This window comes from Chionomys nivalis, chromosome 3, assembly GCF_950005125.1.
Source record: "Chionomys nivalis chromosome 3, mChiNiv1.1, whole genome shotgun sequence".
NCBI classification, from domain to species: domain Eukaryota; kingdom Metazoa; phylum Chordata; class Mammalia; order Rodentia; family Cricetidae; genus Chionomys; species Chionomys nivalis.
The window spans coordinates 80,125,362-80,349,757 of record NC_080088.1 but is presented as its reverse complement, the minus strand read 5'-3'; the positions used below and the strand labels follow the sequence as shown (position 1 = coordinate 80,349,757).

Genomic DNA, 224,396 nt, shown 5'->3' with positions numbered 1-224,396 from the left:
ACATTTCTGTCCCCATGTGTGCTCCGGTGTGTGTCTCTCTGGAGACCTGTGACTTGCATGTCGCATGTGTCTCTGTTTGTGTACCCATGTGTGAGGATGAGGCCCTCACACCCCGTTCCTCTTCAGCAGTTGGCTCCACAGGAAGCTATTGGGTGGGGGTTCAGTGGGCTGAACCTCCCCTCTTGCCTCTCTACTTCCCCATGACATCTACAGCAGGTACGAGCCAAGGGTGGACTCCGTAGATACTCACAACCCACCTCTGCCTATTTACTACTGTCCTTGCAAACCCTTGAGGCTGCTGCCCACTGCACAGAACTGCTGGGGACAAAACAGCGGTTGGTTGAGAAAGAGGAAATTGGGCAAAGTAGAACCACCCTGTGGTTAGCCTGGCCCATGTGCCACTGGCAACCCTGGCTGTCTGACATGGGGGCTGCAAGAGCTGTTAACAACGATAGTCGCCTACTTCAGCAAGAATCGAGACCCAATGGGTGAGTACGCATCTTGAGGAGTGGTGGACAGATGGGCACGTTGGGACAAAGCAGTAATGGGCCTGAGAGCCCCCAAGGCAGCAAAATTCACTAACTGCCAGGTCATGACCGTGAGAGAGAAAGGCAGCTGTTTGTCCCTTGTGTTTGCTTTGCAGAGATCAGCAGTCTTAAAATGACCCTGGAGGGTGCTGGGGGCATCGGTTCGTTGGTGGGGTGCTTGCTTAGCATGGGCAAAGCACTGAGTTTTAGCCCCAGCACTGTATAAATCAAGGAGGGGCATTGCTTGCCTGTCAAATGTCACTTGGAAGGTAGAGGCAGAAGGATCAGGAGTTTAAGGTCATCCTCAGTTTCAGAGGGAGTTCACAGGCTGCCTGATCTACAGGAGACCCATGCTGGAGTCTGGAGGAGCCCTTTGTAAACAAGAGCTGTGTGGGGACAGGGGCCGGGGATGAGGGAGGAAGTTTAGGCAACCCTTCACTAGGTGTTCATGTTTTATCTTGTTCTGTTTTGTTTTGCTTTTGAGTCTGGGTCTCACCATATAGTCCAGGCTTGCCTCCAACTCCCAGCGTCCCTATCTATGCCTCGCCAGTTCTGGAATAACAAGCATGCACACGTACCACCACACCCTACCTTGACCTCCCCACCTTTCAAAGCCTTGGTTCTGGGGGTCCATTCAGCCTCCTCTTACACAGGCTAGGAGAACCCAGCTTGCACAGCAAACTTAAGGCTGACATCTGCTGAGGAGCAGATCTTTCCAGGTCTTCTGCAGGGACTCTCAACCTTGGGGAGTTACTGGTGGCTTCCTTCAGGGTCCCACATGAGGAACCTCCCACAGCAACTGCCTGAGTGAGCTGAAGTAGGGAGGCATGTTGTACCTTATACCCCATCCAGGCCTGCAGCTTCCTCACCCCCTAGTATTCTCTGTTGACTTCAGGCACTCTAGGTGCAGGAGATGATCCCCAGAGCCATGCAGACGTGGGTTGAGAGCCGACCACTTCGATGGAGGCAGTGAGTTGGTGGGAGGCAGACGTTGACCTCACACCACAGGGCTGACCCTCCAAGTGAGTTGCCCTGGTTCTGCAAAGGAGGGAAAGTGAGAGTTCTGTCACCTTTGAACACCTTTCTTGTGACTGTAAATTTCCGTAAGAGACAGCTTCTTCATGACTCTTGAAGAGCCTGGGGAGATAGCATGGGGAGCTGGGTTCAGATCGCCGGCACTCATGGGAAATAAATTGAGCATGGTGCTGATGGCCTGATATCCCAGGGCTGTAGAGGCAAAGACAGGTCTCTGGGGGCTCTCTAACCAACCGCTCCTGCTGCATTGGTGAGTTTCAAGTTCAGTGAGAGCTTGTCTCAAAAGTAAGGTGGGAGCTGGAAAGATGGCTCAGCAGGTAAAGGTACCTAACGCTAAAACTGGCGACATGAGTTCTATCCCACAAATTGGGAGGAGAGAACTGCAAGTTGTCCTCTGACCTCCACACATACTCCATGGCATGTACACGTACATACAAATAATAATTGATTTAATTTAAAAAGGAGAAGGAAAGCAATTGTGGAAGACAATGTCAGTCTCCTGCTTCCACATGCATGCACCACCACATACACGTGCATAAAAATGCACACAGTTAACTGCAAACTCCTCAGTGTATCTGGGCTGGACTATCTCTGCCTCCCAGGTCTCCTCAACTCCTAACACAGAGCTAGGAATGTGCTTGCGCTCACTGGGTCCTGTTGTTAGTGCTGGCGTGTCATTTTGCATAGGCATGCCTTTGAATCCTAGCACCCCTGCTCCTGAGTTTCTGTGTGACTACGGGTCCTAGCACAAATGCTCGCGGCCTCTCTTTGAGCACCTGTGTGAGAGAAAGGTCTTGAGGTCATGCACGTGAAATCTTTGAACTTGGTGCCTGGCGCATTGTAGCTCAGAAAACATTATTGACTCCGCCTTTTCCTTTGTTCTGTGTTCTTGTGGTGAAGCCTTGCTTCCTGGGCCGTCCCCACCCATAAAACATGTGTATGGCACAGACACTTCCTGTGTTGTACCTCAAAAGAAAACTCAGGGGAGCTGGAGAGATGGCTCAGCGGTTGAGAGCACTTGGTACTCTTTACAGAGGACCAAGATTTAGTTGCCAGCACCCTCATGGGGTGGCTCACAACCACCTGTAACTCCAACTCCAGAGAGTCCAGAGCTCACTTTGACCTCTGAGGGCATTACATACCCAGCGCACACGTAGTGTACATGCATGTGGAAAAAGCACATACATAAGATATAAAGAAATAAATCCTTTTTTAAAAAGAAAGAGGAAGGAAGGAAGGAAGGAAGGAAGGAAGGAAGGAAGGAAGGAAGGAAGGAAGGAAGAAAAAGAAAGAAAGAAAAAAAGAAAGAAAGAAAGAAAGAAAGAAAGAAAGAAAGAAAGAAAGAAAGAAAGAAAGAAAGACTCACGGTGTACCCATTCCCCAGCTAGGCCTATTGTTCCTGTTTCTCTGAGGTTTTCACCCTTTTTCTATCCACTGTCAGCCTAGGTCTGAAGATCTTACATAGCACAAAGTATCTTTTAAATTACTGCCTATTGCGATCATTTGCTTTTGTCTTTGTTGTCTTTTATGTTTGAGTTTTTATTTTATTCATTCATTCGTTTCTTTTTAAATTTCTTTTATTACATGTATTTATGTCTATGTGTGTGAAGAGCAGGTGTGATGTGCACATGTGTGCATGTGTTTGGAGAGCAGGTGTGCATGTGTGGTGTGCACATGTGTGCATTGTGTAGAAAGCAAATGTGCATGTGTGGTGTGCACGTGTGTGTGAAGAGCAGGTGTGATGTGCACATGCATGCATGTGTGTGGAGAGCAGGTGTTCATTGTGATGTGCACATGCGTGCATGTGTGTGGAGAGCAGGTGTGCATTGTGATGTGCACATGTGTGCATGTGTGTGGAGAGTAGGTGTGCATTGTGATGTGCACATGCGTGCATGTGTATGGAGAGCAGGTGTGCATTGTGATGTGCACATGCGTGCATGTGTGTGGAGAGCAGGTGTGCATTGTGATGTGCACATGCGTGCATATGTGTGGGGAGCAGAGGACAACCCACAGACATCAGTTTTCTCCTTCCATCACATGGGTCCTGAGACTCAAAGTCAGATCGTCAGACTTGACAGCAAGCACCTCTTTCTGCTGAACCAACCCATTGGCTTAAATTTTTTAAGATTTATTTTATTTTTTATTCATTGTGGTGTGAGAGCACATGTGTACAAAGTGCCCTCGGAAGCCAGGAGAGGAAGTTGGAGTCTCTGGAGCTGCAGTCCTGGGTGGTGATAAGCTATCTGATGAGGATGCTAGAATCCTCCGGGAGAACAGTGTGCACATGAACATATACACAAAACACACACACCACACACAAAACTCATCCGTGGAGGTCAGGAACAATTTTAGGGATTTGGTTCTTTCCTTCCACTGTGTGGGTTCCAGGGGTCCTCAGGCTTGGGGGCATGAACCATCTTACCAGTCCTTGTTTTGTCTTTTGTCTTTTTTGTTTTGTTTTTGTTTTTGTTTTTCGAGACAGGGTTTCTCTGTGGTTTTGGAGCCTGTCCTGGAACTAGCTCTTGTAGACCAGGCTGGTCTCGAACTCACAGAGATCCGCCTGCCTCTGCCTCCCAAGTGCTGGGATTAAAGGCGTGCACCACCACCGCCCGGCTCTTGTTTTGTCTTTTTGAAAGAGTTTTCATGCTCCCAGGCTGCCCTCAAACTTCTGATCCTTCTGCCTCAGTCTCCCAATACTGAGAGGACAGCCATGTATCACCATGCTCAGCATGAATTGTCCTATTTTATTGCTGACTATAGTTGTTGATCTCTGACTCTAACTGATAAATGAAACATTATCATAGGTATAAGAAAAAGTTTGTTTGGGGTAGGTATTGCCCTGGTTTCGGGCAGCCACTTAGGACATTAGAACATGCCTGGTGGACTGGAGTGATACCCTGTTGGTGAAGGGAATCAGTTCTCAAGAGTCACCAATAAAACATCAGCATCGAATTAAGAAATTAAAATGATATGAATTAAGTAAGGAACTAATTTGAGCACTCCTCTTTGGAGTAATTTTATGGAGAGGTCAGATTTGAATTCTCTTCCTCTTCTCCCCTTATGTCTTCCAGCTCTCCTGACTCTTCCTTGTATGCCTCTGAACCCGTGCCTGACTGAACGCTGTCTTTTGACTCTGTCCCTATGTCTATGTGTATCCCTAACAAAGTGCTTCGCTCTGTACTTACTGAACTGCACAGAAAGCACCACATATGGAAGGAATGAGAGATATTTTACAGAAATATTTAACAGTTTTAGAAGGGATTAAATCCCCTGGGTAGTGGTGATGCACACCTTTAATCCCAGCACTGGGGAGGCAGAGGCAGGTGGCTCTCTTAGTTCAAGTGGCCAGCCTGGTCTACAGAGCGAGTTCTAGGACAGCCAGAGCTACACAGAGACAGCCCTGTCTGGAGAGGAGAGGGACAAAAAAGGGAAGTGCGGGGAGGTGTTAAGTCACCCACTCCAACCGACTCAGATAACAAACACAACTGTAAACAGACTTGCCAGCCTGTGTTGCATCCTCGTTTAAGGTGAATATGTGTCTTATAAAGTTTCTTCCAACCTGTTTGCTGTTGATAAACAAGCCATCACACATGCGATGCTTGGACCACGGTCCCGCCAGCTGCGGAGATACCTTGGGCTCTTTCCTCTTCCTGCGCTTCCCTCTCCTTCCTCTACTTCCCTTCCCAGGGAGAGACGATGATGGTCACTCACATAGGACACAGAGAAGACCAGGGAGAGACCTTGGGAACCGTTTAGGTGCTGGAGAGTGAGGGAGGAGTCTAGAAACGTCCCTGGTTTGGACTCGCTCGGGATGGGGAACGAGAAAATAGTACCGGATTTACAAATACGGTGGTGGGAAATCGTATACCCCACACCGTTATGGTATTTGCTTTCGGTACCGTGTTCCCTAAGTTTCGTAGACTGTTCATAGTTTTATTATGAGGGATGGGGGCTGTGTGAGAGGAGTTTGCCCTAATGTAGTCTCCTGAGAGCGTCCTGAACTAGGGCTTTGAGGAGCGGTCAGAACGAAGGCAAACGTAGGGCTTCTACCGCCAGGGGGCAGCACCTGCGTGGCCAAGAGCAAGCTTTCTGGACATGGGTTTGAAAGCAAAGTCTTTCAAAACCACTTATTCGATTTTATTTTTTTTGTTGTTGTTGTTCTCATACAAAGAAGTGTAGTGCACTGTAAACTTTTCCAACATACATGTTATATTTTACTCTATTCGTATCTCCATGCCCTCCCAATCCACTCTCTTCTCTTGTTTGATGCTACCTCCCTCCAAATAGTCCCCACTTCTGCTTCTATGATATTTATAGGCAGACACATGCTAATAACTATTGATTTCCTCCACTCTCTTGCTTTATACTTCATTCTCTCCCATACTATCTCTCTCTCTCTCTCTCTCTCTCTCTCTCTCTCTCTCTCTCTCTCTGTCATGTAACCCAGGCTGGCCTCAAACTCTGTGTAACCTCTCTTTGTATTTTCATGGCCTACATACATGTATACATAAGTATATATTTAGCTCTAGGCTGCACATGTGAAAGAAAATACGCAACATTTCTCTCCCAGAGTCTGCCGCATGTCAACATAGTTATCTTCAGTTTGCCACCCACCTTCCTATGGATGTTCTAATCTCATTCTTCTCAGCTGAATAAAATGTTTAGTCCAGATTAGCCTCAAACTTTTGATGATCCTGCCTCCCTGCCCTGAATGCTGAGAGTCCCGGTGTGTACAACCACTTGTGGCTCCTCTGTGATGGTCAGATGTGGGTCCACCTATATACACAAGCTGAAACGCAGGACTCACACTTGATCCAGGCATGGCAGTGCACACCTGTCATTCCAGTTGTGAGGAGGAGGTAGAAGCAGGAGTCAGGAGGATCAGTGTGTGGCTCCGTTTGGTGGTAGGGAACTTGCCTTGCGTGAAAGAGGCCCCAGGATCTGTCCATAGCATGGCATATGCTAGGCAGGTGGTGCAATCTTGTCATCTCAAGAAGGCCAGGAGTTCAAGGTCATCCTCGCTAACACAGTGAATTCCAGGTCAATCTGGGTCACTCAAAATCTTATGTAAAATAAAAACAAATGAACAGCAACAACAAAAACCTCCTGTTCTCCATCATACGCAGATCCTACCCTCTAAGTATATACGTGTAGACAACTGTAAATGTGGATATAGCAAAGCCCTCATAGAAAGAAGGGAGCTCTTAGATGATGAGGAAGGACACGAGTCACGAAAGCCAACTGGTTTTTTTCTAGTTTCAACTCTGCCAATTTTTTTTTTAATATTTTGTGTGTGGTAACTAAGTGCATGAAGACATCCCCAACAGTGAAAGCGTAAAACCCCAGCAAAACCCCACGGCCTCCAAGTCACTCTTCTGACACCCAGGAGTTCACCGAGGCACACCGAGTGTGGCACAGGGTAGGCGTTGGTATTAGTGCCTTCCTTAAACCACCTATGTGATCTTTTCATCTGTGAGCTAACTAGGAAAAAAGTACAGTTTGTTTCAAAGCTTAACACATTTAAAAAATATATATACATATATACATATACATACACATACGCATACACACACACACACACACACACACACACACATATATATCGGGGGCTAGAGAGCTGATTCGGTGGGGAAATGCTGCCTTTGCAAGCATGAGGACTTGAGTTTAAGCCCCAGAGCCCACACAAAGAGAGCCGAGCTTTGTGCTGTGCAGCACTTATAATGCCAGCTCTGGGGAGTCAGAGACAGGCAGATCCCTAGGACACACTAGTCAGCCGGTGTAAAACTGGAGTGCATCAGGTCAGAAACGCTGTCTCAAAAATAGCATGAACATTGCTCTTCAGGGATGATGGAAGTTGACCTCTGACCTTTGAGTGCACAAAGGTCAAGTACACAAATTTGAACACATGGACACCACATACAAGACTCACATTTAAACAGATAATCACAAAACCGAAGATATACATGTGCATGTGTGTGTGTGCACTTTCTCTATGTAATAGAGAATAGTCATATTATCTATGTAAATAAATAAACACAATAAATTGTACATGAGCACAGAAACACACAGAGACATACAGACATGGCCCAGCTCTCAGGATGCAGGGGGGGTTATTTTCCCTCGGCAATGTCTTGTGCAGTCAGGGTAAGTGGCCCTCTGGCTCCAGGCGGGCCTTAGCCCCAGGATCTGCCCCTCTTCACTGCTGCAGAACCCAGCTCTCCTCCTCCAGCCCAGGCTCCCATCAGCTGATGTCTCTGGCAGGCCTTGGCGGCAGTCTCCGCCCCTGTTGCTGGCAGCCCGGGTCTGGCAGGGATCCCCAGCCGAAGCTTCAGCTCCCTCAGGGCGAGCTGGACACTCAACTCGCATGCATGAGGTACCCATGGCTGACTCTGCGCTCAACCACTCCTGGCCGGCTCTCTCCAAGCTGTGGCTGAAGAGATGGGCCTTTAAGCGAGGTAAGGGGGCAAGTAGCAGACCGTCACCCAGGCAGAGACCCCTAAATCACTGGCTTACCTCGGCCCTCACGGGAGCTTTTTCTTAGTCGGTGTACAGGCTTTGCCCAAGATGGTCTCAGAGACCATGAGCCCCAAATTTGCTCAGCGCATGGAGGACCTTCATGAATACTGGGGCTCCCTCTTTTCTTAGAGAAAACGACTCCCCAAGGCTCTGGGAGAAATTAGCAGCAGGAAAAGCCACCATATCACCAACTGATGAGCTCTCTTGGGGCAGCTTGGTGACAATGTGGGTACCTAGCGCCATTGGTTCCTAGATCCGTGATAGGACAAGTGAATCAACGAGGCATCCGTTTTAAATGGGGTACTTAAGGGGACTAGGGGTGTAGCTCAGTTAGCAGGGTACTTGCCCAGCTTGTATGAAGCCCTGGGTTCAATCCCCAGCACGCTGGTGTATCCAGCAATTGGGAGGTAGAAGCAGGAGGATCAAGAGTTTAAGATCGTCCATGGCTACATACTTGAATTCAAGGCCAGCAGGGACTCCGTGAGATTATGTCTCAAGAAAGAAAAGAGGAAAGGAGGAAATTTTCAATTCTAGAGCATGTACCTCCGTCAAGCATGCACTCTTATTTGAGCACACATAGAAAGAGAAGGGGGGGGGGGTGTTCTAGTTCATTCTAGGATAACCAGGGCCTTGGTTTAACGATGTAGGGATTAGGTGCTTGTATTACATCATCTGTGACTTGCATGAGCACTCCTTATGAAGACATCCTTCCCTGCTTTCTCTCTCCCTCCCTCCCTCCCTTCTGACCCTTTGAGACAGCATCTCATGCAACCCAGGCTGGCCTCAGCTCGTCAAGGATGACCTTGAATTCCGATCCTTCTGCCTTTACCACCCCAGTGTTGAGATGACAGACATGTTGACTCCACCAGTGCTGTCTAAGGCTGGGGGTGGAGTTCAGAGCTTTGGCCATGCCAGGCAAGAGCCCTACCCACTGAGCTACGCTGAAAGATAATCAAATGGTTTCTGGGCCACAGAAGGTGGGGGCACCATTGGTAGGAAATGGTCATGCTCCCCTGGCACCCTTGGTTTTCTGGCCTTCCACGCCTCCACCTACCCATAGCTGCTCCCTGGTTAGACCTCCACCTCTCCTGGCCGCTCTGGCTAACTTCAGCAAATCCTTGTTCAGGATGTTCATGCCGCAGGGAATGGGTACACCAGCTCATCCAATTCACACGCTCTCTTTGAAGACTTGTCATGTGTCAGGCACTGTGCTGGGGCTGGAAAGCAGAAGGGGGAAACCGGGGCACCCTGAATCTGTGACTGGGACTGGAGAGAGGGGGTGGCCAGGGAACTGGGGTGCAATCAAAGAATAGTCATTGAGAGGGAAGTTATTGCCCATGATTGACCGCCACTGAAGTTGGGCTCTGAGAGGCTGAGCGACTTGCTCAGGCTCACACAGCAAGTATGTATGACAGGAGATGAAATTTGAAACCGGTTCAGTTCTGGGGCTGCCTTTGTGATGGGTTCTTATCACTAAGCAGAGCTGCCCATGTAGGCAGCCCCGGAACCTGGGGAGAGCACTAAATCCATTTACAGTGGCAACCTGGGAGAACTGGTGCACAGGGCACGGATCACGAAGATGCCCTCCGTGTAGCCTGGGTCCTCATTCCTAGCTGTCCAGCTCACCCCGTCTTTTGGGTTCATGCAGGTTGAGATTATGATTTGTAGGCTGGCAGGTGGGGGAGTGAACTGTAAGCGCTGACAGTGACTGTTACACCCTTTTATGGCTGAGGCCACAGGGGCTGGTGGGGGAGGATGCTGCTGCCCTGAGCCTGAACCTAGGCTGGGAAGCTGCACGTTAGAGAAAAGCCAGGGGCTTGAGTCCCTTCCCTGCTCGGGCCATGCCTCCTCTAGTTATGTCAGCCACAGTGACCCCTTTACCCTGTTTCTCTGGCCTTTAGTCCTAAAGTGCAAGGGGGCACTCAGTGTGTGTGTGTGTGTGTGTGTGTGTGTGTGTGAGAGAGAGAGAGAGAGAGAGAGAGAGAGAGAGAGAGAGAGAGAGAGAGAGAGAGAGAGAGAGAATAAATATGCACACAGGCTTCAGTCCACCTGCCCCCTCTGCCCTCAGATCAATAGGAATACAAGCACTCACGGCTAGCTTTTTACATAAATGCTGGAAATTTGAAGTCTGATCCTCAAACTCAGGCAGCAAGGGCTCTTATCCCAGCACCAAGAAGGGCTGAAGGGCCTTTCCGTGCCTCTTTAAAATCCTGTAAGTGATTATCTGGGTCCCTCATAGGATCTCCCAGAGGAACAATGAGGCAAAGCTTGAGACATAACTGAGACCTGCTGTGGCCGCCCCAGGACAGAAGGACTCTCTGCCCTCGCCCCGCAACTGCTCCAGAACCCTTCTGGTCATACTGTATTCACTCAGTCCACAGTCAGTGAAAACAGTCTTCTGTGTCTGACCTGTGTCCCTTTCTGCCTGGCCTCTCTGCCTCAGTTCTGCCCACTTCCATCCATAGCCCTCCCAGGCCCTCTCATCGCCATGTCCTGAATATGTATCCGCTCACCAGCCCATCATTTCTCTGTCTAGCTAATCCACCCACTCATCCATCCATCCATCCATCCATCCATCCATCCATCCATCCATCCAAACATTCTCCATGCAGCCACCCCCCAACCAGCCAGCCTGGCATCTAGCCAGTGTGCTAGCCAACCGTCCTCTATCCGTCTTTCCATCCTTCCTTCAATTCATCCCTCCAGTAATCCTCACATCTATCTATTCATTCTTTCTTTCTTCCGTACAACCAGCCGTCTAACTATATAACCATTCAGGCAGCCAGTCAACTCTCTGCTATCCCATCAATCACTCACTCATGTACCTATGCATCTTCTGACTAACCAGCCAGTCAAACCTACAGTCTAACCAGCTAAAAATCCACTCACATCCTCCCCAACCTCCCATCCACTCTTCTAATCATCTCTCCATCTATTCAACCAACAACTCATACACCACATTCACCCATCTACTTATACATCCAGGGCTCAGTCTATAACACTAAAACCAGTACCTAACCTGAGAACAGGATGAGGCATGTTGTATGACCGTGACCATGGCTCTGTCTATGAGACCAGAATAGATCTCGTTCTTGCGACACCAAGACAATGGCTCAGTATATGATCCCAGGATGGAGACTCAGTCTGTGACATTTTGAGTCAGTGCTAAACCTGACAACGGAATGAGACATGCCATCTGAGGCCAAGATTGTGGCTTAGTCTTTGACACCAGGATGGGACTTAACCTGTCTGATAGGAAGTTAATACTACCTGACAGAATCTGTAGTCACCTGGGAAGTGGGTATCTGGGCACACCTATGAGGAATTTTCTTGGTCAGATTAACTGCTGCAGGAAGAGCCACCCTAAGAGTAGGCAGCACCATCTCCTGGGCTTGGGGGACTATACAAATGTAGAGCATAAGCTAAACACAAGCGTCCACTGCTCTCTGCTTCTAGCTTTGCTGACTTGGTGAAGCTTGAACAGTGAGATAAAGTGAACCCTTTTCCCTTGAGCTGCTTTGTCTGGGTTTTTCCCACAGCATCAGGAAAGGAAACTGATACTGTCTGTGATACCAGGTACATCTATGACCCCAAGACCATGGTTCAGCATACGACAGCAAGATGAGGGATTAGCATGCGATACTAAGATGAGTCGGTCTATTGTAAACAGAGACTGATCGTTCATTTCCTGGCATTCCAGACCTGAATAATCACACAGAAATTATATTAATTACAACATTATTTGGCCTATTAATTCAGGCTTCTTACTGGCTAGCTCTTATATCTTAAAATTAAGCCATTTCTATTAATCTGTGTATCATCATGAGGCTGTGACCTACCGGTAAAGTTCCAGCATCTGTCTCCTTGACCCCTCCTACTATCTGTCTATATCTCTTCTGGCCTGGCTATATTCTGCCCTGCCATAGACCGAAGCAGCTTCTTTATTAACCAATGGTAATAAAACATAGTCACGGCATACGGAGGGGAATCCCACATCAGTCTATGATACCAGGACTAGGGGACAACCTATGACAAGAGGGTAAGCCTTGGACCATGACACCAAGATGAGGCTCAGTCTATGACACCAGGACAGTCTATGACACTGTCACAGGAGGGTGAGGCGCAGAGTAGAACACCAAGATTATGGCTCGGAACATGACAGCAGGATGAGGGCTCAGTCTGCGACACTGGAATTAGTGCTCAACCTGATGTCATCTATCCAAGGAGGACGTTTTGCCAGAGCCAATTTCATCATGCATCCACTCGGGTTCCTAGCAACAAATAATTCATCAGGAAAGAGCTGCATCTATGGTTGACTAGTAATGTCTGCCACAGGCAAAGGTTAGGAAAGACGCGGTACATTGACTTCATGATCATTTAAGATCTCCACTTCAACTCTTTCTTACCATCTCCACTTACTTCGTTACTTGTCTCTCTGCTGTGAGAAAATGCCAGGCAACAGCACCTTAAGAAAAGAAGGGTTCACTCTGGCTCAGAGTTTCAGGGTGCGGTCCATCATGATGGAGAAGGCACATTGACAGGCGCATGAGGCAGCTCCAGTCAGGAAGCAAAGAGCAGTGAATGCTGGTGCGTGGCTCACTTTCTCCTTCTTGTTAGTCCAGAGCCGCAGCCTGTTGAATGGTGCCACCCAGAGTGGGCAGGTCTTCCTGTCTCAGTTAACCTAATTAAGATCACCTCTCACAGGCATGCCTAGAAGCTTGTCTTCCAGGTTGTTCTAGGTCCTGTCAAGTTGACAGTCGATATTAACCACCACACTGTTGTCCAGGGCAAACAGTGACAGCTACAGAATTCGAGCTTCCTCAGTCCTTCTGATTTAGTCCTGACCCTGCCATCCTCCTTTCTCTACAGGTTCTGAGCCCAAGTCATGTGCCCAGCCCTTGGACTCTGGGGATGCAGCTTCTGCCACTAAGGGTAGCCGTGGACCCTGGAGACCTGAGAATCCAGATTTCTTCTCAGCAATGGAGGATGATCAGGCAGGTATCAGGAGGATGAGATGGGTAGGAGCTAATGACCACGTTGGCAGCAAGCACACTTCACTTAGTGCCATGTTTTACTAGGCGCTTGTGGGCCGTTATTTCACAGAGCCCTCCTGAGCTTGACTGGAGCTGGGGTCTTAAGACTGGTCCTCATGACAGCCCAGAATGCTACTTAAGAAAAATGTCACTAGGGTAGGGTGAGGTACATAGCAGGGTAATCCTAAGAGGTAAGAGACCAAGGAGTGACATCGTGAATACGATTCCACTCCAGCTCTGCAGGGACAAACAGCGACTGTTGAGTCCCCCAGGGACTTATTTGTCTGGTGGTGTTTATCCGATGTATTAATCCATTTTCCATTAATATAACAAAATATGTGAGTTAAGGCACACTATAAAGGGAAGTGCTCAGGTTTTTTAAAGCACATGCTTTTCTGTACATATGTGTATGTGTGTACATGTGCTTATGTGTGCACATAAGCAGAGGACAACCTCAGCTATCCGTACTTGGATGGCATCTATGCTGTTTTCTAAGACAGCATCTCTCACTTGCCCAGAATTCACCAGCTACTGTAGGAAGCAGAAAAGTTGGGATGGAACATTCTGGCATACCCCCCATCTCAGCATGTTTGTTATATACAGAAAGGTAATTATGGCATACAGCTGGTCAGGGGGCAGGGTTGTTATACATAGACACATAAGGAGACAGGGTTTATGGTATAGAGCTGATCAGGGAGACAGATTTAGCTAATCTCGATAGGAGCAGTCGCCGTAGGGGAGCAGTCTTCAGGCCATAAACATCAGGGGAGAAAGCTATGGTGGCCATTTTTGTACATGCTGTTAATAGCCCCACTTGGTTCCCCCAAGAAAGGCCTTGCCATCCCTCTGAAGTCGAAGCTGCCCATCCTTGACATGGCAGTACCTTTGTCAACAGCACACACTGACTCACACAGGGCTTCTTGCCATCCCTCTGAAGCTGAAGCTGCCCATCCTTGACATGGCGGTACCTTTGTCAACAGCATGCACTGACTCACACAGGGCTTTCTCTGCTCCCCACACTGCTTGGTGAAAGGACAATGTAGAAGGTTAGGAAAATGAGGGGGATCTGGAAGGAGTTGGGGAAGGGGAGATAAATATGATTATTTTACAAATTTCCGAAGAACTAAAAAAAATTGCAAAAAAATAAAACAAAATAAGTCTCAGCCAAAACCAAAACAAAATCTGAGGTCATGGGGTTCACTAGTAAGGTCTTTTATTAGCTTCCCATGACTATGATGAGATACCTGAGATAGAATTATAAACAGAAAATATTTATTTTGTCTCATGGTTCTAGAGGTTTCACTCTAAGATCCAGCAGCCCCCTTGCTAGAAGTACAAACAAACCACAGTCTCACGAATGAGTGGAAAGCAGAAAGAGCAACTCAGGGGAAGTCACACAATCCCTTCCTAGAGCAGCCCCACAGTGACCTAAAGACATCCCAGTAGTCCCTGCTGCTAAAAGGTTTATCACCAAATAGTGCACCTTGAGGATCAAGCTGTTAGCACACAGGCCTCTGTTGACGAGTACTCATATTTAGACTGAAGAAAGTTGTAATGTCAATCTTACCAGGACCTGTGTGGGAAGAAAATATTGCATATCAAAATTGGAAGTCAGCGGGGCTGAAGTATATCACGATCAGTAAAGTAGTTGCCTTACAAGCATAAGGACCTGAGTTTGAATCCCAGAACCCATATTAGAGGAATAAATAAATAAAGCAGGGTCTGAGCTAGGGAGATGGTTCAGTGGGTGAGGCACTTCCTGCCAAGTCTGATGACCTGAGTTTTATCCCCAGGACCCACCCGGCAGAAGGAGAGAACTAACTCCTGCAAGTGGTCCTCTGGTCTCTACACATGTACAATGGCAAACCACACACACACGCTTAATATGTGGCTCATCAGGTAAAGGCTCTTACCCTCAATCTGATGACTAGGGGTCAATCTCCAGACTCTACAAAGTGCAAGGAGAGAACCAACTCCCACCGGTTGCCCTCTCCCCTTCACACATGGGCCATGGTACCATAGCATTGGGGAGGAAGCTGCTGAGACTATCCCAGCACTGGAGCTTTACAGAGGTGGAGGCAGATGGACCCCAAGTCTCCCTGGCCAGCCTAGGCTACTTGTTGAGCTTTGGCCACCAAAAGATGCGGCCTCAAAAATAACCAAGTGAAGCTCCCAAGGCTCTACATCCCAGATTGTACTCTGACTTCAACACACACAAGTACACACATACACACACACACACACATATATGCACCTACACTCTCTCACACACACATACAGAGTTGGAGCCAGAGAGTCTGGGGTTCCATGGTCCCTTCCTCAGGAACATTCCCAACTGTCTCAATGACCTCCCACTAAGGCTAGATATAGATATAGATACAGAGATAGAGATAGTTACAGAGATAGAGATATATTGAGACGGGATCTCACTGTGTATTCTTAACTGGCTTGTCCCTCACTATGTAGACAAGACTGGTCTCTAACTCACAAAGATCTTCCTGGCTCTGCCTCCCTAGTGCTTGGCACAGACCCCACTTTTTTTTTTATTTTTTATTGAGCTCTACATTTTTCTCTGCTCCCCTCCCTGCCACTCTCCTCCCCGCTTCAACCCTTCCCCGAGGTCCCCATGCTCCCAATTTACTCAAGAGATCTTGTCTTTTTCTACTTCCCATTAGATTAGATCTATGTCAGTCTCTCTTAGTGTCCGCATTGTAGTCTAAGTTCTCTGGGATTGTGGTTTACAGGCTGGTTTTCTTTGATTTATGCTTAAAAACCACCTATCAGCGAGTACATGTAATAATTGTCTTTCTGTGTCTGGGTTACCTCACTCAAAATAATGTTTTCTAGCTCCATCCATTTTCCTGCAAAATTCAAGATGTTGTTACTTTTTTCTGCTGTGTAGTGCTCCATTGTGTAAATGTACCACATTTTCCTTATCCATTCTTCTGTCAAGGGGCATTTAGGTTGTTTCCAGGTTCTGGCTATGACAAACAAAGCTGCTATGAACATAGTTGAGCACATGTCCTTGTGGCACGATTGAGCATCCTTTGGATATATACCCAAAAGTGGTATTATTTGAGGAAGGTCTTGAGGAAGGTTGTTTCCTAATTTTCTGAGAAATCGCCACAATGACATCCAAAGGGGTTACCCCAGCTTGCATTCCCACCAGCAATGCAGAAGAGTTTCCTTTTCCCCACAACCTCTCCAGCATAAATTGTCATCAGTGTTTTTGATCTTGGCCATTTTTACAGGTGTAAGATGGAATCTCGGAGTTGTTTTAATTTGCATTTCTCTGGTGACTAAGGATGCTGAACATTTCCTTAAGTGTCTTTCAGCCATTTTAGATTCCTCTGTTGAGAGATCTCTGTTTAGGTCTGTACTCCATTTTTATTGGATTATGTGACCTTCTGGTGCCCAATTTCTTGAGTTCTTTGTATATTTTGGAGATCAGACCTCTGTCTGATGTGGGGTTAGTGAAGATCTTTTCCCATTCTGTAGGCTGTCATTTTGTCTTCTTGACCGTGTCCTTTGCTTTACAGAAGCTTTTCAGTTTCAGGGGGTCATTTATTAATTGTTTCTCTCAGGATCTGTGCTGCTGGGGTTATATTTAGGAAGTGGTCTCCAATGCCAATGCATTCAAATGTATTCCCCACTTTCTCTTCTATAAGGTCCAGTGTGGCTGGCTTTATGTTGAGGTCTTTGATCCATTTGGACTTGAATTTTGTGCATGGTGATAGATATGGCAGACCCCACTTTTTAAAGGCTCAACCACCACCCAACAGTGCCACCCTGGGGACCAAATTTTAATATATGATCCCTGTGGACATGAACCACATCCAAGTCACAGTATCACCACCTCAGCCATCAATGTATGTGGGTCATTCCAGAAGGATGAGGTTCAGGATAGGACCCACAGCTGGTAGTCCTCCTTCTCCCAGCATCAGACACCTAGGTGCCTGTTTCAGACTCGTTTCCTCTTGCTGTGATAAAAAATACTCTGGCAAACACTGCGTAAGGAAGAGAGGGCTTCATTTGGCTCACAGTTCAAGAGCACATTGCATCACGGCAGGGCTGTCAAGGCAGTAACCATACTCAGGAAAGGGGAGCAATAGAGATAGTGCTCAGGCTCTCTCCACCTATACAGTCCAGCATCTGGGAACAGTCCCACCCACAGTTAAGATGGTTCTTCCCCGCTCAAGTAACCCAACTAAAATAATCCATCTATATCACACTCCCTCCTCTGAGGCTCAAGGACACCTCAGAAGGGGGAGCAAAAACACTGATTATAAGGACAAGAATTAATGTCTATCTACAACAAAGTATTGCCTGACATGACAGGTCATTGCACACATGAACTCACCATAGCACAAGACCCACATAAGATGAAGCCAGCCAAAATCCCAGCATGGATTATGGAGGGCTCATGAAACCATCAGTTGCTAATAGTGTATCAGCTCAATGTGGGGTTTTCTTCAGTGGTGCACCCTAAAGGCTGCCCATGGTCTGGTAGATGGTCACATACCCATGAAGACACTGGCAGCAGCAGTAAGTTGACTGGGTGAGAGGACATTAAATTGGGGGAGAAGAGTAGTGGTGAGGTTAGGTGAGGAATTGGAGGGAAGGGATTGGGGAGTGGACTTGATCAAAATACATTGTATACATGTATGAAATCCTTAAACGATAAAAAATGAATTTTTAAAAAAGATAATCCCCTCCAGGAATGTTCAGAGGTCCACATCCCAGATGATTCTGACACTGACAGGTTGATAGCGGATACTACCTATCGCAGTGGCCTTTGACAATGTCTAGTAAACTAAGGAGGGCTAGCTGTAATTCTCAGCCTAGAGTCACCTGGGAAGACAGTCTCAGAGAGATTGTCTGTACTGGGTTGGCCTATGGGCATGTCTGTGGAGGAATTGTCTCAATTGAGTTAGTTGATGGGGCTGGAGAGATGACTGAATTCAGTTCACAGCACTTCCATCCTGCAACTCCCAGTTGCCTGTAACTACAGCTACAGGGAATCTGATCTAATGCCCTCTTCTGGCTTTCACAGGTACCCCCACACACACATAGCACGCATGTGCACGCACATACACACACACACGCACACACACACAGCACGCATGCACGTGCAAGCACACACACACACAGCACACATGCACATGGAAGCACACACACACATACACACAGTACTCAGGAGGCAGAGACAATTTGATCAGGCCAGCCTGGAACTAACTGCAGAGCTAGTTCTAGGACAGTCAGAGCTACTCATGAAACCTTGTCTGAAAACAATCAACATTAACTGGTGTGGGAAGACCCGGTCTACTATAGGTGGCACCATTCATGGGTCTGTTTAAAAGTGAAGAAATGGTGCCAGCAGCACGCAAGCAAGCAAACAAAACATGCACTCATTCCCCTCTGCTCTTGACTGTGGATGTGATGTCGCTGTGACTCTGCAGCTGCGATGGACTATGATCTGGAGCTGTGAGCTAAAACAAGCCCTTCCCCCTAAGTTATTTTCTGTTTCCTCACAGGGACAGAAATGAAAGTAGGACGGTCTGTTGGGACATTTGTCCAGGGGGACACAGAGACCAGAAGAAATTAGAACAGTGCCAAGACGAGAATATAGTTCTGGGCCCTGGGGGATCAGGGTCTCTACACACCCTCTCCTCTGGGACATGAGCAGAGGCATAGGTGACATGGTGGTACAAAAACTATAGGGCTGAGAAGCATTCAGCCTCATAAGGGTGGGATGAGGCTCTGCCCACCCAACCCATCTTCTTTCTTCCTGTGTCCATCCTTATCTGGTGTGTGTGTGTGTGTGTGTGTGTGTGTGTGTGTGTGTGTGTGTATCTATCTGTAGTATGTATATGACAGATATGTATGTATATATGGGTACATAAAGAAGCCAGATGTTTGTGGTATATGTGCATGTTTGTGTGTGTGTGTGCAAGGACATAAGGAGACCAGAGGAGGACACTGTTCTATACTCCCTGTCTTATTCCCTTGAGACAGGGTCTATTGCTGAACCTAGAGCTAAGCAAGCCCCAGAGATCCTCCTTTCTCCATCCCAACAGCACTAGGGTTGCAGGTGTAGGTGTTGCCAGGCGCAGTTTTTTACATGTGTGCTAGAGATTCAAACTTGGACCCTCATGCTTGAGCAGCAGGTGCTCTTACCCAGGAAGCCATCACTTAAGACAGCTGCCAGTGACGCATCTTCATCATGCACTCAGCTCTCAAAGTCATGACCTGGGTATTTTCCTGATCCCTCTTCTCTCACACCAGCCACTTAGTACCATAAATAGTGAACATCGAAAAGCACACATCTCTCCTGTATCTTCAGCTCTAATCCAAGGTTCCTGGGAAGCCATCACAATGATGATCTGTACATGTCTTCCTGGGCCCACCTGCCCTTATCTGAGCCCCTTCCAAACCATCTTTGCTCTGAGAGTTGAACAGCTTTTCTTTCTTTAATATTTGTTTCTCTCTCTCTCTCTCTCTCTCTCTCTCTCTCTCTCTCTCTCTTTCTCTCTCTCTCTCTCCTCCCCCTCCGTGTATGTGTGTGTGTGCAGGTGTACCTATATGTAGAGACCAGAAGACAGACAACCTTTGCTGTCATGAAAGCCATCCACCTTATCTTTTTGAGGGTCTCCTACTGACTGGCAAATAAAGGTTTTCCTTTCTGACAGACAAAATTTTAAAACTTGGAGTAGAACTGAGTATGATATCACAAGCCTCTTTTCTTTTATTTATTTTTTTTTCAAGTCAGGGTTTCTCTGTGTAGCCCTGGCTGTCCTGGAACTTGCTCTGTAGACCAGACAGGCCTTGAACTCACAGAGATCTCCCTGCCTCTGCCTCCGAGTGCTGGGATTGAAGGCATGCGCCACCACCACCACCCAGCTATCACAAGCCTCTTAATTCCCACTTGGAAAGCTGAAGTAGGAAGATCAAGGGTTCAAGGCCATGATGGGCTGCATAGTGAGATCTTGTCTCAAAAAATAAAAAAAAAAACCAGGAGTTGAAGAGATGGCTCAGTGATTAAGGCTGCTCTTCCCATATGCAAGTTCAATCAATTCCCAGCATCTTTGGGGTGACTAACAACCATCCGCAACTCCAGTTTCAGGGGATTTTATGCCTTCTTCTGGCCCCCACCTGTACAAGACAAAACACCCGTATATATAAAATATTTTTTTAAAAAATTAATTTAATTAAATTAAAACCTAAAATATAAAAATAGCCATATTTTCTTCCATTGATTGAAAGCTGGCAATGTCCTAGTCTTCAGATTTCCAAAACTCCCCCAATTGTTACCACCATAATAATCATGTGAGCTGGCCACAGTATAATCATTTTAGAGATAGGAGTGCTGAGGGTCTGAGAGGCTTAAGACTTTCTCCATGGTTGGGGCTGGAGAGATAGCATCAAGAACACTTTGATGCTCAACCGTGAGGACCTATGCACCTCTGTAACCCCCTCACTATTAAGGGCAGAGACAGGAGCACCACTGGAGCTGGCAGGGATCAACCTAACTCCAGGGTCAGTGAGAGACCCTGTTCCGGGGGAATAAGGTAGAGAGTGAGAGAGCAGGACACCAGACACCCTCCTCCGGCCTCACACGCAAACTCACCACACATACACAAAATGTAATGATAAAAATATTTAACAATAAACAAACAGAGATCACATCCAAGGTTAAACTAACAAAAGCCATTGTAGGAAGTGGGATGTATCACAGTGATGGAGTAGTTTCCTAGGGTGCTCAGGACCCTAGGTTCTATGGAGCACTGGTAGAAATGTATAACTCAGTAAATAGAGAGCCAGCACCCTGATGTGAACACTGGTTGTAGCCCTTCTATGTGTCAATCCTTCTCAAACCACGTGTTGCATAACAAACTGAATAATTCCTTACTGGGCCTAGTGGCCCAGACCTGCCCTCTCTGCTACTCAAGCGTCTGACTGAGGGTCATAGGTTCAAGGCCAACCTGCACAAATCTGTTCTAGATTCATTTCTGTTGCTGTGATAAAAACGCCCTTATCAAAAGCAACTTAGGAGAGAAAGAAGATTATTTTAATTTCTAATTCTAGGTTATAGTCCATCGTGGCAGAGAAGTTGAAGCAGCAGCTTCAGACAGCTCACCGTCGCATATCTACAGTCAAGGGCAGGGACTTGCCGTTCTAGTCCAGTTTCTGTTGCTGTGGCAACCACCATGACCAAAGCAACTTGGGGAGGGGAGGGCTTAATTCATCTTCCACTTCCAGGTCACTTCTCATCCCTGAAGGAAGTAATCACAGGAACTCTACCAGGAGTTGAAGCAGAGACTGTGAAGGAATGCTGCTCACCGGCTTGCTTTCTTATACAGATCCATATGCCTGCCTTTTCTTATACAGGTCCATGTGCCTGGGAATAGTGTGGGCCCTCTCATACCCATCAGTCGAAACAACCTCTCACAGGCATGACCACAGGCCATTCTTCTCTGTGCAATTTCTTGGTCAAAGCTCCCCCTCCCAGGGTGACTGTAGGTTGTGTCAAGTTGACAACTAACCAGGGCACTTACTTTCTTGTTTGCCCTCATTTGAATCTCACCACTCTGCCTAGAGAACAGTAAGCCAGGTCTTCCCACATCAAGTAACTTACATTAAGACAAAATCCCCCACAGTCACGCCCACAGGCCAACCAGGTTCCTCACTGAGAGGCTCTTCCCAGTAATTCTCGGTTGTCAAGGTGACAATTAGAACTAGCCATCACACACCTGTCTTAAAAGAAAAAGAATGTAAAAAGAGTGCTGGGGTGCAGGTCAGTGGACGAGCATGTCCTAGCAGGCCACACTCTAGATCCAACCCCAGCACCCAAACAAAACAAGCCAAGTGTGCCTATCAAAACTGGCTGGCATTAATTTTCTTTATTTGTTCTGGGATGTGTGTGTGTGTGTGTGTGTGTGTGTGTGTGTTGGTGTCTGCAGGCCCAAGTTTGATGATGGGAGTCTTCTTCAATCTTTTGTAACCTTATCCATTGAGACGGGATATCTCACTGAACCTGAGGCTGCTCGTATGGTCAGTCATCTTCTCTGGGGGTTCCCTGTCTCTGCTCTGCCCCCCCCCTACACTGGGATTATATTGGGGCTGCCCCATCTAGCCCGCTTCTAGGTAGGTTCTGAGAGTCTGAACTCTGGTCCTCATTCTTAACTACTGCCCAAGTGCCCTCTTTACCCGTTTTTCTAAGGCAGAGTCTCATGTAACCCAGGGTGGCCTCAAACTCACTAAGTAATCAGAGAGGACCTTGAACTCCCAATGTTCCTGCTTCCACCTCCCAGGTGCTGAGGTTTTAGACATGTAGCACCAGGCGTGGCTTTTGGGTACGTGTGGGGTTCTGTTGATACAGGATCTCACGTGAGGCACAACACCTAACTTGATTTTCAGACTTGTATGTATGTGCATGTGTCTGTGTGGCTGCACATCCATGCATGTGGATGCCAGATGTTTGTGGGTCGTTGACAACCCTTTGTCAACTTGACACACAAATCCATCACTATTAAACCACAGCCCTTCCTTTCTTACTCATCCCCACAATTTCACATTAAAAACCTAAATAACTTAAAAAGTCCCCACAGACTTTAAAATTTTCAGACATTAAAATTTCGGTCTCTTTAAAATAGCCAATCTCTTTTAAAATACAAAGTTTTTTTTTCAAAGTCTCTCAACTGTAGGCTTCAGTAAAATATTTTCTTGCTTCAAGATGGAAAGATCAGGGTATAGTCACAATCAAATAAAAGCAAAACCAAATTCCAATCCTCCAATGTCTGGGATCCATTCACAGTCTTGTCTCCTCCAAAGAGTTTGGGTCACTTCTCCAGGTCTGTCCTCTGCAGCACACACAGCTTGTATTCTAGGCTCTGGCTGACTCCACGCTGCTGCTGCTGCTGCTGCTGCTGCTGCTGTTCTCGGTGGTCATCACATGGTACTGGCATCTCCAAAGTCCTGGGTCCCTTGCTGCAATTGGGCTGCACTTTCACCAATAGCCTGTCCTGGCTCTCTTGACACCAAGCTTCAACTTCTCTGCATGACCCCTTCAGTCTTGGGCCTTCAGGTGTCGCTGGGGCTTCTCATTCACCAATGGCCTCACCTAGCTTCTCACAGTGGCCCAAGCCTTACCTGCTCTCCGTGAACCTTCAGCCTTCAAAACCCTGTACCACCTGGGTGACTCTTACATATTATCAAATCTGGCTGCTAGCACAAAATACAACCTTGGCTGCCTCTGGAACACAGCTTCTCTGTGCTCTCAGGAAATACTTCCCAGAAGATCTCACCTCAGTGATGCTGGTCTCTTCTTAATCACTATTAATTTTTTTAGATCCAGCTGACCAGCATCAAGTATCCCAAACAAAACAAAGTTTTGAATTTACTAGTTCTGCTATCTTGTTAATCACAGCTTATTCTTCAACCCCAGCTAACCAGAACCATAAAATCTTAACTCAAAATAACAAATGGCTCTGAAGTTTCACAAGCCAGGCCTTCATCCTCTGTATGGCTTTAAACATTCCTATCTTCCAAGTTCCCACAGAACATCTCACAAGAGCTTTTAACTCTTCTAGCCCAGAGTTCCAAAGTCCTTCCAGAGTCCTCCCAAAAACATGGTCAGGTCTGTCACAGCAAAGCCTATGACACTGGTACCAATTTGTCTTAAGGCTTCAACTGCTGCAGTGACCAAAACACACTGGGAAGGAAAGGGTTTATTTGGCTTACACCTCAGCATTGCTGTTCATCACTGAAGGAAGTCAGGACAGGAACTCTATAGGGCGGGATACTGGAGGAAAGAACTGACACAAAGACCATGGTAGAACACTGCTTGCTGGCTTGCTCCATATGGCTTGCTCAGCCTGTTTTCTTACAGAATCCAGGACCACCAGCCCAGGAATAGCACTACCCACAATTGGGGTGAGCCCTTCCCCGTTGGTCACTAATTGAGAAAATACCTTAGAGCTGGTCTCACTGTAGACATTTCCTCAGCTGGGGCTCCTTTCTCTCTGATGATTCTAGCTTGGGTCAAGTTGACACGCAAAATCAGTCAGTACAATTCCTGGTACTAACTTCTGTCTTAGCATTTCTTTTAAAGGAAACTCTTTTAAACTCTTTTAAAGGAAAACTTTTAATTGGGGTGGTTTACAGTTTCAGAGGTTCAGCCCATTATCATCATGGTATCATGCAGGCAGACATGGTGCTGGAGAAGGAACTGAGCATTCTACATCTTGATCCTTATGGCAGCAGAAGTGAACTGTCCCATACTGGGCATAGCTTAAGCATATATGAGACCTCAAACTCCACCCCCAAGTGACACACTTCCTGAAACAAGGCCACACCCGGTCCAATAAGGCCACACCTCCTAATAATGCCACTCTCTATAGGCCAAGCATTCAAACACATGAGTCTGTGGAGAGCCATTCTGATTCAAACCACTGTACCAGAGGTCAATATTGAGTATATTCCTCAATTGTTCTTCATCTTATTTTTTGAAACAGGATCTGTCACTGAACCTGAAGCTTGTGGATTTAGGAGTCTTGATAGCTATCTAGACCTTTGTCTCTGCTCCCAGTTGATGAAGTTACAGAATTTTTTATTTTTATATGGACGTTGAGAATCAAACTCATGTTCTCATGCTTGTTGAGAGAGCAATTTACCAAAGGGGCTGACTCTCCAGCCCTGATTATGGACTTTTCCAGGTTGGAAATATTTGTGTATACCTAATAAAATAATTTAGGGATGAAAGCCCATCTAAACCTTGGATTCACTGATATCTCATGTATAGTTAATATACATGGCCTGAATGTATTTCATGTGCTACTTTGTGTCTCTGCATTTGTCAGGGGGAGGGGTACTTTTAAATTAAGCCTGTATGTGTGGAGGTTTGTGCACATGAGTGCAGTAGCTACAGAGGCCAACAGAGGGCAGCAGATCACCTGGAGTTGGAGTCCCAGGCTATTGTGCATTGGGTGTAGTGGTGTTTCAGCAGCACAGAACTCAGGACCTCTGCCACAGGACCTCTGCCACACCTCTGCTTGCTTTTAACTGCACCTCTCCAGCCTATGTTTTATTTTGGTTTTCATTTTTTAATGGTATTTTTTTTCTTTATTTTGTTCCAGTGTCTCAGCATTGTGGTTCTCTGGGACCGAATTCAGGTTGTCTGGCTATGCAGCAAACGCTTTAACCTGTGGAACCATATTTCTGGTTCCCATCACTGCATTTCGATTGTGATCTGTCACATGTGGGATTTTCCACTTGCTTTAGCATGTCAGGGCTCAACTTTTTTTGGAGCTTTCTGACTTTGGGTTTGCAGATTAAGAATCTTCAGTATTATTTGTTGTTTGTTGAAATTCAGACACTTTGTTGCATGGCAAAACAGGAACATAGACACTGTATAGTTGAAGTTGTTTGAGTGAGTCATCTCTTTCTAAAAGCTAATGAAACAAGTAACTAGTTACCTTTTAAAAATAAAAACCTATATTTGGTTTGGGACTAGTTACCTTTTAAAAATAAAAACCTATCTATGGTTTGGGAAACAGAGACAAAAGAATCTCAAGTTTCAAGCTAGTCTGTGCTTGAAAAATCACCCAAGAATTGGAGGTGTGGCTCAGAGGTAGGAGGACTGCCTACCGGCTACCCAGTGAAGAGTAGACTATATTGTTTGAGTAGTTCAATGCTGCCTGTTCCCTACAAGGGACTGAAGGTGTGGCTCAGTCAGAGGACTTGCCTAGCCTGCTCAAGGTCTTAGGTCCCACCCACAACAGTGCAAAAATAAAGTGTTTCTTTGTACAATGGGTCTGTACATGGTAGCCCAAGGGAAGTTTGGGTTGCTTTTGCCTCTACTTTAGACTGAGCAGAAATTTAGTGTGTTGGGGCGGGGGTGGGGGGTGAGGGGACACAACCCAAGGCTCTCTGGGTCTGGGGAGCAGGAGCAGAGATTTCCTAGATCCTCCTGCAGGGTGTCAGGCCAGGAACACAGTGTTTAATTAGGTCTCTGGGAAGGCCCCCAGTGGACAGGCTCCCATCTTTTCTCACCCAGGGAAACGAGTCTGAAAAAGTGTTCCAGCTTCCAGGCAAAGGAGGGGTAGGGCTTTCCCTTCTTCCAGTGTGCCTGCTGGCTCAAAGCTGGGACAGACTGTGCTTTAGATTCCCAGAACCCTCCTCCCAAGCTCTGGCCTGTCTCCCACCGCTGCCTGGGATGAGAGAGGCCAGACACTGGAAAAGGAGGGAGCCCAGCACCAGCCCAGAGTCCACCCTGACGTGTTTATATTTATGGGAAGATGAAAAGCAGAGATACAAGGAAACCTTGTGGGGAAGCAATGGTGAAAGAGACAGGAGTCCACAGGAGGCTGTCCAGGCTTCAGGAACAGCAATAGAGCAACCTAGAGGATGGGCGAGATCCGAAAGGAGACTGCAGCCAAGGGCAAGGTCGCTCTGGTCCAGCCACAACTATACTGTGGTCATTTAGAAAGAGACTGACTGAAAATCGGAGGGGGTATTTAAGGACAGGGGGGAAGGATCAGCTGGGAAGATGCTCAGTTTTTAAAGTACTTGCTATACAAACATGAGGGCGTGAGTTCAGATCCACAGCATCTACACAAAAAGCTAAGCATGATGGAGTATGTCTAAAACTCCAGCACTTGGGGTGGAGGTAGAAACAGAGCGATCACAGGGCATAGTGACCAACCAGCCTAGCCCAAACCATGAGCTCTAGTTCAGTGACAGACACTGTGTCACCAAAAATAAGGTGGAGAGTGATAGACAAGACACCCAAACATGTGCATGTACACATGTACAGGTGAGCATGTGTGTGTGTGCACACACATACACACACACACACGGCTAGGCATGTAGCTATATAACTCAGTGATAGAGTGCTTGCCTAGTCCCTGGATTCAATCCCCAGTCCCTCACCTTTATAAAACTTAAACAAAGAACTACTTTAAGAGGTAGCAATACTGCTTCTGGGTATATGTATAAAAAGAACCAAAAGGAGGGCCAACAAGATGGCTCAAATAGGTAGGGAAGCTTGCCTCCAACCCCTGATGACCTGAGTTCCAATCCCAGGACTCACACGGCAGAAGGAGAAAGCAAACTCCTACAAGCTGCCCTCAGATGTAGAAGCACACACAATAAACAAACAAACAAACAAACAAATAAATAAATGTAAAAAAAATAGGCTGGGCGGTGGTGGCTCACACCTTTAATCTCAGCACTCAGGAGTCAGAGGCAGGCTGATCTCTGTGAGTTCGAGACCAGCCTGGTCTACAAGAGCTAGTTCCAGGACAGGCTCCAAAGCTACAGAGAAACCCTGTCTCGAGAAAAAAAATAAATAAAAATAAATAAAAATAAATAAAAAAAAGAAACCCTGTCTCAAAAAAAAGTAAAAAATAATGAGAAAATAATTGAAAGTAGAGCCAGCTGGGGAACTGCATGGCTGTGGTCCCAGGCAGGTGTCACCAAGGCAGGAGGTTCACAGTCTGAGGCTAGTGAGTTTCTCATTAACCAGAGGAATCCAACAAAGCCCTGTCTAAAAACATGGAAAGCAGATTGTAAGCAGGTATCTGTATGAGCCTGTTCTTGGCAACCACCCACAAGAGCCAAAAGACAAATAAACAAAATGTAGTCTGGGCTGGGGAGATGGCTCACTTCGTAAAGCGCTTGCTATGCAAGATGAGGACCTGAGTTCAAAACCAAGGCCCTGCGTAAAACAGTACAGCCTGGTTGGGTGGCGACAGTGCACACGCCTTTAGCCCCCACACTCACGAGGAGGAGGAGGCAGATGGAGCTCTGTGAGCTCGAGGCCAGACTAGTCTACTAAACAAGTTTCAGGACAGCCTGGTCTACAAAGCAAGTTCCAGGACTCTGCAGAGTGAGTTCGAGGACAGCCAGGGCTCTGTTACACAGAGAAACCCTATCTTAAAAAAACAAAAACCAATAACCAAACAAACAAAACTAGATCAGCCTGGAAGAGTAGCACAGGTGTAATCCCACTGTTGAGGGAAGACAGGCAAGTCTCACAGACTAACCAGTATGGGCAAGTGGGTGTGTTTTGAGACAAACCTTGTCTCAAAAATCAAGGTGGATGATTATTTTTGATTGTCTAATTGCCACAGTATAGAGCATGTAGGAACAGTCTTCATAAAGGGTGGTCTACACCGGGTTAGCCTGTGGGCATCTCTGAGGGGCTTATAGAGTTTGTATTTCCTGAATAAGGGAGGACTCAACTGACTGTGGGTAGCACCTTTCTCTGTAATCAGGAACTATGAGCCAAAAATATCCTTTCTCCCTGAAGTTGATTTAGACAGGGAATTATATTCCAGCAGCAGGAAATGAAACTAAGGCCCCGAGGAAGGCCGCCCAGGGTTGACCTCTGACCTTTACACGCACATACACATGTGCACTCTACCTCCACATACAGGAACACACACAGACACGCGCACAAGGGAAACGTGGCTCATGCATACAGTGAAGTGGTGTGTGGTTCTGGCTAAGAAGTCTTTTGGAGAAATGATGCAAAAGCCTTGAACACCAGGCTAGGCATATATCTTAGCCACTGTACTATTGCTGTGAAGAGACGCATGACCATGGCAACTCATAAAAGAAACATCTAATTGGGGGCTGGTTTACGGTTTCACAGGTTTAGTCCATTATCATCATGTCCAATCTCTGCTGAGACTCAAGGCAATCTGTTAAATGTAATCCACTGTAAAATCAAAACCAAAAAGCAGTTCACATACTTCCAACTTGCAATGATACAGAATATACATTACCATTCCCCAGGGAGGAAAGGGGGCATAGGGAGGAAATACTGTACCAAAGCAAAGTTGAAAACCATTCTTATTCAAACTGCCACAGCATACCACTGGAGGAATGAGCTCCCATAGGACAAGAGGAAGATAAGCCCATCTTTGTGCTGAGGAATAGGGTCTTGAGTCCAGGTGACCTCACCTCTGTTACTCCTTGACCAACAGCCTCTTTTCCCAACCTGTAGGAAAATGACTTTTCAAGAAGCCTCAGCGAGAGTGCAGAAGACCTCAGCCTGGATATGGGGGCCCTTCAGGGCAGCGAGTACCTCCGGGATCTAGGCTTAGGGGCTCCTTCCGACCACCATCAGTCAGAAGTGGCTATAGAGCCTGAGAGCCCCAGAAAAGAAGCCAGAAGGGAGTCCCTCGGCTCAAGCTATGCGGGAGATCCAGTCCTGCCTCAGAGACGCAGCTGGGAGAGACCACGGAGCTGCTCGGAGAGCTGTCGAAGGTCAGCCCCCCACCGCCTACCATCTGGGAGGCCACAGCCAGTTCTCAGGACATACTGCTGTCCTGCCTGTAACCCAGTTGTGTGATTTTTGCTGAGGAGATGTAAACCAAACATCTCTTTACCCCAGATAGGGCACCCAGTGACAAACCAAAGAAATGACCCCATCCAAGTCCAGGTCAGAGATTTGACTTCATTAGAGCTGCTTACAAGAGTTTGGGCGAGGGATTACTTACATGAGTGTAGTTAGTTACTTACGTGAGTGCCAACTCTGGGACACCCTGCACAGCCTCCAGGCGGCTCCACCAAAGAGTCTCTTCTCCCCCAGCAACTGTGTATAAACTTCTCACACATCAGATTGGTGAGCTTTCTTGTGAGCTTCTGAGGGTTCCCCTTCCATCCAAAGGGGAAGTTGCAATTGGGAAGAAGCACGTGTGACCCTGTATGTGCAGATTCTTGCACTCACAAACACATCTGAGTGTGCGTGTGTGGATCCTTGCACATACAAACACACATGTGTGTACATTTAGGCCCCACTTGCCTCACACTCACCATGTTAAACCCATGCCTGCCGGCCTGTAAGTGGTGGAATGTCTACACAAAATTTGTCCTCAACCTGCATGCTACAGACTCACACGTGATCTAAACACAGATGAGGGCTCCCTGCACCACAGTAGCCGCATCCAAAGTAGAGGGGCTGTGGTCACTGCCACCCGCCCCACACTGTGTGCCTCAACTCCTCCAAGGGGGCTCAGCTGGAGCTCAGCCTAGCACGCAGGAGGCCCTGGGCTCCACCCTCAATATTGAAAGGGGGAGGGGTGAAAGGAAGGAAACTGGGGAGAGGGAAGAGGTGAGAGAGGGAGGAAGAAAGGAAACTATCATAGAAAAAGGGGTGGGGAAATTTCCCTGAAAAGAAGACTCCTCTGGTATTGAAAGGTTTGGAGCCTGCTGTGTGCCCCACCTCTCTCTCTGATATGGAAACATCTCTGTGAGTCTGTGAGTTCCCTCCTGACTCTGCATGTCTAAGGCCATGGCCAGATGGATACCACCCACTAAAACTTCAATGTCTGCTCTTCCTTCAGGCTCAGCCTTGATGCCTCCATGGTGGATGAAGGAGCCTGTCTCCCCCGGACTCTGGCGAGCCTTACTCTGAATCTGTCTGGAGAGGGGCAGAATACTTGGACCCAAGTATGCTTACCTGACAGTGAGACTCCAGCAGAACCCTCAAACAAGGTAGGCAGAACCTACACCAAGCCCAATAGTAGGCACCCCTCTGGGTTGCCATGCCAGTGCCATGGGTGGGAGGAAGCATCTTCTCCATAGCTATCAGAGTCACTCTTAAGGAAAGAGGGAGTTCCCTACTTTAGCCCATGGCTAAGACATTTCTGGGCCCTGAGATATTATTTGCAATAGTGTGTGTGTGTGTGCATGTGTGTGTGTGTGTGTAAAACACAATACCGCAGGCTAGGTGTATTATAGAAAAAAGGTTTGTTTTAGTTTGTGAGTCTAGAAGTTAAAGTCAAGGGTTGTGTTTGGTGATAAATTTATCATCCGGTGGTCCTTAGAGGTTCAGTACATCACAAGGCAATGGATGGGAAGTGTCCATGTATATTCCTTCAGGGTCTATCATCTTGTGTGTGCATAGATGTGTGCCTACCTGTGTGTGTGCATGAGAGCACACGAGCACACACACATGTTCGTGTTCGAGAATGTAGGATGGGGAGAGGGTGTGGAAACCTGAAGATAACCTCAGATATCATTCCTCAGTGTTGTCCATCTTCTTCTAAGACAGGCTTTCTCATAGGCTTCTGCTAAGAAAGCTGGGCATGGGCATGTAGATAGATAGATAGATAGATAGATAGATAGATAGATAGATAGATAGATAGACAGACAGAGTGGAGGATTAGTGAGAAGGCTCAAGGAGTAGAGGCACTTGCCACCAAACCTGATGACTTAAACTCAGTCCGCAGGTCTACATACCTCTACACACATGTAAATATAAGTATACACCTCTACAGACACAAAAACACAAATAGATCAATTTAAAAATTAAATATCAAGTGGAGAGTGAGGAAAACGCTCAGTGTTGACCTCTGACCTCCATGCACATGTGCATGTAGTCACACAAACACATGCATGCACTGTACACGCATGTACACTTCTTGTTTTGTTTTGTTTTTTGTTTTGTTTTGTTTTTCAAGATGTGGTTTCTCTGTGTGGCCCTGGCCATCCTGGAACTCTCTCTGTAGACCAGGCTGGCCTCAGACTCAGAGGGCCACCTGCATCTGCCTCCCGAGTGCTAGGATCAAAGACGTGCACCACAACTGTCCAGTTTACACAGTTTTTAAAGGCAGTGTGGGCATGGTGGTGCACACCTTTAATCCCAGCACTTGGGAAGCAGAGGTAGGCAGATCTCTGAATTTGAGACCAGCCTGGTCTACACAGTGAGCTTCAAGTAGCCAAGGCTGCACAGGAAGACCCTGTCACCAAAAAAAGATGGCACTCAGGGTTGCTCCAGCCTAAACAACATTAATGCAACCCTAGTCTCCCCCTGCCACACCAAGGGCCCATATCTAAATTTTGAAGGTCAAATTCCCACCTTTTAATATCCCACAATGGGGATTCAACTCTAACCTGAGTTTCAAATTGAACAAACCATAGCCACATCTGGCACTACCCTAGGGTCAAAGAATCTTCTCTACGATGGACACGTTCCCATCGAAAGAGAAATCATGGGACTGGAAAGATAGCACCATCCGAGAAGTGTCTGCTTTACATGCACAAGGCTCTGAGTGGGATCCCCAGAGCCCAGTATAAAAAGCCAGGTGGGGGGGGGGGCATGCTTGTAATCCCAGCCCTGTGGAGGCGGAGACACAGAGGATCCCTGGGACTCACCAGCTGACCAGCGTAGCCTATTTTACCAGATCAGTGAGGAATATTTGCTAAAACAAAACTGGGAGATTGTGCTTTGAGGAATGATTCCCACAGTTGTCCTCTGGCTTCTACATGCAAGCATGCGCGCGCACACACACACAGAAAGAGTGACAGAGACGGAGGGATCTTAGCCATAAATGTTAGCAGCAGGCTAGGAGAAAGAGAGTCTGTCCCCTTATCCTGAAGCCCCAGCCAGGCAAAAAGAATCCATACCGAGGGTGCAGCTGCAATGAGAGGAAACCATGATTGGGGTCTGCACCCAGGGAGTCTCAGAACGAGATGGCAGCTGACACCTAGGAAATGCATCACCTACATCTGGGACATCTTTGTCCCTAAACATGACCCATGGTTAGGGGTATTTCCCATTCATATGGATTTGAATATGAAATCATATATAACTCAAATATAACTAGGGGTTCTGGAAAAGCCTTACTGCCTGATTGAGTAGAGGGAAGCCCTGGTGTGACTGGAAGCTGGAGTTGGGGGAGGAGGTGTGGTACTTGAGGATGCCCTTGACCTGGGGCAGGGCAATTAATCCTGTTCCCCTGATAGGAATGTATCAGCCCTGAGAAAAGACTAAGATCCAAGTCAGTGCCTGTGTCCCATGAGGAGATCAGCTGTTTGGAACTGACGTCTGGCTCAGAGGCGTCCACTGCACCTGTGCAAGGTAGCCAGGCCTGGGAATGTCTTTGGGGCACATCAAGTGGCTGAGGCAGGAAAGTGCTCCATGGGTGGAGCCCCAGGCGGGCCTCAGGGAGGGCAGGAAGATAGAGGGAGCATGGGGTTACTAGGGTAGGAACTTGGCAGTCCTATGGGTCCAGAAAGAGCATATTGCCTCCAATGTCTGTCATCTGCCTTTCTCTGCGGTGCCTCTAGCTTTTTCTCCTTCCTCCTCTCTTCTCTGTGTCTCCCTCTCCTTCTCCCTCCCTCCCTCCCTCCCTCCCCCCCCCCCTCTCTCTTTCTCTCTCTCCATTCCCTCTTTACCTCTCTCTCCCGCTCTGCTCGGCTCTCTCTTATTTCCCTCTTGAATCTCTAACCAAAGACTACACCTCTCTGTTGTCACTCAAACTGCCATACAGTTCCAACCCGCTATTCTGGGTGACTCTGAGCCTCCCTGACTTTCCTCTGAAAAAAAGGAACAGGGAATGTAGCTCCTGAGCATGCTTGGGAGAGTCTGTTAACTTTGCGTAGACACATTAAGATGATGGTGCAGTCTGTGGTCCATGGCTTCTTTCTGCCTCTCCTCCCTGAGACATTGCTAGTGTTTTATGTACAGCCTCGTATGCTTCCGGGCCTGGAGGTGGGTGGGTGTAGAGCAGGATCCTTGCTCATTCCTACGACTCCTGTACTGGGGACTGATTCTAGGCCTTGAACCACCTGTGCTGGAGTGCCTGGAAAAGGACCATGTGGAGCCAGACCACGTGTGAGTGTCTGTCCTGCGACAGACAGGAGTACCCCAGTGGACTGGCTGGGGGGAGGCGGGTAGAGGCTGGGTCCAGAGGATGTAGCTGCTGCTTGTAAGCAACCATGGCTGGGACTGCGGCTCATTTGGTAGAGTGCTCACCTAACATGCACTGGATCCCATCCCTAGCACTACACAAACCAGGCATGTGGTAGTGTCTACCTGCCATCCCAGCACTCAGTGGGTGGAGGCAGGAGAACTGAAAGAGTTCAAGGCTAGCCTCTGCTAATTCTAAGTTGGAGGTCAGCCTGAAACACATGAGACCATATTTCAAAAAAATTTTTTTATCATAAGTGACCACACTAGCCTAATCTGGCTTAGTCTCACATAGTGGGACTTTTCTCCCAAACAACCTTTGCTGGGAGGAAGACACCATGGGGTCTTCAGGGCACCCAATTAGAGTGTGCATGAGGGCCCGGGGTCTGGTCAGAGTGCCTACGTTTGTAACCCACTCCTTCCCTAGGCTGATAGTGCAACAAGTGCTTCAGGAACTGCGACACTACCATGGGTGAGTGGCAAAGGAGCAGGTGTGACGGCTGGGTGCGGGAGAAGACAAACATGAGACAGGGAGAAACAGGGGGCGTATACATGAGGGACACAGATGTCGGGAGACAAGCGTGGCCAGAGGTAAGAGTAGAAAGTTACAGGGATCTGGTAGAAAGAAGAAAGGAGCTGGTGGGTGTGGTGATCCAGGCCTCTCATCCCAGCACTTGGGAGGCAGATGAAGCCGAAAGACTTGAGTTTAAGGTTAACTTAGGCTATGTAGTGAGACTCTGCCAAAGAAGAGGGAGAAGGAAGGAGGGAAGGAGGAGGAGGTTAAGAATGAGGGGGGAGGGGCAAGGGGAGAAGAAAGAAAAAGAAAAAGAGGAGGAAAGGGAGGATGTTGAAGAAGAGGAAGGAAACGTAATAGAGAACGAAACAAATGAGAAAAGGTGTCTGTTCCCTATGACGTGTTAGAAACGTTCCTGACGTGCTCCTGTGGTTTGTCCAAGACACAATACCACTGCCCTCTGCTGGACAGCCTGCTGTCATGTCCCTGCTTGCAAGCCCCCGGCAGATCCCCTGAGATGCACCTGGGGGGGGGGGGATGCAGAAATGAACGACAAGGATTAAGTTGCCTGGGGACTAAATGACTGTCCCTCTCTGCCCCTACAGGGCCCGTCAGCGAGCTCACATGTCTACCAGCCCTGGAGGAACCCACTCCAACCTCACCTGGTTTGAGTTCTTGTCTGAGTAAGCACAAGCTTCTATCAGTGGCTATAGTGGGGTCTTTACGCCAGTTTCCCTAAGAGCAGACTTCACCTAGAGAGCAAAGGTTGAGATAGGATAATCACAGGTTCAAGGACTGCTGGGCTGCGGCGTGAAGGGAGGGGTAGGGAGGAGGAGAGAAAAGGGGAAAAAATGAAAGGGACGGTGGGGAATTGGGAACCACAGACAGGTCACATCAGGGGGAGACAGATTCCAGGAGCACCTCCCAGAGTTGCCTCAGAAAGCCCTGGAATCCTTCCTCACCTTCTTCCCACCCTCTAGGAGTGAGGATGGTGCAAGCAAGAATGAGAAGACAGACAAGAGCACCAGAGTGAAGCGCAGCCTGAGCTCCCTCCGAAGCAGGGTCACCAGGCAGAAGGAGAAGGTGGGGGCTGAGCTGGAGCTACGAGGACTCACTCATCCCTCCCCAGCACCAAAAAGTACCCTTGACTCAGGAACCCTGGGATGAAAGCCAGGACTGGATGAAGGGAAGTGGAGGGCATAAAAGGACCAGATGTTAAGTGTTTACAGCTCTGAGGGCAAAGGAGCCAAGGAATACCACAATATCACACCCCCACAACAAACCCCACACAAGATGTTTTGGGAGGGAAAAGCCCAGGAGGGTGGCTACCTCTACTCAGGTGAGAAGCAGCAGAAAACTGAGCAGAAGATAAGGTTCATATAGGATTTCTTGAGGGAGGGGGAAGATTTTCAGGGTGCAGATTGGTGGGGAGTTCAAGTCTAGAGCTTGGGCTTTTCCGCTCTGTAGGGTAGGGGCTGGGTCCAGCCATTAGAGCAGTTGGAGTGTTCTGTGGGTGTAAGCTGGTGGTTGGAGGTTCCCAGGAGAGGGGCTCGGCCACTCATTTGCTTTGAGGGGCTTACATCAGGCCATGCAGAAGACATACTGAGACCCATCATTGTCTCATGCAGGGGAAGAGCCCTGCACACCTAAAGGATAAGATTCAGGATGCTCCAGGGAGGCGGGAGTGTGTCAATGGGCACCAGCTGGTGCGAGGAACCTTCGTGGGCCACTCTAACTGTCCTCTGTGTGGCAAACCTTTGCTGAGCTCAGGTGAGTCCAGGCCCATCGATCCATCCAATGAGGGCATCTGTCCTCTTCCTCCTTTTTGTCCCTCCGTTCTTTGGTACATTCCTGGTTCTATTTCATTCTCACCTGTGTGAGCAAGTATTAGCAGCAACCTGGAGAGAAGCAGAGGACCAGTCAGTCACTGATGATGGTGACTAAGCTCCCTGATTCAGCTTTGGCCCTGGGAAAATCCAGCAGGACCTAGACTCAGGCGGGGCATTTATCTGATGTGGTGACCAAATGTCTGGTGCTTACCTGCCGAAATCTCAGAGATGTATTTTGTCATAGTTCTGGAACCTGGGTAGCCAAGGTCAAGGTATCTGGAGGGTGTCAGGTCTCTCCTAGCTTTTGGCAGCTCTACAGCCTGTGGCAGCATCGTCCTGCAAGGTTCTTCTTGTGTGGACTTTGGGTTCCCAAACTCTCTTTTCTCTTTCTGTTGTACATGTATGTACATCAAGGGACAACCTTGGCAGTCCTTCCTCGTGTACCATCCCATCTTGTTTTATGTGGGATGTGTGTACAGGTCCATTCATGGACATATATGCACACGGTGCACGTGCATGTGGAGGCTAGAAAATCATTCTGGGTATTTCCCCCTATTACTCTCCACTTCATTTTTTGAGACAAGGTCTTCACAGAACCTGGAGCTTGCTGATTCAGCTGCTGCCCGCAAGCCCCAGGGATCTTCCTATCTCTGCCTACTAGAATTATAAGCATTGTGCCCCTCATGCTTGGCTGGCTTGCTTATTTGTTTATTTATTTATTATTTTACATGGGTTCTGGAGGATCGAACTTAGATCCTTGTGCTTGTAAGGAAAGTATCTTACTGATTGTGTCATCACACCAGCCTCCAACCTCCCTTCTTTTAAAGACCCATCATCACATTGGAGTAGGAACTCAGCCTAGTTCATTATAAAGCTCCTTGTGAGTTACGACTACATGTGCAAGGGCTTGATCTTTAGTTTAGTCGCACTTTATTTATTTTTATTTTCTATATGAATATGTGTGTAGGTACAGAGGTCAGTTCTCTTTTCTCGCCATGTGGGTTCTGGGTTTAGAATGCAGGTCATCGGGCTTGGTGTCAAGCCTCTATACTGAGCCGTGGTCTTATTCTGCAATAAAGGGAGGGATGGGGCTATAAAATACGAATTGAAAGGAGACAATTCATGCCAGGCAGTGGTGGCACACACCTTTAATCCTAGCACTTGGGAGGCAGAGGCAGGCAGATCTCTGTGAGTTCAAGGCCAGGCTGGTCTACAAGAGCTAGTTCCAGGACAGGCTTCAAAGCCATAGAGGAAAAAAAAAAACCTGTCTTGAAAAACCAAAAGAGATAGAGAGAGAGAATTCAACTCATAACATTGAGTTTCCTCCCTCCAGGGGGCTGCACAAAACTGCTGAGCTGGGCTGTACATGTACAAAGCCCTGGACTCCACCTTCAGCATGAGAGGTGCAGGCCTGTTATCCCTAAGCTCAGGAGGTGAAGGCATGGGGATCAGAAGTTCAACACTGAAGTTGGCTAGATAGTGAGTTCAAGGGCAACCTGAACACATGAGATTATATCGTGAGTGTGTGCGTGTGTGTGTGTGTGTACTCATGCATGAGTGTATGCAGTTTGTAGCAAGAATTCAAACTACAGAGTATTTACAATCAAGACTCAGGCAAGTCCAAGGTTCAAGCGCAGGACATCAGCACTATTGACCTTTGGGACCAAGTAATTTTCTTCGAACAATGATTTCTGACCCACTAGGCACTAATAGCACCTGCCTAGTCTAATGTTAGGACAAAGTGTCTCCAAACATTGTCAAATGTCTCGAGTTGGTGCTGGGCAAAGTAGCCCCAGGTGAGAACGAGTTATTTGAGACTACTAGGAATCCCTAGTGTGTGCATAGACTTGGAAGTAAGAACAGGCCTTGTGCCTCCCAAGCACCTGAGTGGTAGGCTTTTATTCATCATCCTGCCCTTCCCCAGCTTTCAAAGTGTCCTTTCGCTAGTTAAAGGACTATGGGTGTTCTGCCTGTGGCTGCTACTATCTACTGTAATGATACTGAACCCAGGACACATTAGCCAGTACCGTACCAGTGAACTACTCCCCCAGCTCCTCACTGGGGGATTCTAGGCAGGTAACCTCCAGCCTGGTTTTTAAAACAGAATCTCATTTAGTTATCCAGGCTGCCCTTGAACTCACTCACCCAAAAAGACCTTGAATTTGCTGTTTTCCTATTTTTGAGTAGGTGTGATGTTGTGGTTTCTTTTTCTTTCTTTTCCTCTCCTCTCTTCCTCTTCTCTCCCATCCCATGGCCTCCCCATCTCTCTTTCTCTCCTCCCCTTTTCTTTCTCTCTCTCTCTCTCTCTCTCTCTCTCTCTCTCTCTCTCTCTCTCTCTCTGGAAGGGTCTCATGTAGCCCTGGCTACCCTCAGGTTTCAAACTTGCCATGGAGGTAAAGATGGCCCAAATTTAGGGACAGCCTTGCTGTGCTGAGCACTTCCATTGTCCCAAACACTTAACTCTTTAAAGAGCATCCTCATCTACCTCTACACCTCTTTCATAGATGAGGAAAAAGAGGCTGAAAGAAAATTCCACATTTGTTTGGTTGGCTGGGAGTGGGCACCCATGCTTGTTCCCAGCACCCGCATAGTGATTCAAAACCACTCATAACTCCAGTTCCAAGGGATCAAGCACCTTCTTCTGTCCTCCTCAGGCATCAGGGATACACATGGTGCACGTGTATACATTGAGGAAAACACACCCAAGAAATAAAAACACATATTAAAAACAATTCTTGGCCTAACTCAGAACTAATGCCGTTGTTTCACGCCATTGTGTAATTTTTCTACTTTACTTTTTACTTACTCTTATTATTTTTTTTAAACTTTGTGTATTTGAGACAGGATGTCCTGTAGCCAATTCTGTCCTGGAATTCTCTACATAGCCTTGAACTCCTGATCTTCCTGCCCCCACCTCCTGCATGCTAGGATGACAAATATATGTCACTATGCGCTCTGTGTGCAGTGCAGCAGATGGCTTCCTATACTCTAGGCAAGTACTCTACTGGGCTGATCTCCATCCTCAGCCTAGCCCAGGTCACTTATTGCCAGTCAAACTACTACCCCTTCACTCCAGCCTTGACACCCTCTCCTATGTGGGGCTGGAAGGCACTTGTATATAATGGCATATGTGTGTACAGGGGCACCTTCCAAGATGTGGGTCCCAGGTGTCAACTCAGGTCACCAGGCTGCTGGCAAGCACCTTTAACCACCAAGCTGTTTCACTGTCCTCCCACCCCAGTGGGGTTTCTGATGTGCTTCTCAGTGTTCAGCAGCTTGTTCCAGGCATCTTAGGCTTCCTGGGTGGGAGTGTCTGGAGTGTGTGTGTGTGTGTGTGTGTGGTGTGTGTGTGAGAGAGAGAGAGAGAGAGAGAGAGAGAGAGAGAGAGAGAAAGAGAGAGAGAAATACAGTTTATTAAAGAAGAAAAAGGTACTCCTAAGCAAGGGACGAGAGAGAGAGGGAGAGAGAGAGAGAGAGAGAGAGAGAGAGAGAGAGAGAGAGAGAGAGAGAGAAATACAGTTTATTAAAGAAGAAAAAGGTAGCCGGGCAGTAGGTGGCACACGCCTTTAATCCCAGCACTCGGGAGGCAGAGGCAGGCGGATCTCTGGGAGTTCGAGGCCAGCCTGGTCTATAAGAGCTAGTTCCAGGACAGGCACCATAGCTACAGAGAAACCCTGTCTCGAAAAAAAAAAAAAAACCAAAAAGAAGAAGAAGAAGAAGAAGAAGAAGAAGAAGAAGAAGAAGAAGAAGAAGAAGAAGAAGAAGAAGAAGGAAAAAAAAAAAGGTACTCCTAAGCAAGGGACAAGACTGAGGCTCAAAAGCTAGCGGTGATACTCTGAGAAATCTGTTGTGCTTTTCACACCCTGTCTACTAGCTTTGGGGATTTTTGTTGTAGCTGTTTTTGCCTTCTGTTCTCTTTTTCCGTTTTTCTAAGTTTGTGCGTGTGCTGTTTATATGTGCCTGCACGTGTGTACAAGTGTGTGTACCTGTAAACATGCATGCTGAGGTTGATGAAAGGATAGACCCAGCTAAGGGCAAAGTCCCAAAGTCCCAGGTGCCTGGAGGAGAAACCTCAGTACGAGTCCCTGCCCCCTTCCGGGCCCCGCCCCCTTGGGCCGGCCTACGCACGCGCAGCTTGATCTCGCACGGCACACCGCTTCCGGCTCCTGGGAGGCCGGGCGGAGGCTGCCGGAGCGACCCAGGAGCCAGCGGAGCAGAGAGCGGCCTGTGAGGGACCCTGCTGAAGTGAGTGGGCCGGGGCGATTTTCACGGCGCCGGGGACGGGGACCCTTTGTAAACTACTAGCTAGACAACATACTCCCAAAGGTGCCTCTGGGACGTTCACGCCTCCCATGCAAGTCACCTCTTCATACAAGGGGTTTCCAAGTGGAGAATGTGGGGTTCAGTGGTGCAGACCGTACCCAGCCGCCCTGTCCCAGCGCCATGGACGCTGCAGCCACCTTTCCTGGAAAGGAGAGAGAAAAGCCACTGAACTAAGTGCAGCTCTTTGCTCCCGGCTTGGGGACACCAGGGCCAGGGTCAAGGGTGGAGTGTCCCCCACAGCAATTCCTTGCACCACCTTAGGCCCTCCGGAAATTTTGACACCCTTGCCTGCGAGCGTTTGGGTGCAAACCGGGCCTGTTTCGCTTCTTACTTTCTACATTCCTTCCGGGCTGAGAACTCAGCAGGTGCGCTGCAACTTTGATTGCTCGCAGCCAAATTGAGCGTTTTGTTGTTGCTGTCCTTTCCTTATCTTCTCTTTTAATTACCTGTAGCTTGGTGTAAGAAACTTGGCCAGGAGGGGGAAAGTTCCTCCAAGTTTATCACAGAAGCAGCAGTCTCCCTCCATTTTTTTATTTTTTTGCTCAGTTCTCGGGGCGTTGGGATCCGGGGCTGTGGCGTTCAAGGGCCTTTCCATTTCTTGCTGGGAGCGCGCACACAGCTTTGACGAGCAAGGGCGATTTGAAATGAAAGAGTTTGTTTTGTTTTGGTTTTTGCAGGTGTCTGAATGAATGATTAACCTTTTAACTGTAAGGAGAGCCGTCTCTGCGTCTCATCAGACCTAGTGGTCTGGTTCCAGTTCTGTCATCTATGTGCCATGTAACATCATCAAGTCCCAGTCTTCTCATTAAAAAGAGAATAAGGACTAGTCGTGGGTTCAGTGAGGTGACAAGTCAAAGGGATGTAGCGGAATGTCTGGCATATGGTCGGTGTTCAGTGTTACATAACCTGTGCATATGGACCTGCTTCCAGACCCGGAGGATTGTGTGTGATGTGTGAGCCCCGGTGCAGGAGGTCAGAGGTCAGCTTTGAAGTAGATTCTCCTAACACGGCTATGTGAGTTCTGGGATTCGAACTGAGGTCACCAGGCTTGTGCTGCAAATACTTTTGTCCATTACGCCATCTCCCACCCCCAAGCCTAGATTGTAGGTGTTGTGAATCCAGGGGAATTGGGTGTCTTGTTGGTTCAGACTGGATCAGGATTTAGACTTGTCCCTGTTGGTTGCTCCTGTTGGTCCCCAAGGACCTTCTCTGGGGCAGGGACAAAGTCTTCTAAAAAAGAAAAATAAAAAGGAAAAAGAAAAGAAAAGAAAAAAGGATTGATCTTGTAAAGAGTAAACATTTGTTTTGTTTTCTATCATTTATTTTTATTGTGTTGAGATTTGAACCCAGTTCCTTGCATACTAGGAAAGCTCTACTACTAAGCCCCCTCCCCAGCCCCTTATTTCCATTATTTGTCATTATTTCCCAGAGGTCAGAGGACAGCTTTGTGAAGTGGCTTCTGCCTTCCCATCTTCATCAAACTGGCACCATAGGGTCTTACCCCCATGCCAGGCTGGCTTTGAGCCGCATCTTCTCAAGGGCCGGGCACCCACCTTGTTTCTACTTTCACTGCTGCAGGTTAGTGAAATTTAGAGGGTCTGTGATTTCTTAAGTTCACTGGCGAATGGCTCCGGACTTTCTCGGCTGTTCTTTGCATAGCTGGGTGTAATTTGCATTCTTGTCACACAGTAGCAATTTGGCCACTTGCATGGTTTACCCACCCCAGGCACCCTGGCTGTGGTAAGCAGCTGTGCCTCCCTGTGTTTATCTACCACGAGTTTAGCATAGTTTTGATCTCATATCAAGGTCTCCTTCATTTCTCCCAACCTGGATCATGTTTCCATTTCTTCCAGCCCCGTCTGTGACTTTTCAGCAATTTTCACCTCCAGCTGCGGTACATTATTTAAAGCCCCAAATCCTGTCTAAATCCTAGCCCATCTTGTTTCTTTGTTACTTGTTAAGTAAACACTTTCCCTGCTGAAAGGGACCTAGGGCTGGCTACCTTGTGGAAAACCCTCTCACCAGGTGCAAGACAGTTCAGGGGTAGCTCTGGAGGGAGCTGGAGGAATTTATTTTTAGGGGAGGAATGCAGCTAGCGGAGGGAGGGAAACTTTAAAACACCGTCCTCCCTGCGAGCTGGGGTGTCTGCCTCTGCAGCTGTCTCTCCGTTGCTCGGTCTCTTTCTCATTCAAATCAAGTTGTGAGGAAAGTAAAGCTGGCTTCTCTGCCTTTGGGAGTAAATCAAGTCGTCCCGGCAATTAAGTATAAAATGCAGTTAGGCTCAACAGGAATGTGGCTCATTTGGTGAGTGGGTGTTTTGAGCACAAAGCCCAGGTTCCATCCCCAGCACTACGTAAGCCAGGGCATGGTGGCGCAAGCCTGTTGGCTGTACAGTGAGTTTGAGGACATCCTGGGCTCCATGAGACCCAGTCTAGAAAAAGTATTAGTAGCAGATACAACTTGTGTCAAAACCTGGGGGGGCGGGGGGAGCAATTCTAAAGTTTCTAACAGAACACATCTAAGAAACAGTGCTACGGTTACATTTTTAATATGTCCGTTTGGTTATGGTCAAATGGCAACTTCTGTTACTCTTAATGTGACAGCTTCATTGTACACAAGCCATGTGCCATAAAATTACCTTTAAAAATGTACCACTCAGTGATTTTCATTGTTGTTCTGCAGATGTAGAGCAAAACCATCCAGCCTCCTTGGTTTCTTGCAATGGTGGGGAGTGACTCTGTTATGTGGTCCAGGAAGTGCTACCTGAAGTTTGGGAGAGATGGGGACTTGTGAGCATGGCTCTGTTCTACAGTGGCTGCCTGACGACTAGTATAGTCTGCAGGTTCCATCCTTCTAGCCAGAAGAGAAAGGAGAGAAAGGCAGATGGGAGAATGGAGGGGTTGAGACCCTGCTATACTTTTGGTAGGAATTTAGAGTGCTGTAGTACTTTGGAAAAACTGATCCTGACAGCCTTGAGGTTAGCCCTAGAATCAAGTGTCCAGCCCAGAGAAAGGAATATAGAGCTCTATAAAAATACGCCAAGGCTACAGGAAGGGCTAGGTAGGTAAGAGTGCTTGTTGTGTAAGCATGAGAACCGGCTGCAGATACTAGCACCAAACAAATAGAAGCCAAGAGTGCTTCTGTGTGGGTTCTCTGGGAACAGGGTGGGGTCTCCGAGTTCGAAGCCAGCTAGTTCTTTGAGGTGACTTCAAGGCCTACAAGAGCTACATAGCGAGACCCCGTATCAAACAAAAAACTAGGTACACGCCTCTAACCCCAGTGCTGTGGGTGGGAGTGGAGATAAGAGTTGGACTTGCTGGCTCCCGGTGCAGCCCCAGGTTCAGTGAGAGACTCTGACTCAAGAGCAGGACGCCCAACCTGCTGCTTAAGCCTCCACTCATGGACCTGCACACACCTAGGTGTGTGCACCACACAGAAATGCTTTGATTTCTGGTGGGACCACGTCCCGAGAAACCATCAGAAGTTGGAAATGCATTTAAAGTTGGGCCCGTTCCTCACAAATACTGCGTGTTTTATGGAGTATGTGGATCCTTGCTTCTAATTGTTTATATATATACATATATATATTATATATATATATATATACATATATATATAAAACTAGAAAGGGACCTGTGATGTGAGATGGGGGAGGCAACAGAACACATAAGATAATGAAAGTGAGAGGGAAAATATTGAGTGGGGAAGGCGGGATGGAGATTTATCTACCAAAATTAAGTATGAGAGTGTCATAAAGAAACCTGTTACTTTTAAAGCTTTTAACTGCTTGTATTATTGTGGGGGGGGTTGTATGTTTGTATATGTAGTGTGTGGGCATATGTAGAGGGTCAGCAGATGATAACTTGGGGAAATTGGTTCTCTCCTACTGTGTTAGTCCTGGGGATTGAACTCGGGTTGCCAGGTTTGGCAGCAGGTGCCTTTGCCCTCTGAGCCATCTCTCCAACCCCTTAAGATAATTTTAAATAAATAAAACCTGGTATGGTGGTACAGGTGCACCATTCCAACTACTTGAGAAGCTGAAGCAGGAGGATCATAAGTTCAAAGCCTCCCTAGACTACAGGTTGAATTTGAGGTCACCTTGGGCAACCTACTGAGACTCTGTCTTAAAATAAAAAGTAAAAACAGTTCTGCTGCGGTTGTAGATCAGTGGTACCGTGACTGCCTTATGGTCATGAGGACCTAGAGTCCTAGGACCACCAAAAGAAAAAATACATTGTAATACAGTCTAACCAGCACATGGTTTAGTTTCTTTTTTAATGTTTTGTTCATTTAGTTGGGGGAGGGCACATGTCTGCCGTGGCACTCAAGCAGAGGTCAGAGGACAACTCTATGAAGTCTGTTATCTCCTTCCATCACATAGGTCCCAGGAATCAAAGCAAGGTCATCGGGTTTGTACAGCAAGCACCTTTATCTACCAAGCCCCATAATATAGTTTCTATTGGATGCATGCATGCTACTTTTGTACATCATAAAGTCGAGAAATCATAAGACGAGCTGTTGTAAGCCAGGGTCCATCTGTGCACAGACACCGCTAGGATTGGAGATAAACCCAGATGTCCATGCTGATCTGATGGGTAAATAGCATGTAGCCCATCCACATGGGGAAATATTACTCAGCAATGAAAAGAAAGCTCTGATACATAAGTGAACTTGAAGTGTCCAGAGTGAGCATTTCCCACAGACACTGTGGGCTTGTGGTTGCCAGTGGCTGGGGGACTGACAACTAAGTAAGCTGGAGGTGTCTTTGGTGCGATGAAAACATTTTAAAACTGATGGCGATTGGGACAACAGGATGGCTCATTAGATAAAGGTGCTTGAGGCCCAGGACTCTTGAGGGAGGAAAGAGTCAACTCTTTCATGTTGTCCTCTGGCCTCCACTTGCTTACAGTGGCACATGCATACACACAAATAGGTTAAGTGTAAAATTGAAGGCAATTAGTGAATTCAAGACTGAATGTATTGGAAGAAAAGGAACTGGAAACACAGTGCTCGTGTGTGTGTGTGTGTGTGTGTGTGTGTGTGTGTGTGTGTGTGTGTAAGAGAGAGAGAGAGAGAGAGAGAGATCAGGTGTCAGTCCTCACATTGTTTGAGGGTCCCTCTTTTGCTGTGACATAAAGCTAGTTGGCTGTGAGCTATCCCGGATTCCTGTGTGCCACCTCCCATCTCACTGTAGGAGTGCCAGGATGACAAATGTGCATTATTGGGTTCAGCTTTACTTGGGGATCTAAACTCAGATCTTCACCCTCGGACATGCCGCACTTTGCCCTCTGAGCCATCTCCCCAGCCTTACACTAGTCTGGAGCTCACCGAGTAGGCTAGCTCGGCTAGACAGTGCACCCTAGGGAACCCCCGAGTCTTAGCCTCCCTAGTGCCAGGATTACAAACATATGCTGCCACACCCAGATTTTTTTGTGTGAATTCTAAACAAACTCAGGTCCTCATGCTTGTTCGGCAAACACTTTACCCACTGAGCCGTCTCCCCAGCCCCCATGGGATGAAGTATTAACAGTTTTCAGTTACATGTATTTATTTGTGATATGCACACATGCACTGCCCTAGTGTGTGTTTGCAAGTCAAGAGACAACCAACAGGAAGTTCTTTCCTTCTACCATGTGAGTTCAAGGAATCAAACTTGGCAGCAAGTGCCTTTACCCACTGAGGCATTTTGCTGGCCCTGGGACAGAATTTTAAGGAAGAGTTTGAAACTGAAAGCCTTAAGGTAAAGGAATGGCAACGATTTGGAGAGCTCTAAAGAAGCTCGCATGAGCTAGACAACTCAGCATAGGACTGCCCTCACTCTGGAGACTGAAGCTGAAAATGCTGAGTTCAGGACCAACCTGGGCTTTAGATTCTTTAGACTGAATCCCTGTGCCCCAAGGGAAAAAGTTACAAAGCCTGCCCATGGCGGCAAGGGTTAAAGCAGATGTGGGGTATTGCCTACATGGTATAGCCCTGGTGGGACAGATCTTCGTGCTTACTGGACATGGCCAACAAGCTCCAGGGACCTTCCTGTCTCCAGCACCGGAGTCATAGCCTGACTTTTAAAATCAGTGCTGGGGATTCAGCTGAGCCTTCTCCCCACTTCGAAACCTTCTGCTTCTAACCACTCCCAGTTATTACATAGGGAGGTTTTCACCGTGTATGGTGCTTTCCCAGCGTTTCAAAGTTTAGGAGGTAGAGTTAGACCCCCCCTTAATCCAGAGAAGGAAGAGTGATGAAGGTGTCAGACTCCTTAGAACATTTTTGAACCTGAGCTCTGGCGATCATTTCCTGTAAAGAATAAATGGGTGAAGGCCACTAGGTGGCTCAGCAGGTAAAGGTATGTAATGCTAAGCCTGATGACGGTGGTACGTGTATCCCCCACCCAACAAGCCAGTGTAAGAGGATGCATAAGTGAGGCCACTGTGTTGACACATATGTATGACCTCAACACATGGGAGGTAAAGGCAGAAGGACCAGGAGTTCAAGGTATCTTCAGCTTCATCCTGGTTCAAGGGCCATCCTGTGCTGTATGAGAACCTCCCTCAAAAAATAAACATATGTTGCAGTCTGTCAAATACTGTCCCTGCTCTTTATAGCTCTTCCGGCCCTCATGTGTTCAGTGATCAACTTAAAGTGGCTGGGAAAAAACTCAGTGGTTAGAGAGTTTGATCATCTTCAGACCCAGAATCCACATAAAAGCAAGATTGGCGGCACACCTGTGATTCTGGCCTCTGGAGGCAGGGTTAGGGCATCCCTAGAGCAAGATGGCTGGTGACAGTAGTCGTACTGTGAGCCCTGGACTTGACTGAGAGATGCTGCCTTGATGAATAAGATGGAAGAGCGATTGAGTGAGATTCCCAGCAATCAACCCCCGGCCTCCAAGTGCTTGTTCACAGGGACATGCACACATACACACATATGTGTCCCCACACATATAGAAAGCATGCATATACATACACGCACACCCATACACACATGTGAAAATGGAAACAGAAAATAACCAAATACCACCATTACCAAATATAAAAATCAACCAAACACAGTGTCCCTAGCCCATTCATAGACTGAGGCAAGATCACTAGGGGTAGCACAAGACCCTATTTCTTTAGTGACAAAAGTGGGAGAAAGACATACCCTTTCCGCCAACCCCCCGTCATACCCAGCTTGCAGCCTGACCTTGATACACAGGATATGTTGAAATATATTCAAGCTCACGCCATTGTAGTTGTAAAAGGAATACTAATGAAGGCCTTTGCAAGGTTCTGGAATTTTCCTGCTCTAAGAACTGGCTGCTGACTTACATTTAAAATGTTTTTTATTGCATTTTTTCTTTATTTTGTATGAGGAGCTTGTGTGGAGGTCAGATGACAGCTTCACTCAGTTCTCTACTTCCACTTTATGGGTCCTGAACTTCAGGGTCAGACTCGAGCGTCTTCACTCAACGGAGCCACCTTGCCGTCCCCTGCTGACTTATATGAGTAGTTTATAGCTGGCTTTTTTTTTTTTAAATTAATTCCCAGCACTCACACGGCAGCTCACAAGTGTCTGTAACTCCTGTTCCAGATAATCTGGCGTCCTCACACAGACATGCAGGCAAAACACCAATACATATAAAATAAAAATAAATATTTTAAAATAAATATGCGTATGAGTATTTTACTTGCATGTGTATCTATGCACATTTATGCCTGGTGCCTGTGGAGGTCAGAAGAGGGCGTTGGCTATCTTGGAACTGGAGTTACGGACAGTTGTGAGCCTCCATGTGGCTATGGGTAATTGAACCCAGAACCTCTGTAAGAGCAACCTGTGCTCTTAGCTTCTGAACATTATAGCTGGCCTCCTTAGACTTGTAGGAAAGTTAAGATGCTCAGAGACCGAAATGCCTGTTTCCTGTTTAGAAGTTTAGCAGTCTGGAACTCAGTGATGATGCCCACAGTTAATCACCTCTACATTTCCTTCATTGTAATCCCTTCTGCTGTCAAGCAGAATAATGGGTGTGCCCTTGCCCCATGATGATCCCTTCCTGGTACTTTTTTTTTTTTGATGATGATGATGATGGAAAATTGACCCTCCCTCCAGAAGCTAATTAGATACTGAAGAAGGACCAGCAAACTGCTTCTACAACAACCCAGCTTGTATCTACATGATCCAGTCAGTCAAGAGTATGGACAGGGGAGAGGCTCTTGAAGTCTCCACCCCTAGCTGAGAACTTACTGTCAATTGGTGGCTGCCAGGGGAAGGAGAGTTGGTGTTCTTCAAGGATGTAGTCCCTAGAAGTCCAGTCACCCGGGTACATACTGGCAACAGGAAGTTGGGAGGGGGAAGTGGCGTTGGGGATAGAAGAGTTGGAAAAGAGGAAAGGTGATGGAAGAGTTAATTTCATTGGTTAAATAAAGAAACTGCCTTAGCCCTTTAATAGGACAGAAAATTAGGTAGACGGAGTAGACAGAACAGAATGCTGGGAGAAAGAAGCCGAGTCAGGGAGTCGCCATGATTCTCCCAGTCCAGACAGACGCAGGTTAAGATCTTTCCTGGTAAGCCAGCTCATGGTGCTACACAGAATATTAGAAATGGGTTAGATCAGTATGTAAGAGCTAGCCCATAAGAGGCTGGAACTAATGGGCCAGGCAGTGTTTAAAAGAATACAGTTTCCGTGTAATTATTTCGGGGCACAAGCTAGCCATGCGGGCCAGCTGGGTGCCGGGGACACAGCCCCGCCGCTCATATTACAACAGAAAGGAGAAATGAGGTGGAATTGCTCAGAGAATAATTAGGAAAAAGAGCCAGGTAATAAATGTTTTAGACTGAGGACACAGCATCCATTGCAGCCAATCCAAAGCAGCTGCAGGTTATATTATTATACACACTGAGTGGGTGTGGCCTTGTTCCAATAAAAAGATTACTTGCAAATTCAAGTGTCTGATCCATGGATCATAGTTTGTCAGCACTTGTGGTGAGGGTGAGTAGGGGAAGGGCCACATTTGTGCACACACGTGCAAAAGCGCTTGCTGGTACTCACACATCCGCACACACAAACGCGCAGCCTAGAGTTCAATGTCAAGTGTCTTTCTCAGTTGCTCTCCACTTCTGCTAAATCCTGGTCTTTTCACTGAACCTGGAGCTCACGGATTTGACTAGACTGGCAGGCAGAAAGTCCTCAGGATCTCTGCCTGCCTGTGTCTCCCTAAAGCTGGAGTTACAGGTGCACACTCCCACCCACAACCAGGCTTTTACATGGGCGCTGGCATCCAGACTGTGGTCCTCAAGCTTGTGCCATGGGTGCTGGCATCCAGACTGTGGTACTCAAGCTTGTGCCACAAGCACTTTACCGCCCCAGCCATCTCTCTGGCCCCTGGATCTGGTCTTTCTACAGTTCTGTCTCAAGGCTGTGTGGCTTTGTAAATGTGATGAAAGCCCCAGGTTAGGAGATGGGGTGACTGGAACCTGCAGGTCGCAGAAGCTGAGTGATGTGTAGGTCCACCCTTTCTTCCAGGGATCCTTTGCCTGCTCCGGTGCATGTACCTAGGGCATGGGTTACAAAGGGTTCAGGTACTTCCAGGTTATTTATTTATGGGGGGGGGGGAGGCATGCGTGGAGGTCAAAGGACAACTTCGGAGCATTCTCTATTTCCACCGTGTCAATCCTGGAGATCACACTCAGTTTGTCGGGCATGGCAGCAAGCCCTCTTACCTGCCGATCCATCTTCCTGACCCTCCACCAGGCTAAAAATGGTTGTTCTACTCCCTGCTTTGGAAAGATTGACTTATCTTGGGCATGTTCAGACCAGAGCCTCCCTCCCATGGCGTCTTTCTGGGGTTCCCCTGCCCTGACTCCATTTGATGTATCTTTTTTCAGAAGTGAAAAGATTCAAAGGACTCATTTCTAAAAGTCATCAAAGGAAACAGGTCACCCAGGGGGACGGGCATCCTTTGTACACAGTTTCTGCCCTGCTCCTGCCCAGGACCAAATGTTTTTCTGTTCGCTGAAAGAAAAAAACCCTGACCTCTTCAATAATTTGATTCCCCTGTCCTCCTTCTGGCCACTTTTGCTGACACAGAATTTGTCTCTGTTTTGTTTAAAGTTTTATTGTTACATGTGACTATTTACCTGAACATATGTGTGTGCCATATGCACGTCGTACCAATGGAGGCCAGAAGAGGGGTTACAGGCAGTTGTGAACCACACAGTGTGGATTCTGGGAACCAAACCCAGGTCCTCTGCAAGTGCAGCCAGAGCTCTTAGCATCTTTCCAGCCCCCACCCCTTTTATCTGTAGGGCCAGAACAGGTTTCGGAAGCTTTGCTGTATAGTCACTGAGCCCATCTCCCCAGAACCAACAACTTTCCTGAAAACTATTTCCAGACACTAAAGGATTCGATTTTAAAATGTTTTACTGCCTGTATTTATTTAGTGAATGGCAATCAGAGGATAACTTGCAAGGGTCAGGGTCACTTCTCTTCTACCGTGTGGAGCCTGAAGATAGAACTCAGATTGTTGGGCTTGGAGGTAGCACCTTTACCCATTTGGCCATCTTGCCTCTCAGTTTTGATTTCTGAGTAACCAGTTGAGTTGACATAACCTTTTAAAAGATTGGTGCCCAGTACAACATAAAACAGAAACCATTAATGCTAATAAATGTTTACCTGTCTGCAGGTAGAGGCAGGAGGATCAAAAATTCAAGGTCATCCTTGGCTACATAGTGAGTTTAAGGCCAGCCTGGCTTATGTAAGGCTCTGTCTCAGAAAGAAATGAAAACGAACCGAAAAGATTCCCAGAAGGGGACTGGGACTCGAATCAGCTGGTAGACCCCTTGTCTAACATGCACAAAGCTTTCGGTTCCATCCTCAGCACCGCATAAGCTGGCTGTGGTGGTATACCTGTAATCCTAGTACTTGAGCGCTGAAAATGGGAGAACCAGAAGTTCAAAGTCATCTGGGCTACATAAGTCTTTAAAAATACAAATAAGTAACACTGGGAAGAAAAACAGACAGCTGTACTTCTGGGAATGCCTGCCTGAAGGGGGGGGTGGTTTTGCCAGGACCCTCATAGATCAGAGTCTAGATTGCTTGCTTTTTTGTTGTTGTTTTTGAGACAGGGTTTCCCTGTGTAGCCCTGGCTATCTTGGAACTCTCTCTGTAGACCAGGCTGTTCTTGAACTCACAGAGATCCACATGCCTCTGCCTCCCACTTGCTGGCACCACTGCCAAGCATGTTTTTTTTTTTATTCTTTTTTTTTTTTTAAAGATTGTTGCTTTTCATTTTACATGTATGTCTTGGGGTTTTTTTGTTTTGTTTTGTTTTGTTTTCTGGGAAGACACACCATAACCACAGCAACCCTTGTAAAGAAAACATTTCATTGGAGGTGACTCATTTACAGTTTCAGAGGTTCAGTCCGTTATCATCATGACTGGAAGGGAAGCATGGCAGCATGCAGGCATACATAGTGCTACAGCTTGCAGGCTACAGGAAGTTGACTGAGACACTGGACAGTATCGTGAGCATAGGAAAATCTCAAAGGCCTCCCCCACAGTGACACACTTCCTCCAACAAGGCCACACCCACTCCAACAAAGCTACACCTCTTAATAGTGCCACTCCCTGAGATTATGGGGGCCAATTACATTCAAACTATCACAGTGTGTGAATAGTGCTTGCTTGCATATGTGCATGTGTGCCGGGTGCATGCCTGGTACCAAGGAGGTCAGATCAGGGTGTCAGACTTCTGGAGCTGGATGGTTGTAAACTGCCTTACAGGTGCTGAGAACCAAGTCCTAGTGCTCTCTAAGAATAGCAAGTACTCTTAACCACTGAGCCATTGCCCCAGCCCCTGGTTTTTAATTTTTTAACATTTATTTAGTATTGGGAGTGGTAAGTGAGAGAAAAAAATGCATGCACATACATGGCACTCATGTGAGGGTCAGAGGACAACTTGGAGAAGCTGGTTCTTTCCTTCCTTCTTCCATGTGGGTTCTGATGATCAAACACACATCTTCAGGCTTGGCAGCAGGTGCCTTTACCTACTTAGCCCAGCATTCCACTTGCCCAGCATCTGGATTTGTATAGGTCAAAAGCACATGCTCTTTCAGTATCTATAGAACTCAAATGGGCCTTTCAGTAGGTGGGGTGGGTATGTTGAGGCAGAGTCTTTAACACAGGCTACCCTTGAACTCACTCTGTAGCCCGGGCTGGCTGCCAGCTCACAATCCTCCTGCCTCAGCTTCTTATGGGATAGCATGACAGGCATGCACCTATCTCAGTGTGTCTGAATAGCCCTCTACCCTAAACCAATGAAACTGGAACCCTTGGAAGAAAGTGATCTGTAGGACATGCCTGTGTTATGTAGGGCCAGCTCCACCTTACAAATCTCTTAACAGTGAGGCAACTTGCCTAGCCACTTTACCCCCCTCAGTCCCCTTCATTTTGAGCTTGTGCCTCTCGCGTCATGCATAAATGTAATGCATGCCCCTTTCCAAGTGCACATACAAAGGCCATTTCTTTGGATGGTGGTCGATCTCATCCTTAGTAGGGTGGTTACTTGGTCTGTTTTGTCTCTCTCTGTCTCCCTCTCTCTTTCTGTGTGTGTGGGGGGGTGGGTATGCATGATTGGGGGAGCACTGTCTATGAACTTCAAGTGAAATGCTCCACCAGCCTCCACATTGTTCCTTTGAGATGGGGTCTCTCACTGAACCTGGAGCTAAGTTGTAGTGATCCTCCTTTATATATAAATGGTCAGAAGCACGGCAGGGACCTTACATTTGGTTGACTATAGTAGAACCAGTGTCTACAATAAACCACAAGGTCTGTCATTCAGAACAGCCTTAAGAATGTGGGCAAAGTTTTTTGCTTTATGTTTTGTTTTGCTCCATGTCAGGTTGAGGGTAGAGTCTAAGAGGAGCAGCATCAGCCCTAAAGCTTCTCCTTCATTACTGGGTTGGAGGTGTGTGTGTGTGTGTATGTGTATGTGTGTGTTTCCTCCTACCATGTGAGTCCTCGGAACTGAATTAGACTGTCAGGCTTGAAGGACTTGGGTTTGGACTAGAGTAAAGGGTTTCCCCCCTTTCTTGTGTTCTAATGCCCTTAATTTTACTTACTACACTATAAATAATAAAGTTGAAAATGTCCCAGAGCATGAAAAGTGCTTTTGACAGTTCCATTACTATACAATATTATTTCCTATTTTGTTATTAACTTAATAACTTAGTATTTATTTTTCTTTGTTAGCATACAAAATAATGGCTATCAGAATGATGTTTTGTGCATAAATACTGGTGGACTTTGTGCATATTTAGTGTTCTAAGACTCCCTCTCGCCCCACCATCATCTTCATCCTCCCAAATAGTCCCTCTTCTGTTTATGTTTTGTGTTTTGAGAAAGGGTCACATGTAGGCCAAGTTGGCCTTGAATGTGCTGCATGCATATCCCAGATTGACCATCCTTCTGCTTCAGCCTGTGAGAGCTGGGTTTATAGGAATATACCGCCATACCCAGCTCTTGATTTTTTGATTGTTGTTTTTTATTTGAGTGAGACAGGGTCTCACAATAGCATGGAAGTCTCTAGGTAAACCAGAGTAGCCTAAAACCTGTTCTGCCTATGCCTCCCAAGCACAGTGATTAATAGGCATACACCACTGTGCCTAGCTACTTTTTATTATTTTTATTACATTTATTTGTGTGTGTGTATGTTTATGGTAGTCAGAGAACAACTTACAGGCCTCCCGCTTTGTGGGGTACAGTGTTAGAACTCCAATATTCAGGGTTAGTGGCAGGCACCTTTACACAATGATCTGTCTTGTATGCGTACATGCATGTGTGTGTGTGTGTGTGTGTCTGTATGCATGCATTTAGAAAGGGATATGTGCCTTTTTACATGTTCACATGTTGGTGGCATGCATGTGTGCATATGCGTGTAGAGGCCTCAAGTTAACATTAGATTCCCCCCTCCACACATTTTATTGAGGTGTCTGCATGAACCTTCCACTCACTGAGTTGACTAGTCTCGGTCAGTTAGTTCATCCTAGGGGGTCCCAGCTTTCTAAAGTGCTGGATTTACCACAGCCATCATGCCTGCCCAGACTTTATGTGGGTCCATGTTGAAATAATAGCGGCGGGGCTACGTCCCCGGCACCCGGCCGCCCGCATGGCTAGCTTATGCCCCGAAATAATTACACCGGAATTGTATTTTTTTAATTACTGTCTGGCCCATTAGTTTTAGCCTCTTATTGGCTAGCTCTTATATATTGATCTAACCCATTTTTAATATTTTGTGTAGTACCACGAGCTGGCTTACCAGGAAAGATCTTAACCTGCGTCTGTCTGGACTGGGAGAATCATGGCGACTCCCTGACTCGGCTTCTTTCTCCCAGCATTCTGTTCTGTCTACTCCGCCTACCTAATTTTCTGTCCTATTAAAGGGGCCAAGGCAGTTTCTTTATTAAATGAAAGTAACTCTCCATCATTTCCCCTTTTTTTGTTTAAACAAAAAAGAAAGGCTTTAACTTTAACATAGTAAAATTACATATAACAAAACGGTTATTAAGCAAGAATTACAGTTACAATATTTATATTTATTTTATCTTTTATCATAACTAAGGAAAACTATAACTATCTATCTATTTTTTTAACTCCATCAAAGACTCCAGAAGGATATAATATTACCTAAGCAAACAAGAGATCCAAAACTCTAGAAATGACAGAGACATTTCACTGCCTGGACAGTCACCCAAAGTTTTTTTGTACTGTTGGGGCATCCATCTTTAACCTTTAGGCCCATAGTATCCAGCAGACATTTTTATGAAGCAGGAAATTTTAAAGACAGTTTAGTCACTATCTGTTGTCTCTTGTAGAATGTCTCGTAGACTCTTTTATGAGTCAGGAACCCCGAAAGATCATCTCACCTTTAGGCAAGTTTAGTAGTCCTCTCTCTGAGGGTTTTTTGTGTCCAGTTTATGTAACAGTCCAGTCAAGAGCAGTTTCTTGCCCAAATGGCTATCAAACTCCATAAGGAGCCTCTTTGATGCCCATCTTCCTCTTGAAGTAGATTGGTGCTGTCAGGAGCAGATGTGTCTTATTTTCATAAAAAGCCCTAAGTTTTTAAAACATTAAATGTCATATTCTGTAGTCTTTGAAAGATATGAAGAATGTCTATCTAGCTGAAATATATTTATGCACATCTAGAAAATCTAACTAACATGACTACAAGCTTGACTATTATTTATGATTATCCATTAGCAACCTATATTTTCTAATTATACATTACATTTTTAAATGAACTACACAATCACAATACCTTAATCAAGATCAGAAATACATATACATATAACAAAATTGACCTTAAAATCTCTACCAATGCAAATTGTTTATATCTATATCATTAGCACGTTGGGCGCCACTCTGTTGAAATAATAGCGGCGGGGCTACGTCCCCGGCACCCGGCCGCCCGCATGGCTAGCTTATGCCCCGAAATAATTACACCGGAATTGTATTCTTTTAATCACTGCCTGGCCCATTAGTTCCAGCCTCTTATTGGCTAGCTCTTACATATTGATCTAACCCATTTCTAATATTCTGTGTAGTACCACGAGCTGGCTTACCAGGAAAGATCTTAACCTGCGTCTGTCTGGACTGGGAGAATCATGGCGACTCCCTGACTCGGCTTCTTTCTCCCAGCATTCTGTTCTGTCTACTCCGCCTACCTAATTTTCTGTCCTATTAAAGGGGCCAAGGCAGTTTCTTTATTAAATAAAAGTAACTCTCCATCAGGTCCAGGGGATTCAAGCTCTAGTCTTCATGGTTTTGTGGTAAATGTGCTATCACTGAGCCATCTCACCAGCATGCCTGACTGGTTTTTGTGTTATTTAAACCTAGGCTCTGTGTAAGAAACTGATATAATTCTTATCCTGATACCATCTGCTATATCCCTTTAGAACTGACTTTTCCTCCCTTCGTGAAGTCTTTTTCTTTTGATGTCGCCAGTGAACACACAATCTGTACATGACACAGAGTGCCATTTATTTTTCCTGTGTGAGTATGGATGTGTGTGTGTCTGTGTGTGTGTGTGTACCCATGTTTGTGCGCATGTGTACACAAGTGCATGCACCCAGGTGTGTACATGGAGGCCTGGAGAGGACGTCAGGTGCCCTGTTCTATCCCTGTCCACTCTATTTTCTTGAAAAGGGATCTCTCACTGGAACTAAAGCTGGATAAGCAGCTCCTCCTGCCTCTGACCTTCCCCACACTGCCACACCTGACTTGGTACTTGAATGCTGGATTCAGGAAATTCAAACTCAGGTCTTTATGCTTGCACAGCAAGTGAGTTAGCCCCTGAGCCATCTCTTCAGCCCCTAATGTACTGTTTAAAAGGCAAGCTGGGACCAACTGAGATGGCTCAGCAGGTAAAAACACCCTCAAATCTGACAGTCTAAGTCAGTACAGTTCTTCAGACCCGTACAGTAGAAGGAAAGAACACATGCCAGACACACACTAAACCGATGTTTTTGTTGTTGTTGTTTTAAAAGCTGGAGCACACACCTCTAATCCCAACACTCAGGAGACTCACAAATTCAAGTCTCCTGGGCTACACAGCAAAGTCCTGTTTACACACAATGTGCAATAATAAAAATAATTACATTTATTAACGGGGAAATGTCACAGTGTGCATATGAAGTTCAGAGGGCAGCTTGCAAAAGCTGGTTCCTTCCTTCTTCCACATGGGTTCCTGGGGATTGGACTCAGTTCATCAGGCTTGGCAACAAGTGTCTTTGCCTACTGAGCCATCTTGGTGTTCTGATACCAATGAGGACCATGACAGGAAAGGCAGGCTGCAGGCTTGAGACTCAGAATCCTTATTGAAAAGCCCTGTCACCTCATCCTCCTACCCATTCTGGAACATGGAGTCCGGTTTGACCACATGCATGTGGAAATCTGCTTGGTTCCCACACCATGTTCTTGGGGACCATAGGAAGTGTGCACAGGGCTACCGAGATTATTCTGAGCTGACTGGCCTCTAGCCAGGCCTGTAACAGGATGGATAAAACGTATTCAAACTGCTTATTAGTGAACCGTTATCAGCCTGTGAGGAGTCTTGCCGCCCCAGGCCAGACTTCTGCACGGCCGGCAAAACCTTTGCTTACTATGTTGAGTACAGAGGGGATGAGGGAAGAAAGCCTTATCAGAGCTGGGGGCCTCAGACTACTGGAGGGGTCTGAACTACCAGTGAGAGGCCAAGATCTGAAAACTCCCAGCAACTGACAGAGTTGCCTGTGGCCAGCAAGCTGGGCCTGGGTGTAAAGAAGCTCTTAAAGTCCTGCACTCAAGTCTAAGTGAGATCTTCCCAGCCCCAGCATTGTTGGCTTTGGAACTAAAGAGGCCATGGTGGACTGCCCTGGGGAATGCAGACCATGGAACAGCATTCTTGTCTTCCAGGAGTACCCTTACTCCCTCAGTGAGATCATCAAAGGCAGTGGGACAGGAACTGGGCACATAGTTCAAGGGGAGAGGTGCCTTACCCCAATGAGAGACTAGGGGTGTTTCTTGAGTGGAACCACTGCTTAGAATCCCCCAATGTGGAGCTAGGGGCATGGCTTAAGTGGAGAGCCTGTTCAAATACTCCAAAGAGATCCTGATGGGCATCGCACATGGCTCAGGGTGTGGAGAACCTGCCTCTCATGCATGAGGTGCTGGGTTCTATCCCTGTGTTTGCCTACATTCAGCAAACGCCATCCTTGAGTGTTGTCAGTGTACGGCTGACCCTGCATTGTCTCAGGCACTGTCGGGGCTTCTAGACCAGGCTTTCCCACTCTCCCTTCTCCAGATCACATCCCTCCATCACCTGCCCCCCATGTTCATAGCCCTCATCACCTGCCCCCCATGTTCATAGCCCTCATCACCTGCACCCCCATGTTCATATCCCTCCATCACCTGCCCCCCATGTTCATAGCCCTCCTCATCTGCCCTCCCCCACGCCCCATGTCTCACAGAGCACAGAACTCCACTCACCTGCTCTTCACCCTGTGGCTTCCTTAAAGGCCCTGTCATCTGGAATGCAGATGGCCAGATTGGTTTCCTGCTCTGTCCCTGTAATTACTGGCCTGCTTGTCACATTCCCTCTGTGAAGTGCAGGTTCCATCATGCCTCTCCCTCCTGGTGCAGGAAGTCAAAGCACAAGAGAATGAACCACGCGCCCTGCCCTGCTGCCCCAGCATATGCCACCCCCTCCCAGCTAACTTCCACTCCGTGTACCTTCCTTCATTCCTGTGTCTCACCTTTGCCCTTTCTCGCTGTGCTATTCTGGAATGTGCTTCCCCTTCCTCCTTGTCTCCTAACAACCTCTTACTCATACTGCAAAACCCAGTGCTGAAGACCCTATGACATCTTTCTTACGTGAAAGACATTCCAGGTTCCTTTGGTAACTGTGGGCTGTGTTGTCATTCTTTGGTCACCTGAGCTCTTCTGAGCTATGATCCAGTGTCATTCTTCTGCCATACTGTTATTCCTCAGAGATATTTTAACTCTGGGCAGATTTGTAGATGGACCTTACCTGGGGATATGGTACTCAGGTAACTCATAGGCATGGTAGCCTAAGCGTGCAGAGCTGGCCTCCAGTTCCACCCATAGGTGCCTAGAGGTCCTGTGGGTTGTATGGAGCCCATCCATCTGGCCTCATCTGCACTCTGGAAAGTGCCGAGGGATGCTTTAGGGGTTAATTGCTTAGGCAGTAGGTTTGGGTCTAGGGAGGCAGCAGAAGTGGACCCTTGCTGCATCTTCAGACATTGGGCTTCTCATTTGGTCTTTGTAAGACTCCAGTTACTATAGGCAGAGGACGCTCGTTTGTTTGTTCCCGGCTGCCCAGACCGGAATAATCACACAGAAACTATGTTAATTACAATACTGTTTGGCCAATAGCTTAAGTGTATGTCTAGCTAGCTCTTATATCTTAAATTAACCCATTTCTATTATTCTGTGTATCACCATGAGGCTCATGGTTTACCAGTAAGGTTCTGGCTGGAAGTCGCATCTTTCTCCTTTGGAGGCTACATGGCATCCCCCTGACTCTACCTTCTTTCTCCCAGGATTCAGTTTAGTTTTCTCCGCCTAACTCTATTCTGCCCTGACACAGGCCAAAGAGTTTATTAACCAATGATAATAAAATATATTCACAGCATACAGAGGGAAATCCCACATCAAGTTACCTGGACAAGCTTGGGAGAGGGTAGGGCAAGTCATTGGCTAGGATTACGAAGTTCTTGCAAGCCCTGGAAAATCTAGACAGCCCATTTTACTTGCCTTCAAAGCCTGTGTTGGGGCTTGAGAGGGCTCGGTGGGTGAAGGTGTTTGCTGCCAATCCTCAGGACCCATGTGGTAGGGGAGCATCAACTCCACCTGATTTCCACATGCATACCTACTGTGTATGTGCATGCACATACACTTAAATATACACATAAATGCAGTGATAAAGGGGCTTTGTTTGTTTACTTGTTAGTTTTGAGACAGGATCTCTCCTTATAGCCCCTGTTGTCCTAGAACTCTCTATGTAGACCAGGCTGACCTCAAACTCAACAGAAATTCACCTGCCTCTGCCTTCCCAGTACTGGAATTAAAGGTGTGTGCCAGCATGTCCAGCCTGAAGTAATTTTTATTTGTTTTGTTTTTTGAAACAGAGTTTCTATGTGTATTCCTGGACATCTTGGAACTCACCTGTAAACCAGGCTGGCCTCAAATTTAGAGATTCACCTGCCTCTGCCTTCCCAAGGGCTGGGACTAAAGGCATGTATCATCACTGCCCGGCTTTGAAGTAGTTTTTAAAGTTTACATTTCTGACCAGGTGGTGGTGGTGCATGTCTTTAATCCCAGCACTTAGGAGGCAGAGGCAGGCGGATCTCTGTGAGTTTGAGGCCAGCCTGGTCTACAAGAGCTAGTTCCAGGACAGGCTCCAAAGCTACAGAGAAATCCTGTTTTGAAAAACAACAACAGCAACAAAAAAATGGTTTACGATTCTGGAGAAAACTCCTATGTGCTTAAATCTACCTCCCTACACTTGTGGAAAGAGACTGATTCTGCTGGGGATGATCTCAGGGCTTCAGCCCTGGTAGGCAAGCACTCTGAACTGCATCTCCAGCCCTGAGTTGTTTGTACTGGCTAAATGTCCCTAATCCCAAGTGCCTGGGACCAGACATGTTTCAGGGTTTAGGTTATTTCCCCCAATTTTGGAATATTTGCATATGCAAATGAACTGTCTTGAAATAAGACCCAAATAGCAATACAAAATTAATTCATATTTCATCTATACCTCATACACATGGTTTGTAGATAATTTATTATGGGGAGCATGTGTATGGAGGAACTTGAGAGGGCAGTTCTCTCCTCTACCTCCTTGGGTCAGGCTGTCAGGCTGTGGTTACCAGCAAAAACTTTTGTACACTTAGCTGTCTTGTTGGGCCATCTGAAGGTGACTTTGGGCGGTCATGTTTTCTTTCTTGCCTTTTCTTTTTTACTTTTTTATTTTTTGTACATGTCTCTTTTGACCCATCATGACAGGCCAGGTATGAAATTGTCCACTTGCCACATCTTGGTGTTCTGAAAGTTTTGGATTTTAGTGCAGTCTGTGTTTCAGATTTGGAGATTAGGCTGCAGCCATTTGAAAGCTCACTTATCACGATGGATGTGATGGCACACACCTGTGATTCCAGTCCTTGAGAGGCTGAGGCAGGAGGATCATGTCAAGTTTGAGGTCAGACAGGGCAATAGAGAAAAAGAAAAATTGAGGAGGCTAGTGGTACGTGCCTGCCTTTCCAGCCTCCAAAAGATGGAGGCTGGGAGTTCAGAAGTTCAAGGTCATCCTTGGCTACAAAGGAAGCTGGATGCCAGCCTGGGCTACAAGAGACCCTGTCTCATTAAAGAAAGAGTGGATACCGAGTGGTGGCAGCTGCACTGGCATTTAATCCCATCACTCAGGAGACAGAGGCAGGTGGATCCCAGTGGGTCTGGGGCCCTGGGCTCTGTCCTCGGTGCTGCACAAACCAGGTCTGCTGCTGCGCACTTGAGATCCCAGTATTTGGAGGATGGCAGCAGGAGGATGAGGTCGTTTTCCACTGTGTAGGAAGTTGGAGGGCAGCCTGGGCTACATGAGGGAAGGGGAGGAAAAAGGAGAGGGAAAGAGGACGAAGGGAGAAAAAGCTTTGAAAGCCTCTTCAAGTCATTTTGCAGTTAATTTGGGGTTTAAAGGGATTCTGTGGGGTTCTCCTACTCTCCTACTGTCAACTTCATTTTTAAAAAGTTTCTAGAGTTTATTTTTAATTCTGTGTGTATGCATGTTTTACCTGTGTGCATGTCTATACACCACTTTTGTGCCCGGTGTCTGGGAAGGTCCAAAGGCAGCATCCGATCCCTTGGAACTGGAGTTACAAGTAGATGTGAACTCACATGTGGGTGCTAGGGATCGAACCTGGATCCTCCGGAGAAGCAGTAAGTGCTTTTAACTGCTGAGCCATGTCTCTAGCTCCCGACCTTATAACATTTATTTAATATGTGTGTGTGTGTGCACATGCCATGACACACCTATAGAGGTCAAAGGACAACTTGCAGAAGTCATTCTCTCCTACCACGTGATTCTGAGGCTCAAACTCAGGTTACCAGGCTTTGTGGCAAGCCCTGTTATCTGCTGAGCCATCCTGTTGGCCCTTTACCTTACTGAGATAGAGTCTCTTACTAAACATGAAGCTAACTAATTGGCTAGAATGGCTTAGGGCTTCAAGGATCCACCTCTCTGCCTCCCAGTGCTGAGTCTTGCTGGACCTAGATTTTTGTTGTTGTTTTGTTTTTGCTTGTTGAAATAGCGTTTCTCCGTGTAGCTCTGACTATCCTGGAACTCACTTTGTAGACCAGGCTGGTCTCGAACTCAGAGATCCACCTATCCCTGACTCCTGAGTGCAGTGATTAACAGTGTGCGCCAACATATCCAGCTTGCTGGACCCAGCTTTTATGTGGGTACCGAGGATCCACATCAAGTCATCATGCTTGCACAGCCATACTCATTAAACCATCTCTCCAAGCCACTGTTTAATTTCTTTCAAACTTAATTTTAAATTCATTTCATGCTATCAGCAGAAAAGGATGGGCTGGGTGGTAGAATGCATATCCAGCCTATGCAGGACCCAGGCTTCATTCCCTGGTACAGAAAAAGACAAAGAAAAAGCAGAGTCGGGGGGCTGGGTTTCAGAGAAAGAAGGGGTAGCATTCTTCAGGACCCTCTGTGGTATTTCCCAAGGACCATTTCTTATCAAACCAGGTGGGAGCTTGATCACATTCCCAACACTGCAGTACTGACCACACTAGGCAGCCAGCTGGTTCCAGCCCAAGAATGTTCCAGATTTTTTTTAAAATTTCTTCTCAGATGAGTCACCCGCAGCCATTTGCCTTAATTCTTATCTTTGTTAAACAAAAATACAGCTGTGGGTACTAGACATTAAGAGACCTGCAGGACTTGGTGGTGCATACCTGTCATCTCATTACTGGAGAGACTGAGGCAGGAGAATCCAGGGTTCAAGGGAAGCCTGGGCTACACAGTAATACTCCTGTCTCAAAACAAAAGTAGGGGCTAGTGAGGTAGCTCGGAGAGTAGAGGCACTTGCTGCCAAACCTGATGACCTGAGTTTGATCCCTGGAACCAACATGGTGAAAAGAACCATGAGTTGTCCCCTGACTTCCACCTGTGCCTGGGCACATACACTAATAAATAAACAAGCCAAGTGCGGTGACGCACACCTTTAATCCCAGCCAGCACGCAGGAGGCAGAGACAGGCGGCTGTCTGAGGTCAGCCTGGTCTGCACAGCGAGGAGACGCTGCCTCTGAGCGGGTGGAGGAACAACAGCGCACATGCCGGGTGGTAGGTTCACCGGGAGACTGGCTCAGAGGAGTACGTTGGAGAGTCACGAAGCAGGACACCTCATGTCCTCCTCTGGCCTTTTCCTGCACACGCACCACACACACAGGCACACATACCCACACATGAACCCGCAACACATGTGCATACTCCTCACATGTACACACTAGATAATAATGACTAAACAGCACAACATTAAACAAAAGTGAAAGTGAGAATTAGGTTAAGATAATAAAACAGAAGAAAAGGTTAGGGATAAAGCTTTGTTGGCAGACCCCGTACCTAACATGCAAAAGGCCCTGTGTCCAGTCCCTAGCAGAGAAATTTAAAGTCCCACAACAGATAATAACCCTTGAGGTACCAGTGGTCCTTAAAATACAGACAGGTATGCCCAGATACCTGCAGGTCCCACCAGTGCACTTCAACGCAGAGACATGATGGCCTGTGTGTTGGCACTGAGAGGCTGGTGCCGTACAGAAGAGCTTCCTTCGTCCTCTTTGAGGTTAGGTCCTTGTGATAACATCCAGTTTTCAGCATTGTACTGGGGCTGGCTTGCAGAAGAGGCAGGAAGGGACCTGGCAATATAGCTCAGCAATCAGGGCACATGCCACCAAACTTTTCCACCTGAGTTCAGTCCCTTCTGTGTAGTATAAGGACAGAACCAACTCCTGCAAGTTGTCTTCTGAGCTCCACACATGCACAGTGGCATGTGTCCACTCCCACAAAATATATTTCAAAGTGTAATAAGAAAATTTTTTTTAAAAAAGAAAGCAGACCTGTTAAAAGCTGAGGGCACTTATTGCTCTATCGGGGGACCCAGGTTTGGTTATCAGCATGTATGGTGCAGCCCACAACCAGCTCCAGGCACGAGGAGTGTGTGTGGTGTACATACACACATACAGGCCAACAACATTCGTACTCAGAATAAATATAAATACCGAGAGGCTCCAGGCTTTGATTAACTATGACACTCTTTCATATGTTAATCTTGACGTCACTGTCTCCAGTTCTTACTTGCCAGTCAGCACAGTGCTCAGAAGAAATCTAATCAACAGCTTGCCAGCATGCCACCCAAAAAGGTGGCAATGTGGGCCAAGTGACCAGGGATGGCAGACTGTTGATCAGTAGAAGGCAGACCAGTGATTGTGTGGGCTTGGGGGTGCAAGAAGTGGCAATATCTACCCCATGGGCACCCCAGCCTGGGAGCTCTTGCTTCTGACATGGTGAGTTCATAGTTGAGAGGAAGTCCCTGAAAAACACCAGGAAAAATTAGGAAAAAAAATTAGAAAGCTTAACCTTTGTCATGATGTGGCTACTAGGCTGAGATCAGCTTGGACTGTACCGTGAGATCCGGTCAGTGAGATAAAATGCAGAGAATGGGATCTCCAGAGTGGAAATCATTTCATAGGTACTAAGATTGGGTCCAGGATCCCCACAGTGGGAGGAAGAGTGTCCTCACCACTCTACAGTGCTTAGTAGATGTCTGCAAAATAAATATGAAAGACCTGCAGCCCAACCCCTCACCAGCATCCATTACTGTGACCGCAGAGAGTGCCTACTCTCAGGACGCTTCCTGAGCTCAGATAATTTGATTGTGAGGAAGGCAAGACTGAAATAGAAAGACTCGGCTGTCTGGGCATGAGTGGGAGGCCTGTCATGCACCCCATCTCACCTTCTCTGTGAACTTCGCCTAGGCTCTTAGCCCCTTTGGCCAGAGTTCCTACTAATACTCTTCCCCCTAAAAGAATCCAAAGCATAATATTTCAAGAGTCTGGGGATGCAGCTCCAGGGGTACAGAAAGCCCTGAATGCCATCTCCAGTGCCACATAAACTGGGCATGGTGGTGCCTACCTACCTGTCATCCCAGCATTGAAGAGGTGGAGTAGGAAGACCCCAAGTTTAAGGTTATCCTTGACTACACAGTGAGATTGAAGCTAGCCTGGGCTACTATCTACGGGGGTAAAAAGTGAATCAAATGAAGCACTCTGGGTGCCTGTCTATCACATATCTATAAATAACCACATGTTACTCAATGATGGGGATATGTTCTAAGCGGTGAATCAGACTAATACGCCATCAGTTTCCTCATCATGTGAGACCAGAGTATTTGCTTACATAAACTAAGATGGCTACAGTGTCTTCAGTGTCACTAGATAATCTTATCTATGGAGCCACTGTCTGGGAAACTGTCACTGACTAAATCATCATCACACAGCAGTGGACCACACATCAGATCTGTTTCTGTGTAGTAAACAGCTTTACAGCTCTTGCTTTCAGCGATGTGTATGGCATCCTGGCACTCAGTGTTAACGTGGAGGGCAGGCCACAGACGCGTTCACTGTGCTCAGTATTCAGTGAGAGTGCCCTCTTACGTCAGGTCAGACTGTGGTCTTCATGGGGATGAAAGTGGTGACTTATGCCTGTAACTCTAGCCCTGGGCAAGGGCAGCAGCAGGGAAGAGGCCTTCATCCGACTGCACTACACCCAGCACCTTATCTCAAAAACGCAAAATGGCCAGCAAGATGCTCAGGGGATAAATGTACTTGTCAGTAAGCCTGATGGCCTGAGTTTGATTCTCCAAACTGACATAGTGGAAAAACAGAACTGATTCCTGCACGTTGTCCTCTGACCTCCATGTGTGCAGCAGAGTGGATGTACACACGCCAAAACAGACGGCTGCTTTAAGTCCTCTCCCGTGTTCCATTTCCAGCTTCTGGTTTGGAGGCAGTGCCTCTGCTTGGCATCTTCTGGAGCTTTTATTAGTAAAGGCTCGCTTTGTTAAAGCAAGGACTTTTGGGGCAGTGCTTAGGGCGCTGTGCTAGGCATCCCTCGTAGATGGAGTTAAGAACTCAGGTGTGATCACTCAGTACGTTGTGAAGTTGCCCAACTGCCCAGTGTGGTTGTCTCAGCATGCCCGTCATGCCAGCACTCAGGGAGACTGGAGAGGGTCATGGATTTGAAGCCAGCCTTGGCCACATAGTAGACTGGGCCCTCAAAAGGATGGATGGATGGATGGATGGATGGATGGATGGATGGATGGATGGATGGATGGATGGATAAGACAGATAAAATAGACAAACAAGCCCATACTGAGATGTGGCTTAGTAGTAGTATGCCTGCCTGAGATCATTGGTCCAATTCCCAACCCTGCACAAATAAAGGGGAAAAAATGTGTAAAATATCATCATGGAGTCCCCAGTGAAAGATGTGAAACTCTGTTGTATTCACGTGTGTCTGCATTGCAGAGTAGTTGTTGTTGACACCCACGTGTATATAGGTGTATATCTGTATATACATGCGCACATGTTAGCTTGGAGCTCAGCGGTCATGCCAGACTGGCTGGCCTGAAACTCCTTATCTCTGTGTGCCACCACATCTTACCTTTTTACTGGAGTTCTGGACATCCAGCTCAGGTCCTCATGCTTGTACAGGAAGCACTTACATTTTAAATTTTTGTTTGGTGAATTTTTTTAGATACGATCTATTTGGCCCAGGCTGGCCTCAAACTCCATATATAGCTGAAGATCATTTTGAACTATGATCCTCTTGCCTCAGCCTCCTTACCAACCTATTTATTTCATTTTGAATTTTTTTTAACCATTTGAAACAAAGTCTCTCCTTGAACTTGCAGTTTTCATACCTCAGCCTCCTGAATAGCTGGAGTGACAGGCCTATGCTACCAGGTACAACTACAATTTTAAATTTTTATTATATTTATATATTTGTGTCGAGGGGACATTTGTGCCACAGCCCACATGTGGAGGTCAGAGGGCAACTTGCAAGAGTCAGATCCGTCCTACTATGTAGGTTCCCTGAACTGAAGCCCGGTTGTCAGTCCTGGCTGTAAGATTCCTTTTTCCTCTGAACCCCTCACCAGCCCCACAGATTTTTTTTATGTTATTTTTTGAGTTTGGTGTGGAGTTTGAGCATATACATTCTGTTGCAATTACTGAGTGTATAGTTGACTCTTGGGGGAATTGGTCCCAGGACTCTCTCCCTTGGACACTTGAGTTCCTTAGATGTCATGTGGTATACATAGACTCTGCAGCAGATCCTCCTGTAGACTACATTAGCATACTTGTGTGAGCACACACAAAGGCTAGGTTCAGCATCTTGATGGAAAGCCTCAGATGGAGTTCCAAGAGGGACACTGAGGTGGAGTGTTGTGTGTAAGAAGTTCACTAGAAGAGGTATTAATGGCAGGAGTAGACAGACAGCAGTATGGTAGGGTCTCTTAGGAGACACTGCATGGTGGGGGCTTGGAGAACAAATTGGTTTCCCTGTCCACCCCATAGCAGAGGTGGGATTTTCATGCCTTTCTCTGAAGGAGGTTTTACAGCCCCAGGCTGCAGCAGGAGCTCTGCTCCCTGGAAAGGGGCAGGGAAGTGGGTGAGACACTGAATGTGTGGCCACCAATACCCGTTTTGATGTGAACTCCCTTCCTCTGGCACCAGGAAGTCTGTTAGCTAGCAGTTCACAGCAGTATCTCAGGGTGCTCATGGACATCAGAGAGGGAAGAGCTGCCTCGGGCAGACTGTCGACTGAGCAGCAGTCTGGTCCATTCTTACTCAGGCGTCTTCCTCAGTCATCATCTCCTCAGTCTCTCCGATAGATTTTTTTTCTGTAGCCGATGTCTAACCCATACAATGTGAATGCCACATGCATAGTTGTTACAACATGTTGGAGATAGTGACCAGAATAAAGGTGACACAGGACTGGCACAGAAACAAGTTTCTGGGCAGGAAGGCAGCGCATGAGGCCCTGAGTTCTAGTCCCTGGTACCTCTGGAAAAAGCCAGATGCATTAGAACACATCTTTAATTCCAGCACTCCTACAATGAAGTGGGAGGCAGACAGGGGGATCACCCTAAGCTCAAGGACCAGTATCACATGCACACAGACAAGTAAAAATTAAATACATTTCTCCTCAAAATTAATTAATTAATTAAAGAAGCAATCCCCCCCCCCAGTATTTTCCATCCAAAGCCAGTAAGTCTGCAACTGCACAGTCTGCAAACATGGAGGGTGAGTGTACCAGGTTAGGAGAATTTCCTTTCTGACTCATACTTACCTTCCAAGCTACAAGATGTCCTTTTCATTTGCCGTGTCCCCTGAGGTGTGGCGCTAAGCAGGTTATCCACTCCCCCACCCGTGTACTTTAATTTTTCAAACAGTCTTGCCTCTGCAACATCAGAACGAGGTAGGGCAGAGAAATCAATGAGTCCCCCGCTCTCATCGATCGAGTCGCTCCTCAGGCGGCAAAAACGCCAGGAGCTGTGAATTGCAAACTTCACTTTGCATCCGATTTTGCTCTTAATTGTCTCCTGCACCCTTGAGCCAGAGCAAGCAAACACCTGCTAGAACTCTCCAGAGCCAGGGAGCACTTTCAGTCTGTAACAGGAATCTTCCCCAAAGACTAGATGTCAGAAAAGGACATCAGTGCTGCCTCTGTGGAGGGACCAATTTTCTGGTGTTGTGTCCTGTCCCATCCCCCACCCCAACACACACACGCACACTTTTATTTTCTCTAGAGTGGCCTTTTTACAGAAAACTGGACATTTTCAGTCAGGCTTCCTTGGAGAGATGTTAATAGTCAACATGACATGAGAGGCATCAATCAGCAGGGCTGGCAAGATTACTGGGACCTAGGGGTGGAAGGAGATAAGTGTTCTGTATTGTTGCTTTAAGATGTCCATTTCCAGAGGTAAGAAAGAGTAGGGCAGTGTAAGGCACTTGCCCGGCCACACAAGACTGCAGTCCCAGCATCAGCATGGCCTCTCCTCCACAGAACAAGAGTTGGTAGTTTTCTCAGTTTTTCCTTCTTTTACATTTACATTTTTATTGTATTTTATTTATTTTTGTGAGGAGGTGGTGCACATACCATATTAGGCCATGTAGAAGTCAGAGGACAACTTGGCAGGAATCACTCCTCTTTCCACAATGTGGGTCCTAGGAATCCAACGCAGGTCCTTGGATTTGACTGTCAGCACCTTATCTGCTGAACCACCTCTCAGGGCCTTGTTTTTATAGTTTATGTTTGTGGCAGTTTTCACACTGTAGCCCTGATTGGCCTTAAATCTGTGGCTATCCTCCTGCCTCCCCCTCCCAGGTGCTAATATTAAGATATAAGCCACCACGCCTCATTTCAAAAACTGGTAGTTCTAGAATCTGTGTTCACCCAGATTATACATTAAAGTCTAAAGCTGATGAAGAGCACTAAATGTGTCATACTGGATTTCCGTTGACAGTAGGATCTACAAAGAGTCAATATTTGATTGCATAGGGCATGCGTATGTGCTTACATGTAGATCAGAGGACACCCAGTGTCTCCCTCCTGCAGCACTGGTTGCAAGCATGTGCATGACCACATCCAGCATTTTATACAGGTTCTTGAGATTCAAACTCGGGTCTTCTTGCTTTCACAGCAAGGACTCACAAGGACTCTTACCCACCAAACTAACTCTCTGTTTCCTCGATCTGACTTTTTTTAATGTAATTTTTTGTAGATCCTCATAGGTTTGGATGTGACTCAGCAGGTACAATCTCCAAAACCCATGTGGTACAATGAAGGAACTGACTCTCTCAAGTTGTCCACATAAGTTCTGTCTGCACCCACTTCCAGACACATAAATTACACACACACACACACACACACACACACACACACACAAATAGACAAACAAACAAAACAAAACCCAAATAAATGTGAAAGAAGTTTTTCCTAAAGAAAAATGTAGCCGGGAATAGCAGGGCACACCTTTAATACCATTTATCCAGGAGGTAGAGACGAGCATATCTCTGTGAAGGCCAGTCTGGTTGTCACAGTGAATTTCTAGCTGCATGGTAGTGAGAGCCAATCCCCCATCTCAAAGAAATAAAAGAGAGTAGAGAAGAAAGAGAAAATATTTTATTTTTTAGAGATAGTCTATTGTAGCCAAGCTGGCCTTGCTACTAACTATGTAGACAAAGCTAACTTTTAACTCCTGATTCTCTTGCTGCTATCTCCCAAGTCCCAGGATTACAGGTGTGCACTACCTGTAGATGGCCTTGGGCTACCTGTGTGCTACGTATCAGTTGACAAGTGAGCTGGGTCTCCATCCTGTGAGTGACTGAGTCATAAGGTGGCCGCAACTGGACAGTAGATCCTGGAAGCCTGACCCTCTTAGCATAGGCTGTTTGCTTCTATCTATAGATTCTATAGGTAAGATCACTGATGTGTGTCATGCAAACCCAAGACGTACAACTTGTTCAGGAAAGAACTCAAACACAGTTTTAAAAATTATCTTGAGACTGATGGCTCAGCAGTTAAGAGCACTGGTTGTTCTTCTAGATGACCCAGGTTCAATTCCTAGCATGCACATGGCAGTTCATAGCCATCTCCAGTTCCAGGGGCTCTGGTGCTGTCCTCTGGCCTCTTTAGGTACCAGGCATGTGCATAGTGCATACACATACACATACACAGATCCATACACATACGTTTGAAAACAAAAATAAAAAAACTTCATGGCCAGTGAGATGACTCAGTGGGTAGGGTAAAGGTTCTTGCACAAAGGTCAGTGATAAGTTCTTCAGAAGCCACACAGTAGAAGGAAAAAACTACCACTCACAGTTGTTATCTGACCTCCATATGCATGTCATGGTATGTGCACAGACACACACACAAAGTAAAAACTTTAAATCATCTTGAAAACAGCCCATTGTCTCTTACAGAGAATGAGTGGATTTTTTTTCCCCTGTGTACAAAGAACTGTTTTCCATTTTCACCTTTGGCTCCACCTCCTCTCTGGGTCCCTTGCAGAAACAGCTTTGTGTCCTACAAGTGCTCCAGCAGATCTCCGGGTGCCTGCAGATCAATCCCTCCTCTTGGTAGGGAAGGTCAGACTGCTAATTGAGCTCCAGAGTGACTTTTGCCGTGATTTTGAGATACAGTCTCTCCCTGAACTTGGAGCTCAGTTAGCCTAGCTGGCCAGCAAGCTCTTGCTGTCTTCTCATGACAACATGGGTTCCAGACATGCATGGCTTTTACAAGAATGCTGGTGATTTGCGCTCGGTTCTCTTGCTTTCACAGCAATTACTCTTAATCCATTGAGCCATCTCCCCAGCCAGGTTACAACATTTTCCAAAGCACCACACAGCTTCTGTTCTGTGTAGCACAGTCTGTGCTATCTAGAGGAGGAGAGACAGACACGCATGACTTCACTTGTCCCAACAGGCAGACCTCCAGGCCCCTGAGCTGCTGGTGTGTGAGGGTGGCTTGGTCCTGTTTGAATAAGGTATGATAAGACACGCAAACACTGTAGGAACTGCCCCAAAGTTGTCTAGAAACAGACAGTACTGTACTGTGTACAGGACCCACTGGGAGCACCCTAGTTAGTCAGAGGGCAGAGGGAGCAAAGGGGAAATGTAGCTAGAATCTTCAGGGGTGGCTTCTGGTGGAAGGAACAAGAATGAATAGGGTTCAGATTGATAGGTGCCAACATCTCAGCAGCCTTAGGCCTTACAGCAGCAGTTCTCAACCTGTGGGTCAAGACCCCTTTGGGGGCCAAAAGACCCTTTTAGAGGAGTTACCTAAGACCATCCAGCACAAATGTTTACATTATGATTCATAACAGTAGAAAAATATGGTTATAAAGTAGCATCGAAAATAATTTTGTGGTTGGGGTCACCACAACATGAGGAACTGGGTTTAGGAAGGTTGAAAGCCGCTGCCTTACAGTCTGTACCTGCCTGGCTTTGGGATGATTGAGTGGATGGAATTTGGTCTAGAGCTGGGAAAGAAGGTGGGTGGGAACCAATGGTGGCTCTAGGCTGTAATGGTGTCACTTAAAAGTCGACAAACTGGAGCAGGAGGATTGCCTTGAGTTCAGTCTTGAGTTTCAGGTCAACCTGGACTACAGAGTGAGACCCTGTGTTAATAACTGCTCTCATTGCTGTCAGAACACCTACACGCAACCTAGAGGAGGCAGCCGAATCGGTTTTGTTTCTGTTGTTGTGATAAGCATCTGAGGGGGAGAAAGGGATTTGCTCCAGCTTACAATTCAAGATTGCATGCCATCACCCTGTCCCGGGAAGTACAGCGGGGAACTCAGCCAGTCACATCACGTCTGCAAGCAACAGCAGAGAGAAATGCAGGCAGGCAGACTCACTTGCTGTGTGTGCTCTTGGCAGTCCAGGATCCCTGCCGAGGTAGGGAATGGTACTGTTTGCCGTAGGCTGGGCCATCCTCATCAGTTAGCTTAATTGAGATGATCCCCCACAGACACACCGATCCAGTGTGGACACAGAGACGCTTCCCAGGTGACTGCAGTTATCAAGTGGAGGATTAAAGGCAAGCATCATGGAGGAGTTCGTTGTGGCTGAAGGGTCAGCAAGTGTGTGGCGTAGATTTTAGGGTGTGTTGACAGTCTGTAGCCATATAGACCCTGTCTGGGATTGACTATGAACTGACTGCTTTGCGTATGAGAGAGATGTGGGTATCTTACATGCAACAGCGTGCTGTGAAAAGCAAAGGACAAATTTCAGTAATTGGTTCTTACTCCACCGTGTGGGTCTCAGGGATCAAACTCAGGTCACCTTGCTCTGCACAAATGCCTTTGCTCAGTGAGCCATCTCATGGCTACTTGTGAATCTTTTATTGTCTCTAGGGACTGGCTAGCCTTGGCATTTAAGAGGGATAGTCCCACCAGGATCTGTATCAAAGATTTTGATACCAAAGTATTAAGCGCATCAAAAACCCCAGAATAAGCCAGGTGGTGGTGGTGGCAAGCACTCAGGAAGCAGAGGCAGATGGATCTCTGTAAGTTTGAGGCCAGCCTGGTCTACTGAGCAAGTTCTAGGACAGCTGGGCCACAGAAAGAAACCTTGTCTCAACAAACAAACAAAAAATAGAATAAAAGTGCAATTCACATAACTATTTAAGGCAGAACTCCTGGCTCATGATTTTCTTCCATGGCTATATACGTTACAAAGAGAGTCAGTTTGGACCCATCCACAATAAGACACAAACACTTGGTGCTGGAGAGCCAGCTCAGAGGTTAAGAGCAATGCTCTTGACAGGGCCAGGGTTCAGTTCTCAGTACCCATATGGTGACTCATAGCTATAACTCCAGGTCCAGATGATCTGATAGCCTCTTCTGGCCTCCACAGGTACCAGGCACGAACTTGAAATGTAGGTGCACATGCAGGTAAAACACTAGCATGCATATTTTAAAATGTATTTTTTAAAATGCAAACATTTCACATTGCTTTCTAAATCATACAAAGAGCATTTAAGTGTGCTACAGTACTTTTAACATCGCTAATAGTTTTTGTTTTAGGGGGTTGTTTATGACAGTGTCTCACTATGCAGTCTTGGCTGACCTTGAAGTTGCTATTGACCAGGCTGATCTTGAACTCAAAGATCTACTTGCCTCTGGCTTCTAAGTGCTGTAATTAAAGGAATGCTCTACCACAGTCTGCCCATGCTAATAATTTGTTTTATTGTTATTTGCAGTGTTGCTGTACTAGGAAAACTGAGGTGTCCTTTGGGGTTCATAGACTCATTAGTAAAAGGATTATTTTTGGTTTTTTGAGACAGGGTTTCTCTGTAGCTTTGGAGCTTGTCCTGGAACTAGCTTTTGTAGACCAGGCTGGCCTCGAACTCACAAAGATCTGCCAGCCTCTGCCTCCTGAGTGCTGGGATTAAGGCGTGTGCCACCACCACCCGGCTAGTAAAAGGATTTTAAAATGGACTTGGAAGGCAACTCAAAGACAATTTGTTTTGAGGAAAATAGGGGCTGAAGAGATGGCTCAGTGGTTTAGACTGTACTGCTTTTAGAGAGGATCTGAGTTCTGTTCCCAGACACAACGTCCTATAACTCAAGCTTCAGGACAATGCTCTCTTCTAGCCTCCTTAGGTATTCACATACATGTGTACATACACACACACACACACACACACACACACACCACATAAACAAAAGATAATTATCAGATCTTTAGAGTTTGAGGAAAAAAACAGAGCAGATGAACCATAAACCTTGGCAGTTGACCCGAGGAGGAGGATGGAGGACAGGGAGAGAATGGAGTGGCGGTCAGCAAGCCATTGCCTGGTGGAGGAGGTGGAGGACTTCAGAGAAAAACTGAAAAGGCCCAGAGCATGCTTGGACTTCTGGCTGGTATCCCAAGGAAAGGGAACAACAACAAAAAAACTGGTTAACTTTTCTGAGGACTCAAATTCTGTCAGCAGAAGCACTGAGGGAGGGTTCCTTGTAGGGATGAGCACATTATCTCTTTAAGGAGACAATTAGCCTTTCTTCTCTAGCTTGAGTTCTGGTCAGGTGAGTGGCAGGCAGAGTTGAATTAACTCTTCAAAGAATATAATAGTTTGTGATGTTTTGGGTGGCTTAGAATGCCAGGTCTCCTCTCAGGGTCAGAGGAAGAACTTAGATTCTATTCTGTTTTGAACAGGAGGAAGTACCTTTATCTTAATAGGGCTTTGATTAAAAATTAAGATGGGGTTTCCCTTTCTGGTGTTACCAGGAAATTTAGGATCCATCCTCAGTGACCTCCATGGCCTTGTAATAGTTAGGCATCGAAGCCAGGGCCTTGGACAGGCCAGGTAAGCACACTCTGCTGTCAAACTACAACCCTAGCCTTTGGCTTTGGACTTTTTTTGTTTGTTTAGTTTGTTTTACTATTTTTAACTGGTGGAGGGGAAGGTTGCCTGCAAGGGCACCTGTGTTGGTAGGTTAAGAGGACGACTTGCCCTGGGCATGGTGGTGCACATCTTTAATTCCAACATTTGGGAAGCAGAGGGAGGCACATCTCTGTGAGTTCCAGGCCAGCCTGGTCTACAAAGTGAGTTCTAGGACAGGTAGGCCTGTTACACAGAGAAACCCTGTCTCGACGGGTGGGGAGAGGACAGTTGGCAGGAGTCAGCTCTCTCCTGCTATTGAGTCCAGGGGACTGAGGAGACCGAATTCAGGTCATCGGGCTTAGTAGCAAAGGGTCTTTATCCACTGAGTCCTCTCACAAGGCCTTGTTTGTGTGGTTTATGTATATATGTGTGCATGCATATGTGTACAGGTATATGGTGGTGTGCAGGGAAGCCAGAAGAGTGTTTCAGATCTCTTGAAATGAGTTGCAGGTGGTTGTGAGCTGCCATGTGCGTGCTGAGAACTGAACCTGGCTCTTCTGCGAGAACAGCGAGCACTCTTAATCACTAGCCATCTCTCCAAGCCCTTTGCCTTTTGGTTTTTGAGACAGGCTAGCCTTAAACTTGTGATCGTCCTGTCTCATCCTTTTGGTCAGACCTTAGTTTACGGGAACAGCTAGCCTTGATAAGAGGCCCCAGGCAGAGGCTGCCATTCAGGTTTGTCCCATATTTGTGTGTTTAAATCATCATTGCCTGGGTGGGGTTTGGTATGGTGTACGAATGGCAGGAAATTCCTGCCCTGACCTGAGCCACTTCCAATTATATTTTTCGTTTGTAAATGGGTATTTGTGTGTGGATGACATCTAGGTGGCCATCATCCACCATAATAATCATAATTTCTAGACATTAAGATGACATCAGAATGTCTGAGGCAGGGTGGGTGACATCCCCACCATGCTGGGCTGTGGTAAATATTGAATGTTAAGGACTAGGGAATAGCTCAGCTGATGGATCACTGGCGTAGCATATATGAATCCCTGGGCTCAGTGTCCAGCACCCAATAAAAGGCATGCTGGTGCACAGCTGTGATCTTGGCTCTTGGGGGAGACAGGGGCGGATCTCTCAGAAATAGGAAGTTGTTCTCAGCTACCTGACTAGTTCCAGGCCAGTCAGAGCTACACGGAGAAACCCTGTCTCTAAATAAATAAATAATAAACTTTTAAAAATTAAGAATAAATTTTTATTGAAAATGTTTGTAGCAGGTAGTAGGCCATATCATAATTTATTAAGCTTCCTCCATAGCTCTGTCAGAGAATTTCCAATCTATTCCTAGTCTGTTTGTTGCTGGTTTAACAAAATACTGGGGAGCTGGAGGTGGAGTGGGGAGAGTGGGAGTTGTCTGGCCAGCGGTTTTGGAGGCTGAAAAATTGAGACTACAGCAGCACCTAGCTATCTTCCTGCTATCTCAACACATGGAACCAATCCTGAGGGTGTGGGGGCATGGCTCAGGGGCAGAATGCCTGCCCAGGATTCCCCAGTGTAGGGCTAGAGTGAGGGTGCTTGGAGAGAGGTGGGACACTTACCTAGAATCTTCCAGTAAGGAATCAGGGTGTGGTTCTGTAGTTTAGCACCTGCCTAGCAAGTATACGGTCTTGGATTCCATTCCCAGCACTGCCGCACTGCTGCGCTCTCTCCCTCCCTCCCTCCCTCCCTCCCTCTCTCTCTCTCTCTCTCTCTCTCTCTCTCTCTCTCAGCAACCTCAGTCAGTGGGTACATGTATCCTCCCATCGAGATCCTAACAGTAAGCAGTTGGAGTAAATAAAGTTCAAAACTCTGATGTGTGCTGAGTGGGCCCACTAAGCAGAAGAAGGAGCCTCGGGTATACTCTGGTGGTTCTAAACCGGGCCGATAAGCCAGCACAGCCAGCTAAATCAGCATCATGCCTCCAGGACTGTGGGTCTCAGTGCTATCCTGACATCCAATCTCAGATTAATTATCATCCTGTGTGCAGTGTCCGTGCGGTTCCCGATGGTAGATTATTTGCCGTGAACACAGACTGTCCTCTGCTGTTGCCCCCTGCAAAGAGCAAGCAGAGTGTGGGAGAGTTGTTTCTTTCTTTTTTTTTTTTTAATTGTTTTACCCAAAGAGAAAATTCTGTGCCATTTCCACACCAAACAGTCACAGTGGGAACCAATTTCCAGCATACCAGCCCCACTGCTCCAGCCAATACAGCAAGCGAAGACGTAGCTTTGTTTTCTAGAAGGATCCCACCCAAGGCATCAAAAACAGCGCAGCACAGCCTGGGTACAGCACCAGGTCGCCAGCATGGGGACCACACATTCCAAGGGTGGTGACAGACGGGGAGCACTCCCTGGCCACCCCGAGCTGTCTTTCTACAGCTCTTTCCCCAGGAAATGGAGCGAAAACGTCTTCTTGGATAATGAGCTATTGACCTCCAAGATTCTGTCAGTGCTGAAGCCCCAGGCAGAGCCAGGCTTCAGAACGGGCAATCTCCGCTATCCTGCCCACTTTCTCAGCACCAACTCTGTATTTGCTTCTGTTGCAGCCTCCCTGAAGGAACACCCTCGGACCACACTCCTGTCTGATGGCAGCAGCCCAGCTCCTTCCAGGAATGTCGGCATGACCGTCTCTCAGAAAGGAGGTCCCCAGCCAACAGCGAGCCCAGCCGGTTCTGGGGTACGACTTGGGTAAGCTGGGGGGTTTCTCTCCTACTAGCATGTGCACTCAAGGGGGTGGGAAAAACTCCTTTATTATGTCCCGTGGTAGATCAACACATGCTTTCTGAATCCATGCATTTAAGATTTATCATCATCTCGTCAGAGCCGAGTTCGCCTAGGCTGACCTAGAACTCACAGTATAGCTAAAGATGACCATGAACTTCCTATTTTAGATTGCATTTACTTATTTGTGTGTGTATGGGAGCATATGTGCCAGCAGACATGTGGAGGTCAGAGGACAATTTTCAGGAATTGATTCTCTCCGTCCACTGATTGGGAGCCAGGGATTAAACTCAGGTTATCCGTCTTGTAGGCAAACACCTTTACTAGCTGAGCCATCTCGCAGCCCAGTACATGTGTTTTTCTTTTTGTAACACCAGTGTATCCCTGATTACGTTCAGCCACAGGTTGGGACAGTTTGACTAACATACTGGGTTGGCATCCCTGCACAGGGCTTCTTCCTGTCCCCAAGACATGCTTATGGTCTTACAGCTCAGTGTTTACCCTCACCGGGCTTCACGGGATGTCAAGATGGTCCTATGACTACAGGACGAGTCACGGCATAGCATTATAGTCACGCTCACTGATGGGTCTCTGGGGAAAGGGGCTGACTTTCTTTTCCTGCTTCTCACTGCTGTGGGGCTGTGTCTCCTGTAAGTCGTTAGGAGGAAGTGCACACTGTGCCTTCCGCACACAGACTTACTGAGACATCTTGCTATGTCATCACTAGTTGAACAAGCCTCTGCCACTGAGCCACACCCCCAGCTGCTAGAATATTTTACGCTTCCAGGAAAATGTGAGCAGGTATCAGAATCTCCAGACTCCTTCCCCAGCCGCCCCCCCCCCGCCCCCCAGACACGGTGGCCTCTGTTGTTAGGCCGGCACAGCACATTTATACAGTTGAACACCAGCTGGTACACAGGACCAACCTAACTCAAGTTCACATTTTGGTCTGGAATCTAGGCTTCTCCCCTACTGCAGTCTCTCTGAGGACTCAGAATCCTAAATTATGTTCTCCAGCTCTTCCCCTTCTCTCCTCCTTTCCTACTTTTTCTTCCCTCCCTCCCCCTCCCCCTCACTGAGCCTTGAGCATCCTGAACACTCTTTGCACTACAACCCTGGCCCAATAGTCTCCTAACATTTTTTAAGGATATATCTATATATATATATATATATAGATATAGATATAGATATAGATATAGATATAGATATAGTGTTCTCCCTGCATGCATACCTTACAGATGGGTGTGAGCCATCATGTGGTTGCTGGGACTTGAACTCAGGACCTCCAGAAGAGCAGTCAGTGCTCTTAACCTCTGAGCTCTCTCTCTCTCCAGCCCTAGTCTCCTAATTTTTAACAATGATCTGTGACAAGTTAAAGTGTTCTGCTGGAATCCAGAAAGTTCTCCAATCATCTAATTAGGAGTAACAATCCCATTTGCCTTACATATTCCAAGTAATACATGCTTATTTAAGTCACTTTTGCTGTTTATTTGGATTTTTTGTTTGTTTGCATTGTGTGTGTGGGGGGGGGTGTATAAATATGTGTGTGTGCACGTGTAGAGGTCCAAAGACAACATTGTGGAGTTGGTTCTCCCTGTGTAGGTCCCAGGGATTGAACTCAGGTAGTCAGGTTTAGAAGCCTCTTTCCCTACAGAGCCATCTCACTGACCCTAATTTATTTTTGTGAAATAAACATATAATCATTTGCACTCAGACCAGTCACTGGAGACATGGATGAAGCCGACACCGTGTTTTTAAAGTTGAAGCAGAGTACCGATGACTCTCTGTCACTCACATCCTCGAATGCTGAGTCTGTTTTCATAGAAGGTACGGTGTTGTTGAACATTTTTTATTATCTACAGTGACAGCCCCTTAAGCAAAGGCTTGGCCACAAGGGCCAAAGCCAGTGGAGATTCTGTTCCTTCAGGCACTGACTCTTTAAAAACTACTAAGGGAAACTTTATCTAAATCTAAAGAACTCACAATTCAAAGTTTGAGGTGGAATTCTGCTTGCTCAGAGAGGCTGAACAGCAAGTAGCTAACCTTCTTCCTTTGCCTGGGTCTTCCAAAGGAACTCTACACATGGTACCCCCTTACCACTTCCTGTCAGCTACTTGTTGACTCAGCCTCCTGCTCTCAAGTTAATTTTATTTAATCAAACACGTCTTTGAATTGTTAACAAGCCGGCAGTAGTGGCGCACGCCTTTAATCCCAACACTTGGGAGGCAGAGGCAGGTGGATTTCTGTGAGTTCCAGACCTGCCTCGTCTATAAAGTGAGTTCCAGGATAGCCAAGGCTACACAGAGAAACCCTGTCTCAAAAATAACAACAAAAGAAAAAATGAATTGTTAACAAAAACAGGAAAAAATGCAGCACACTTTGAAGTTATGTTCCCCAGCAGTAATGAATTCTCGGGGATGCCACATGGTTCCCTTTTCTACAGGGAAAGGCCAGAGGCTTCAGCACGTCCTTGAGGGGGATAGGAAGATGTAGCAAGCACCAACCTAATCAACAACCTCTGTCTTTCCCCCAGATCCTTACATTGCCTCACTGAGGTGTGAGATCGAATCAGATGCCCATGAGTTTGAGGCTGAGTCCTGGAGCCTCTCTGTGGATTTAGCATATGCCAAGAAACAAAAGAAGGAGGTGGTAAAAAGACAGGATGTTCTGTATGGTAAGGTGTCTAATGCCTATGTCACCCTGCCAGCCCTCTTTAACTCTTCTCTGTCCATTCTTCTGTAAAAATGCATTTGTATGTGTGCACTTGTGAGTGCGTGCGTGCATGCATGTGTGCGTGTGTCAGGGCTCCATGTGGAGATTAGACTACAACTTGGAAGAGTCAGTTCTCTCTACCATACAGGACACAGAGATCCAATTCAGGTCATCAGGCTTAGCAGCAAACACCTTTGCCCACTGAGCCACTTAACAGTCCTATTTTGTTTGTTTTGTTTTCTGAGATAGTCTCATAGCCTCAAACTCACCACGTCACCGCAGATAACCTTAAACTTCCTCCACCTTGCAAGTACTTGGGATTACAGACATGCACCACCCCACTTGGTTTCTGCAGGGCTGGTAAGGGAGCCCAGGCCTTTGTGCATGCTAAGCAAGCACTCTAACAACTGTGCTACACCCCAGCCCCATTATTTTTTATTTTTTTCATTCCCTAAGTCTGCCTAAGAGTCTGAGCTACTTAGCCAGTCTCTCAGGAGACCCTGTAATCTGCCCCACCTACCACTCCCCTGGGACAACCCTACCTGTTGGAGCAGGAAGGGCTTTGTTAGCACAGGTCCCTGCTAACCCAGCCTGGCCAAGTGCCTGGGGCTGACTCGTTCTTACCTCGTTGGTGACTCTCCATCTGTTTGGGCTGCTAGAACAGAGTGTCATCAGCAGGGTGGTATTTAAACGAGTTTATTGCTCAAGTTTATAGTCACTAAGTTCTAGAGACTGAGAAGTCTAAGAAGGGTGCAGACTCAGAATTTGGTGAAAACCAGCTTCCTGGTCTTAGATGTCACCTTCCCTGCCCTGCCTTCAAATCATTTGAGGGGCAAGAGCCTCTTTTGTATGTCTGTTAACTTCAAATCTGAAGTACCTGCTGGGCACTGGTTGCATCTCTAACCTTCTTTGAATAATTGTAGTTGTTTTTTGCTATTTTTTTTTAATTTGAGGATTTCATACCTGAGTGCACTGTATTTATATCATTTTTATTCTTCCTGCTCCTCTCCAACTCCTCCCGTGCCCCATCAACCACCTGCTCCCAGATTCATGACCTCTTCTCGTATACACACACATCTACGGAGATATATGTCTATATATCACCTACTGAGTCCAGTTAGCATTGCCCCCTATGTACATGTATTTAGGACTGACCCCTGGGGTGGGGGAGGGGCTGAAATGGTTCTCCCTCCTTCAGCAGCTCTTGACTACTTGTAGGCCTTCATCTAGGGCTGGAGCCCTGTGAAGTAGTCTCCATCCGTGTTGGCATGTGGTCTTCCAGGTCTTGTGCAGGTAGCCCAATTGTTGAGATTCTGGAGGTGTAGCATCCCTGTTCTGTCCAGAAGACTCTCATGAAGCAGTTGACCTGGTCCTCAGGCTCTCCTTTTCCTTCTGCCTCTTCATGGTCTTCCTTGAGCCTTGTGTCTGTATAACGTGTGACATCACCAAGCTTATGCAGCAAGTGCCTTTAATCCCTGAGCCATCTAGCCACTAGCCAGCCCAGGATCCTAGTCTACAAAAATTTTCCAGTCTGTGAAGATTCTACTTACCCGAGCATACTTCCCAGAAGCTCGCCATTTTATTAGTTTGTTTGATTTTGTTTTTTTAGGCAGGGTCTCACGTGTAGCCCAGGCTAGTATCAAAGTTGCCTAAAACTAGCCGAGCTATATATAGACAGGCTCCAAAGCTGCAGAGAAATCCTGTCTTGGGGGGAAAAAATTGCCTATAACTGAGTTGACCTTAAACTTCTGATCCTCCTGCCTTCACAACCAGAGTTCTGGGATGGCAGGCCTGGGCCACATACCTGGTTTATGGGATCCTGGGGGAGGAGGGGACCCAAAGCTTTGTTCATGATAGATAGACACTCCTACAGCCATGCTCTTAATAATATGGAGGTCAGATTTTATACTGCAGACATTGGTCTATCAGGGTCTGTGTTTGATCATATACATGCAGAGGCATGCAAGCTTCACCCCCACCAAAGCTAGAAGTTCCTTCTTATGGCCTTCTTGAACTCAAGGATAGAGGCTTCTGGGACATTGAGGTTACACAGCTCATTCCTAAATACTTTTTTTTCATGCTGCTTTGGCTTCAGACTCACATAGCACTTTAGGGAGGGAAGACTTCTAATTAAGAAAGGCTAAAGGTCAAGTGTGATGGGATACACCTGTTGTCACTAAGGCAGGAAGGGGAAGGCATTTGAGTTAAACCAGCCTAGGCAACACAGCAAGTTTAGGAATCAGTTGCGCCCCCACCCCACTGAAGGGCTGCATGCACACACGCATGGGCGCACACACCGGCCCAGAAAGCAGGCAGGGTCGACCCAGCTGCAGCAGGACTATGGTAGCTGTGAGTACCCTGGGAGCCAAGGTGATCTTCCCCCACCTCTGTCCCTGCAGAGCTGATGCAGACAGAAGCACACCACGTGCGCACCCTCAAGATCATGCTGAAAGTGTACTCCAGAGCCCTGCAGGAGGAGCTGCAGTTCAGTGGCCAGGCAGTGAGCCGCCTGTTCCTATGTGCTGATGACCTATTGGAAATACACAGCCACTTCCTTGCCCGCCTCAAGGAGCGCCGGCAGGAGTTCTTGGAGGAGGGCAGTGACCGGAATTACGTCATCCAAAAGATCGGGGATGTCCTGGTCCAGCAGGTAGGTACTATGACCAGGATGGGTCACGCCTCTCTCCACCCTGTCTTCCTTCTCTCTGATAAGATGATGACACTGGTGTATCACATGCTCACCATCTTAGAAAGCACACAGTGCCCGCTCTTGTCCAGCTGCTCGTGTCCTAGGAACACTGAGGCTGGAATGGCCTCGATCAAACATGTCTAAATTGTATTTTCAGCTAGGGATCTACCTCAGTTGACAGCACTTGCCTGGCATGCAGAAAGCCTTGAATACCATCCCCAGCACTGCCCAGAACCTGGGCATGGTGGTTCCTGCCTGTAATCCACTCAGGAGGATCAGGAGTTCATCATCCTCATGTAGCTCACCTGGCCCTCTTGACTTCCCTCTCCTGATTGCTGGGCTCACCAGTATTCCGATACACCAGTTTATGCAGTGCTGGGGACCATGGCCAGGGCTTTGTATGCTAGACGGACACTTTACTGAGTCACATCCCCCCCGCTGCCCGGGGGTAGAATGCATGCCGGTGCAGGTGCCTCTTGAGGCCAGAGGTTGATGTCAGATGTCCTCCATCATTACACATCTTTTTATTTTTTTTAAGATAAACTATTATATGGGTGGTCGTGCATGTGACATGGTGTACTTGAGGAGATCAAAGGACAGCTTCCAGGAGTTGTCCTCTCCTTCCACCATGTGGATCTCAGGGATCAAACTCAGGTCATCAAGCTTCGCAACAAGTGTCTTACTTACCAAGCCTTCTTGCCAGCCCTCTTCCTTCCTCCGTCTCTCCCTCCTTCCCTCTCTCTTCCTTTCTTTCTTGTTTGTTTGTTACACAGGGTTTCTCTGTGTAACAGCTCTGGCTGTCCTAGAACTTGTTCTGTAGACCAGGCTAGCCTCAAACTTAGAAATCCACCTGCCTCTACCGCCAGAGTGCTGGGATTAAAGTAGTATGCCACCATGCCAGGCTGGGTCAGGAGCTTTGGATGAACCTGGAGCTCACTGTTTTGATTGGTCAGCTGCCCAGTGAGCCCCTACAATTCTTCTATCTCTGCCCCCAAGCCCTGGGGTTACAGACGCATGCTGCCAGACCCATCCGAGGACCTGAGCCTGGGTCTTTATGCTGAGCCATCTCCAAAGGCCCCAGTCTTTGATGACTACAAGCATACATTTGGGCCAAAGTCATCTATTGTAGGGCTGCTTCCTTCAGCTGGTCCCTTCTGATCCTAGGACTAGACGGGCAGAAGGGAGTGGGACTAAGTTTGAGGCCAACCTCACAACATAAGAAAACTCTGCACCAAAAATGAAAGAAATCATTCCCATGATCATTGCAGAAATAGATATGAGATGGAAAATTTACTTTTAGGACTCACTTATCTGTAGCAGTAGAGTAGGCCACCTGACAGTGTGGCCAGAAGCATCTAAAGAGTGGGGACAGGCAGAGCTCTTACCTCCTTGTGCTTGCACTGAGGCCCCAAGGAGGTGTTTAGAGGAAACATTCAGGAAAAATACAGTTCTTAGCACAACCAGACGAACTAGATGGAAACATACTCTGGCAGCATTCGCGGCTCATCATCGGCTAACTTCCATTACCTTTCCATGTTAGTTCTCAGGGGAAATCGGAGAGAGAATGAAAGAGAAATACGGTATGTTCTGTAGTGGCCACAACGACGCGGTCAGTCACTATAAGTTACTGCTGCAGCAGAGCAAGAAGTTTCAAAACTTAATCAAGGTAAACAACAAAAGCCTGTGTGTTTTATGTGTGAGAGAATGTGACTGTATGATGCTTGTATGGGCACAAACATGCTGCGGCGCCAAGGCACATCTGTGGCAGGCAGAGGGATAACCGTGGGTGTCGGTTCTTACCTTCTACCTTGTTTGACATATCAGTACTGTGATTACAGACATGCACCTTCATATCTGACTTAATGTGGGTGCTAGGCATCCAAACAGTTCCTCATGCATGGGTGGCAAACCCATGAGCCACTGAGCCATATCCCAGGCCCTTGTTTTGTTTTTTTGAGACAGGATCTTGCTATGTATCCCAGTCTGGCTTCAAATTTGCAGATCCTCCTGCCTCAGCCTTCCAAGTTCTATGATTACAGGGGTGTACCTCTGTGCCAGCCTCACTCTTGTATTCGTTCATTTCCTGGCAGGGTCTCATGGAGTCCGTACTGATGATAAACTCTCTGTGTAGCAGAGGATGGCCCTGAATTCCTGGTCCTCCTATCTGGGCCGCCCAAGTATTGGAGTCAGGACTGCATCACCACAGCCACTTTATGTGTTGCTATGGATGGAGCCCAGGGTCAAACACACCACCAGCTGAGCCACATGTCCCCAGTCCTCACTTCTGAGACCAGTGTATGGTTCTGGCTAGCCTCCAGTTAGAATTACAGGCACATGCCATGACAACCAGCCTTGTGGGTCCTTTGAGGCATTGTCTCACCCAGGGAACCACCCTCCAGAACTATCCCAGGTTCTTATAGTTCTATGAGGTATGCATTCTCTAAACCTTTATCCTTTGGCTGGTCCCTGTGACTCTCCACAGGGCGGTCAAGACAGCTTAGTGGGTAAATGTGCTTGCTGTTGTCAAGCCTCATAACCATATTTTGGCCCCAGTTTCCACATGATGGAGAGAACTGATTTTGAAAGTAGTCCTCTAACCTCCAAACCTCCACACGAGCACATAAACAAAACTAAGTAAACAGGTGTAAAAAAAAATAATGAAACGACAGCAGAACACTAAAAAACACAAAACAGGTGTGATACACAATCATTTCAGGGCTTAGGAGGTGGAGGCAGGAGGATCAGGAGTTCAAAGTCATCCTCAGCTGCACAGGGAGCTTGAGACCAATGTGGGCTACATGAGACCCTCCCTCAGCAAAAGAGAGAGGAAGGAAGGAGGGGAGAAGGAAGAGAAGAGGAGGAAAGCACAGTGGGAGAGAAGCAGCAATGAGGGAGATCCAGTGACTCTTCAAAAGCTCCTCCGTGACTCTGGTGCTCTTTAAGAAATATCTCTTTTTGTTGGGGCTGAGAATGTAACACAGCTCAGTTAGTAGAGTGTTTCCTTAGCATGCACAAAAACACTGGTTTGCATGCCAGGTGTGTTGGCTGCGCCTGTCATCCAGCACTAGGAAGGGAGAAACAGGAGGATTAGAGGTTCAAGGTCATCCTAAGCTACAGAGAGCGCACAAGGCCAGCCTAGGCTACATATGACCTTGCCTTTAAAAAAGGTAGCTGTTTGCCCATGCTAACACATTCCCAACTCAACATAAGAGCAGTAGTAACAGCCCCAGCATGTACAGAGAGCAGGGAGCTGTCTCTCAGCACCACCAGAAAACAGGACCAAGTGACCACTTTGGTTCTTAGTTAAAAGATACGTGTGTAAATCACAAGTGGCTTGAGAGCCAGGTTTGGAATAAAGGCGGATACCCAGTCTGCTTCTGGAGGGTTCTGGAACACTAGCTGTCAGCCAGGATCAAGGATGAGGGTCTATGTGTGCACAAATGTGAACACCTACTGGATATCCAATTTGTGATCCTCCCATAACTGGTTCTCTCTTCCTTTCTTGTCAGTTTGTTTTCTTATTCTGTTCCTGTTTATTTTGAAGCAGTTTCTAATGTAGCCCAGGTTACTGTCCTTGAACTCACTAAGTCGCTCAGGATGACCTTGAAGTCCTGCCTCCACTTCCCACGTACTGAAATTATAGAGCCACATCATCATACTCAACTTTTTTTAAACTTTTATGTTTAGGTGTATGTGTGTGTTCCAGAAATTATCAGATCTCTTGCAACTGGAATTAAATGAAATTGTGAGTCAACATGTGGGTACTGGAGGCCAAACCTGGGACCTTTTTTAGAATAATTAAGTGTAGTTGTTTGTTTACTCTTTTGCTCTTTGGGGGCCCATCACCCAGCTCCCAAATAATCCCACGTGGAGACTTTTTCTTACTTATGAATGCCTGGCCTTAGCTTGGCTTGTTTCTAACCAGCTTTTCTTAATTTATCCCCTCTTTCTTTGCCTCTGGGCTTTTATCTTTATTTTATATACCTTTCTTTCTTACTCTGATGCTGGTTGTGTAGCTGGGTGGCTGGCCCCTGATCTCCTCCTCTCCTCCTCTTCTCGCACTTCATTCTTTCTTCCCAGATTTCTCCCCCTACCTATTCTCTCTGCCTGCCAGCTCCACCTGTCCTTCCTCCTGCCTTGCTATTGGCTCTTCAGCTCTTTATTGGTCCATTCAGGTGTTTTAGACAGGCAAAGTAAGCACAGCTTCACAGCGTTAAACAAATGCAGCATAAAAGAATACAGCACATCTTTGCATCATTAAACACATGTTCCACAGCATAAACAAATATAACACATCTCAAAATAATATTGTACAACAGTTAAGTATTGACTGTTGACTACTGAGGCATGTATCAAGCCCCGTGTCTTCTTATTTTGAGACAAGGTCTTACCTGCATATCCCAGGCTGGTCTAAAACTTCATCTGTAGCCCAGGCTAACCCAAAACTGGTGATCCTCCTCCTCTGGGCTTCCAGATGTTGGGATCATGGGTTTGCACCTCCCTCATCTTAATATTTTCACTCTTATTTTTTGTTGTTGTTGTTTTGGGGGTTTTTGGTTTTGTTTTTGTTTTTTTTGAGACAGAGTTTCTCTGTAGCTTTGGAGCTTGTACTAGAACTAGCTCTTGTAAACCAGGCTGGCCTCAAATTCACAGAAATCCACCTGCCTCTGCCTCCCGAGTGCTGGGATTAAAGGCAGGCACCACCACCACCCGGCTTTTTATTTGTTATTTAAGGTAAGATTTTGCTTTGTAGACAAGGCTAACCTCAAACTCAAGATCCTCCTGCCTCAGACTCCCCTCCCCCCGAGTGTTAGGATTATAGGCAAGCCCCACCATACCTGGCTTAAATTCCTCTTTAACAGATCTTACTAAGTGCCCACACACTTGTAACCTTTCCATATTTAGAAGACAATTCCTATTTGGGGGTCATAGAAGAAGGAAAAGGTCACAGCTAGGTGAAAGGGCAGGAGTTCCTGGCCTGAGATGTTTAACTGATTCAGCAGGAAGCTGAACCTAGTAGTTCAGGTCTCTCTGTAACCTCAACTTCTTGGAAGGCTGAAGCCTTCTTGCAAAAGCTGTACTGTCTCAACTACAAAAAGGGCCAAAGAGATGGCTTAGGTCTTAGTGCTAGCTGCTTAGCCACAAGTTTGCAGTTTGGATCCCAAAGCCCTCTAACAAGCCTGGTATGCAGCACATACATGCAGCCTCAACTCTATTGTGGGGCTGAAGAAGACAAGAGAATCATTGAGACTTTCTGGCTTCCAGCCTTGACGAGGAAACAAACTCCAGGTTCAAGGAGAGACCCTGCCACAAAGGGTCAGGACATGGCAACATAGCCATAGCACAGGCCTCTAATAGAAGCATTAAGGCCAGCCCTGGTCTGCATAGTGAGACATAGTATTTCACTGGAGATAGAGATAGATAGAGAGAGAGACAGAGAGACAGAGAGAGAGAGAGAGAGAGACAGACAGACAGACAGACAGACACTAAGTGAAGAGTGACTTGAGGGGGAGGGGACACCCAATGCCCTCTTCTGGTCTTTGAATACATACTCATACAAACCCCAAAAAAGGAGCATGTTACCCTAGCATAATAGTATGTACAGGTAATCATCAAACCATCTGTGTGTTAGACTGTCTGTCTGCCTGTCTTGAGATACGGCTCAGTCCTTGGTTCAACCACAAACACCAGGGAGTGGGAATGGTGAAGGAGGGAGGGAAGGAAGAAGGAAGGGGAGCTGGGTGTGGTGCACATCTTTAATCTCAGCACTTGGGAGGCAGAGGGTGGTGGATCTCTGTGAGTTCCAAGACAGCCAGGGTCACATGGAGAGACCCTGTCTCAAAAATATCCAAAAATAAAAGAAGGTAGAAGAGAGAAAGAGATATTAAAACAAGCTATTTCTTTTCCATTTCACAGAAAATCGGCAACTTTTCCATTGTGCGACGGCTGGGAGTCCAGGAGTGTATCCTCCTGGTCACACAGCGTATAACCAAGTACCCAGTACTGGTGGAGCGCATCATCCAGAACACAGAAGGTGGGAACACTCTGCTACACTCGTGGGTCAGGGTGGATGGCTGTCTCAGTCCACCTGCTCTGGAGTTTATCAATGGACTGGCCAAGATCCCTCTTGTAATCCGCTTTACTGGGTGCCAGGCCGTCAGCACATGAGCACAGGAGCTGGGTGAACCTTTGCCCTTAGCAGAGGCTAGACCATGACAGGGCCCAGGTCAGTATCTGTAAACTGGACATGAACTAGATGAAAACAAGATGATTCCTGGGTTAGTAATAAATTATTTCTAGGACTGGAGAAATGGCCCAGCCATTTGAGAGCACAACTACTCTTCCAGAGAAACCTGGGCTTGAGTCCTAGCATCCGCAATGGTGTCTCACCACCATACATAACACAGATTCTGGGGGACTGGACTCTTATGCCCTCTTCTGTCCTCCACAGGCACTATACTATGGAGCACAGGTGCTGTACTATGGAGCACAGGCATACACGCAACAAAATACTTATACATGTAAATAAAAATAAAAAGAAATGACCTCTGAGTTATATATCCAGGGCAAGATCTGAGCTGGTGCGGTGGGCATAGGTGTTCTCTCAGCATGAGGGGGCCTTGTATTGTGTAACACTTTTCCTGGGAGACATTAACAAATGCCTACTCATCCCAGAGAGTGATTGGGAACTAACAACCGACCAGTGTAACCTACCATCAAAGTACAACTTGGTGAACCAATGATTTTATTACGATTACTTAAGAGCATGGGCAAACAGTTATTTATAGGAGTAGGGGTGACTGGAAGGCAGCTACGTCACCAAAAGCCACCATAGCATGGGTTAGGACTCAAAAAAGCTGGAACTCTGGAACTCTCTGTAGGACTTGCAGGCAACTAAACATGGAGCATGTCCTCATGTGAATAGCCCTTAGTGTTTTCATAATCTTAGGGAGACCTGCTGTATGACTCTTGAGTTTCAGGGACTTCCTGAGTCTTAACAACTTTCCTCCAGAATAGAACATTTTAATTCAGAGGAAATTGCTATCCAACAGATAGACAGGAAGATCCACATGTTCTACACTAACCTGGGCTGCATTATGAGACCCTGATTAAAGAGTCAAACTGAAAGAAGAAAAGGATGACATCTGATGGCCACAGAGAGCACAGCAGAAGGGTCATGTAGCATGCCAGGTGCTCATGGGAGCAGGGACGATGACCGCCCCTCTCAGATATCTGCTAGGTTTGGGCCATGAGGAAATGGCAAGTTTCTCTACTGTGTCCTTCAGGTGATAGGGGCCTTCTGTTAACTGGAACAGGAAGTAGAAGCAGCCATTTTATGAAGAGTTAAGGACTTGAGGGAAATCTGTCTATAATGATGGTAGGTGTATGTGTGGTGTGCTGGGTACTTTGTGCCATTTGAACTACCACACCTAACTTTTGAAACTCTAAGCCAAGCATGGTGGCAAGAGGTGGAGGTAGGAGGATCTTCTGCAAGTTTGAGGCCAACTTGATGCACACTGAATTCTAGGCTAGCCAGGGCTACAGAACAAAATCTTGTTTCAACAAAAACAAAGGCCGGGTATCATGGCACACTCCTTCAGTCCCAGAACTCTCAGAGGCAGGTGGATCTCTGAGTTCCAGGACAGCCAGGGCATGTGAAGAGACCCTGCCCTGCCTCAAAAAAGAAAAAGCAAAACAAAATTAGCCAAGTATGGTTTTGCAGGCCTGTAGTTCTAATACCTGGGAGGTTGGGGGGCAGGAGCATCAGGAGTTCAAGGTCATTCTCTATAGGAAGTTTGAGATCAATCTGTGCTACATGAGATCCTGTCTCAAAAAATAATTCAAACAGAAACAAACTGAGTTCATTAAACTCTGGGCTATTATTAATTTTGGAGAACCATTCTCATCTCAGAAATTACAGTTGGCAGAGGGTTCTGAAAGACCTCTAAGCAGTGGCCCTAGGGAATGAATGTACCCATAGATCCCATCCAGATGTGGCACACCCACTTCTGTTGTGTTTGTGAATGTGGACACAAAGACAGTGCTGCCTCTTCTTATGTGTGACAGCTGGCACTGAGGACCACAAAGACCTGAGCCAGGCCCTGAGCCTCATCAAAGACATCATCTCACAAGTGGATGCCAAAGTCAGTGAGTATGAGAAGGACCAGCGCCTCAGGGAGATCGCAGGCAAGGTGGACTTGAAGTCATCCAGCAAACTCAAGAATGGGCTTACCTTCCGCAAGGAGGACATGCTGCGGCGCCAGCTCCACCTAGAGGGCACCTTGTGCTGGAAGTCCACATCAGGACGCTTGAAAGGTAAATGTCTGCCTCTGGCCACCTCTAGTGGGTTTCATGTTGGCTCCACATAATACAACCTTGTAGTTCTGGCAGCTGTGTTAGAGTGATGGGCACCATCTGGATGGTTTGGGCTCTGTCTTAAATTATATTCCATCTTGAATTGACACTAAGCTAAATGATGGGAACAAGACCAAACTTGCACCACTGGAGTGTTTTCAGGTTTAAAGGAAGCAGTGGACTACAAAGAATAGACTGGAGGAAGAGTGTTTAATTTGACAAGATCATCAGAAATGACTCTTCCAGGGATGGTGCTGTAGGTCAGTTTTGTGCTTGCTTAGCATGCATGAGGCCTTGGTTTCCAGCCACAACACCAAGTAAACTTGAGCATAGTGACAATCAGCTCTAGGGAAGCAGAAGCAAAGGGATTGGGAATTTAGGGTCATTCTCAGCAACAGATCAAGTTAGAAACCAGACCCTGCCTCAAAAGGGGTAAAAAAGAAAAAGAGGCTCCCTCAAACATTAGTATCTGCACTCCTGTGACTCATGTGCAAATGTCTCACTGTAAGAGATGTTCATACAGTCATACAGGGATAAAGCACCAAGCGGGACTGGGACTTAAGGGAGCTGAGGCCAGCCCTGCCTCCATCTTTGCAGCAGGAGACAAGATATGACCTGGCATAGAAAGAGAAGTGCATTTCAACAAAGAAACCACCTAGAGGCTGGAACAATGACTCAGTGGGTAAAGTGCTTGCCTGAGTTCAGTCCCCAGCCAGGCATGGTGATGCATGCCTGTAACCCTAGTACTGTTTACACTAGTTTAGCCACGTGCGGTGGAAGTATAGATCCAACTTGCACAACTTGTCCTCCAACCTTCACATACACACTAGGGCATGCACACACCTTCCTTCTAGCCAATTTCCTCTGCATGCTATACACACATCAAAAAAAAAAAAATCAGGAAGTGATTAAGGAAGATACTCCATATCAACCCCTAGTGTATGCACATATACATGCACAGGTGCACCCACAAAATGTGTGCATGAACATATATATGGATTACATGTATATCCATATGCACAAAAATAGCAACGATAATAAATGAGGGGCTGGGAAGATGGCACAGTCTCTAAGCGTACCTGCTGCTCTTATAAAGAACTCTAAATTTGGTTCCCAGAACCCACACTGGACAGCTTACAGCTGCCTGTAACTCCAGCTACAGGAACCCAGCAGCTCTACTCACTGAGAGCACTTACATACATGCACAAGGCCACACAAACACCCATGCACACATAGTTAAAAATAAATCCTTGAGCGAGGCTTGGTGGTGCACTCCTTTAATCCCAGCACTCAGGAGGCAGACATAGGCATATCTCTGTGAGTTCAAGTCCAGCCTGGTCTACAAAGCAAGTTCCAGGACAGCCAGGGCTCTTTATACAGAGAAACTCTGTCCTGAAAAGCAAAAATAAATTAATAAGTAAATAGAGAGTAAAAATTTAAGCCACGTGGTAGTGACTCATGCCTATAATCTCAGCACTTGGGAGGCAGAGGCAGGTGGATCTCTGTGAGCTCAAGGCCAGCCTGGTCTACAGAGCAAGTTCTAGGACAGGCTTCAAAGCTACAGAGAAACCCTGTCTCGAAAAACCAAAAATAAAGTAAAATAACCCTGTCTCGAAAAACCAAAAAAAAAAAAAATAATAAAGTAAAATAAAAATAAATAAGTAAATAAATAAATAATAAAAATAAATTCTTAAGCCAGGCACACATCGTTAAGGCAGAGGTAGGCAGATCTCTGTGTTCGAGACCAATCTGGTCTACAAAACAAGCTCCAGGAAAGCCAACGGCTACACAGAGAAACCAAAAAGCAAGAAAAATAATGAAAGAACTGAAGAACTGAATGGGACATGGGAGCTCTAGCTTGAGTTCTGAACTTTCCGAGCGGGAGCCTCTGGCGTTCATTTATGCTGAGTCTCCAAACTCAGGTACTTTGTGGAAAGAGTTGAGTTAGGATGGGAATTCCTAGGAACAAGAGGCTGAAGCATCGTGGTGCTTCCCTCTTGAGCCCTTCTGGGCACGTGGCCTCTAAGACTATCCTCCGTGTGCTGGTCTCTGCAGATGTCCTCGCTGTCCTGTTGACTGATGTGCTTCTGCTGCTGCAGGAAAAGGATCAGAAATACGTCTTTGCTTCTGTGGTATGTGCCTAACATCTTCCCAGGTTCCACGTCTTTGCTTCCATGGCACGTGTCTGATGTCTTCACAGACCCCACTTGCTGGGGCCATGCCGTGGTGGGTCCCATAGAGGGATGTCCAAGACAAGACATGGAGAGGAAACACAGATGGGGTGTAATATACTGAGAGACACCCTGTCTCATGGTCCTTCCAGAAGGTTCCAGCCAATGGGCATCAATAGAATGTATAGGGGATGAGAACCTGTCTTGCTTCCTGGTATGGCTCTGGTCCTCATTGAAAGGTCTCCGGTGGGAGGGCCTTAAGAGGGACACTGAGGTCAGTTGTCCTTAGGTAAAAAGTTTATTAAAAGAATTAGTAATGCCATAAGCAGATGACAGCGTGGGAAGGGCTCTAAACAGAGTTCAAACTCAGAAGGCAGAATAGGGACCATTCTTTATAGGTATGAGAGGAGGGAGGAGGTTCACATAAGCTGTCTCTGATTTCTGGGTGGCAGAGAGAAGGGACAGAATTGCAGGGTAGGATTATGTCACTCTAAGAATGCGGGAGAAGTGAGAAGGAGGGGCACATCTAGTTGAGGTCTGTGAACTTACATGGGGACATGAGAACAGTAACTATCATCCTTCTGGAATGGCACCTGGGGGTCTTTACTGACTCAGAGACAAGGGTCTGTCTCCTTCTGTAACAGCTAGGATGCCAGAATTTGCTCTGAGGATGGAGCTGGAGAGGGCTGCAGGTGGGCGTAACTTGAACAATGTCTGGTTGGGGGTTAAGCACTTCCTTCCTGGAGTGCCCAAGGAGCTGTTACAGATTCACAGACACATTCTCTGCACTGGGGTACAGGGGGCTTTGCCTATAGCTATGAGGCTAGGGAGAAAGGGAAGGGCTGCTGTCTGATTATCCCCTAATCCATGATCTAAAACATCCTCAGTCTTTCCAGCTTCACTGTCCGTGTGTTCCAATATCCCCGGGTACTCACAGGCCCTAGAGTCTGACCCAAAGAACCTTATCTTAGTGTATGGATGTTGAATGTACTGGTGTGACAAATGGTAAAAAGCCTCTGCTCTGGGGGTCTGTAGAGAAGGGGATGGGGCAGCAAGCAGAAGAAAAGGACCTAAACTGAGTTTATGTGGCACACTAATAAAACCCCTAATTGGAATCTGCACCATTTACATAGACAAAGGACACTAAGACCCAGAGGTTCCACGTCAAGATTGTCAGCTGCTCAGTCCCTGAGTAAGCCTGGCGAGTGGCCATGCTCTCTATGGGATGGGCATCAGAAAAATGAGAGAGATAGGTAAGGGGAGTGAGGACAGGTGGACCTGAGAGAATGGTGTGGGGCCCCAAAATCCCTCCTGTGTTTTCAGCTCCAAGTGTTAGATGGGGACTCATGGAGGTGATGTGGAAGTAAGAGGATGCTGACCTCTGCCAATGCAGGTTGTTCTTTAATCAAAACAAAGGACCGCAGACTCTGCAGGGGTGGAGATGGGGTCAAGGCTGATGGCTTAGTGTCTTATAGGGCAGAACCCTTGAGGTGGAAGATTCCATCTGTTGACCTTAAAGCACCTCAGGAATTCTCCCACCCCTTGTCACCCCATCCCACCTTTCCATAAACCACGTCAGACTATTTTGTCACAAAAGCTGCCCCCCTCTTTAGCTCAGCACACCTCTTAAGCCACCACAGTTTCACACAAGGCGTAGGTGTCAGTGTGATAGCTATGTGCCCCACCCCTACTCTCAGAAGACTTTGGGGCATTAATAGACTTGAATCAGGAAACACGCAAGCAAGCACCATCATCTTCCTAGACCCTCTCATCCTCCTGCCTCCTGTACAGTATCTCAGATGGATCTCTGTGTATCCCAGGTGAGACGTAAAGTAGCCTATCTTAGTCCCCAGAAATGCAGGGACAAATCAACCACAGCACCCAGTGTTAATATGTTCAGGAGTTCTTAGACAGGAAAGCACACACACACAAAGAAAAATCTCCAAGCTGGCTTCATTGCATACACCTGTCATCCGAGGGTTTGTAAATTCAGGGCTTTATATAGCCCAGGTTGGCCTGGAGCTCACTGTTTGGCTGAGGCTGGCCTTGATCTTCTGAACTTCCTACCTCCACATCTTAAGTGTTGGAGTGACGGACCTGTGACTGACCCAGTCTTACAGTCCTATAAGGACACCAGTTCTATTGGTTTGGACCACTGGAAAGACAAGTCTTGTTTAACATGACTTTATCTTTAAAGATCCTGTCTCTGTACACCATCACGTTCTGAGGTGCTTGGGCTTAGAACCTCAATATATAAGAGGGTCTGGGCAGTGGAACTCAGAACACTACTTGATGTGCCTTTTGAGGTCAGCAGGTGGCTCCATGGGTAAAGATGCTGCTGCAAGGCTTCATGACCGCAGTTCAACACCCAGAACCCTCATGGTGGAAGGAGAGAAACAGCTCCCACAAGTTGTCCTCTGATCTCCAGAGGTGTACCATGCATGCATGAGCATGCACACATGCATGCTCTCACTCATATAAAATGTTAAAAAAAATATTAACAGAAAAGAACTATGTCCGATGCCAGGTATGGTGGTGCACACCTGAAGTCCCAACACTTGGAAGCTGAGACAGGGCCGCTGTCAACTTGAAGCCAGCCGGGTTTCACAATGAGTTCAAGCCCTCAAAAGGCATTAAAAAGAATACTAGGATATCAATTAAATAGTCTCCAGTTAGTAAAACGTTCCTGCTTTGCACTGGCATGGCTCTTTAGTACTTGAAGACCTGAGTTCACTCCCTAGAACCCACATGAAAAAGTAGGGTGTGGTGGCACACACTCGTGCCCCCATGCTGGGGAGACAGATCCCTGTGGCTCATTGGCTTATCTGCCTGACCTACTTGGTGAACCTCAGGACACTGAGAAACCACGCACCTGAGGAACAACAGCCAAGATCATCATCTGCCTTCGTGTAAATGCATATATACACTGGGAGTGGGAGCAGGGTTCTAGGGCTGTTTGACAATAGCAGGACAACAGTTAAGTTTCCATCTTCTTCCCCCTGCAGGACTCAAAGCCGCCCATCATCTCTCTGCAAAAGCTAATTGTGAGAGAAGTGGCCAACGAGGAGAAGGCCATGTTTCTAATCAGTGCCTCCATGCAAGGACCAGAGATGTATGAGATCTATACCAATTCCAAAGAAGACAGGAACACCTGGATGGCTCACATCCGCAGAGCCGTGGAGAGGTGAGCCCAGGGTCTTCTGCCTCCTCGGGCAGGCTCTTCCTGCCCAGTCACGCTCTCGGGATTGAGAAGCTATTCTCATATGACTTTGACCTCCCAGACAGATCCCCTCATTGGTTGGTTGATTTTTGAGAAACAAGCTCATGTAGCCCAGGCTGGCATCCAGCTCACTGTGTAGCCCAAGATGAGCCTTCTTATCTTCCTGCCTTCACCTCCCAGGTTCTGGAATGAAAGGTAGGCACCACTGTACCCAGTTTATACAGTGCCAGGGGTGAAACCCTGAGTCATGAGTGTAAGTGAGCACCCTACCAACCGAGCCACCCAGTCCCATGAGGAAATCACGTCTCACAATGAACTGCTCCTTCTAATAATGGCCAACCTGTCACAGTGCTAAAAAGGCCTGGATATTTCTGTATAAGGTGTGTGAGGGACCAGGCAGTTCTAAATTGGACCTTTATTGTGGGCCACTCAGATAAACAGTTTGAGGCCAGCCTTGTTGGAACAGGTTATAATATCCTTTTTATTTCTCAGACTGAGCGCCCTGCAGATCCCAGTCCAGTGCCTTATCTCTTCCCCCTGCCTGAACCAGAATCTGGCTGACAGGTGGGCATGGAGATTAGTCCAGCCTCCTGCTCCGTATTCACACCACGCTCAGTAGCTTCAGCTCCGAGTGGTCCACAGCTCCCAGTGTCTGACAGTCATCTGCATCTGTGCACTGACCACCTCCTCCATGTCACAGCTGGGCACTTTAAACCTGTATATGAGGAGCTAGAGAAATGGCTCAGTTAATGCTTACTGCTTTTGCAGAGGACCTGAGTTAAGTTACTAGCACCCACATAGTATGGCTGCTCACAACTGCCTATAATTCTAGTTCAGGGGATCCGATGCTTTTTTTTCTGGCCCCCATTACCAGCACATACATGACATGTGCACACACATACATATAAATTAAATGTATCGCAGTTTTTTGTTTTTTGTTTTGTTTTTTGTTTTTCGAGACAAGGTTTCTCTGTAACTTTGGTGCCTGTCCCAGAACTAGCTCTTGTAGACCAGGCTGGCCTCGAACACCCAGAGATCCGCCTGCCTCTGCCTCCCAAGTGCTGGGATTAAAGGCGTGCGCCACCACCGCCTGGCTAATGTATCACAGTTTTTAAAAAACTGTGCAAGAAGTAGAATTTGGTGGTATGTACCTGTGCCCCCCACATTGGGAACCTGAGGCAGGAGGATCCGAAGTTCTCCTGGTTAAGCCCTGACCCTTGGAGAACTGTTGTGTGTTGACTCTCTTCCTCCTCGTCCTCCAAGCTCCTCACAAGAGCAGCGTCCAGAACCTAGGGCTATAACTTGGTAGCATGCTTACCCAGCGTGCACAAAGCTCTCAGTCCAAGCCCCAGCACCATATAAGCTGGTTGTGAAGGTACATGCCTGTAATCCCAGCACTTGACTAGTAGAGGCAGAAGATCAGAAAATCAAAGTTGTCCTTGGCCAGAGTAGTTGGGTCTAGGTCTAGCTTGAGTTGTGTGATACCTTGTTGTTTGTTGTTGTTGTTTGTTTTTTAAAAAACAAATAGGTGGTGGTGATTACACCTTTATCCCAGCACTCAGGTAGATCTCTAAGTTTGAGCCTCGCCTGATCTACAAAGGGAGTTCCAGGACAGCCAGGACTACTCAGAGAAACCCTGTCAGGAAAACCAAATAACAACAAAACGAGCAGTGCACAGGGAGACATAGGTCAGTGGAAGAGCCGTTTCATAGCTAATACAGGCCCTGGCTCAGTAATCTTTTTTTAGTTTTCTTCAAGACCAGGTTTATCTGTAGCTTTGAAGTCTGTCCTGGAACTAGCTCTAGTAGACCAGACTGGCCTCGAACTCACAGAGATCTGCCTGCCTCTGCCTCCTGAGTGCTGGGATTAAAGGCATGGGCCACCACTGCCCGGCCTGGCTCAGTAATCTTTTCATAATTACATTTCTTTATTGGAGAGAAAGTGAGCCATGGCAAGCATGCAAAGGTCAGAGGACAACTTTTGGGGTTAGTTATTCTCTTCTATTATGTGAGTCCTGGGGATTGAATTCAGGCACGGACACGCCAAAAGTGGGTGTTGGGTGTCTTCTGTCACTCTACCTATTCTGCTGAGACAGGGTCTCTTGTAGATCTGGGGCTCCATTATCCCCCAAGCCATCCCCCCAGCATAAGGAAGAGAGAAAAGGGATGCTCTGTGATGCTGCTGTCAGAACATGGCCCATGTGACATTGATGGCAGCTGTCCCCTTTGCCTGCAGCTGTCCAGATAAGGAGGAGGGCCCCTCCATCGAGCCTGAGGAGAGAAGGATGACTGAAGCCTTCACCCTGAGACTCCGGGACTTTCAAGGTAAGAGGGGTCAGCACTGTGGGCAGGTCCCTCTTGCAACCCATGGTCCCACATCAAGTTTATGCCTCCTCACTGAGGACTAATGTACAATGTCACCCATTTCAAGAGTTCAGTTCATGGCCAGGGAGATGGTTCAGTAGGTAGAGTGCTTGACTAGATTGCATGAAGCCCATGGGTTCCAACCCCAGCACCACAAACACAGGGATAAGTGTCAGAAGTTCAAGGTCATCTTCAGCTATGTGGTGAGCAAATCTAGCCAGAGCTAAAGACTGCCTCAAAGATAGATTGGTGGATAGATAGATGATTAAAATATAAAACATCACAATAAAAAATAAGTAAATGGAGCCAGACATGGTGGCACACACCTTTAGTACCAGCACTCAGAAGAATTTTATGTGTATGGGCAGTGGGCATTTTGCCTGCATGCATGTCTGTGCACTGCATGCATGTAATGCATGCAGAAGCCAGAAGAGGAAGTTAAAGGCAGTTGTGAGCCACCCTATGGATGCCAGGAATCAAATCTGGGTCCTCTGCAAGAACAACAAATGTCAAATGTTCTTAACCACTGAGCCATGTCACTAGCCCCAAGATTGATAAACTTGGAGGCTGAGGTGAGAGGATTGATGGGAATTCAAAGCCAGCCTGCATCATTCAGCTATTACCAGGTGAACCAAGAGTATATAACAAGATGATGTCTAAAAACAAGAAATTAATTAATATCAACCCTGTTTTCTGGGCTGACAGGATGGCTCAGCAGGTAACGGTAGCTTGTTACCACATCTGACAACCCAGTTTCAATCCCTGACATATGGAACTGACATAATAGAGAGAACCAACAACTCCAAGTGGTCCTCTGACTACCACATGCAATCCATGGCATACTTGCCATGTAATACACAAATAAGGGAAAAATGTTTAAATAATGTTTAAAACAACCCCTCAGTTTTCTAACATAAAATTTTAGAAATTTAACTTTTTTTTTTAACAAATGATAAATTATATTTATACAGTAAATAAGTATCAACAGTCAACACAAATCCAAAACCAACCACCAGCCCCGGATCTGAGGAACAGCTGGATAACTTCCCTAGGGTGTCCGTCAGGAAGGGCATGGTGGCACGTGTGCAACACACATGGCAGTGACCAGTGGCTTCATGATCAGTGCAGTGGATAACAGGGACATGCGCTTAAGCTAGGTGTGGTAGTTCACACTCACACCTATAATCCATGTACTTGGGTGGCCATGGCAAGGGATCTCCAGCCTGCAGAAGAGTAAAATCCTGTCTCAAAAAACAAACAAAACAGATGATGGTGGTGCCCGCCTTTAATTCCAGCACTAGGGAGGCAGAGGCAGGCCTGGTCTAGAAAGCAAGTTCCAGGACAGCTAACGCTACACAGAGAAGCCCTGTCTCGAAAGACCAAAAAACAAACAAACAAAACCAGGGGCTGGAGACACAGCTCAGCAGTTAAGAACGCTTGCTACACAACCATGTGGGGCAGCGGTCAGACCCACTCCCCACATTACAGGCCAGATGTCCTCCTGCATACACACCTATAACCTGTTCCAGACTCCTGCCTGTCCACACTTACCTGCCATTTGGTGTTCACAGTAGGGATGGGAGGAGGAGCCAAGGGGACAGGACCACACTAGTCGGTATTTAGAGGGCAGATAGGGGGTGTGCCTTTGAGGTTACAGGTCATCCGGGCACCCCACCCTCACAGTCTGGCTCCAAGAGCAGGTCCCTGGGGCTGACCATCACCTCTGGGTCCTCTATAGAACGACTGAGCCTGAAAGACCAGCTGATCGCACAGAGCCTTCAGGAGAAGCAGCAGATCTACCTGGAGATGGCAGAGCTGAGTGGGCTGGATGAGTCAGCCCAGTGCCGAGGCCTCTTCCGAGGAGGCGGGGACCCCTCTGAGACCCTACGGGGGGAGCAGATTCTCAGATTAGCCATGAGCGAGAGTAAGTCAATCATCCCATTATGGTATGTTATGATATTGTAAGGGTGGGCTGCATGGGGGTCCAAAGCCAGGCCCAGGACTCTGTGTGGCTGACCTTACCTGGGACCACTGTCGTTTTGCTTTCTTGTGATTCGGGGAACCCAGCATGTGCAAGAACTCTACAACCAAGCTACACCCCAATCCTTTCTGTGCTTTCTCTGCCAATCAACAAACACTCCCTGGGTGACCTGGTTAACCCCAGAGATCTAAGGTTGACTCAGGGCTAGGGCTGTGGCTCTGTTGGTAGGGTGCTTGTCTAGCGTGTGTGAAGCCCTGGAATCCCAGCACTTGGGGGACTGAGGCAGGGGGACCAAAAGTTCAAGTCATCCTTAGCTCCTTAATGAATCTGAAGCTCATCTGAGAGGCATGAAAGACTTGTCCTCGGGGGAAAAAATAAAGCCTGGGCCTAAGAAATGGCCAGCAGGTAAGAGTGCTAACCTCCGTGTATGACAGCCTGAGTTCAATCCTAGACATCCACGTGAGAGGAGGACAGAATCAACTCCTGCAAGTTGTCCTCTGACCGCCACATGTGTGCTGTGTTACATGTGTGCATTCATACACACAAGAAATAAAATGTAATTAAATTTTCTGAGCAAAATCCAGTTCCCTAATACAGATCCTTCTTTTCTGGGACAGCCCCCAATAATATTCTCAGGAAAATGTATATACATTTTGAGGAAATTATGAAGTTCGAAAACACACCCTTGACTTGGGCCAGAACCCCACCTCAAGCTCCTGCAGGCTGCCAGGCATTAACAACCATTAAACCACTGGATACATATAACCCACTGTCTCTATACACATTCTGCCCTGACCATGCAGAGACCCCTCTGCCAGCCTCAAGGCTGGTAAGGGGAACCTTCAGTGATACAGGAGCTCCTAACAGCACCATTGCAGCCACCAGAGCCCCATGATGTCCAGGAGGGCAGCCAATGTAGTGGCTCTCTTCCATCAGCAAGTCAGACCACTCAACCCCTTGCCTGCACAGCTTAGCCACGACCCTCCAGCCACACCCGCACTGCCCTTCCACCTCTGTCTCCTGAGGCCATTGTTCCTGGCCTCCAGTGACACAAATCTGGTACATGGGTTGGGAATGTTCTCCTTGCCTCTTCACCTGGCTAGAGACTTTGAATGGTAGAGGGTCAGTGAAGGGTTTGTAGACCACCCTTACCCCATGGGCAGCCCTCCTGTTCAGCTCTCACTTTATGTGTTTGCTACTAAGCCTAGGTAGGGACTGGTGCATAACATCCCTAGGCCTGGCTTGGGGCCTAGATTTCAGTAGCACCCTGAGGAACTGGAGAGAAAAGTCACCGAGCCCATATGGCTCCTGTCTATATGTTGTGTGACACTTTTTTTTTTTTTTTTGAGGAGACATGAACATATATACATCTTCACCCTAGACAGGGAACTAATGACAGACTGAAGTAACAATAACACCAGTCCAACTTGGTAAACCAGTAAGTTTACAAGCAGTGGTGAGGGATTACTTACAACTTAAAGGCAGTTGCATCACTGAAAACCACCCCAGCCTAGATGACAACTAATGAAAACTGGGGCCCTGGAGTTCTCTTCGTGACTTGCAGGCAAAGTTGGCTGAACTGGTTGGGAGAGCCTTTTCCCCAGAAGTCCTTTCTATTTATATTACTTCTGGTAAGTTTCAGGGACTTCCTGAGATTTGTGCATTGTTGACTTCCTGAATCTTATGGAGCCTGTCTCTAAGATAGGTTTTTTTCAAACCCAATGGCTGTCCAATTTCCTTAGCTTCTCCCTTAGACACTGAGGATGATGGCTCAGAATTTGGCTCCATTATTAGAGTGCTTGCCTAACACTGGGCTCTGTCCCCAGCACTGCCAAAGCCAAAGTAATAGTGTATAACTGTCATCGTAGCACTCAACTGCCACGCTTGCTTCTGGCTCAGGTCTGGGCTCCCTGCCGCCCTTGGCATAACCCCCACCACCTGTTAACTCATGTCCCCCACCTCTTCTTCACAGTTGAGGGCATCCAAAGCCTGATTTGCCAGCGGCTAGGCAGCACCAGTGGCCAAGTGGAGGAGGGAGGTGTCTCTGCAGGCCTGCCTCGGAGGGCTGAGACCTTCGGGGGCTATGACAATGTGGGCAGCCCCAGCAAGAGTAAGTATGTTACCTACGTCTGGGGCTGTGCCTCGGGAAGCTCATGAGTGGCAGATCCAGTGCTCTGTACAGTGTGACTTCTTGAGTTTTTAGTTGTGAGCCTTAACCTTTAACAGCTGAGCTATCTCCAGCATTGGGGGTATAATTCCTGAAAATAGTCCTCGGTCCTCTGGGTGTTGTGGGCTCTGTACTACAAAGCCAGGGCCCTGCAGCAGGCCTCCGGGAGCACCCTAGCATGTATTTATTACATGGTAGGGTTTGGGTGAAGAGGAGGAGAGCCCAGACCCTGTGGGATTCATAGCATCCTCTTGTGATCAATTTGGGGTCTCCAGATGGCAGCTTTAAAAAGAAGATGTGCAACAATGACCTCGGGCCCCAAGACTGGCAGGGGCCTGCTAGCAGCCCAGATTCCAGATCCTGTGACGGCAACACCCCTGGTGGCTGTGAGGAATCACTTCAGGCGGTAAGTGACTCATGGTAACGTTGCTTACCTGGGTTCAGACAGTCCAAGTCAACATAACCACCACTAACATGACAGCCTTCAAAATTAATCTTGTAGACCCTTGGGAATGGCTGGCAGTGACTCGGGAGGGAGGCAGAGGAGAGAATGGGCTTGACTTCAGCAGACCCAAAACCTCACATTGTTACCATAAGCTATCCAGAGTGTGCAGTAACATGTGCCCACATTCCTGACCTTTCACAGGCTCTTCCCTCCCTATTTGACTCGGCACAACTAATACCTGCGCATTGTTGCTGAGGTTTCCAGAAGCTAAGGCCACCTGCCCCTGTCTGTGTCTGAGGCTTGAACAGGACCCTGTGTCTGGCATGGCCACATAAGCTTCACTTCCAAGCCTCCAAGCCTACCCTACTGTAGAGCTGGGCATCAGCCACCTCCTTACCTCCCAGGCATCCCCTTTTCATTCTCCAGACTCTTGAATGGACATACATCAGATGGCCATAGCACTTGTAACCCCCTCCCCCAGTCATGACTCAGGCCTGGGTCCTTTTCTTTTTCCCAAGCCAAGAACATGTCTGCTCGCACAGAGAGCCGAGGTGGTTTAGGTTTAATCCCATTTGCTACTATCATCCTCTTCTTCACAGGTGGAGATGCCTAGCACAGAGAGCAGCTCATGTCTGCCCACTGTCCTGGAGTCAGAGGTACCACCCCTGGTCCACCTCCCCCAGGGACGGCATGCCCATATATCCTGTGTACCTTCATCAGGTAGACCAATTTGGCTTTCTCTCTGCAGCTGGTCCACCGGGTCCAGACACTGTCGCAGCTTCTTCTTAGTCTCCAGGTACCGGCAGCATCGGGAAGGGGACTGGCTGTTCCCACTCTTTGCTGGTTGGCTGGGTCTAACCAAGGGCATGACTCTCATCAGCCCCATCCCTATCCCTGTTCCTAGGCAGTTATCGCTCAACAGGACAGCTATGTGGAGATGCAGCGAGTGGCCATCCAGGAGCGTGAAAAGCAGTTCCGGCTGCAATCAACACGCGGGAACCTGCTGCTAGAGCAAGAGCGTCAGCGCAACTTCGAGAAGCAGCGTGAGGAGCGTGCTAGTGTTGAAAAGCTGCAGAGCCAGCTGCGCCAGGAGCAGCAGCGGTGGGAGCGGGAACATGCGCGACTGCAGGAGAGGGAGGACGAGGCACGCCAGCTGCGCCAGCAACTGGACCAGGAGCGCACGGAGCTGGAACAGCAGCGCCAGGCCTACCAGCACGACCTGGAGCGGCTACGCGAGGCCCAGCGCGCAGTGGACCGTGAACGTGAGCGCCTGGAGCTGCTGCGCAGGTTCAAGAAGCAGAACACCATACCAGGGGCACTACCCCCAGAGGTGTTGGCAGAGGTGGGTGAGACTGTGTGGCCAAACTGCTAAATTGGAAATGTGACTTGGTTTAGTGCTTGACTAGCTTGCACGAAGTCCCTGGTTCCTACCCAGCATTGCATTAAAAAAAAAAAAAACCAACAACACTGGACGGTGGTGGTACTCACCCTTAATCCCAGGATCTTCTGAGTTCAAGGTCAGTCTGGTCTAAGTGAGTTCCAGGACAGCCATATATGATACACAAAGAAACCCTGTCTCAAAAAAAAAAAAAAAAAAAAAAACAAAAACAAAAAAAATATATAGTGGCACAGGCCTATCAGCCTAACATTCAGGGGGTCGAGGCAGAAGGATTAGATCATCCTTGGCTACATAGCAAGTTCAAAACCACTTAGGCTATGTGAGACCCTGGGGGATGTGGGAGCTGCTGTTAAAAGAAGCACATGCTTTTAACCCCAGCAATCAGGAGGCAGAGGTGGATCTCTGAGTTCGAGGCCAACCTGATCTACATAGAGTTCTAGAACAGCCAGGGCTACATAAACAGACCCTGTGAGTAATCCAAATTAGATTGTGTGGCCATATTTGTGCATGAGAGAGAGAACGCACATATATGGCCCAGTGTGACAATGGATATCCATATACTGCTGTGTTCCGCGAATTGTAAATCACCAGAAGCACTGTAGACTGAAGCAGTGTTCTGCAGAATACACCTTCCAAGCTGTGAACTGGACCCAGCTGGGTAGGCAACACCTATTTATCTCCGAGCACTAACCAGTTGTGTTTGGTCCTCCCCAGTCCATAGCCACCAAAGGACTGGGAAGCCTTTTGTGGGGTTAACAGTCACCAGCAGGCTCAGCAATGATAGGCTGTGTCTTCTATTACTTTCAGGCCCAACCCACAAGCCACCCTCCCAGTTTCAATGGGGATGGACTAGAGGGGCGCTTAGCCCTAGCCAAAGCACCAGGGACCCAAGGGAGCATGCTGCTGTCTGGCACAGGAACTGAGTACATAGAGCGACCCGAGGTGGCCCGCTGGAATAGTACCACTGCTGAGAGCCGTTCAGCCAAGAGTGATGTGCCCATCCAGCTGCTCAGTGCCACCAACCAGATTCAGAGGCAGACAGCTGTGCAGCAGCAGATCCCCACCAAGCTGGCTGCCTCCACCAAGGGTGGCAAAGACAAGAGCAGCAAGAGCAGGGGTTCCCAGCGTTGGGAGAGCTCAGGTGAGTTACACCCCACCCCCAAAGTTCACGGGCCCCTATAAAGGTCCACTGTGGAGCTCAAATCGGGTCCCCTGTACCCTCCAGAGAGGCACGCCCCTCCCACTGGAGTTCTCTGTCTCAGCAGCGGAACTGAAATGACAGACCTCAGGCAGGGAGACAGCCAGCCAAGCACCAGCACGGGCAAGTAGCATGGCAAGAAAGCAATGTCTGTGGCTCCACTTGCGTGTCTGTTGCTATGATAAAAACACGCTGACCAAAAGCGCCTTAGAGAAGTGATTTATTTTAGCCCACAGGTCCAGGGTCAGTCCATCACTGGGGGGAGTCAAGGCAGCAAGCTTGAGACAGCCTAAGTAACATCCACAGTCAGGCGCACAGAGAATGAAAGCGTGTTTGACTAGTGCCCAGCCATCTTTCTCAATTATCCAGACCAGGGCCTAAATCTAAGGAATGGTGGAGCCCACTTTCAGGCTGGGTTGTCCACACTGATTAAGGCAAACAAGACAATCCCTCACAGATATGCCCACCAGTCAGCCTGATGTAGGCAATCCTTCACCAAGACCTTTGTCCCAAGTTGCATTGTTGACAAAACTAATCATCATGCCCATTTACTTAGAACCTCCCATCTGGGGCAGAGGTCAGGCACTAGGGGCTGTACCCAGCATCTTTGTCCCCTCCCCATAGAGATTCCCTATTCAGTTGACACAGGGAGTCATGACCTTTCCCATGAGCAGAGTCCCTGTCCTAATGATCATGGGAAAAGGATGTTTGCTTGGGAGCCACACCCTGCTCCCACCCAACGCTGAGTGACTCTGTGCCACCTTTCAAAGTGCTTATCTGGCTGCCCCTGGGGAAATGAAAGGTAGGGGAGGCCCACTTGCCACCCAGATGACCAAGTCAAGCACCTTCCCTCTTCCAGCGTCCTTCGACCTGAAGCAGCAGCTGCTTCTCAACAAGTTAATAAGCAAGGATGACAATTCGTCACGAAACCGCCAGTCACTGAGTCCCATCCTGACTACCCCCTATGGATCTGCACCTGCCCCAGGTGAGCTCGGCCACTGGACATTAGGGCCACCCACTGATTGTGGCGGCTCTGACACCAGTATGCCCCATCTCTCTTGCAGATCCCTGTTTCCCAGCCCCAAGCCCAGTCCCAAGCCCGGCCCCAGCAGCCACGCCCCCTGAGGTCTTCAAGTCTGGAGGCGTGCCTCTGCCACCTGCATCCCCAGCTTCCTCACTGCCACCCACACCACTCACTGCCAAAGATGAAGTTGGCAAGGAAGATGTCATCTTCTTCTGAGGGGTCCATGGCCCCAAGAGCAGACCCTTTTCTATCCTGATAACCCTTTGTCTCTGGGGACCCCATGGGTGACTGTTACTGTCCAGCCATCCCCTTCCCCTGCCTGAGCACACACCAGGCACTTGCTCACCTGTTGGTGTCTTGGGTCTCACAGGTCTCTGTAGAATTAGTGGTAAAGCCTGGGTAGCCTCTTAAACCTTTTTATATATGCATGTGCAAACAAAATTCTTTTAAATTGAAGGTTGAACTCTAGCTAAACCACAGAGCTGTTCTAAACCAGAGGTAGGCAGCACAAAGGTGGGAGGGCCAGGGAAATGAACGGGTGGGTCTAAGATGACACTGGCTGCAGAGGCAGGTTCCATAACACCCAGAAATCTCTGGATTGAGCTGTTATTAGGCACCAGAAGGCACTAGAATCACCCAGAGTCCAGTGAATCTCCCTTTCCAAAGCAGCAGTTGATGCTGGCTACAGAGAGACTTGATCAGTAAGTGAACTGGGCAATGGCCAAGGGCCACATGATTGGGGAGGTTTGGGCAGCCCATGGGTCTGTGGGTTCACAAATCAGTCTGAAGAGGGCTACCAACTGTCACTCCTTGTAGTAGTTGGGGGTTTTCCCAGTTCTGCCTCTGGAGGAGCACCAGCCGTGTCCTCATACCCACCCATCTGAGACACAGAACCCTGGGTTCAGCAGAGCAACACATACCCCAGACAGTGTTTGGTTCCTGTGAAATGAGCAGGTTTTCCCTAATTCTCCAGTGTCCTGCCAGAGAGGCAGGAGTCTGGTCAGCAGCTGGTCTGGTCTGGTCTTCTTCCCAGGCTGGGCACCCATAGGCTCAGGAGGTGACTGGGTGTGGTGATCAAGAATCCTACAGCTGGTGGACAACAGGGTGCTGAAAGTGGTGGCGTCTTATGACTTCAGCACTCCAGGAGTGGTGTGGGGCCCCCTTGTCCGTCTGTCTTGTATCCAGAGTGTGTCTCTCCATTTACCAGACCTCATCCGTGCCATGTTGCTAATCAGTGTTTTGTGGGTTTTGTTGTTGTTGTTGTTTTTGTTGTTTTTGTGCGTGTTTTTTTGTACTGAGATATCAGAGCACTTTAGGAAAGCTGTCCTTTAAGCTCCCACTCTCTGAAGAGAACATTCCAGGACCCCACCCAAGTTGCGTGGGCTCACCATCAGTTCATATGCCCTGATCCCATCCCAGACACTATGATGTTTTGGACTTAGAAGTTCAAATGATTTCCCCTTGGCCCTGGGTAGGATTTACACATCCCTGCCAGGTGGCCAGGTGTTATCTCACTGTGTTCTGCACACCGTAGAGCAGTGGCGACAGTGTATCTGTCACCAGCAGCCATGGGTTCCTCCTTAGTGGGTCTTATTTGTAAAGCTGGTGAGCCAGCAGCATTCCCAACTCTGAGACTGAGCGGCATCCCTTGTCAATTGTGACCATGATCTTCGTCTACCCTGTGATTATTTCCACAGTGATAACAGAGCATCCTGGCCACAGGGTATTCTGGAATCACCCTAGAACTTATGACCAGATTCTAGCAATAAAAGCATCCAAAGGACCTCAGGTTGAAGCAGACCTTCTTTGGGATTGGGAGGCGAGGAGGGAGCTGTCTCCTGCTGAGATTTTGGTGACAGAGAACATGAATGTCTAAAAGGGAGCAGATACTGTGGGTGTTGACATGTGAATGTGGTTCAGTTGATAGAGTACTTACCTTGCATACATGAAGTCCTAAATTCTGTCTCCAGGTTGACATGGTATTGCACACTTGTAATCTCAGCACTCAGGAGGTGGATGTAAAGGACCAGAAGTTTGGGGTGGGGCTGGGAAGATGGCCCAGTGGTCCAGGCAAGTATGCGGGCCTGACCCCAAGTCAAAAGTTCGATACAGAAGCATATCTTTGTAATCCCAACACTATCCTAGGCTAGAAAACAGAAACGAGAAATCCCTGGAAATGCACTGGCAAGCTAACCTAATGTAAGTAGCAGTGGACAAGCGGCTGGAACCTGAGGTTATCCTCTGACCTCTCCACACATGTACTTTCTTGTTTGTTTAAGGGCTTGGAGCTGGAGAGATGGCTCAGTGTTTAAGAGCACTGACTGCTCTTAGGGCCTGGATATGGTTCCCATGGTGGCTCCAAACCATCTGTAACTCCAGTTCTATGGGGATACATGGGCACCAGGCATGCACTGGCACACATATACTGGGGCACATATACAAGAAGTCTTTTTTTGAAAACTAAAAGTTTAGCTGGTTATGGATGGTGGTGCATACCTTTAATGCAATGCCAGCACTCAGTAGGTCGAAGCAGGAAGACCTCTGTGAGTATGAGGCCAGCCAAGGCTACATAGTAACCCCTGTCTCAAAAAAAAGATAAAAATAAGTTTCAAGATCCTTGACTACACAGTAAATTGAAGGTGACCTGGCTCACATGAAGCCTTGTCTCAAGCACAGAATAAATAAGCAAAGGTGGGAGCTGGAGCTCGGGGTGGAGGACATGGCTAGTACATGCGAGATCTTAGGTCCATCTCCATCCAGAACCACTGGACAGCCCAGATGAGCCCTTTCTGGAAGAGTCTGCCCTTTTGCTCTATGTCTGCACCATATGTGGTTAATGTCGGCCTTCCCACCCCAGGCTTGGGCCTCAGATCAAACTCTGTCCTCCTGGTACCCGGACTAGGTGAGGGCATGAGCTCAGACTTCAGGTGGGGCACAGATAACAGGACACCAATATGATGTCCTTGAGAGCCAGAGCAGCTGTGACCACCCTAGGGTCAGGAGCCTGATGCTGGCCTACAGGTGCTCCACAGGTGAGAGGCTGGGGTGCTCAGTTGGGTTCACTCTTGTGCCACACTACCCCAAGTGCTGCCAGCACACCAGTGGCTCATGAACACGTCTTTGTAAAACCAAAATTTCTTGGATTTCTGGCCAACACCAAAAGGGTGAGGGCTGGGATCATTGTATCTCGACAGTAGAATACTTGGCTCATCCCTGGTACCAAAAATTGGGAGGGTCAGGGAAGCAACCTGACCTATGTAGCAGGGCTGTCTGAAAACAGGCACACAAAAGACTGGTATCATGTAAAGTTCAAAGGCTGCAGTATCTAGTCTACCAGGCTGCGCCCAGTGTTTCCCAAACATCTTTCTTGGCTTTCGGATTAAAAATCATACCCACAATCAGGTGAGATGGCCCCGTGGGTAAAGGTGCTTGCCACCGAGCCAATCCCCAGCACTCACATGGCGGAAATGGTGACACGTGCACTAAAATGTAATAAAAACTTAAACTGATTTTTTAAAAAACAAAACCCACCTACTATAGCCTCTTTGATATAGAACACAAATCCACGTCTTCAAAGGCCAGCAAGCATGGCCTGGTCCCAGCTTAAACAGAGCCTCCGTGGCCCTTGATACTGGCATGACTGTTCTCATTTAGGTGTGGCCTTCCTGGAAGCAGCAACCTACAGTTTTCCTCCCAGGACTGCAGGAAGTGGAGAACATTCTCCCAGGCCCGGGCTCAGTGGCAGAGGTAGTCAGATACTGAGAGGCCGAGAGTCCAGTAGGCTGAGGGAGCCCCGAAGAGTGGAATAGAGATGAGTGGTTTCCCACTTACCGCTCCATGCACCTGTATAACCAAACCGTACCATGTGGCTGCTCTAATCACCTCACGTACAGACTGGCCCCATACCAAGTTATTTAATAGGCATTCCAGTGTTCCAGCTTCCCCAGTGCACGACCCAAGGCATGGCATGTCTCCCACTCACCCTCAGGTAAGCCAGCAAGTGGGGGGTTCTAGCAGAGTAGTCCTGGGACTTTGCAAGCCTGGCTTTGACTCTGAGAGTCCTGGGGTCCTCCTCATGCCCCCCCCCCCCACTTCCCAAAGGAGCAGATTTCCCATGATGCCCTAGCTGGGACCTGGGATCTATGAGCCCTTTTCCTTCCCACGCAGGGACAGTTACTGGGGTATACGATTATGGATGCACCCCTGGCCAGTGGTTCCCACTCTGGGAATCTGAGCCCTCTGTTGAGCCCCACAGTGTCCTCCACCTGCCACTCCAGGGCCTCATCAAGAGCTGTCTGCCTCGGCTGTGCTGCTAGCCCTGGCAGCCTGATACATGCTGAGGAGGGAGGAGATAGTACCCAGGAGGCCCACCAGCCAAGGAGGGAAGCGGCCAGCCCACAGGACACCTGGGGGCAGCCAGTGCACAGCGTTGGCCAGGTCAGCCAGGTTGCTGAGTAGAGTTAAAACCTCTGACCACATCTTTGCCTCCATGGCCCTCCGCTTGCTCCTGGGCAGCTCGCTGTGGGAGAGAAGGGGAAGGGAGTCACTCATTGCCCGCACTTCCCATACCCCCCAGAAAGGAGCAAGCACAGAGTGATCCACAGGCTCAATTTCACACCTGCTTTCCAGGATCCCTGGGCATGGAGTGTAGGAGCTGTGACCATTGTCCTCAACTTTACATCACCTACCCACCCTGCTGTGGGATGCAGCCATGAAGGCTCAGCCTGTAGTCCTCATTCTAACAAGCCTGTTCCCCTACCTGGAAAAGGCACTACTTCCACCCAGAGGCTAAAGCAATGCTCTTTAACCACACACCCTTTAATTTTTTGTGATCTAGCCCCAGAGCCGCACACATCAACACCACGTGCACGTCCTTTTGTATTGTAGTGTTCTATTCCCTGAACACACACATTTTTTTTTTTTTTGAGGGCTGTCCTGGAATTCTCTTTGTAGATTAGGCTGACTTCAAACTTACTGAGATCATCCTCATGACTGCCTCCCAAATGCTGGGATTAAAGGCATGTGCTGCCACCACCTGACTTACACATACCCCTTTGTAGAGATCTATCCCCTGAAACACACAGACACACACAGACACACACACTTTTGGTAGTGATCTATGCCCTGAACCTAACAGCAATCAGGACTGTGGATGGCTAACTTCTGTGTATGGAGAGGAGGGGAGGGATGGCTGGCTGACTTCTGTGTATGGAGAGGAGGGGAGGGATGGCTGGCTGACTTCTGTGTATGGAGAGGAGGAGAGGGATGGCTGACTTCTGTGTATGGAGAGGAGGGGAGGGATGGCTGACTTCTGTGTATGGAGAGGAGGGGAGGGGAGGGATGGCTGACTTCAGTGTATGGAGAGGAGGAGAGGGATGGCTGACTTCTGTGTATGGAGAGGAGAGGAGGGGAGGGATGGCTGACTTCTGTGTATGGAGAGGAGGGGAGGGATGGCTGACTTCTGTGTATGGAGAGGAGGGGAGGAATGGCTGACTTCTGTGTATGGAGAGGAGGGGAGGGGAGGGATGGCTGACTTCAGTGTATGGAGAGGAGGAGAGGGATGGCTGGCTGACTTCTGTGTATGGAGAGGGAGGGGAGGGATGGCTGACTTCTGATATGGAGAGGAGGGGAGGGATGGCTGGCTGACTTCTGTGTATGGAAAGGAGGGGAGGGATGGCTGACTTCTGTATATGGAGATGTGGGATGGTCACTGGCCCCTCCTCTGACATTCTAGTCACTTCCCTCCTGACCGCCCAGCCCTGCTGTGTGCAGTTCTGCCCTGATTGCATGGAGGTGCTGTGCAGCTGTGAGGAAGCTGTCATCCATGCTAGGGTGAGACTTAACGATACAGCTATCTGGGGGCCATCCACACTCCCGCTCTGTTTGGTTCCACAAGCTGGAATTTGACTAAACCATACTTTAGTTTGTCACTGATGCCCCATGAAACATGGCAGACATATACATACAACTTTCCAGGGAAAGGGTTCCCACATTAACCCTGCAAAGGTCAGCAGGAGCATGGCTCAGAGAGGTGGCCACTCTGTACACCTTGCAGGAGAGGAGAGGTTAGGACACGGTAGGATGCGGTACGACACGGTACCTGGTGCCTGTGGGGCTCCGCAGCTTCTTTCTTAGCTTCAATGCCGTCCACAGAGACCTGCAACATAGGAGACCATGGACGTCCTGCCACAGCAGCCTGGCAAGCTGGGAGAGGAAGGGGTCAGCTCTCCACAGCAGCTGAGGCCTCAAGATCCTCTACTGCCTTTAGCCTAGGGAACTCTGAGACCAGCCACCCTCCATAATTTGGCCAGCAGTGGTCCTGCTTGCAGCCTCCTGCACAGAGCTGCAAACTGCTGTGCCTTGGAAGAGAGACTTGTCCCTTTTGGGGTAAAGGCTGGGGTTCTGTCCTAGTTAGCTTTAATTGTCAAACTGAGTCAGCCTAGAGTCACCTGAAAGCCTTGACCGAGGATCAGATTAGCCTGTGAGCATATCTGGCAGTACGGTCATGTTATTAACTAGGGAGCAGAGGAAGCCCTGAGTGAGAGAGGAGTCCTGAGTAAATACGTAGTGTAGACTCCTGCAAGGCCATATCAAGGGCTCCAGTGCCTTAGCCCCATGTGAGTGGCAAAGATCTCCAAAGAGTGAGGTGGTGGTCATGGGGATGCTGGTGGGGATGGGATGGTTTTTGTTTTTGAGACAGGCTCTCACTACATAACCCTGGCTTCCCTGAAACTCACTATATAGACCAAAGTCCCAGATTTTCAGAACATGTACCCAAGTCACTGTCACTTCTTTAGGGTCACTGTCCCTCTTCATTCCCTTGACCTCCCTAGTCAGGGATCCAGATCCAAACTGTGCAGGTCATGGTTCCTATGAGTCAGCAAGCAGTGTTCCTCCATGGTTCTCTGCCTTAAGTTCCTGCTCTGACATCCCTCAGTGATGGACTGTGACCGGGAAGTGTAAGCCACATCAACCCTCTCCTCCCCGAGTTGCGCTCAGTCAGATCATTTTTGTCGCAGCAACAGAAAGAAATTAGAACAGGTTCTCATGTAACCCAAGCGGCAATGGACTTGCTGTATAGCATGACCTTGAACCCTGATCCTCTTGCCTCCACCACCTGAATTCTGGGATGAAAAACAGGTGCCACCGCATCTAGTTTATGCATTGTTGAGGATAGAAAGCAGGGTCTGTGCGTGCTAGCAAGCATTTCACCAACTGAACCACACAGATCCCCCTAGAGTCGGCCATGCTGTGGACCCGCCCAGTGCTGGGAGACAGCCTACAGTGTGTATGGGAACAGAGACAGCAAGTTTGATGGGACCTCAGAGGTCAGCAGAGGTAAGCAAGAAACCATAGTTATGAAAGGATATCAGGATGTTGTCCTGGCATGTTAGGGGAGCACACATCCAAAGGCTGGGAAAGAATCTCCAGGGCCAGGCGTGCTGGTGGCACAGGCCTGTCATCCCAGCTTCTTGGGAGATTGAAGCAGGAGGACCCAAATTCAAGACCTGCCTGGGATACTTAATGATGTTCCACCTCAAAATAAAAAGTAAAATGAAGCTGGGTGGTGGAACAAGCCTTTAATCCCAGCACTTGGGAGGCAGAGGCAGGTATCTCTGTGAGTTCAAGGTCAGCCTGGTCTACAGAGCGAGTTCCAGGACAACCAGGGCTAAACAGAGAAACCCTGTCTCAGAAAAAAACAACAAAAAGTAAAAGGAGGAGCTGGCAAGATGGCTCAGCAGATAAAAGCCTTTTCAGCCAAGTCTGGTACCCTAAATTGGATCCCAGCATCCACATGGTGAAAGGAAATGACCACCCAAATTGTCCTCTGACCTCCATACATGCGCCACAGCACATGCGTGCACACACACAAAAATAAGAAGTAAATAAATGTTAAAAGGAAAAGAAAAAGAGCTAGAGATATAACCCTTGGCAAGATTTTTTTTTTTTTTTTGGTTTTTTTTTTTCGAGACAGGGTTTCTCTGTAGCTTTGGAGCCTGTCCTGGAACTCCCTTTGTAGACCAGTCTGGCCTCGAACTCCCAGAGATCTGCCTGCCTCTGCCTCCCAAGTGCTGGGATTAAAGGTGTGCGCCACCACCGCCCGGCGAGATATAACCCTTGGGAAAAAAACCATCAGTGCTGAGGGTACCTGGTGCTTACTGGACAACCAAGTTAGTAAGGCCCAGGCCAGTAAGAGTAGAAAAAAATAAAATAAAAAGGTGGAGGACCAGCAAGATGGCTCAGCAAGGAAGAGGTGCTTGCCACCAAACCTAAGGATCTGAGTTCAATCCCCAGGACCCAGGAAAGAACCTGTAAGCTGTCCTCTGAACTCCACATGTGCACTACACAAGCCCCTCCCCACACACAAATAATTAAAAGAAATTTTTAGCTGGGCGGTGGTGGCGCACGCCTTTAATCCCAAGCACTCGGGAGGCAGAGGCAGGCGGATCTCTGTGAGTTCGAGACCAGCCTGGTCTACAAGAGCTAGTTCCAGGACAGGAACCAAAACCACAGAGAAACCCTGTCTCAAAAAACCAAAAAAAAAAAAAAAAAAAGAAATTTTTAATTAAATAATTTAAAAAATCAAAATGACTAAGTAAAGACATCTGAGGTTGACTTCTGGTCTCCACATGCTCACACATGCCCTCACACACATACAAGCATACAAGAAAAGCAAGGAAAAAAATAAAAAACAGGTAAATAAATAGAAATTAGAAATTAAAAGAAAGTCAAGGAAGAGCAAGGGAGATGGCTCCGTGGTTAAGAGCACTTGCTTACAACTGCTAGGACTTTAGTTCAGATCCCAACACCCACACGGCAAGCTGGGCATGGTCCTGCACACTCCAGTAACCCCAGTGCTGAGAGGCAGGGTCACTGAAGCTTGTTGGCTGCCAAATGAGCCAAAACACAAGCTCTGGGTTCAGGCCAACAAAAAGAGTAACAGAAGACATTCTATGTCCCTATCTGGCCTCTGCATAGGTACATACCTGCCACATTCACATACAAACACAAATAATTAATAAACTCGTTTTCTATGGGGCTGGAGAGGGGACTCAGCAGTCAGGAGCAAGCTCTTGTACTGCTCTGGCAGAGTGGATTCAGTTCCCAGCACTCGTGTTGGACAGCTCACAGCTGCAGGTAACTCCAGCCCCAGAGACCCCAACCCCCTCTTCTGGCACAGGCTCTCTGCTAATATGTATGAAATCATGCACATAATTGAAAACAAAGTCTCTTTAAAAGCTTTCTAAATAAATACATCTCTTAAGAGAGAGAGAAGGGGAGGGGGCAAGGATCGGAATCAGAGGGAAGACTCTAAGACTTCACGGTGCTAGCTTTGAAGAAGGAAGGGGCCACTAGCAAAAGGTTGCGGACCCTCTAGACCCTGGGAAAGGGCAGAGGTGGAAAGGCGGTGGAGCCTCCAGGAAGGGAGCAGCCTTGCCCCACCTGGACTTTACCCAGGAAATTGGTCTCAGGATTCTGACCTCCAGCACTGGGAGTAACGCATCTGTGTTGTTTTAAACAGCACATTTATATCCAACTGTTACAGAAGTTACAGGGTCAAACAGCAAGGGGAGGGGCTGAAGACTCCGCTCAGCAACTAAGACACTGGCTGCTCTAGCAAAGGACCTGGGTTTGGTTCCCAGCACCCACACAGCAGCTCACAACTGCCTCTAACTACAATTCCAGAGGCTCGGTCATTCTTTTCTAACTTCTGTGGCCGCTGCACACACAGGGTGCGCAGAAATATCTGCAGCCTAAAGACCCATACACATGAAAATTTAAAAAACAAAAAAACAAAAAAAAGCCGGGTGGTGGTGGCACACGCTTTTAATCCCAGCACTCCGGCTGACCTCTGTGAGTTCGAGGCCAGCATGGTCTACAGAGCTAGTTGCAGGATAGCCAAAGATACGCAGAAAAAAGATTAAGGAAACCCCAATATGTGAAGACTGGTTGCCTCCTTTGAACCTCCTGACAAAATATAAAAGGGCTGGAACCCCTACAGCTCTGCTAAGGTAACAGCACTTGGGGATGTCAGGTGTTCCCTCTGGAAGACATCACATACCTGACAGCTCCAAGGAGTAGAGAGAGAATCCAGAGGGCTGTGCTCAGTGTCCACCACCCAGCAGAGTCCACCTGGAGGACCTTGGCATCGGCAGCCCAGGCGACATGCTCACATGGATAGTACAGCTGGTCAGCCATGTTACTCAGGACAGACAGCCATCGGACAAAGATGTCCTCCTTCTGTGAAATCAAGTGGTGGGACAGGCCTGCAAGTCACGACTCCCCACTGTCTGATTTAGGATGGGGCCATTCTAGGCCACAAGACTTCCCCATGACAGCAGTCTTGCCCTGGTGTCTGGGCAGGACCGCCCAGCCGCTGTATAAGAGGAGAGCTAGGGCCTGGCTTCCTGTGCTCATGCTCATTGCACAACTCACTGGGTCTCAACTCAGGCTATGGAATTCCCTGGAGAGCTGTCAAAACCCCAAGTCCTACACCAGCCCTGAGCATTGCCTCAGAAGGACTTGGATAGACACCAAAGGTTTACTTTGCTGTTATTTCATTTTTATTTATTTATATGGGATGTGTTTGTGTGTGAGTGCACGTGCATATATGTGTATAAGTATGTATAAACACCCGTGTGTATGCAGTACCCTCCGAGGCCTGAGAGCATAGGATCCTTTGAAGCTGGAGGTAGAGGCATTGATGAGCACCGTACATGGGTGATGGGAACCCCACTCTGATCCTCGTGGTTAAGCAGCAAGCATTAACCACTGAGCCATCTGTCTGACCCCAGGAATTCTGTTTTAAAGACAGGGTGTCATATATCCCAGGTGGTCTCAAACTTATTATGTAGCTGAGGACGATCTTGAACTCTATGTGGTGTGGTGTGGGGTGTGTGTGTGTGTGTGATGCACATGAGTATAAGTGCCTTTGGAGGCCAGAAGAGAGTATGGGATTCTCTAGAGATGTTGTGATAGTTGTGAGCTCTAATGTGGGGGCTGAGCATCAAACTCTGTTTTTAACTGCCAGTCCATTCCAACCCGTTTTTTGTTTTTGTTTTTTAATTCTTGGTGTGTGGGGGGGTACATTCTCGTATGTGAGTATGGGTACATGCTTGCCACAGCCCTTGTGCGGCAGCTGGAAGACAACCTCAGCATCATTTCGTGCCTTCTATTTTGATTGAGGCGGAGGCTCTTTCCCCCCCCTGCTCACTAAGCTAGCTGTCCTTCACACTTCTAGGGAGACTCTAGTCTCCACCTCCCACCTCCCTGTAGACTAGCATCACAGACTGGCACATTACCGCGTCCAGATTTATATGGGTTCTAGAAATTGGAACTCAGGCCCTCACAAGCACTTTAACCTGCTGAGCCATCTCCATAGCCTGTACTGGTCTTCGAGACTGTGTCTCTCAGGGTCTGCAGCTCACTAAACAGGCTAGGCTGACTGGCCAGTGAGTCCCAAAGATCCTCCTGTCTCTGCTTCCCGAACACTGGAATTACAAGCTTGAGCCACCACACCCAACTTACCTTACAGGGGTTTTGGGAATCACACTCAGATTCTCAGGATTACACAACATTTCCCAGACTAACCATCTCCCCAGCCCAGATCTTAAACCTCAGATCCACTTGCCTCTGCCTCGCAAGTGCTAGGATTACTAATGGTGGCCCCCACCTCTGGTTCAGGGACTTTTAAAAAGTGTGTGTGTGTCTGTGTCTGTGTGTATCTGCGTGTCTGTGCGAGATGTGTGTGTGGGCATGCACGAAGAGGTCAAAGGACAACTTTCAGGAGTGGATTTCCTCTGTCCACCATATGTTCCAGGGACCTAAGCTCAGGTGATCAAGTTTGTATTGTGAGCAGTTTTACCTGCTGAGGTTGGAGGGTGTGGCTCAGCAGCAGAGCCCCTGCCTAGAATCCCCCACTGGGGGCAGTGTACATGGCTTAGCAGTAAAGTGCTTATGTAACATGTACAAGGCCCTGACTCCATGGCCAACACTGCTACAAAATAAATAAATAATAAATAAATAAATAAATAAATAAAATCACCCAATAAGAAGTACTTTGGAGCAAGCCCTTAAAACACCCACGGAGGCCCTTGCTCCTGACTCCTTTGGAAGGTCTAGTCCCCCCTCCCTACAGCCCCATTAACCCTGTTACCTCTGTCCCCAGGCCATATTGCTTAGTGTAGACAAACATGGCCGGGTCATCAAAGAGTCGCAAGACAGTCCTGCAATGGCTGAGCTGAGCTGACACCACCAGCAAGCGCCTTCCCAGTTCAGACCTGCTGGGACATTGTTCCACTAGGACCCCACCGACGAGCTGGCAGCAATACCCCAGTGTCCGGATCTGTGGGAGACCAGAAGCAATTACCACAGTCCCCATTGTGGTTTGAGCTGCAATCCCCACCACATACCCAGTCATGGGCCCTTTAGGATGGAACCTGGAAAGGCACCTAAGAGTTGGCAGGTATAGTGGCTAAGAGAAACTGAGGCAGGGGAATCACCCCCAAGTTTAAGGCCAGCGTAGGTTATTGAGTGAGACCCTGTCTCAAATAAGCAAAGTTCTAAGAGTCAACAAACTTCCAATCCAAACTGAAAGGTTTTGTTTGTATCATTTGTTTCTTTTAGTTGCTGAGGCTGGGTCTCACTCTCGCCTCACTCACCACATAGCCTAGCAAGTCACTGTCATCCCCCTGTCTCAGCATCCCCAGTGCTGTAATAACAGGCATGAAGCACTTTACCCAGTTAAAACTTTCAGTTTCTCTCTCTCTCTCTCTCTCTCTCTCTCTCTCTCTCTCTCTCTCTCTCTCTCTCACCTTTATTGTAGTAGTCAATTTTGAAGACAAGGTCTCACGTAGCCCAGGCTAACCAGACACTGTGGTCATGATTAGAATTCCTAACCATCCTGGCTTCTACCTCCCAAGTGCTGGAATGAGAGGTATGCAACATATTTGGAAGTCCCAGTGCTGGGGACAGAACCCAAGGCCTCCTGCATGCTAGACAAGCATCCCAGCCTCTGAAGAGGTTCTTTTAGATGAGAGCTTGACATCAAAGTCCAAAAGGTGCCACGCAGCACATCTCTCATCCCAGTGCCAGGGGAGCTGAGGCAGGAAGACCAAAAATGTCAAGGCCAGCCTGGGCTACATGATTAATAAATTAGAGGCCAGCCTGAGCTACACAACAAGACCCTGTTTCAACAAAGAGAAGTGTGGCGGGAAGGGGAGGGGAGAAAAGTTGCCGAGGAGAGTTCCACAGGAGTGCCAGCTTGTGTCACCAATGACCCAATGATAGGGACAAAGAAAACAAAACTATTCCTGTCTCCTGGGTTCTCCTTTGCCCACAGGCAGGGTCACGAGGCTGAAAAGAAACTTCTGTTTGCCCTTCCTGGCCTAGCCAGAGCCCTTAGCTGGACAGAAAGAGTGGTCTAAGAGACAAAATAGTAATTTGCTTCAAATACTTTTAGAGAGAAGGCAGACATTCAATAAAAGACTTAGATAAATGAGATTCACCAGGCTCACCACCCTTATATCTTTGTTTCTTTTGTTTTTGAGACAGGGTGTCGTGCAGCCCAAGCTGGCCTTGAACTCCTAATCTTCCTGGTATGAGTGCTGAGATCACAGGCTTGTGTCAACACACTGGTTTGTGTGGTGCTGAGGATGGACCTCAAGGCTTCATCTACACCACGGAAGCACCTTCGGGCTACAGACCCAGCTCTATTATCTCATTTGCTTGTCAGAAATTGCTGGTCTCGAACTGTGTGTGGTGACACACCTGTAATCTCAGCAACTTGGGAGGCTGAGGTAGGAGGAACTCATGTAAGACGCCAGCCTGGTTCACACAGTAAGTTCCAGTGAGGCCTTGTTCCTGTTGTTTTGATTTTAACTCCTTTTCGGCCTGACTGTAATGGTGAACACTGTAATGTAGATGTCCAACTTAGGAGAAAATGGGATGAACTTAAATGTGGAGCCACCAGTAATGTCTGCCTATAAGGGACTGGTCAGGAAAGCTACGTCTAACCTCAGGAGGCCAAGTGGATCAATGCTCATGTGGAGCGAATTTTACTGTTAGCAAAATATTATAGATGCAGCACCAGCTTTGAAACATTCAAAATCCCCATGTGAGGTGTCTGCAGCAACTCAGACATATATAGCGGCTGGCAGGTACAAATGCAAGGATCTGATGTCCAAATGCAAGGATCTGATCGGTATGGCTGTAGCTAAATGACCAGCTACAGTGGATTTAATTGAGTTGTCATGGCGAGGTTCTGGAAGTCTGGCCGTATTTGGCTGAAATAATGCAAGTGCCCAACTGGAGGAGATTCTCTCATCGCTACAGGACAATGTAACGTGCTAACCCCCATTTGAGGTTGTTTAGAATAATCCAAGAACACTGGTGGCCTGGTGACATCTTGGTCATTATTTGATTCTCCAGGGCTGGGTTGGCAGGTTTGAACCCAAATGTCCAACACTAGATGACAGTGTTTGTGATTGATCGGAGATCCAGAGAGACACAAACCTGAGGGCAAGGCACTAGCTGGAAAACCTCTGCCTTGCGGAAAAACCACTGGATTATCTTCCTAAAGCTAACCCTCAAGGTCTAGTCCCTTATTTGGCCACTTCTCCTGAGGCTGACTAGCGAGGTCCTGCTGCCAAAGTACCGAAGTCCAGCAATCTAAAGCCCTCTTTGGCTACCCTAATTAACATGCTCACTCAAAATTAAACGTCTCATCCTAACGTGGGGTTTTCCCCCTTTACCCTTTGCCAATTTGCCAATGGGTCACGTCCGTCTCCTCTCTATCCAGTCCTTTGTCCCCCCAGGACAAGTAACTTTCTCTGTTCCCTTCCCCTTCTCCCTTATCTTCTGCCCTGTCTTTGTCTCTTATTCCCTGCCCTTTGTCCTCCTGAGGCAAATCTTTGTGCTGAGAACTTGATTGTGTGATGTCTTGTACCGATACCGGTCCCTTTAGAAACCCCTCGATGGCCTCAGTTTCCCCATCTCTGAGTTCTGACCAAACTCCAGATCACTCCGGCGCAGGGCGGACCCAACCTCCTCTCACCAGGCGGTCCCGACCCCTGTGGGACTCCAGCGAGGAAGCCAGACTGTTCAGCAGCGCCATGGCAACTCGATCGTGATGTCACCCTGGGCGGGGTCAAAACTCCTTCCGGAAAGGGTTGCAGGCTGGCGCAGGCGCAGCTGCGGCCCTTTGTCCCAGTACCGGCGCGGTGTAGGCGTGCTAACCTGAACACTGGGTGCAAATGTATTGCTGCTACGTGTGTGCTCCCTGCCCCTGGACACCCAGAATGATCTTCCAAGCCTGTTGCAATCCGCTCCACGGCTTCTTAGGCAACTCCCGCAAGCAAAGTGTCCACATTAGAAAAGAAAATCCAAGCAAAAGCATGTGTCAGACCCACACAAAAGGGGTTTCTCCTTAAAAGTGGGCTGCACTTGTGGCCTGCTTTATCAGCTTGTCTATAGTGAGCTTGTGTGACCAGTGTACTCTCACAAGGCATCTTAATTTCCATTTTCTTTGAGGAGTGGTCAGATTGTTTGGTTGTTCGGTTCTTGATTTTTCTTTTTATTTAGAACCTCGTGTCGCTCAGTCTATCCTCAAACTCAAATTCACCACATACTCAGGCTGGCCTTAAATTCCTGACTCAGTCTCCCAAGTGTTGGAATGACGGGCATGTGGCACAAGGCTGCAAGGCGTTCTAGACGTTAGCGGGGTACAAGGTACCTTTAGAAGAAAATGAGCCAGGCACGGTGACCTGCGCCTTTAGTGCGTCAGGAGGCAGAGGATCTCAGTGAGTTCTAGGCCAGCCAGATCTACATAAGGAGCTCCAAGACAGCCAGGGGTACGTAGACCCTGTATCAAAAAACAAGAAAACAAACAAACAAACAAAAAAAACTAACAAAACCCAGAAAGAAAAGGCCTACATAGGGCCAGTAGGGTGGTCTAATGGGTAGAGACGCTAACAGGATGGAAGGGAAAAACTGACTCCCAGCAAGCTGTCCTCTGGCCTCCACAGTTAGACTTTGGCGTGTGGGATGTGTGTGTGTGTGTGTGAAACAACAACAAAATGTACAAAGTTCTCTCTTCCAAGAAGGATAAAGTTTGGTAGCTTAAAAGTGTTTGATCCATATCCACTTGGAGATGGCAACAGAGGATTCAGTTTAACAAACTGGGCTTTTGAGGGGAGGGAGGGGGCCGGGAGGGGATGACAGGTATTTTGAGTGTTTGTTACTAAACAGGATCTTATGCAATCCAGGCTGGCCTCCAACTGAATTTGTAGCCAAAACTGACTTTGGATTCTTGGTCGTCCTGCCTCCACCTCCAAAGCTTTGGGATGACAGGTGTGTGCCACCAAGTCCTGTTTGTGCAGAACTGGAGATGTAATCAGGGTTTTGTGCTTTCCAAACACATGTCCCACCTATTGACTAAGCCACATTCACAGCCTCCAGAACAGTACTCCACCTCCAAGACAGGGTTTCTCTGTGTAACAGTCCTGGCTGTCCTGGAACTCACTTTTTAGACCAGGCTGGCCTGGAACTGACTGAGATTCAATTGCCTCTGCCTCCCAAGTGCTGGGATTAAAGGCGCCTCCCACCACAGCCCTGGCAAGAAGAGTATTTATTTATTTATTTATTCTTTTTATTTATTTATTTATTTATTTATTTATTTATTTATTTATTTTTGGTTTTTCGAGACAGGGTTTCTCTGCAGCTTTGGAGCCTGTCCTGGAAACTAGCTCTTGTAGACCAGGCTGTTCTTGAACTCACAGAGATCCACCTGCTTCTACCTCCCAAGTGCTGGGATTAAAAGCATGCGCCACCACTACCCAGCTAAGAATAGTATTCTTTTTTTAAAAAACATTTACTTAACTTTATGTGCATTAGCATCAGATCTCCTGGAACTGGAGTTGCAGACAGGTGTGAGCTGCCATATGGGTGCTGGGAATTGAACCCGGGTCCTCTGGAAGAGCAGCTAATGCTCTCAGCCATTGGGCTATCTCTCCAGCCCCAAGAATAATATTCTTAAAGTGACAAAGGAGAGTCTCTCAGGGTGGCGAGCTATGGGTAGGTGGATAAAGGATGCATAAAGGCTTGTTAGTAAAGTTTACTGAATAGGAGGTTGGGGGTGTAGCTCAGTTGGAAGACAGAAGACACTGAATGGAGCAAAGGAACAATTTTACTCAAGTCTAGCATGGTGAAGTTGAGTTTATTGAGGTTTCTTACAGGAGCATGGGTTCCTCAAAGGCATCGCAGAGAAGCCACCCCAGCCTGGAGGATGATCATGAAAGCTGCATGCCTGGAGTTTCCTGCTCAATTGATAGGCAGCCTAGCTACCCAGAGAGTCTCCCCTCCCCAACAGTTGTTACCACGTGTGCCTTCAGAGGACGGCAGGGAGCGTTGGATCCCCTGGAGCTAGAATCCCAGGGTAGTTCTGCTCTCTCACGTCCCCACTAACAATGCGGCAGGACTGGAGCCCCACCAGTGTCTTTGCAACATCATTTTTATTCTGATAGTCAGCCTGGTGGATGGGAAGTGGTCTCCATGTTGCATTTCCCTACCTGGATAACTGACTCATTTTTGGAAGACATCTACTGTCCATTTCAACCTCTGTTACTCTCTCCCCTTCCCTCCCCTGCTCCTAACCCCATCTTTTTCCTCCTGTCCCTTCAAATGAAGCATCTCTCTGCCCCGGGGCCTTTGCACAGCTGTTCCTTCTGCCTGGAATGCTTTCCCTCTAGATACCTACGTGGCTTCTGCCTTCACCTTCTGTCCATATTTTCTTATATCTCTTACTCACTTTCATGTTTGAAACAGGGTCTCATTCTATATAGCCTATGCTCACCTTGCATACAAGATTCTTGGGCTTCTGCCTAAATGTCATCATCTTATGGGACCTTACTGATCACACCTTCTGAATATTCCTTGCACCTTTATTTGGGTTGAGCTTCAATGAGGGGGATACACATGTGTACACACACATGTAGAGCCTAGACAGCCATGTCTTCCACTTTATTTTTGAGATAAGGTCTCTCACTGACCTGGAGCCAGCTGGACATAGAGTCCCAAGGATCCTTTTGTCTCTGTCTTCCTGATGCTGGAATTGGAAGTATGCCACCACACCCTGCTTTTTAGCTACAAGCCCAGGGGATTGAACTTGGGTTCTTGCATAACCAACCCTCTATCAACTGAGTCACTTCCCCAGCCCCTGAGACAGGGGTCGTCCTGAACTTGCTAGCAGCTGAGGTTGCCCTTGAGCTCTACAGTCTTGTCCCTTCTTCCTAAGACCAGGGATGACAGGTGTGTACTACCATAACTGACTCTGGGATTTATTTATTTTTTTTGTGGTTGTTTACTTATTTGAGACAGGGTCTCACTCTGTAGCTCTGGATGGCCCGAAACTCACTATATGTTCCAGGGTGGCCTCACTTGCAGTTATTCTCCTGCCTCTACTTCGCAAATGCTGATATTCCAGGAGAGCACAGACATGTCTAGAAAGATCCCTTGAATATGTGCTCTCCCTAATGGCCTGTGTCTGCATGATGCTTTTCTCTGAACACCCTGCATGCTGCCAGGCTCTCTGCAGAACCACCACCGTACCCCCTGCCCCTCCAGCCGTTGCACCATGCCCCCACCCTCCACTGCCATTCTTCACCCTGAGATACAGCTTTGCAGACCATGCTCTTCCAGCACCTACCAGCTGGTGAAGAATCAAGCTTGACTGACCTTTGAGAAAAATACTTACGCTGCCCTGGCCTTCCTAGCTGGTCTTGGAGTTGCCAGGCACAGTCTGGCAGTCACCACTGGTCCCCAGCCAATGTCCTCCTTCCCAACACAGAATACCCACATGAGACAAGGCCACTCTGTTGTCGCGTCTCTAAACACAGGCAGCATGCACAGCTGAGCACAGACGGGAGGCGCCAGCCCTCTGTTCTTTTTGCATTTATTTATCGTGTGGGTGGGTGGGTGGGCATGCAGGTGCTGTGGTGTGCAGGTGGCTGTCTGAGAACATTCAGGTGGTTCTCTCCTTCCACCACAGGAGTTCCAGGGATCTAACTCAGTCACCAGGCTTGGTGGCAAGCACCTTTATCCCTGAGCCATCTCTCCAACCCCACACCTCTGTTCCTAGTTTATGAGAGTAACTAATGTCCTCTGCCCATCACAGCTTCATCCCTGCTTCATTTCTTTGTGGTTCTTCCTTAAAACAATTCAGAGACTCAAGAAACAGAGCTTAATTCATGCTAGGCAAGCACCCTGCTGATGAGCCTCACCACGCCACACTCGCCTACCCCCACCCTGGACCTGAGAGCTGCCCTCCAAAGCCTGCATTTCCAGCAAGCAGGAGAATGAGGAGGAAATGCTGTGTCTGGCTGGCTGGCTGGTTGGACCAAAGCCCTGGGTGGGTTGGAGGCTGGGAGAACTAGCCTCAACCCAAGGGACAAAAGCCGCAATTGGCTGGAACTGCTTTTTTGAGAAGAAAGCCATTCAAATTGCTTTGGTGTTCATTGTAACTTCAACATTGACCTTTTGAGACAGGGTCTCAGCAAGTAGCTCTGGCCAGCCTGAAACTCTCTACATAGACAAGGCTGTCTCAGACTCACAGAGAGCCATCTACTTCTGCTTCCTGCATTCTGGGGTTAAAGACATGCACCACAGGCCTGGCCTTCAGTTTGTTTGTTTGTTTTTAAATACGTTTCTCTCTCTCTCTCTCTCTCTCTCTCTCTCTCTCTCTCTCTCTCTCTGTGTGTCTCTCTCTCTCTGTCTCTCTCTCTGTCTGTCTCTCTGTCTCTCTGTCTCTCTCTCTGTGTGTGTGTGGTGGGGGAGTTATTCTTTCTTTCTAACAGGCATTATTGAAGCATAATTTACATACAATGAAATTCATTTTTTAAACATTTGTTTGGGGGATAGAAATGTATGCATGCATGCCATGATGTATTTATGGAGACCAGACAACTTTCAGGATTCAGTTCTCTCCTTCTACCATGTGGGACCCCAGGATCAAACTCAGGTCATCAGACTCAGTGGCAAGGGCTCTTACCTGCTGATCCATCTTGTCCCCACCCATCACTTTTTTGTTGTTTTAAGACAAGGTGTCACTATGTAGACCAGGCTGGCCTCGAACTTGCAGTGACGCCTCCTGACTGCTGAGAGTACAATGCTGGGATTACAGGTGCATTTACCACCATGCCTAGTTTACTAGCAGAGCACTTGTCTACCCGTGTGGGAGAACCCAAGTTCCATCCACAGCAATGAAAAAAGGAAGAAGGCAAAGAAACTAAGCCAATTTTGGTGTTACACCTCCGTAACCAAGATGAGTTTCAGCCCCAGCCAGAAAGCCCCATTCCCTTCTCCTCCCACCAAGCTTATAAAAAACAAACCCTCTACAGACTTTCTAAAACACTCAACACACACACACACACACACACTCACACAGAGTGACAAGTTGAATTCATCAGAACCGAGAGTATGTTTCCAAGCAACCTTTGGGCAGTAGGGAAACATCCATTTAAAAAGTAGCTTGAGGGAGGAACCAGGTCTGTAGCTTAGTTGGTGGAGTGTTTGTTAGCATGCGTTGAGCCCTGGGTCCCATCCCTAGCACCACATAACGTGGATATGGTGGTGCACATCCGTCCTTCTTGACTATATCGCAAGTTAGAGAACAGACTGGGCTACGTGAGACCCATCTCAAAAATAATCAAGGGCCAGAAAGATGGTTCAGTGGGTGAACGCACTTGCCACCAGCCTAGTGACCCCCATGATGACCTAATCCCCAGGACCCAAGGAGAGAAATGACTCCCAAAAGTTGTTCCCTGATATCCACAGGCCATCATGGAGCACGCCCAAAATATACAAATAAGTGTGCTCTAGTTCTATTTATATTGCTGTGTTTTAAATTTTCTGAAAAAGAACAACTTAAGGGAGAAATGGGGTATTTCATCTCACTGTCCATCATTGTGAAGGCAAGGTTGGAACCAACACATCTGCAGTTGACAGCAAAGAGCATTAAACTCATCGGTGCTCACTTTCTTGCTCGATGTGCTCATTAGTTTCTCCATACTACATTATGCATCCCAGGACCCTGTCTAGGGAATGTTGCCACCTACAGTGGACTGGGTCCCTCCACATCTATACTTAGGACAAACCCGTACAGATAAGTCCACAGGTCAACTGGATCTACACAGCTCCTCACTGAGACTCTTCGCAAGTGATTCTAGGTTGTGTCAATTGAAAGTTAAAGCTAACCTCAGAAAATGTAATTTTTAAACAGTTAAAGCCGGGCAGTGGTGGCGCACACCTTTAATTTCAGCACTGGAAAGGCAGAAGCAAGCGGATCTCTGAGTTCAAGACCAACCTGGTCTACAGAGTGAATTCCAGGACAGTCAGGAGTACACAGAGAAACCCTGTCTCAAAATAAATAAATAAGTATACCAATGAAGTTTTTTTTTAAGGAATTAAATTATAAAACGGTTCTTTGGCAACCTGTGAGTCCTGGAATGGTAAGAAGGAGCCAGTGACGGAAGGGCATTAGTCCCCGTGCACAAAGGTCAAGATAGAGACGAACAGAAAATCTTTAAAAATAATAGCAAAAATAATAACCCCAGCACACTGCTGCTTTTAAAGTCATAACTACTATCCATCCTGCTTACCAGATCACAAAACTGAGGTTCTGAAAACCCAAATTGCATGCATGGGTCTCTGACAGAACTCAAGTCCAGGTCCTCCAGGCGGCCCCCAGAGGTAGCAGGGTACCTTTGTGACAACGTCATCTGGGGGAACTCTTGGGGCCACAATGTCACAATGAGCGGGGCTAAATCACCTTGGGTTAACCTCTAGAAAGGACCAGAAGACCAGCCCCTGGCATGACCGGGGGCCAGAGGGAGTCTGAGGGACCAGACGTGTGCTAAGTTCAAGATTCATTAACCCATTGAGGTAGGTCTGTGTTCTTGTCCCTGACCCCCTCACTGTTAGGGACTGAACCAAAGATCTCACATATGCTAAGAGCACACTCAACCCCTAAGCTGAAGCTCTAACCTGAGATGGGTTGCACGTAGCCTAGGCTGGCCTCCAACTTTCTCTGCAGTCAAGGCTAACCTTGAATTTCTGATCTTCCTGCACCTCCTAACCTGGGGATTATAGGTGTATTACCATGATTGGTTTATGCCATGTTGGGGGTGGAACCAGGTCTTCATGCTTGCTAGGCAAACACTAACAGCAGACTGCAGTGCAGGGCTCCTTATTTCATTCATTCATTCATTCATTCATTCATTCATTGGCCCAGGCTGATCCCAAGCTCACACTCAAGGTTGAGCCTGAACTTCTCATTCTCCTGACTCTACTTTCCAAATTCTGGGATTACCAGCACAAAGGCAGCTGGGTGTGTGTGTGTGTGTGTGTGTGTGTGTGTGTGTGTGTGAAGGCTCTAGAGGACAACCTCAGGTGTCATTCTCAAAACTGCCTTGAGATAAGATTTCTCACTGGCACAGAGCACATTGGTTAAACTAGGTTAAATACCACTGAGCCCCAGGAATCCCCCTGTCTCTGCCACCCCAATGCTGGGGTTATAAGAGTCACATAACAAGCATGCTAGGTATCAAATTCATGGATTGATCCAAACTTCAAATCTTGTTTTGTTTTCTTTTTCTTTTCTAAGATTTACTTAGCTTATCATTTTAAGTATATGGGTGTTTTGCCTGCATGATTGTATGTACATCACATGTATGTTTGATGCCCTCAGAGATCAGAAGAAGGTGTCAGATCTTCTGGGACCTTCTGTGAGTCAGCTTGTGGGTGCTAGAAATCGAACCCGACTACTCTGCAAGAGCAACAAGTGCTCTTAACAGTTGAGCCATCTGACCGGTTCCTTCTTTTTGAGATCTTAGGTAGCCTAGTCTAACCTTGGATTCTCTATGCAGATAAAAATGACCTTGACTTTCTAAACCTCCAGTACCTGCCTTCGGATTGCTGGGGTGACAGGCCTGTACCACCACACCTGATTTATGCAGTGCTGAGGTTCTAACCCAATGCATGCTGGGCAAGCATTCTGCCAACGTATCAGAATCCTAGCCCAATATATGTCGTTTCTTTCTTTTCATTTATGTTTACTTTCATGTGCTATAGAATCAAGCACCTAATGTAAGTTTTTTTTTTAAAGAGTTCAATGTGAGCACATAGCAGGTTTCAGTCAGGGAGGGCAAATGTTGATGGGCAGCCCGGGTCTCCAAGGAACATCAAGGAAGACAAAGGAGGCAGCTCTGCTCCACGTTCCAGCTGGCCGAGCAGCGGGATGACCCTCTGAAGCTGAAAGTGGAAGGAGCCCAGTCACATGACATCCGCAGTCGACAAGCAAAGCCACCCACACTTGTGCTCAACTCACTTTAGCATTTACACCAGAGGTTCTCAAGCTTCCTAACACTGCGACCCTTAGTACCTCACATGGTGACCCCCAACCGTAAAATTATTTCTGTTGCTACTTCATAGCTGTAATTTTGCTGTTATGAGTCGTAATGTAAATATTTGTGTTTTCCAATGGCCTTATGTGACCCCCTGGGAAAGGGTGACCTGACCCCCAAAAGGGGGGCAACCCATAGGTTGAGAACTGCTGATTTATCCAGTCCAGGACCGAGCTCAGGTCACTTTTAGTGTACATCTCACAATAAACCTCCAACCTCGTCTCTCACAGGCCTGCCTGGAGGCTTGCCTCCTATGTGATTTCAGATTCACTGCCCATCACAATGTTCAAGTATTCACTCATGTATGTGTGTGTCTCCATTCCTGAGCTAACAAAAGCTCAGGGCTCTTGATCTATTTTGGCTGATGACGGGGGTAACCTGTCTCAGGGTTTTTATTGCTGTGATGAAACACCATGACCCAAACCAAGTTGGGGAGGAACGGGTTTGTTTCATCTTACAGCTTTTTGTTCATCATCCAGGGAAGTCAGCGCAGGAACTCAAGGCAGGAACCTGAAGACAAGATCTGATGCAGAGGCTATAGAGGTGTTCTGATTATTGGTTTGCTCCTCATGGCCTGCTCTGCCTTATAGAATCCAGCACACTTCTTAGTTGGACTCCCCAAGGGAGGCAGGGAGGCCTTAATTTCAATGAGAAGCAGATGCGGTGGGGGGGGAGCCGGGGCGGGAGAAGAGGATGGAGGGAGGAGAGGATGGAGGGAGAACTGGGATTGGTACGTAAAAATAAATAGAGAAAAGAAAAAAAAAAAGAAAGAAAGAAGGGGAGGGGGAGAGAGAGAACGAAAAGAAAGAAAGAAAAAGAAAGAAAGAAAGAAAGAAAGAAAGAAAGAAAGAAAGAAAGAAAGAAAGAAAGAAAGAGCGAGCCACAGGTCAGTCCAGTGAAGCATTGTCTCAGCTGACGGTTCCTTTTCTAAAAGGGCTCTAGCTTATGTCTAATTGACATAAGCTAAAACTAGCCTAGCCGGTACAGTACAATACCCCTACACAGCAGGAGCCAAGTAAGGAGTCTCGTTCCTCTTCCTGGGGTCAGGCTAAGGACTGAAAGGCAGCTTTGTCCTGGGTTCGAGGAGGCGGTTTCACGAGTTCAGGCCTTTGTCTTCGCCCCTCGCAGGTGGCACCGGGGCCTCACGATGCCCGTGTGCCCGATGTCCCTGGAGTTCCTCAAGGCCTCACACTTCGCTCTGGGCCCCGATCCGCGGCTGCACGATGGCACTATGCAGTGCACGACGCACCGGGACTTCCCGGCCTATTCCTCCGTCACCCCGGCGCGGCCCCCAGCTTCGCCACCACACCCCAAGGTCTTCCAAACGGAAGCGCATTGGGCGGCCCAGAAGCGCGTGTCCGAGATGCGCCGCGCGTTCTCGCCGCCGCCCGCGATGCAGTCGCTGGAAGAGCGGTGGGAGCAGACAATGGAGCGCGCGAGAGCCATGCAGATCAGCAACCTGCACGTGCACGCGGACGCGCGCACCGGTCTCAACCTGTCCACCGCACGTTCTGACTACCGCTGGCCTGAGCTGCCGCCGCACGCCCGTGAAGATATCCGAGGGGCGCGCCTCATCTTCGATCGCGACTCGGTGCCCTTAGGCGACAGGGAGCAGCTCGGCATCCCTCCCACCTCGTACCAGGCACACTACCCGCCATACGACGACACCCCTCAGCCCCGTGTGCCCAGCAGCCACCTGGGTGAGCGCGCGCTCTGGCCAAGTGCACCTAAGGTCGCTCAGGGACTCCTCACAAACTACACCCTTACCCCCGTCCACACCCCAAATGGCCACTTGTCATCTTGGAGAGGGAAAACGCTTCTAGTTGCCACCCAGTAGAGACCAAAAATGCTGCTGCTAACACCGCCAGGGCTGAGAATACACTACTCAGTTGGTAGTGTATTTACCTAGCATTCATGAAGCTCTGGTTTGCGACCTGAGCACTATATAAACTAGGCATGATGGCCAACACCTAACGTCCCAGCACTGGGGAAGTAAAGGCTCACTCAGATCAGGAGTTCAGCTTTGCTACATAGTGAGTTCAAAATTAGCCTGGGACCCTGTCTCCAAAAAATAAAACAAGGCTGCGAGATAGTCAGTACACTGGTTGATGTGTAAGCATGAGAACCCAAGTTCCCCCCCCTAATACCTACATTATGCATGGTTGGGAGAAAGAGACAGGAGTATAACACACACACACACACACACACACACACACACACACACACACACCTCCCCATTTGCTGGCCAGTCTAACTGAATCAGAGAGCTCCAGGTTCAGTGAGAGACCCTGTCTCAAAATATAAGATGGAGCCGGGCGATGGTGGCGCACGCCTTTAATCCCAGCACTCGGGAGGCAGAGGCAGGCGGATCTCTGTGAGTTCGAGACCAGCCTGGTCTACAGAGCTAGTTCCAGGACAGGCTCCAAAGCCACAGAGAAACCCTGTCTCAAAAAAAAAAAAAAAAAAAAAAAAAAAAAAAAAATATATATATATATATATATATATATATATATATATATATAAGATGGAGAGCAATTGAGGAAGACACCTGACATCAACCTCTGGCCTCCACATGCATGTGCATTCTCATGTACCCACACACATGAACACACAAAACAAAAAATCCCACAGTTCACTTGGTGGCTCATGTCTGCAATCCCAGCACTCAGGAGCTAAGGGAAGGGATTGCTGCAAATTTTTGGCTCACTCCCCAGATCCTACCATGCACAGCAGCAGCACTACCCCACAAAAGAATCAGGCAGTTCCAAATATCAAGGAAATTTAGGTACCAGGGACTATGAGACAGCTCACTGGGAAAGGGCACATGCAGCCAAGTCTAAGGACCTGAGTTCAATTCCTAGGTCCCACATGGTAGAAGAAGAGGACTCATTCCTACAAGTTGTTCTCAAACCTACACATCACACACACACACACACACAACACACACAAACAAAAAGTCGAGCATGATTGTTCATGCCTGTAATATAAGCGCTTAAGAGGCTGAGAGAAGTTCAAGACCAGCCTTGGCTACAGTATGAGTTCAAGTCTAGCCTGAGTGACTTGGTGAGTTTCCCCCCCAAAAAAAGGTTGAGAACATACCTCAATGGTAGAACACTGGACTAGTGTGTATGGTGCCCTAGGTTTTTCTTTTTACTTTTGTTTTGTTTTGGAATTGTCTGGCAATGACTCCAGTACAACCGTAGTTGCTGTTACTCAAAGATACCCTTTGAGTTGGACTTTGGGATTCTGGGATTTGGGTGCAATCATGTAATTTAGAGGACAACCTTGAGTATCAGAGCTTGGGATCTTCATCTTTTGCTTTGGAACAGGGTGTTTTATGGGTTAAGAGAATGAGCTACAATAGCCATACTTTCGGTTTTGAATGAATGAGTTTATTAGTATATAGCAAGTCAAAATAACAGAAAAAAAAAACAAACAAACCAAGTGATGACACAGTAGAAACCAGCCTTATCTAGTACAACATTCTCCTATTGGGTGTTCAGAGCATCCCTCAGAGACCACCTGGGAAAGCCCCCTTGTTCCCGGGGCAGAGCAGTGAGGCTCTGCTCACAGGGGAGGCTTCCAAATGAATTAAGAGCGCATAGAAATGACATCAGAACAGGAGCTCAAACATGCAGCAAAACTGACGTCATGGTGGCGCATGCCTTTAATCTCAGCACTCAGGAGGCAGAGGCAGGCAGATCTCTGAGTTCTAGGCCAGCCTCTTCTACAGAGCAAACTCCAGGACAGCCTAGTCTACAGAGGAGAGAGGGGTGGGGGGAGGGAAGAAAGGTGGGGGACAGGGAAGAGGGAGAGGAAGGGAATGGAGGAGGCTGACTGACTGGAAGTTGAGGCCATCAGGTGGAGCTCTTGACTAAACTGTCTCCTTGCGGTGAGCTTCCCAGGGCGGAATGTCCTCCATTTCCCACCCAGGGACTTTTATGTCATGGGATAAGCAGTGATACTGTTTGTTCCAAGTGGCTCACCTTCTAGCTGTTCTCAAGTACATGATGTTTTTATTCTTGGATTGTTTTGCTGTTTTCTTGCCTCCTTGTCACAGAGTTGGGGGAACAGCCCACCCTTGGACAATGGGCCATGGAGAACACTTTAAGATGTACACTCTCAGGTCTAAATGAGAGAGGGGACCTGACTTCCAGAACTTAGGGTCTGGCATTGACCTGGAAAATCCTCAAATAGGCTGCTCCGGCTGGCAGGCAAGCACCTGGGAGGCACCTCCCTAGTGCTGAGACTACAGACTTGTGCCACCATTTCTGACTTTTTATGCAAATTCTGGAGGTCCCAACCCGGGTCCTCATGGTTGTGGAAACAAATGTTTTACTGCATCTCCCCAGCCTTTTCTTTTTCCTGGGTCTCACACATACCAGGCAAGTGCTCTACCACTGTCCAGCCTCCGTGCTCTTCATTTCTATCCGGCCACTTCCAGTCTCTGCACCACAAGGGCATAAGATGAGTGAGAGAATACCAGGTCCAATTCAGCCTGAGGTGGGCGCCTGACCCCAGCACTCAGAAGGCTGAGAACTGCGAGTTCCTATACTCTCTCAATGCACACACACACACACACACACACACACACACACACACAAACACCCTGAAACAAAACAAAAATATTTAGAAGAAAGGAGAGAGGAGACCAGGCATGGTGACCATGCCTGTAAAGTTAGCACTGCAGGGAGGCAAGAGCAGGAGAGTCGTTCAAGGCCATATTCGACTGTGTGACTTTTGAGACCAGACTACATGAGTCCCTAAGGAAAATGGACTTAGCCTAGCAAGATGCCTGTCTTAAGCCTTGGTAGTTATTTTATCTTATGTTTCTTGTGTTTATATGCATGTGCACATGTTCCAGGGTTCAAGTACGAGGTCAGAGGACAGCTTGCAGGAGACACTTTTCTTTCACCAGGTGAAACCTGGGGCTCTAACCCAGGTCATCCGGCTTGGTGGCAAGCACCTTTACCCACCAACCCATCTCAACAGCCCTTTTTTGTTTGTTTGTTTGTTTGTTTGTTTGTTTGTTTTTGTTTTGGGGGATAGTTTGCAGATATCCTTCAGTCTAGAATGCTCAAGGCTGCTCAGACTACCTTCCTAGAAGGCCTTAAGGCTGCAGAGAATCAGCCCCATTCTCTCCCACTACCTTCCTCTTCTTCCTTAGGGGGCCCCAATCCCCTGAAGTGGAACTACAAGGGAAAGGAAGGCACGTCCTACCAGAATCAGTTCCAGGCCCTCCCAGGCCCACCTGCCTTGATGTGTAAGAGGGTAAATCAATGTGGCTCTGGCTTTGCTGGGGCGGGAGGAGGGCACAGCTATGGCAGCTAGGGTGGTTTCCACCTTTCCACCCTTCTTTGCCCGTAGGCCTCCTCCAGTGTGAACCTAGGAGACAGCAAGGTTGGCTACAGCACCTTATGCTCATACGTGAAACAGACGTACACACCTCAGGAGCTGCCACCACACAGGTAGGAAAGGCCACAGTTGGCTGTCAGCACCCTGTGGGAGGCTGGGGAGAGGGCTCAGTATGGAAAAGTGTTTGCAGCATGAACGTGAGGACATGAGTTCAAATCCTCAGCGCCTACCTAAAAAGCTGCCTGTGGCCCTGTGCCCATCATCCCCAGGGTGTGGTACACACAGACAGGGCAATCATTGGGGTGTGTCAGCTGCCAGCCTAACTCTAGGATCAGTGAAACTTGCTCTCAAAGGAATAAGGCAGGGGCCAATGAGATGGTTCAGTGATTAAAGGCGCTTGCCATCAAGCCTGATGACCTGAGTTCAATCCCTAGGATCTACATAGCGAAAGGAGGGAACTGATTTCCATAATCTCTTCTCTGACCTCCACATGTGCACCATGGAAGAAGCACAGGTACACACACACACACACAGTCGGGCTCACACTTGCACACAGCCTGTATATGCACAACACATGTACAGCAGCACAACACACACAAAAATAAGGAGAAGGAAAGATGTTTCCACAGCTGCATAGGAGCTCTTGTTCCTATGCAGAAGACCAGAGTTTGGCTCTCAGCACCCACATGGTAGCTCTCAACAGCCTATGACTCCAGTTCCTGGAGATCCAACACCACCTTCTGGCCTCTGCCAGCCTCCACACACATGTGACACATGCACATGCATGTAAAATAAAAATGAAATATAAATCTTTAAAAACAAGCAAATGGAAAGAGCTGGGCAGTGATGGCACACACCGTTAGTCCCAGCACTCGAGGGGTAGAGACAGGTGGATCTCTAGGAGTTTGAGGCCAGCATGGTCTGCAGACCAAGTCCAGGGACAGCCAGAGCTACACAAACAAACTCTGTCTGGGAAAACAGGGAGGGTGGTCTGTTCACTGGCGAACAGCACTGGCTGCTCTTCCAGAGGACCCAAGTTTGATTCCCAGCACCCACATGGCAACTCACAACTGTTTGTAACTCCAGTTCCTGGGGACCTGATGCCTTCTTGTCTCCTTAGGCAGCAGGTATGAATGCAGTGCAAAGATATACATGCAGGCAAAATACCCATACACATTTAATTTAAAAAATTCTTTTTAGAGGGGGAAACTGAGTATGGAGGAGAATGCCCTGAATCCCAGAACTTGGGGGCCAGAGAATGGAGGTTCACTGTGAAGTCAACGCCAGCCTGGTCTACATAGTTCTGGATCAGCCAAAGTCACATACTAAAACCCTGCCTCAAAATAAATAAATTAAAATAAATAAATAAGGGCTGGAGAGATGGCTCAGCAGTTAACAGTACTTGCTGCTCTGACAGGAGACCCGAATTTGATATCTTGTACACACATGGTGGCTCCCAACTATCTGTAATCCCCATTCAAGGAGATCTTCTGACTTTCATGGGCATCAGAAACACCAGGAACATGTGGTACACTTACATATATACAGGCAAGCACTCATACACATAAAACAATCATCTTTAAAAATAGCCACGTGTTGCTGGGCAGTGGTGACGCACACCTTTAATCCCAGCACTCAGGAGGCAGAGTCAGGTGGATCTCTGTGAGTTTGAGGCTAGCCTGGCCTACAAAGCAAGTTCCCAGACTGGCTCCATAGCTAGTAAGAAACCCTGTTTTTTTGTTTTGTTTTGTTTTTTTTTTTTTTGACTGTAGTGGCACATACCTTTAATCCCAGCACTTGGGAGGCAGAGGCAGGCGGATCTCTATGAGTTCGAGACCAGCCTGGTCTACAAGAGCTAGTTCCAGGACAGGAACCAAAGCTACAGAGAAACACTGTCTTGAACCACCCCCCCCCAAAAAAAATAGCCAGGTGATGGCAGCGGTGGCAGCACACACCTCTAATCCCAGAACTCGGGAGGCAGAGACAAACCAGCCTGGTCTACAGAGTGAGTTTCAGGACAGCCAGGGCTATATGGCGAAACTCTGTCTCCAAAAACATAAATAAAATTTATAATTAATTAATAAAAATAAAAAGGCTGAGCAGAGTGTCACATGCCTTTAATCCTGGCACTCCTGTCCTGCTTAGGCTTCTGCAGCTCCGATAAACACAGAGGCCAAAAGCAACCTTGGAAGGAAAGTATTTGGTTTGTAGGTTACAGTCCATCGTTGAGGAAAGTCAAGGAAACTCAAGGAGGAACCTCTTAGAGGCAGGAACTGAAGCAGAGGCCCTGGAAAAATGCTGTTCACTGGCTTGTTCTCCAGGGCTGGTTTAGCATGCTTTTGTAAGCCACCTAGAATCATCAGTCCAGGGGTGACACCACCCACAGGGGCCAGCCCTTCCCACATCGATCATCAATGAAGAAAACGCCATTTTAAAAAATCCCCTCAGACAGACACCACAAGAACAGGAATTTGATGGAGACAATTCCTAGGTTGAGGGAACCTCTTTCAGGGTGATTCAGTTTGTGTTTAGTTGACCACTAACCAACACAACTCCTGAAGCAGAGGCAGGCAAATCTCTGTGAGTTCCAGGCCAGCGGGGACTACAGACTGAGACAGTCTCACAAACTTATACAAATATTGACGCACCCCAGGCTCAGCCTTGGTTCACCTGCCCCTATCACTTTTCCTGGAAATTCTGAGGACCTACCTTGATCCTAACTTACTTTGCCTGAGGTATGACAAGGCCCAGACTGCAGCCCACATCCACCGGGTGAGCATTGGTCCTGGAGACGGCATGTTCCATGACAGGACCACCATGAACGACCACTTCTACCCCCGAGAGCCAGGTGAGAACTGGTGTGTGTACTCCATCCCTGGCTTCTTTTTGTGTCTGCTGCCTACCACTGACACACCTCTCCCCAGCAGAGCCTTTTGTCCTTCACCATGATAAGACCCCAGAGTCGCACATCCTGGAAGGAAACTGGTGCCCTGGCCCTGGCAGCCTTGCTACCTCCACAAAGTTCTTCTATGGTGAGGTCAGCAGGAAGAGGGAGAAGGTGCCAGTGTGCTCTCATGGGGGGGAAGCGGGTCTCAAAGGCAGAACAAGAGGTGAAGCTCAGTGTAGACCACAGGCCCTGGGATTCACACACGCACACACGCACCAGTATCAGCCACAATGGTTCTGTCTGTAAAATACAATAACCGAATTAAATCTAAGCCCATCTGGAACCCAGAGGGTGGGAGCTACCCACGCCACGCGACTGCTTCTCGGTGCTGGAGCCCCTGGACCAGAGATCCCTAGAAGCTTGTATTCCTACAGCCGCCTCCTGTGACTCCGCCTCCAAGGCGACATGTGTCCCATGAGAAATTGAAGCATCACGTGACCCTTGGAGAAGAAAAGCTGCTCCGAGACTTCTTCCAAACCTCCACGGGTTCCACCTACTGCCCTCCGGACACCAGGCCAAAACAGAGAGTCCGTAACTTTTCTTTCTTGCAGAGTAACTTGCCTGAGGGCACAGGTGGTGAGTGTGGTCTACCTATTCCTGAGAACCCCGCCCCATCCCCAAGATCCTCCCTAGTTCCTGGAAGCACGGTCCATCACTGAAAGCCTCACCTCACTAAAAACCGTCTCTTCCTGACTCCCCGCCTCTCACCCCACCCCCTCCTCCAACTCTAAAGATCTGCTTCTGTCCCTGGAAGATTTGTCCATTGCTGAAAACATCACCTCATTCTTAAAGACCCCCCCTCGGCATATGAAAGCACAGCGCCAGTACTAAAGACGCCCCCCCCCCCGCCAGCCCCAATTCCCTGTTCGTTCCCACACACCTGCTCATCCTCTGAAGTCCACTCTTCATCTCCAAGGACATGCTCAAGTTCCCATGGGCCCGACCCGTAAATGAAAGCTCCGATCCTGGGAACCCAATCCTACCTCCAAATACTTGCTTCTCTTCCCCGACCCCACCTCCCCGGACAGGGTTTCTCTGAGTAGCCTTGTGTAGCCTTGGCTGTCCTGGAACTCGCTTTTTAGACTAGGATGACCTCGAACTCAGAGATCCACCAGCCTCTGACTCCCGAGTGCTGGAATTAAAGTCGTGTGCCATCAAATACTTTTTATGTCTAGAAATCTTACTCTATCTTCAAAGACCTGCCCATCGCTGGACTCATAACTCTCTGGAAGCCACATCCCCATCCCCCAAGTTCATCCCCCTTCCTAAAGCCCCGCCCCATTCCCAAAGTTCCGCCCCTCAAAGTACCACCACCTATCTCGAATTGACTCCATCTTGGATTGACAACTCTCATCTCCTGGACTATGCGAACTATGTGTAATTCCAATCCCCCTTATTCTCCCTCATCCATCCCTAAACTCTCCTCTTCTGTTAGACGCTGGCCCCGCCCTTCAGACTCCTCTGGTTTAATCCTGCTCACACTCCACACTGTCTTTGCCTCAGTTCAACATAGGTCCCTGAACCCTGAATCTTCCACCCTTAGTTCCTCATATCCTGCCTCATTCGTTTCCTCTGCTCCCCAACTTTCCCCAAACCCAAATCTCCAGAATTAGACTTTTTAACCACGAACCAAAAGATGATGAAGCCGCATGGAATAGTTCGAGCCACTATCACGGAAGAATTGTTACAGAAGGTGAGTCAGAGGGAGGGGATACATCCCCCCATCAGCACCCCTCAGACTAATGTCAACCCCAGTCTCAGAATCACAGTCAAGTTGGCTAGGGTCAACCTGTGCTGAAAGTAATTTTGTCAAGCTAAGCTGAGGATCAAGCTAAGAGTCTTTTTTATTTTTTTGAGATGACCCCCTCCCTCCATCTCCCCAGGGCTGAGGTTGCAGGCACACATGCACTACCACTCAGAATTCAGAGGTCGTGTTAATGACAACCCAGCTTCAAGGTTAGCCCTAGCTTCTCCCAACTCTCTAGTCTACACCAACTCAGATACATTTATTACCAGACAGGTTGGTTTAAATCTCAAAAGAAGGGTTCATTTAGAGGCCACCTAAGACCATCCAAAGTCCTGGGGTCATTCTAGGGGCTATCTAAAAAATGGTTTTATTTATTTAACTTTTTATGATTTATTATTTATTTATTATATATAGTGTTCTGTCTGCCTGTATACCTAAAGGCCAGAGGAGGGCACCAGATCTCATTCTAGATGGTTGTGAGCCACCATGTGGTTGCTGGGAATTGAACTCAGGACCTCTGGAAGAACAGTTGGTGCTCTTAATCTCTGAGCCATCTCTCCAGTCCCCATCGTTTAATTTTTGTGACATTTTATTTTAGAGGGGTGTGTGTGTGTGCATGTATGTGAATGCATGGGCACACACATGCCATGGTATACATGGGAAGGTCAGAGGACACTTGCAGTAGTCAATTCTCTTCTACCAGGGATGGAACGCAGGTCCTCCCACATAGCGTACAGTGCTGAGCGACTTCTCGCCCTCCAATGCCCTCCCCAGAGAGATCTTGAGGTGGCCAGGGTGAGTCAGCAAGCATGAGGCTGTCTGACAAATCACCTACCTTGACTTCACAGTGCAAATACAACCACATAGAGCCCCCTCTGGGTGGACAGCGCTTCTTCTCCACCCAGTATCAAGACCAGTTTCCTTTCAAGTACCAGGGCCCGCTGGTACAGAAGCTAAGTAACATTCAGGAGAGCCATGTGTCACTGGGCACGCCCCAAAACGTGGGCTGCTGGGGACAGAAAGTAGACCCTTTGAGCCCCCAACTCCCAATGTACCCTTGCCTGAGCCAGCAATAAATATCACTTGATTGTCAACTTGACAGGCTTTATCTTCACTTTTTTTTAAACATTGATTTGTGTTTGAGCATTTGCCACAGTGGGAGAGGGGTGTCAGAAGGCAACTTGCAAGAATTGGTTCTCTCCTTTCACCATCTCAGGTCCCCAAGGACCAAATTTTGTGGCAAGGCGTCTGTTTGCTGAGCCATTTTCACTGCCCTGGACAGAATTTAGAATCATCGTGAAAACCAACCAGTGAGCATGTCCACATGAGAGTTTCTAGGCTAAGATAAGTAAGGCAAGAAGACCCTAAATATAGGTGGCACAATTTCATGGTCTAGGGTTCCAGCCTGAACAAGGAGTAAGTGTCCTAAGCTCCAGCATTCTTCACTGCCAGCTGCCTCCTGACTGTGGAGGCAATGTGACCAGCTGCCTTAGCTCCTGTCAGTTTGCCCTCCCACTGTGATGAATGGCACCCTCAAACTGTGAAGTTTCCTTCCTTCCTTCCTTCCTTCCTTCCTTCCTTCCTTCCTTCCTTCCTTCCTTCCTTCCTTCCTTCCTTCCCGCCTTCCCGCCTTCCTGTCTTCCTTTTTTTTTATTAGAGTGTGTGGGTATTTTGCTTACATGTATGTTTGCACACCATGGACATCCTGGTGCCTGTGGAAGCCAGAAGTGGACTTTGGCTCCCCTGGAAGTGGAGTTACAGATGGTTGTGGGCCACCATGTAGGTTCTGGAATTTAAATCCTGGTCTTGTGGAAGGCAATGGGTGCTCTTAACGCTGAGCCATCTCCACAACCCTGAACTGTGAGCTTCTATTAGATAGTTTCTCAAGTGATGAGACAAGTAACTAATACAGAGGGTTGTGCTGGAGAGAAGGATGTCACCAAGACACCTGAGCAGCTGTGTGTGGTGGAGCACACCTGGAGACTCAGGCAAGAGGATGGAGAGTGTGAGCCTTATGAACTACATGGTGAGTACCAGTTTTACAGAACAAGATCCAAGCATGAGGGAAAAAAAGACACTTGAACAGGTTCTTTTGATTTTTTGTTGTTGTTGTTTTTGAGACAGGGTTTTTCGGTGTAGCCCTGGTAGTCCTCGAACTCTCTCTGCACATCAGGCTGGCCTTGAATTCAGAGATCCACCTGCCTCTGACTCTTGGGATTAAAGACGTGCACCACCAACGTCCAGCTCTTCTGATGTTTGAATAACGCACAGAATATGAATAGTGGGTCTGGAGATGACTCAGTGGTTAAGAGCCCTGGCTGCTCTTGCAGATAACCTGAGTTTTATTCCCAGCACCCACGTCTAGTGGCTCACAACCACCTGTGAGTCCAGCCCCCAGAGCCCCAGTGCCCCAACTTCTGACTTCTGAATGCACTGATCTCTCTCTCTCTCTCTCTCTCTCTCTCTCTCTCTCTCTCTCTCACACACACACACACACACACACAGAGATATGCATGTAAACACATAATTTAAAAAGTTAAAAATCAGCCAGGCAGTGGTGGTGTATTCCTTTAATCCCAGCATTTGGGAAACACAGGCAGGTGGATCTCTGAGTCAAGGCCAGCCTGGTCTTCAGAGTGAGTTTTTCAGGACAGCAGGGCTACACAGAAAAGTCCTGTCTTGAAAACCGAAAAGAAAAGAAAAGAAAAGAAAAGAAAAGAAAAGAAAAGAAAAGAAAAGAAAAGAAGTAGCTCAACAGTTAAGAGCGCTGGCTCAATTCCCAGGGCCCATATGTTGCCTAAACTGTCTTTAACTTCAGTTCCGATGTCCTCTACTGGGTCCTTATGGCACTTGCTTCTTTGTGGAGCACATACAGACATGCAGACAAAACACCCATACATATAAAAATGACTAAATCTGCCGGGCGGTGGTGGCGCACACCTTTAATCCCAGCACTCGGGAGGCAGAGGCAGGTGGATCTCTGTGAGTTCGAGGCCAGCCTGGTCTACAAGAGCTAGTTCCAGGACAGGAACCAAAAGCTACGGAGAAACCCTGTCTCGAAAATCAAAAAAAAAAAAGAAAGAAAACAGACTAAATCTTTTAAAGAAAGTCTTTAAAGTAGTTACTAGAAAAAAGAGAAAATGACTAAATCTTTTTTAGAAAGTCTTTAAAGTACTTACTATAAAGAAGAGAAAATGGCTAGTGTCGTACAAAGGCTTTGAGCAGGAACATTGAGTGTGGTGAAGAGTCCTGGACTCCGGGACAGTATCAGTCCAGACTTCTTCAGGTCTTAATTCTTTTTAATTTTAAAAAATATTTATTTTATTTATATGCGTCTTTGTTATGTCCACAGAAACCAGAAGAGGGCATCCTGTCCTCTGGAGCTAGAGTTACAGGTATTTGTGAATTACTCTATGTGGATGCCGGGAATTGAACTCTGGTCCTCTGTAAGAGCAGCAAATGCATTTAACCACTAAGCCATTTCTTCAGGGACCACCACCCCTTCCTTTTAGAGACAATATCTCACTACGTAGCCCTGAATGGCTTGGAATTATCTATGTAGACCAGGATGTTCTCAAATTCATAGAGACCTGCCTTCTTCTGCTTCCTGAGTGCTGGAATTAAAGGTGGGTACCAGCATGCCAGGCTTTTTAAAAGTTTCAATGGTTTGGTTTTTTTTGTTTTTTTTTTTTTTAAACATTCATTTACTTAGTGCAGGTTGTTGTGGGGCACAGGTGCTGTGTTGCTTGGGTAGAGGTCAGAAGACAGCTTGTAGGAGTTGATTTTCTCCTTCCATAATGTGGGTAAGGGGGGACATTAAACTCAGGCTTGGCAGCAAACACCTTACCCACAAAGTCATCCTTCTGGCTCTCACCATAATGTTTTTGTTTTGTTGTTTTGTTTTTGTTTGTTTATTTGGAGACAAGATCTCACTCTATAGCCTTGGCTGGCCTAGAGTAGACCAGGCCAGTCTTGAACTCATAAAGATCTGCCTGCTTCTGCCTTCTGAGTGTTGGGGTTAAAGGTATACACCACATGCTTGGCCACACCACAATCTTTTCCCTCTAGGTTCTCGTCTCCTAGCAATAGACCTACGTCTGACCAGACCATCTATCTAGTTGAAAGTCATAACCTAACAAGGGTTAATTAAAGCCTGTAGTGAGCTCTCACTACTGAAAGGAATACTTAGGTTCTGTGGACAGGGAGTATTTAATCTGTCAGGAGGAAGGGGCAGCTAGAATCCACCTCGATTATCTCTGATAATGCCAGTTTTATCTCTACCTCATTACCTTCATCATTTGGTGTGGACAGAGAATTCAGCTCACCAATTTCACATGGAGTAGAAACGATCTCTTCTTTGTCAAAGAATGTGTGCAAGAATCTTATATGACTTTTAAGCCATAAGATTGAAAGGGCCTGTGAGATGGGCCCAGCAGGTCCAATTTGTGGCCAACTGGGGAGACTTGAGTTCTACCCTGAGAACCCACATGGTGGAGGGAGAGAGCTCCACATTTCAATGTCCTCTTCTTTCCGAGGGGGGATTTCTGTTATTTTGGTTTTGTTTGGGGGGCATTTTGTTTTTAGTTTTTGTCTATCTGTCTTGTTTTTTGCTTCTATATTTTTGAAAAAGGGTCTCATTTAGCCCAGGGTAGCCTTCCTCAACTATATAGTGAGTTTGAGGTCAGCCTGAGCTACATGTAGAGGAAGGGAGGGAGAAAAGCAGGGAGGGACACAAGCTTCTGTGTTCAGCGAGAAAGATCCCAGGCCGAAAGAGGACTCTTTTTAGCAGAGGATGTTGGGAGACTTCTGGGGGAGGGGCATGAACTTGCGCTAGGTAGCTTTAAGGGAAATTGAAGCAGTTATGGTTGGTACAGTTTGTGGCTGGGATTCCAGCAACTCTTATCTCAGAGCTGTGGGAGGATTGAAAATGGAATGTGGGCTGTGGCTGGCAGACAGAGGCAGTCATTTGTGTTATGGGGTAAAGAAGGGTTGTGGTCACTGTTTTGGTTTCAGCCTATCTCATGTCTATCTTAGTTCAGATATGGTCAGAGGGTGGCCTTGCTGTACCATTTTTTTTTTCACCCTGTGATCATCGTTTATGCTTAGGTCTGTTTCCCGCTGCCAGCTGCCCAGGGCTTGTTTTCATTCTCTATGGTGGAGGGAGGTGTGTCTAAGTCGTAAAATTTGCCCTATAGCCTTCTTTAATCCTGGCTGACAGACGATGTCAGTGTTCCCAAAATCAGCACTTGCTCCAGCTTCTTGACCTGCCATTAGAATAGGAGGCTGAGAAGATGGAAGTTTCAGACTTTACTACTGGGGACAGGGGACGAAAGAGTTTCCTAAAGGTAGTGAAGGATTCTATGAACAAACAACTGGGGGGGGCTGCACACATACGTGTGTGTGGAGTACAGTGGTTGACTCCAGGTGTCGTCCTCAATTGTGCACCTCCTTATTTATATGGAATTTATTTATTTGTTTGTTTATTTATTATAGTTGGTTTTTTGTTTTTTCGAGACAAGGGTTCTCTGTGTAGCCCTGACTGTCCTGGAACTAGCTCTGTAAACCAGGTCATCCTCAAATTCAGAGATCAGCCTGCATCTGCCTCCCAAGTGCTGGGATTAAAGGAGTGTACCACCACAGCCAGGCTATCTTGATTGTTTTTTTAGATTACAATTATTTACTTACTTACTTATTTATGTGGTGGGGTATGTATGGCTTGCATGTGGAGGACAGAGGACAACTTGTAGGAGACAGTTCTCTCCTTCCACCATGTGGGGACAAGGGAATTTAACTCAGGTCTAAGGACCCTTGAGCCAATACCTTTACCCACTGAACCGCCTTGTTGGCCCTGTGACTTTACTTTTTGAGACAGAGTTCCTCAAAGAAACCAGAACCACTAATTCAGCTAGACTGGCCCGTGAGTCCCTGGATCCTCTTGCCTCTGTCACCTCAAATCTAGGATTGTGGTTGCCCTCCACTAAGTCTGTCTTTCCACATCATTGCCAGAGGTTTGATCCCTAAGCTTCTGCAGCGTGCAGTTTACGGACTGTCACCTCTCTGTCCCCATCAGTCTCACCACAGACCTTCACCCACTGAACTGTTTTGACAGCCCTAAACTTTATTTTTTTTCGAGACAGTTTCTCTGTAGCTTTTTGGTTCCTGTCCTGGAACTAGCTCTTCCAGACCAGGCTGGCCTCGAACTCACAGAGATCCGCCTGCCTCTGCCTCCCGAGTTTTGGGATTAAAGGCGTGCGCCACCACGGCCCGGCAGCCCTAAACTTTTTGAGATAATACTGTATGAAGCAAAGACAAACACTTTTTAAATTGCAGGGCTTCTCAGAGCCTCCCTGTGCCTATGTGGTTGGATAGCTGTTGTTTGAACCAAGATAGAAAAATGGGCAAAAGACCAAGACAAAGGCCGGCAGAAACAAAAGAGGGCAAAGGCACAGAAAATGACCGGGCCAGAGGCAAAGAAATTGAAAAATGAAAAAGAGAGAGCCTAGTAGGAACAGAGAAAGAAAAGAAGAAAGGAGAATTGTTTCACCAAGTACAGGTTAACCATGGTTCCGTCCCTGGGATCTATAAGGTGGAAGGAGAGAGTCGACGCCTGCAAGTTGTCCTCCAACTTCCTTTCCCATGAGCAACACGGCCCTAATACACACTAAATCAAACAATTTTTTTAAGGGGGTGAAGGCACAAAGAGACAGAGAGGAGCGGACAGAATAGAAGAGAGATGTACAGATGGAGACACAGACAGGGATACAGATGGAGAGTGTCAAGATCAGAGTCGGAGAAGGGGCGGAAAGAGGCACATGGGTGAATGGAGGGATCGTGCCAGGATGGCGCGGGCTGGTAGGACGCAGACAAAGACTGGACGCGCGCTGGCCGGGGTGGCCCGGGCCGGGACAAAGACTTGGCCCGGGGGGCGGGGGCAGCGATGGCGCCGGCCGCCGAGGGCGCGGGCGAACTACAAGTCCCAGCAGCTCCCGCAGCGGCCCTCGGCCGGCCCCTCTCGCTCCCCGGGAGCGCCTGGCGGGGCCGCTGGGCCGAGGGGGCCGCCGGCGGGGCTGGTGGGCGGTGGGGTTTCCTGCGAGCCTGGGGCGGGGAGACGCCGTCTGGCCAGCGCGGGTGCAGCTGGGCCGGGCAGGGGCGAGGGGCATCGGGTGAGTGACCCCGAGAGCGAATCGGGCAGACTGGGAAAGACTCGGCAAAAGGGGGAGGTGGCTGGGAGGAGGCCCCCACACTAAGAGCAGGGTGCGGGGCGCGGCTCTGGGCTACTTATATGCACCCATCGCCGAGTGCGTGGTGCCAGCTCTCGAGCTAGGTAGTCAAGGTGGCAGACGCGGTGGAAGACTGGGGGTCCCAAGAAGCTCAGGCCTAGTGCATTTAAACCGCCCCCCCCCCCGGCCACCCGCAACCCCCCCACTGTGAGCCTGAGATTGGGGTGGGTGGAGGCGCCCGCTAGCTCTGAGGTCCTGCAGGGCAGGACGCCTCCTTGCTTCAGGAGGTGATGGTGGGTGGGTGGAGGTGCTTTCTTTCTGGAAACCAAGAAAAGCCTGGGGTATTGTTCTTCCGATGTGGGACTTAAGAAAGGCCTTTTACTCCATAGTGTGTGTGTGCAGCGGGGAGGTGTAGTATTACCTCAAGGGTCCCAGGAAAAAAAATCCCAATTGTTATCCCCCACCTCCCAGTCTTGGGAGTTCTTTGAAGCCCCTTTTCCCAAGAGGTGATCCGGGTGCACCTGCCTTCTCCCTCGTCTAAGAGATGGGAGTTTCCATCCAAGATGGGAGTTCGTGAAACTGCTTCCTTCCAAACAATCTAAAAGTCCCCTGTCTCCCAGAAATCTGGTAGGACTCCCGGGAGTATTGCCCGCTAATTTCCAACAGTGGGGCCTGGGTAGAGAAGTTTTTAGGGGAACTCAGCACCCCTCTGTGTAAGTCTCCTGGCTGTGAGGCTGGGGCTGGGTAGATTTTCCTAATCCCCAGGAATCCAGCCCAACAAACAAAGAGTTCCCCGAGCCCCAAGGTAGAGCTCTCTTACTTTCTCCCAATCTGCCCCCCTTGCCTTCCCCTTAACACAGTCTTCATACACTAATCATTGAGTCTGGGGCTCAGGCATTCAGTTTCCTGGAGACATTACTCCTCTACCTTCTCCTGTCGAAACCCCCCCACCCCCAGTTTTCTCCATCACCCCACAGTGCCCAGCTATTGTTTTCACCAAGGGGTTAAATGCACAATCTTCTAGCCAATTGGAAAATAGATCTATTAACTGCTCTCTCCTCCCTCCTGGCTGTGGAGTTCTTAGTGCCCCGGGCACTCCCTTCCCCAGAAAAGACCCATGTATTTATTCACTCTCCTTAATTTTGAAAACTGTTACTTTGTAGCCCAGGTTGCCCTTGAATTGTGCAGATCTTCCAGCCTTAGCGTCCCAAATGCTGGGATTACAGGTGTGTACTGAGCAGCTAGCTCAGGTCTCCTCTCCTGTGTCCTCTAGCTTAGGGAATAGACACCAAAGATCTTCTGTCTAGGAGATAATATATCCCACCCAAGCTGGGAGGTCTAGAATTCTTCACTGTGACACAGAAGGGGTACCAGCTATCATTAACTTCTCAGCGTTACCACCACCCATTCTGCTTCTGCAGGACAAACCACACAAGTTCTCTCTATCAGGAACATCCTGATCTACCACTTTCCAAGGTGGGGCAAGAATTCAGACCATGACCTCATGAGGAACAAAGAACCCTGACATCCTTTTCTCCAGGTTAAGGGTGTCAGACCTTAGAACTGTCTTCTATAAGACCCAAGCTCCCCTCCTACAAGAGCTCAGGATGGGGCTGGAGATGTTGCTCACCTACCGTGCAGGAAACCCTGGGTTTGAATTCCAGGACTACCTAAGCCGAATGTGCTCGTGCACAGCCTGCAATTCTGCACTCAGGAGGTTGAGGCAGGAGGATAAGAAATTTAAGGTTATCCTTGGTTACATATGAGTTGAAAGACAACTCAGGCTGCACAAGACCTTGCTTAAAAAAAAACAAAATCCCAAGATGGCCTCTCATCCCCTCCAGGTTTAAGCTGAAAACGGAGACTATCAGCATGTCCCACTAGGGTCCTTCTCCTCCAAATCCTAGGTAGGACACCAGTTAGAACTCTTCCTGTGGTTAAAAACAAAAACAAAATCTGTATGTAGTTAGCAGGGACTTTTGTGTGGCATGGGCCAGTCGCTTCCCCTTTCCCCTGCACCTCCCTCCACCCATCTCCTGTGCTCATACTGCAGATTCTGTGCCAGAAGCCGCAAGCAGTTGCACTTCTAGGATGAGGCGCTCCGTCCTGGTTAGGAATCCGGGCCACAAGAGCCTTAGGCCACTTTATGGAGACCTCCATTCAGACCCAGAAGACCTGGACCCCAGTCCCAAAGATCCAGACCCTATTTCTGAAAGCCCCGAGCCGGAGCCGGAAGACCTCAATACTGTCTCAGAAGATGGGGACGCCAGCTTTGAAGATCTGGACCCAGAGGCAGAAGAAGCTCAGCAATCCATTTTGGGGAAGGCAGACTCGGATTCCCAAGATTTGGATCCCACGTCTTCAAGTTTTGACCTTGATCCTGATGTCATTGGCCCGGTGCCCTTGGTTCTGGACCCAAGCAGTGAGACCCTCAGCCCGGCTGCTCCAGATGTGGATCCCCTTCCCTCTGACCTCACTGCCACCCCTGAAATCTTGTCCACAAACCCAGCAGTGCTTCCCGCCCCCGCAAGTCCACCTCGTCCGTTCTCCTGTCCCGATTGTGGGCGAGCCTTCCGTCGCAGCTCTGGGTTGAGCCAGCACCGGCGCACCCACAGTGGAGAGAAGCCTTACCGCTGTCCCGACTGTGGCAAGTCATTCAGCCACGGCGCCACACTGGCCCAGCATCGAGGCATCCACACGGGCGCGAGGCCCTACCAGTGTGCTGCCTGCGGCAAGGCCTTCGGCTGGCGGTCCACACTGCTCAAACATCGCAGCAGCCACAGTGGGGAGAAGCCACACCACTGCCCTGTGTGTGGCAAGGCCTTTGGTCATGGTTCGTTGCTGGCCCAACACCTGCGCACACATGGTGGCCCTCGTCCCCACAAGTGCCCGGTGTGTGCCAAGGGCTTTGGGCAGGGTTCTGCCCTGCTTAAACACCTGCGCACCCACACTGGCGAGCGTCCTTACCCATGCCCGCAGTGCGGCAAGGCCTTTGGGCAGAGCTCAGCCTTGCTCCAGCATCAGCGCACGCACACGGCTGAGCGTCCCTACCGCTGTCCCCACTGTGGCAAGGCCTTTGGGCAGAGCTCCAACTTGCAGCACCACCTCCGCATCCACACTGGTGAGCGACCTTATGCCTGCCCACACTGCTCCAAGGCCTTTGGGCAGAGCTCGGCGCTCCTGCAACACCTCCACGTGCATTCTGGCGAGCGCCCCTACCGTTGTCAGCTCTGTGGAAAGGCCTTTGGCCAAGCCTCTAGCCTCACCAAGCATAAGCGGGTGCACGAGGGAGCCGCAGCTGCAGCTGCAGCTGCCGCAGCGGCAGCAGCTGGGCTGGGCCTCGGGCCTGGCTTGAGCCCAGTTTCTGTGGTGAGGCCAGGGCAGATCTCTTTCCTAGGTCCTGATGCTGTTTCTGTGCTGGAATCTGGCCTGGACCTCAGTTCTGGTGCCAGCTCTGCTCGAAGTCCTGATCCTACTTCTGTTCTGGGTTCACTCCGAAATCCCATCCTCCAGACCCACTCAGGATCCGTCTCCAGTCCCGATCTTGTTCTGTCTTCTGACCCTAAGCCAGGCCATGATGCTGACCCTGATGTGGTACCCAGTCCTGACCAAGAATCTGATGCCAGCCCAACCCCCGATCTTGTCCCCAGTCCTGACCCCAACCCCAAGTCCCAAATGAATCCCTGCTCTCCTACTCACAACAGTCCCAGCCCAGCCCTTCCAACTGGAGAGAGTCCCAAGTGGGTAAAGGAGGAAGGGGCACTGCTGGGGCCCGATGGATAAAGGGGGCACTGGCATCTATGGTGGTTTGGGGAAAGTGTCTGTTATATTCATAGTAAAATCCTCCTGCCTCCTGACTCTGTGTGTTGCTTGCCTTTTGTGCTTTCTCCTACTGCGGGTAGGGGTGGAGGGTGTGGTCAGAGCCCAGATCGGTGGAGGCACACCCTCTAGGCTTCCTAGCTTCCCATACAAGGCCCCACACAATCTTTCCCACGCATCATGCCACTGTTCTCCTGGGTCTGGCCACTGTCGGTGTTTTCCAATGCTGGAATTTCAGGCATGCTGATGTTCTAGTGGGCTACTAAAGGATCCATTGGATCCTTGAGCTAACCTCCTTGCCCTTGAAAAGCCACTGGAGGAGCAGAGGTTGCTCTTCCTTATGTGCTTAACAAGCATCTCTTTGCGTGTGTAGTGGTGCAGGCCTGTCACCCCAGCACTCTGGAGGTGGTAGCAGGAGGATTGGGCTATGTAGTGAGACTCTGTCCCAAAAGGCTAGGCTATCACTTGGTGATTGTTGCTTATTTCTATATTAAAATATCTATTTTTATTTGATGTGTATAAATGTTTTGCCTGTATGTATATCTGTGTACTATGTGCATGGAATGCCCACATGGGCCAGAAGAGGACGCTGGATCCCCTGGAACTAGAGTTACAGATGATTATGAACCATGATCTTGGCGCTGGGAATTGAACCCAGGTCCTCTGTAAGAGCAGTAGTGCTCTTACCCACTGAGCCATCATATATATTCATTTTGTGTGGAGGCAAGGTAACTTTCAGGAGCTGGTTCTCCTACCATGATGGTTCTGGGGACTAAACCCATCAGGCTTGGCGCAAGTGCCTTTATCTGATGAGGCTTCTACCAGTTTTCTTTATTTTATTTAAAAGTTTTATTCTTATTTCATGTGTATGAGTGTTTTGCCTGTATACATAGTATATCAAGTGCATACCTGGTGCCCAGAGAGACCAGAGTGGTGCTGGATGCCCTGGACTGCAGCTATGGGCAGTTATGAACTGCCATGTGGGTCCTGGGTACTGACCCAGGATTAACATTGAAAGATCTCTTGATTTGTTTGTTTATTGAGATAAAGTCTCATTTTGAACCTCGTGCTGGCCTGGAACTTGATATAGTCCAGGCTTGCCTCAGTTTCCTGGGTGCATAGCTGTAAACCATCATGCCTCAATAAACATCTAATGCTCATTGAGGTCTCAGCAGGAAGCAAGACCAGCACAGTTTGGACACTTATAAAGCTAAGTACAGAGGGTGGAACATTCTAAAGCATAGCAAGATTTCTGATTTAGGTGGAGGAATCACTTTTCCTGAGGAAGGGTTTTATGTTTTGTTTTATTTTGTTTTAGGGGTAGGGTATCACTACACAGACCTTGCTGTGGTTTCAAAAACCATCTTCTACATAACACAACATGCCTGATTGTGTGTGTGAGGGTGTGTATGAGTGTGTGTGTCTTGTAATTGTGAGTGTGGATGCGAGTGCCTGTGTGTGTGTGTACACATGAAGGTAAGGGATCCAGGTTGGTGTCTTAATTACTCTTCATTTTTAAATTTTTATTATAGATCTATGAGTATTTTGCTTCCAGGTAAGTGTTCACTGTGACTGGTAACAAGCACTTGGGACACTAAACTATCCCACCAGCCTCCATGCCTGGCTTTTGAGGGAGTGTTGCTATGTTTACCAATATTATTGACTGCACTGGTTATCATGCCTTGTTTCTGCAGTGCTGGGGATGGATCCCAGTTTGTGCATGCTGAACAAGCACCCTACCAACTGGGTGACAGCCTCAACCCTGGAAAAATGGTCTTGTACAGCTCTGAGAGGCAGGTAACTGTGGGTGATTCCCATTTTACAAAGGAGAAGAAATTTTTGTTGTTTTTGTTTTTTTTCCAAGGCAGGGTTTCTCTTTGTATCCCTGGCTGTCCTAGAAATCGCTTTGTGGCTGACCTTGAACTCAGCTCCACTTGCCAGGATTAAAGGCATAAACAACCACGCCCAGCAAGATTTTAATTTATTATTAATAATAGAAAGAAATAGATAGCATAGTTTAAGGCACTCTGGAAAGTTTTGAAGTGATGGTTAGAAGTGCTTGGATTCAAACTTGTATTTAAACTACTTGTCTTACACAGAACCTTCCTTTACTACCTTTACTTAAGACCGCAAATGTCCTGAGGCCATAAAGAGGTGGAGTCTCCATTTGAGCGCCAAGTTTTCAGGTCTTTGCAAAGCCATGGGAAACCACTAGGAGGTTCTAGTAGAGACAAATTCTATGGAGGTCCTTCAGGCTGCTCGTAGGCGGAGGTTGGCAGTAAAAGGCAGGACTGAGTGCAGAAAGGCCAGTGTGTTTGGGCTGGTAGAAAATGGTTTTATTTGGCTTAGAAAGTACAGTTTGCTTGTAACCTGGATGGGAGACCGGAAAAGTTTCTGGGAGTTGAGGGGAGGGTACTTTCGGCTTAGGACGTAGGGTCATCACTGGACACCATGAAGGGTAACAGCGCAAGCTGTAGACATAAAAGTCACGAGGCTGACACGAAGCCAGATCGGAACCAGTCCCTGCCACACACTAGAAATCAACAAGTTTCCCAGACCTGTTAGCCTTGCTAGTCGGTGCTAGGACCGCGCGACTGGCCTTAGCCAGCACGTCGCCACCGAGGAGGCGCATGCGCACTGCGGGAATGGAGGGACGGAGGGGAAGCACTGCCCTGGCATCCAGGCTGGGTCAGAATTCGTCACGTGTTCAGCGCTAGCGTCCCGCTCACGTGACCGCGGCTTCTGTCAGCTGACGCGAGAGGGTTTGAAGCGACGCCGGGAGGGAGCGAGGCCGCAGTGACCGCGGCGCGCGCTTGGACCCGCCCGCGCCCCGCGCTCACTGTGCGGCCATGGCCACCTCGGCGGGCCGGCGCGGCTCAGGTGAGCGCGGGCGGCGGGAGGGCGCGTCCGGCTCCTTGATCTCGGAAGGCGAGCGCCCAGTCCTCCGCTCCTCAAGTCCAGTGCGGGAGAAATGGGCATTCGGCTTCTGGAACCTGGGCGGCGGGTGGGCACCAGCATCTCCGACCTCAGGCGGAGAGCTTCCACAGATCCTAGAATCTGGGCGTCGGGTGGGTATCAACATACCTGACCTTGGGTGGCGAGCGGCGGGCTTAACGTTCTGAAGTTCTCTGAGGTCTTCTCTGCATTCCTAAGAGATTGACAGATGCCTCCTAGAACCTGGGCGGCGTGTGCGCATCGACATCCCCGACCTTGGGCGGTGAGCGCCCAGCTTCCCGTTCAAGTCTAGTGCGGACTTTCTCAGCTGCTCCGTTGGGAAGGGAAGGGCAGAAGGCTCAGAGATTGGGCGATGGGCTCCCAGTTTCCAGCTTTGAAGTTCCCCAGAATCCCCATGGGAACCTGGGTGGCGGGTGGGTACCAATATTTCTAACTTAGGTGGAGAGCTTGCATAGTACCCAGAACCTAGGTTGTAGAAGGGTACCAGCATCGCTTGGCCTCAAGCAGTGAGCTTCCACAGTTCTTAGAACTGGGTGGTGGGTGAACACCGTCTTTCCCAACTGCTGACACTAAGCTCTCAGTTTTCCCCCTAAAGTCTGGTGCAGACTTCTTAGCTGCCCTATGGAGGAGACATGGGCAGATGGTTCCTAGCACCAGTGGATGGGCACTGATTGGCCTTTCAAACCTCTGGCAGAGACATTCTTTTTTTGTTCATCCTGAAGGCTAGCCTTATGAGAGAGAGGCAGATAGTACCAAGAACTGACTGTGGGTGGGCATAAACTTCTCCAACTTCAAAGGGCAGGACTCCTCCCTTGTGCTGGGATTATAGGCATGGGTCTCCATGGATGGCTTTATTATTGTTACTCTGGAGCATTTCTTTCCAGGTAGTATGTGACCTTTGAGAGTGTTACCTTTAGCACCTAGTCTCTGCTCAGTTTGTGAACACAGACAGCAGCCACTTCTCCTATTAGGACAGTAGTTGTTAGTGATGCTTTTGTTTTGTTTGGGATCAGTGTTTTATTCTGTAGGCAAGACTTCAACCTGCTTTGCTTTTGTTTTTGGTTGTTTTGAGACAGTCTTTCTGTGTAGCCCTGGCAGTACTGGAACTCTGAGATGTGCCGTCCTCTGCCTCCACAGTGCTGGAATTACATGTGTGCACCATCACACCAGACTTGAATATGCGATCCTCTTTCCTTAGCCTCTGATCACTGGGATTACAGGCCTAGACAAGTAGTCCTCCTCTGCCTCTTCTCTCTCTGGATTGAACCTAGGGACACGCTTACTAAGCAAACACACTACCACTGAGCTATGTCCCCAGCTGTAAAGGTCCAGTTGCTCAGTTTACTGAAAATCAGTAACTTTCACATGAGACTCAAGGCTTTGTTTCTGGCAGTCAATGTTCAAATGCTCAGCTTCCCTAAACGCAGACAGGAAGGGAGCTAGAGGGATGGCCTCCATGAATCTAGGGGACTAATTCAATTACAACACATGCAGTCTTGCCTTCCTAAACTGAGATTGTATGTGAAATCTCATGTTGATCCCCACTGTGTTCTGACTTCAGACACTCCTGTGGGAGTCCTGGCCAGTAGTGTCTGGGATAGGTTAGCTGTGATCTTAGCTGGGGAGTAACAGCCTGCCTCTGGCTTTCCCCTACTAGCTTGTAAACAAGCTCACCTAGATTAAATAGGGAGGGACTAGGTCCAGACCCGAAGAACCACAGGTAGTGACTTGGGCCAGCTTCATCCTGGCAGGCTTAGTGCTGGAAGAATGGCTCACAGATAGAACGCTTGTGTTACATCTCCAGCAGAACAAATTAATCTGTTTTCACCAGGCCTGGTTATGTATGCCTTTAATCCCAGCACTCAGGCCCAAGAGGCAAAGGCAGGTGGATCCCTGTGAGTTCAAGCCAGCCAGTGACACCCTGTCTTAAAGGGGGGAAATCTACATGGCTTCGTCAGATAGAGGGTGAAAGCCAGGAGCAGAGGCATGCTTGCAATCCCAGCATCCAGCATTTGGGCGGTGGAGGCAGGAGAATCAGGAGTTTAAGGCCATCTTCAATTCTAATGAATTTGAAGCCACCTGGGACTACATCTGTTTGTTGTTGTTGTTTGTTTTGTTCCAGAGAGAGAGAGAGAATGAGAAAGACCAACTGAGACCTGAAAGGTCTTCCAGTGGAGGTGACTGGGTTGTTAGGGACAAGTCTAGGCTACCAGGAACCAGGACTGGTGGGGACTCCGACAGTTGCTGCCGCCTGGGATCTTAGTTCTTGTGCTTGTAGTTGACTCTCCACACTGGCCTAGGACTCATAGCTCTCCTGCCTCCAACTCTCAAGTGTTTGCCTGGCAGGTGTGAGCCCTATGCTGTGCCCTAGCTATGCACGGACCTAGCTATGCACTGAAGAACGGGCTCTTCCCTGCTGGATATAGCAGGATTCTCAAAGCAGTTTCAGGATCTCAGCCTTAGGGGGAGATGGCTTTAATTTCCAGTTTCTGGAAGAGTTGGGGGAGGCGAACTGAGTCTGGAATTTGGCTCTTGGCTATGTGGTCCCCTGAAGGATGATAAGTGAATTGGTTGCACAGGGCAACCTGTCTTCCACCATGTGGGTTCCAGGGATTGAACTCAGGTTGTCAGGCTTGGCAGCAAGCATCTTCACCTATTTAATGAGTCACCTACTTTACCTACTTAATCAGCCAGCCCCTGTTTTGGGATTCTTCTGGGTCAGGTTCTAGCCCAAGCTGGCCTGTGTTTCGATATGTAGTTCAGGGAAAACTTGAACTTTCACCTCTGCTGGGTTTACAGACATGAATCATTATGCCAGCCTTTATTATTGTTAGGCCCAAACCTGTGACCTGGGTTGGGCTGGTTTCTAATGGGTTCAAAGGTTATTCTTGTGGGATTTGTCCTGAGAACTCTGGAATGTGGGCTCTGCTATGTGCTAATTACCTGTAGACTAGAGTTGGGATAAGTATAGGGGCCTTGCCAAGCTCTCCAAGAAGCCAGCCTAGACCAAGCTGATCCTTCTTCTCCCGAGCCCACAAGAAGACTGGTGGATTTTTCTGGCTAGCCTCAATCCAGGCTCTGAGATAAAAGCTTTATAAGTATCGAGTGCTCCATTTATGGAGGATTGTGGCTACTTCTTTTGGAAGATGAGGCTGAGGCTCAGGGAGGAGAATAAATTTAGACTGCCAAGCTTGGTAGCAAACATCTTCACTCTCTGAGCTGTCTTACTGCCTACGCCCCCGCCCCTTTCTCCTTGAAACAGAACCCCAGGCTGGCCCCAGACTCGTGGCTACCTTGAACTCCTGATCCTCCCCCTTCTACTTCCCAAGTGCTGGATTATAGGCCTGTGCCTTGCCAGGTTTCTTTTTCTTTCACTGTGTGGCCCAATGCTGGCCTAGAATTTGTAACTTTCTAGTGTTCAACTTTCCAGTGTTCAGATTACATTTGTGCCTTCTCCCCTTCCAGCCTCCACCCTCCCCACTTGCCTTTCCTTTCTCACCAGGGGCTCATGTAGCTCAGGCTGGCTTCAGACTTACTGGATAGCCAGAGATGTACTTGATCTCCTGATCCTCCTGCTTCTAGCTCCCGAGAGCTGGGAGTTCAGGTGCGCACCACCATGCTCACTTTCTCTTTCGCTGGGATCAGACTCAGAGCTTTGTGCTTCCTAGTCAAACACTCTGACAGCTGATCCACATCCCAGCCCTGGATTTTCTTTTTTTATAAAATATTTCTTATTACATTTACTTATTGTGTATGTGTGCAAGTGTGCATGAGTTGGTGGGTTCTCTCCTTCCACCATGTGGCTTCAGAAGATCAAAGTCGGGCTGTCAGGCTCCATGGTAAACCCCTTACCTACTGAGCTATTTTACAGGCTCTCACTCTTGTTTTTCTTCTGCATTCGCCCTTGCCTGTAGGATTGGTGGGACTTGCTGGGGAAGGAAGCAAAGGGCATTGTCCATCCCTGATCTTCTACTGTCTTTTCCCATTCTTTTAGAAACTGAGAGACTGTTGACCCCCAATCCTGGGTATGGGACCCAGGTGGGGACTTCACCAGTCCCAACAACGCCCCCAGAAGAGGAAGACCTCCGCCGCCGCCTCAAGTACTTCTTCATGAGTCCCTGCGACAAGTTCCGAGCCAAAGGCCGTAAGCCCTGCAAGCTGATGCTGCAGGTGGTCAAGATCCTGGTGGTCACTGTGCAGGTGAGCCCAGTCAGGCAGGGCTTCTGCCAAATGGCACCAAAACCACCACAGCCACTGTTCTCATCTCAGAGGGACCCCTTGTTGCCTCATAACGACAATGACAGTGGTTACCAGTTAGGAAGGAGTCTGAGATTTGTGCTCAGGAACTCCTTGTAGTGTCCCAGAAGCACTGGCCATACTCTTCCCTCCAGTGTATACCTAAATGCCCTTGAGGCTCACACAGGTTAAGAGTCATGACTGAGCACTGGGTAGACGGCATTTGAATCCAGTTAATCTGATGCTATCCTGATCTCCTCTCAGCAAAAGTAGACCTGCAGTTCTTATCCTGGAGGCTTGGGTTTAGCACACCACCTGCCAATCAATAAACTTATTGACCATACTCCACTGCTGTGAGGTTTACCAGTATCCATCTTGTGCTGTGTACTGGGGATGCTTTTGTGGGTGCAGCATGGAACTTAAGGAGTGAGAAGTGAAGAGCGCCATGTTACTCAAGGCAAAGAAGAAGAAGTACAAGGAGCTGGTGGTTTTTATATGCTGACACAAGCTAAAATCATCGGACAGGAGGGAACCTCAATTGAGAAAATGCCTCCATAAGATCTGGTGGTAAATAAGCTGTTGGGTATTTTCCTAATTCATGATAGATGATAGAGGGTCCAGCCCATTGTGGAAGGCGCTACCCCTGGGCTGGTGGTCCTGGGTTCTATAAGAAAGCAGGCTGAGCAAGCCATAGAGAGAGAGCAAGCCAGTAAGCAGCACCCCTCCATGGCCTTTGTATCGGCTTCTGCCTCCAGGTTCCTGCCCTGTTTGAGTTTCTGTCCTGACTTCTTTCAGTGATGAACTGAGATGTGAAAGTGTAAGCCAAATAAACCTCCCCAGGTTGCTTTTGGTCATGCTGTTTTTTTTTTTTTTTTTTTTTTTGGTCATGCTGTTTTATCACAATAGTAACCCCAAGACAGCTGGGGATCTAGCTCAGCTGGTAGAGCATTTGCCTGGCATGCATGAAGCCTTAGGTTTCATCCCCGGTACTGCATAAACCAGGTGTGGTGGTGTACACCTATCATCCCAGCACTTGGGAGGTAGAGCCAGGAAGGTCAGGGTCAAGGTTATCTTTGACTGAATAGCAAATTACAGACTCCCCCCTGCAGTGCCACTGGGGCCTTGTCTTGCCCCAGGGAACATCTCTTGGATTCCCTTTTTCTTCCTCTACCTATGCCTTGCTTAGTTGTGCTATCAGGGCCAACCTCTGGCTCCTTCTTGGCAGCTCATTCTCTTTGGGCTCAGCAATCAGTTGGTGGTGACATTCCGGGAAGAGAACACCATCGCCTTCCGACATCTCTTCCTGCTGGGCTACTCTGATGGCGCTGATGACACCTTTGCTGCCTACACACGGGAACAGCTCTACCAAGCCATCTTCTACGCTGTGGACCAGGTAGAGGGAGCAGGTGTGAGAGGGTTGGGGGAGTACTGTGCAACACAGGTGGGGCTGACAGGCCCTCTTCTCTCTATTCATAGTACCTGATCCTGCCTGACATATCCCTGGGCCGGTATGCCTACGTCCGTGGTGGGGGTGGTCCTTGGGCCAATGGCTCTGCTCTGGCTCTCTGCCAGCAGTACTACCACCGTGGCCATGTGGACCCAGCCAATGATACCTTTGACATTGACCCAAGGGTAATCACTGGTGAGTAGCCAGGGCAGGGCCTAATTTTGGGGAGTTTAGGTTTCCAGGATTAAAATCCTGACCTAGGGGCTACAGATATGTCTCAGCACTAGAGAGCCTGCCTAGAATGCCCCAGTGAGAGGCTAAAGGTGAGGCTGTGGAAGAAAGGGAAATAGAGAAAAAGAAAAAGTATGTCAAATCCTGCCCTTGTCAGCTATCTGTCTGTGTGATCAGATTATATAAACATGAACAATTTGACATGTGCAGCGTGCTGACTGGAATGCACGCCGCAGGAAGAGCCAGGCATTGTTTTGAATGCCATTCACTCACTGAGCTTTTGGAGAGCCCATGGGACGCTGTGGTCTCTGTAGAGCATAAGGTAGATCATAACCCTGGTTTGGGTGGAGGCAACAAAAGGTCAAGTGTGAAGGGAGGGCTGAAGGTATAGCTCTGGTGAACTCTGGCCTAGCACGCAAATTCTAGGCTTGATCCCTAGTACTGGAAAAAAGCAATAAAGCATAAAGTGGGAGTTGAAACCGTGAAGAAGGCTGACAGAACTGTGGGAGACTGGCCTGGGCCTCCCCAGTGCCCTGAGTCCTTTCTGTGACGTGACTACCTGTCTTCAGACTGTATCCAGGTGGATCCTCCTGACAGACCCCCCGACATCCCCAGTGAGGACTTGGAGCTCTTGGATAGCAGCACCAGTTACAAGAACCTCACACTGAAATTCCACAAGTATTACCATTTTCTCTTGAGGGGATTGATTCCTTGAGGGGCTCAAGGGCCCAGCTGAGGATGGGGTGGGTGGAGTGGCAAGAGTCCAGACATCTGGATCTAAAGCCACTTTCATGGAGTTGGTCGGGGGCTGGAGCCACCACAGCTATTTCCTCTGCTAGCTGCAGAGTCAGCACAGGATAGGAGCGACTGACATTGAGTGCCTGACCCTCACCTAAGCCTCCCCCAATAGGCTGATCAACGTCACCATCCACTTCCAGCTGAAGACAATTAACCTGCAGAGCCTCATCAACAATGAGATCCCAGACTGTTACACCTTCAGTGTCCTGGTGAGCAAATTGACTCCCATGCACCCTCTGCCTGGTTAGGGGGCATCAGAAAGCTTTCACCAAGATGGTATGAGAGTGATGGGGTAGAGGCTAGGACCTGGGCCATCTGTCATGGGGGTTGGGGACTGGTACTTGGGGCTGCTCAGGCTTACTATGCCCTTACCCCTTCAGATCACGTTTGACAATAAAGCACACAGTGGACGAATCCCTATCCGCCTGGAGACTCAGACCCACATCCAGGAGTGTAAACATCCCAGCGTCTCCAGACATGGTAAAACCCTCCTACCCTCAGACCCTTCCCCCCCACACACACTGCCCCCCAAACAGTCATAACTCCCAGGTGTTTCCTGGGCCTCCTATAGTACTTTCCAGCATCCTTACCTTCCACACCTTGTTTGTGAGCCAGCCTAGAATCATGCACCATGACCTGCCTGGGAGTATCCTGGACCCAGTCAAGTCCACCACAAGTAGGCAGGCCTATAATCCCAACTCTTTAGGAGGGTGATGTAGGATGATCACAAATTCAAAATCTGCCTGGCCTACTGGCCTTCAGAATGAACTCAAAGACAGCTGGGCAATTTAGAGACCTTAAAACAAAAAGTAAAAAGATGACTGGGGATGTTGCCCAGTGGTACAATTGTTGCCTAGCATGCTCAAGGCTTAGGTATAGTCACTAGTACTGCAAATAAATAAGTAAGTAAATAAATATTTTCCTATACTCTCAGCGCAAGGGTTAGGAGTTCAAGGTCACCTTGACTACATAGTGAATCCCAGATTGCCCTGGGCTGTGCAAGACTCTGTCTCAAAATAAAACGAAATAGACTGGAGATGTAGCTCAGTAGCAGAGTAATTCCTAGCAGATATGAGGTCATATCTTCAATTCTCAGTGCTTTGAAATTATTTTTAAAAAATTAGTTTTCCTGTAATCCTAGTATTCTGGAGGCTGAATTCAAGACCAACCTTGGTTACATAATAAGTTTGAGATCACACTGGGATGTATGAGATCCTGTCTTTGAGACAAACAACCAAATAAAACAGGGTGGGGATGGATTTTAGTGGAAGAGTGCTTGACTTAACACTGCAAAAGAAGTGTGCTTCGTATCAGTGCTCATCAGGGATTTTAACACTAGGGAATCCCTAAATCTACTGATGGCCCTAAACCAGCCACACACACACACACACACACACACACACACACACACACACACACACACCCTCTCCTCCAGGACTCCTTCCTTAGCCCAGCCCTTAACCCCCACCTCTTATGACCCCATGTGAGTTTTGATGGAACCCACCCTCCTTCCTGTAGGAGACAACAGCTTCCGGCTTCTATTTGATGTGGTGGTCATCCTCACCTGCTCCCTGTCTTTCTTGCTGTGTGCCCGTTCACTACTACGTGGCTTCCTGCTGCAGAACGTGAGGCCCTGGTGTCACGAGCGCTGGTGCCCGCCTTGCCCAGCCCTGGGGCCATAGTGGGGGTGATGGCCTGGTAGTTTCTAGATAGACCCTCACCTGGGCTCCTCCCATAGGAGTTTGTTGCATTCATGTGGCGGCGACGGGGTCGGGAAATCAGTCTGTGGGAACGGCTCGAGTTCGTCAATGGCTGGTACATCCTGTTGGTTACCAGTGATGTGCTTACCATCTCGGGCACTGTCATGAAGATTGGCATTGAGGCAAAGGTACGAGTCCTTCCAGTGCCCTGCTCTCGGGGCCCTGTGTCTCTGTCTTCGTTTCTTTGCCTGTTTGGGGACCACCTTTCCCCCTTGTAGAGTATGCCTATGAGTTGATCCCTCACTCCTGCCCACAGAACCTAGCTAGCTATGATGTCTGCAGCATCCTCTTGGGTACCTCCACGCTACTCGTCTGGGTTGGTGTCATCCGCTACCTGACTTTTTTCCACAAGTACAACGTAAGTCTCCTGCCCCTGAGCCGGCCCTGGGTATCATCTGCCCCAAGTTCTCAAACAGACCCAAGCACATAAAGCAGTCACTAATTCTTGTCAGTCGGTGACCCATCACAAGCCCCTTTCTTCTTCCTTTATTTATTTTTTATTTATTTTCAAGTTTTTGAGACAGGGTTTCTCTGTGTATCCCTGGCTGTCCTGGAACTTGCTCTGGCCTCAAACTCACAGAGATCCACCTGCCTCTGCCTCTTGAGTGCTGGGATTAAAGATGTGCACCACTACATCTTTATTTTTTAGTTTTAGGTTTTGGTTTTTTTGATACGTGTTTTCTCTGTGTAGTCCTGACCATGTTGGCCTTGAAATCAGAGATTTTCCTGCTTCTGCCTCCCTGAGTGCTGGGATTAAAAGCATGCACCACTTCCATCAGCTTTGTATTTTATTTTTTTTAAAGGCAAGGTCTTATGTAGCCCAGGCTGGCCTTACTACACAGCTGAAGATAACCTTGAGTTCCTGTTCTTTTAGTTTCTGCCTCCCAAGTGCTGGAATGATAGCTGTCTGCCATCATGCTTGGTTTTAGGTAGCGCCAGGGATCACACTCAAGGCCCTGTGCGTACTAGGCGCTCTACAACCGAGCTCCATTTCCAAACCACAAATCTCTTTCTTATACCCACCTACCACAGACACACGCGTCTTTGTACCCGGGCAGGACCACGGGAGCCTGTCCCTACCTGCCCGTCCAGCTGAGTCCAGCTGTGGTATGTCCTAGGCTCCTCCCAGGTGGGTCCTGCCCTATCTAAACTCAGCAGCTCCTCTGGTCACATTGGTGAGGTCCTCCCTGCCATTTGAGAGCTAGTTGGGTTGTGGCCATTGTCTTCACTGTGGTCCCGTTTCCTCTCTGCAGATCCTGATTGCCACGCTGCGTGTGGCATTGCCCAGTGTTATGCGTTTCTGCTGCTGTGTGGCTGTCATCTACCTGGGCTATTGCTTCTGTGGCTGGATTGTCCTGGGGCCCTACCATGTCAAGGTATGGGCTACTGGGGGCTGTGAGTATTTGTGAACTGCCAAAGGGCCCCAGGTTCCCACCCCTCTCCCAGCCTCTGGACTCTTAGTTGTTGATCTGATGACCTGGAAGGCCCACCTTGACCTCTGCTACCATACCTACAGACTTGTAGGTTTTGTTTTATCTTCTGTGTAAGTAAATTGTGCATGTGTGTGAGCACATGTGTACATGTACTGTGTATGCACATGTATATGGAAGTCAGAGGTCAGCTTTTGCTGTCATTTCTAAAAAAAAATTTCACCCAAATAGTTTTGTTTTAAGACAGGGTCTCACAGTGTAGCCCTGACTGTCCTGGAACATATAAACAGGCTAGCCTCAAACTCACAGGCATACATGCTTCTGCCTCCAGAATGCTGGGAGTGTCATCATGTCCAGCCATATCTTGGTTTTTTTCTTTTGAGACAGGGTCTAATTGGTCTGTAACCCATAATCAGGATCAATTATCTGGCCTCTGAGCCCCAAGGGATCCCCCTGTCTTCACCTCTCTAGTTCTGGGATTGCAGGCACACTTCCACACCCAGTTTTTTATGTAGATGCTGGGGCTCAAACTTGGAATCTCATACTTTATCAGCTGAGCCACCTCCTCTGCACCTTGTAGCAGTTTTATATTCTGTCCCCTCTGACCCCCAGGGATCCTGACATTGACCCTGTGACCTGGTCATTCTTGTGGTCACTGATGACTGTCTTGACTTGGGTTACTCCACCTATCAGCCTTTAGCCTGTGACCTTTAACTCCCCGACCTCACCATTGATATGATGACCCTCAGATGGGTCCAGTTACCAGTCATTCTGCCGCTGACCCCTGGTGAGCCTGACAACCCCCAGCCATACCTATCCTCTCACTGTCTACAGTTCCGCTCGCTGTCCATGGTTTCTGAGTGTCTGTTTTCGCTCATCAATGGGGACGACATGTTTGTGACATTCGCAGCCATGCAGGCCCAGCAGGGTCGCAGTAGCCTGGTGTGGCTCTTCTCCCAGCTCTACCTCTACTCCTTCATCAGCCTCTTCATCTACATGGTGCTGAGTCTCTTCATTGCGCTAATCACAGGAGCCTATGACACCATCAAGGTCAGCCATCTTTACCCTCCTCCCTTCCTCAGAATCCTTTTCCCTTCTCCCCTTCTCCTGAATTAGTTCCAAGGGCTGCCTGACTTCACAGAGTTGACCTGGGGTCACAGTAGGTCAAGCAGGAAAGACAGTCTGAGGAGAGAGCAGGCTGGAACTGGATTTGCAGGTCGTTGGGGTTGTGTGGGGGGGTCATCCTGAAAGAGAAGCCTGGGGCATATCACAGCTTCATTCAGCTGGATGGGCGGGAAAGGATAGATTTCTGTAGTCCTGCTAAACAAAAACAAAACAAGAACGTGTATTTTATTTACTCTCTCCTCTGTGTGTGTGTGTGTGTGTGTATGCATACACCCTTACACACACATTTCATTACATGTGGAGGTACCTGAGCTTGAGGCCTGCTGAGCTGTCTCACTGGCCTCCTCCCTCCGCCATATGATCTTTTTCAAACATTTTCTTATTTGGGGGGGGTGGGAGAGGGTTGTGCACAGCATAGTGTTGTTTGTGGAAGTCTGTTCTCTTCTTCCACGATGTGGAATCACCGGGGTTGGTGTCAAACACTTTTATTTACCCTCTGAACCATCTTACAGGCCTGTTAAGTTCTACCCTTGGAGAATAGCCTTGAACTTCTGTCCTCCTGCTTCCCTCACCTGAGTGCTGGCTTATAGATACTTACCACCACATCAAGTGTATGTGGTGCTGGGAATGGCACCCAGGGCTTCCCGAACGCCACGCGATCGCTCTCCAACTGAGCCACGTTTCCAGCTTTTCCAGCCTTACCCTAATATCAACTGTATCAGGGTCCTTCTGTAACTTTGCATGCTTCTTTTATACCTCTTGCTAGTGGCTATCAATCCATGTACTATTCATATTTCCCATTAGCACTAGATGGACGGTGACCACTTGATGCCCAGTGTACTCCACACTGAGTGTGATTCCTGCCTCCCTGATACCCTGCTGTCCTCTCATTCAGCCTCCCACAGCCTGCAGGAAAACAACTTTTTCTTAGCACCCAAGAAGACACAGGAGCTAAGCACACACGCAAATATGAAGCAAATATACATAAGTATCCAAAAGCCTTTGTGGCAGGTGGCTGCTTAGAATAATCCCCTCTACTCCTAAGAATTCTGGATTGGAGAGATGGAATCCCTGGATGGAAGATTCAAGACTTGAAAGGGCTTGGAGAAATAGTGGTGGCCCCAGGAAGTCATGAGAAGAAGGTTTTCCTAGGACCCTGCCTCCTTCTATGTCATTGATAGCAGATGTGTGCGCTCGTTCCCACATGGTTGATCTGTAGCCATCCCACAAGTATAGTACTGTCACCCAGGCCCCAAGCAGCCACCTTGAGTCTTGCTGGAGCACACTCCCGTAGCACCTTTGGATGTAGGAGTTCAGGCCTCACATTCGTAGCTGTGAGTTGCCTTGTTTCAAGATAGATTGCTAAAATACACAGTGTAGGCTCCTGGCCTACAGCAGAGGGCACTAAACCAATAAAATTGAGACCTGTGGCCACATCCAGGGATGGAAAAGGTTTCTACAGTGAAGCAAGCTACAAGGCAAAGGTCCAGAAGTGAGACCAAGGTGGTCCCATCGGAGAAACAGTAGACACCCAGTTGACTGCACCTTAAGAGCTTTAGCGGTCAGGACCAACTTTCATGCTGTTTTGGGGCATCATCTCTCCCCAGCACCCGGGAGGTACTGGCACAGAGAAGAGTGAGCTCCAGGCTTACATCGAACAGTGCCAAGATAGTCCCACATCTGGCAAGTTCCGGCGCGGAAGTGGCTCGGCTTGCAGCCTGCTCTGCTGCTGTGGAAGGTTGGAGCCCCAGGTGTGGGTTGATAGAGCCTAGGGGAAGGCGTTTGTGCCAGAGATCCAAAGCCCCTTCTTTCCACTTCTCTTTTCCAGGGACTCCCCGGAGGACCACTCGCTGCTGGTGAACTGACTCCAGGATCATCGCCATAGACTTTATCCCCTGTACTGCTGGAACCCCAGCTTATTTATTTTTCGAATTTGCTTTTGACAAGCCTTGTGGACTTGTCGAATCGGACACTGGGAAAGGGAGGGCATGTACGGTTGCTGTTAAATAAAAGGGAACATAAACGTGATGATCTAATTTGTAGCTGGGGTGGGAGGGCAGCCCTTTCACCACAAGTCAGCTCCTTTAAGAGGCCGCCACACTCGGCTTGGCTGGCGCAGTGCGACCTTCCAAGCATGGTGGGAGGCGGGGCTGGGGCGTGCCTTGCAGTGGAATAATTTAAAGGTGCCGCGGCTGCGGACGGAAAGCTAGGGGTGTTGGCCAACGCTGGGTGAACACTGGTTGCAGCTCCTGGGTGGTTCGAGTTTCCATCGACCGAGCAAGGATGTCCCTTCGAGGACCGTTAGCAAGCTTCAGCTTTGTCCCGTATCGGTTTGTCCTCTGATTCCGGGTAGGTCCCGACTTTCTGATGCTCCCACCCCACCCCCCATTCCTGAGATCCTTGCACCGGTGTTTCCGCTTCCATAGCCAGGTGCGTCCTGGAGTACAGAAGGGGAGTAGTTATTCTAACGATGTTCCAGGTAGCATCTCAGGGCTCTGCGATCCCTCTAAATTCGTATTAATAGTCTAAGGTATCAAAAAGATCTCCAGCGTCCCAAAAGAGTCCCGGTAGCATTCCATCTTCCCTCAGTACCTTCCAGGAAGCTCGGGTGCTCTCCCAACACCTAGACTTTTAGATAGTAGTTATGTATATCTCCGGATCTCTCAGTAACTTTCCAGTGCGCCGCCCTTCCTACCCTCCCCCAATTCTGGCGTCCCTGGTTATACTGCCTGCATCATTCCTTTGATCCCAGGGATACTCCGCACCGTAACTTTCCTGTTTCATGACAGTTCAATCTGTAAGCATAAATCTATAACACTTTGGGAGCTCATCCCACTCCGAGGGCCTTAGGGTCCCATTTCCAAGAGAGTCCATGGCAGTGCTCAACGCCCCAGCTCCCAAACTTCTCTATAGGACAGGCTTGGGTTAGGAGCCCAGAGTCCTGTTGTCGCCTCAGCTTCCTGGCTTACGGGTCCTAGCTTTTCCTGGAGTGGAACATCAAGTCTTAACAGGATGTAGGAGGGCGTCCAGCCTGAGGGTTTGTTAGTCAAGACTAGTCAAACCTATGGAAAGTCAAGGCTAACGAAGGAACCACTTTCAGAAGAGACCATGGCCTAAGGACACCTGCCAGGGAGCTGTTGACTGGACCACTACCCGTTGGCCATTGGGTGCTAATGAATATGTTGGGGAGTCTGGTCTGCCTTATGTATAAGCGAGGGGGTCAAACAAGGAACCCCTAGATCCGGGATGGGAGGTCAATTTGCCCGCATCCCTCTGTCCAGCAGCAACCCCTCTAGCCGCTCCCAACCAAACCCGGGCGAGTGGAGAAGTCATCCAGGCCAAAGGTATCTAGGGGGCGTGACTTGTGAGTAGAACTGGGGTAAGAGCCTGTGATTCGGGCTGGGTAGGCTTGATTGACATCTTGCTCTGCTCCTTTCTGCTCCTCGATTTCCAGGACTGCAGGCTATCAGACCTGCTACCTAGTCTGAAACAACCAATGGAGGCTCCACTGCAAACCGGAATGGTAAGGGTTGGGGAATTTGTGCACAGGACTACAACTCCCGGCGGGCTTGCTATACGCCGCGGGATTGTCTCTTCGAGAACGATGAATGTGCAGGCGAAACTACGTTTCCCGGCATGCATCGCGGGATACCCAGCCTCAGGGAAGAGTCGGTCGCTTCCCCCGTGGAGGTGGGAAGGGAACCGGCATTGACCCATTCTGCAGATGGGGACACCGAGTCACGAGCTGAATACGACCTCCTCCGGGGCAGAGGTGATTCTAAAGGCCCCGGAGGAGGGCTTGCCGAAACGGATATGCGGTGCCCAGCCTGTGCCGTTCGTTCCGCAGGTGCTGGGTGTGATGATCGGGGCCGGAGTGGCGGTGCTGGTCACCGCTGTGCTCATCCTCTTGGTGGTGCGGAGGCTACGGGTGCAGAGTGAGGATTCAAAGGGCCCCTCTGGGGAAAGACTGTAGGGATGGAAGGGGAGCTTCAATACCCGGAGAGCCCAAGGGGCAGGGGTGGGGAATTTGCTGGAGCCTGCGTGGAGCGCAAAGAACCCTCCCTTCTCTCCCACCTATCCCCAGAAACTCCAGCCCCGGAGGGCCCCCGGTATCGGTTCCGGAAGCGGGATAAAGTGCTTTTCTATGGCCGGAAGATTATGCGGAAGGTGAGTTCCAGGACCTCCTGCTGGCCTGGCTGACCATAGGAACTCGGCCCTTTTCCTATTTACACTTATTAGGGGACACCTCTGCCCTTATTTAAGGTCCCCTTGGATCTGCCCTTCCTCTTTCTCTAATTGACCTCATATTCTTAATTGTCCCAGGTATCACAATCCACTTCTTCCCTGGTGGATACATCAGTCTCCACCACTTCCCGGCCCCGCATGAAGAAAAAACTGAAGATGCTTAACATTGCCAAGAAGTAAGGCTGACACTGGGTATAACATCAAGTGGTGGACAGGGGTCAGCTCACACCTGTACCTCAGAGTTATTTAAACTTATGGACTGTCTTGGGAGGCTCCACATCAGAGGGCCATTTCAAGGCTTTCACTTGGCAGAGTTCTGCTTTCCCAGACATAATGCTTACGGTGTAGGCATGCCTGTGGCTTAAGACTTGTCTCGATAATGTTCCCCTGTCCCGAAGGCTATCTACCATGTCTTTAGGTATCTACACCTGGTGTTTTGCCATATTGGAGAGTTTATTCAAGGCGACGTACTGCAGTTTTTTTCTCAATGTTTGTGTGGCTAGCTAGAAGGGCTGTTTCAGGATTCTCTTCTCCAGGGGCATCACTCTTTCCATACAGGAGAGCATCTCTCTTGAGTTGTCTGTGTTGTTCACCTGGGGTAGTTCTTTTTCCCTGGGAGCTATCATGTGTATGTGTGTATGTTGTTGTTTGCTTGGGTTTGTTTTAGTTTTTGAGACAAGGCCTCATTTAGCCCAGGCTTGCCTGGAACTTTCTATATAGTCAAGACTCACATTGACTCCCAGTTCTCCTTTGTGTTGGGATTATAGGTATATTATAGGTATATGTCACCATGCCTTGTCTATATGGTCCAGGGGATTAAACCCAAGGCCTTGTGCCTGCCAGGCAAGCACTCTACCAACTGAGCCACACTCCCTTTCATTCATTCATTGATTCATTCATTCATTTATTTTTACAGCAAGCATTCATTTTTATTTATTTTTGTAGCAAGAATTCTGCCACTGAGCTATATCCCTAACCCCTACTTTACTTAAAATTTATTTATTGCATATGTGTTTATATGTAGAGGTGCACATGGCATAGCATGTGCATGGCAACTGGTTGTCTCCTTCCACCACATGAATCTCCGGGATAAAACCAGGTTATAAGACTTGGCAGAAAGTACTTTTACCCACGAGCCATCTTGCTGGCCCTACTTTTCTATTTTACTGAGCACATTTAATTCGGTGCACAGTATCAAATTATTGTTACATAGTATCAAACTCAGAGACCTGGCCGTGCTAGTTAAGCAGTTTTACCAGTGAGCCAAACTCAAGCGCTATACTTTTTTTTTTTTTTTTTTTTGAGACCAGGTCTTGCTAAGTTATCCAGGTAGGTCTTGAATTTTCTCTGTAGTCCAGGCAGGCCTTGAATGAGTGATCCCTCTGTCTCAGCCTCCTGAGTAACTGGCATGACAGGCCTGTGCCCATTATGTTTGCCATCTTTAAGAATTCCTTTGTTGGCCAGTAAGATAGCACAGGGGGTAAAGGCATTTGCTGCTGAGTCTGAAGACATGAGCTTCATTCCTGGAACCCACGTGGGGGAAGGAGAGACTCTTGCAAGTCATCCTCTGACCTATGCATACACAAATAAATATACGAATATAAGTTAAAATTTTTAGGAAAGTGATCCCTTTGTGTTAGAAACATAGGAAGAAGCTGGATGGTGGTGGTTCACACATTTAATCCCAGCACTTGGGAGGCAAGCAGATATCTGTGAGTTTGAGGCCAGCCTGGTCTACAGAGTGAGTTCTAGGACAGCTAGGGCTGTTACACAGAGAAACTCTGCCTCAAAAGCTAGAAAGAAAAAAGGAAAGAAGAAAGGGATGGAGGGAGGGAGGGGGGAGGGAGGGGGGATGGAGGGAGGGGGGATGGAGGAGGGAGGGAGGGAGGGAGGGAGGGAGGGAGGGAGGGAGGGAGGGAGGAAGAGAAAGGAAAAGAAACAGGAAGGTTGACTCAGGTGTTTGTTGGTGTCTTTGAGAAGGCTCTTACAGGAATCTCTGTAAATTAAGAAATGGTTTCTGGGATCTTCTTGCAGCAGGAGGTCTACCTGAAGGTCTTTCTCAAGGCTGTGTTATTTAACTCCAGGGGCCATCCTTGACTCTGTGGCAAACCATGATGTTGCAGAGCTTTCTATGATTTGGGTAGAAGGGTTATTTGTTTCTAGTTTGTTCTGGTCAGGTTGGGAAGATGGCTCATGTTGGCAAAGCATGTGGGTGTGGGGGATTAAACTCAAGTCCTCTTGCTTGTACAACAGGGGCTCTCCACTGAGCCCTTGCCCTGGCCCCTGCTTCCTGAAAACAAAACAAAACAAAAACCCAGAAAGGTCTTTCCAGAGAACAGAAGTCTGTATCTGGGGTCTTCTTCAGAGCACACTCATATCCGAGGCTCGCTCAGGACTCTGTGAGCTGAAATGACTTTCAGGTCTCCTGTGACAAGTACAAGTGCTCTTTCTGCCTACAGCCTGAATCTCAGATTGGTATCTGAGTTGGTCCTTGGCTACAGAGTGGGGGGGGGCGGAGTTCATGAGGCTCCACCCCTTCCTGAGGAAGTATGGACTATCAGTGATGCTTTGAGCCATAGTCCTCAATGGTGTAGCCACCAGGAAGTTGCCCTTGCTCAAGAAAATAACCTCCAACCCATGCTCCTGCAGGCACCCCTAGTTAAATGCCGAGGGCCACAAAAATAAACAAGACACCCCACAAAAGTAGGAAGGGAACTTCCCCAAAAGAAGGAGGTTGGCAAAAAGAGGAGAGGGCTAGAGAGGATGATGGAGGGTACGATTAAAGTCCATTAGATAGATGTGTGAAATTGTGAATGAATAAAATAAACCCCTGACAAACTAGAGGATCCATTATGGAGCCCTATGAATGGGGAAGCAAGTCCCTGAAATTTGCACCATGAATTTCTTCTGTAAAATGTCATATAGTAAACATTTTAGACTTTGTGGGGCATACATATACAGTCTCTGTGCTGGCTATTCAGCTCTCCCTTTGAAGTAAGAGGTAATAAGTAATACATGAGTGAATTATCATGGCAGTGTGCTAATAAAACTTTAATGATAAAAGTAAGTAGAGGGCCTGATCTAGACAATGGGCCGGAATTTGCTCTGTATAAACCAGAGGGAAGGGGTAAATGGTTGCCTGAGCTTTCCGTCATTCCTCTAACCCAGCAGTTCTCAAACTGTTGCTCGAGACCCCTTTGGGGAAGTCAAATGACTCCTTCATGGGGGTCTCCTAAGACCATCAGAAAGCACAGCTATTACATTATAGTTCATAACAGTAGCAGAATTACAGTTATGAAGTCGCAATGAAAATAATTTTGTCGTTGGGGTCGCCACAACACGAGGAACTATTAAAGGGTTGTAGTGTTCGGTTGAGAACCACTGACCCAACCCCTCCTCCCATCAGGATCTTGCGTATCCAGAAGGAGACTCCCACCCTACAGCGGAAGGAGCCCCCACCTTCAGTGCTGGAGGCTGACCTCACAGAAGGCGACCTGGCCAATTCCCACCTACCCTCTGAGGTGCTCTACATGCTCAAGAATGTTCGGTAAGCGTCAGGGTCTGGATGTTTTGAGGCTCCTGCACAGCCTGGGGCTGCTTTGATCCCCTCCACCCCTCTCTCACTGCCCATTCTACAGGGTACTGGGTCACTTTGAGAAACCACTCTTCCTGGAGCTCTGCCGGCACATGGTTTTCCAGCGTCTTGGACAGGGCGACTACGTCTTTCGGCCTGGTCAGCCAGATGCCAGCATCTACGTGGTTCAAGATGGGTTACTGGAGCTCTGCCTGCCAGGGCCTGTGAGTGAACCTCTCGGAGCCACCGTGGGAGGGTGGGCACTGCACATCTCTCCTGGACTTAGACACTACTTTTGGAGTTGTGTGTTCAGAAGTCAGGTTAATGATGACTGTGTAGAGTTCAATGGTAGAACTTTTGTCTGGTGAGGGACAACAGGTATGTATGGTAGAGCTTCTACCTAGAATTCCCCAGGGAAGTGCTCGCTGGTGAGCACTTGCCCGGTACGTGCAGGGTCTCTGGGTTCTAATTCTAGTGTTATAAAAATATCAGAGGACGGAGTGACCATTTGGGGAGCTCCACACAAATGGGCAAGGAGTGATGGGCAGAAAACAGCAGCTGGTTAGGAGGTTGGTTATTACTGGGGTGAGTGGGAGGTGAGGTCCAGTGACAGCCACTAGAGGACGCTGGCAATGATCAGTGGTCCCTGTGTCTCAGGACGGGAAGGAATGTGTGGTGAAGGAAGTGGTCCCTGGAGACAGCGTCAACAGCCTTCTGAGCATCCTTGACGTCATTACCGTGAGTGAAGGTTCTATGTTGGGTAGAGAGGTGGGAGGCCCCATTTCATCAGCCCCGATGCTGCTAGTGGTCACCTGCACCAGGAAGGCTGCAAGGAACAGTGAGTGGTCTCACAGATCTTACCTCTTCTTCCACCCATCTCCCAGGGTCACCAGCATCCCCAGCGGACTGTGTCAGCTAGAGCTGCCCGGGACTCTACGGTACTGAGACTCCCAGTAGAAGCCTTCTCGGCTGTCTTCACCAAATACCCTGAGAGCTTGGTGCGAGTGGTGCAGGTCAGCTGGCCCTTCACCTCCTCCGTGGGCGGCAGAGCACCCCACCCTTGTACCCACCCCACCTATCCCAGGCATCGGTGCGGCAGTGGATAGGCAGAATTGTTGCTTATCACTCCTGAGCAGCAGACCTCCGTGGAGGCTGCTGATGCTGGCTGCTGATCCTGACTGCTCCCCTCTTCCGTCCTGCCCCCCACCCCTGCAGATCATCATGGTGAGGCTGCAAAGAGTGACCTTCCTGGCGCTTCACAATTACCTGGGTCTGACAAATGAACTCTTCAGCCACGTGAGTTGGATGCAAGAGGATGTGGGAACACAATGAGGGGGACACTTAGACATAAATTATTCTCTACTCCCCTACTCCAGGAGATCCAGCCCCTACGCCTGTTCCCCAGCCCTGGCCTCCCAACCCGCACCAGCCCTGTTCGTGGTTCTAAACGGGTAGTCAGCACATCGGGTGCCGAGGAAGCCTCGAAGGAGACCTCTGGCCGCCCCCCTGACCCCACCGGAGCCCCACTGCCTGGACCTGCAGGTACCTGAGCGACTCCTTCCTCTTCTTCCCAACTAGGGACTTGAGCCCATTCAGCCCCATCTCCACCTCTCTGCTCTCTCCGGTCCCTCCATTTTGTGTGCTTTGTTTTTTACATGTGTTTATTTGGGGGTAGGGGGTTACACACATGCTGTAGCAAGCAGTGGAGGTCAGAGGACAGCTTGCCGGAGTTAGTGCTCCCCTTCTACCATGTGAGTCCAGGGACCAGAACTCTTGATGCCCCAAGCCCTTACTCACTGAGCCTAGTTTTATAGGTTTAAATGGATCCTCCTCAGACCCCATCTGTTTCTCACGCCCTAGTCCTAGCTTGAGGCCTGTGGGTCTGAGTGCTGGATACTGAGCATTTTTCTCCCCAGGGGATCCGGTGAAACCCACATCTCTAGAAGCCCCCTCAGCCCCTCTGCTGAGCCGCTGCATCTCCATGCCAGTAGACATCTCAGGTTTGGAGCCCTTGTAGTTTAGTAAGGGGTAGGTGGTATGGAAAGGACTGTCAGGGGTCTAGATTTGAATCCAGGACAGGCCGCTTGCTTGTCAGTCCTGATTTTGTTCTCTTACCTCCAAAATGGGCATATAAATCCTTTTTCCTTCCTATTTTTGGTGGGTATGCTCTGAGATCGTTCTCCTCTCCACTGTGTTAAGAAAGATGCAGAGAGCCGGGCGGTGGTGGCGCACGCCTTTAATCCCAGCACTTGGGAGGCAGAGGCAGGCGGATCTCTGTGAGTTCAAGACCAGCCTGGTCTACAAGAGCTAGCTCCAGGACAGGCTCCAAAACCACAGAGAAACCCTGTCTCGAAAAAAAAAAAAAAAAAAAGAAAGATGCAGAGGTAAAGTGTGGTCATCAATTAGTCATGTCTGCCGTGGTTACAGGGTTAGTGTGGAATTAAGATTGGTTATAGCTTATAGCTGCAGTCACTAACTTATTTGTTTACTTATTTACTTTGGGCCTGGGGGTGGAACCCAGGACCTTACACATTCTAGGCAGATACTTCATCGTTGAGTTCCACCCCAGCTCCATCTTTATTGGCTTTCTTGCCTCTTCATGCACAGGTTTACAAGGCGGGCCTCGTTCTGACTTTGACATGGCCTATGAGCGTGGCCGGATATCTGTTTCCCTTCAAGAAGAGGCATCTGGAGGACCTCAGACAGCATCCGCTAGGGTGAGGCCCTCTCTTTTCCCTCATCTCACCACACCCCCCCTTTCCAACCTCTGGTCTTGGTGAGTCACTGAAAAGGTCAATTAGGAGGTCGGCAGGAAGTCACACACCCCTGCCTTCCACAGACCCCCACTCAGGAGCTCCGGGAGCAGCCAGCAGGTGCCTGCGAATACAGCTACTGTGAAGATGAGTCGGCCACAGGTGGCTGCCCTTTTGGGCCCTACCAGGGCCGCCAGACAAGCAGCATCTTTGAGGCTGCGAAGAGAGAGCTAGCCAAGCTGATGCGGATTGAGGTGGGCAGATGGTGCAGGGAGGCAGGGGATGAGGGAGGCAGGTTAAAGGCCTGGCTGGGTCCATCTCAACTCCCCTCCCTTCCCAGGACCCCTCTCTACTGAACAGCAGAGTCTTGCTCCATCACGCCAAAGCTGGCACCATCATAGCCCGCCAGGGGGACCAGGTAAGGCTGACTTTTGACCTGTGGTACTAGATCTCTTCCTCTGACCTCTGATCCCTGACCTTTAAGTAGTGATTGCTGTTCTTCCTCTCTGGGAGTCAACTTCTTATACCTGAAGTTTTTAGCCTCTTATGCTGGGAGGCTGTGTTGTGCTGTTTTGAGACCGTATCTCACTGTGTAGCCATGGCTGGCCTGGATCTCTGTGTAGACCAGGCTGGCCTCAAACTGACAGAGATCTACCTCTGCCCTCTGAGTGCTGAGATTTAGGGTGTGTGTCATCATGTATAACCTATCCTTGGGTTGTGTTATCGCCATCCTCGACTTTCACCTCAAGTCCTGTTGATCTACCAAACCTTCACCCTTAGTCCCTGAACTTTTCCTCCTCCTGGAATTCCCAACCTCTAGCTCTCTCCTCTTGAGGCCTCCTTGATTCTGTGATGTACCTCCATGTTCTACTCCCTTCCAGCCTTGGTGCCTGCCTGATCAAATAGGTGCTCATTAAATGGCAGGCATAGGGCTGGGGATAGGACTCAGATTGGTAGAGTGCTCTCCTCACATGCATGAAGTTTGGGTTTCACCCCCAGCATAACATAAACTGGCATAAACAAGCATGCTTGTAATCCTACTACTCAGGAGGTAGAGGCAGGAGAATCAGAAGTTCAGGGTCACCCTCAACTACATGAGTTCAAACTTAGTCTGAGCTACATAAGACCTGGTCTCTAAAATCCAAGAAATATGTGTTTTTGTGTGTACGTAAAATTGATCCAGAGACCATACATTCTCACCTGTGTTGAGAAGGATGCAGAGGAAGGGTTCAGTCATCAGTTGTGGTAGTTGGCATGGAGCCAGGTTGGTCTTTCGTTCTTCATAATTATTGCTACTACTTAGAGTCGTTTTGGCACTGGGGATGGAGCCCAGCGCTTTCCAATGCTAGGCAAGTGCTTTGCCACCGAGCAACACCCCGACTCTGTCTGCATTGTGTCTGTTGCCTCCATCCATTCAGACGCTTGTGGAGTGGCTCCTGTGCAAGCCTGAGGCGCTGTTTTAGAGCCTCCTGATAACATCAGGGTGTGACAGCATCTCCCCTTCCCTCTGTCCTCTGAGTGGGGAATTTGAGACCCACCAAGAGAAGAAGCTTTGAGACTAGGATCTTATATTCAAATGTGGAGATGAGAATCTGGGGTGAATGGTTGAGACTCGAAATCTACTTTCCCTTTGTGTTTCTTTCTTTTTGTGTGTGTGTGTGTATACATATGCATACTTTTTTCATTTGTGTGGATGCATGTATGAATGCATGCATGCACACATGGATGCATGAATTTACAGGTTCATGGTTGATGTCAGGAATTATCCTCCATCAGCATCTCTCATCCCAACCTAGAGTTTACCAATACACCGAGTCTCTGGCTAGCTGTGCTGGGGATCCAGTCTCCTCCTGAGACTGGAATTATAGGTGGTCTGTCATACTGTAACCTGACATTTATGTAGGTTCTGGGGATCTGAACTGTCACACTTTAGCAGCAAGTGTTTTAACAGCTGAGCCAGTTCCCAACTCCTGAGCTGAAATACACTTTGTCTCCAATTCCTTGTGTGACTCTAGGCAAAGACCCTAGAAAGTTCTCGGCTTCCTCAGTCTGTGGGCGTGGAGATAATAAGAGCCCATCAGCTCCTTGCATCGATCCAAAGGCCACGGCCCAGGAAAAGCTTTGCAGGGGCTTGTAGCTCAGTGTGTCTCTAGTGACGGTTGAAGCCAGCAATGGGATAGAGGCAGTGAGAACCTGGAATGGAGGTGGGGGTTCAGGCGGAGTGTTCTGTCACGTGATGGGGGTGTTCTACTATCCCCTTGGCTGCTCATGGCAGGTGTAGGCACCTTTCAGGAGAGGAAGTCAGATTTGGCTGATGTCAGTCTAGTGTGACCCCAGGTGGATGAGCTGAGGAAGTTCAGTCACACAGCTCCCCCACCCCAAGGCCTTGCTGATCAGGAAGATGCTAGAGTTGAACTCAGCCCTGGCCTGCGGAAAGGCCTGACTGTAGCCCCTGCAGGAGGCTTTGCTCTGTTTGTCTTCTTGGCTTTGTTGGGAATGGCTGTGATGTTCTGCCTATCTCTAACATTTCATACCAGTGCTTTTTAAAAAAGGATTTGTTTATTTGTTTTTGTTTTTTTGAGATAGGGTTTCTGTGTAGCCCTAGCCATCCTAGAACTCACTCTGTAGACCAGGCTGAACTCAAACTCAGAGATCCAATCGTCTCTGCCTCCCAAATGCTGGGATTAAAGGTGTGCACCACCACCTCCTAGTTAGCTTTATTTAATTGTATGTGTATAAGTGTTTTGCCTGTGTGTATGTATACACACCATTTGTGTGCAGTGCCTGTGAAGGCCAGAAGAGGGCATCCGAGCCCCTGGATCTAGAGTTGTAGATGGTTGTGAGCTTCTTAGTATGGGTGTTGAGAACTGAACCCCAGTCTTCTGCAAGAGCAGCCAGTGCTCTTAACCAACTCACTTATTCTCTAGGTCTCAGTGCTAATCCTAGCACTTGGGAGGCAGAGGCAGGCAGATCTCAGTGAGTTTGAAGCCAGCCTGGTCTACAAAGCAAGTTCTAGGACAGCCAGGACTGTCCACACAGAAACCCTATCTCAAGAAACCAAAAAAAAAAAGAAGAAAAGTGTGTGTGTGATGGATATGTAACTCAGGGTCTTTGCACATGCTAGGCAAGTGCTCTACCACTAAGCTACCCCTCCCCCACTCCAGCATTTTAAAAATAGGTATATTTATTTTAAGTGGGTGTTAGTGGTACATGCCTTTAGTTCAGCACTCGGGAGGCAAAAGTGGGTGGATTTCTATGAGTGTGAGGCCAGCATGATCTACCTATCCTACTATATAGGATTTCTGTTGCTGTGAAGAGACACCATGACCACAGCAACTCTTCTAAAGGAAAAGGTGGCTTACAGCTTTAGAGGTTTAGTTCATCATCATTACGGCAGCTTGCAGGCAGACATGGTAGTGGAGAAGGAGCTGAGAGTTCTGTATCTTGATCCACAGACATCAGGAAGTGAACTGTCTCACTGGGTGTAACTTAAGCATAGGAGACCACATAGCTCACCCCTACAGTGACATACTTCCTCTAACAAGGCCACACCTACTCCAACAAGACCATTCCTCCCAATAGTGCCACTCCCTTTGGGGTCCATTTTATTTCAAACCACACCACACCCTGTGTCAATTTTTTTTTTCTTTTTAAAATTATTTGTTTTGGTATTTGCATGTGAGTACAGGTGCCTGTGGAGTCCAGAGGCATCAGAGCCCTTGGAGCTAGAGTTATGGGCAGTTGTGGTTGTACTGCAAACCTGGGTCCTCTACAATAGCAATATGCATTCTTAGCCACTGGGCCATCTTGCTAGTGCCTCCCACCCACCCCTTTGTCACATTGTTGATTGTTATGACTTGGAATGTGTGTGTATGCCCCCTAGACCAGGATACTAGAATCCCCAGGCAGTGCAAGGAGTCATCCAGACTAAAGTATCAATAGTGTCAACGCTGAAAAACCCTGCTGTACCAAGCATCTTCCCACGTGAGTTCTCTGCACCATCTCTAAGTCATAGTCAGCAGCATCTATCATGGAAAATTTCAAATCCACAGTGCTCCCAAATCTAAAAGCTTATGTCAACATGATGTAAATATTGAAGTCCACTCCTGACCTGGGACAAATTACAGTCAAATAAGAAGCAGTAAAAATAGTGTATGAAATTACCTCTCAGGGGCGTGGAAGGGTGGCTTAGCTGGTACGGTGTGTGCTCTGCAAGCACAAGGACATGAGTGTGATCCCAAGACCCCACATTCCCACATTAGAATGCAGGCTGTAGTGTCGTGGTATTTGCCTGTAATCCCAGCACTGGGGAGGCAGAGGTAGGCAGATCTCTGTGAGTTCGAGGCCAGCCTGGTCTACAGAGTGAGTTCCAGGACAGGCTCCAAAGCTACACAGAAACAATGTCTCAAAAAACAATTGAAAAAAATTAAAAACGAACCTAAAAAGAATTAGACTTAGGTTGTGCATGTAGAATGTATATGAGACAAAAGTGACACCTGTTTAGACCTATATCATTCTGTTATTGTGTTTTTTTTTTATTTTTAGATACCTCATTTTACTTCTGCAAATATTCTAAAATCCAGGTGGTAGAATTCCAAAATACCACACACTTCTAGTCCCAAGCACTATGAATAAGGGATACTCCGCCCATATTATAAGGGATCTGGTGAAACACATTTTGAGAAATGCTCTTTTATCCTTTTTTTGGAATTCTGAGTGAATTCAGTATTCAGTAGCATGCTCATGGCCCTGAGAATTCCTGCACTAAAATTTTCCTAATCTTCTCAGTGTTGGTGGCAAGCTCCTTTAATCCCAGCACTTGCAGGCAGAGGCAGGTGGGTCTTGGTGAGACCAGCCTGGTATACAGAGCAAGTTCTACGATAGCCAGGGCTACACAGAGACAGAGAAACCCTGTCTGGAAAAACTGATCAAAAAAGAAGTTCCTAATCTAGAGCTGGCAATGATGATAGCTCATTTGGTAAAAAATACTTGCTATACAAGTCTAAAATCCAGAGGTCAAATCCCCAGCACCCACATGAAAAGAACAGGGTATTGTCAGATTGTAACCTTTGCAGAGGTAAGGCCAAGACAGGAGGAGACCTGGGGCTTGCTAGCCACCCAGTCTAAGCTGAGCAAGCACTGGGTTCCAAGGTTAAACCTTGTCTTAAAAAACAACTGAGCCACTGGGCAGTGGTAGCGCACGCCTTTAATTCCAACACTCAGATCACAGCAGAAAGATGGACAGCACCCGAGGAACAATATAGTAAGAGATTGCTTGTTCATTCCTGGATGCCCAGATCCAAAACACATTGGGCACCATTCTGTAGTATGAACCTGCTTGTTCATTCCCGACTGCCCAAATCCTAAATAATCACACAGAAACTATGTTAATTACAACACTGCTTGGCCAATAGCTTAGGCTTCTTGTTAACTAACTCATATCTTAAATTAATCCCATTCCTATAATTTTATATTTTACCATGTAAGGTTTACCAGTAAGGTTTTGGAGCATCTGTCTCCTTGGGCAGCTACAATGGTGTCTTCGTGACTCCACCTTATTTTCTCCTCTATCTCTGCTTGGAATTTCCGCCTTGCTCTGTTCTGCCCTGCCATAGACCCAAAGCAGATTCTTTATTAACCAATGGCAACAAAACACATTCACAGCATACAGAGGGGGGAGTCCCACATCAGAACAACACCTGAACCTGCCCCTCTGGCTTTCATATGCACACATATACCTTTGTGTACATACATACTCCCAGTCTAGTAACAAGCAATAACATGATTTTATTAATGCCTGTATGTAATCCAAACACTACCTGGAAATTGTCTTAGAAGGTCCTAGCATATATGCATGGCATCAGACAGGTTGGTGTGTCGGACAGAGAAAGATCTTCCCATCTCTAGGTGGTTTCAATTCTTCTTTTCTAAAGGGGTGGGGTAGGATATGTCTGGTTGGTCAGACCACAAAAGAGAGAAACATCCATTTACTGAGCCTTTACCATGTCTGGGACCTGTCCTGCTTGCTAGACAGGTGGCAAAAAAAAAAAAAAAAAAAAAAATCTGTATGCCTTTGGTGAGTCAGCAGTTCTGACGGATGTCACGCAGAGGAGCATATAAATCCCATATAAATCCTTGTAAACTCAGAGGGTTAGAGCTACAAAGGTCACATTCTTGACACTACAAAGACTGGCTTAAGCAGGGCAGTGCCTCTAAGGAGGTGACCACCAGCAGAGGAGGAAGGGTGGGGCAATGAGTTGGGTGGAGGAAAGGCCAGTCTAGATAGGGAGCAAGTTGTGCAAAAGGCCCAGGGTCACCGCCTCGCTTTTGATCGCCCAGTATCATCTTTTTCTTTTTTTATTACATTTATTTATTTGTGTGTGTTTGTATGTGTGTGTGCATAGGCGTGTGTACATGAAAGGTGCCTGTGTGCCGGCAGGACAGCTTGCGAGAGCCCGTTCTTTCCTACACCGTATGAGACCTGGGACTGAACTCAAGTTGTCAGGCTTGGCAACAAGCACGTTTACAGCTGAGACATCTTGCCTGCGTGTGGTTTGTTTTTTTTCTTTTCTGAGGTCTCAAGTAGCCCAGACTAGCCTGGAATTTACTGTATAGTCCAGAGGGCCCTGAACGGGAGCCCCCTTTGCCTGTGCCTCCTGAGTGCTGACCTCAGCACCACACCTGGATGAAGACCTGTTTGATCCCTAGCACTTGTGTGTGTGTAGGGGGGAGATGAAAAAAGACAAATGCTTTAAAGTGCCTTGAAAAGGAACATGCTCCGTGGGGGAAACAAAAGCAGTTGGGGAGCAAATGGAGTAGATACATGGGCGCAAAGGGGGCCTATTGCTTTAAAGTTTTTTAATCCTCTTTTTTTTTTTTTTTTTTGTATGTGGGTATATATATGGGCATGCAAGCCACAACATACATGTATTGGTCAGAGGACAGCCTTTCAAAGTCAGTTCTCTCCTTCCATATGTGGGGCCAGGGATTGAACTTGGATGTTGAGTTTGGGAGCATGTCTTTACTCTGAGCCAGTACAAATAGCCCAAAGAGGATCTTTTCAAGGGGGATCCCATTTTTTGAATAGTAGTTCATAATACATATGGTTTGCCTATTTTTTAAAAGGTCTTTTTTAAAAATAAATAATTATTTATTTATTTATTATATTGTTCTGCCTGCATATATCCCTGAAGAAGACACCAGATCTTATTACAGATGGTTGTGAGCCACGATGTGGTTGCTAGGAACTGAACTCAGGACCTTTGGGAGAGCAGGCAGTGCTTTTAACCGCTGAGCCATCTCTCCAGCCCAGTGAATATTTGTGTGTGTGTGTGTGTGTGTGTGTGTGTGTGTGTGTGTGTGTTTTGAGACAGGGTTTCTCTGAGTAACAGCTCTAGCTAGAATTGTAGGTGAAACACTACTCTTGGCTTGCTTGCTTTTTTCTCTTTTTTTCTTTTACTTGTGTTGTTGAGACAGGGTCTCAGCCCAGGGTGGTCCCAGACTTGCTCTGTAGTCAAGGGTGACCTTGAACCCTCCTTCCTCCTGATGACGCACTTCTGCCTCTGTTTCTGTGGTGCTGGGATTGTAGGTGTGCATCACCATGTCTGTGTATGTGGCGCTGGGAATGGAAGCCAGGGCTTCCTGAGTGCTAGACCAGTCCTTAACCACAGGAGCTCTATCCCCAGCCTTTTCTTCTTTAAGCTTTCCTGTGAGGCACACTACCTGAGTTTAGGGGAGAGGTGCTGTGGCCGGCTCACATCATGGCCCTACCTCTGTCCTAACAGGACGTGAGCCTGCACTTCGTGCTCTGGGGCTGCCTGCACGTGTACCAACGCATGATTGACAAGGCTGAGGAAGTGTGCCTGTTTGTGGCACAGCCAGGAGAGCTGGTGGGGCAGCTGGCTGTGCTCACTGGGGAACCTCTCATCTTCACACTGCGTGCCCAGAGAGATTGTACCTTCCTGCGGATCTCCAAATCAGACTTCTATGAGTAAGGCTGGGATTGGAGTGGGCGTGGCACCCGGATGACCACAGTCCAATTATTTTTTTCCAAAGGAGGGAGGAGAGACCAGAACAATACTCCCCTACCCCATTTCTAGAAGGGCAAGAAAGATCCCCTAGATAGCACTTCCCAACACCACCTAGGGCAGGTTCGAGTCCTTCCTGTTTCATTCCCAAGCCGACACCCATTTTCTTCATTCCTTTTAATGCGTTCCAAGAATACCTGGTTCCACAATCCCTTCTTTTTGCTTCAGGATCATGCGTGCACAGCCCAGTGTGGTGCTGAGCGCAGCGCACACGGTTGCTGCGAGGATGTCCCCCTTTGTGCGCCAGATGGACTTTGCCATAGACTGGACTGCTGTGGAGGCCGGTCGTGCACTCTACAGGTACCATCCTGATCCCACCTCACTGTTCAAACCCTACCTACAATTTTCCCTGACTCTCCACTCTTTGTCCACCCTAGGCAGGGTGACCGCTCAGATTGCACGTACATTGTACTCAATGGGCGTCTCCGCAGCGTCATCCAACGAGGCAGCGGCAAGAAGGAGCTAGTGGGGGAGTATGGCCGCGGGGATCTCATTGGTGTGGTAAGGGCAGCTCCCATCCATCTCCTAGCATAGCCAGCCCTTCACCTCCATGCTCATCATCCGGGTAATCTGATGGAAGTGGAGACTGCATGCCCAACTTCAGTCCCGACCCAGGCCGCTTCCCTGGCTCTTTCAAGTCAAAAGCAATCAGTCCTGGTGGGGGAGGAGTCTGGACTCCACCTCAGTATGTCTCTTCAGGTCCCATTATTACCTGTGGTGAATTCTTATTTTGTTTCCCAGGTGGAGGCTCTGACCCGGCAGCCACGAGCCACCACTGTGCACGCCGTTCGAGACACGGAGCTGGCCAAGCTCCCGGAGGGCACCTTGGGCCACATCAAACGTCGGTACCCACAGGTACATCTAGTTGGGGAGGTGGAGGACAGGGAGCGGAGCCTCCCTGTGCCAGGCTGCCCTAATCAGGGTGCAGACCACGTAACAGGATTTCTAGCCTCCCAGGTGAAGGAAGCTTAGGTGGGGCCCTTCTGTCTTACTGAACACAATTCTCACCCTCCCCCAACCCCCTGCGTCAGGTTGTGACCCGCCTTATTCATCTGCTGAGCCAGAAAATTCTAGGCAATCTGCAGCAGTTGCAAGGACCCTTTCCAGGTGAGTTTGCCAGCCTTGGGGCAGAGTAGAGGATTTAGGCTGCTGTGCCCTGAGCATTCTAGCAAACAGCATGATAGGAAACCACATTTGACTGTAAATCTTGCTGGAGGCAGGATTGAGACCGGTAGTTGTCCCAGTGGGGGCTGCCCCTATCACACATGCATCTATATATAGCCCTTGTTTCCAGGCAGTTTGTTGAATGGTCTAAAGTGCGCTAGTGAGCAGGTTCTTTTTTGAATAAGGGCAACACTTTATTACACTTACTTATCGTGTGTGTGTGTGTGTGTGTGTGTGTGTGTGTGTGTGTGTGTGTCCCTGAACATGTATGAGCGTCAGAGGAATCAGTTCTCTACCTTCCACCGTGTGGGTCCAGGGATCACCTCAGGCAGTCAGACTTTGAGGCAACCTGCTAGCCATCTCTTAGGTCCAAGGAGTGGAGTCTTCAGCAGGGAGGTTGGTTCCTGGTCCCAACAGAATGCAGTCTGAGCATCTTGGGAAAGAATCAAAATATAATAACAAGAGAGCTTGTGGCACGTGGCACTAGTGAACGTTGGTAAGTGGCTTTTGAAGTTAAACTGACCTGCTAGGAAGTGTGGTTCTATATACTGGAGTGTGGTCTCTGTGAGCTAGAATAGATCACAGAGCAGTCTGTTTAAGCCATGCCACTGAATGGGCCTGAGGGTCTACGTTTTTGCTGACCTTTCCCCATAAACATTGACATTCAGGAAATAAAGGTCAAGGTCATGTAGGCACGAAAAGCATAATTTAAAACACATAAAGATCCCAGTGACAGGAGGTGGGTACAGAGAAGGAAACTAGGCAGGGCAATTAACAGGGCTGCAGGCAGAAAGCGGGAGAGAAAGAGGGGTGGACAAAGGATTTCTGAGGCCTAGGGGCTGAACCTTGACAGTTGACCTAGAGCTAGATGTGAGAAAGAGGTAGGTCCACACAAGGTTTGGTGGTTTGGGGTTCTTGTTTGTTTCATTTGTTCTGTTTTGAGACAGGTCTCATGTTGCCCAAACTGGGCTTGAACTCACTGTATAGCCAAGGATGACTTTGAATTTATGATGCTCTTGCCTCCACCTCCTGAGTGCTTAGATGACAGACATATGCTCCCACATCTGGTTTATGTGATGTTGTGGCTGGAACTCAAGAGTGTTGCTCATGCTAAGCCAAACACTCCAACTAACCAGTAGCCCCAGGCCAGGGTTGGTGCTTTTAAACCACTGCAAGGAGTAACTTGAGAGGGAAAAATGGGGTCAGGAGTAAAGGGCCTTGGAAAGTATTTGAGCTCAGTAAGTGTGTCCTATGGGAGAGAAGAACCAACCAGGAGGTGCACATGAAGCGGGGCCTGGGCGAGAGCTGAGAGTGACATCTGCATCTAGGCTGTTAGGTGAGAAGCTGGGAAGTGATGATGAGTCAGAAATAGATTCTTGTCTAGCTTGGTGTTGGGACCAAGTAGCCCAAGTCAGAGTGGAATGAGTCTGAATGGTTCTAACATTGCATAATGGGTATCTGGGTATAGTAGCACATGTCTGTTATCCCAGCTCTTGGGGGTTGGATGCAGGAGGCCAGATTTCTGGGTCATTCTCAGCTGCATGAGACCATGTCTCAGAAAAAAAAAATAACAGCAACAACAGATTTGCATAACAGGTCTCACTGAGAATAAGGTCAAAAGTGAAGGGTGCTGGCCACGTCTTAACAAGAAACACCCAAGGATAGAATCATATGCTGGGTGACACAGCCACGGCCTCAGTATGACGTTATCATAGCTGAGAGCAGTGAGGGCCATAGGCAGGGGACAAAGAGCAGATATAGAGGAGGAAGTAGGGGAGGTGGAGGGGGAGGTAGGGAAGGAGATGGAGAAGGGAGATAAGGTAGGAGGGGTAGAAGAGAGGGTGGAGGATTGAGGAAGAGGAAGTAGAGGAGCTGGGGGGTGGAAAAGGAGATGGAGAAGGCAGATAAGGAAGTAGGGATAGAAGGGGGCGGGGAGAAGACATTTACTGCTTCAAACAGAGTTGCTCAGCCAGTCTGCTCTTGGTGTTTCAACAGGCTCTGGGCTCAGTGTTCCACAACACTCAGAACTGACCAACCCAGCCAGCAATCTGTCCACTGTAGCCATCCTCCCCGTGTGTGCTGAGGTGCCCATGATGGCCTTTACTCTGGAACTGCAACATGCTTTGCAGGCTATTGGTGAGTGGGAAGTCTGTCCAGTATGTGCACCCGTCATCCCTAGGAAGTGATGTGCCCTGGTTGGTGAGTGGGTGGTAAGAGGGATGGAAGAAGGTCCTGAGCCACAGCGATGGGTGACAAGTGTCTGTTCTAGGAGAGGCCCCCCAAGTGTTGAACTGGGTTCCTGATTTCCATCCCTCAACTACCACTAGGTCCCACGCTCCTCCTTAACAGCGACATCATTCGGGCTCGCCTGGGGGCTTCAGCACTGGATAGGTGTGTGGGGTCTGGGGAGTGGGGCTGGAAGGGTGGAAGGCATATATTGGAGATTCTTCCTGATGGGGCTGGAATGCTGGGCTTATGAACAAGGTGTCCTACTGTGGCATCAGTAGGGGGACGACGTGGGCTAATCTCTCTTCGTAGCAGGGGTGTCCAACCAGAAACCCAGGGGCCATATGCAGCTCTCATAGCTATAGTGGGGCTCAAAGCATACTTAATTATGAGTGGTTTATTATTATTTGTAACTTGATTACATGGTTCTTGGCATTTTTGTAGATGATGTCACATAGCAAAGTAATGCAAAACAAATATGTGAAAACAAACATACGGATGCCCTTGCAACATCTGAGTCCCGATTTTGACACCCTCCATCCCCATTTTGGCATGAATTTTAATTGCCGGGACCTTGGATTATCTAACTCTTCCCAGCAGTAGGATTACACTATCTGTTTATTGGGAGAGGCTGTGGGTCCCCAGGCCAGCTCCACGATGACACTCACTCATCTCATCCCAGCATTCAAGAATTCCGGCTGTCAGGGTGGCTGGCCCAGCAGGAAGATGCCCATCGCATTGTGCTCTACCAAACTGACACATCACTGACTCCCTGGACTGTGCGTTGTCTACGCCAGGCCGACTGCATCCTCATTGTGGGCCTGGGTGACCAGGAACCCACTGTTGGTCAGGTCTGGCAACTATGTATAGTAATACGTACCCGCCCCAATCCTTCCCTCAGGATCCCGTCCCTTTCCCTTCTGTGCCTGTATAAGTCCATGTACACTCTCACAGTGTTGTTCTGTGGTGGAGCTGAGTTTAGCCAAGCGAGGGTAGGGAAGGAACCCATGACCTCCACTTGTCTCTGTCTTCCACAGCTGGAGCAGATGCTGGAGAACACTGCCGTGCGTGCCTTGAAGCAGTTGGTTTTGCTGCACCGGGAGGAAGGCCCGGGTCCCACGCGCACAGTGGAGTGGCTCAACATGCGCAGCTGGTGCTCAGGGCACCTACACCTGCGCTGCCCTCGCCGCCTCTTCTCACGCCGAAGCCCAGCTAAACTGGTGAGGGCTGGAACCTGAAAAAGGGGTGGGGCTTGGGAGTGGTGCGAATAAGAGCCTTAGGAGGTACACCTCTTCTTGCAGGTGTAGTTTTGGGGCTACTTCCCTTTCCAGTGGGGCTAGAACTTGAGGGTAACTGCTCTTCTATCTGGGGTTGAGGTTTGGGCATGGCTTGGAGAAGGGCCCTTAATGGTACACCCTCTGCTGCTTTGGATTGAAGTTTGGGGACACAGCCTGTGGGCTAGCTTGATGTCATGCCCTCTTCTGCTTACGGGTGAAGTTTGGGGCCAGGTCTCATCTGCCTAAGGTTGAAGTTAGGAGTACAGCGTGCTTCATAACTGACCAGGGCTCTGGCAGGGTAAGGGCATGGGCAGGGCCTTGAGGCATACCCTCCTCTGTCTAGAAGCAGGACTTAGGGAGCTGAGACAGAGTCTGGACCAAGGGGGGATAGATAGCAAAGATCAGCATGTGCCTGAGTGATCCCCTAGACCTGGTCACTGCTACCCAAGTCTGATGCATCTTTATTCTCTCTTGGATCCCAGCATGAGCTGTATGAGAAGGTTTTCTCCAAGCGTGCAGACCGCCACAGCGACTTCTCCCGCTTAGCACGGGTGCTCACAGGAAACACTATTGCCCTGGTGCTGGGTGGGGGCGGAGCCAGGTAAGGGACAGGGTCATGTTCTAAAGCACAGCTTCCTTACTGGGGAATCCTAAGGGGCAGCGCCAGGATTCCCAATGGGTGGAGCTTATTACCTGAGAGAGACCCCTATAGCTTGGTAGCTGGTCATAGTTTTCTTTGCCAGGAGGGGAAGTGGGAGCAGAATTCCTCGGGACAGGTCCTAGCAGTTCCCTAGTCTGTCACTGGGTTCCCTCCATTCTGCAGAGGCTGCTCACATATTGGGGTGCTGAAGGCATTAGAGGAGGCAGGGGTACCAGTCGACCTTGTGGGTGGCACATCTATCGGCTCATTCATCGGAGCCCTGTATGCGGAGGAACGCAGTGCCAGCCGTACTAAACAACGAGCCCGGGAATGGGCCAAGGTGTGTTTTATGGGTATAAGGAGATGGGGTTTCGGTGCCCCAAGGGCAGGGAGACCTGTGATGATGCCATAGTCTGATCTGGTAGTGTGGGCAGGTTTCCATGCTCTGGAGATTCTGGCTAGATCCTTTCAGAAATATCACTGGAACCTCGGATGACCCTTTTGTGACTTCTTAGCCAATGACTCTAATCCCCATACTCTACCTAGAGCCATCATGGTACCAAGTAACATTCATAATCCTTGTGTGTACCTGACTGTTCCTGGAGCAGTAATGTCTCTGTGATTCTAAGCAAGTCGTCTGACCATTTGATCCATAGAGCATGACTTCTGTACTGGAGCCCGTATTGGACCTCACATATCCTGTCACTTCCATGTTTACTGGCTCAGCCTTTAATCGAAGTATCCACCGTGTTTTCCAGGATAAGCAGATTGAGGTATGTCCATCCTCCACACCTGGCCCTGCGTGTCTCTTCCCATGGGTTTTCTACCCACTTCTACCTCAGTTTTTGCCCCTTCCTAGGACCTGTGGCTGCCTTACTTCAATGTGACCACAGACATCACTGCCTCAGCCATGCGTGTCCACAAAGATGGTGGGTGCCATCCTGCCTGGCCCTGCTACAACCATACTGGCCAGCTGTGTGTGGGTGGGCTGTAGGGGAGGGGCAGCTGAGCATCTGGGACGTTGTTAACACAAGTGACCGTCCACCTGGGCCTGTCCACGACCACTAACCATCACCCACTAATGTCCCGAAGGCCCCAGGTATGTCCATTTCCAGAGGTGGGGAGCTGGGAGATTTGTCGGGCACCTCACCCCTTCCCGCCATCCCCCACAGGCTGCGTGTGGCGTTACGTCCGGGCCAGTGCCTCCTACTGTCCCTACCTGCCCCCGCTGTGCGACCCCAAGGACGGTCACCTGCTGGTGGACGGGTGTTACGTTAACAACGTTCCAGGTCAGCGAGCCCACGGGCTGGCCGGGCCTCCAAGTGTGTCTGAGCGTGTCTGTGCGTGTCTGTGTCTGTGTATCCCACCGGGCAGGCTCCCTGTGGCGGTATGTGCGTGCCAGCATGACGCTCTCAGGCTACCTGCCCCCGCTGTGCGACCCGAAGGATGGGCACCTGCTCATGGACGGTGGCTACATCAACAACCTGCCAGGCAAGTGGCTGCCCACTCACATCTGCATGGGTGTTTGTCACGAGGCACATGCCCACGCTGACTCCTGCACATGCAGGTTTGAAGGGGCTGAAACCTGTGGATGGACAAGCTCAGAAGGACACACAGCCTGCACAGAGATGCAGACTGACACACATGCATGCGTATACTCATACATACAAACAGATATGTAAGTGTATGTGGGTAGGAACATGAACATTTGAAAAGTACACACATAAGGCATGTTAGAACACACCTGTGAGCCCAGCACTTGGAAGGTGGAGGCAGGATGATAGAAGTTCAAGCCCAGGGCTGGAGAGATGGCTCAGCAGTTAAGAACACTGCCTGCTGTTTCAGAGGTCCTGAGTTCAATTCCCAGTAACCACATGGTGGCTCACAACCATCTGTAGTAAGATCTGGTGCCCTCTTCTGACCTGCAGAACACTGTATACATAATGAATAAATAAATCTTTTAAAAAAAAAAGAAGAAGAAGAAGTTCAAGCCCACCTAGCAACAGTGACACACTAAGAAGGCAGAGGCAGGTGAATCTCTGAGTTTGAGGCCAGCCTAATCTACAAAGCAGGTTCCAGGAAAACCAGGGCTACACAGAAAAACCCTGTCTGGAAAAACAAACAAACAAACAAACAAACAAACAAAATAAAACAAAAAAAGAAAGAAAAAAGAAATTCAAGGCTATCCTTAGCTATATAGTGAATTTGAGGCCAACCTGGGCTACATGAGACCTACTCTCAGTATATGTACACATTGTTAAAGGTGGGCTATAGCTCGGTTGGTAGAGAACTTGCCCAGTGTGAGGAGAGCTCTACATTCTACCCCCTGCTCACACAAACCAGGCGTGATGCTGCACACCCGTCTTTCCAGGACTCAGGAGCATCAGGAATCAGAGGCCATTTTCACCTACAAAGCAAGTTCCAGACAAGCCTGTGTGTAAATAAATAGACAAGTGAAGTGCCCTTCATCCTCAGGTACTACAGTGGACACAGAGGGGTGCGCCCATGAGGAACAAGGACTGGTGCACAGTTACGCGTCCAAATATGTATAGAATGTGCTTCTACATATGCACACCAGCTCCCCACACATGCCTGCTCTCTCGGGTGCTTACATAGGTAGAACACATGCACATATATGAATAAACACATGCTTGAGATGTAATTTACCCACACTGACCCGTATATTCATTCACACCTGTCTTGCACACTCTATGGAATATGTGTGTATAGACGTGCAGATAGAGTAAGGTGTCTGTGTGACCAAGCAAGAATTTTTCATATCCACCAACTTAATTTTTTTCTTTTTTAGACAGGGCTCAAACTTGATAGGTAGTCAAGGATGATCTTGAACTTGTGATCTTCCTGCCTCCGCCTCTGGGCTGCTGGGATGCCAAATGTGCTCTACCATGCCCAGGTTACATGGTGCGAGGGATGGAACCCAGGGCTTCCTTTGTGCTGTGCAGACACGGTACTAGGCAGGCTACATCCCAGCATGCCACTGACTTCACAAGGGCAAATGGGAGGTGAATGAGTGTGCTGCTCTGAAGAAACAGCCCACTCTCTGACCGGGTGGTGGTTGTACACCCCTTCAATCCCAGCACTCAGAGGCTGAGCGGATCTCTGAGTTTGAGGGCAGCCTGGTCTACAGAGTGAGTTCCCAGGACAGCCATGGCTATACAGAGAAATCCTGTCTCGAAAAACATAAACAAAAAAGAATGAATGAATGAAATAAAAAAAAATCACTCTCAAAATGTACACTCCAGTCTCATAGACCAGGAGCTGGCCAGCTACAGCACACAAATTGCTTCTGGGCCCGCACTTGGCTTTATAAATAAAGGATTTTTTTTATAACTACATATTATTTATTTGTGTGTGAGCATGCACACACATACCACAGCACATGTGGTGGTCAGAGGACAAACTTATAGAAGTTAGTTTTCTCATTCCATCAGGTGGGTCCTGGGAGTTGGACACTGCTCATCATGGTTTAGTAAATGTCCCTACCTGCTGAGCCACTTTACTAGGCCTGTTTGTTGTTGTTGTTAAACCTAAACTGGCCTCCAACTTACTGCATAACTGAGAATGATCTTGAACTTATAGACTTCCTACATCCACTTTCTAAGTGCTAGGGTTATAGGTAGGAGCCTGGCTTAAAATAAGCTTTTATTGGGAGAGCCATGCCCCTTGATCTACCTCTTCTCTGCAGTTTCTGTCGTAGTACAAGGGTAAAACTCAGAGCAGGACTGAAATCATTTTCTCATGGTCCTGTGCTGTAAGTGTGCCACAACCCTCATGTGGAGCATGTGTTAACAATGCCCAGTGTTGTAAGTGTGCTAGACATATAAACACTGCCACAACCCTCATGTGGAGCACGTGTTAACAGACCTACAGGAGACCAGCACACTTGGATGTGCAGACACATATGGGCTGGAAAAATGATTGTTGATGATACAAATATAATTACGTGAACTTCGTCCCAGTATCCGTACAAAAAAGATGGGTACAGTGGTGGACATCCATAACCCCAGCACTGTGGGGTAGAAGCAGACAGGAGGCTTTCCTAGGGCTTGCTCACTGTCCAATCTAGTGAAATAAGTGAGTTCCATGTTCAGTGGGAGCCTTGACTCAAAAGAAGATACAGGTCTGGATAGACTGTTTGGCAGTTAGTGTGCACTGCTCCTGCCGAGGACCTGAATTCTGTTCCCAGCACCCACATCCTCACAACTGTCTAAGTCCATCTCCAGGGACTTCCATGCCTCCTCTGGCCTCTGGGGACACTGTACACAAATGCTCATAAACAAACACAGCCACACACACATACACACATGAATCTTTTTTTAATGTTTTGTTTGTTTTGAGACAGGGTTTCTCTGTGTAACAGCCCTGGCTGTCCTGGAACTCGCTCTGTAGTCCAGGCTGGCCTTGAACTCAGAGGTCCACCTGTCTATGCCTTCCAAGTGCTGGGATTAAAGACATGCGCCCCCACTGCCCAGCCCAATCTTTTTTATTTTTAAGGTGCCAAGAGGAAGACACTCGGTGTTGACCTCCAGCCTGCACACAGCACACACACAGATGGACATTTGCTGACACGCATTCAGACAGGCCTAGCCAGAGATGCAGGCAGTAGACAGACATACTACTTCCAACAAGTACTCAGGCTAGAGGGGTATGAAGAGACGCAGGCATGTGCAGGTGACATGCATACCCAGAAACAAACTCTGAATAGACAGTCAGGAATTTCCTTGGGCTGAGATTGCCTACAAGACAGTCTCTGGAATACACAGACATGCAGATAGACAGCCACAGACATAACTGCCATACTCACCGAACCATCTTCTCCCCTTGGCTTCATTTGCATAAATGTCCATGTCATTTGCATGACACCATGCCATTTGCATGCACCCTCCCACCCCACCCTAGTATTATATTGTGGTATCTGTGGAACTGGGTTGGACATCCCTGCCCTGCTGGGCCCCTGTTGGGAGTGGCTGCTGATCTCTCGGCTCCACAGCGGACATCGCCCGCAGCATGGGGGCCAAAACAGTCATTGCCATCGACGTGGGAAGCCAGGATGAGACAGATCTCAGCACCTATGGGGACAGCCTGTCTGGCTGGTGGTTGCTGTGGAAACGGCTAAACCCCTGGGCAGACAAGGTGAAGGTTCCAGACATGGCTGAGATCCAGTCCCGCCTGGCATATGTGTCATGTGTGCGGCAGCTGGAAGTCGTCAAGTCCAGTTCCTATTGCGAGTACCTGCGCCCGTCCATCGACTGCTTCAAGACCATGGACTTTGGAAAGTTTGACCAGATCTATGTGAGTAGGTGGGCTGTGGGAAGCTGATCGGCGTTTGAACAGTAATGTCTGCAGTAGATATAATGTGGATATGGCTGTGTGTATTCTATGTTTGCACTCCCTGAAGCACTGTGGAGTGGTTTCTAATGCCATTTCAATGAGTGGAGAATGAAAGCAATGATCAGTTAGTAATGTCTGCCATGGATCGGAGAGAGATGTAGCAGTATGTTGTGTACCACTGACCCTGCAAAACATGTCCTAGCTCGTGTCACTTGAAATTGATCAGTAGTTGCTCCCCAGAGGCCCCATGTTAAAATGTCTGATACTCTTCTGTGATCGCTGGAAGGGTGTACCGTAATGGACTAATGTCTACCGTGGACATGGGACATGACACTATTCACAAATAGACTCCGTATTTGCAGACCTTGAAAATAATTTTGCACGTTGCCATCTGGTGTGAGTTGATACTTGAAATACCGCATGGGGCTGAGTGGGAAAGACTGTGAAGAGATTGACTGGTAATGTCTGACAGGGATACCAACTGAAAATCTATGGGCAGGCATGCTACATGTCTCTCTGTGATAGACTTAATCCAGATGTCTGCTCTCCCAGAAGTCAAGCACTTAAGGCATATTGAAGGAAGCTGTGTGTAGATGCAGGGGCAGGGAGTGGTATCATATATAGTCCCAGCCTCCTTGTGTCTTACAGGATGTGGGTTACCAGTATGGGAAGGCTGTGTTTGGAGGCTGGACCCGTGGTGAAGTCATTGAGAAAATGCTCACAGACCGGCGATCTACAGACCTTAATGAAAGTCGCCGTGCAGATGTAAGCCTTTGATGCTTTTTTTTTTTTTTTTTTTTTTTTTGGTTTTTCGAGACAGGGTTTCTCTGTGGTTTTGGAGCCTGTCCTGGAACTAGCTCTTGTAGACCAGGCTGGTCTCGAACTCACAGAGATCTGCCTGCCTCTGCCTCCCAAGTGCTGGGATTAAAGGCGTGCGCCACCACCGCCTGGCTGCCTTTGATGCTTTTGCTGAGGCCAGTCTTATTCAGAGATTCCAGAACCCCAAGCCCCTCTAATCTGGAAACCTCAGATGATCCAATACATCCCTGAGTCTCAGGGATTACCTCCGGGTCCCCTCTGAGCTCTTAAGACCCCTTAGATCACCCTCATTTCCAAAGCCTCACCCACCCCGCCCCACAGATACTCGCCTTTCCAAGCTCTGGTTTCACTGACTTGGCCGAAATCGTGTCCCGGATTGAACCTCCAACAAGCTACGTCTCTGATGGCTGTGCTGATGGTGAGGGCTGAAGGAGCTCTTGAGAGTTGAGGGTGCTGGGCCTGGAGATGGGAAGCATGTGTGACTGGAAATACCAGCCCAGAGTCCGTGTCTCCTTACCTGTACCCTGCGTTTCCCAACCCAGGGGAGGAATCGGATTGCTTGACCGAGTATGAGGAAGATGCGGGACCTGACTGCTCAAGGGATGAAGGGGGCTCCCCAGAGGGTGCCAGCCCTAGCACCGCCTCAGAGGTGGTAAGAATGGACAGTCCCCAGCAGGTCACATGTACCACTGATTGGAGAGTACTGATGGAAGTCTTGGAGGGTTGTGGTAAGGAGGCAGGTTGTGATAAGAAGGTAGCTTGTTGGTCCCCAGCCCCTTAGCCTCGAAATAATCACACAGAAACTATATTAATTAAATCATTGCTTGACCCATTAGCTCTAGCTTCTTATTGGCTAACTCTTACATATTAATTTAACCCATTTCTATTAATCTGTGTATCACCACGTGGATGTGGCTTACCGGGTAAAGTTTCAGCATGTCTGTCTCCGCATGTCTGTCTCCGTAAGAGGCTATATGGCTTCTCTCTGAGTCCGCCCTTCTTCTTCCCAACATTCTGTTTATTTTTCCCCGCCTAGCTCTGTTCCCCTATAGCTCTGCTATAGGCCCAAAGCAGTTCCTTTATTAACCAATGGTATTCACAGCATACAGAGGAGAATCCCACATCAGAGGGTGGTTCTGGGTGGCATGAGAACACAAGTTTGAAGACTCATGCCTTGGGACTGATAGACTAAACTCACATTGGCTTCAGGTCTGTTGCTATAACAGAATACTCTCCAAAGTGTTTACTTATTGCACAATTCAAGGTTACATTCAGTCTTTGCAGGGGAGACAAGGAGGCAGGAGCTTGGCAGAGCTGATGACACTATGATGACATTAGGTCTGCAGTCAGAAGACAGCAATAGGCGTATGCATGCTTGCACTCGGCTCATTCTCCCCACTGTATAGCCCTGAGTAGGGAACGGTGCCACCCACAGTAGGCACCTCTTCCCACGACAGCTTGGTTTAACACTTCCTTATTGAGACTCTCCGTTCTCAGGGTATTCCAGATTGTGTCAACTCGACAAATAAAATTACCCATCAGAGAGTGTTAGTGTCCCTGGGACAGGCAGTGTGTCATGATGCACAAGCTGGTTGTCTCCGAGGTGACATTTATCAAGCAAGACCCAGGATGAAACTGGTTTTGAGTGGTGAGGGTTGGGCAGTTTTATTTGTGACTGTCATGTAGATGCCACAAAGTGGGTGGCATTCACCCTGTCTGGATAACACGTGTTGCCTGTCCCTACAGGAAGAGGAAAAGTCCATGCTCCGGCAGCGACGCTTCCTGCCTCAGGAGACCCCCAGCTCGGTAGCAGATGCCTGAGGACCTTGACAGGGGACCCCTGTTTCTGGACCAGGATGAGGGTGGGCCTGAGGGGGAGCTCACACCCCTATTCCTGCTGCTATACTGTGACACTCCCTGGGCCCATCCCCCTTGGCTCCAAGGCCCACACACTGGACTGACTTGCTATCCCGGAAGGGAGGGCAGAACTGCACTGATGACCTTTGACCAACTATTGTACCTAACCCCTAATAAACTATTACCCCTTTGGAAGCAGCTGGGGCCTTTATTTGGGTTTCAGGGGCTCCTCACCACATTGTTTGTGCAGCATGCAGGGTGGAATCTGAAGGCACCTGTAACTTCTCCCACTGCAGTGACAACTCGCATGTGGGTCCACCACATGCTGACTCCAGACAAGACAGTCCCTTCTTGCCTGGCTTGTGGATGCTCCCAGGGTGACTCAGGTACCCCTTAGTTTCCCTATTGAATTCCCACAGTCACTAAAGAAGGGGCACAAAGTGGCCTTCTCTTGCCGAGGAGCTGAGTTGGACTCCTAGCACCCGTCCCAAGTGGCTCACAGCTGGCTGTAGCTCCAGCTCCTGGAGATCTGGCGGCCTTTTCTGACCTCCTACTGTTTCTGCACTCTTGCATACATACAGCCTCTCATACACACACTTATACAAACGGCCTATGCACCTCAGTTAGTCCTACTGTGTGCAGGGGCTCTGTGTGACAGTATACACTCCAAACTGAGCCCTACAGGATAGATCACCACCTCTGCTCAAGACATGGGCCTAGACAGGGCTTTCTGGAAATCTCAATCCAGCTTGGTTGTGAAGGACTGTCATCCCAAGATACTCAGTAGGCTGATTCAGGAGGTCACAAGTTCAAGAGCAGCCTGGACTTCAGAGGGAGTTCAAGGCCAGCCTAGGCAACTTACTGAAACCTTATATTGCCATAAAAAGTAAAGAGGGTAGGTCCACAGAACAGTATAGAGCCTGCCTAGAACCACCTTGCCCCCAGTGAGGGTCCGAGGGCATTGCCTTGTGATGAGCATATGCAAGGCCCTGAGTTCTATCCCCAGCAGTGAAAAAAAAATTATTTTTTTTTAATGTGACTTCTAAGCATTGTTCCTACTGTGTGCTCAGAAATGGTTTCCCAAAATGAACCTGTCCCCCTGGACCTTGAGATTTGTCTCAGATTCTTGCTTACTCTTCCAGCTTAGGCTATTGAGCCGACTGACTTGGGGGCAAGAAGAGTCCGCAACCTAACCTCTAACAGGTAACGGAAAGTGACTGTAGATCTTAGAAGTCTTAGTTGTTCCCGTTGCTGTTGTAATGAGATACCTGACAAGAAGCCACCTGAGGGAGGGAGGGAGGATTGGGGGGCGATTTACATTTCAGAGAGTATAGTCCATCATGGTATAGGAATCATGGTGGCTTGCTGGTCACATTGTATCTACAGACAAGAAGTAGAAAGGGAGCCGGGCGGTGGTGGCGCACGCCTTTAATCCCAGCACTCGGGAGGCAGAGGCAGGTGGATCTCTGTGAGTTCGAGACCAGCCTGGTCTACAAGAGCTAGTTCCAGGACAGGCTCCAAAACCACAGAGAAACCCTGTCTCGAAAAACCAAAAAAAAAAAAAAAAAAAAAAGAAGTAGAAAGGGGGCAGAAAATAGGATTGAGAGATACAAAATCTCAAGGTCCACTCCTGGGGCTCACTTCCCCCTAAAGCTTCCACAGTCTTGCTAAACAGCTCCACCCACTGGAGATCAAGTAATTCAAATGGGCATGGGGGACATTTTACACTGAAATCACAATAGTGACTTGGCTATAGCACATGCATCATTGGATATTACTTGTATGGGGCCACAGCCTGGGCCTAGATCCCGGGACCTTAGCATAGGCTGAACCAGGTGGGAGAGTGGAAACTCTGAGAAGCTTCTTTAGGGCCTGGTGAAAGAGACCTTGGAAAATAAACAGTGCATCAAATGAACCAGTGTGTGTGTGTCTGTCTGTCTGTCTGTCTGTCTGTGTATGTGCGCATGGCACTTGTGCTCATGCAGAGGTCAGAGGAGGACATACAGTGTCCTACTTTATTACTCTCTGCCTTTTTCCTTGAGACAGAGTCTGTCATGGAACCTGGAGCTAGGCTGGTGACCAGTAAACCCCAACAATTCTCTGGTCTCCACCTTCCATAGCGCTGGGGTTACAAGCGTTCTATTGCCCATTCCCCACTTCCATGATTTCTGGGGATTTGGATTCAAGTCATAGGCTAACTCAGCAATGCTCCTAACCTGCTGAGCAATCATCTCTCCAGCCCGAAAATGAGCCATCTTAATCATTTCTTTAAAAAATTTATTACATTTTTTGTGGTACATTTACACAATGGAGTACTACTACAAATTGGCAAAAAAAAAAAGTATATCTTGAAATTTGTGGGCAAATGATGAGTGTAGAAAACTTCATATTGAGTGAGGTAACCCAGACCCAGAAAGACAAATATAATATGTACTCACTCATAAGTGGCTTTTAGACATAAAGCAAAGAAAAACCAGCCTACAATTGACAATTCCAGAGAAACTAGACAACACAGAGGACCCTAAGAGATACATATGTGGTTCTACATAGGACAGAAAAAGAGAAAAGATCTCCTGAATAAATTAGGAGTGTGGGGGTCACAAGAGAGGGTGGAAGGGGAGAGGGAGGGAAAGAGGGGAGTGGAGAAAAACGTATAGCTAAATAAAATCAGTAAAAAAAATTTATTACATTTTTATTTATTATGGTGAGGGCGCATGATTTGTGCTTTAGGAGTTCTTCCTTTCACCTGTGGGACCTGGGGATCGAACTCAGGCTGTCAGGCTTGGTTACAGGCCCCTATCCTAATCTTTTCCAAAGAGTTGTATTTATATTCTTACTTATGTGCCTATGTCTGTGTGGGAGCATGCGCACAAGCATTCAGGTGCCCATGGAGACCAACAAAGGTGTCAGATCCTCCCACTGAGCTGCAGTTACAGGCAGTTGTAAACAGAGCCACATGGGTGCTGGGAACTGAACTCGGGTCCTCTGCAGAACGGTGTGCTAGCTGGGTTTCTGTGCCTGTGATAAACACCATGGCTGTGCAGCTTGGGAAGGAAAGGCTTTCTTTCACACATCACGTCTGTCACTAGGGAGGCAAGGGCAGGAACTCGAGGCGAGAACTGAAGCAGAGGCCGTGGAGGAACACTGCTATACAGGCCTGTTCTTCATGGCTTGCTCAGTTTGTTTTTATACCACCCAGGCCCACCTGCCTAAGCGAGGCTGGACTAGGCCTTCCCACATCAATTAACAGCCAGGAAAATGCCCTATTGACTTTCCCTCAAGCCCGTGATGGAGGCAGTTCCTCAACTGAGAGTCCCTCTTTCCAGGTGTGCCTAGGTTGACGAAAACAAGCCAGCACAAGCAGCAAGTGTTTCTAACTGTTGAACTATTCCTCCAGCCTCTTAACCATTTTTGAAATGTAAAGTTTAGTGACGTTTATTACATTTGAATTGTGCAACCATCTCCACTGTCCATCTCCAAAACCTCATCTTTCCAAGCTGAATCTCTGTTCCCATTAATCACTAACTTCCCATGTCCCTCTCAGACCCCTGGTACCCAGCATGTATTTCCTGTCTGTAGGTCTGACAGCTCCAAGCGTAGGATCCTCCTGGGCGGTCCCTTCATGTCTGGCTTATTCACCAGTCCTCATGTTTTGAGTCTGTTTGGAATGGAAGGTGTTTCACTTTTCCTTCATTTTTAGAGCCAAGTGATATTCCATCATAGTACTAGGCCACATTTTATTCATCTGTCACCCACTGGAGGACATTTGGATGACTTCCGCATTTTGTCTGCTGTAAATAATGCTGCTGAGCGGACACGTCTGTTCCGTCCCTGCCTACAATCCTCTCAGGATATAGTCAGGGGTAGGATCTCTGAGTCGTGTGTGTTGAACCACCCCTCACCCGCAAAACAGCAACACAATCTTTCAGACCAGTAGTCTTCCTATAGGGTCCTGGCTTATTAGCACCATGGACAAGAGTACTGTCTGAAGTGCTACTAAAACCCCCTCTGCTGAACCCCCAAAGTGTCTGCACCCTCCAGATCCCTTGTTTCAAGGGTAAGGAAGCAGATTAAAATGAAAATTCAGAGGCTGGGGAGCTGGCTCAGAGGTTAAGAGTCTTGTTCTTGTAGAGAATCTGGGTTCAATTCCCAGCACACACTGGCTAATAACTGTCTCTAACTCCAGTTTCAGGGGGTCAGATATGGTCTTCTGACCTCTACTGGCTCTGCATGCACACGGTGCACAAACTTACATGCAGGCATACAAATTATTATTTTTAAAAAATGAATATTCGAAGCTATGCCACATGGTAATACCTCCATCCTAATCATTTTTGGCTCCTTTCTCTTGCTATTTCAATACCATCGACATCCTTTCTTTGTACTTTATTTTATGTATTTTAAATTTTATTTTATGTTGATGGGTGTTTTGTCTGCATGTATCTCTGTGCACAACATGCATGCCTGGTGCTTTCGGGGACCAGGAGAGGGCATCAGATTCCCTGGAACCGGAGTTCCAGGTGGTTGTGAGCTGCCATGTGGGTGCTCAGAATCACATTCAGTTCCTCTGGAAGATTAACCAATGCTCTCAACACTGAGTCATCTCTCAAGTCCTGGTCTTGAACTCTTAATCTTCCAGCCTTCACCACCTGAGTTCTGGGAGTTTCACCAACAGGGCTTTAATTCCCTAATCTCTCTTTGTTCTTAATGTATTTGAATAACTCTGTCACCGACTGTCACCTCTTCAGTCCCCAAAGCCACTGTCTGAAATTAATTTACCTGTCCTTGCCAGCCCTGTTTCCTTGCCTTAAAGCAAGTTCATTATTCACAGTTGGCTGATGTGTGGGTCATTTACATTTAGTGTTTATTTAGTGTGTGTATGCTCACATACATACACTCAAGAACACAAGTGTGGAGGTCAAAGCAAGACTTTTGGCCAAGCAGTGGTGATCCAGTCCTTTAATCCCAGCACTCAGGAAGCAGAGGCAGGAGGATCTCCATGAGTTTGAGACCAAAAAAAAAGAGGGAAGATTTTTTTCGGGAGTTTGTTCTCACTTTCCACTATTTGCAATAAACTCAGGGTGTCAGGTGCTGGGGAAGTGCATTAACCCACTGGGTCATGCCACCAGCCACTTCACTATCTCATTGTTACAAGACAAGTCTCAGAGGGACAATTTAAAGAATACCCCCCCATTCTTATTTTGTTTTGTTTTTATGAGACAGGGTTTTTCCATGTAGCTTTGGCTGTCCTGGAACTTGCTCTGTAGATCAGGCTGACGTCGAACTCAGAGATCCGCCTGCCTCTGCTTCCCGAGAGCTGGGATTAAAGACATGTGCCACCACTACCTGGCTCTCATACTTATTCTGTTTGGATTAGTTGTTTGTTTTTGTTTGTTGTTGTTGTTGTTTTTGTTATTTGTTTTTTTCCCCGAGACAGGGTTTCTCTGTGCAATGGCCCTGGCCATCCTAGAACTCTCTTTGTAGACCAGACTGGCCACAAACTCACAGAGATCTGTCTACCTCTGCCTCCCAAGTACTGGGATTAAAGGCATGGGCCATCACCATCTGGCTCTCATACTTTTTTTTTTTCGAGACAGGGTTTCTCTGTGGTTTTGGAGCCTGTCCTGGAACTAGCTCTTATAGACCAGGCTGGTCTCGAACTCACAGAGATCCGCCTGCTCTCATACTTATTTTTAAAGACAAGACCTCGTGTAGCTCAGACTGGCTTTGAACTTGCTATGTGTTGAAGGATGACCTTAAATTGCTGGTCCTTCTGCCTCTACCTCCTGGTGCTGGAATGACAGGTATACACCACCACCCCTGGGTTATATGTTAGGGATGGAACCCAAGACTTTGGACTTTAGGTTGAATTCTTCCTTCTTCTTCTTCTTCTTCTTCTTCTTCTTCTTCTTCTTCTTCTTCTTCTTCTTCTTCTTCTTCTTCTTCTTCTTCTTCTTCTTCTTCTTCTTCTGCTCCTCCTCCTCCTCCTCCTTCTCCTCCTCCTTCTATTGTCATATTCTAATATGAGTCAGGGTCTTATATAGTCCAGACTGGCCTTGAACTTGCTATGCAGATGAGGTTGGCCTTGAATTCCTGGTCCTCCTGCCTCTGACTCTTAAGTGAAAGCCACAGCTCCAGCCAGGAAATATTCCTGAGGTTGATCATCACACTGTCACAGCTCTGTAAATACACTAAAACCCACCGGACTGCACACGTTTTGTATGTCTAAGTTAAGCTTTTAAATGATGTGTATATGGGTGTGTTTATGTGTGCCCTTGTGAGTACATGTGCCCTCTGGGTTCAGAGTGCACATCAGAGCCCCTGAAGCTGGAGTTACAGGCCATTGTGAGCTGCCATGTGGGTAGGTACCAAACCCTGCAAGAGCAACAAATGCTCCTAACAGCTAAGTCATATCTCCAGCCCACACGCTGGGTTTTGATTCCCCAGTACTGCAAGAAACAAGAAAGTGCTTTTAGACTTGAGCAAGGAAAAAGGTACAGACACTTAAATATACAAATATGGCTTCCTCGGTCATAGGATTTCAGGATTGATCTCTTAATATTGGACAATCAACTGGGGGTTTGTCCCTTGGAAAAACTAATTCTCCTGCTCTCAGCGTTCCTTAGTTGCCCGCAGTTCTTTGTAGAGGGGTGGACCCTATGAGATCTCCTCCCTCCATGTTACATGTCTGCTTGTGTTAACACTGCCCATGTCTTGTTTCAACAGTCATCTTGTGGAGCTATCATGGGTAAAGCTGCTTGTCCTTTCTAGAAGACACCGCTTCACAGCACATGTCCTGGTCCTTCAGCTCTTACAATCTTTCTGCTTTCTCTTCCATGGTGTTCCCTAAGGACTAGAAGCTATGTTGTAGATGTGTCCACTGGAGGCGGTACCTGCGATCAGTTGTTCTCTGCATTTTGTCTGTGATTTTCTCTGATAGTCTCCATCTGCTGGGAAGTGAAGAATTGTCTGTGGGTGTTTTTAGAATGCAATTAGGAATTATGCAGCTTCAGGAAAGTGGCAGTTGTAGATTCTCCTTTACCTCACCAGCCTCGGTAAGTTGGCTATGACACCAGTACCAGGCAGGCTTTGCCTCCTGTTGAGCAGCCCTTGAGTTCAATTAGGCAGCCATTGTTTAACAGTGAGTGTCACTGTTGCCACGCCGCTCATTGTGGCGGATCACAGGCTTCACAGTGGGAGGGGATGCGTTTTAACTTTATTTTCTGCCACTAGGGGGCTCCCATTGTGGTAGTCAGGAACCTGGCGGGAAGAGTGTAGATTTCTGGGAGTTCTGGAAAGGGAAATAGTAAGAATTAGCATTGTACAATCGGCTGTCTCCTTGCCTTTATTTTATTGGAGGTAGGAGACTGGAGAACTGTTATTATGAAACTACTGTGTAACTAAAGTAAGCTTACAAAATAAGTGAAACAAAAGTAGCAGCCATGGGTGTTCATTAGGAGACACAAGACCAGGTGGGGCACCCAAGGGACTGAGAAAGAGTGGTGAAAGATTTGAGGCCCTTCCAGCTCTCAGGAGGCAGAGACAGTTGGATCTCTGTGACTTGGAGGCCATCCAGGGCTACACAGTGAGACTCTTTCTCAAAGAACAAACAAAAGAGAAACAAGAAAAGAAGGGGAGAGTTCGAGGCCACCCTGGGTTATTGCATAAGACCTTGTCTCAAGAGCGATGGCTCAGTGGTTAAGAGCACTGACTGCTCTTCCAGAGGACCTGGGTTCAATTCCCAGCACCCACATGGCAGCTCACAACTGTCTGAAGATCCAGTTGCAGGGGATCTGACACCTTCACACCAATGCATATAAAATAAAGTTAAATAGACCATAAAAAAATACTTTTAAAAAAAGAATAAAGAAAGAAAAACAAAAAAGAAAAAGAACTAAGGATGAGGCCCAGCTGGTAGAAAGTTCACCTAGCACACAAGAGGTCCTGGGATCCAACATCCCTAGCCCTGCAGAAGTCAAGAAGAGTGGTGCACAAATATTACTCAAGCAACTGGAGGCAGAGACAGGAAGATCAGAAGTTCAGGTCATCCTCAGCTACATAGGGAGTTCAAGGCTAGCCTGGGCTATGTAAGCCCCTCCCCTTTCTTTTTGTTCTTTTAAGACAGGGTTTCTCTGTGTAGTCCCGGCCATTATAGAATTCTCTCTCTGTAGACCAAGTTGTTCTAGGATTAAAAGCATGAGCCACACTGCCCAGCTTAAGACTCTTTCCTGAAACAAAATGAAAACTTCTGCTAAAAGTTTCTTCTCTTTTTTCATATTCATCGACTTGCTTTCCCCTCAATTTAAACATCATTTTATACTTTAAAAAACTTATTTATTGGGGCTGGAGAGATGGCTCAGTGGTTAAGAGCATTGCCTGCTCTTCCAAAGGTCCTGAGTTCAATTCCCAGCAACCACATGGTGGCTCACAACCATCTGTAAAGAGGTCTGGCGCCCTCTTCTGGCCTTCAGACATACACACAGACAGAATATTGTATACATAATAAATAAATAAATATTAAAAAAAAAACTTATTTATTGCCTTTAATCCCAGCACTTGGAAGACAGTGGCAGGTAGATCTCTGTGAGTTTGAGGTCAGCCTGGTCTACAGAAAGAGTTCCAGGATTGTCAGGGATACATAGAGAGACTCCCTATTAAAAAAAGTTATTTCTCAAAAAAAGTTATGTATTGTATGTGTGGATATGCTCATACCACATGACTTACATTCTAAGATCAAAGGACAATTTACTAGGATCTAGTCTCTCCTTTTACATATAGAGACCACGGGTTGAACTCAGGTTGTCAAAATTGGTAGCAAGCCGCTTTTCTAGCTGACCCACCTGGCCAGCCCCTTGATTTAAACATTCTGATTTTGCTTTTACTGAAACTCAACCCTGTGAGAAGAAAGACTGTAGGATTCTAAAACATGCCAGAGAAAGAAGACAGACAACAGCAGCCTGTCAGGAGATATTTGTGCCATTTTAGTTTTGCCGTCCTGTTTGGAAACATATTAATTTACTTAGGTATGGGGATAGAAGTCAGCACCTTACACACAGCAGGCAGGCACTATACCATCAAGCTGTGCCTTGGGCTGTGCCATTAGCTTTCGAGTCCAGTGGATTTTACGTCTCGGCATTCACCCCATGTGATGGGTGTTGTTCTTACTCAGACTGAGAGACAGAAACAGGTCCAGAGGCCCGAGTGGCTCACCCAGAGGCATACGTCAGAGCTGAAAACATTACAGCTTTTAAAGTATTTAATTTTTTTAAAATTAAAATACAATTCCATGATTTTCTTCTTCCTTCTCTGCCCCCTCCAACTCCTTTTTTGTTCTCAGACAGAGATTAACCTCAGGTACCACTTTTCCACCCTGATTTTTGCTGTTGTTATTCTTTTGTTTTGTTTTTTGTTTTTGTTTTGTTTGTTTTTGATACAGGGTTTCTCTGTGTAGCTTTAAAGCATATACTAATAAATGAGCTGGCCTCGAACTCATGGAGATTCACCTGTTCTTACCTCCCGAGTGCTGGAATTAAAGGCATGCACTGCCACTGCCCAGCTGTTTTTTTGTTTGTTTGTTTGTTTGGTTTTTTTTTGAGACAGAGTCTCTATGTAGACCTGGCTATTCCGGAACTCATTACGTAAGCCTTGAACTCACAGAGATCCTCTGTCTCTGCCTCCGGTATGCTGGGACTAAAGGTGCCAACAGGTCTGTCCCACGTGCATTTTTTTAAAGACAGGGTCTCACATTGGGGCCCCATTAATACAGGCTGGTTGGTCAGTGAGTCCCAGGGAATACTCTACCACTGCCTCTTCAGCACTGTGATCACAAGTACAATCAATCCAGTTTTTCATCTGGGTGCTAGGCGCCCAACTCAGGTCCTCCTATCTCCACATGCCCCATGCCACCACACCTAGTAATACATTGTAGAGGACTGAAACCAAGCTCTTCATGGATACTAGTCAAACGCTGCCATCTGAGCCACATATCCAACTCTCCTTTTTTCTTTTCTTTTTTTCTTTCTTTCTTTCTTTCTTTCTTTCTTTCTTTATTTATTTATTTATTTTGGGGTTTTTTTGAGACTGGGTTTCTAGTAGCTTTGGCAACTGCCCTGGAACTCACTCTGCAGACCAGGCTGACCTCGAACTCACAGAGATCCGCCTGTCTCTGCCTCCCGAGTGCTGGGATTAAAGGTGTGTGCCACCATCACCAGGCTCCAACTCTTCTCTCTTTTTTATACTTTTATTTTCTTCTTCAGCTTCTCTTTTTTAAGACAGGAATTCGTGTAGTCCAGGCTGACCTCCAACTTGATTAGTAGACAAAACTGGCCTTGAATTCATGTCCCCTTTCCTCTACCCCTGAGTGCCGGGATGTCAGGAGTGCTCCCCAGCACCTGATGCTCCCCATCACTGACTTTAGCACTGAATAATATTGCTTGGATGAGCCCAGCTTCTGGAATCTTGAAAGCAACTCACAGATAACTGAGTGTCCTATCTCAGTAACATTCTCACACATTTTATTCTTATTCCTTAATTTGGGAAAAGGCTAAAAATAGTAACAAATTCAGCCTTACTGAGAACTGGGTTAGAAAAGCTGTTGAGCCAGAAAATGACAATCATTTTTAAATCTGGTCTGTGTGTATGTGTGTGCATGTAGGTATGTGTGGGTGTGAATATATAAGAATGCATGTAGAGGCAGACACATGTGTGTATGGAGGCTAGAGGTCAGCCTTGGGTGTCCTCACTGGTATGTGAGTGCAGGTGTCTGTGTGTGTGTGCAGGTGTGCTTGCGTGCATCTGGAGGCCAGAGGTCAGTGTCAGGTGTCTTTTTCCTCAATTGAGCTCTACTTTATGTTTTATATTATTGCTACATTACTATAACATATTGCGTAAATTTAAATAAAATAATATATAGTTTTAATATTTTGTATATAAGTATTTGTATGTATGTATATGCATGACATATGACAGCCAGAGGAGGCATCAGAGCCCCTGGAACTGGAATTACAGATAGTTGTGAGACTCCAAGACAGATGCCTTCCTGAAGTCGATGTAACAGACATATAAGTCTTTTGAAAATTCTTCGTATTTTTTTGTCAGTTGCATCAAAGTGGAGATCTGATCTACTGTGCTCCAGTTAGCTCTGAATCTGTACTGGGCCTCCGCTAGGATTTCTTCTGTCCTGCCCTTGATCCTTTGCAGGACAATGGAGGAGTAGATCTTGCTGCTAAGGCACAACAAACTATTGGCTCTGTAATTTGAGCAGTCCAGCTTGTCCTTCTTCTTGTGTATGGGAATTATGACTGAATGCTTCTATTCCTCGACTTCAGGAAGGCATTTGATAGCATTTGGAGGAAATGACTTTGGGAAACAATGGAGTTCTACAGGTACCCAGAGAAAATCGTAAAAATACTAAATAATGCCTATAAAGACACCTTTGCATCAGTCAAAGTCTGTGGAGAACTAAGTGATCAGTTTAAGACAATTGTAGGAGTGGTGCAGGAATGTGTCCTCTCACCACTACTCTTTAATATATTCCTGGAATGAATGCTAGCAACAGCCCTGGAGGATGACAAGATAGGCGTGCAGATAAGTGGTGTGCGAATCAATAACTTGCATTTCACTGACGTTACAACACTACTTGCTGAGAGTCCAAATAAGCTGCAGGCCATGGTAAATAGAGTGGTGGAAGTCAGTGAAAACCTTAGTATGAAAGCAAGCACGGAGAAGACTGAGATACAACACATGGGAAGGGCACACAAGGATTTTAACATTGTAACAAAGAATTAGAACATCAAGCAAACAGGCAACTTTGTCTATCTGGGAGAAAACCTCACTTCAAAGGAGGGAACTATTTCAGACATCAAGAGGCAGATAGAACCTGCTAGGGCTGCATTCCAGGCACTAGGAAAGGTTTGGCCAGCAAGAGACATAAGGACAACAACAACAACAACAACAAAATTACAAGTATGTGAGACACTTGTCTTGAGTTGCCTTCCTTACAACTCTGAAACCTGGACAATAAAACGCTCCTCAGAACAGCAGCCGAATGTGTTTGAGATGGCATATCTCAGGAGAATTCTAGGTGTCACGCGAAGACATAGACTGTGCAAAGATGACTTAAAAAAATTTCTCCATCTACAGAAGGAGTAAACTACAGGATATGGTGTTTGAGATACTTCAGTCACGTTATAAGAATGAATGATGGCAGATACCCGAAGATAGCCCTGTTTGGAGGAGTGCATGGGGTAAGACGAAGAGGAAGGTCCAAAAAACGCTGGATGAACAGCACAAAGGAAGACTGTGGAACCCTGGGTATGGCAATAACACAAGCATCTAGGACTGCCCAGGACAGGAACAACTGGAGAACAGCCATAAACAGGCTGTCCATGCATGCTTAAGCACTGTCGAGGCATAAATGGTGATGACGATGATGTGAGACTCCAAATGGGTTCTAAGAACCAAAGCCTGGTTTGTTCAGTAAATGTTCTTAACCAATGAGCCATTTCTCCAGCCTCTCCCACCTTTTTTTCATGAGATGAGCTCTCTCAATGAGCCTAGGGAGCACCTTTCTGCTAAACTGGTTGGCCAGGGAACCTTAGGATCCTCACCTCTCCGTCCACACTGACCACCATGTATCTGAGGAGGTGTGCTCATCGCTGCCCTTTTGGGCAGTGACACCATCGCTAGTAAAAGGAGAAATGGAAAATAGTTCCAGTGCCTGTCGACGTAGAAGTGTGCAGACAACGTAGGAGTATGGGGAGAACCGGGCGGACCTGTATTTACTGACGTGGAAATATTCCTCAGTATTGCTCTGTGGGAAAGGCAGCCAGGACACCGGGTACAGGCGGATTGAAGCGCAGGCGAGCACAGTGAGCTAGGGGCAAGCAGGAATGAGCATGCAGAGCAGCTGCACCGAACAGCCTGCGCCCCGGTGTGCTAACTGAAGGAGGGGCATCTAAGAGAGCAAGGTCTACATTTTGTTGCCATATTCTTGGTCTCTTTCAGAAGAAGGTTGTCCTATTTAGGAGAATTCATAGAGCTCCAAGAGGAGGTATCTTGTTATTGAAGGTGAAATAGTCCTTGAACTTGTGACTTCTTTCTCCACTAGGTGTTTTGTTGTTGTTGTTTTGGTTTGGGTTTTTTTTTTCAAGCTTTTCATTATCATAAATGAAATTGGGATGAAGATTTATCTTCCTCCTTCTTCCTCTCCTCCTCTTCTCTCTTTTCCAGGTAGGATTTTGTGTGTTTGTTTGATTTTTTTTTTTCCCCTGAGATAGGATTTCTCTGTGTAGCTCTGGCAGTCCTGGAACTCATTCTGTAAACCAGGCTGGCCTCAAACTCAGAGAACCTCCTGCCCCTGCTCCTGAGTGCTGGGATTAAAGACAAATGCGCCACCACTTCCAGGCTCTGGTGAGTTTTTAATAGGTAGCCCAGGATGACCTTGAATTTGAGATCCTCCTGCCTCAACCTCTGGTATTCTGGATTCACAGGTGTACACCACACCCACCAACTTGTTTTCCTTCCTTTCTTCCCTCCCTCCCTCCCTCCCTCCCTCCCTCCCTCCCTCCCTCCCTCCCTCCTTCCTTCCTCCCTCCCTCCCCTCCCTCCCTTTCTTCTTTCCTCTCTCTCTCTCCTCCTCCCTCCCTATCTTCCTCCCTACTTCCTTTTAAAAACTGTCTTTACATTGATTTATTTGGAGGATACATGTGTAGTAGCAAGTGTGTGGAGGTCAGAGAACAATTCAGAGTCAAGTCAGAGTTTGCCTTCCTATTAACTGTGGTTTGCGGGGGTTCAGTTCTGAGCACCAGACTTGTGTGCAGTGATCACTCTTTGAAAGTCTTGTTTAGCTCAGGATGATCCTGAACTTCTGAACCTGCAACTTCCATCTCCTTAGTGCTGGGATCACAGCACCGCTATGCCTGGTGTATCCAATACCAGGGATGGAACCCTAGTCTCCTTAGGTAAGCGCTCTGCCAACTTAGCCACAGTCCCAAGCCCTCAGTAATTGCTTCCCATTATCTCCAAGATGTTATTGCAGTACCTGAGTAAGGACATTCCTAGGAAAAACAAACACCGGGCTTGACAACAACATCTCACAGCTGAGTAGTTTCATTGTAGTGTTGGGAAACTTGGCTGAGTTGCTCTGGAAAAAGATGGAAAATGTTTGCCATCACCAGCAGTGGGGGAAGGTCGTCCCACAGCACTGTTGGAAACCATTAGACAGGAGCTGGAAGTGCGAGGTGCTGGCTTCCACCACAAGCATCTTGCCCCTCACCGATAAGACAACCACATGCTACAAGCCTGGTGACAAGGCACAGCACTCAGGAGGTACAAGCAGGAGGGTAAGAAATTGAAGGTCACTCTTAGTAAGTTGGAGGCGAGCCTAGGCTACGTGAATACCTGCCCACCTCCCCCCACCCACAAAAAAATTAGGGCTGAAGAGATGCTTCAGTGAGTAAAGCACTTGTCACCTAAGTGTGAGGACCCCTAGAACCCATGGTAGGAGAGAATGGATTCCACAAATTATTATCTGACCTACACGCACACGGGGGGGGGCATAACATGTAGCAAGTGCATGCCTGCATTCACACATGAAAACACTAAAATAAAAACTATTCCCTTGCCAAACATGGTGGCATTCTCTTTAATCCCAGCATTTATGAAATAGAAACAGGTAGATCTCTGTGAGTTCGAGGTCAGTCTGTGAGTTCCAGGACAGCCAGGAATGCACAGAGAAACCCTGTATTGAAACCCCCACCCCACTCCCAAAAAATCTTTCTTTGACTTTAAAAAAATAATGGGTCTGGGTGTGGGTGTGGTTCCACCACCTTTTAACCCTAGAGAAAGACTAGGATTTAGATAGATTCCCTGTCAGACAGAGAGAGGGGCCAGGGCTAGGTAATAAAGGTGGCAAGCTTCTTTCTCATTCTACTGACCAAAGACAAAAGCTTGAGGCTTAAAACAAAGGCCTCTCAGGCTTTTGTCTCCTGCCAGCAGGACCCTGACCCTGCCGCTGCCGCTGCTGCTGGGCTGGGTCAAAACATTCAAGGCCTGCTCAGGAAACGTTGCACAGCAGTTGTGGGCCAATCGGCCATCCTGTCTTTCTTCAAACTGACCAACCCTAAAGGAGGGAGGAAGACCCTTCAGAGAGTTTTAATCCCAGTCGTCCCGGAAGAGAGTGGCTTTCTGGGTCTCTCTACTTTTCTCTCCTTGTGTCTTCACTGCTGATTCTTGTCTGCTGCTGTTTGTTGTGCTGGGGATTTCCCCACTGCCACCTGTGGTGCAAATGATTTTTCTGTCTTTTAATTCTTTAATTGGCAGGGAAAGGAACCCGATAAAGACCCTTAGACTGTTTTATTAGCACTTGACGAGGCCAAAGCAGGTAGATCTCTATGAATTGAAGGCCAGCCTGGTTTATATAGCAAGGTCCAAGACAGCCAGGGCTACAAAGCGAGACCCTATCACAGAAAAGAAAAAGTTAATGAGTGCAATTCATGTTTTTGTATTATTTCACAACATTTATTTAGTCCGTGTTTGTGTGCGTGTGTCTGTATGTGCATGCAGAGTTCAGAGGACAGCTCGCGGGAGCCAGTTCTCTCTTTCTACCATGTGGATCCCAGGGGTCAAGCTATCAGACTATCAGGCTTGGTTGCCAGCCTTTTTGGTTTTGTTTTGTTTTGTTTTCTCTGACTGAGTCATCCTGCAGCCTCCACCCCCACCTCACTTCAATGTCTTACTTCAGTAGTATGCAACTGCTTTCCAAGCCTCTGCTTCTGTAAATTTTTTTCCATTGATCCAAACAAGTTATGTAATTGGCTCTGGGTTGGGGGGGCACATCCTCCTCAAAGGTGTAGACACTCAGAGATGCAGCCATACTGGGCATCATTACTGCAGTAATCTACCATGTGATACCCCGTGCCATAAGTTTATGTTTGTTCATATTTGTAAGTACTGATTTTGCATGACTGGCTTATTTACCTGAGTACAATGAGAGTATTGAGCACGTGTGCATGTGTGTGTGTGTGTGTGTAGAGACCCAAGATCAATCTTAGGTATAGTTCCTCAGGAGCCAACCCCTTGTTGTTGCTTAAATTTTCTTTTTTCTTTTTATTAGTTTTTCAAGACAGGGTTTCTCTGTGTACCTTTGGCTGTTGGGGACCCCGTTCTGTAGACCAGGTTGCCCTTGAACTCACAGAGATCTGCTTGCCTCCTGAGTGCTGGGATTAAAGGACATGCACCACCACCACCATCCACCCCCAAAATTTTTTAAAATAATTTATTTTATGTGTATCTTTGTGGGTCTTTTTGTGTATATGAGCAGCACACACACAGAGAGACCTGGGCAGACTAAGAGAGGGTGTTGGATTCTCTGGAACTGGAGCTACAGATGGTTATGAGCTGCCCAATGTGTTCAGGGCACTGAACCTGTTTGTCATCATTTATAAACACATGGGGGACTGAGGTCGGTCCTATGAGGGGCGGCAGTGGGCCATGAGCAAGTGCTTATCTACTTTATCATCTCTCCAGCCTTTATTTTTTTATTATATTTATTTACTTATTTTATGTGCACATGGCACAGACCACTGCACATCAGTGGAGGTCCAAAGAGAACTTGTAAGAATCAGTTCTTCCTTCCCACCATGTGAATCCCAGGGATTGAACTCAGGTCGCCAGCCTTAGCAGCAAATATCTCCTTTACCCGTTCAACCAGTTGGCTCTCTTTTTTTTAGCCAGGGTCTCACTATTGACCTCTCTCTGGGTGGTAGGGAACTCACTCTGTAGACCAGGCTGGCCTTGAACTCACAGTGATCTTCCTGTCTCTGCCTCCCAAGTGTTGGGGTCAAAGCACACCCCACCACCTCAGCTAGCAGTGGGTTTCTGTATGGGTGCTGAGGATCCAATTTGTTTATTATTCTTCTTTAACAGGCACTTAACTGATTGGGCCACTTTCCCAGCTTAAGATGCATTTTCTTATTTGTTCGTTTGAGACAGGCTCTCTCACTATGCAGTTCAGGCTGGCCCCAAATTCACCATCCTCTTGCTTCAGCTGTCTGTGCAAGCATCTAGGATTACAGCTGTGCACTACCATACCCAGCTCAAGATCTCTGTGTTTTATGGACTATTCTTAAGTCCACTTCTCTTCCTAACACTGTAATGATTGTGACTGTGTCCCCAGAATCCAGGTCCCACGATGATGGGATCTGCCTTCTTGTCTGACTTTACCTACATTATAGCCTTGCCTCCAGGCACATTGTACCTGCTCTCTGACTCCACACAGTGGGGTTGGTGAGCTGGATCAGCAGGTAGAGTCTGCAGCCTGAGCTCAATGCCTAGCAACGCGCTCTGTATCATACCCGTGCTTCTCCACAGAAGTAAACAATAACGACAGTTCCTTTCGGTTACTGTGACAAAATACTGGGCAGAAACAACTGAAGGGAGTGTGGTGGTTAACACTGTCAATTTGACAGGGTCGAGAAGCAGCCAGGAGATAAAGATCTCTGAGCATGTCGGTAAGGGTGTTTCTAGACTGAGTTAACTGGGGTGTGAAGATCCTCTTTGAATATAGACGGCACTGTCCCATGGGCTGGGGTCCCTGGTTGAAGAAAAAGGAGAAAAGGAGCTAAACACCAACATGGATGGAATATGACCAGCTGCCTCACACTCCTGTCTTCCCCTTTCTCTGCAACAATTGACTGTGCTCCTGAATTGTGAATCCAAATAAATCTTCCCTTCCTTTAGTTGCTTTTTGCCAAGTACTGTATTATTATTCATTATGCTTTAGTGTGTGTGTATCTGTGTGTGTCTGTGTATCTGTATGTATGTATCTGTTTGTGTGTGCATGTGTCTGTGTCTGTATGTGTGTATGTGTCTGTGTGTATATGTCGGTGTTTATATATGTGTGTCAGTGTGTATGTGTCTTGTATGTCTCTCTCTGTGTGTATATGTGTGTCTGTCTGTATGTATCTGTTTGTGTGTGTTTATGTCTGTGTATGTGTTTTGTATCTGAGCATAACTTAAAGACAAGAGAAAATTTCCTATTCAATCCTGGAGGAAAAAATAGAAACATTCCCCTTCCTTTCTCCAAATGTAGAGATTGTTACCATAGGATACACACGTTATAAGTTGACTGAGTGAAGAAATTTATTTATTAAATCTGTAAAAAGAGCTAGCAATGTGCCAGACAGTGTGCTAAGCATGTACTAAGCCATTTAGTTAGCTCACTGACATTCATATTGCCTTCTTTAGTCAGGAACACTGCAGTGAAGTGTCCCAGTCACATCTAAGGATGTGTCTGTGTGTATGTGTCTTTGTATGTCTGTGTTTGTATATGTGTGTATGTGCCTGTGTGTGTATATGTGTCTGTGTGTGTGACAACACACCTGTGCATGACAAAGAACAATTCACAGGAGTTGGTTCTCTCTTTCTACCATGTGGGTCCAGGGAATTGAACTCAGACCCTTAGACTTGTGGCAAGTGCTTTTACCCACCGAACCATCTCACTGGTATCTTGATGTCATATATCTTTTTCTTTTTCTAATATTTATTTATTTATTTATTTATTTATTTATTTATTTATTTATTTATTTATTATGTATAGAATATTCTGTCTGTGTGTATGTCTGCAGGCCAGAAGAGGGCACCAGACCTCATTCCAGATGGTTGTGAGCTACCATGTGGTTGCTGGGAATTGAACTCAGGACCTTTGAAAGAGAAGGCAATGCTCTTAACCTCTGAGCCATCTCTCCAGCCCCATCACATATTTTTTTTAATAGTGAAGGGAAAATTAATTAATACAGGGAATTTGGTCATTGTTTCAAAGGGTGTTGGCTTGTTATGCTGGGGGAGGTATGGTAAAGCGGTCAAATTCATGGTGGTAAGTAGATACTTTTCACATGTAACTAGTGTAGACCAAAGGGTGAGTATCACCTTCAAAAACCCTCATGGTGGTGTGGTGGTGCCTTTAATTTCAGCTCTTGGGAAGCAGAGTCGCAGAGTCAGACTCATCTCTGTGAGTTTGAAGGCAGCCTGATCTACACAGTGAGTTCCAGACCAGCTAAGGATACACTGTAACACTCTATCTCAAAAACAAAACAAACAACAAAGTACTCCTAGTGACCTACTTCTGCCAGCCATGTCCCATCTCTTAAAGGTTCCCCAGCCTCTCACAATCTAGCTATTCACCTGGGAAGCAAGTATTCACAACCTGAGTATGTGAGTATGTGTCAGATTCAAACCATTACACACACTTGAGACTTTTTTGCATGTTGAATGAAACCAAGAACCTCATAGATGTTAAGTAAATGTTCATCTCCAGCCCTAAAATCTATAACTCTTGTGTGCATTTATGTGTGTGATATGCATGTGTGCAAGTAAGAGGCAGAAGCTGAGCCTGGCATAATGGTGCATACCTTTAATCCCAGCATTTGGGAGGCAGAGAAAGGAGGATCTCTGAATTCAAGGCCATTCTGGTTTATAGCGAGAGTTCTAGGACAGCCAGGTCTACACAGAGAGACCCTCTGCCACCGCTGCACGGCTTGTATTTAATTTTTAAAGATTATTTATTTTTTATTCTTAGTTGTATGTTAGTATGTGGGTATGTGTGCTTGTGTGCAGTATGCAAGAAGGCCAGAAGAGGGCATCTGAATCCTTCAGAGCTGTAGTTAGAGGGTTGTGAGCCACCTGATATGTGTGCTGGAAATTGAACTTGTGATTTCTGCAAGAGTAGTGTGTGCTCTTAAATACTGAGCATTTCTCTAATCCCTCCATTTTATTTTTAAAGTATAATTTTAGCTGGGTGGTGGTGGTGCACGCCTTTAATCCCAGCACTCGGGAGGCAGAAGCAGGAGGATCTCTGTGAGTTCGAGGCCAGCTTGGTCTACAAGTTCTAGGACAGACACCAAAGCTACAGAGAAACCCTGTCTCAGAAAAAATAAAAATAAAGTATAATTTTATCTATTATTATTATTGTGTGTATGTGATATATGTATGATTGTGGCACACACTTGTCATGGTACATTTGTGGAAATTAGGGAACAACTTGTAAAAGTTGGTTCTCTCTGCTGTGGGATCTGGGAACTGAACTCAGGTCTTCAGCCTCATTCACAAGCATTTTTACACACTAAGCCATCTCACCAGCCCAACTCTACCTTATTCTTTGAGGCAGCGTCCTTGACTAAACTTTGGCTAGACTTGTTGACCAATGAGCTCCCAGGATTCATCTGTCTTCTTACCTTGTATTGTTGAGATTCCAGATGCCCATGACTGAGCCCAGTTTTTATGTGGGTGCTAGGAATCTATGCTGTCTAGTTTTATGTCAACTTGACACAAACAAGAGTCATAGGAGAGGAGGGAACCTCAACTGAGAAATTATCTCCATAAGATCTGGCTGGAGGAAAGCCTGTAGGGCATTTTCATAATTGGTTATTGTTGGGGGAAGGCCCAATTCTTGTATGTGGAGCCATCTCTGGGCTGGTAGCCCTGAATTCTATAAAGAAGCAATCTGAAGGTGGGCAGTGATGGCACACACCTTTAATCCCAGAACTGAGGAGGCAGAGTCAGGAGGATCTCTGAGTTTGAGGTCAGTCTGATCTAAAGTGTGGATTCCAGGACAGCCAGAATTATACAGTGAAACCCTGTTTCAAAAAAAACAAAACAAAACAACAACAAACAGAAACAAAAAAGGAAGAAAGGAAGGAAAGAAGGAAGGAAGGAAAGAGAGAGAGAGAGAGAGAGAGAGAAAGAGCAACAGAGAGAAAGAGTGATGTGGGATATCCTTCTGTATATGTGCTGCTTTTATTGGTTGATGAATAAAGCTGTTTTGGCCAGTGGCTTACCAGAGTAAAGCCAGGTGGGAAATCTGAACAGAGACATATAGAGAGAGTAGGGAGAGTCAAGCAAATGCCAGTCAGCCACCAAGGAAACAAAAACATGTAGAAAGTGAGGTAATGCCACAGCCATGTGACAATACATAGACTAATAGAAATGGGTAAATTTAAGATGTAGGAGCTAGCTAGGAATACACCTGAGTCATTGGCCAAACAGTGTTGTAATTAATATAGTTTCCATATGATTATTCGAATCTAGGTGGTTGGGAAACAAAAGCGTAGTCTCTGCCTACAAATGGCGCCCAATGTGGGACTTGAACCCACAACCTAGGATTAAAAGTACCATGCTCTACCGACTGAGCTAGTTGGGAGAGAGAGAGAAAGAGAAGAAGTCTGAGAAAGCCAGGAGGAACAAGTAGCCAGGAGGAACAAGTCAGTAACGAACACTCCTCTATGGTCTCTTTTTCATCAGTTCTTGCCTTCAGGTTCCTGTCCTACATGAGTTCCTATAATAATTTTTTTCAATGACAAACAGAGATGTGGAAATGTAAGCCAAACAAACCCTTTCCTCCCCAAGTTGCTTCAGTCGTGGTGATTTATTTATTTATTTATTTTGAGACAGGGTTTCACTGTAGTTTTGGAGCCTGTCCTGGAACTAGCCCTTGTAGACCAGGCTGGTCTCGAACTCACAGAGATCTGCCTGCCTCTGCCTCCCAAGTGCTGGGATTAAAGACGTGAGCCACCACCGCCCGGCAGTCATGGTGTTTTATTATGGCAATATTAAGACAGGATACAAAACTCAGGTTATCATGTCTCTGTGCGGGACACTTTACCTATTGAACCATCTCTACAGATCAAGCCTATGATTTTCAGTTTATTCCATGCTGTGTTCATTGTATTCATGCTTAGGTCAACAACACTTAATCAAGACACTGAGAAGTGAGGATGGGGCAATGAAGTTGGGGAAATGGGAGACCAGAAATCCCTGGGAAAGCTGGTGATCTCGTTTTTTATTTCTGTTTCTATGATCAAATACTGACGGGACTAGAAAGCCATTAGGAGTGTTTGCTACTTTTCAGAGGACCCAGATTCACTTCCCAGCCCCCACACTGCAGCCCACAACTGCCTGTAACTCTATTTCCAGGGGATCTGCTACCCTCTTCTGTCCTCCATGAGCACTAGCACATCTGTGAACACATAATTACACACAAAGGCACACACACACACAATAGACATAAAAATAAATTCAATAAACAAACATTAAGGGGCTGGAGAGATGGCTCAGCGGTTAAGAGCACTGACTGCTCTTCCAGAGGAACAGGGTTCAATTCCCAGCACCCACATGGCAGCTCACAACTGTCTGAAAATGCAGTTCCACAAGATCTGACACCTTCACATCAATGCGCGTAAAATGAAGTTAAATAAATCATTAAAAAATTATTTAAAAAAGCCGGACGGTGGTGGCGCACGCCTTTAATCCCAGCACTCGGGAGGCAGAGGCAGGCGGATCTCTGTAAGTTCGAGGCCAGCCTGGTCTACAAAGGAAGTTCCAGGACAGGCTCTAAAGCTACAGAAAAACCCTGTCTCGAAAAAAAAAAAACAACAACAACAAAAAATTATTTAAAAAAAAAACAAATATTAAAGAAAAACTGACAAAAAAGCAACCTGGGGGAGAAAGGACTTTTCTAGAACCCCACGCAATGGTGTCACCTACAAAGGACAAGTCCTCTACATGAATTAATGAAGTCAAAAAAGTCCCTCGTTGACGTGATGGCAGGCCAACCTAATCTAGATAACCTCTTTCTGAGACTATGCCCAGGTGTCTTAGTTAGGGTTTCTATTGCTGTGATAAAACATCATGACCAAAAGCAATGTCGTAGGGAGCAAAGGATGTATTTCATATTCAATTTCTACATCACAGTCCATCACCAAAGGAAGTCAGGGCGGCAGCTCAAGGTAGGAGTCAGGAACTGAAGCAGAAGCCATGGAGGATTGCAGCTTATTGTCTTGGTCCTCATGGCTTGCTCAACCTATGTTCTTATACAACTCAGGACCACATCTCACACACACACACACATACTCACACACGTATGTCTGTGTGCTAGGTCCACTCACATAAATCATTATGAAAATGTGCCCACAGGCTTGCCTACAGGCCAATCTTATGCAAGAATTTTCTCAATTATGAGAAAACTCCTCTGTGATAACTCTAGCTTTTCACATTGATGGAGGAGGGGTTGGGAGACGTCACAACCAGTATATCAGGTGATCCTAGATTGTGCCAAACTGACAGATAAAGCCATCCACCAGAGTTAGGAGACAGACTCCACAAATGTCAGTCATTCTACTCATAATTCTGCTAAAGATAGAACTTTGTAGCTGACAGACTCCAAACAGACTGTGTCTCTAAGTAGTGAGCTTCCTGTTCATGGAAGACACCAAAGACAGACCAGGCTCTGAGCTCCGGGTAAGGCTTTAGACTCTCTGGTGTTGAAGCTTCCTTTTTCCTTAAGGATATTTGATTCCAGCAGAGGGATGGAAAGGCAGTTTGGTAGTTAGGGGCACTGGCTGCTCCTCCAGAGCACCTACATGGCCGCTTACAACTGTCTGCACCTCCAGTATCAGGGGATTCGTGACTCTTCTCACCCCCATAGGCTCCCACACACATGCAACATGCACACATATACACTTAGGCACACACACATGTAAATAAATATATTTTTAAAAATGACCTAGAGGAGATTCGGTTTGGGGCAAGATGGGGGATGTAAATGTCAAAAGACAAAGCTGATGGAGAAAACAGATGAGTGAAGAAAAGTAGTGAGCTAATGCACTGGGGAGAAGATGGAGTGGGGGCCTGGGGGGCAGACTTCAGGGAAACTTTACACTCTCCCCGGCAGGGGCTCGTGAACCCCAGGCTGACCTCGAACTTGCTACGCACTGGAGGGTGACCTTGAATTTCTAGTGTTCCTGTCTCCATCTCCACCTCTGAGTGCCAGGGTGATGGGGGTGCACCACCACAGCTGGTGATGGAACTTTGTATGTAGCTCTGGTGGTGGAACCCAGGGCTTCATGTGGGGTTAGACAGTGCTCCTCTAACTGAGCCGCATCCACGGCCCTTGACCTTGCTTTTCATAGTTGCTAAATCACTGCTTGTTTCTGTCTGCCCAGGCACCTCCTCCCACCAGAGGAATGGAACTGAAGAAAGCAATGGAGTGGACAAAATGTTTCTTCTCATCAAGGACATACAAAGGACCAAGGACACACCAGGGAAGTGCTGTACCCTGAGCTGCTCCAATGCTGACAGTATATACGAGCATGACGCATGACGTACAGTATACATGCGTGTGAGTGTGGGTGTGTGCAAGCATATGTATGTGCCCAGGGGCACATAGGTATTCATGTCCATGAAATTAACCAAGTGAAATTATTGGGCATATTGATAAATAAGGATGTGTTGATAGACAGTATTTCAATAGTATGCCCACAGCATGCATGCTTATTTTGTGTATTTGTGTATGTAAGTGTGTGTATGTGCATACACACATGGATGAAGGCAACTTCGTCAGCACTCCATCTTCCTTGTTTTTAATCTTTGTATTACAGTTTATCGATTTATATGCGTGCATGTCTGGAGGTTAGACTACAAGTTGCAGAGGTCGGTTTTCTCCTTCTACCATGTGAGTCCCAGGATCAAACTCAGATCAGCAGTCTTGGTGGCAAGCACTTTTACCCCCTGAGCTACGTTGCCTGCTCTGGCTTGTGTTTTGAGATGCTCTCTTACTGGCCTGGAACTTGCCAGTTAGGTTACACTGACTGGCCAGCAAGCCCTACCCATCTGCTTCTTTCTGTCTCCGAATACTGAGGTTAGAAACACATGTCATCACACCTGCCTTCTTCATGTGGGCTCTGGGGCTCAATCTGAGGTCCTCATGCTTCTATAGCAAGCACTTTTCCCACAAGGCCATCTCTCCATCTCTCTTATTATGTCAAGATAGAGTCTTGCATAGCCCCAGCTGTTCTAGAATTTCCTGTTTATCTGAGAATGACTTTGAACTCCTAATTCTTCTGCCTCCACTTACTGAGTTTTAGGATGACACACATGCAGCCACCATACCCGTGTTATATGGTGTTGGGCACAGAATCTGGTTCTTTGGGCATGCAGGACGAGGAGTCTGCCAGCTGGACTCATCCCAATCAGAGAAAGCAGCCCTTCCTACCGCCTTCTTCCCCTTTATGGATGACCCCTGTGTCCATGATTCCACTGATGCTGTCCTGAGCATGTGCAGATTTTTCTCCTTGTTATCACTACCTTCCAAACACAGTTGAACATCCGTTTGTATCCCATTAAGAAATCATCTACAGCCGAGCAGTGATGGCACACGCCTTTAATCCTAGCACTTGGAAGACAGAGCAGATGGATCTCTGTGAGTTCAAGGCCAGCCTGGTCTACAGAGTTTCAGAACAGACAAGGCTACACAGGGAAACCCTGTCCAAAGAAAGAAATCACCTAGAGTAAGCAGCATCCTTCCATGGCCTCTGCATCAGCTCCGGCCTCCAGGTCCCTGCCTTGTTTGTGTTCCTGTCCTGGCTTCCTCCAATGATAGACAATGATGTGGAAGTGTAAGGCAGATAAACCCTTTCCTTCCCAACTTGCTTTTTGGTTGGGGTGTTTCATCGCAATAGAAACCCTAAGACAAACAGCAAGAGGGAAGAGGGGGCTGGAGAGATGGTTCAACAATTAAAAGCACTGGCTGTTCCTCAGAGGACTGGGGTTTGGTTCCTAGCACCCAAAGGGAAGCTTACAACTTTGTGTAACTCTAGATCCAGGGATCCAACATCATCTTCTCACTTCCATAGGCACTGCATGCTAGTGGTGTACAGACATACAGACAAAACACTCATACACCTAAAAAAATTATAATAAATTTTGCTGGGCATGGTGGCACATCTCAGCACTTGGGCAGCAGAAGCAGATATATCTCTATACATCTGAGGCCAACCTGATCTACACAGTGAGTTCTAGGCCAGCAAGAGCTACTTTGTAAGACCCTGTCTCAAAAATATATAAATGAGCTGAGTGGTAGTGGTACATGCCTTTAATCTCAGCACTCTGGAGGCAGAAGCAGGCAGATCTCTGAGTTTGAGGCCAGCCTGATCTACAGAGAGTGCCAGGACATCAGGGCTATGTAGAGGGACCCTGTGTTTAAAACACAAACAAACAAATAACAACAACAAAACAATCCGAACAGGACCCAGTCTCTGGTGGTTTACCAGTCACTGTATCTGTATGTTACAAAATTCTGGTCTCCGTGATATCCCTTGGGGACCTGAAACTGAATCCACGCAAAGCAACACTAGCCATTCTCACCCAGCCCCTCATCAAATGTCCACATCTTTGTACTGGGAGCATCAGCTTCCAGGCTGAGAAAGGCAGAGAGATCTGAGCATTTTCAAGGCCCCACCCCTACCTTTCCACTCCTGCTCTCCTGTGTAGGATTCCTTGGCAAGTTCTGTCAGTTCTATCTCCAAAACATGTTCTGAGTCCCTACATTCTTCCGGGCCCTGAAACCACACCCTAAGGTTGGCCTCCTTA

At 47.9% G+C, this 224,396-nt stretch overlaps 6 protein-coding genes across 16 annotated transcripts; 5 read left to right on the top strand and 1 right to left on the bottom strand.

Moving 5' to 3' along the window:
* The first annotated feature begins 401 nt into the window (after nucleotides 1-401).
* Arhgef18 (Rho/Rac guanine nucleotide exchange factor 18) lies at nucleotides 402-109,257 on the top strand. Of its 4 annotated transcripts, none has more exons than XM_057764960.1 (29): nucleotides 402-488; nucleotides 12,948-13,072; nucleotides 29,121-29,383; nucleotides 30,463-30,613; nucleotides 32,867-32,981; nucleotides 33,680-33,737; nucleotides 34,240-34,284; nucleotides 34,932-35,009; nucleotides 35,307-35,409; nucleotides 35,955-36,096; nucleotides 77,557-77,698; nucleotides 79,446-79,558; nucleotides 80,265-80,405; nucleotides 82,843-83,093; nucleotides 84,673-84,798; nucleotides 89,049-89,166; nucleotides 91,200-91,448; nucleotides 93,543-93,619; nucleotides 96,664-96,842; nucleotides 99,114-99,202; nucleotides 100,980-101,165; nucleotides 103,195-103,332; nucleotides 103,665-103,795; nucleotides 104,434-104,490; nucleotides 104,583-104,630; nucleotides 104,739-105,176; nucleotides 106,041-106,374; nucleotides 107,291-107,416; nucleotides 107,496-109,257. In XM_057764960.1, the coding sequence occupies exons 1-29, from the start codon at nucleotides 485-487 to the stop codon at nucleotides 107,669-107,671; spliced, it is 4,203 nt and encodes a 1,400-aa protein (XP_057620943.1). In that variant the 5' UTR covers nucleotides 402-484; the 3' UTR covers nucleotides 107,672-109,257. The 4 variants fall into 4 exon arrangements, with proteins under 4 accessions (XP_057620943.1, XP_057620945.1, XP_057620944.1 ...); XM_057764962.1 differs by lacking the exon at nucleotides 402-488 and adding an exon at nucleotides 7,951-8,017; XM_057764961.1 differs by lacking the exon at nucleotides 402-488 and having other exon boundaries at nucleotides 12,948-13,076.
* Nucleotides 109,258-111,323: 2,066 nt separating this feature from the next.
* Nucleotides 111,324-122,879, bottom strand: Pex11g (peroxisomal biogenesis factor 11 gamma). The gene is made up of 5 exons (XM_057765403.1): nucleotides 122,511-122,879; nucleotides 119,613-119,801; nucleotides 117,519-117,697; nucleotides 113,556-113,612; nucleotides 111,324-111,974 (listed from the first exon to the last, which is right to left on the bottom strand). The coding sequence occupies exons 1-5, from the start codon at nucleotides 122,568-122,570 to the stop codon at nucleotides 111,740-111,742; spliced, it is 720 nt and encodes a 239-aa protein (XP_057621386.1). The 5' UTR covers nucleotides 122,571-122,879; the 3' UTR covers nucleotides 111,324-111,739.
* Nucleotides 122,880-132,058: 9,179 nt separating this feature from the next.
* On the top strand, nucleotides 132,059-142,036 carry Saxo5 (stabilizer of axonemal microtubules 5). The gene is made up of 8 exons (XM_057765836.1): nucleotides 132,059-132,611; nucleotides 136,079-136,182; nucleotides 136,279-136,379; nucleotides 139,002-139,114; nucleotides 139,194-139,303; nucleotides 139,588-139,789; nucleotides 140,821-140,906; nucleotides 141,809-142,036. Exons 1-8 carry the CDS (start codon nucleotides 132,059-132,061, stop codon nucleotides 142,034-142,036), a joined length of 1,497 nt encoding a protein of 498 aa, XP_057621819.1.
* Nucleotides 142,037-147,685: 5,649 nt separating this feature from the next.
* Nucleotides 147,686-152,028, top strand: Znf358 (zinc finger protein 358). 2 transcript variants are annotated; one of them, XM_057763410.1, is made up of 2 exons: nucleotides 147,686-147,812; nucleotides 150,234-152,028. In XM_057763410.1, exons 1-2 carry the CDS (start codon nucleotides 147,773-147,775, stop codon nucleotides 151,961-151,963), a joined length of 1,770 nt encoding a protein of 589 aa, XP_057619393.1. In that variant the 5' UTR covers nucleotides 147,686-147,772; the 3' UTR covers nucleotides 151,964-152,028. The 2 variants fall into 2 exon arrangements, with proteins under 2 accessions (XP_057619393.1, XP_057619394.1); XM_057763411.1 differs by lacking the exon at nucleotides 147,686-147,812 and adding an exon at nucleotides 147,976-148,123.
* Nucleotides 152,029-154,665: 2,637 nt separating this feature from the next.
* On the top strand, nucleotides 154,666-168,009 carry Mcoln1 (mucolipin TRP cation channel 1). The gene is made up of 14 exons (XM_057765768.1): nucleotides 154,666-154,879; nucleotides 158,949-159,154; nucleotides 160,416-160,583; nucleotides 160,667-160,832; nucleotides 161,438-161,546; nucleotides 161,779-161,875; nucleotides 162,047-162,146; nucleotides 163,185-163,291; nucleotides 163,405-163,554; nucleotides 163,683-163,784; nucleotides 164,680-164,802; nucleotides 165,691-165,906; nucleotides 167,589-167,719; nucleotides 167,810-168,009. Exons 1-14 carry the CDS (start codon nucleotides 154,849-154,851, stop codon nucleotides 167,844-167,846), a joined length of 1,743 nt encoding a protein of 580 aa, XP_057621751.1. The 5' UTR covers nucleotides 154,666-154,848; the 3' UTR covers nucleotides 167,847-168,009.
* Nucleotides 168,010-168,163: 154 nt separating this feature from the next.
* On the top strand, nucleotides 168,164-198,162 carry Pnpla6 (patatin like phospholipase domain containing 6). 7 transcript variants are annotated; one of them, XM_057763590.1, is made up of 35 exons: nucleotides 168,164-168,330; nucleotides 169,263-169,325; nucleotides 169,436-169,504; nucleotides 169,829-169,916; nucleotides 170,066-170,148; nucleotides 170,305-170,402; nucleotides 173,633-173,773; nucleotides 173,865-174,024; nucleotides 174,458-174,538; nucleotides 174,685-174,813; nucleotides 175,016-175,096; nucleotides 175,177-175,342; nucleotides 175,717-175,800; nucleotides 176,408-176,517; nucleotides 176,640-176,807; nucleotides 176,894-176,971; nucleotides 184,338-184,543; nucleotides 184,809-184,940; nucleotides 185,018-185,141; nucleotides 185,382-185,495; nucleotides 185,672-185,747; nucleotides 187,800-187,940; nucleotides 188,132-188,195; nucleotides 188,713-188,881; nucleotides 189,068-189,250; nucleotides 189,790-189,908; nucleotides 190,131-190,287; nucleotides 190,604-190,720; nucleotides 190,807-190,876; nucleotides 191,322-191,438; nucleotides 194,959-195,260; nucleotides 195,948-196,064; nucleotides 196,440-196,536; nucleotides 196,661-196,770; nucleotides 197,865-198,162. In XM_057763590.1, the coding sequence occupies exons 3-35, from the start codon at nucleotides 169,478-169,480 to the stop codon at nucleotides 197,937-197,939; spliced, it is 3,984 nt and encodes a 1,327-aa protein (XP_057619573.1). In that variant the 5' UTR covers nucleotides 168,164-168,330; nucleotides 169,263-169,325; nucleotides 169,436-169,477; the 3' UTR covers nucleotides 197,940-198,162. The 7 variants fall into 7 exon arrangements, with proteins under 7 accessions (XP_057619573.1, XP_057619572.1, XP_057619574.1 ...); XM_057763589.1 differs by lacking the exon at nucleotides 169,263-169,325; XM_057763591.1 differs by lacking the exons at nucleotides 168,164-168,330; nucleotides 169,263-169,325; nucleotides 191,322-191,438 and adding an exon at nucleotides 191,120-191,236.
* The last annotated feature ends 26,234 nt before the right edge of the window (nucleotides 198,163-224,396 follow it).

Bases quoted from the DNA above. Each gene is read 5' to 3' on its own strand.
- Pnpla6 (XM_057763587.1), top strand. From the start codon at position 169,706: ATGGGGACACCGAGTCACGAGCTGAATACGACCTCCTCCGGGGCAGAG. The intron at 176,518-176,639 runs GTGAGGCCCTCT...TGCCTTCCACAG, and splicing joins CTCAGACAGCATCCGCTAGG to ACCCCCACTCAGGAGCTCCG. The intron at 176,972-184,337 runs GTAAGGCTGACT...CTGTCCTAACAG, and splicing joins TAGCCCGCCAGGGGGACCAG to GACGTGAGCCTGCACTTCGT.
- Saxo5 (XM_057765836.1), top strand. From the start codon at position 132,059: ATGCCCGTGTGCCCGATGTCCCTGGAGTTCCTCAAGGCCTCACACTTC. The intron at 136,183-136,278 runs GTAAATCAATGT...CTTTGCCCGTAG, and splicing joins CTGCCTTGATGTGTAAGAGG to GCCTCCTCCAGTGTGAACCT. The intron at 136,380-139,001 runs GTAGGAAAGGCC...ACTTTGCCTGAG, and splicing joins CAGGAGCTGCCACCACACAG to GTATGACAAGGCCCAGACTG.
- Pex11g (XM_057765403.1), bottom strand. From the start codon at position 122,570: ATGGCGCTGCTGAACAGTCTGGCTTCCTCGCTGGAGTCCCACAGGGGT. The intron at 113,613-117,518 runs GTATGTGATGTC...CCTATGTTGCAG, and splicing joins CTACTCCTTGGAGCTGTCAG to GTCTCTGTGGACGGCATTGA. The intron at 111,975-113,555 runs GTACCGTGTCGT...TCTCTCCCACAG, and splicing joins CGGAGCCCCACAGGCACCAG to CGAGCTGCCCAGGAGCAAGC.
- Arhgef18 (XM_057764960.1), top strand. The intron at 89,167-91,199 runs GTGGGAACACTC...TATGTGTGACAG, and splicing joins CATCATCCAGAACACAGAAG to CTGGCACTGAGGACCACAAA. The intron at 101,166-103,194 runs GTAAGTCAATCA...TCTTCTTCACAG, and splicing joins CAGATTAGCCATGAGCGAGA to TTGAGGGCATCCAAAGCCTG.
- Mcoln1 (XM_057765768.1), top strand. From the start codon at position 154,849: ATGGCCACCTCGGCGGGCCGGCGCGGCTCAG. The intron at 161,876-162,046 runs GTGAGCAAATTG...TTACCCCTTCAG, and splicing joins GTTACACCTTCAGTGTCCTG to ATCACGTTTGACAATAAAGC. The intron at 165,907-167,588 runs GTCAGCCATCTT...ATCTCTCCCCAG, and splicing joins GAGCCTATGACACCATCAAG to CACCCGGGAGGTACTGGCAC.
- Znf358 (XM_057763410.1), top strand. From the start codon at position 147,773: ATGGGTGAATGGAGGGATCGTGCCAGGATGGCGCGGGCTG. The intron at 147,813-150,233 runs GTAGGACGCAGA...CTCATACTGCAG, and splicing joins TGCCAGGATGGCGCGGGCTG to ATTCTGTGCCAGAAGCCGCA.